This window comes from Lagopus leucura, unplaced genomic scaffold (genome assembly GCF_019238085.1).
Source record: "Lagopus leucura isolate 7727_CA_CO unplaced genomic scaffold, USGS_WTPT01 Super-Scaffold_100008, whole genome shotgun sequence".
NCBI lineage: Eukaryota > Metazoa > Chordata > Aves > Galliformes > Phasianidae > Lagopus > Lagopus leucura.
The window spans coordinates 32,467,699-32,756,056 of NW_024962265.1; the positions used below are offsets into that span (position 1 = coordinate 32,467,699).

General features: G+C 42.2%; 3 protein-coding genes across 8 annotated transcripts in view; 2 read left to right on the top strand and 1 right to left on the bottom strand.

Annotated features, from left to right (window-relative positions):
* WIF1 (WNT inhibitory factor 1) overlaps positions 1–10,286 on the bottom strand; it is a 41,750-nt gene extending 31,464 nt beyond the window's left edge. The window contains exons 1-2 of the mRNA XM_042872956.1: positions 10,154–10,286; positions 9,928–10,067 (exon numbers count right to left, since the gene is read on the bottom strand). Of these exons, the coding sequence (XP_042728890.1) occupies positions 9,928–10,067; positions 10,154–10,286 (273 nt within the window). The remainder of the gene's footprint in view (positions 1–9,927; positions 10,068–10,153) is intronic.
* A 13,016-nt stretch (positions 10,287–23,302) lies between these two features.
* On the top strand, positions 23,303–71,951 carry LEMD3 (LEM domain containing 3). The gene is made up of 14 exons (XM_042872406.1): positions 23,303–24,768; positions 41,875–41,928; positions 43,396–43,433; positions 45,549–45,615; positions 51,419–51,486; positions 52,665–52,744; positions 52,823–52,971; positions 54,801–54,902; positions 55,786–55,888; positions 56,135–56,313; positions 64,592–64,673; positions 69,202–69,307; positions 69,390–69,468; positions 69,755–71,951. Exons 1-14 carry the CDS (start codon positions 23,346–23,348, stop codon positions 69,916–69,918), a joined length of 2,694 nt encoding a protein of 897 aa, XP_042728340.1. The 5' UTR covers positions 23,303–23,345; the 3' UTR covers positions 69,919–71,951.
* Positions 71,952–72,124: 173 nt separating this feature from the next.
* On the top strand, positions 72,125–157,637 carry MSRB3 (methionine sulfoxide reductase B3). 6 transcript variants are annotated; one of them, XM_042872973.1, is made up of 8 exons: positions 72,125–72,295; positions 89,517–89,550; positions 93,636–93,707; positions 102,497–102,605; positions 104,390–104,467; positions 115,279–115,307; positions 150,157–150,254; positions 154,912–157,637. In XM_042872973.1, the coding sequence occupies exons 1-8, from the start codon at positions 72,125–72,127 to the stop codon at positions 155,074–155,076; spliced, it is 756 nt and encodes a 251-aa protein (XP_042728907.1). In that variant the 3' UTR covers positions 155,077–157,637. The 6 variants fall into 6 exon arrangements, with proteins under 6 accessions (XP_042728907.1, XP_042728911.1, XP_042728909.1 ...); XM_042872975.1 differs by having other exon boundaries at positions 72,237–72,295; positions 89,517–89,643; positions 93,636–93,740; XM_042872978.1 differs by lacking the exons at positions 72,125–72,295; positions 93,636–93,707 and adding an exon at positions 75,364–75,408.
* The last annotated feature ends 130,721 nt before the right edge of the window (positions 157,638–288,358 follow it).

Here is a 288,358-nt window from a genome sequence, read left to right on the forward strand (position 1 = left end):
GTGCCTTCCTCATGCTCTTAGGAAAAAAAAAACACGTTTGTTATGGCAGCATTGATAGCCCTGAACTGGTTCTGATGGCCAGGATGGCCTAAGATCTGCTGCCTCTCCATAGCAGCCGTCATTGCAAGGGCTGCCTCTGCTGCTCTGCTACTGGGATCTCTGCTTGGGTGCCCAGAGCTGGTGACAGGTCTTCTCATTAGTGAGCTGCTGTTTGGGAAATTTGTTTTCCCTGGTGCTGGGCCAAAACCTGCAGCTGAGAGATCGCCAGGTTTGATGTCAGGCATATTTATTTCCCTTAGCATCAGTTGGGTTTTGCTAGCTGTTTACCCAGACTAAGGGGTAACTTCAGAGGATTTGTGGGACCAGTTCTGAAAGCAATGTTTGGTCTCCAAGTTATTGATGGAGGTAGTTGGCAGTGATGGCAGCAAGTACTGGAGCGGCTGGAAGGTAATTGCCTACTTCTCCTTGTATGGCAAAGAAGCTGGATTCCATCGGCTGGTTACAAAACAAAGCACACTTTCATACATAGGTGGGGAAAAAAAAAAATAAATCAGGGTTTTTCTTGTTTGGTTGAAACAAATCCATCTCAAATCTCTGTAAGCCTTTACTAAGGCATTTCTATCCCACAAGTTTCTCTTCTCCAAGTCAGACAGACTTGTCAGGCCAACTCCTCCTCAGCATTTCTGTACAGCTGAATGGTCTCCTATGGATGGACTTTGAATGAGCAAATACTATGGTAGATTTCAGGTATCACAGACCCATAAAGGCTTCTCAGTGCCACCATACAACAGGATTACTGTCTTTGCTACATTTATAACAATTTGCTGAGTCAGACTTTGGTTTGCTGCTGTGATTGTACAAGCCAGTCTCGGATTTGTGATAGAGCCCAGATTGTTTTGTGTTAACAGTGAGAGAAGTTTATCTTGACTTTAGGAAGACTTTCAAAACAGTTTCTTCCAAAGCCTTCACAGAAAAAAAGTGAGAAAGTGGAACTGATGTTAAGTGGATGGTGAGGGGGGCTGCTCTTTGCCTAGATTTTGATGGGCTGTGATTAACAACGTAAAGTTCAACTGGAGACCAGTCAGTAGTGGTATACCTCAGAGGTTCACACCAGTTCTCACACTGTTTAGCATCTTCATTAGTAACCAGGATGTTGTGACAGAGTATGTCCTCGGCAAGTCTGCAGGTGATACATAACCAGGAGGGTACACTGGAGAATTGTGTTCCATTCAGAGAGATCTCACCAGGCTGCAGAAATGGGCTGACAGGAACCTTCTGAAGTTCATCCAGTAAAAGTACAGAAAATGCATGAGAGGAGGAACAACCCCATGCATCAGTAGGCACTGGGGGCTCCCCAGTTACAAAACAGATGGTAGAAGGAGATGGGGGTGCTGATGGACACCAAGATGACCACGAGCCAACAACATATCAGTGTGGCAAAGAAGGCCAACACCTCCTGGGCTGCATTAGGAAGAACACTGCCAGCAAGCTGGGGGGTGATTCTTCTCCTCTGTCCTGTCTTGATGAGATGCTTCTGGAGCACTGGGTCCCAGTCTGGTCTATCCAGTAAAAGACAGGCATGGATGTACTGGAGGGAGTCCAGCAGAGGGGCACAAAGTATGGATGCCTGACAGAATTTTGAAGGCTCGTCTGGTTTTGTCTATTTTAGCTCTTCTCACAAAAGCATAAAGAAAGAAGTTAATCTTCTGCAGGTTCTTCTACACTCCAAAGGCTCTCATTAGAGATCTGTAGGGCCAGTGTCACAGCCAGATGCCTATAGGACTGCCAGTTCACACAGACCAGCTGCCAGGATACCACCTATGGGGAAAATGCTCTGACCTCAATGCATGCACGCTCTCTGAAACTGCTCTACACAATTGGCTCAGCTCAAATTGTTACAGATAGACCAGATGCTTTTTGGGCATAGGTCTGAACAACATTTTATATGAGAAGATCCAGTCTTTCATTACAGTATTACATGCATTTTATTGCAATCACAGTTTATTATAACCAATGTCAGTCTCTGTCAACCAAACAGCAGGGAAAAAATGTGAACTTTACCACATACTCAGCAGCTTTTCCAAAATACGACTGATTTTGTGTTTCTTCAACTACCTTTCAATTAAAAACAAACAAACAAACAAAAAAACTATTTACACAACAGAAATACCAATAAAACTATCTTCCCATATCCCCATACAGCTACTGAACTTTATACACATCATTCACTACAAAGAACACTGTATGTTTTGTTATGGAAAGAACAAGAATTTCAGTGCAACTGACATTGCTGTTGTTCTTCACTGTGCATTTTGGGTGACTGAATTTTCCACTACGTTTGGGTTGCATTATGATGCAGTAAGGAGTTTGGCCGCAAATAAACAGTTACAGTTCCCTGAACCTTAAAAAGGAAACAAACAAACAAAGAACTAAACAGAAAACTCATATGGTTTAACAGCAAAATAAAACATAAGCAAAATATCATGTTTTAGAAAGCAGATGAAAACGAAAAGAAAAAAAAGGAGATAAAGAAAGAACAAAACTCGGCAAGCTAAATGTAAAGCTGCAACAAGATAAATAATGATTTGTGGTAGATTTTCTTGAAAGTTGTCAAAATGTTAGTACATTTTTCATTAAATTCTTCAGAGCAGGCAGCTGTCAAGTGAGTGGAAAACGTGTAGAAAAAGACAGGAAAGCACAAAAAAAAGCCGAATAAATGTTCTGCATATATATTTATGAATAAAAGCGTGGTAAATTGCTACATCAGAGCTTTGCTTTATGAAGCTTAAGGAGATGTTTCAAACTGACGCTTCTTGGTGTTAAGGGAGAAGGAGGGGAATAGTAACCAAATGCATGAACCTGATAGTGTATCCAAAGGGTTTTGAGGTACTCAATACCATACTGCAGAAATCCCAGCTGTGGGGATAAAACTTACTCAACCAGCCTTGGTATCAGAGGAACGTGGCAGGAATCATGCCAATTTCTGCATAATGCTCCAATGAGGACTTGGAAAGCTAAGTCTGAAATCCTTCCTGAAGGAAAGCAGACACAGAGCTAAAAGCGACATCCAGAGAAGACACAGCAAAGCATTTTCAGGCACCTGTCAGAGCTCACCAAGTAGATAAAGATGACCTGGTCGGTGGTGCCCAGCTGAGTTTCTAGAGTGCTTACAGTGTCTCAGACCAAAGCCCCCAGAACGTATCACGAGATAAGGAGGTCCACTGGTGGGTTTGTAACTGGTGACAGCCGTCCAGTTCTAGAAATGCTTCGTGAGTCATCAGCACTTGTAGTGAAAAGAGTTGACTAAGGCATTTTCAAGAAAGCTGCACTGTTCAAATTACTGATAACAATTGTAGAACAGGGGATTTATTATGAGTTGGCAAAGTTTCCTAATATTAGGCAGCTCAACAGCTAAAGCCGTCTGTGAAGAGGTTATTTTGATATCCAATGGCAGGTTGGTAGGATCATAGGTGAGAATCAGTGTTGATAAATAAGAAGTGACACACAGAGGGAAAGAAAATGCGAAACATAATGAGGTATTTTAAATCAACTACTAGTATTACTCAGGAAGGAATGCCCTGATGATCATGGCTGATTCCTTGGCAGTATGGTCAAAAGGGGAAATGGACTATGAGCATCTTTTAGGAATGCTCTAGAAAACAAAATGGTAAACATTACTATGCTTTTACAAGCCTAGCGTGCTCACGACATGAATACTGAATTTAAGTCTGAGAAGCCTTCCTCAAAAAAATGAAGGTGATACAGAAATCTGACTAGGGAAGATTCAGAGAAGGGAAAGAAAAAGAGGCAGAGGAATGGAGAGATCTGTAAAACAAAAGACTGTGTTTGGGACACCTCAGGTGGGCACTGGGAAGCCTTTGAGACACTTCGGACAGATTACTGCATTCAAAGCAAAAAGAAAAGCAATGTTTCACATAGCACATACAAAGTTGCACAGGTCGTTTGTTTCCATGTCCATCTCCTCCCAGACAAGCCACAGTACGGTAGGTACAAAACCCTACACCTAAACCTGCCTCCAGTTTCCACGCTGAAGGTTCTTCCTGTATTCCTTTCCATATTTCCAGCCACAGGATGGATGGCTTTGGACATCCACTTCCCAAAACACAACCTTTTAAAAATTAACTTAGTCATCACATTGTGGATAACATCCACTCCACGTTGTGTTCATTCTGTAAGACTGTGATGAATGAATGACCCAGGAGAGAGCAGTATCAGCCAGAAAACATGAGGAAGCTGATCTTGATGTTGCCTTTGTGGTATCATTTTGTGAGGAATGTTCACATAGTCTAAAAACTAAAATGTTTCTTCAAAAAGTATAAAACAAGTATGCAGAATGTAAGAGAAGACTCCTTGGGTGGATCAGAAAACACAATTTCCAAAAAGATGTTAGTAACGTGGGGAGACAAATTCGAACCACTTCACAACTATAGCCTTGCAGCTTGGGGTGTCCTGTTAGTTCCAGTGCCTTTCAACTGTTATGTTGTACGTTGCAACAACTACTGTAAAAGTAGTGAAAAAAATTTATTTCTTCAGCTTTTTGTTAAAAATATAGCAGAATATTTATAGAAAGGACAAACAATGAAAATCTTGAAGAATGGTTTATTTAACACAGCACTAGACTGCTGCGTAAAGAGAATAATTGTGTAGTTTACACATATAGCATGTAAATTACTATGGAAACCAGATGTCACTTACACGACAAGGTGCCTTGTAACTCATCTCTGCTGAGCAATAAATTCCCCTTTTACTTCTTGGCAAAACTCTGAGAAACGTTCCTGCTGTTTTCTATCAACAGATACAACAGATGGCTGGCACATGCCTGCTTTGCTAAGTGAAGTGGGATCTCTACAGCATTACTTTGATCCCTGGTGGCATGTCTACAACACTGAGATGCAAAATACCACAGCTGAACAGAATCTAAATATTAAAGGTTTGGAGCGTTGCACTCGGTACGTGAGCCCCCTGTCTGAAAATCATGCTCACAGTGTGTAAACATCTTCACATTCCACATTGGAATTTTAGTACAGAGGTCAGAAAACAAAGTATTTCCTCTGTTTGGTGACATGAAACCGCAGTGAAGGTACTACTGTAAGTCCCAGGAGTGCAGGTTTACATGATTGCTTTGACCCAATTTCCAGAACAGCCCTACTTTTATTAGGAAAATAAATGAATTGTGAGTATTACACATTTTCTAAGCTGAAAAGGATCACTGGAATCAGTGGGTATGAATAAGATTTTTATGAAAAGTTTGGCAGTCACTCTGAAAAAAGCTTCCTTTGAAGAAATGTATGTTTTGAAATCCACCATTCTTTGTTTTCTTTTCGTTTACCAAGCAAATAATAATATTTGAAGGAAGCAAAGTTTTGTAACACTGCTGCCTTAGAATCTGCGGTTTATTAGCTTTCCTTAGGACAGGGAAAAAAAACTCCTGGCATTGTTGGGGTTCCATCTGATCTTCATGGTCAGGCTGTGACTCAGTAAAATAAGGTAATTTCAGAGATGCCATGGAGCCACTTGGAGTTGATGATCATATTGCTGAGACCAGCCCTGGCCTTCAAGAGCTGGAATTTCCTAACTTTCCTGCGCTCCACTTCAAAATACAGAAATGCTGAAGAATATACTCATAGAATCATAGAATGGCCTGGGTTGAAAAGGACCACAATGATCATTGAGTTTCAACCCCCTGCTGTGTGCAGGGTCACCAACCACCAGACCAGGCTGCCCAGAGCCACATCCAGCCTGGCCTTGAATGCCTCCAGGGATGGGGCATCCACAACCTCCTTGGGCAACCTGTTCCAGTGCCTCACCACCACCCTCTGGATGAAAAACTTCCTCCTAATATCCAAACTAAACCTCCCCTGTCTTAGTTTAAAACCATTTTCTCTTGTCCTATCACTATCCACCCTCATAAACAGCTGTTCCCTCTCCTGTTCATATGCTCCCTCCAAGTACTGGAAGGCCACAATGAGGTCTCCTGAGAGATACTGATGATATCTATCATCCCTCCCTAAGAGGTGGGCATCTCTTCACTTTGCTCATTGCTATCAGTAACTTTTTGCTCAAAAGTGACCCAGCCTTTCCCACAGGGACAGGTTCCCCTTATCTCTTGTTGTCTGTGCTTTGTTGGCCAGAGGTGCTCCCAGGCTGAAAGCATTTCTTTGGCACTCAATCCCTTGTGGACACATGCATACCTCCTCTCTGAGGGCAGGACCACTGCTGCCCCACCACAAGAAGCATGCATCCAGCACCACGTAGTTCACATGTGAAAACACAAAATGCGTAAGAAGGTAACGAACCCATTCTATGGTATTCTTGGCTCCTCATAACCTGCAGCTTATCTTGACTTCACCAGAAAAAACAGGGATTCAGCATCTGGAGACACATTCTGCTTGTTTGTTGGCTTATTTCTCCCTAATATCACCTAATATTTAATTAGGACTAATGAACTAAGAACTAAAGGCAACTGATGATTTACTTTGATAAACATTTTCTAATGAAAACAGCTTGAACTCTTTATAATACAGGTTTTCCACTTCAGCGTACAGAATCCAGCCCTGAACATGTTACATTCAGCATATGTTTCTGAACTGGAATATGGACATATACAGCAGTGCAAGACAGAGGAGTACTGTCGCTCTCTGGGTTGGATTATTTACCAACCTACAATTTACACTGCTATTTACCCCAGGAGCAGGACAGTGCAACCTGCCCACAGGACATTTACACCTGCTTTGCACAGGTGCAGGCAGGGACACGAGGCAGGAGGGGTTCAGCCCCACACAGATGGAGCAGCCACTGCTGGCTGCCACCCACCTGCCCCTGCATTGTTGGTATTAGAGCTGGGAACTGGGTCATGGCATAGACATAATTGCTTTTTTTCATCACTGTGAGGGCAGTGAGGCACTGACACAGGCTGCACAGAGAAGCTGTGGATGCCCCATCCCTGGTGGTGTACGAGGACAGGTTGGATGGGGCTCTGGGCAGCCTGAGCTGGTGGGTGGCAACAGTGACCATGGCAAGGGGTTGGAAGTGGGTGGGCTTTAAGGTTCCTTCTAACTGAAGCCATTCTGTGATTCCTATATGCACTCAGAAGTCTGCTATCTGCAGACCCAACAGGGCTCTGGCTATTGATAGAGGACATAGTGCATACAAGGGCTACTCTGAAAGAAATGTCTATTTTGTTATGTTGGCCCATTATATCAGAGGTGGATGTTGGTGGTATGTCAGTAGAGGCTGAACCTTCCCACCAATATCCCGTTACATGTTGTTGCTGTGTGACAGATGGCAGCAGAGGGGCACTCTGACACAGTGGTGTCTGACATGGAAATGTGGATGAAACAAAGGTGTGTCACTGAACTCTTCCGTGCAGAAAAAAATGGCACTCACTGACATTCACTGACATTTGCTGAACGTTCATGGAGACCAAGCAGTGGATGTGCACACAGTGAAGCAGTGGGCAGTGCATTTCAGCAGTGACTACAGCCACAGTGGAGCACTGCCGATTTTTACAAGCGTGGCATGCAGTCTCTTGCTCATCTCTGGCAAAAATGCACAGCTAATGGTGGTGACTATGCTGAAAAACAATGTTCCAAAGCTGAGAATTTGCTCTATCAAATAGCATTATTGTGCTCTTTGTACTTGTTGTAATTTCCATAGAATTTAATAGGAGGCATTACTTTTGGAGTAACCTACTGTTGCCAGCCCCAAAAGCCGTGGAGCCCTAAAGAGATATCTTCAAATCTCCCATGGCACTGAGAGGTCAGTAGGACACAAGATACATGACTCTCAGAAGAAAGGGTTTCAGTTCTACCAAATAGAAAATAAATGTACGCCAGGTAATGGCTGCTTTACAGGAAGCAGTGTAGTACTTTGGTACCTTGTATGTCTTTATTCTGTCAAAGACTACTTCTACTTTTGCTTTTCCTTTCTCTTCCTGCCCTCTCACCTTGTCTTCTCTTTCTCCCATCCTCTCCCAGATCCCAGACAGAAGTGTTCCACCAGGGTAAGGTGGCACTTTCCTGAATGCTGGGGAACATCTCAGTACCTTTATACTTAAACACTAAACAACACAGAAATAAAACCTGTCAGCACCTACAGTCTCATTTCTTCTTTTTACTAAATACTGGAAATTCTGGAGAAATTATATTCTTTTTGCCACAAGGAATTGCTATCCTGTTCTACTTGCAAGACTGCTGTGGGCACTTTCCAACTAAGATGCATAGAACTGGCATGCTGATGAATGGTTTTGCCCTATGGGCTGCAAAAACACTCATGTTTTCTATTGTCCCTTCTCATCAGGTACAGGTTCAGGCGGCACGGGGACAATGATGATCTGCTTTTCACGGAGGATCAGGAGAACTGCAGGTAACAGGCAACTGTACTTGAATGTGTCTAAGAGACTGCAAAATCCAACAGGTTTGTGCTGCCAAAAATAGGTGATTTCTCTGGGGCGTGAAGTCCATCCTTTCTAACCCAACTCCTCAAACACTCGCAGGCTGGAGCTCCTTTCCTAGCTCAGTCTGAAATCCTGCTCTTCACCTGCAGAGGTGTTTAAACACCCACAGCCATAGGACCGGAGTGCAAAAGTTTGTAGTGAGTATACACACAAATGGACTTGTAAAAATGGGATTATAAACTCTGCAATGCAAAGTCTCTCAATTTTAACATTTCTGAGATCCATAAATATCCACAAGACATCATGCTGTTGTAGGAATGGAGTTGTCAGTGATGTTACTTTAACCATGTACACGTTTGCTTGCTAACTATCTTTGTTCCCATGTGAACACCTTAATTCAGCAGAGAGAAGGAGGGCTGGTTGATCAGCTTTGCCACAGCTCAAAGAGGTTTCTCCCCACGGGCTGCAGAAGGAGAACACATCCCTGCACTCTCTCAGCCCACATCCCTTTGCAGTAAGGGCAGAGCCATGTCTCTCCCTCCCAGGCTGTCTGCAGGTGACCCAATAGGGAACAGAGTGAGGGGAGGGAAAGGAGGAATGGTGTCATGCTCACATCTCAACCTCCTTCCCAAAAAGAGGTATTTTTCTCGTGACTGAGAAAAATACAGAGCGGGAAACATAATCCTGAAATGCACAGATTATTTCTGTGATGTAAATCTCAGACCCTGGGGTGCAAACTTGTTCTTTCTGCATAGCCAGACGGAGCTCCTACAACTTCAAGCAATTCCCTCAGCCTCAATGATGCCACTCCGTGGTCCCCTCCTTTTCTACAACATGGGGTGAAGCACTTCCAGAACTGACAACCAAACCCCAACGGCCTCACACAGCACGGCAGAGCCAAGCAGGTCCGTCACCAGGAGGGGTTCTTTCACACAGCCAGAAACACAGCCATGTTGGTGAAGCTGCCATAGGCTGAATTGCACGTTCAGGTGTCACTGACTGTTTGAAGATACACACAGTTTTATCTTTACCCAGCTCTAATACATGGTATGTAATAAAATACAGCATCAGTGTCCAGCCTTGTAAAAAACAATCATTTTACCCATGAGATTTTCTGTACCCGTGCTAACCTAGGCTCACATTCCAGCTTTACACGAAGGCTGCCAGCAGCCCAGCTACCTGCGTGCGCTCATGCAAACACACCGCGCGCCCCTCGCTTTTTCAACAAAAGAATCCGCACGCAGATGCGTGGCTCTAAGCACACAGTTTCGCGACGAAAACCGGCACGTTGAGGGTTACCTCTACTTACCGGCACCCCCGGCTCGGTGCACACCGTGAGCGAGCGGAGAGCGGCGGACGGCCCGCGCTGAGCGCCCGCACGCCTACGGAAGGTGCCCACACCCGCCCCGCGGGTACAGCCGCTCCGAGGCCGTTCCCCCTTCGCAGCGCCCCGTCGGGCCGCACCGCCCGGCCCCGGGCTCTTCGCCGGAGGTGCTCTCGCCCGCACCTACCCGTCCGGTAGCTTGCCAGCTGAAGTTCATGGCGTGGATGCCGACGGGGATGGCCGGCATCCTCTGCTGTGCTTTCCTGAAGTCGTGAGTGAACGGGGCCATCTTCCCCTCGGACACGATCAGGATGTCCTCCTCGAAGCCTGCGGAGGGCAGAGGATGCGATGCGCGACGCTGGCACGGCTGCGGGAGCCCCACCGCCCTTCTTTCCTCCCTCTCGCCCGCTTACCGATGAGGACTCGGGCTTGCTGCGCGTCGATCCACAGGTAGAGCGTGTCGGGCTGCCGCGCCGCGGCCCGCACCCCGCACAGGCTGAGCGCCCCGCACAGCAGCGCCGCACACAGCCGCCCCGCCGCGGCCATGCTCCGCGCCCGCCGCTGCCGCCCCGCTCCCGGCCCCGGCCCTCGCCGCTCCGCCGCCTCTGCCGCTGCGCGCCACCACCCGCGGGAGGGCGGGGACGGGCGGGGCGGGGCGGGGACCTCGCCCGCGGGAGCGCTCCGTCTGTATTCTTTCCTAAGAAAGTTTTCTGTTTGTTTGTTTGCTTGTTTTCTCAATGCTGAAGCCAGCCGGGATGGATAAATTCTGAATGAACCCGAGTATCCCCGCGTGGCGCTCCGGCAGGAGCCGCGCCAGCTCACACGTGTGGAAACGATTGCGGCCGAGTCCTTACTTCTGTTCTATTTTATTTTATTTTAGCTGAGCTGCTAACAGGACCCGCGGCTCAGCACACGAGAAACACACACATTTCCCTAAGGCGTGCACGCATCGCAGTATGCCGGAATCACAGAATGACCCGGGTTGGAAGGGACCTCAAGGATCATGAATATGCAACTACCCGCCACATGCAGGGCCACCAACCTTCACATTTAATACTAGACCAGGCTACCCAGGGCCCCATCCAACCTGGCCTTGAACACCGAGGAAAGTGGGAATCCACAACCTCTCTGGGCAGCCTTTTCCAGCACGCGTACATACTACACAAACTTGCACACAGGAGAATAGGGCACCGCTCCGGATTGCAAAACTACTCCCGTGCTCCACCGCCCTGCTCGCCCCAGTGACCGCTCCCGGCTCCCGGCGGCTCCCGGGACGAGGCTGCCCCCTGGCGGCCGCCATCCCCCTCCGAGCCGCTTCTACGCGGCCCCCCGATGCTCTTGCCGCTGCCCTTCCTTGCGGCGGCACAATAACGTCCTTTGATGAAGCGCATTGTCAGCTAGCAGAAGAGCAGAAGTGAGGAAGTTTGTACCTTAGAAATGGCAAAGGACATTGAGTGCTGACAGTGATTCATAGAATCACAGAATGGCTTGGGTTAGAAGGGACCTTAAAGCCCACCCAGTTCTATCCCCACTGCAGTGGGCTGGTTGCCGCCCACCAGCTCAACCTGCCCATCTTGGTCTTGAACACCTCCAGAGATGGGGCACCTACAGCTTCTTCTGATCCTCCCCCTCTACTCTGCCCTGGTAAGACCTCATCTGGAGTACTGCGTCCAGTTCTGGGCTCCCCAGTACAAAAAAGACAGGGATCTCTTGGAAAGAGTCCAGCGGAGGGCCACGAAGATGGTGAAGGGCCTGGAGCATCTCCCCTATGAGGAAAGGCTGAGTGAACTGGGTCTGTTCAGCCTTGAGAAAAGAAGGCTGAGAGGGGACCTGATCCAGGTCTATAAATATCTAAGGTGTGGGGGGCAGAATGGTGAGGCCAGACTGTTTTCAGTGGTGAGTGGAGACAGGACAAGGGGAAACAGCTGGAAACTGCAGCATAGGAAGTTCTGCACAAATGTGCGCAAGAACTTCTTTACAGTGAGGTGACGGAGCACTGGAACAGGCTGCACAGGGAGGTGGTGGAGTCTCCTTCTCTGGAGATGTTCAAGACCTGCCTGGATGCCTACCTGTGCGACCTGCTGTAGGGAACCTGCTTTGGCAGGGGGTTGGACTCAATGATCTCTGGAGGTCCCTTCCAACCCCTACAATTCTGTGATTCTGTGATTCTGTGATTCTTTGAGCATACTGTGCCAGTGCCTCATCGCCCTCTGAGTAAAGAATTTCTTCCTAACATTTAACCTAATTCATCCTTTGCAAATTATTATTGTGTTGCACTGAAGTGGAAAAAAAGTCTGTTTTATGCAAGTTGAATACTTGCATACATGAACTTACGACATCGGCTTCAGACAGTTGAATATCTACATATACTGGAGGAGATAGTGGGCAGATGCGATAATTATTGATCTCTGAAAATGAACAGAATGTGTGAGAGCTGCATGATTTGTGGCTGAATGTAGCTGCCCCACGGGCTCCAATGCTCATCTCCTACACAGGAGAGTAAGAGCTCAGGTTTTGCAGCCCTGACATTGTGCAAGTTTCATTGGTCTGTGACTTACTTAGCAAGAAAGCTTTACTGCTTGTAAAGTCAAGGTTAAAACTAATCACATTGTTAATATTTCTCAGAGATAGAATCAAAAAGCATACTGAAAGCTTGTAGGAGCATTCTCAGAAAACTGTAGCTGATGTCTCAAAAGTCTGTCACCTTAATATGGCCTTGGGAGCAGAATACAATTTACATTGTCCACCCGAGATAAGGAAGGACAGATGTGGGGGGGTTACAGATGCCACAGCCTCAAATCGTGCCTTGCACATGGTAAAGAATGTGTGAACAGCAAAGTAGGAAAAAATCACCTTAAGCCATACATTTTCCTCTGGCATCAAACAGCACAAGAGCAGGAAATGATCCCAAAATCAGGTGGTTTTCAAACCATTTTGGGCAGCGCAAAGGGAAGGGCTGCACAGCTGCAGCCACATCTCTGTCATACCTTCCACACAGTGCAAGGCAGCAGGGCAGCCAGCAGCAGGGCCTTGGCACAGAGCTGCAACAGCACACAGGCCAGGTGTGGGGATGCCATCCAGGCCAGGCAGTGGTAAAGCCAGCATTGCCAAATGGGCAGCCCTGCCTGTCTTGCTGCTCATCCTGTTAACACAGGATGCAGATGCTGCTGAGACCACATCCCAGGCACCGCCCAACTAAGCCAGAGTGGCAGACATGGAACATGAAGCAGGGCTATCTGTGTCCTGGGTTTGTGTGGGTTTTGGGTGGTTCATATGACAGTGGGAGAGCTGCTGATGTCTCTGCTCTTCCTTTCCTGTCATATCATTTTTTCTTCTTTTTTTTTTTTTTTTTTTTTTTTTTTTTCCTGTAACTCTGCAGTGCAAAGAATCCAGCTGCCTTTATCCTTGCAGCAAAACCTCTCAGGTTCCTTAGTTTTGCTGCTTTCCCCACTGTGCAGCCAGAAGGATGAGAACGCATGACTGAGATATTTTCAAGGATTGTTTTCTAGGACTTCCAGTCAAGATCCATGTGCTGAAGTAGATCTGGAGCCCACAGCACATGGAGCTGTTGGAGAGGGTTCAGAGAAGGACCATGAAGATGATCAGAGGGCTGGAGCACCTCTCTTATCAAGAAAGGCTGAGGGTGCTGGGCTTGTTTAGCTTGGAGAAAAGAAGCTCTGGGGAGACCTCATTGCAGCTTTCCAGTACTTGAAGGTAGCTAATGAACAGGAGGGGTACCAACTTTTTACATGGTCTGATAGGACAAGGGGGAATGGCTTTAAACTGAAAGAGAAGATGTTTAGGTTAGATGTTAGGTGGAAATTCTTTAATGAGAGGATGGTGAGGCACTAGCACAGGCTGCCCAGAGAAGCTGTGCATGCCCCATCCCTGGAGGTGCTCAAGGACAAGTTGTGTGGGATTCTGTGCAGCCTGAGCTTGGAAGTGCCTTCCAACCTAAGCCATTCTATGATTATCTGATACATTGAACTATGGACAAAGCCAAATGGAGGAAAAAATTAACACAATGAAGTCATCTGAAGCAGTAGAGAACTATGCCATGAAAACAATGAACTCATAATTAGGGCCTATTACATTTCTAACTGTGGAATATTCTTCTTCTAGCAAATTTTCTTCCACAGAAGTTTTAGTTTCTGTTCCCCGGGTATCCAAGTATCACTCCTTATTTTCTATCTCATAACACTTCTAGAACTTGCTAAGCTTAATTTTCCCCACAGGACGGAATGCATCTCTGTGACTTTCTGCTGCAGCATTACTTGGAGAGAAGCAGACCAAGAAGGGGTTTTCATGTGGGAGGAGGCACAGAGAACCAAAATATCTGCACTGAGGACAGAGGCTTTGCAGTCTTTTGGGGGTGAAGGGCAAAGAGCTGGAGAAGAAAATGCCAAGGGCTTTGATCCTGGCATTCGGGGAAGAAAGCCAGAGGGAGAAATGCAGTGCCAGACGCAGGAGGACAGGGTGTCAGCAAGTTCAAAAAGCACAAAATGATCCAATCAGCAAGAGGATTGGACATGCCTGGCATTGAACACAGTAGCTACAACACTTTTTAATCACATTAACCTTCTTCCACATTTGTTCAATGACACGTCTGAAAATTATCTAACCAAAATAGAGTATTCTGAGAAAAGAATAGACTACTGAATCTCTGCAGAGGTCTGGCACTGCTTCCTGCTGAAATCAGTGGATATAGCAGGGGACTTAGGCTGTGACTGCAGCAGGCAGTGAGAGCAGGTGCCTGAGTGATGCTTAAAGGGACTTGCACTTCTCAGAATGCTCAGCTCTGGGCTTTTTCCTTGTTTTAATTCCTGGGAAAGGTTTGTGCAGTAGCCAGGACACAGGAACCTTGTTTCTCTATGCAGAGAGCAAGCAAGACCCTTTTTGGGTCCAAACTATACAGGCAGCACCCGAAGTGAGCACAGCAATCTCTGAACATGTTTATTAATGTGTTGATGTTGTCCTTCTTGCACAGCATGGTGCTGACTTGCAAAGTTCTTCTTGCACTCAGTGGCCCCAGTGAGGACTGTGGTTTTACCAAATAGGCTGAGCAGAGTGGGAAGTCAGGTAACTCCAGCAAAGAAATGCAGAGACTCAGTGAAGGGGATGATGGAGGATCTGGAACTTGTGTGTGTTTCAGCAAGTTATCAGATGCAGTATTACAGCATTAAGGAGCTGCTGCAAAAGGAGAAGAAATAATGTCAAATTGTGGAGCAGTTGGAAGTTAAAACTAAATTTTGAGAGCAACAGATGGATGAAGAAAGTGTTAAAATATATACATGCCTGTAATGGTATTTAGTGACTTTTGTCTGGGATGAGTTTTTCAGAAAATCCTGACAACTGCAAATAGATTTAAAAGGGTCCAGACCTCCACAGTTAGCAGAAGGATGAGGGAGCTTGTGCAGCCAGCACAGTGTCAATATAAATGATGGAAAATAATGCAAAAAGTGCTGAACTGTGCATAGTAAATCAGCTCCTAAGGGAAGGACTAAGGATTAATATGTCCTAAAGCATGGCTTTAAAAAATGATAATTAAAATAGGAAATGCTCCAGAGAGTTAGTAACATAAGCCATGGAAAGCAAAGATGTGTTATAAAAGAAACCCCAAACCAAATTACAAGACAGTGATACGATATACATGTCAATGTCGTGCAAAATATACGGAAGCAATTGAAGCGCTTATAGTTTTCACAGAACAATTCTGCTTCCTTCATATATTTGTTTTCTTTCACAAGATCAAAGTAGATCCAGATGTATCTAAGAATGGACATGGCGTTGTATTTGAGCTGAGGATCCGCAAAGGAGCATGGAAACCGTGCCCGGGTAAGAGATGAAATGAAGTGATGTTTAAGGATACTGGATATTCTTTTCACTGAGATTACACTAAATTTTCAGTGCCAGAGAGTTTTAAACATTTTATAAAAAAAAATTGGAATGTCTTTTCTAAATTTTACCTGCTAATTTACATATGTAATATATAGATTCAACCACTGATTCACAGGTACCATTTTGATACAACGTAGCTGGCTAAGATACAGCTGTCTAATTGGACATTTATGGATTGTCTTTCATATGAATATAACAAATGGCAAACATACACTCAGCTGAAAATGTGCACATAGGATGTTGAAAATTTGCGTGCGAGTAGTTAATAACGATTATTATAATTTTTAGCTGGAAAGGCTTCCATCCTATATCTTTCTGGATGAATTTCCAATTAATTTCAGTTAGATCTGTGATTAGAGTTTCTAGGAAGTGGTCTTCTATACATCTGAACTTGAACATCTAGAACATCATGAACACCCTGCAAAGGTCTCATTCGAAAGCTAAGCTTGCACATCTTCTCTACGTTACTGTCTGAGCTTGTCACAGAGTTAATTCGTTTTTCCTAGTCACAAATCCACAATACAAGGCCTGTAATCTCATCTGTTCTCTTCTTGTCTCCCTATCTTACTTCAACTGTTGCATATTTTTTGCTGTTAACAAGGCTATTCACTCTAAAAATCTTCCTTTTATGATCTAACGCTTTCCCATTCAACTCTTCCGTCTGTGCCTGTTTCAGCACATCTCTAAGGGTCTAATTATATCTACCCACTTTGTTTCTGATTATGTTAGGACAACTTTTTAAATTACATGGTTACATACTGGGTTTTTTTCCCTCTGGATTGAGTAGTCAACTGGCATTTTATTTTTTAGCTGACTGACTGCAACACAGAACATTTTCTTTTGGTACATCTTCTGTTTGTTTATAGCATATAATAACAGTTATCTTGCATTTAATTCCATATAATTTTCACTTTCATTGTCTCTAACAGGAATACCATTCACAGTAACCAAGGTATCATACTCTAAAATATCCAGCAAGTCAAGGACCAAAAATGGGCTGGGAAAGCACTGGAATGGAATTGCTATTTTACTCTTCTACAACACTTTCCATCTTCGTTCTTACAGGACTTTCACAAAGATGAATCATTATTTCCATCTTTATGAGAAACTGAGTCACCTGAAGAGGAAGTGATTTGCCACACAGCAAGGCAGTGGAGTGCCAGGGGTGAAGTACAGGTCTCTTCGCTTTCCCTATGGTGCCCTCATGAGCTCAGTTCACAGCTCTGTTCACAGCTCACAGCTGTCTTTATGACCCCAGGTGAGTCATTTAGGTCCTTTACACCGCTAATACTGGAGTGTTTGCTCAATTTAAGCATTTTTTAAAGATTACTCATAGTACTTAAGACAATAAGAAACAGAAACATGTAAGAAGTTTGTATCTTACCCTGTGCCTTAGTTCTCTATCCGCAAAACTGTAGTATTAATTTGTCTCTTATCCCATTGCAGATTGCTTTGACTATTTCGGGTTGAGAGGACAGAAAGCTATTTTCACACAGAATCACACAATCACAGAATTTTGTTCTCATTTCTCACACTGCTCAGACCAGAACTCTCTGAACAGCCTTTACCTGTACAGTGGCCACAATGGAGGAGCGATTCGTTTTTTTCTCCCTGGTTCTTTGCAGAGATTTGTTTGTTCAGAGCACTGGTACATTTGACAACATTTTATTTTTTATACTGTAATTGCTTTTTTTTTTCCCCTGGAAATTTTTCATAAATACTAATTTTAGCACGAGAAGCTTTTGTCCACAGTGGTAAGTTAGAGGAGCTTATATTGTGTTACTCAGAGTGTGTGTTACCTGGTTTGCTGCTGGTCCCCAATTTTTCAGTTATGAAGGTATTGTTTTCTTTTTCCATAGGCACAGCTGGAGCACAACTGTTTGCAGTATGGATGAAGTTGTGAGAGGAGTGTTCACCCTTTCATCTACTGCTCCTGATGCACTGGGGATGGAGAGCAGAATCACAGCTTTTTTCCCCTGCCTTGTCTCACTCCAGCTGCACAGGGAGCTCCTCTAACAATTTCCTCTAGATTTTCTTGAATGAACAGCTCCATACTGTCCTACAGAGCCTTTTGTGTTACACCTTCAGCAACCACTCCAGTATTTGCCTTCTAACTTACTGTGTGTTTTGCTATTGCTATTCTGCTGTTCCCTCTGCTTTCTTCTATTTTTTTTACCTTCTTTCTTTTTTTTTATACAATATCCCATATTTCTACTGCTTTATCCTTGTTTCTATTCTATGTGGATTTTTTTGTGTGTATCTGTGTTGGATTTTTTAATTTTAATTTTTATATTTTATGCTTTTTCTTCACAAGAAAAAAGATCTGTTCCACTCCAGCCCAATTTCAGTCTCATGAAGGTGAGCTGGAGATAAGGCAGAAAGCATTGGGATTGCTCCTGTCTGGCTCTACACAGGGAGAGGACGAGGGCTTTGCTGCTGTGTGGATTTCCCAGAAGTATTATTGGAGCTGGTCCAACAATTTACAGTAAGAGGACTTCAGTTCTAATGCAAGTTCAATAAGGTTTTTCAGGTCACATACAATAAGCTAAATGGCTCATCAGATGTGTCTCCAGTCTGGAAAATTACATAAAATCTTTGGCCAGGATGCTGCATGGTACACTGTGAACTTGAAAGATCTGGCCTTCACATGAAACGTAACACAAGGGGAGAAGGAAGATCTTTGGCCTGTAGAGACCATGCAGAGATAAGAACAAAAGGGCCCGTAACTGGAAGATATTCCTGTGGATATTCCAGGCCTTCAGATGCTGGGCATCGTTAGCTCCATTCTCCAACCAAGACACGTACTGGCCCTCTCTGCCACGCAGTGCCCCAACACTAAGCCAACAGAGCAGGCATATAGAGTTTAGCAGTGCAAAGGAGGAATGTGGCCTACTCTTGGCCCAGCTGCCATGTCATACCCCAGAAGCTGAAGGGCAAGCAGGGATAAAGGAAAACCTCCAATGTGCCACTCTCCTAGATGGGAATTGAGCGCAGTGATGTTGTCTATACATGGCAGACAACCAGAATGTTCAGTGCATGCTGGAGACTCCCATGGTGTGACACAGAAGCTTTGGTTCAGGTAGAACAAAGATGTCTTTAGAGCAGAGATGTGGATAACTTACCAGTAGGCCAAAATCAGCTGTTGTGAACACTTCCTAAATATTCTTAATTTTTATGAGAGAAAACAAAGTCATATAAATGCAGCATGTATTTGAAGTAGGAATGGTAGTCCTTAGAGCCAGTGGGACTTCACTCCCCTTGCCTGTGAGTCATTCTTAACGAAGTTCCTTCTGCCTCCATGGGAGAAATTTTCTATGTGGAATTATTGACAGAGAAAATTGCACAGCTTAAGAAAATCTTCTAAGTACGCAAGGCCCACACCACTGAGCACTAGCAACAAAATAATTGATTCAGTACTCAATAAAAAGCTGAAAGCAGGAGAGACTGATTTGTTTGTGGCAGTCTGTGCTGCTGAGATGAAAAGAGGTTCTGTAGAAATGTGGGTTTTGTTAAGGACTGTTGGCTTCCTGCCCTCATATCTTGCATGCAGTTCTGATGGAAGGTCATGGAGGCAAATGTGTATTCTAGAGATAAGGAATAACTTCTCCTGTGTTATGGGTACAAGAGAGCAATTAAATTGGCAGAAGCCTTCACCTACAGTAGTGCTAATAGTTATTTAGAACACACTGAATGTAGTGCTTTGCTTATTTATTGAATAAAGTGAAATCTGAGCCTTTTGGCACAAGAAAAACATTACACAATTAGCCTTAAAATGAAAACATAAGAAGTTCATTCATTCTGTTCCATGAATGATGGCTCTTCTTTTAAAGGTTATTAAATGAATGAAATAAACGTAAGTTTTCAAGACATTCACATTAAATCAAAGTCAGAGATGGAACTGTAAACAGTAAGCTTTTTGTGGCTATGACTACGCCGCTCTTTACATTGCTGCCAAACACTGTCAAAGTCTCAGGCTAAAGTGCCATGTCTGCCCCTGCATTAAAGGATGTTCAGGACATCATCAAAATATCTCCTCAGGTTTATTCAACAGATCTGTATCCCACAAGATTCTGAGAGAGCAAGAAAGGTACAAGAGTGTAGGTAATGAGGCATCTCTAAGCATTCAGCGTTCTGTCAATTTCAGGGTGAAGGGATCCATTCCCAGTATCCTCCAGTGGTTAAGGATGCCTCTCTAGCTTTTATGTTTCACAGAATCACAGAATGGCCCATTCCAACAGAATGGTTGGAAGGGGCCTCAAGGATCATGAATCTCCAACTCCTCTCCACTGGGCCATCAACTTCCACTTTTAATGTTAGACCGGGTTGCCCAGGGCCCCATCCAACCTGGCCTTGAACACCTCCAGGGATGGGGCATCCACAGCCTCTCTGGGTAGCCTGTTCCAGCACCTCACCACTCTCATAGTAAAGAACTTGAGAGTTTCCCCAGTCCTTGAAAGCAATAGAAGAAGTACTCAATAGAAAGAAAGTAAATGGTCACATGCATGTGCAAAAATAACTGCTGATTCTGGGCCACAAATATGTGTTACATGTATTCTATATGCACAGCTTCTATATGCTAAGAGAAGTCAAACAATATGAAAAATACGCTGTCTGATCACCAAGATCAGCTTCATTTTTTTCCTTTTCAAATTTAACTGGAATACTCGGGAGATAATCCACTGCAATGATTTAAAGAATGAACGGCACAATCCATTAGTCATCCGCTTTAAATGCATGTTACAGCATCCAGTAGTCTTATACAGCAACAATTACTTTGAACATAATACAACAGGGCAAGAAAGCTTTAGGGACCAGCAGCTGACTGACTTTTTTGTACTGCAAGAGATTTGTTCTTTCTTTGTGAATAGCTTTAAGGTGTCTTATGATAACTGGTGTACTTTAACCTCAATTCCTGGGAAGCTGGATAGTCTGAATGCTCAGACTTACAAACGAAGACTGTTATCTTTTAGAGACAAGAGGTACACAGTCATAGCAAGTTATCACACACTTTGTGGGAGCTGAACTGCTATGAGACTCATAGGCAAGTACTGCAATGTGGAGACAGCGGCCTCTTTCTGAGATGAAGATATCTAACATGCTGTGCTCACACAGAGCAAGCAGTCCAGCACCAAGTGGGAAGTACAAGCATTAGACTCTTTGTGGGTGCCCATATCTGACCCACAAACCAGCAGCAATCCAAAGGCAAGAGGTGGCATAGGTCTTTTAAATATTTACAGGGTGCCCTCAGGAAACAAAAGCATATCAGCAGAAGATGTATCAGCAAAATACAACGTTGCAGTAAAAGACGTGCTAAACCTAGAAAGGCAAACTGTCATTCAGAGAGTCTGAATACTTACAAAAATTCATAGGCGTCACACAAACTTGAAATCAGGAAAGATAAAAACAGTACTAAGATAGTACTTCAAATCCCAGGCCCAATGAGGTTGGTAGGAACATGACTGCTGACTTGCACAAGAACACAGTTTCACTTGATGGAAGAACCAGAGATTTCCTTAAAACATCAGTTCTTAAAGATGAGGGGAAAATTCAAAATGTCTTGTTCAAAAAACCAACAGCCAAATTTTTCTCAAAGAACAAACTCCACAGTCCCTCCCATAATCTTTAAAAGATTAAGTTTATTTGGCATCTGTTGAAAAAATCTGCTACCTGGAGGTATTGATATAAATCTATAGTCATCAACAAACATGGAGATCTGGGACTGGTAGAATCCCTACTTCAGTATCAACCAGGAGACACATTTTTGAAACATTTCAAAATGTTTTGGCACACATTTTAAAGGCTTTTCAGTCAGCTGCTCTATGTATATGCACTATATAGTTCTTCAGGAGGTGATTAATTTGTTGACAATTTATAGTATTTACTGCCTCCTGCTGCCAAGTAAATAGGTTTATAAACTAATTAATGACCTCACTGTTATAAAAAGCTGGAATATCTGAGTAATATTGGTAAAATCAAGGGATCTAAACTTCTAGCACAACACACACTCATCTCACAAAAGGAGGGTGTCAGTGTGTAGCCAGGAGTGCACTTGTCCCACTATTATCAGGCCTGGGACTGATAGCAGGTGCTTTGGGCAGTGCCATAGGCACAGGAAGTAAGCACAGAGTGTGGGGGCATATTCAGGAATCAGCTCAAAGAGATGCTGGAAGGCTTGGGCTGTTCATACTGAAGAGAAGGGGTGGAATGTTGGAAGCATTTCTCATGGCATTTGGCATATCAGTTAGCTTCTTTCAGGTGGGGAGAGAAGTCAGTGGGTGCATTTGTGTTAGTGGTTTAATGTACAGTAGAGTTGATTTTGAAGGTAATCTTCAGTATACATAGAGCTCAGCATGTTGTTCCAAAGCACACTGTTGCATGTGAAATGGTTCCCCTGCACGTGGAACATAGCAGCACCAACAGAATAGCCCAGTAGCAGACCCCGCAGCTTCAGAAAGGTTATGTTAAAGGAGGCTGAGATCAGATGGTTGGCTCTGTGTTTCCAGGTGTGGTTGGTCAGAAATGAAAGGTGGAGTACAGCAGTTAATCATCACAATTCATCATCATTATAAAGGATGGTTTCATGACAGTCTTCTAGTTCTGCAGCTTGGCTCAGTCTCCAGCACATAGATACAGAACAGTAATCTGAACTCCTGCTCTGCAAATGTTCCTCCATGAGTGAGCTTAGCAGATTCAGTTCTGACATTAGCAGGCCACATCCCTCACTGAAGCAGACCCAGAACAGAAAACGTACACCTACTCTTACCACCAGATCCTGCTTCTGCACTGTGTGTGCATTCCTACAAGGGCAATTATAGGTAGATTGTGTGCTGCCTTTACGGTGTTCTCATCAGTGGATAGGTCAAGAGTTTGACATTTGGGATGGACAGATGGAGGCACACAAGTCAGTAGGGGACTTTGCAGGCTCCACTCGAGGCCTACATGCAAAGGAGCAATCAGGAGGGCTGGCACATGCCCCATGCTGAGAAATGCCAGTTGGCACAACCATTCTGACAAACACCCATCTGACAAACACACGTTGATGTATGTCGTTAGTTTTCCTGGTTCTAAATTTGAGACAGCATATTTTCTTAAAGAAAACAACGTCTCCAGGCAATATAAACCTAAGGAGGGTGATGCTCAGGGCACATCTTCAAGGAGCGCTCACTTCTGAGCGTAGCACAGCAACATCTCACAGCGCTGCCTGTCTTTCTACAAGAGGAGCGCTCAGCCAGGAGTGAGGAGCGGGTGGGTAGGAAGGAGCAGACGGCCCACGCCAGGCGCGCAGGTGGGGTCTGGCTGTATTCAGCGTTGTGACTGGAAAGCGGCGTTAGGAGACGGTCAGCGCTCGATCCGAGCGAGATGCGCTGGAGCCTCGCCCTGCAGCGCCTTTCAGGGATCTCTACTGCAGTCCAACCAGCTCCCGCTCCCGACCTCTTCTCACATCGGCCGCTGACGGGAACCGGCCACCCCACTCCCCTGCCTCGGGTACGGCGCGGCGCAGGGCGGGCAGGGAAGGGAAGGGAAGGGAAGGGAAGGGCAGGGCAGGGCGGCTCGCGGAGCGCCGGAGACGCAGCCGTGCCGGGGCCGGGCGGCGCCTGGGGGTGACGGGCGGGTCTAGGCCACAGCCGAGTGCGCACGCGTCAGTTCCGGCGGGGAGCGCGGCGCGGCGCGTGGGTAGGAAACGCCGCGGCGGCGGGGGAGCGGAAAATGGCGGCGGCCGCACAGCTCACGGATGAGGAGCTCTTCTCGGAGCTGAGGCGCTTCGGCTTCTCTCCGGGGCCGGTCACCGAGAGCACCCGGCCCGTCTACCTGAAGAAGCTGAAGAAGCTGCGCGAGGAGGAGCGGGCCGGGGCCCGCGGCGGCGCCAACAAGACCCGGAACAGCAACAACAATAACACAGCGGCCGGAGGCGGCGGCGCCGGGAGAGCGGGCGCGGGCGGGCGGCTGGCGGGCGCCGAGCACCCCTGCCTCTCTGGGGCCGCCGGCGGCGGGCGGAGCCGCGCAGCACCCCCTGCCGGGGGCGGCAAAGTGCTGCTGGGCTTCAGCTCGGACGAGTCGGACGCGGAGGCCGGCCCTCGCGGCCAGGCCGGCGGCAGGAGGGAGCGGGCTTCGCCCCTCTTCCGCGGCGCGAGGCCCGGCGGCGGCGGCGGCACGGCGCCCCCGGAGGAGGCGGCCCGGCGGAAGCCTGGCGCCTGGTGGGGGGCGGCGGCGGCCCGCAGAGCGGCTCCGGGCGCCTGGGAGCACGGGAACGGCGGCGAGGAGGAGAACGACGACGCGGAGGAGGAGGAGGAGAAGGGCGAGCAGCGGCGGTGGAAGAACCGGACCGTGAACGGCAGCCGGCTGCTCGCCTGCGGCGGGAACAAGTACTCCGACTCGGAGGAAGAGGAGGCGGCGGCCCGGCAGCAGGTACCGAGGGAGGAACCGGCGGCCCGCCGGCCCAGGCGGAGCCTCGGCAAGTCCGCTCCGTTCACAGCGAGCAAATGCGCTGCGGCCGGCGCTGGCGCGATGGAGACGGCTCGGGAAAGGGCCGGCGGGGGCTGCGGTGCCGGCGCGGCCGTCGCGACTGACGGGGCGGCGGGGGCGGCCGCTGCCGGGAGCCGAGACGGGGGCGGGAGCCGCGAGGAGGCGGCGGCGGGGGGAAGATGCGAGAGACCGGAGCCGGGTCCCGCCGGCCCCCGGTACCGCCTCGGCCCGACTAGGAAAGCCCCCGCCGCGCCACCCCCGGACGCGGACGGCGGTGACGGCGCCGAGCCCCCGGGCGCCGCCAGGAAGGCCACCGACAACCACGTCCTCGGCGGGGCCGCCGGCAGCCACGGCGCCGAGCCCAGGATCTATTCCGCTACCAACAGCCTCCCCCCGGGCGGGAGCGCCTCCCTCAGACTCAACCACTCCAATCATACGGGTTCAAATCACGCCTACCTGAAAAACACCTACAAGAAGAATCTCTCCGAGCCCGAGGAGGAGCTTCTCCAACAGTTCAAAAGAGAGGAGGTATCCACCACTGGAGGCTTCAGTGCACATTACCTGTCCATGTTCCTCTTAACTGCTGCATGCTTGTTCTTTCTGATACTGGGATTCACATACCTGAGAATGAGAGGTTCTGGAGTAGCTGAGGATGTGGGAGCCAACAGTAAGTATTAGGTCAAGGGGAAGGGCAGTTAATTTCTGCAACGGGATGTACTGCTGCTAATCCAACTCTGCGTTCTCAGGAGGTCCGTGCTGCACAGTTTGGGGTCCCACTGTTCTATGAATTTCCCTTTTAGGATAGAGCACACAGGAACAGACTGGCGTTCCTAAAGTGATGTAGTGAAGCTTGCTAGACATCTGGGGATAAACCCGTATCCTGATTATTCTGTGCTGTAATCTGTTGATACCTTGTTTTCTAGCATGTTTTCTTCACAAAGCAGTTTCATGTTTTGTTCAGTCTAGAAGATGCATGGTTAATAGACAATCAACGAGGTAAGGCTTCTACCCATTTCAGAGAAGATGCACATCTGGATACCTGGGATTCTTGCAGAGTGAAGGTTCCAATGTAGTCATTAAGCAATTAAGCAGGTTGCCTTTATGAATGTATGTTGAAGCTTGGGGAGCATGCTAGGCTGAGGTGTTTTTTCAGTGCTATGACAAACTTTGTGCAGACCTTGGACCTGTTATGTATTATTTTCTAATATGTGCTTTTCTTATAAATTCAGAATGAGAATGTGATTATACACTAAATACTGTTATGTTGTAGTTTGATTTTCACAGCTTTTTTTTTAAATCCTGTATTGGGGGTATCTTTAATACACGGAAACAACTTTTTGGAATGGATGTAGAAACTACTATTTTCTATTCACAAAATATATGGAGATGGAAGTGTACCATTTCCACCTAAGGAGGCACTAATATTAAAATGAAAAGTCATGCCATTGCTCATTGGGAGCAATGAAAAATTGTTTGAAAAGCTAGTTTTAGGATGTGAGACCATTAGAGGGATCTTGGAGATTCATAGAATGGCCTGGGTTGAAAAGGACCACAATGATCATCCAGTTTCAACCCCCTGCTATGTGCAGGTCACCAACCACCAGACCAGGCTGCCCAGAGCCGCGTCCAGCCTGGTCTGGTATGCATCCAGAGATGGGGCATCCACTGCCTCCTTAGGCAACCTATTCCTGTGTATTGTTCTTGCAATCACTGAGGAGAAAAATGTGGGGTGTTTCTTTATATGGATAGTAGGGTATGTGTATGGCCATGTGTGAGCACGAATACAAGCGTCTTGCATGGAATGATGCTGCTGCTAGTTTGGGATCTGCTAGAAGTTACAGGGCAGAAGTAGCAGAGAGTGTTCTTTTTGTTTTTATTTTTTTCCCTTTTAGACCTTATTCATTACATTGCAATAACTATAATAGCAGAATAGTTTTTTTTATTCTTCGTGCTTTTTGTAGGAGGTCTGGAAGCAAAGAATGCAGTGTTTAGAAAAGTCAATAGCAGCAAAGGCTATAGCATCTGCTATAGTTTCTTTGACTGTCTGCGTGGCTCTTAATAAATACTGTTCAGTCCTGTTTCTGGGAAGGTGGTGAATACTTTATTGTAGTGTGACTGTTGGGACCATACATACTCTTGTTCTGTGGTTAACTTCTGACCATACCTACATAAATGGTTTTGTGTACTGATAAGCTGTGCAGTTCCATAAGCACACATTTGCTTTTTTTTTGTGTCCTAGTCTTAAGTTCTTAAAATCCGGTTATTTTAATAGAGAAGATGAGATTTCAGCTCCCAGGGTAAACTTCCCAACTGTGACAGTCATGGTTAAAAGTTGCCCTGTCATGCTGATTGGTAAAGCTGAATGTCTCAACTATGCAGGCAACAGTAATGCTGAGAAAATAAATGCTCTGAGCTCCTTGTCTTGGGAAAAAAAATCCCTTTTGTTTTAATATGTGAACTTTCCTACAGAAATGTGGGATCACTGTTTTGAGTCTATATTGTTTTTAAAGTTGACAAGGATGGACCTAGCAAGCAGGGAATGTTCTCCTTTGCTTTTCTTTGGCTGCTCAGCCAAAGGTCTGGTGGTTCAGGGTTGCTCAGAAGTTCAATTAAACCAGTCCTTGGCCTGCTTCTGTTTGTTCTTTTATCAGAGGAACTCTAGAAAGTGGATCTTCTGAGGAAGTGTTCTGGTTTTGGCACTCACGTTTCTTCTGTCCTCCTTTCTTGCAGCCCTGGGCTTGAGGGGTAGGGCCCATTGAAAGGAAACAAACAGCCATTTTTGTGGCTAGCTTCTTGGTAGGAAGTGGAGAAGGACACAGGCTACTTTCTTCCTTTTTTTTTTTTTTTTTAATAATGTGGAGATGTGCAGGGAATTGCCTTGCACATGTGCTCAGCACATACTAATTGGAATTCCTACTTCTGGAATGTATGTGTGTGAAAAGAACACAGTGGGTCCATAGGATGGACAGGAAAGACAAGACAGGCCCTGAAAATGCATCCCTACTGGGAAGGAAACCAGTTGTCTTTGGGGTGGTTCCCTAAGCTTAGTTGAACATCATCTGAGTGAGTCCTGTAGTTCTTGAGCTTATGTATTGTTTTCTTCATAGAAGCAGAATTGATTCATGCATTTTTATTAAAAATAATAGAATAGCTCATGAAACAACTTTTCAGCTAGATAATTAGGTACTGGGTTTTTTTTTTTTTTTGTCTTTTACTTGGCTTTAGGCAAGACTTCGTTGTTTGTGAATGGTTTTATTATGAAAAGTGTTATTTTCAACTACAAACTATCACAGTTAATGTGAGAATGTAAGAAGATTGTATATAAATGTTTGTTTATTTGAGCTGCTTTTTTTCCTCCTACAGGGTGTGTTACATGACAAATTTGAGTTGTCTTGTTCTTTTTCTGATGTTAAATTCTGTCAAAATAAGGTGCTGTTTTGTGTGACACACTGAAAAACATTGCTCCCCAGCTACAGCCAGTGTTAGCACATAGGTTTGTTGGGCTGTGATGTGAGCTTAGAGGAGATGCTTGTAATGAGTGGAGGCTTGGAACAACGTACTAGGGTTGGATTTAGGCTAGGTAAAATGGAATAAGTAAAAAATGGAAAACTTCAGAAGAAGGTTGTCACATCATGCAAAATGTTGAAATGCTGTCTTATTCAGAGCTGTAAAGTACTTCAGTTTTTCTGCACGTGTGGCAGGCAGTGTTCAAAGATGAATTAGGACTGGCTTATTTTTCTATATCTAAGCTATATATGGCCACTTGAGGTAAAGTTTTTCAGCATTTAGTTATCTAAGATGCTGATAAATGTATTCTCTGTGAGGCTTTTCTTAAAATATTGAAATAAATGGTTGTAAGCTCACATAAAAGATAATGTGTGAGTAGATTGTGCTTTTGCTGTCTCTGACAGTCTTATACATGAAAAGGTTTACTTGTGCTTGACACTGGTAACTTAATTCATGTGGCTCTTGCTGTAAGATATCATGCTTACACCTGCCTTTAAATGTGATGGCACTGTATGAAATCTTGCATAATAATTTGTCAGGGAAACGGTCAATTTGACTTTTGTTTTCTTCCTAAAGGTCTTTAAATTCTGAAGAGTTCATCATCTCTTCCTATTTCATTCACTTAATTTTGTGGTGTTACTTGGAGCATCTCATGTAGCTGTTGGCACTTCTGGGAGTTAGTTACAAAGTTATTTTTCGAAGAAAATTGATGCTAAGATCAGTGGGTGTTACTTTGAGGCCTGGTATACTTTCTGGAAGGTGAGGTTATTATTGTAGGTGCTCATTAAGGCAGTAATTTCAAAGGTATGGCATTTTATGTTACTTTCATGCCCTCTGCTCCAGTACGTTGCATTGGGAGTGGTTGATGTAACAAAGAAGTGAATCTTCCATTTGAAACGTTCAGGTAGTTATTCTGTATTGTCCGAGGTTCTTAGAGAGGCTTTCGAAAGCGGGGGTCTCGTTAGTGATTTTGATCTTTCCATGTAAATTGTTAAAACATAACTGCTGGTAGCACAATCTTTAGTCTGTTCACTCTAACTTGCATTTTTGAAAGGTTAATTTAGGGAAACCTCTGGTAGTTGTCTATATTGCTAGTGGAAACTTAAGAAAATCGTAATTCGAAGGCTTTAATTCTGTTCCATTGACATTCCATTTCTTTTTTTTTTTTTTTTTTTTTTTTTTCTTTTTTAAACTTCTAAATATCTCATGTATTGAAACTTCCATGGAATTTTGTGCAGGGAATTTCATTGATTAAAAAGCTAGAGTTGCTGTGTGAAAGACAAGAGATGGACTATTAAGTACACAGATCTGCAAATTACTGCTGAAGTGCTGTGGCATTTCACAATCAACTGTTGAAACTTGGCTTGCCTTCATAGTGCCTGTATTTTAAGGAGATAGATGTTTGTACTTCCTTTGGAATATGTAAAACTAACTTGGGATGCAGGCCTTAAGAGTACTGCTGTTTGCCGACATGTGCAGGACTTTCCTTATGCCATGATTTCAGATGTTCTTTGAATGTATTTACGACATTACTGTCACAGGCTGTTTTTTTTTTTTTTTTTGTGGAGTGATGAGAAATCAGAACTGAAACTACCCACCTGGGGAGTGGGCATGCAGAAGGGCTCTAACAGGATCTGATTGCACAAGCTGTCAGAAACTAATTGAAAGTTTGTACGTGGTACTTTTCACAAAAGAATATTTGGTTTTGATGTGAGAACTGAGGGCAGTTTATGAGCTGAAAGATCTGCAACTTTTCCATGTTTATGGAGCATTGCAGAGTGCACAAAAGTGGGGAAGCAAACAGCAAACTTGTGTTTCTTCTGTTACAGCAACAGTGGTTACAGTTGAAGTCTTTTAAGGAGGAGCCCATATTACCCAAGGACATGTCCTTGGTACAGACATTTAGTGTAGCATTGTAGGAACCCCAACTTGTACTGTTTCTTAAAGTATACCAGCAGGAAAGGAGAATCATACCTGCAGTCTTTCTGTTGATGGGGTCTGCTGATGTTTCTAAAAAAACACTTGTTTTTTTACACTTGTACACTTAACACATGCTGACGTGTATTTCACGTGGGAGTACTAGGTTGCAAAACTTTGGCTTAATGCTTATTCAGCTAAGCTGTCGGGAGTGCTGGGGTTGTACCAAGCTGATCCCTGTCAGGCTTCTTGCCTTGTGCTTCAGAAATAATATGAACATGTGAATGGCAGGGCAGAGCTGCTGTTTGACAACCTTGTTTGATCAGTTGACAAAAAAAAAAAAGCTGAACAAACAAGTATATTAAGCATGTACTTTAGTTTTTTGTTAATGAAACTGCTGCTTCAAAGTCCTTTGTAATCATTGGATGTGTTCCTTAAGTGTTAAAAACTCCTGAATAACTGTGTCAATTGGAAAAAGTGCTTGTGTTTTGGGATTTGAGGTAGATTAAAGGGAGTGCGTTGACTGGTCAAGATACATTAAAAAGAAATAGTGATTTTCAGGGGATTTGTTTTGTCTAAGAAATTCCATAGCGGTATCTTTGTCCTGACTGTCCCTTCTTGGCTTCTTCTGTTTTTGCTGGGAGGTTTAGAATTGCAAGAGAAAGTGATAAAGCCTTTACCATAACTGTAATGCATGAGGATAGGGTTAGCTCTGCCTCTGATCAAAGTAACTATTCATGTCTTGTATCATGGTTACTGAAGAATTTGGATTGAGCAAAATTTGGAAAAGGGTCAGTGTACTGGTGCAGAAAAGCATACTGATGGGTGCAAGTACAGATGGGAGAACCACTGAACAACTTGCAGCAGATCTCATGCAGGTTCCTACTGTTAGGAGTTTGCTTCAGTTTATAATATTTGCTGTTGAGCCCTCCTGTAAACATAAAAAAGGATCAGGTTCTTGAATGAAAGTGGTGATGTAAAGGCTTTGCAGTTGATGTCAGAGCACAGTCTGTTCCTGGAAAATGAAGAAACAGTAAGACAAACTGGATGCTTTGACTGCATGCAGGTATGGCCTCTTTGCACAGCTGATAAGACAGCACCTGCATGTCATCTCAGTATTCCTACAGTTTCTGTGTAGGCAAATAAGTGCCTTGTGTTCACACGAACCTATTCTGAGATACTGCTGATATTCTTCCCTAGAAGCTTTGAGTAATCTTTAGAAACTTGTCAATTCAGTAAGCTCAGCCCAGGTGGAGGAATTGAAGGTATGTTGATAAGAGATGTGAAAAGTTGAATCAAGTATTTTTGAACAATTGAGCATGCTGTATGATGAGTAAGAAATAAGCTTACCATTTGTAATAAGGAAATACATTAGGGATGAGGAAGCTAAGGCACCAGCCTTCTGTATTTCACTGACGGTCGTTTTCTGTGACGTTATAATCGTCTCCCTTTCCCTGCTGCTGTGCTGTACTTCTACCCATACGTTTTAGTGCCATTTCTCATTTCTACTGTGTTTCCAGTGTGCTGTAGAGCGAAAGGATAAAGGAGCAAGTGAATGTCATACATATTAAAAGTGTAGCTGGCAAACTCAACGTGATTCTTGGGCCTAGTTTGTTGGAGAAGTGATGTAACCTTTGATGTTTTGGCAGAGAAAAATGAAGTTTTCTGCTCATCTTGTAATGCGTGTACCTTGAAAACAAGTGTCTTTTTGTAGTCTTAAATTCCATTAACTCTTTTAAATGAACTGAGTTACGCTCTGAATTGATTTAGAAGGTTGTCTTATGTGGAGAGGGGAAGAGATGGTAGGGAGGTTAAAAGAAGTTTAACGTAGAATTGAGTGGCATTAAAGCCTACTAAGTAGATCAGTTGGATTTCAGTAATGATGTGGTAGATAAGACGTATGACTTCACAAATGACTGGTTGTATACCAATTCCTTAGCCCATTTTTCTCTATTGTATAAATAGAGGTCATTTACTTAACTAAAGGTTGGAAGGCAGCATCTTAGATTGTATGTAAAACAATTGTTTTCTAAGACTGCATTTATTCACGTAGGTCTCAATACAGAGTTTATATACAGGACACATCCTGACCTTTGGAAAGGTACAGGAGCCTTTGTATTTAGGTAGCATCTTGGTTAAAGAGTCATGAGTCTACCCTTGTTAGTGCACTGAATAAGACTATTGCAAGAAGACTGTAGGGATGAATTGCACAAAACAGGCAGGTTTCTAAGGCAACATCTGGATCTTAATTTTCATTTTCTCCCCACTTTCTGTGAAGGTCAGTTGAGTACGTGGATTGCTTAGCAGAGAAGCCTTAGACTTTTCCATGCTAATGCTAATTTTGCTAATGCTTAGGTTGGCTTCTGGATGCTTTCAGTAGGTAGTGTATCAAAACCATTCACGTTAACCATCAGCCTCCTCAATTCCCATCGTGTCATTTTGTAGTTATACCACAAAACATCCCTCAGCAGACTCATTCTGTGAGACCTCTTCAGTGTCATCAGGCTGCACGACAAAGACATCTCAGGTGCAGTGTTCCCAAATGTCACGTCACATCTCTAACAAATTCAGCTCTACCTGAATGTGTTGCTTGAATAGAAATGTAGCTAAACCTGATGCAAAACCTGCTGGTAGAAATTGAGCAATGGCGAATTTACTACAAGTGAGGGGTTCCGAATAACAGAAGGTACTTTTTTTGTTACAGTTGCCTTAAAATGCTCCTGGTTGTGATATGCTTTTTTATTTTTCTTCTTTTTTTCTAATTCACAACATGTTTTCAGGGAAATGGTGAAATATTAATCATGACATTTCTGATCATCTCTGACATTTGACCTATGTCTAAAAGTTTAGTGGGCTGTTTGTTCTTGTTCAAGCAGTGTTATTCAGACAACCACAGAAGATATTTGTTAACTTTCCATTGACAGACCGAGTGGTGCATGTGTGATTAAACCCCTGAGAGGCCTCTTTCAGGCTTGGAAATCCTGTCAGATTTACTGGGGGAGAGCCAGTCTGGCTGTCCTGTTTGGGCTGTTCTTCACTCTTACAAATTCCTTGGAAGGAGTTTAGTGTTACTTTGTAAATAAGAGAAAATGATTAATGAAATTCCTCAGTGTGATATTGAAGAGTGGAGTGTGATGTCAAATTCATCAGTCTGTTTCTGTATTGGTTTGGACCTGATGTGTGAATCAAGGAAGTTTCTGGAGGTGAGAGGCATGGTGTGGTATTTTAATTTTTAAAAGAAGCTTATGCTGCCCAGGGCAGAGTTTGCCCAGCTAAGAAAATGCAGACTTCCTTCTGGACAAGAAACTAGTCTTAATTCTTATTTTTGAGTTTTTCTGTAAGCCTATGAAGTAATGCTTATCCGGGAGCAGCTCTAGATAAAGGTCTTTTTTCCTGAATAACTGTGGGAAATGGGTAGTCTGAGCTGTATCTAAAAGGGTATTTCATGTTTGCATACTTCATATTTTGTAGAGAAGAAGACAAACTTTTGTTCTGATAAACCCTTAGAATAATCTGGAACTGCTGAGAACATCTAGGAGAGCCCTAGTGCTGTATTGTCTGTACAGTGTCTTTTGAGCTACTCCTGTTTTTACACAGTGAAAACCAGAAATACCAGCTGTACTGTTAAGTACTCTTGAGAGCTGAGCCATTCAGCATGGGCAGATGTGTGTCTGACTTGGTGATCCTCAGTGTATTGTGAGCAGTGTCTTTAAATGCAATAGCCTTTTTCTTTTTTTTTTTTTTTTTAGCTTGTTCACCTTGAGCAAAGATGTGCTTTGTGTACTGTGGAATTGAACAAAGCAGCTGCTAATGTTTTCTCATTTGTAACTTGAAATATTGTTCTTTCCTTGACCTTCAGCTTTGGATGCTTTTCATGAAGAAACAATAAAATTGTGTGGATTTAGTAGGTGACACTTGAAATAGGAAAAAATAATGAGATGTTAAATCCAGATATGTTTTATTCTGCTGTATGTTCCGTTTGGCAGTAATGTCATTGCTGTGTGGGAGGATCAGACTAGAAAGAAACAATTGCATGAAAATACCAGGACATCTCATTCCCATTTTGAGGTCCAAAGGCCAAATAGGGTCTGCCTGTCCCTGTTACAAGGGAATGAATTGGTGTGTTGTGTTTTTTGCTGTTCAGAAGATGGGACTGCAGAGTTTCTTACCCAAATCTTGGCATCGTACTAGTAGCTATTACCAGCACTCATATACCAGATTCAGCACCTCAATCCGCAAGCACCTCCTTAGGCGTAGCCTTTTTAATTTAAGGAAGAAAACAACAACAACGAAACAACAACCACAAACCAATTATGATAACAAAATTGGAGGCCTCAGTTCAAACAGGCTGTTGGGCTGAGAGTGGGAGGTAAAGGTAAGCCTTAAGCCTAAGGACAGCGGTGGTGTATGGCTGTGGTAGCCTGGTTGTTCTCTTCAGATAATCAGTTCTATTTGAACCTGCCAGTTAAGCTATCAGCCAAGGGCAGGTGCTGGTGGAGGCAGAGTGGAAGGTTAGTCTTGCTTCAGCTGAGTAAAAATGAAAGTTGCTGAATATCACCCACTTCTTTCATTTTCACTCAAATGTTGCTGACCTCATCCTGGCTTCCAGCTGCACAAACTTCTGTGCCTACTGGGCAGCTTCTCTGTAGCCAGTATGGGTACTTTGGTAACCTGCCTATTGCTTTTTCTCAGAAAGCTCTTCTCTGTGGGGAGGTGAAACCCGCTAGCAGCTAAATCTGTATCACCTACACAATGGAGAGAAAGCTCTTCTTTCTCAGTAGGCTACACCAGGATACTATTCTCAGAGGTTTGCAGCTCTTTTCAGGCTGTGTATAGGTTATGAACCGTTGTTTAGCAGTTGTGCTACTTCTTTCTCTGCAGGTGCTGATAGTCAGACCAGGCTGAACTGTTTAAGGGACAAAGGCGCAGCAGAACACCACTTTTGAAAAGAAAAAATTCCCAATGTGATCTTTATCTTGAATTTGTTAATGGCTTAGCTCTTATGATTGAGGGTCTTTTAAGGATTCTTCTGTCAGTGCTCTCTGTTTGAATGTTATCTTTGGGTGCTGTAAGCTGCTCATAGTTCTGTAGCATGATACTAATTCTTTGTAACTGAAGTCTTTGGAAGAAGAGGTTGACTGTATTTTTATGTTGGACTCTCTTCAAGACAGACATCTTTCCTTTCTGCTTGTGCAAGATGAGGAGGAGTGTTTCTATGCAGATTGGCCCCTCAGGGGAATGACAGTGTATTTAATATTTAATTGCAACTTCCCAATAATTGTTAAACCTTCTGTGTTTTAATAACACTTGCATTACTGGTTTGTTCTCCAGCTTGAACTTGGGAGCTTGAGGAAAGCCAGGCAGCTTCCTAATCTGATATTTGAGCTGCTTCTGCTGCAGTGTTTTCAGGGAGGCATTTCACAGCTTCTCAATATATTTTCCATTTCAGTGTTCATTTATTGAAGTCTTGGGTTTTTCTTGACCTTACAATGTACAAGGACCTAAAATATTTGGGAGGGAGCAGAGAAGAAAGAAGAGTTAATACAGAAGCCTGTTGTGGTTCTCTTGCAGGCGAAAGTATTCTTTACCTGCTGTAAAGTTCTGGGAGGTGTCTAAAATATAATGTTTTTCCTGATAATATTTTGCAGCTGCTAATAAATGCAGCCTTAGTGTTTTCTCCTACATAAAACACTAGCCCGTAATGCAGACCATTTGTGTATATGTATGCAAGGAATGTTATACTAACAAATTTTTACTGTGCATTGCAAACACGCTTCCAAGCTTTTTTCTTTCTAATAGAACACTGAGAAGTGTTTCCTCATTGAAATATAGTGTGTTCTGTAATGCAATGTAAAAGAATGTGCGTGCAAATTCCGTTGCTATAAAACATGTACGTTAAGCATAACAAGAGCACATTAAAATGTTTATTGTACAAGTTGCTCTTCTACTGAGCGTGCTCCACTGAGAGTAATGTAAGCACAGATGAGATAGTATTAGGTGTGAAGACCAGCTTCTGGGTGGGCATGTTAACTGGAAATACTGAGGTAAGCATCTGGTGGCTTGCGCTTGATACTTCTGATGTAGCTGTACTGCAGTTGTGTAGGTGCAGAACAGTCTTTTCTGGCTGAGTTTTTCATCTCTTGACAGAAGCAGGGACTTACATTGCAGTATTACCTTCTGGTGGATATGGTTATTCTCAGGTTTGTTTCACAGTGTAGCGGCATTGATTCTGGTGTGGGTTTGTTTACCTTTTTTTATCATTATATGCCTATTTGCAGTTATTTTCAAGGTCTTCCATTCTCTTTGTAGACACAGTAACTTGCAGTGGGTGCTTTAGTACAGCAGGTTCTCACCAGTAGTACTGTTGATAGACTGGTAACACTGTAGTCAAAACTTGCTCTAAAGTCAGCACTGGTGTTTTGGCAACTGTTTAAGTTTTGGATTTATTTTATGATTTATTAGGAAAAAAAAGACAAGTGAAGTTCTTAAGAACTGACAGCCTGCTCTTCTGTTTTACTTTTCTGATGCTGGAGTATTTATAGACGTTACACACATCAAAATAATGTATCTTTTAAGCACGAAACATAGACTTTCTAGAGTTTTTATAAATAATGAAGGCACTAAAAATGGAAGTATTGTTTTTATTCAGATGAAACTCAATCACAGAATTGTAGAATGGCTTGAGTTGGAAGGGACCTCAAAGATCATTTAGTTACAACCCCCTGTGGTGGGCAGGGTTGCCAACAACTAGATCAGTCTGTCTGTGAACCCATCAAGCCACCCTTGAACAATTCCAGAAATGGGATATCCCCAGCTTATCTGGGCAGCCTGTGCCAGTGTCTCACCACCCTCTGAGAAAGGAATTTCCTCCAAACATGTAGCCTAAACATCACCTCTTTGAGTTTATATACATCCCCCCTTGTCCTGTCACTGTCTACCTGTGTAAAAAGTCTGTCCTGCGTGTAACTTCTTTCAAGTTTTGGAAGATAACAATGAGGTCACTCTGGAGCCTTCTCTTCTCCAACAATCCCAACTCCCTCAACCTTTTCTATAGGAAGGGTGCTCCAGCCCTCAAATCTAATGAGAAGCTCTCCCAAAATGCTAGTCACCTTAAACATGGACTGAATTGCTGTGGTTCTATTAATAGAATCTCTCAGTGTTCAGGTCTATGTTCACCAGTGTTTGAATAGGCAAGAATGCATTTGAATGGTTCTATGTAGGGCGATACTACTGAAATATGGAGAGTTCCCCTTCGACCCCACTTAAGAAGCAGCAAAGAACTTAAAAAAAAATATATAAATATATATATACTAAATATATATTTCATATATGTGCATATTTTATATACTTTTTATATATATATTATATTATATATATATATAATATATACATATATGTTGTTCTTTTACCTAAAATAATGAGGGCTTTGCTACTACTAGCGCAGAGAGAAAAATATCTGGGTGTCTGTCACAAAAAGATAACTTTGATTCTTTGAGAGGAGGCTTTTGTCAGAAAAGAAGTGATAATGAAGTAATTTGGTTGTTTCATCAACCCTTATCTCGCCTATTTGAGTGCAGGATTAATTCAAATGATACTGGAGAAAATTATTAATGAAAGTTCACTAAACTGATTGAGACAGCTTGAAAACTGACTTGAGCTCTGTTTTTCCTTAACATCCTTTTAGAATTCTCCTACTGCTCAAAAAGAGCGTAGCCAAGGAGTGGTCAAACTGCTGCTGTCAAGCAGCTTGTTTTCATCTTATGTACTGATTTAGAAGTACAAAAACCTGTTCTGAAGCAAAGAATATCTGTGGTGAAGGAATTGCTTGGCGTTATGTGTGACTTTGTGTCATCTTATAACAGCATGTATATTTGATCTACTCATTCAAAGTGGTTTCCACCTGAATTTAAACAATCTGGAGTTGAAGATCATAGAAAGCTTTGAGTACTGAGTAATTGCAGAGAGGAAAATAAAGGCAGGATTATTTTGTTTAAGCTGTCTGAAAGATGGAGCTCTGGAATCACGAAGGGACTGACATGTTTACTTTAAATAGAACGTACTTGTGGTAAAACATCCTCTTGGGCTTTTAAAAGGAATGCCTTCCAAGTTTGTTACAGAAAGCGTGTAGACATCCTGTTATTATGTACATCTTAGGAGCTGTAATAGTTTTTGTTTCTCCCTCCAAACTTAAAGGTTTAGGACCGTTGAGATGACATACTAGGAGCTGTCTGACACATGCATGATATGTTGCTAGGTGGGATCAGTACTTGATTTGAGTTACCAAAAATAAAATGGCTGAGCCTTTGGTTGATGTTGAAAGTACTTGAACTACAAAATTAATGACAGCTTGTTTCCAAGGCAGCACAGAGGTCTGTTTTGGATAGCAGAGCTTCCAGCATTGTTGCTTTTTTTGTTAACATTATCTGTATTTTTGTTTCGTTCTTTTTCTAATGAAGAGAAAACGAATGGAAACCCTTAGGCTATCCTCTGATTGAGCACAAGTCTTCTTTTCCAGGACAAGTTTTGGAAGAAGAAAAAAAGAAAAGTCAGACTAATACTTTGGGGTTAGTCTGTGTGTGTCTAAGTAGATGGAGAGAAAAGTAATTTTCTCTTTGTAGGGAAAATGTGCTCGCTTCTGTGGAAGTTACTGGCTTTGAACTTTGCATTGCTGTAAATTGTCTCTGAATCCTCGTGGAGATGGCATTTAGTGCTTCCTGAATTATCACATTCAGAAGTAATATTGACGGGTTTCATTCTGCAAATGTGACTTTACAACTCTTTAAAGTTGCATTGAAAAGTTGCTTTTGGTTTATAAAATCGTTGTTCTTTCAGAAGTAGACTATGAGATTACAGCGATTCTGTCAAAAATGGTAACTTGATTTTCAGTAGTGGTTCAAGAAGCAAACACAATGGTAGCGGTTTTGAGAAAGAGAATTGAGCACAAAGTGTGCTTGAGAATATGTATTTGAGAACATCCTTAGTGCTCCTTTATTTTTTGGGTAGTATCTACCTCTGTTTCCCAGCGGTGGAAAAGATGGAAGTAGAAGAGCAAAGCTGAAAAAAGTCATAGAATTGTACTGTGATTGAAGGCACATGGGTGTCATAGCAAGGAGGGGTAGGACTCATCCATGTGGAAGAGTAAGGACTGGGGAATGAAGTAAGGGGGGTGAGTATTATGGAGGAGCTGAATGCAGTCTGATTACTCACTGCTTCCTGTAATATGAGGAGGAATTTCTCAAGTTGGCAAATGGCAGGTTCAGAAAAAGCAAAGCAAATGGTTTTTCATGTATTCACGTTAAGTTGTGAAACTCTGTCCCTTATGTTGCTGAAGCTTGGCTTTAATGGAAGATTACACAAGTTGGTGGGGAAAAGTACACTGTTACTGATGCATGTAGGAAAAGAAAACTTCTGTATGACTTAGGAAATTTGAGGTGAAAATTTGTTGATGGCTAGGGGAGTATTCTGTTGAAGTATCAATATTCCTATGCTCAGATCATTGCTTTTGCTTGTGATCTCTTGATTTCTCTGTCCAGTTAAGAGCAGAAGAATAAAACCTTCCTGACATTGCTCACGAGTCCTTGGTTTGTCCCACTGTGACTGTTTCTTCATGCGTCAGTTTTGATATCTGTTGAAGTGTTGAATGCTGTGACAGCAAGAATGGTAATGCAGCTCAGGACGAGGTACTGCAGCTCTAGATGCCTGTTGTGGAAGGATTGACTTTTTTTTTTTCTTCAACCAACTTTAGTGACCAGAAAATAAACACAGACCGTAGTTTTGTACTGCCTTAGTGATTCGTATCTATCCTAAAAAAAAAAAAGTACACTTGCTTAAGATGTTTGTACATATCTTCTTGCTAGGTGAAGCTGTGTCAGTCTTCGGAACTTGGCCTATTAGGGCTCTGTAAGAGCTGACTTTTGCATTCACAAATGTGTGCAGCTAGGCTACAGCTTCTTGTCTGTTAAAGCATGCATTGACAAAGAGGAGAAATCCCACTTTGTGCTCTCTGTTTGTCCTTGTGGAAAAACTGAAGGATTCTTTTGTAAACACTGTCTGCAATTGTTACCAATGTATTAGGCAGGAAACTGGGGCCAGTGAGTGGTTTTATTGTTGCTTTTGAGATGACAGCTGCTGTATTCCCTTGGAAATTAACCTTGTGTGTTGACACTGACCGCATTTGTATTCTTAAAATTGAGTATCTCTGTGATACTTGGTGTGTTTGTGCTGACAGCTTTGGCTGGAATGCTTTGGAACTGTGACCCTTAGAGAGGTGATTTTTTTGTTCTTTGAGACCAAGCAGTTCTGCCACTGTAAGTCATCACTGACAGCTTGCCCCAACTAAGGTACATATGAAAGATGCTTCTGGAGGTATTGGCATTCAGTTAATCTGAAAAACATTTATGTGCTGCTTATATTAATTTCACAGGCTTTTCAGTAGTCTTGTTGTCTTGTTTTTTATTAACTAGCATTTAAATAAGATTGCCTCTTCAAAATGGAATTTAAATAGAATGTCCCTTCCTGTTCCAATATCTTTATAAGAAAGAAATACTTTATTTTCTTCTGACTCAGGTTAAATAGTCCTGTTATCAGTCAAGGGAAAGCCTTGCTGGGAAAACAGCTCTTCTTCCAGGATAGCAAACCTCCATGCAGAACACTCAGCTAGTTCATTTCTTTTGGAGATGTAGCTCTTTGATGCTTATAAAAATTGAGCTTGATAGAGAAGCCACTTGAAGTCTCTTAGTCAGTGCTGTATGGCTGAGATATTGAACCCTCTTTGAGAAGCCTTGGAAGTATATGTTCACATAAGAAAGCTTTCTATCAGCAATTAGTTATTAATACTTGCTTTGGTAGAGCAAGGACTTGTTGCTGGTTAAGATAAACTTGTGTATTTTAAGAACTTTGGAGAAAATTTTTTTGAACCAATAATGTGGATGTAATGCATTGAAGCAACAGAGATGAGTTGGGGCAGCTGATCAGAACTTTGCACTAGAGGCTGTGGCAACTGAGATGGTTTGGTAAGAGTTTTGATTGTGAACAGAACTGAAAAAAATAAAGAAATAGAAGTAGCTAAGGAGGGGCCTTATTGATTCTAGTTAATGAAGTTTAAGTGGTAAGTAGATCCAGATTTCTTAACAGCTATCAGTTGCACACACAGGCGATAAGTTGCTGCAGTAGCACGTTGCATACTTGCCTCTTAAGGCATTGAGCATCCTAAGCTAGGTTAACATCTTGCATGGAATGACTCTTTCTTGTACTGGTTAACTGCCCATAAAATCACAAATTTAAGAAATTCTACTGTGTGAGGTAAAGGGATTGATTCAATCATTTTGAAGGGAAGTGGTTTTTTGTTTTTTTTTTTTTTTTTTTTTTTTTGTCATATTGTCGTCGTGAAAGAGAGGAAAACGTTGGAACATTGGCGTATCTCATCTGGATACTTCATAAAGGCAGTCTTTCAATTTACCCAAATATGAAATTGTTCACCTAAGAGTCTGACTTCACAACTTCCCCAATCTCAGTGCGAACACAGGAACACCACTGCCTTTGCTTAGTTGCAGTACATGGAACTGCAGCTGGTAGCTTTCATTTGGCATCTTTGCAGCTGTGCTTGTACTGTATTTGTTCCACGGCTTTCATCAGTTCTGAAACACATCTGTCAGATATATGGAAATCTACATGCGATTCTGTCTTGCAGGTCTCTCCTGCATCTAAAATCATACAGTCAAGTTTTCATATATGTACAATAAGGTTGACTCTGGAAAAAGCTCATTGTTACCCAGTCTGGATAAGTAACAAATAAATTGGGATGTTGGCAGTCATGTAGAGCCTCAACTGTCTCTAATTCTATTTCAGGCTATTGAGATTAAAAATTGAGTGTGCTGGAAACATTCTACAGAGTTAATGATGAAATACATACAAGCTTTGTAAAGTTGGTAGTTTGATAACTCAGCAGTCAGTCTTGGAGAATTTGCATTGAAGGAATGAAGTCGAAGCACTATAAGGCTTCATTTGAACATCCTCTGCTTCTATTAGCATTTATTAGTCTGATATCCAAAGTAAGTGTTTAGGTCTGTAAAACCCAGACCCTGTGTTGGGCTGTTTTTGTTTTTTTTTCCTTTGGTGTCAGAGGAAGTGAACTTATTTATTGCTTTCGGCAAGTGACACACTTCTGAGCCTAGACACAAGAACAGCCTCTTGTTTGCAGAGTTTCAAAGGGTCAGGCTCTTTTCTTTACTCAGAAAACATTTTTGTTGCCCCACGTGGTTTGTTGGCTCTAATCGTTCCTTATCGCTGCTACATATAGGAGTAATAAATCTGTAATCATTCTTGCTTCTGCTTGTTTTTCAAAATTAAGGTGAAGTGGGTCAACATCTGTCTCCTGGCAGAAGTGCTTTGGAAGTTTTTGCAGGTACTGTAAGTTGCACTGTTTTACAGACATTATGACTTCTGCAGTTACATATCCAAATAACTTTACATATGGCAAAGGTCAGGGAACCACTGTTTTATGAGTCGGTACTTCAATTCCTTTGTACCTTCCATTCCCCATACATGAGAAATCCTGCTTCAAATTTATAGAAATCTAGTGTCTCTACCTTTATTTCTATTGATTTTCCCATTTATGACTAAACTAATTGATCAGCTTAGTCATCCTATGTGGTTTAGGATGCTGTCAGTCAGCTGGCTGCCAGCAGGCAGCTGGTGATGCATTGTAAAGAACTTTGTGTGGGAGGGCTTTGTGTGGGTCAGGTTTGTATCACAGACTGTTGCTGGGTGCCTTCAGGTGCAACCAGGAATGCAGTGGAAACAGGTGTGATGCCTTGGGAGTGGAGGCTAACCATGTTGTGTAAATGGAGTTACTTATTTTGGACTTAGTTAAGACAGTGCGTGTATTTTAGTGTGCTACAGTTAGAAGGTTGGACTGTAGAAATACATTAAGCAGTGTGTCCCATGTACATGCCCATTTTTGGTGTGCTTTGTGCATCAATATGGTGGCACTTAATCCAGACCTTCAAGATTGTGACAGGTTTCCCAAGGTGTTTTCTTTATCCTGATTGTGTATGTGCTTGGTGAACTGAGGCCAGTAGAAATTTTGTTTCCCATTTGGATAGGACACGGAACTGCTCACTGCTGTGTAAGCTTAGTCTGTGGGTGTCTGAGTTCATAGCTTAGAAAGGCAAGATACTGTGCTTTAATGGTGTTTTCCTCCTGCCTTGGTAGTTTTTCAGTTACCAGGCAGTCATTTTTGAGTGCAGTTGATGTGTCTAGCTTCAGTTTCTCTTGCTTGAGGAATTTGTTCTTGTAGCCAAGAGGAATATAACAGATAAGCGTATGCTTTGGGGAGCTGTACAAACTGTTCTCTTTGGAATAGAGTGGTCATTTAGGCACATCACACTCCTCGCCTAAGTCCTCAATGTGTTGTCTCTTACTTCCATCAATACATTAAGTACCGTGTAGTTGTACAGCTCTGTATGTGGATTATGGCTTAATAATAGTAAAAAAAAAAGTAGTCATACTTTTAAATAGATATCTGAAGTATGTAAAACCTTCAAATTATGATTTTAATGTGGTTGAGTCATTAAAGCAAGTGTTTGGCACATGACAAGCATATTTTTCTTTGCATGCAAACAACTGTGAAATATGCAGATAAACAGAATTCTGGTTTAACCTAATTGCTGCTGTAGCCTGATGTAAAATGTGGAGCTTATGTCAAATGCTAATAGCTGCCTAATTGTTATTTCTCATGTTATGGACTTGTTTGTTTTTATTTAAACAATACAGCGTTGTTATAAAATCAGTGATGATGTACTTTTTTTTTTTTAAACAATTTTTAAACTATAGAATGAATTATTTTTTCTTTTTTTTTTTTTTTTGATAGTCAAGAATCCCTTCAGTGGAGAACTACAAAGCATAGAAGTAAGTAAAAACATTTAATGTTGAGATTTCACTCTGTCAAATGGTTCTGTAAAAGCCATAGTGATCTTTTCAGAATGATGTGGTTTCTGAGTGTTTCATATGAGATTAGTTCGTTTCTGTTACTTGAATATTTTAAGTTTTTGGTTTTGATTTCGGGATGAAAATAGGATTACAGGACTTGGCTATCTCATGCTTGTTGCTTTATATAATGAGAAAATGATACCTAATTTGTGTTGTATACGTATGAGAAAAAAATATTCTAAGATCTTCTTGATGCTAAGTTGATTGGTTTTCCTTTACTTCTACCATTTGTTTCTCAACTGTGAAAGGACAACTGACAAGAGGTGATTGTCGTGAGACTTTATGGTCTTACGTAGTACTGCAGAAGAGCCAAGGGTTAGTTGTCTTCAGAAAATGTATTTGAAAACTTGTCTCTTTCACTTTGAATCAATGCTGTTGCTAGTTGCTCTATTTGCTCTCTCAACTGAAATATCAGGATAACCTATTTTGAGATCCATAGAAGGTAGTTAGTCTCAGTTCTGCAACTTGCATTTTAGTGTTTCTCTCTGGGGGCCTTCAGTCTTTTTGGCTGGCTTGCAAACAGCGATCTGCTTTTAATTGGCAAGTACGTGAAAGTTTCGCAAGATAACTTTTGGGGGATCTAGTGTTGAGCTCTGCAATTGAGTTGTTGCATATTTTCATTGAATATCTAGTTTTTGTGAAGAAACTTCTACTGAATCTTCTGAACAAATTAAATTTTGTGAATTTTCTGAGGTACTGACAGGCAAATAAGCTGAACTTAGAGCACTGCTGTTTGTGTTAAAAGGCTGATATTTTCCATTCAGGAAAAGGGTTAACGAGGTTGGGTAACTTCCTGGGTAGTACCAACTGTAATACTGTGGTGGATTTGTAGAACCAGAGTACAAGAGGCAGTTTCTACTGTTGTCTGTGGGGAATTAATCTGTCAAATGTTTGATCAATGAAAAGTGTTCTCCCTTTTGGTAGCAGTTTTCTTATGGAAAATAATTGGAGCTATTCAGTCTTTAAAATGTTGTCAGACTGCACTCATGCAGCAGGGAATTATGCTAAAAATACGTGGTTGGTTTTTTTTTTTTTTGTTTTTTTTTTTTTCAATGCAAGTAAAACCAGAAGATGAACAGCCTGGAAAACTTTCTTTTGCACATTTTCTGAATAAAGGTTCTTGTCTTATCTCAACCATTTTGCTCTGCCTGGAAATCAGAGCCAGCTTCAAAACAGCAACCCACAACTTTTTGCAGTGGCCTTCAGGGTACTCAAGTGTAAATAATTAACTTGTTCCTTGTCTTCATATTTTGAGGAACTTATTCCAATATAAAAGGTTTTGGAATGAATTTCAATGAAGTGGCTCAATGTCTTGTTAAAGAAGTTTAAATCTGTCGTAAAGTAACACTGCTATGGTGTTCATGTTTATATATTGGTAAATAGGCCTTATACAAGTAGCCTATGCAGGAAGCCCTAAAAAGATGATGTAAATTATGGCTTTTCTTAAAAAATTACAGTAGTTTGGAGACAGCAAAATCAGATTTTTGTTGTCTGTGAGTCTTACATGGGGAATATGGCCATATGATGCTCCAGTATTGTCCATGTGTGGTGTCACCACCCACTCTTAAGAATTAAGCTCACTTTTATTTTTACATAGTAGCTTTCGAAAAAGACGCACCTGGCTTCTTTTGGGTCACAGAACGGTAGGGTTTGGAAGTGACTCTGGAGATTTTCTAGTCCTACTCCCTGCTAAAGCAGGTTTCCTGCAGTAGGTCACTGCACTTTTCTCTCGACACTATTAAAATAACCTTCTGAGCTGTCTGTTTTAATTGGCTGAGCAAACAAATTCCAGGCAGCAACCTAGTTCAGTTTCAGTCAAGATCTGGAAAATTAGTGTTGTGAATACTTTTTTCAAAATCTCTAACTTAAGTTTTGTTGATGTGTGAAATGTTATTATAGTCTTCTACCTGTACGTGTGTTTAAAACAAAATTGTTTCTTCTGATGATGTATAAAATTTTTGGATTAAGTGTAAGAAAATGTCATGCTAGTAATGTTTTAATATTAATGCAATGGTTTCTTTTTTGTAATTCTAGGAAGCTGAAATAAGTCTCATGATGAACAGCTTATATGCACTTCATGATAAATTGGCACAAGTAGCAGGTAACACTTCAAAAATATTGTGACTAAGAGTATTATTGTAACAGCTACTGAGATGTCTGTGCTCAGACAGTGATTTGCAGCAACTGGTGCATTCTGAGGCCCTGATTATCTTTAGAGCTCCGCTTTGGGAAACCAGAAGTCCTGTTTCTAGATCATGCACGCTGCCTTTTCAACCAGCGTAGCATCTTTCGTTGCAACTTTTTTGAGTTAACATGGAAGACTGAATATTTTTATCTCAAGATTTTTGATTATATTTTTGATTTTGATATTACAGGGTTTAAATATGCTGTGTGTGCTGAGGCAAAGGTGGTTATTTCACTCTGGAAAAATGGTTACAACTTTATTTCACAACGAGCAAAAATGTTTAGAGGTTAAACAAGATGGCCTTGTTTAGACAAATTAGTCTAACTTTAAACTAATTACATAGAACATTTCATTAGTATGTATAGTATTGTGTAAGAGGTGATGTTTAGAATTTCTGAATATTCAAAATAAAACCACTGTGCTTTCACAATTAAGACAGCTTTAAATTGTATAGATATTTACACATCGTAATTGGGAAGTGGTAGGATTTAAGACTATTGTATAACTTTGACATCTAGTATGATTTACAGCAGAAACTACTCTGTGATTACCATTTGTTTAGTATTTACAAGCAATGGTTTAGTTTTTTTCTCATAACTGTTCTTTGTGACAACTATTTGTTTTGCAACAGCAAGTACCACTGAGAAGGCTTCTCAGTGTATTTGTTTTCTCTGTATACAGACTCACTATTGCCAGATAATGCAGGTGTTTCTCAAAGGGTGAAAATGTGACAACAGCTGTGAGACTGACAGTTTATGTCTGGGACTATAGAGGAAATGTGTGAGAAATTTGAGCAGCTCTATAATACCTTTAAATTGCAAGAGTGACCTTCTTGCAGAAGCTTTTGTTTTCAGAATATTTGCAATATCTACAGTGAATAAAAGCAATGTTTGGACAAACCCCACAAAATTTTTCCCTGTTTACAGTATGCTTTAACTCAAGCTAGTGAAAGAATGTTTTACCTGAATGTGTTCAAGATAGTATTTTTTTTCTTAGTTTTAAATTTATTGCATTCTGATTGTGAATGTTGTGCAGGTTGAATTTGGTTCAGTTATGTCTTGATATTTTTATCCGTTTCAGACTATTTCATGCTGAATAGATGATAGTGGATAATTCTGTGCTATCAATCATTGAGACAGAAAGATTTCTTTCATGCGAGGTAGCTAACCTGTGCTGTGCAGGAGTGTCTTTCGAGATCTACAGCTGTGTGCAGCAAAGCGCTGAGTGGTGTGAAATGGAAGTAATGAATTATATTCTTTTTTCAAAAGAGGAAGAGAAATAGCATAGCAGCTTGCCCTTTACTCAGCGTTATCTGGCCCTCCAGTGGCTGTATGGTAGATGATTTATTTGCATGGATAAAAATGCTTGGTGCTTCATTTCTGCATCTGTGAAGGAACGTGAATTTTCTTCATTAATTGCGGTTTTCATATGTGATGAACACTTAAAAGAATACATTTAGCAGTCTTCCTTACAAGAAGAAAATATATGCTCCAAGATGACCTGCTGCTTTCTTCCTTAGATGTCAAGGATGTGTCAGTCTCTGTTAGTCTGTTTCTGGCCAGGAGAATCTGCAGTGCTTACTTGCAAAAAATATCCTCAAATTGAAACCACATTGCAAGATTGCCTTGTTGCTCAGCAAAATAGCTTGCATGCAGTCTGCAGAATGACTTATTTCACTGATACTCAGAAGTTATCCTCAGTGCCAACTGTCCTCAGGGTATGAGAGGTAGAGGTCTGTCCTCCACTTTTTCAGTCCTGCAGTGATGTCAGCCTGGCACAACAGGTGGGAACTGTTTAAAAGTTGTATGACACAGGAGGTTGCTTGAGAGATGCAGGGTTTAAGAATGTTAATCTTATACATAATGCAGCATCTCAAAAGAGAGAAGTAATGGAAGATAGTTTTAGTAAAAACGATTCTCTTCAGGCCTGTCACATACTTGGAAAAATTTCTCTCATTTCATGCTTGGCTATGAATCATTTTCTCATGTTATTACTGTTAATATTAAAAAGGCAAGATGGAAACTTGCACTAGTGTCTTCTGTTAAGCTTTATTCAGTGTTCTAATTGCAGTGGAGATGATCACTTCAGAATTCAGTTTCTAGCCTTCTGTTTAATTAAACTTATTGTATTTTTATTGAGCCAGTGTTTTCTGCTTTGTCAACTTTAATTGGAGAGCAAATGATGGGGCTTTAAATATAAAAGATGATGCATTGGAAGTTTTTTTTAAGTAACAAAGAGTCACTGTAATGCTTCATTATTTTTATTTGACTCAATATATTGTTTTCCAATTATAGATGCCTATTCTATTCTGTGGTGCTCTGATATTATGTAAAATAATTTAATTATCCTCTGTAAAAATAGATTGCCTTTTAATGCATCACAGTTCTCAGAATTATTAGTCTACTAAATCTGTGGTGAGTAATGCCTACCTCAAAAGAAACCAGAGGGAAAAGCAGAATCTACTCATTCAGTTCTGGGTTGAATTTTATATTCTTGTTTGTGTCTTTTCATTCTGCCTTTGTTAAATGCAGCAAGGTTTGTAGATACTGTATAGTTCAGTGCCTAACACTTTATTTTAAAACAAAATCTGTTTTATTTAAATCAGGCTTCCTTCCGGCATGTATGTATTTATTACTGGATGTTTGGCTTTTGTGGAGAGTCTTCAGTAGATAGCTCCATTCTTATCCTCTCATTCATCTCCTGTGTTTCCTTGTGCAGAAAGGATTTTTACTTAGTAAGAAGCATCTTTGGATTGGCATTCTCCATAGAGGGGTCTGTGAGACTTGAATGGTTTCCTTCTGCACTAAAGGACAGTACAGGTCCTTGAGATGTGAGGTGAATTGGACTTCCATATGGAATCAGACCTGCTGGTAAATCCAAGGCTGGCAGAAAGGCCTGGCAAAGCACTGGCTGTTCCTTACCATTAATTTAAAGCGTTAGCTACTGTATCTGGCAGCTCCTGTTCTGCCACACACCTCAACCTTCATTTCTTCAGATATTTGATTTTTCTTTTTTAGCCTGATTTTTAAAACCCATATAACAATTTCTGGTTTTCCACATTGTTAGAATTTGTTGTTGAATTTGCCTATGGGAGAATCAGTCATTTGTACTTGCTTTCACAATGTTTGTTCTGCTCTTACTTTTCTTTGATAACTCACTTCTCTGAGCATCAGACTGAGTTTCCAAGCCAAGTGGTTAATAATTACACCAAAGTAACTCAATGTAAGCCTTCATTTGCAGAACCACTAGCTAAAAGAGTGGCTAAAGTGGCACGTAGGAATATCTTGCTGCTTTCAGTAGCATGGACATCCACCTGCCTTGCGAATTTTCCAACTTTCTGCAAGCTTTCCAGTTCTCAGCAACAGATGAATAGGATTGAATAGCTGCAGTTCTAGCAGCTTTTTGCATGGGGCTGAAACTACATGAGTGATCAGCTTACTGATTTCAGGAGTGGGAGGCAAGATAGAATTGGTTTTTATTTATTCTCTTCTGGGATTGTATGAGAGTAATTTATACTGATGGGCCTTAAATATTGTCAGTGCCTGAGCATCAAAAGCATTTTTAAGAGGTAAATTTGCTCAGTTAGGAAAAAAAAATTGTCAGGAAAAGTGCAGTGAAGAATTTGATTGCTGGCTTTTTAAAAATGAGGCAAGAAGCTGTGAAGTTGACATGTTGGCTGCATACTGTGCAAATGTGGTTCCTGAAAGGAGGCAAATAAGATTATTTTACAACTGCTAGAAGTCTGCTTCTAAAGGCGCTTTTGTCCTCATGTCAGTTGTAGTGCTGTGCTCTTCTAAGAGTAAAAATCTAAAACGAATCCTCTGGCTTGTTTTAGGAATGCGTTTTTCACTGTCTTCACATCTGATTGTTTTGTGGTGCTGTTTTTTCTGTGTTTGTTAACTGCGTCCTTTTACTATTTCTTACTATTTAAAACACAAACCCCCAAGCCATTGGGCAGAAGAGTTTCATCCCCTTGCTCCTAAAGCTGTTCTGTTCAAATGGTGACTCACATGCTTCAAAACTTCAGGTCTTGCTCATTCAGGTTTTTTTGTGTGTGTAGTGTTAGTAGTCATGTTAATGCTATGTAAGCTAATACCTGGCTGAGATTGTAGGTAGACAATTGGGATATTTTTTTTTACTACAAATTCTAAGTTTTAAACAATATGTTTGTGGTTGAGACTGAATATGATACATAGTTCTCCCAAGTCTGCCATTCTTGAAACATGAAATCACCGGTGCCTGTAAATGTACATTGCAGGTAGTAGAGTTTATGCAGAACAAGAAGAATGTCTGCCTAAAATATAAGCTAGAATAATTTACAGCTCCAGTTCTTGTGCTGACTTATTTTTTGGCAGGAATGCTATCATTTTTCATTAGTGACCTTTAGTTTTGCTATCGTGTCAGATCTAATGAGCTTTGACTAAATCTAAGATGTGTGCTAATTACCAAGTGAAGCAACTTCTAAACTACTATCTTTCATATCAGCAGTATATTAAACAAAACAGTCTGCAAAGGACTTCTGCTTCTTAAAAACATTTATTTCTTTGGAACTCCCTCCTGTGAGCCAGGCATGAAGATTTCCCATAACTGCTGGTAGTGTTTGCTCATTTTACCCTGAATCTGGGTAGTTAATACTAGCATTTGCTACCTTTAAAAGGTAGCCCAGTATGGAGCAGTTTCATCTTGAAATAATTGGTGAGACTTAAACAGAAGTTTAAGAATCTCCACGTGTATAAAATATAAACTTCCCTAGCTTTGCAGTTGCTTTGGGAATTATTAATGGGTATGGGTGCAGGAGGGTAAGGCTCACCTTGAGTTAGTGATAGGCTGGATTTGTTCTTCCTTTTTTTTTTGTTGCTGTTTTGGTGCAGATACAGGGACCCAAGGGGGGGGGTTTTTTTGGTTGTTTTTTTTTTAATTTTGATTTTTTTTTTCAGAAGGATCAAGAAAGAAATGATTTGTTATTCTCTTCCAGTTCTTCAGGAATAATAGCCTAGCGGTGGATAAAACTGACGTTGGACGTTTTGCTTTTGCATGAGACTGTGTGTTAGCATGACTGTCACTAAATCTTTTTCAACATAAATCGAGTTCTTTCAGTTTAGTAAAAATAAATGAGAGAGAAGATGGTATGTGGCAGTGAGCTGACCGTGTGTTTTTTCCTGGCTGTTTCTGCATTATTTCTGAAAGAATTAGGAAGATGGTAAAACCAGCAGTTTGGGGGCAGATTGCTGTGTTGTGTGCCTGCAGGAAGGGAAGGAAGTACTGCAGTAACTTGGAGCAAGCTATAATGTGGTAGCCTCATAGTGGCAGAAGTACTGCTGTGGATACGATAGAACTAGAACTAGCATGCTCTCTATAAAAGCTTACACCTGTTTCAGAGGAAATAAATTAAATTATCTGGGAGATGTTGAGTCAGGGTGTAGCAACTCTCTCATGGTAACGTTCTTCTGGTTGATCTTTATGCTAACTTTTTTAGTATAAATATTGAAGTATGTTTTCTGATCATCACATGAAGTTGTATTGCTGTTATTTCTACATATTATTAGCTGTGACAGTCTTTTTTTTTTTTTTTTATATTTCATCCTGATTTTTTTAAAGATAATTATTTGGCTACTCCTGCTTGTGTAGATTACATAAACCATATGATTGTGTGTGGGTGATTTTATTTTATATGATTAGTAATATGTATGATCAAAATAAACAAATTTAATTTTACCAGGGAAACATGAATGTGGCAGCTCTGTTCAAAGAAACCTTACCGTCCAGGAGGCAGCTGCATATTTGAAAGTAAGTAATTCTGGTATTATTTGTGGGTTCTTACTTGAGATCTGTGTAAGCAAAAATTTTAAGGTCTTATTTTTGTCTTCATGTGGTTTCATTTTAGTGACTAACATTTGAATTAGGATAGGATGTTAATTGGAAATGTTTAGAATTAACATCTTTAATGCATGCTGCTCATGATTTGTATTTGAGGAGGTAGGGAGATTCTGGAGGAGGGGAACGGCAAATAGAAAAAAGCAGCAGGGGAAAAGAACTGATGATAGATGATAAATGGGCTAGCATTTCTATTACATCAAAAGAATGATGGTTATTGTAACAACTGTTCTAGCTCTAAGCACAAAGTTTTGTACTGACAGATTTTCATACAAACTTTAACTCCACATTGCCTCATTTTGTGATTATAGATGTGATTCCTTTGCTGAATTTCAGTGTTTGATGATAAACTTTTTTTTTATTCTCAAAGTGAAAATAGCCACTGTTCCTCTTTTTTTCCTTAGGGGCTTCTCTTTTGATGTAAGACTCAAAGAGAAGGTGGAGATAAAAATTGTTTTGGACAGTTCTAGTTCAAATAGAGTATTAACTTCCATTGTTTTGCTTTTCTTTTTCTGCAAAGGACTTGTAAGGTGAACTGTGGACACTTGTCTTTGCTCAAATTGCAGTATATATCCTCCTACAATAACTGATATCAACTAACTTAACTACATGGGAATTTACATCCTTCTATCGTTCCTGAACTACAAACACAAGATTATTTGCAGAATATCAACTAAGATGATTGAGGAAAATGACTTAAAACAAAAAAATACCTCAGCTGCTTTTTATAGGAGCAATTTTCAGCTGGGTTTGTAACTACTTATATTTCTGGAATAGATTTTCAATGAGCACCACCTAGTGGCTGAATTTATTTTACCATGTAGGTCAGAATTGTTAATAAATGGTGATGGTGACTTGACTTTTTGTGTAATTCTTTGTTTGAGGAATATCAGCAAGTGCTGTAGCTGCTGACAGCATGTACAAAATCACTTTGCCAATATGAGAAGCTGTGCAAAACCTGAAAATTCAGGATTAAGATTTGACTGCTGCTGCAAATTGCCTAATCTTTTACAGAATGTTTGTATTTTACTGTGGCACGGTAACCTTCTGGTTATTTAGAAAGTCTCTCATTCATATTTGTCTTTTGACAGAATATAGATCCAGAATATGAAAGTGTATTTAATACAGCACTACAATGGATATTGAATAGTGGGGAAGATGTTGGCATAAAGTAAGTGAGCTTTATTTCATAGCAGTGTGTTCTGATGGAGCGTATTCTTTTTTGTAAATGTGCAATATGTTTTAATAGGTGTCTTGGCAGTGACCCTAATGACGTGGATGTCACTAATGTGACGGATGTGAAGTACCTGGAATCCACCAGTCCAAAGATGTCTTTCAGGTGTCGTTTTCGCCGTGCGTTCATTAGCGTAACTCACAGATTATCAATACCGCTTTTAGGTAAGTTGTCAAAAGTGGTTTTTTTTATTATAATTTTTCCCTATGTACTCGATAAAAATAAGAAAGCAGCTCTCTAAGTGTTTATTCAGCCATACAACCTAGACTTTCAGTAAGTTACAACATAGTCTGCTTTACACTTTTGAGCCACGCGTGTATTTTTGCATTATTTGCTATCATCTGTTGCTGTAGTCAGCTATACTGATCCCTCCTCTGCAAACTTTGGCTTTTTCCATGCCAAAACAATGCTTTGTGTGTTTCAAAAAATAAATAAATAAATAAATAAATAAATAAATTGCAAATTTGGATGTATTTGAGAAAAAAGACATGTTGGTCTTTATTTTCAGACTATTTCACTGTTATTCTAGGAACTAGAGAAAATCATCTTTTCTGTAGTTACATTTCCATTTCTATCAGTTTAATTACCTGGTTGTTACCAAACATTCTTACTTATAAGTCTGTTATAGAAAAGGTATGCAGTTTTTCAGTGAGACTTAATCTGATAGTTTTCTAGTTAAGTTTCATGTACTCTCAAGTTGATGTAACTCTTATCCATACTGAAAGTGGTGCAAAATAATAAGAAGGACCAACTGAGTGTAGACGTTTCAGTATTTCTAACCAGGCACATGGAAAGAACTGAAGATGTACGACTCATCTCATGTACGTGTTAAATATTCAGGAGGTCATTTATCATAGAATCATATCATAGATTCTTAACAATTTTATAGTGTTTTTTTTTTAATGTCCTTCACTAGCCTTCTGAGAAACTACAAGGCAAGCTGTCCCAGATGGCTGTCTTTCTGATAATGAATATGAGGGTTGGATTGGAAGATAGAGGCAGAACTCAGTGTGCAGGTCAACAACAGGTCTCATCAGTCATGCTGAGCAACTTGCTTAGTATCACAGAATCACGGAATGGCCAGGATTGGAAGGGACCTCAAGGATCGTGTATCTCCAACACCCCTGCCACATTCAGGGCCAACACACAGGCAGTGTTACAACTCATCTACATTTGAGATTAACATGAAGCACCTTTTCAGAAATTAACCATCACGTAAAAGTTGGATATGTTGTCATTAATACCCGTTTTGACTTAAAGTGATGGTGTTCCTCAGTCACTTTTTCTGTCAGTTAACATTGCTTTGTGATCACTGGTGCCTGAAGGCCAACTTCATGACTATAGTTTGTATGTGTGTTGTTCTTCTTCGTGTTAAGAGACCGTAGGTGTAGTGGTGCCCTCAGTCTGAGATGGAAGAAATAAGACTTTTGTTCTCTGCCTACATGGTTGGCCGCCTTAACTAGGTTGTCTGTTTTGGCATCTAGAAGATAATATAAAAATAACATGTTGTACATTGTACATCATGACAAGAAATACTAACCTTTTGCTGTTCAAGTTGGTTAGTTTTCACCCATATATCTAAAGTCTGTGACTTATCCTTAAATTAGTGAATATTGTGCATTTTAACATCGTAGCGAGTTCTGTACTGAGTTTAACTTTTATGACTTCAAATTTTTCCAAGATAATTATTTTACTGTTTGTCCTCACAAATTAAATTTAAATTTCAAATGTCAATAGTGGTAGTTGGGCACCAGGCCATTATTTAGACAATAAACCATTTTCTCAAAAGAACCTACTGCTCAAAGCTTGAGAGTTACTGTTGCTGTGTTAATAAAATATAAAAATATGGGTAGCAAGGGCAGTGTACTTCACTAGCTTTGAAATGTGAATATGAAATGTTAGGTAATTCAAGCAACTTCTTAAATATAATGTGTCATGTTAAGTAACTAATTTTCTAATACTGTTTAAAGAGTATTTAAACATCTTGATGCAGGCGTAGCGATTGTTTGGGGAGTCTTGCACTACATGAAATACCGTTGGGCAAAAGAAGAGGAGGAAACGAGGCAGATGTATGATATGGTGGTAAAAATCATAGGTACGTTTTCTTGAATTTCATATCTGATATATGTGTACACCTGTGCACAAGCTTTCAAACTACTGGCCTTACTTCATTCAATTATGTTTTCTTTCTGTTTAGTTACTGTCATGCTGTTACAGTCTTCTGAAAAAGGCCTGCTTTGTGCTTTGGGGTTTTTTGCTTGTATTTTTTCTTAAATTACACTTCAAAGCTCCTTAACAAAAACTTAAAGTTTGAATTTAAGTAGTTCATCATCATGGCTATAATGAATTTCTATTGACAAAGAAGTATTTTATCTACATTGGTAAACAGTATAAGTAACGATGTTTATTTACTGGATATATGGTGATATTGCTTTCTGCATATTTGTTTTTCAGCTGTCTTTATCCAAAATGCCTAAATGTTAGCTACCATTTCTGCCCTTACTGTTTTATAATAGGAAAAAAAAAAACCTTTTAATTAGTTGACTTGAGCAAAATTGTGTTACCAAAACAGAATGCCTGTTCACCTTCTGCAATTCTGCCTTTCTACTTCAGTGTACTTTTCTTTGTTAGTCAGATGTTGTAGGGGGAAAGCACTTTTATTTCCAAACGTGGCCATCTTTGCTAACAATTAAAAGTAGCAGTCAGGTGAGAACTCTTTCTCCCTTATTGCAGAGTTCTTTGGGGTGCTTGGAGGTACTGTGCACACAATTAGTTTTCTTGATTTGCCTTTCAGCCAGATTAGGATTAAAAATGCCCAAAACTCCAAAACCTGAAAACTTTTTCAAATTCCTGGAATTGGAAAGGGATTTCAGACTAGCTGTTCATAGCCAGAATTGATATTTTTCTTCATGTTTATGTGTACTAGATGATTACCCTTTTTTTTTTTTTTTTTTTTTTTTTTTTTAATGCTGTTCTAGATGTTCTAAGAAGTCACAGTGAGGCATGTTCTGAAAATAAAGACTTGCAGCCTTATATGCCTATTTTACATGTGCATGATTCTCTAATACCAGCTCAGGACAGGTATGTACTCACTGTGTGTACTTCATTTTGTTACATGGAATAAAGCATGTGACTCAGTAATTATAAATTGGTTGCTGTAGTTAAATAGCAGTAGATTACATACAATAATATTCTTGGAGATTCTTATCAATGAAGGTAGGGAAAAAACATGAACATGAATTCCTCCTTTGATTTACTCCTGTGATTGATGTCAGCTGTGCAGGTTATTATAATGCTAACGTTGTAATTCTTTTTTTTTTTTTTAAGGAGGAAAATGAGGAAAGTCTGGAGTAGAGCAGTTGACTTCCTAGCAGCAAATGAACCTAGAGTTCGCACAGAGACACGAAGAATAGGTGGTGCTGAGTTCTTGGTTTGGAAATGGATGCAACCTTCTGCTGCATGTGACAAAGTTTTAGTAATACCGTCAAAAGTGTGGCAAGGCCAAGGTATTACAATTGTTTTAATTTGTTTCATGGTATTTTGTCACTTGGGAATGGAAGACTTGATTTCTCTCATCTCTTTAAGTGTTTTTACAAAGTCGGCACCATTTTTGTCATCCCATTCTGTTGATTTACTTATCCAGTTTGAATGCTTTGAATAAGCTTTTCTATCATCCCTAAAGGCATACAGCCAAATTGAGTTACTTGTTCCTTTCCATGAATTTAAACAAAGAAACAAAATGTTGGAAGGGACCTTTAAAGGTCATCTTGTTCAACTGCCCTGCAATGAAAGGGACATGCACAGTTATGTGAGGTTGCCCAGGGCCTGATCCAACCTCACCTTGAAAGTGTCCAGGGATGGAGCATCCACCACATCTCTTGGCAGCCTGTTCCAGTGCCTCAGCACTCCCACTGTAAAAGACTTTTTCCTTATCCAACCTAAATTTACCCTCTTTAAGCTTGAAGCCATTTCCCCTTGTTCTGTCAGCACAGACTCTGCTAAAGAGTCTGTCCCTTTCTTTCCTGTAGCTCCCCTTTTGATATTGAAACACCTCTATCAGGTTGCCTTACAGCCTTCTCTTCTCCAGGCTGAACAGCTCCAGCTCTCAGCCTGTTCTTATAGGAGAGGTGTACCATCCCTTTGATCATTTTTGTGGCCCTCCTCTGGATGTACTCCAACAAGTCTGTGCCTCTTCTGTACTGAGGATTCCACATCTGGATGCAGTACTCCAGGTGAGGCCTCACCAGTGCAGAATAAAGGGGTAGGATCACCTCTTTTTGGCACTGCTTTTGATGCAGCCCAGGATATGGTTGGGTTTCTGAGTGAGGACAGATTGCTCACTCATGTCCAGCTTGCCATCCACCAGTACCCTTGGGTATTTTTTGGTAGGAGTGCACACCGTCCTTTCATCCTGCAGCTTGTATTGGTAGTGAGGGCTGCCGCAACCCGGGTGAGAAACCTTGCACTTGGCTTTGTTGAACCTCATGAGGTTCACATGCACCCACTGCTCTAGCCTGTTTAGGTCTCTCTGGATGCATCTTGTCCCTTGGGTGTGGACTGCACCCACAGCTTGACGTCATCAGCAAACTAGCTGAGTGTGCTCTCATCTTCATCAGTGACGCTGACAGTGAGGTACTGAAGAATATCAGTCCCAGCACTGACCCCAGTGACCACTTGTCACTGATCTCCATCCAGACGCTGAGCCACTGACCACCACTCTCCAGACTCAGTCCTGCAGCCAGTTTGTAGACTGTTGAACAGTCTACCCATCTAATCTGTATCTTTCCAATGTGGAGAGAAGGATGTTGTGTGGTACTGTGTCAAAGGCCTTACTGAAGTCCAGATAGATAACGTCAGTGGCTCTTCCTTTGTCTGTTGATGCAGTGACACCGTCATAAATGGCACTAGGTTAGTGAAGCAGGATTTGCCCTTGCTGAAGCCATGTTGGTTCTCTCATGACCTTCCTGTCATCCATGTGCCTTAGTGTAGCTTTTAAGATGTGTTCCATGATCTCTCCTGGTACAGAGGTGAGACTGACAGAGGTCATCCTTTATACCCTTCTTAGAAATGGGTGTGATGTTTCCTTTTCTCCGGTTATCAGGCTTCACCTGATTACCATGACTTTTCAGATATCATTGAGACTGGCTTGGTGACTACATCAGGTAATTCCCTCAGTAAAAAAGCACTCCTTTAGTTGGTTGAATTCTCATATCCCTTATACTTGTTAGAATTAATGCAGTTGTTTCTATCTGACAGCCCATAAACCAGAGCTTCTAGATCATGAACATCTTGTTATTAGTCATGTACCTGAAATCAGAGTTTGGAAGAAGAGCTGCATGCTTATTTTGAAGGGGAATCTGCTGGGATAGAAGTTTTCTCAATTGGCAGTGTGTAGATGTGGGGAATCTCCTAGTAGTGTTTCCTTTGTCATAAATGTCTTTCTTCACTGTGCATTGATACTTAAAAGTTTTCAAGCCTTAAGTCTTGAATTTTGGGCTGCTATGTAAGAGATTGTTTTGATCAAAATGTAAGTGACAAAGGTAAATGTTTAACGTGAAGTCTTCAGTAGTTTACATTTTGAGACTCTTTTAAAGAGTGTCTTTTGTTCTTCTGAAATGTTGTATTCTTTCAATGGTGTGGCTGATGTAAACTCTACAGAAACCTAGTTTATCAGGTGATAATGTGGCTTATTTTACTGGTAAGGGAAGAGGAAGCTGCTGCTTCTCCAGTTTTTAGTTAGCTTGCTTTTGTTAAATGGATGTTGCTGAGGTTGAGTCGCATGTTGAATTAGATGTTGAAAGAAACTTTGTTAAAAACCAAGCAGATTTTCTTCCCTTCTTGGTCCCACTTAAGCAAACAAAAACAATTCCTACTGTCAAGCAGCTATGCTCTAACATGTTCATCTGGAGTATGCTTATTTTGGTCTTAGTTTCACTAATGCAAATAGTAATTGGCTTATATCAATAAAAGGAAATTAACGTATGTTCTTACTTGTAAGAAACAATATTCTTATTATTCCTTATGTATAGAGGATATAGTTTTAAAGTGATTCTTCCACTGTGGTTATTTCCTTTCCCAACAGAAGGGGCTTCTTTGTGGCCTGGCACACTTAACTGTAGCAGGCTTGATTGCCTGAATAAAAGGAGTGCTAACATCTTGATTTTTATCCCAGCTTGTGTGTGTAGGCCTTCAGCTCTTGAGTCTTAAGTTTTGCTATTTTTAAGTTCAAAGCAAAAACAAGCAATTCTCCCCCATTAGTAAAGCCAAGTATCTTGAGAGATTTGCATGTTACTTGATGAGGGTCTTTGTGGTATTGGGATCCAATTCTTGCTTGTCTGTGTGATACGTTGTATTGGGATATAATAATATACTTCACAAAGTTATGCCATTAGTTTTAGCATTATGCTTCTCATTTTTAATCGTCATTGGAAATGAGGTATTGTTCCTTTTTATTTTGTCACTACTGTAGGCTTAAGGTTCTGCAGTTGGTGTCTTGAAATAGTGGTAACGTAATCTGTGACAACTATGTTATGTTATTTCAGTTTCTCAACATTTTAGTAAGATGAGAATAGTAAATTTATGAGAATTGCAGAGCTTTCCACTCCACCTAGTGACATCCTGTGGGAATGTGAGAGTGCTTTAGGTAAAGTTGCAATGGTGAATGTTACAGCTGTCTGTTCCATTCTCTGTAATACTGTCGTGACTGAGTTTCAGATATTTAAATTGAATGTGGCTTCTGCAGGCTATGTATGCTACTGTGTTGAATCTTTTGTTGTGTACTCTTCAGTGCAGGCTGTGAAACATGGCACTCGAGTTCTGGTATTTCTTATTTACCACTCGTTTGTTCGCAGCTTTTCTTGTTAGATTGGACCTCAATATAGATAGCTTGATAATGTTCTGTCCTGTACCAGAGATCAGTGTGTTTTTTTCTTCATGTGGAAGAATTCTTGGTTGAGATGGCTCAGGTATTGTTTTGCTACATGAAATACTCATTTAAGTCTCCAACAGATTTGTAACTTCTAAAACGTTTTAGGAAACTTCAGCAGTAGCTTCCAGTTGGTACCATGAAAATTTGAGTATCTAATATTGACTTCAGCACACTATAGGTGTGTTTTGCTTCTAAGCTGTGCCATTTAGCCTCATTCGCGTTGCATAGAACATCTACTTGGTAGGGTTCCCGCTGTGCTTTTTATTACTGCATAGAATATATTAACAGCTGTTCTGTTAACACTTTTCTCAACAGCTATTTTCCTGGTTCTTAAGTTTGTAGTTCAGCAAAGGTATTTAAAAAGTTGATATATTTCAGCTGTAACAGAAGAGCTTGGGAGTTGCTGAAGTAACAAAGTTGTTTGGACTCTGTGTTTTAGTACATCCAGCTAGCAGGCTATTTTCATATTAGAAGGTTTTTTCCTGATATTAACAATTAAGTATGTGTCACTGCCTTTGTTTCTGGAATTACAAATAAATAGAATAAATTTGTACTTGTGTTCTAAAGTTTGAAGATAGGTGTTCATAAATCAGACTGGAGACTATTTTAGATTCTCTTCTGGTTGGTAAATCCTCAACAAACTCAATACATATTGAAGCGGAATTAATTTTGGTTTGGGCTCTTGTGAATTATTTCAACACCATGCTTTATTTTATTACATTTTGAAATCTGGTACAGCTCTGTAGCAGAGCACAGTACTTAGTACGTAAACTTGAAGTCCTTTTGACTTGAAGTCCTTTTGACTCATCACTGTGTAGTAGTAAGTTATTGGTGTTATGACGCCATGAATTTAAGTGTGGGACCTGGATCGTGCATGGATGTCTAGGTTCTGTTGTATCTATGCAGTCATCCACAGTTCAAATGTGGCATTTTGTTCAGTGCTGCAGGATGCAGACTGTGCTTTTAAAGGCAGTAGTTTGGGATTTTTTTAATCGTGTCAGAATAAAATTTAGTGTACTTTGGGGTATCATCTCCTGGGTAAATGGTTGACGTATCTGTCAAAAGAAGAGTGGGTAGGTAAGCTCAATGAAAATAATGAACAAGATATTGTCAATTCAGAAATGATCTTGTTTAGGTCAGAGTATAACTTAATTAAAGGAATAAAGAATATTTTTTTAGTGTGTTCAGCTTGCTTTTGAATGAAGAGATGCTATTGTCCTGTCATGTCTTCAATAACTGCAACTGTAAGGAAAAATATGTACCATGAACTCCAAAGAAGCTAAACTAACAGCAGTGGCTGAAGTTCCTTAAAAGCTCTGAAGATAAGAAGGTTCTCTGAAGTACCATGACTGGGATGATATTTCATCCTGAAGCATGCAAGCTAATCTGTTATGTTGAGTGACTGATAGCTCTCCTACCCTGTTTCTAAGATCCTTTCTCCATGTTGAAAAGGCTCACACAAGTACTGCAAGAAAACTGGAAAATACCCTTGTGATAAAATGCAGTTTTGATCCAATCTAGTTTTCCATCCCTTCTGCAGCTTAACTCTATTAAAACCCAAGTCAACCTGAGTCTCCTTTCTTATTAGCATTTAGTAGTATTTTGACTTCAGTGTATTTTCTGTCTACTGGCAAACCTTGTGTGTTGCGTGACAGCGCTTAACTTTAGAATTTCATCAGAGCATTTTCTTTTTTCTCCTGCTTTGATACAAAAGGCTAGTACTTGATAAATTAGTTACCTGTGGCTTAACATGAATAAATCTGCTTGTCAGAAATACAGTTACCTGAGTCTTCAGTCTCATCAAACGCATTGAATCCAAATCTAAAGATTTGTTGTGCTGTTTTATAACTCATGGTGGAGATGCTGGGTGATCTCTTTTGCAGTAACACACTAGTGGATCAAGAGGTATTGAAGCTGTGCCACAATTGGTGTTTGTTTTGAAGCTTGTGCAGGAGCCACTTTTCCATCATAGACCCCTTTCAGTCACAGTGGTGCAGGAGTTATTGAAAACACTTCCTTTTGACCGTTGACGACTGAGTGTGGAATGATGCTGTCTTAATCAGTTTGAAGTAATAAAATGCAGTGTGACTGAGGTACGGTGTGACTGGATTTTCTTGGAAGTGCTCTCTGGTCCCAAAGAAAGTCCTAAAATAATTATCAGTGATTTACTACACAGAGCTGTGCTTCCACTTTCTCATTTCATATCTGTGTTTTTGCTCTCGTCTTGTAATCCTAACTGTTGAGACCTAGGGAAAGAAATGGCAATTGAGATGCCTAGTTAAGTGGAGTTTACACTTGTCCTACAAGAACGCTTGCGCGTGCCCATGTTCTGAGGAGCTCTGCTGCTGTGGAAATAGTTAGTATGTTCCATATCAGTGTAAACTTCTAAGTCATCAATACTGTAATTTGAAGTCTCTGTTACCTATTAATTTAAACTTGCTGTTTCGTAGGGAAGGGGTAAAATTATTTGTTACAGATGTGGAATGAAATTCAAGAGACATCTGTTTACTGCACTATTTTGAATTTTGTTGTTGAGACAGACTGATTTATTTTTTTCCTTGCCTGCTTCTTCACTAGCCTCTTTTTTGGTCTAATTTCTGGTATTACATTTTAGTTCTTATTACTGTGGTAGCAATTATTTTGTACCTCAGTGATTTCCATAGTTCTGGTTTTCCCTTATCCGTAAGGATCTACATCTGTGTTGAAAAACTTTTCTTTTACCTTACAATGACTTGAAAGCATTTCTAGAAAAAGCAGAATTTATCTTTATTCTCATGTACCACACTTCTCCAAGCACATCTGTTCTACTACTATGAGCTTACATAAAGTTGGTAGCAGATCAGTTCTGCACCAGTGCTGGTGTTCTGCTCTGACTGAAGCCATCTTTGCAAACACCTGAAATCCTCTTGAGCTTTCGATTGAAAGATTATTAGGAATGGGAGCAGGCAGAGATTGCGTTAGTGAAGACGATTACAAAAGCACTTTATATTTTGTTACGTTGCACAGCTTGCTGGTGTATTTTATCTTTTTTTAGTTCAGAAATAGCTTTTTAGAAATGTTGATCCTGCGTGCCTTCAGTTTCTGCAAATAATCTCACTGTTCTTTATCACTGGAATAAAAGAGTGTGCTGAATAAACCTAGCTATTAACAATCAGCACATAATTTCCTCAACCCCACGCCTTTTCAGGTCCGGGTCCATGACTAGGCCACCCCAGATCACCTTCTCCAGTATGGTCTTGTGCCCCAGTGTACAATATGCTGGTGACATTTCACCCTCCCTTGATCTGCTGGAGCCAACCTACATGAGTAAGGTAAGTCCTTTTATTTTTCAATGTTGCTTAGTTCTGTAAAGTTTTATTGTATACCCTCTGTGTAATTTTAAACCTGGGACAAAAAACTTTACAAAACCATGTGCTATTGAAAAAGGACTTGTCCTTGAACTGTAGGCAGCTCAGAGATGGATGCAGTGTCACCAGCATAGTTAGGAATCCATTGTCAAGAAAGACTGGACAATTGTTATAGTTGTTGGTGACTTGGACTGCGTGCTTTTATGCTCTAATAAAAACAGTTATAATTATTTGAGGAACTTGTGGTGGTTTTCATTCTAGATTCAGAGGCCACTTCTTGTAACTTATAATACGTAACTATGCTTTTTTTTTTTTTTTTTTTCTTTTCAACCTCAAATTTCTCTTCTTAAGTTAGTGCTGTATCTGCAGGCTGCTTTCTCATCATTAGAGCTTTTCTTTGATGTGCAGTATCTTGTGTGACTGACAGTAGGGTTTTGTTTTGATGAGTTACAGAAGAACAGTGATGTTCATGTGTCTTGGATGTACTTGCAAGATTTTGTTTTAAAAGGTCAGCAGTACCAAGCACTGCTGCCCAGAATTTGGACTTGTAACATCTGGAACGTGGCATCTTGAATCTATAAAGTAGGCTTTGAAAAGGAGAAGCAGTAGCCTCAGCTTGGAACATGATTTTGTCTTGTTGAGAGTTTTGATCCTTAAACTCTTGCATCTACTCATCTCCAAATCTTCAAAGTGAAACTTCTTTTGAGTGCTGGAAGTTGTTTTGCACACATCATTGGCCCCTTGTGATGTGGGACTGCCTTAGCTGAATCTAAAGGGCTCCATTATTTCTTTTTTCATGATGCAACCTTCTGTTGTGACTCCCAAATGGAGAATTCAGGAACTTTAGAAGGAGGATACTTATTTTAGAAGTCCACGTAAATATTTAATGGGCCTGCTCATCTTTGAAAGAATTGCTTGTTATTTTTAATTTCCATTTTTCTTGTATCTGTTGTGTTTTTTGGTGCGTTTCATTTCTTTTTTTCCCAAGTTTCTGATTACAGGTGTAGAGCATCTAGGCTTACAAAAGCTCCGTTCTTGACAGTTGTTACTGCAACACAGATGTGTGTTTGGCTCTCCCTGTTTCTTAGTCAAATGGACAACAGACTGCCCTCGAAGTGGAAAGGGATGTTAATTTATTAGGTATTTGAAACTGAGTGTTAACCTACAGCTCCAAAAACTTGATCCAGATTCTAAGAGCATCTGTCTTTTCAGAGACAATACCAACATTTTATTTTCAACTGTATGGTATTTTTAAATGCCCTTAATTCCTTTCATTTACAACGGACTGAACACGAGAGAATGCATTATCTGTTTACATCTAGTTCTGTATTAAAAAAAAATAATCAATAGGTTTGGTACATTTTCCTTAGTGCAGTAAAAGACTGGGGAGGCTTAATTTGTGTGAAGCCTTTTCATACGTGGGTGAAAGTATTCTGTTTTTAATGTATGGCATTATTACCTAGATAATATTGTGCATGTCAATAAATACTATTAAATTTATTTTTTTAGCGTTTCATCTAGATAGAAGAAATTCACCTCCAAACAGCCTGACGCCATGTCTAAAGATTCGCAATATGTTTGACCCTGTTATGTAAGTAAAAACTGTTCTCTCTGTATTTCTGTATTCATATGAAGGTGTCTGCTTTTGTCATCTGGGAAGGGTTTAGAAGTGAGTAAACATGTATACCTTGAAAGAAGCAAGCCAGTTGTACAAGATCTATCTTTAGCATCTATGGGAAGGCATAATTTCAGTGTCTGTCTCCTGTCCTTCGTTGTCTCGTTTCTTGTCTCTGAGTCATTTATTTAAGAGTGTGGCATATAATCATGCTGCTTGGAGCAATGACTTATTCTTCTCCATTAATTGATGCTGTAAATGTTCAATCCTAGCAACTGACAGGGGGAAGACTTTTGGGCCCAATCCTAAAAGATGACAGATTTCTCAAGGGTTAAGTATTCTGAAGCGTTTAGACTGTGATAGAAGTCATGTGGTTTGCATTTGAAATGCTGAATTAAAAGCATTCGCTATCTTATGGCAGTGTGACATGGAGGGGATAGTGGAGGGTAGACATAAGTTGTTGTTAACTTCAGGTATATATCTTCAATTTTGTTTCACTTTTAGTCATTCTTCATTATTTTAGTTTCTTATCTTATATTCTAGAAAGTTATTAGCTAGTGTAGCTGAGGACAGTGTTATTCCTAGCATAGAGAACTACCCTAAAAATTGTTTCTTGTTGGCTTTAAGGCTTGGTGATTGTTGTGGACAGAGACCCCCACTGTTGTTTCTTTCATAGCTTCAGCAAGACTGAACACGTAGGCATTGTTCTTCAGACAGATTGATAGATCCTTTTACAGGAGGATGGAAGATAAGATTTGCTGAGAAATTTGGGTGAGATCAGTGTCCTTACAGTCCTTGCTAAAAGGAGACTATGAATGATCGGTCCCAGTAGTGCAGAAATCACTTCCTGAAACTTCAGTGTAACATTTAGTGCTATACTGTATTAATTGTTATATTGTTAATGGAAGTAGTAACTGGGATGTTAATTGGTTGAAAAGAGTCTTCTCAGATAGGGATGCCTTTGTTGCAGACTTGTTTCTAGAACTGACCCAGTCAACAAGTGTGTTAAGCTATGTTTTATAAACCAGCATCTGTGTCCATTCAGCTATTTGGATACTGCAACTTCTATCTAATACATTCATTTAAGAAAAAAACTTTTTTAGAGCTTTCCTTTTGAGTGTTGTCTTTCATTACTGAACTGATGGTTTATAGTCCTAGAGGGATACCTGGTCCAAATTCATTTTGTACCTTCCAGCCCACTTCTTTTCCATTAGCTGTCTTGCAGAGGGCTGTTGCTTAAGGGAGTACATTTTTCACACCCTTAGAGTGACTTAAAAATGAACAGCAAACCCTCTGTGCAAGAAGAAATACTTTATTCAACTGCTCATGTCAAAGGAGGAAGAAGGGCGATGTTCTTATTCTAGTTTGGAAGAGCTGAATGCCTTCAGACTAGCCGAAACAAAGAATATACCACTGTGTGTGTGGTTAAGTTTGCAAATGTTTTTTGATTCCAGATGAGACATTTGCAAAGGGTGCAAAATATGTTTAAAGGAGTAAGTTTTAAGCTGTTCTTTGTATCGTGCTACTGTATGCTAACTATAAACAACTTGAGTATGCTTCAACAGCATGCCAGTAGCTGGTAGAAGAAGCCATCCGTAATAGTGCTCTTCTGTATTGATCTGAGAATCATCTGGAAAATATGCTGGTTAATTTGTATTTGTCAGTGCTGATAGAGTCAGTAATTCTTTCCACTGTCTAAAGTCAGAAAACTTACCTGGACATTGTGAACCCTCAGACCACAGCAGCTGACTTAAAATTATGATTTGTTTTGACTGTCCTGGGCGTTTACTATGCCAGATGCAGAATTTTCCTTGGGAATAGCAGTCTTGGCATCATTTGAATAAACAATTTATCTGCATCTGCCACTAAAACAGTGATGAGAAGGATTCATAAAACATTTCTTGCATTGCTGCAAGAATCACATTGAAAGCTGATGGGCTGTACATGCAGGATCATGGAAGGGCAAGTCGTTCCTTTTGTGAGGGGCCTGTTTCATTACAGCAACTCCAAGTTAGTTGACAGCTGTTAATGTTTCATGTCCCAGGTCTACAAAACACAGTAAGCACAGTATATGAATAATATACTTAAATTTCCAAACAGGAAATGAGCGCTTCAGAGTACTGCGGTGCAGCACTGCAGAGTGACTTGCAGTGTTTGGGAAAAAGAACGTTTGGTTTACAACAGACCAGCTGAAAAGATGACTGCCTACTTGGAACAATATGATCTCTCCTTGTAGTAGCTGGCTTTGTGCTGATAACAGCATTTTTAAGAAAAATCTGACCCCTTGGACATGAGTCCTGAGCTGGGAGGGAGTGAACCCAAACCTAGATTTTGTAACTTTAAATTATTTTATCTCCCTAACATTCTGAGCACGGCATGTTACTATTTTCTAAATAGTGTTCAAGCTGTTATCAAAAGGGAAAGAGACCTGTATATTCCCTCCATTTTTAGCTAGTAAAAAGGAAACACTTTGTCTTTCGGTCTGAGCAGGATGTACCTTTGAATTTTTGCGGGGTTTTACATTGTACTTGTTTTCTGTTTTTTATCCTAAATAAGAAAGAAAGTGGAGATTTCAAGTATTTTGGCTTTACTTAGGGGAAACTGCTCAAAGCTTTTGATAGTATTATTGAAAAAGCAGACTCATTGTTTGTGCAGATGCCATTCAAGTAGGCTAAAGGTGTATAAAAGCTGTCAAAATTGTTTTCCCTCTGCTTTGGTTTATCTTCCTGGGGGCAGATAGACTGCTGCACCTTCAGAAAAAATACATGTATTTTGTGTTCTCTAGTGATATATTTAAAGGTTGGTTAATCTTAACAATAAAATACTTTTTCATTAAAAGTCTGTCAAAATTTGAATCAGTTTTTACTAACTTCTGTTTCTGGAGCTCACTCAGCGTGTTCTGTGGGTGCCTTCTGGGACAAGTACAACTCGATGCTTTGTTTGGGGAAGGCAGCAGCTGTTTCAGTGATGAATAATGTCTGAATAGCTAAGAAGTTGCTTCAGCTTGCTGAAGGCTGACCATTTAATGTTGCTCTGTGATTGCTGGTAGAGGTGACAAGGAAAGTGGCATAGGTCTGTATGCTGTTGTCTTTTCCTGTTCTTCTGCTGCTGAGGGAGGAGCAGCTGAAGATTGTCCTTCATGGAACAACAGCCAGCCTGTCTAAGTAGGTGTCGAACGATGAACTTTGACTGCTTGCAGCTTCAGGTAGGAAGGTGGTGATAACAGGCTGCAACACCCAAAGTGTGGATTGTTCCTTTTGGTTCATAGGATTGAATTTTCTGAAGCAGACCATGGGCACCCAATTTACTTGACCATTTGATAGCTTGAAGTACTCAGTCTGTCTCACATGCCAGAAGGTTGTGTAGGTCCTAAAGAAACCACTCAGCTGGCAAGAATGAGATTACTGCCAGTATGACAGGAGGATGTTTACTTTCCATGAACTAAGTACCAGTAGACTTTACACTGGCCTTCAGATAAACAGTTCTGTGCACGTAACTCTGAAGGGGTGGAGAATGGTGGTTGAAAGTGTCAGGAGATTCCTTTGAAGAAAAAAACTTTGATTCAGTAGCAAGTGGATTTTTCAGGCTTGATTCCACTTCTGAATGTTCTTAATGCCTGCCCATAGGTCCAAGTAGTTTCTTTAACCAGGAGCAGTATAAAATGTTTTACTTCTGCCTTTCATCTTAGAGGAGAAAGGTGAGTAATGTAACTAAATTTTGTCTGGCTGTTGACACAGTAGATGCTGAGTAGCTCTGTGAATTTGATATTCCTTTCTGAAGAGATATAGTTACCATGCATGCGTGTGCATTCATGGGAAATTCTGCCCTAAGGGATTTTGTACTTTATCACCATGCATGTTACAACCGAAGGGAACTTCCTGTTTTCTGAAGGGATTTTCAAATATCACATTTGAATTCCTGTATGTCATAAAACCAAAAATTGTTCTGTTATGAATGGAGCTGAAATCTTCAATTTTTATTCCAAATTAGTTGCAAGTAGGTACGTCTTAAAATAGGGTTTTGTACTTTATCCAAGTTCTTGATCTCAGCTCAAGTAATCAATCAAAAATGTACAGAGTATGTCTAAGTAGCACAGTGCAAGAGGAGAACATCTGTAGAGAAAAAGGATGCTAAAGACCTGACATTATGCTGTATGCAACTTAAGTCTTATGCTTTGAACTACTGTAATCAGATCCTACGGACTAAATAAATACCTGTTAGCTGCTGGAGTGCATTAAATGTCCTCTTGAATATATCTTTCAGGTAAATCCCAAAATATTTTACTTGGCATACTCTAAGACATTTTGGTAGTGCAAACCAAAGCATAGAACATGCAGATGGGAGAAAACATGCATCTTTATAAAAACTACTGAATCAGAATCTGTGTTCTTCAGGCTAGCGTTCTGTCATGCTGCTAGAGCTGTTAATGCTTTTGTTCCTCTGTCATCTTCTGTAGCTTCTTGAGAGTAGACATGCTTAATTAAACCCTTTATTATTTGCACAGGGAAATAGGTGATCACTGGCATTTAGCAATTCAAGAAGCAATCTTGGAGAAATGCAGTGATAATGATGGAATTGTTCATATTGCTGTGGACAAAAATTCACGTGAGGTGAGCGTCCTTCCAGTAACAACTTAATAATGTTGTTTCTCCTTGTCAGCTGGACTGTAACAAAGACTCTTTCTTACTGCAGGGTTGTGTATATGTCAAGTGTCTGTCTCCAGAGTATGCGGGGAAGGCTTTTAAGGCATTACATGGCTCTTGGTTTGATGGTAAGAAATCAGGGTTCGTGGCAAAATGCGGGTAGAAATGGCAGAAGATGGTTGTGGTTGGAGTCCTTTTAAGTGACCAAGCGTTTTATTACATCTTGATACTTTTGTTAGATATAAAAGTTGTGTTCTTAGTATTATCCATAATAATATCCATTATTAGTATTTATCACCTGGTAAACTAATTTCATTACAGTGAACGTGTTTGGGTTTGCTCGCTGCATCCTGAGGCCAAATGTAATAATGGTAAACTAGAGGACTTTTGTTTTTGTATTTCTTTGCCTTCCAGGAAAGCTGGTAACAGTAAAATACCTGCGGCTAGATCGATACCATCATCGTTTTCCTCAGGCTCTCACCTGCAACACTCCACTAAAGCCATCAAATAAACACATGAACTCTATGTCACATCTCCGTCTTCGGACAGGCACAACTCATTCTCAGGGAAGTTCCTGAGGAGATTTTCTACAACTGCTAGGACTGTTACTTGCAACAGGACTATTCCTGTTTGGCTGCCGTCTTCCTTTTTTAGTGCTTTTTGTATGTAATACTTTAATGATTTAAATAAAAGTTGGAACGTTCCAGAAATCTTGTTTCCAAAGGGACTTAGCGGTGAGGCAGTAATACTGAGCTGACAGGAAAAAGAAATTGCTTCAGGAAGTTATCCGGGGCTACGTTAAAGCAATGCATTTAAGTTTTGCATGTGGAATACCGAATTCATTAAACATTTTCAGATGTGGTGACTGTATTTTTGCACCGAGAGGTGTTTTTGATAATACAAAAGCATGGAGAAAAGAAGACTTCCTGTATTTCCATAGTTTCCTGTGAAATAATCTTGTGGGTATTTTGTAACAAACGACCTACAGTTCCTGATGGTGAATAAGTTTAAAAAAAAAAAAAAAAAAAAAAAAAAAATATTTTTTTCATTCAATATTAGTTGTTTTTTTTTTTTTTTCCTTGCCGTAAAATAATAATTTTCTGCAGCTAGGGTATGGGGGAAGTTAATCTGGCGTTAGTGGTTGCATATAAGCGTGAGGGAAAACGAGCTGAATGCGGATGTAATGGGTTTTGTATATAAATGTAAATGCTGGTGGTGGCAAAACTGGTTTTGTTCTGTGAGGATGTCTGCATCGAAGCAGTGGGTAGGCTTCCTATTTTATCCAACACCTGATGTTTTATATGGGTTTGGCTGCACCGTGACAAGAGGCCAAATACCTTAAAGTGTTAGATACAGGTTAAATATCTTTTATAGGTTTTATATTAAAATACCTTATGATTTTGTGTGAGAGGTCTGATACCAATTGTAACAAATTCAAATTTGTGAGCAATAAAGACACAATTGGCAGATACTGGAAAAGTATTTTGTGAAAAGCTGTATTTATTACTACTATTGCCAGGGCTGTGACAAAATACCATTTGGGATTAAGTGATGAAGCAGTTTCCTTTCAAAATGTTAGAAGGTGCTCGCTTCCCTGCTACAATTTTGGCTGACATGAGCTGCAAGTACGGCTGACGGTAAATCTGGTGGTTGTGAGTTTGTAAACTTGGCAGAAATTTGCCTGGAAGTGCAAAATTGTTGCTGAGAAGCGTAGTTGCAAATCTGAGATTATTGGCTCCTTTAATCCCGTCGCTCCTACCGTGATGTTATCCGAGTAGCAAGGGGAAATATCCCACAGGGACGTGCTGGGACTGGAAGCGCGCCGGTCCAAAGAAACAACTGAAACTCACTTTACTTTGTAGATACGATGGATTTGCAGCATGGACTTGCACAAATAATGCACGTTTTTCGTATGGTTAAGTAAACATGATGCACACTGTTCTGCAACAGAAATCCTATTGTGCCTTACCTTCGTGCTTTTGTGGGCACCATGTTTATTATCGGAGAGTTTGTTAACCGAGAACTTTTAAATCCTCAGTTTTATGTCTCAGATGCTAATGAATGAGTATATATAATATATAATCAGCCACGCAGAATTCCGCTTACCGAGGACGAGTACATATTTTTGATGGGTAAGTGAATTGTGCCAGGACTGGTAGATTTCGACGAGTTTTACTATATACATATATGTATAATATACATGTATATGTACTATATATATGTATATAAACTAATGGCGTTGTATCGATGTGCATCAGTGACTTGTTAACCTGACCTTAGTGACCCATCTTGTGACCCGTTGCAAGAGTGAATGTAAAAATAGTTGTGGCATTTTCAAAGGTCGCCTCTTGATGCAGCTGCGTCCATCTTGCTTCTGAAATATACTTCTTGTAAACACTGTACATTATTATTGTAATATGTACTATTATGCAGCTTCTTTTACCTTAAACTGTTAAGTTGACCAGTGTCCCTTCCTGCACGAGGGAGGGGGACGTGTATAATACCGAACATTTGAGAGGAATCAGATGTTTGCTGTAATTTGTCACCTTGTCCTGTACAAACTGACGCTACGCGAAGCAGACTCGAATTAAAGGTTTATTAGGGTTTTTTACACGCGTCTGACGTCGTCCATCTGTGGGCGCCTCTCTCCCGTGAGGGCTGCGGGGACACAGCGGGGGCTCCGCGCAGGGCCCGGCGCACGCTGGAGCTCGGCGCTGCGGGGCCGGGGCGCCCGCGCCGTGCTCTTATTTGGCGTTGGCCGCCGGTGCCCAGGAATTTCCCGTCATGCCTCCCTGGGCGCCGGGCCCGTCCCCGCTATCCCGGGGGGCGGAGGGCGGAGGGGGGGTTGGAGCCGCGGCCGCCGCTCCCTCGGGCCTCCCCTCATGCGCGCTGCGCCGCCGCCGCCGCTCCTCTCCGCACTCGTCCTGGCGCTGGCGGCCAACGCAGGAGCCGCAGGTAGGAGCCGGCGGGCAGCTCCCACCGCCGCCTCGCCAGCCCCGCACCGCCGCGGGAAGGGCGGGCCGGGGGCTGCGGCCGGGGGAGGGGCGGCGGGACAGCGAGCCGGGGCCGGGCAGCACCTGCTGGGGGAGGGGCGGGGCGGGGGCGCCCTCGGGGAGCGGGGCCCGGCGGGAGGGCCGTACCGTGCCGCGCCGTGTCGTGCCGCGCTCCGCTCCCCTCCGCTCCGCCACCCTCTGCGCCGTGCCGCTCTGGGTGCCGGCTGTCCGTCCGCAGAGCAAGGCGGTGGAGCGGTGGCGGGGCGAGGGCACGGCCTGCTGGCTGCGCTGCGGCCGTCCGCCGCGTACGTGAAGCTTTACCGGCCCCGAGGGGAGCTCGGGCTTCGCGTGCGCTCTCGGAACTCGGCGGCTGTCCCCTGCCTGCGTGCGGGTTGTGTAGCGCTGCTGACCAACGCGGGACGCGCGGAACTCGGGTGTAGCTCGGTTCCTCCTGTCCCCGTTTAGCAGCATAACGACACGGAGCACTGCAGCCGCTCACACCGGGGCACAGTGCCGCGTTTGGAGCCCAGAGGCGGTTTGTCCGTCCGGTCGGTGCTCTTCCCCCCGCCGAACAGACGCGGGTGCTCGCAGCGCTCTTAGCGGAGAATTCCGGGCCATTTGCTGCGCTGCTGCGTGCTTTTGCAGTTTGTCACGGCTCCCCGCTGCCAAATTTGGTCGGTAGCGGTGCCTTCTGCGCCTCTGTGACAGCGGCTCCCGTGCGCCCGTCATCCTCGTCTGCCGTCCGCTCAGAGCTTCTCAGAGGATCGCGGCGTCGCTGGAGGCGCGGCTTCGTTTAAAGCAGCGTTTCTTTATTGTCGTGTAGAGTTTGTGTCGGGAATTAAGTAAGGTGAACGTCTTAACTGGAGGTACTGAATAATTCTGTAAGTCTCAGCTGAAGGAAGGTTTGGTTTGGATGGAGCTGTGCAGTGATTTCCCCAAAACCGCTGAGCCTGGTGGAGTTGGGCCACACGTAGCTCAGCTGTGGTTGGTTGGGTGTTTTCCTGTCTGACGTTTCTTGGATCTGTATCGTACACATCTGAGAAGAGCTTTTAGGAGGAAAAAAGAACTCCCATTTTTCCTCCAGAAGTGCTGTCCTTAAAAATAGTGCCTTTGTGTATGGGGTAGCGTTGCTATATTTGGTGACAAAGCCATATAAAGCGGTTGATCCTTGACACAAATAAAATCTTTTGACGGAATGGCCTTGTTGGTTTTTCCAAGCAGGGCTGCTCTGCCCTCCTGCTGGTGTTGAGTTAATGCACTTTTTCCGCCTGCATGTGCCCTATGGATTCCTGACGGCTTTGTGGGAAGGGAAACTTGCGCATGAGGAAAACACTTGGTGTTTTGCCCTGATACTCATTAAGGCATGGGAGGATTTTGTTTGCCTGCTTGCATTCAGGCAGCTTTGTAAGATGATACCTGTTTGTGGCACTGAAAGCCTAGCCTGTTTTGTGCATGAGCAACGCTGGAAAATCAAATTTCCCTTTTAGGTATATTGTTAAGGTTCCTCTGTTATGCTGTTGGCTGTATTGTATGGGAGCGGGGAGCAGGAGGGAGAAAGGGGAGAAGAGATCTTGCTGTTAAGGATTTAATCTTCTCAGCCGGAGGTTAAGAAGTCTGCTGTCTGCATCCACTGGCATCGCTACAAGTGCGGGACAGCCATCCAATTGTCAGACAGCTCCACTGGGTTGCGTCATTCAAGCGTCCTCATTACAGATCAACATTTAAGCAATGTGCAACTTCAGTCATAGGTGGGGAATAGGATCTTTTATTTTCCTTTTTTTTGGAGCAGGCTCCAAGGCTGGAGGGAAATTAGGTGTCTCTTGCTCTGGAGTATTTGCGTCCATACATGGATTTATTTAGAGGCAACTTTCTCTACGTGAACTGGAGAGCTTTGAAACATAAAAACCAGAAAAACCTGCCAGCCTTTAGGGTGTTCAATCTGTAGTGTCTCGTAGAGCAAGAAGGGGCTGCAGGTGAACAATCCCTTCCCTCACTCTTATTGCTTCTGCAGGGCTGCGTTATGATCTTCCAGATGCCTAGCCCAGACTGGGAGGATGTTTGGTTCTCAGCAAACTATTGGATGTAGGAGCTTAAAAAACTGAACGTTCAAGTCCTCCTCTGTGGAAATCTGTGGACATATAAGAAACTAGCAGTGTCCTAAACTAAATTTCAATCTTCCATTTAAGAAAGGGAAGGGAGCATGTGTTACAGCATCAGCTTCTGCCAGAGGGTGCAGAGTGGCATTCTGGGTTTAAGAGGAGACTTCTGTGTCCTTCACTTGCGAGGATGCGATCCTTAGGTGTTGTCTGAAGACAGGCTGTGAGAATTCTTTGGGAACTCCATTCACGATGAGGCAATTGGAAATTATAATTTCTTTCCTTTGCTCCAGCCTTCTGGTTCTCATGTAACAGCTCAGTTCCAGTGGCATTATCTGACAGCCACACAATCCAGCACTGTTCCTGGGCATAAAGAGGCTTTTCTTGGTGAGGGCTTTAGCACCCGAGGAGCTCAAACAATGCTAGCCCGAACCAGCAAGGGCAGTGCTTAGACTTACATGGTGCTAACACACTTCTGCTGTTTCTACAGACTTACATTTTGGCATAGCATGTTCTCTAAGATGATTAATGGCACAAGTACTTCTTTATTTATAGCGAGCATTGGGAATGATGTTTCCAGTAAGTTTTGTATTGAAACATGATTCAGCTTTTGAGTGTTGCATAAAGTCTGAAGAAAGGACTTCTGCTGAGCTCCCTGGTTTGCGCTCTCTGTTCAGTGGCATCTGAACATGGGGATTAATGATACATTTGAAACACAGCAGCGTAGCGAAGCGTACATGGTGTGCTCATGTATTGTGTTGTTGGAAAATGCTGTCATGTCCAGCAACTCTTAAGAGTGACACCATGTGTGGCGCTTGGAATTATGTCCCCAGGGAGCTTTGTAACTCCATGTTCCTCCAAACAGGGACAACGCCTTTGCCTTCCACCTGATGGAAAACAAAGCCCCGCTGCCAGGAAACAACAATAGCTCTGAGGAAGGGACTGCCAAATGCCATCAGTTTCACTTGGGCTGCACAATGTGAGTAGGAAAAAGAAATCAACCCAGGGCATCTCAACAGCTTCCTGAGGAAGCGATCCATGCCCGTCAATGCCAAAAGAAAGCAGTCCAGAACATGCCCTGCCCAGATAAGCATTGCCTTGTCCTTGCCAAGTCCTGTTCCCCAGCATCTTGATCTTGACTGTGCTGTGCCTCCAAATGCAGGCAGGGAAGGTGTGGGTGATTTGCAACGCTGCTCTGCTCAAGGGCTCTGTGCAGCTGGTTGCCTGGGGTCGAGTTCACATGGGTGTTGCTCTCAGTCCACGTGATGGCATTTGACAGCACAGTGAGCCTGGCTTTAGTATTCCTGTGTCTGCTTCCAGAGCACAAAGCCTATATAGAGCAAGCATCGATCTGATGTGGAGTTGCTGGACCTGCTGAGTCCAGCCATACAGTGGAGGTGATCCTGAGAGTAGGGCTGACAGAGCAGCTGGTGAGATTCGGCTCCTGCGGCTGTGGGGCTGTGGGGTGGGCGAGCTGGAGGCAAGGAGGGAGCGGGCACACTGCTGTGGGCTTGGGGAGGGCAGAAGGGTCAAGGGGAGCCAGGCAGCTCTGTGACATTAGGGCCTGAAATGTGCAGCAGAAACTTCCCAGATAAAGGGATTTGGGTTTTTTTGTAGTTTAACCATCTCTTCTTTCTAAAGGCTGCAGGAAAAGAAAGTCAGCACTGTTGGGCAGAGAGCCTTAGTCTTTGACTGCTTGCTGTGGGAACTGTGCTTTTGGACTGTATCCTTAGTTCCTCCTATTTTTTACAGGATTAGAATCAGTGGAAGGATACTCCATGCTGATAGAGTATCTTATTAAAACCTATTTCCATAAGAGAAATGTAGGGGACCTGCTTTGCCGTGGCTCCTGCAGGCAATTAGTGGCTGGCACCAAGGGAAGCACTGGGGACTGTTGGTTTCCAGTTTTGCACAGAGCTTGGCACTCTATCTGCAAAAGCTCAAGGCAGCTTTGCTGCTTGCCTCTGGACTTCAGAGAGGTGCCAAGCTGCACCGAGCTGCTGGAGCAGTGGTGGAACCATGCTGGGTAGGGTTACTGCAGATACTGTGCGAGAGCCTCAGACTGCCCTTGCAGAGTTGTCTCAGAGAGGGAGGCTTTTTGTTGCTGCATATGGATTAGCATAATACAGTTTTATCTATAGTATGATAATTAATAACTGTGGCAGCAGTACACTCAGTGTAATAGCTTCTTAGTGTATTGCTGTTTAAGAAGAGACACAGGTTTTCAGAGCGTTGCACTACCACAGCAGCTCTTGTAGATAAAGTTCTTCCCAGGTCGTTGCAGAAGTTAGATTTTCTGAATCTCTTTCATTCTCTCTTCTGAACTCTCCCCAGTTTCTTCTGTCTTATGCCTCAAGCCAGCATGAGATTCCAGCTGGTACCTCATTGTTGCTGAGCAGAGCTCAGCAGCTCTGCTCCCTCCCCAGCTCCTGCTATTAGGTATTAGCTTCTCTTTTTGATAAACTCCAAATTTCACTTGCCTTTTTTTTGCAGCAGTTATCACAGTATTGGCTCAGCTTATGGGCATTGTAGCCTTGACATCCTTTTCTGCGGTACCCCTGCTTGTCTTGTAGTTTCCATTTCGATTTGTGCATTTGAGTGCTTTTGTGGTTATTATTATTATTTTTTTTTAAAAAAAAAGACCTGTACTTGGCTCTGTTCTTGGCTGTACTCTGTACATCTCTCTGTACTTGGCTGTACTGAATTCCATTTACTGATTTTGGACCCTTTTCCACTTCCTGAGGATTATGTTGATTTCTGCTGGGCTCTTTGCAGTGCTGTATGCTCCTTCCAGGTTGGTGTCTGCAGTTCACATAGGAGTGCTTGCAGGTCCCAGCAGCAGGAGAAGTGCTGATGAGAGCTGGGCCCTTGGCAGGTGTTCTTCAGCCTGACATTCCCAAGCTGTGGTACCATAATCCAGAAGGAAGATGCTTTTCCAGTCTGTTTATGAAAATACCACTAGGAGCTCGTAGAAGAGGAAGCACTAGTACTAGTTTGATGGTGTAGGATCTTACAGATCCATCTTGACTGCTTATTGCTTTGTTACTTTTCAATTGCCTATGTATGTGTTTTGTTGTTGTTGTTGTTGTTGTTTGTTTCAAAAGCTTTCTGGATGTGGAGGTATGCTCACAGATGTGCAATACACCAATTGCTTTCTTCCTTTTTCAAAGGGGACGTTGTCACCTTACCCCTGAGCTTTGGGAAAGGCAAAAGCCTTTCAGAAATCCTCAGAGATGCTCACTCTTTTCTGAATGATTATCCCAAGTTAATTCCCAGATATTTTAGGGTGAGTTTTGTAACCTGTCGGAGGAGGAAGTGCAACCTCAGAGAGGGGCTGCAGACATACGAAAGCTTCATAGTCCAGGAATACAGTGATTCACATCAGTGTGACTGATTTGGCACACACAGTCCCCAAAGCTGTGGCAAGGAAGGAGAAGAGACTCAAGTATGGGGGGAAACGGACAATCGAGAGTACACCTTTTGTTGACAGAGAAGTGATGCTGGGAGGAATATGATGATCACCCCAAGATTTTCATGAGATTTGTGTAATGGAGCAGGAGATCATGAATGGTAGCTTTGTGGAGTGTTTTGGGTGATTTTTGAGGAGAAATGGAAGTTATCACCCAGCTTTTGAGAGAGAGTCATTTCCAGCTGTTAATGTCCCTTGAAATCTTGGCCGCAGAAAGGGAAAGTTTAACCAGGCTATCTTTTACAACTGATCAATACATGAAATCAATACAGGTAAAGTCCGCTGTGCTGGTGATTAACCAGCTCTGTGACATTGCAATGGGAGAGGAGCGTGGGGTTTGGAGCAGAGAGCGCTGCTTGTAGATTTTGTGTTTCAAACTTCTCGTCCTGTCTTGCTCAGCCCAAATAAGGGCTTGTTTGTGCCATGGGCTGAGATGCCCTGGAGCTGCCTCAGCAGAACCAACCTCAGACCTGCGAAGTGCACGGTGGTGCTAGGAACGTTTGCAGCAGTCGTAGCAGAAACATCCTGAAAGCGAGTGCTACTGCCGTCCCGAGTTCTGGGTCTTTGAGTTACCAGCAGTCAGTGGGGTTAGAATTATGCACCTCCATCTGCTCCTCTTTGGTTCTCTCTGCTCATATGATTTACTGCCTGGGGCTGGCACTTGTTCCTGCAGCATTCACCTCTGTGCAAACACACAGTGTGAGATTCTCACAGGAAGCTCTGTGGCTCTTGAGCAAGATTGAGCTGTGCAGATTCTAGCAGAAGACAAATACAAGCCCTGCATAATTTTGGTTGCAATTGGTACTGCACAGTAAACAGTTGTGATTCTAGTATATCCTCCATTTCATTGGATAGTTTTGTTCTGGGGCCACAAGCGGAATGTCAGCATTTGTGCAGTGTTACGAAGCTGACAAAGGGTTGTGAGGGCTGCACTGAGACCCCGTGTGCGCTGCATGGTGTGGGGACAGACCCCTCCACTGTCCCTTCCAGGCAGCGGGTGTGAAACTGAGACCTGTTACTGCCTTCACAGTTTCAGGTTAAAAATACCTAAATTTGCTCTTTTCCATTTCTGGCATTTCTGCAGGCAGAAATGAAACCCCGCAGAAATTATCAAACTTTCTGCACGTTTATACAAGTGCTGTAAAAATAACACACTGAATAAATACAAGGCTGCTCCTCCTTTTTTACTGTGTTGGCCCATGCTGTAAGAGGTGGATGTTGGTGGTGCAGCAGTAGAAGCTGAACCTCCCCACCAATACCCCATTCCATTTTGTTGCTGTGTGACAGATGGCAGCAGAGGGGCAGTCTGATTCGATGGTGTCTGACATGAAAATGCATATAAAGTGAATGTATGAAATTGAATTCCTCCATGTGGAAAACATTGCTCCCATTGACATTCATCAATGCTTGCTGAATGTTTATGGAGACCAAGCAGTGGATGTGAGCACAGTGAGGCAGTGGGTGGTGCATTTCAGCGGTGGTGACAGCAACATTGGGGCACCTCTGCTGGTGCCACTTTTCATGAGCGTGGCACTCAGGCTCTTGTTCATTGCTGGTGAAATTGCACTGCTAATGGTGGTGACTGTGTTGAAATGTACTGTTTTGTAGCTGAGAATTTTCTTTATCAAATAGTGTTTTTATGCTCTTTGTTGTCTTTTCTGTGGAAATTAATAGGAGGTATTACTTTTGGAACAATATCAGACTTGTGACCAACAATTGTGTCTTTTTATAACCTCAAAGTAGACACAAACTTGGTACATCCATAGCCATTCATTTTACTTACAGGTGCTGAAGTCCTGTGTGCCTAGAGTGGGGCTGGGCTGCAGGGAGCTTCTGCAGGGGCAGTGAAGCATCCAGGCACGACAGCTTCACTGGGGGGTTTCCCATGTTGGTGTGAGACGTCAGGGCCAAGGGGAGAGGAAGTGATGCATGGGGTTTTAATTGCAGTGCTTCCTTTTTGTGGAGCAGGACTCCAAGTAGGACAGCAGCAAGCAGAATTTTGGGGCAAGGCTTAATTAAGTCTGGGGTGGCGGGGAGGAAGCTGCGTGCATGTGCTGGGCCCACGTCTCTGCTGAAGGATCTGGGGCATATGTCACTTTTCAGTACAGCTTATGCAAGGGAAACACCCAAATTTCCCTTGGATTGTTGATCCTCACGGGGATTTGGAAGCCTTGAGCATCAAGAAGGCTGAGGGAAGAAGTGAACAATCTGGGCAGACGCACCTGTGCCCTCCAAAGGAGCAGGGGACTGGGAGCAGGGTGGCTGTCACAGAGCAGGCTGGCTGCCCAGGGATGAATGCCATCGGGCTGCTGTTGCTGCCAGCCTTGCAGCGGGCAGGGGATGTACCCCAGCCCCAGGAGACTCCAACCTGCATGTGACACTGTGCTGTAGGGCAGCCGGGGGCATCTGTGATCTCCAGGTGAGCACCTTTTGCTGGGAGCTGCAGGGGCTGTTTGTGTCTGGAATTCAGTCAGGGTTGCACTGCAAAACTGTAAGGCTTGCTAGATTTTGGAAAAGGCACCCTCACATTCTGGATATCTGAGAGAAAATGAAGGATGAAGAAGAAACCAAAATAAGTATTCAAACCATATATTCAGCTAGAATTAGTATTTCTTTTGCTCATGAACTGAAGAGAATCTTCAGTTGCAGCATGTCCATGTAAATATCTGTATATTTTTTAAATGCTGTGTTTATCCATTCTTAAACTGCCGCATGTTTAAAAAGCATTAACAGTGTGAAATGAATACTCCTTTTGCCCTGTTTGTTGTCGTGTCTTCTCAGAGCTTTAGCGCTCCCTACAACTAGAAGGACCTCTGTGACAGAGGGAGAACGGAGGATTCCTGTTTTTCTTAGAGGAACGTCTCTGTGGTATGGATTGGATGTGTTTTTAATTTTATTTTTTAACTGTTTAAAGGTTCCTTGCTTTTAGCATGGTTAACGTTACTATTATAGTTTGTGAGCAATTCCTTCCTTTTGTGTGGCATTCAAATTTCTTCATGCCTATTCTTATAACCTATTTTTTTGATAAAAGGCTGAAGTCGTCTCGTGTATTCATAAGGCTGTTCTAAATACCACGACATGATTTTTGTGATCAAAGACACATTTTCAAAAGCTTCTATTCTGTCGACATCTGCATAGACTTCTGCGTGCCGATGCTGTCACTTGAAGGATGAGTTCCTGGTACTTAGGCAGGGAGACGGCTCCTCTCGGTGGTGAGCAGCGGTATCGGTTTCAGACACGGCTCTGTAGAAAATTTCTATGTAAGGGAGAGTGCCGGGAGAGACTGGCAGCTCTGGTGGCTTTCACTCGAAACGCTGTTCTCGGAGCTGGGATGGCAAAAAAAGAAACAACCGACCTGAATCGATGTGATGTGCAGCCACCCAACCCAGAGAGCAGGACACCTTTTTACAAAGCTTTCTAAATTCTTCCTCTCCTCTCCTCTCCTCTCCTCTCCTCTCCTCTCCTCTCCTCTCAGCAAGGAGCCCTGAGCTAAGGAGCACTTCATAACACTGTTTCAAATGACTCCATTTCAAAACGATCTGTTTAATCTTGAATGTATCTTTTTCAAATTATTATTATTCCTCAAAAAATGATATAAAGTTGTTTCAGGAAAGTAGAATAGAAAATCCTACTGAAGGGCTTCTGTTCACTGCTAAGAAAAGGAAGTTGGTTCACCTCATGGTAAATGATGCATGGGATTTGTCCTGAATTAAAAATAGAGAGATGAGAAAGCCTGTTAGTTCTGCTGTGCTGGTAAGCTTGACACAGCAAGTGCTGGTGGAGGGGAAGAGTGTGCCCTTCCAAAGCTGGCTGGCAGTAAAAGTAGGCACTGTGCCCCCAGTGCTGGCTGCGAGAAGCTCCATGCATGGCAGTAGCCCACAGCTTGGGAGGGTTGCAGCCTTTTTTCTTTTAGTACTGACAATGAATATTTCTCTGGTGAGCAAAGCAAAAAGCTTTTGGGCTTAGCCAGTAGGAACTGTTAAATTAAAAGGTTATTTCCAGAACACTTGTGTCTCATCCTGTAAGCACCAGAAGCAATTAATCCTTTACCAGTGCACTAGAAAGGACTGCCTGGAATGGAAAAGATTAGATATTTTTCAAGATGTTGAAAAGATGATGATGATTATTCTCAGAAAAGACCCATTTATGAATAGTTTGTGACTGCCATGGTTATAAACTTGCTGCCATACAAGGAATGTGCTGAGTGCTGGCAGGCAACCAAAGCAGGGAAACCAAAAGTGCAGCAGAGCAGAGCAATGCTATTTTAGTGCATCGGATCTGGGAGGAAGAGAAAGGGAGGGTGGAAATCCCAACCAACCTATGTTGGCTCTCCTTTGAGAAGTATTGGTAGCTGGAGCTGTTGGGAGGCAGTCTGGCAATGGAAGCTGTGGGAACGCATGTGGCTCTCAGGAGCTCTCAGCTCTGCCTTTATCAGAACTGATCCTCTGTCCTCCTAGTTTTTGGGGTTCCCTCTCTTCCTCTGATTCAATGTGCTTTCCCCCTCTTGTTTTCCTGCAAGTGTGCAGCATTCAAAAAAGCCTTTGCTTCTCATTATCCCCTCTTGTCTCCTGCTTTCTTGATCTGGTCCCTGGACACACCTGTGGGGCTTCTGTTACCCTGGCACACCAGCACATTACTGCCAGACTGCTTTGGTTTTTCACAAGACCGAGTTGGGAGCTAGGATGTGTCCTGATTCAGCCAACAAGGCACATTCCTGTAAGGGGCTGGGAGCTTCCCATCTTTGGCAGCTGAGACTAGAAAGAATGTTAGTTCCATTCAGGAATTAAATGAAAATTAAATGTAGCTCTTCATTCTCTGCTCAGATGTTTTCCTCCATGATTTTCCTCAAATCACTTCTCTGGATAACTGTTCTAATATGAATGCAAACTCACAGACACCCAAAGTAGTGCCTCCTTACTTGGCAAGTTTTCAGACCTTTTCAGGTGTTGAAAGCAGTGAGATTACACTGAAATGCGAGCAGGGGTTTGAGAATCTGGATTACCTGCTTGAAAAGGCGACCATTTTAGTCTGTGTGAGGATCTAAAACTGGTTGTAGGAGGCTCATCTCTTAAGCATCACTGTTAAAATAATGAATGTTGGCAATATTGCTGGCATTTGTAAATGATACGCCAATAGCACTGCTAGGTTGGGCCATCTCTTCCCTTTTCATGTGAGGGTGAGTTGGCCAGTGGGCACAGTGCTGGGAGCTGTGTGAGGCCAGCAGGGAACCCCTCTGTGGTGCAAAGGCAGCTGCCTTGCCTTGCCTGTAGGAGACGCTACATGTTCCTCTCTGTCATCAACTTCTCTGCTTCTTCTGCTAAAGACCTTTAGTGTTAGTCAGGGTCTCTGAAGTTGGAAGGTAGCACCTGTAGGTGGGTTTGGCAGTGTCCCAAAGCACGTGTTGTCCAAACTGATGTGAAAATTGCTTTTGTGTTAAGATCATAGGTTCTGTATTGGAGAAAGGTATATAACTTAGGTTAATTTCAGTTGTAAACACACTCGGTATTTCAGGATATAAAACAAAATCCAGTGTGAGAGAATGTTTAAAACTGAAGAAAGGAAAAAGGTTATGAACTTCATCACTTAGGTTTCTTTCTAGTAGTAGTAGTAGCAGTAACTTCAAGTTTAGAGCTTGACATTTCCTGGTTTTCCACTCAGATATTATGGGATATGGCAGTAATGACCTCTTTTATCAGGGCGCAATGTAAACTTCCTAAAAGTAGACTGGATTGACATTTAGTTTGCACATTCCAGTGCGAACAGCTATGGAGAACATGCTTTAATTGAGAGTGTTAAAAGTGATGTGGGAATTCAGGCTGAATGCTTCTGACTTGTGTGGCTTTAATTGAGAAGCTTGTATTTTATGAGGAGGAGGAAAAAGTAAAACGTACAAGCGCACAAATTAAATGCTACAGTTCTTTTGCATTCCTGGAAAGCTAACACAATTAGTTTCTTCTAAAATGTTATATGCCTCTTTAGTTAGCCTCTGAGAAGGTCACATTTGTAATGGTCTTTACAGTGTTTTGCTGCATATTGTTAGCTGCTATGGCTGAAATATTTTACACTAATCAGTGAGCTTTTGCAACATGTGTTAATAGCTAAGCAGGAACTTGTGGGGACACTCTCAGTTTGAGATATCAGTTGTTGTAGAAGTATATGAAAATGCAAATCCTAAAATCTCTCTTCAAGGATGAATTTTCAAATATTTTTTAACTGACTTTAAAGTTTTGGTCAGGACAGGAAGGTATCTTAGCCCGGGTTGGAAGTGTACCTATGGAAGGATAGTGCTTACAGCGAGGGGGAAGGCTAGCATCATCCCTTCAAAGCTGAGAAGCTCGGTGAAAGATCAGAGACCTTCTGGGATCTGCAGGGGAAACAGCGCCTCTTCCCTTCCCCTTTCTCCAGTAAATAACTGGCAGTCCTCATCCCGCTCCTGAAAAGTTTTGCTGTGCACTGGTCTCCTGCCATAGTTGGCATTGCTGTGCTGGATTTTGGATCAGCCCCCATTAAACATCTCCCTATAAGCTGTTAAGCACTGCCTTTGCCCCCTGGCCTTGGCACAAGCAGTAAAGACCCTAAAAACTATCAAGAGCAATGGAGGGAGCAGGTGAGACCATGGGCCTTCAGCTTTTGCAGTGGGTGTGTTAAAGGAAAATGGCGAGGGGCTCACAGCTGCTTAGATGCAGAAACCCATGACATGCTGAGACGTTTGCTCATGTGGTTCTCTCAGGGCTGTGCTTCTTATTCTTGCAGTGCCTGGTGATTGTGCACTGCTGTCTGCTGAGTCTGCCTGGCAGACTTTTGGTAACCAAAAGCCAAATTAGAAAAAAAGGTCCAAAAACAACTAAGACTGGAATAAATGTATATATTAAATATTCCATTACGTTTTATCCATGAAACATTTGCTTATAGTTTGATATATGTCAAAGCCAAACAGAAAGGACAACAAACAAAGCCTTTCTAAAGCAACTGCTTGACTGGAGAAACTTAGCAGAACAAATATGAATTAAAATTAAATTGTCACTGTAACACTTGACTGTAGAAAACTTACAGGCCTTTGCTTGTGACTCCTAGTTGTTTGGGTGTCTCCAGTATGGCAGTGGTTTTGCTCCTCTGCTTTGTCCAGTCACTCTGAAATTCCTGTCATAGGAGCCTGGCTCTCTGGCAAACATCGGGATCTGTAATTGTTTCCTGTCCTCAGAGTGGGGCCAGAGACTTGGGACCAGGGGGGAGGGGGTGGAAATTGGGAAACAAGTCGAAGTCTCACACTATTGAGGTCTCGTTATTGGTGCAAGAAAAAGAGATTGTTCCCAGAAGAATTGGTGCCCAGTTGCTTTACTGCTAATTTTTAGTTTACTACTAAAGGGCTACAGCTTCACACGTTTCTTGAGAGCTGGGGTTCCCATGTAATTTTAGGAATTCTGGACCTGAATTTTCAGGAGAAACACTAAATATGGAAAAAGGTAAAACAACAGTGTTATGGGCTCCAGAGACCCTTGGTGTTTCTCTTGCAGTTCTTAAAAGCAACATACGATCATACCAAAATTTTCTCTCTCAACTTGCCTCTCTCACAGGGAAATTTCTCTATTTGCAGGCAGAGGCTGACAAATCACAACTCCCTACATTTTTTAACAGTTATGGTTATGTGGTGTTTTTTGTTTTTTTGGGGGGGAAGGCGAGGGGGGCTAATTTGCAGTTTCTTCCAACGTTTGCAATTTGAAGGTATAGAAGTTGTTGAAAGCTGGCAGTACTTCACCATCTGTCAACATTAGGATGTCAGCATCCTAAAACAAAGGCTTTCCTGGGTTGCAGTTCCACCTAATGACATGGCTACCACTAGACTGGTATGATTGTTATTTACAAGTTTCACAAGGTATCACTGAGCGTTGTGCCCACATCACAGGAGCCAGGCAGACATGCACTCCCTGCTGTCCCCTTCTGTACTTCATTAAAGGAGGAAGTGCAGGGAAGAGGCTCCAGGAAGCTTGGTCACACTATGGAGGGACACCTGAGGACACCTGTGGAAGAGCCAGTGGTGTCCTGGTTTTTGGGGGCAGCCTCCATTCAGAGCTGGGACAGAACTGCAGGGATCTTAATACTTTTCCCCCAGGAAAAAAAAAAACACAAAAAGCAAAGGGAATCCCCCACCAGTGACCAAAGGTGACTTCAAAGAAAGCAGCCTCCCCTTTCCTGGATTGTGTGTATTGCACTGGGCTCTTCACAGAGCATTTATCCCACCAGGAAAACGTAGTGGGGTATGTGGATGATGAGCCTGCTTGGTGGGAGCGTAGTACTGCGGCATTCCTTTGGCTCAAATGCATGATGGCTGAGGCCACGCAGTCCCAGTGTCCCCAGGGACATGTTGACAAGGCAGAATGCTGTGCCAGCACTGCTGGCTTTCCTAGGGCTGGGTTGGTGCCTTCGGCAGTGGTGTAGGGCTCTTGTTGGGCTCAGCAAAGATCCAAGTGGGCGTAGCACCTGAGGTTAAACACCAGCAACAATACTTCAGGGTGGTGCCTCATTCCTGTGTTTGTTGATTTTCTGTCTAATAGAGCTGAAATGCAAACCCAGTTCCTAAACCTGTTGAAGCATATAGCCAAATTTGCTGAAAGAGCAGAGAAAAGGTCTTACCTGGCAAGACTACATCACTGTTGTTCTCTATCAAACTGATCTGGGTACTCAGAGAATCAGCAGGCAGGGCTGCTAAGCACCTTCACACCAAATTTATCAATAGTAATGGTTTTGCTTTTATTCTTCTTTTTCCTAATTCTTTACGAGCAGTTTTTGATCTTGGACTGTAAGCACCCTGCAGCAGGGATTTTTGTTCTGTGTATGCAGAACATAGCACCGGGAGGTCCCAGTCCTACTTGAAACTACTGGGCACTGCTGTAATGTGCAGAGTAAGTAAAAATAGCAATCAAAACGTCAGTGATAAAATAATAAAATATGCTAACTGCAATAAAATACTTTCTTGAATGCTCGGTTATATTTTATTGGGCTTTCAGGACTTATATCCTCCAAGTCTTTACAAATAGTCGAGACTAAATAACAACATTTTGGTGAACGCTGAGATATTTGACATTTTCAAGAGGTCAAGATCTATTTTCTAATCCTTGGCAAATTCATATAATTTCCTCTCAACTGCTTACGCTTGAGAGAGTTACAATTCCATTTACTTCTCACAGAAGGGTGGAGGAGAACAGTTTTGTTCTGGAGAGGTAAATGCAGTACCACAAAGAAGCAGGTTTGGTAGGCTTGATGGAGCACAGAGTGGCACAGATGAACCGCAGAGCCACGGTGGTGCATTTGTGTTCGCCCAGATGCCTACACCCAGCTGCACAGGGAGATGTTTCACAGACAGGTGCAAGGCTTCCCTGTGAGAAGCTGGTGGGAGAGCAGTAAGTCTGGCTACCTTTTGGCATTCTGGCCTCCAGCACAGGTGAGAATGCTCCCAGTTTGAAGCAACAGGGACAGAAGGTTTCTGTGCTGCTGGGTTTGGCGGCACTGCACTGTCAGGAAGCTGTGTGGTGAGCTCTGCTGACACGCAGTCGCCACTGAAGCAGCTGGTGGTCTGTAGCCCAGCAGTGAGCAGGGCTGTGACGTGAAGTGAACGTCAGCCTTGGGGACCAGATGTCCTTGCTGTGCTTGTAGTCAGGACTTTGCTCAGCACATGCCCACACACAGGCAGGGCAGGGTGTGACTTTCGGCAACCTGGGGCTGTTCCCCACCACCCACCTTCTCCTCGGCAGCCCAGGAGGCCTCACAGTGATGCCGAATGGCCAACATGTCTGCTTGAGCTGGGCTCAAGCATGGATATGAAGAGCCCCGCTGGCCCGGCTTGGTGTTGGGTGAACGGTGGTCCCTGACCATGCCTCCCTTCTCACGGTCTTCTGTCGGTGCCGACCGCTAGATGGGGCCGGCCAATCTCGGTAGCAGCGGGATCTGCACAGCCATAAATCACCCCGCCGGCGGGCCGAGGGCCCCGCTGCTGGGGCACCCCAGCTTTTGAAGGGCAAAATGCGCCTTTGTTCCCCGGCTGACCTGCGCCGTGACTTCAGCGCCGCGTTTCCCGCCGGCCTCGCCGGCACTGACACAAGCCAGATGGCCGCGGCTGGCAGGCCTGCGCTGCCGGGCAGGGTGGGAAGGTTTTATGGCCGGCTGCGGGAGCGCGGCGAGGCTGCAGCCCGGCCGGGTAATTACGCTTTCACTGTGCACTTTATTCCCGGCAGCGAAGGTCGCTGGGAAAAAAAAAAAAAACAAAAAAAAAAAGAAAAAAAAAAAAGTCACGTTTTTATTGGAGTGTTCGTTACGTTCGTTACCTTTGATCTTTTATTAGTCGGTAGTCTGCTCTGGAGGAATTTTTTTCCTTATTTTTTATTTTTTATTTTTTTTTAAACCGGTCCTGCAGTCACTCGTGAAAATGACATGTTTATTTATGTTTAATGGCTCTCTCAGGCTGTTCATTGTGCGGTACTTACCTTCCCCCTCCTCTTTGCCTCCATTTAGTAACACAAAAATGTTTTGGTTTTGCAGCGAGTTTAGTTTGGAGAAGTCAGAGTTCAGGCATGTTAATACAAGCAGTTTTCCCTCAGATATACTCCAGAGCGATGCGGTAACATACATCAGCGTGCGCTACGCGTTTGCTTGCTCGGGGGTCGGAAGAGGCTGCGATCGCCTCCCCCCTCCCTCAGGAAATGCCCGCCGTGAAACCATGCCCAGCACGAGCCGGGCGCTGAGGCCCCCACGGAGGGGAGGCCCTCGCAAGGAGCCATGCTTGTGCTTCACCGCCTGGCCTGGGCTGCTCCTCCGGCATCACTGAGTGCCGTGCTGCTGCATCCTGTGTCACGTTCCCTGCTGCGGCCGTGCTGCCAGGCAGCTGCGTGTCCTCCTTCCCATGGCGGGGAAATGAAGCAATTGGTGTTAAATCCGTCCCAAAGAAAACCTTGCGAGTGCCTTCTCTCTCTATTTTCTATATTTAAACTGGCCAGAGGATTGTTTAAATATATCTCACGGACGGTTTACAATGCAAATTATTTCCTGCCTTTAAAACAAGAAGTCGTGGGTTTGAGATATCTGGCAAGTTTATTGCAGTGAGATGTCACGTTCAGACGAGTCATCAAAAGAACAATTTTTAGCGGTGACTGATTTCTTGTGCTCACCATTCAGAAATGTGGAGCTTGGTTTTTTTAACCAAACAAAAAGGAAAATCCTGCCACATTATGGGATGTTGAAAGCAGGAGTCCTGCCATCTAGCTTGGGCCACCAGCGCTGCCCCTCAGGGCTTCCCCACTTGTGATCGCGCAAGTTGCTGCCCCACATTGCTCAGTGTTTGGGATCTTAAGCATCTGCTGTAAAGGCCTCCAATAAAGATATCCCCTCCCTCACGTGTGGCTCAGAAAGCTGCTCTGCAGAAGGCTGTGTAATACGTACTGAAACCTTAACGGGGGGAGCAGAAGAAACCCACCAAGAAAGGTGCATTTAGAATGTGATGGTCTTGAATAACTTGTAAGCATTGTTTTTTTCTGTGAATGTATCTTAACATTTTTGATGTTTTAATTTGTTCTCATCTTTTTTTTTTTCTTTTTTTTTTTTTTCTTTTTTTTTTCTTCCCTACTCAGCTCTTGCCCCTGTTGTTTGCCTCTGGTTTTGTTGGTGAGGATATCACAGTGATGTCTGCATTCAACCTGCTGCATTTGGTGACAAAGAGCCAGCCAGTGGCCCTGCGAGCCTGTGGGCTTCCCTCAGGTTGAATGGGTGCTGCTTGTCGTGTCATGCGTAATGAAGGCCCGTTAGCAATGGGTGTCTCTGCTGCAGGAAACGCTGTGCTATGGGTTGCTCTGCTTTGTTTAAATTTGCCTTGGAACCAGAACTTTGTTTGCTTTTCTTTTAAAGTCACCGGCTTGGCTGAGGGTTTCCATAGCCTAGATTTTACTCTGCTTGGCAGTGCTGTCCAGCTTCCTTGTCCAACAAATTCTGAATTGAATTTTTTTTATTCTCCTCATTGTTGGAAAAGCAGTGGAATTAAACATCAGTTGTGTTCAGTGCTGTCTGCAATTTTTTTCAAAAGATACTTACTGGAATTCAGTATTGAATTGCAGCTGCATCCGATAACAGCCTTTCCAAACTCTTCAGAAGTGCGCTGTGGTTGCATTGAATGTTTCCCTTTTAAAAGTTTCAATGTAACTTAAATACATTACACTGAAAATTATGTGTAAAAAGTGTTCAGAATTTGAAGTGTAATTCTTTTTTCCCCTCTGACGGCATATTTAGTGGCTTGACACTTCTGCAAGTAAATAAATAACTAAATGGAAATATGCAACCTCATGTTCCAGTGTAACTGCACGTCTCAAGCAATGTCCAAGGCCTGCTGCTAGGTCTGCGAGGGCTGCCACAAGGCCCATCCTGTATGATTTGTACCTCAAACCCAACAGTACTTTGTATTTCACTGAAACAACAGTATTTGTAATGTCTGCCTAATAATGCCAGCGTACATGCTTACGGGAGAGAAAATACAAGCTGCAGAGTTAATTTTGACTGTTACTAGGAATTTTCTTGACACTTAGATAAAAGAAAGATAAGATCCTGGCTGATCAGTGTTTGAAACATCAAATAAGAACCAGCGTGGGTGTCTGTATGACACAACTGTTTCATAAGGGTACAGAATGTTATAAGCACTTTTTTCTAGAGCTGTACTTAACAAGCATATGGAGGTGATGTTCTAAAGATTTTTTCAGTGATAAGACATCAGTTTTCAAGCTGATGGACTCTCTAAAGCTGATTACATTCTATTTGAACTAAATCTGAGTCCAATTTTTGCAGCATTTGTGTTCTGTTTTCCCCCACATGTGCACAAAACTCCCATTAACCTAGATAGGAGCTACAAACACATATTGAGGAAGAGAGAGAATAGCCCACATTGTGTCAGTCTGACCTTTGTTTCCTGTTCTATGTGCTGCCAGATTTTAAATCCTAAAAATACAGGATAAGCAAATTTCCTTAGCCCTCTTGATGCACCTTTTGATGTGCGCTCACATGGCCAGGGCCTGCCCCAACACGGGGACAGTCACTGTGCAGGTTATTTTGTCCCTGCTCTGCAAAGGGGATGTCACATTGGCGAGCTGGGAACACCGTCTGCAGGAGGCTGTTCTACTGCATACCTCTTGGTGAAGTATTGTGCTGGCAGTTTTGTCCAATCCTTTTACTGCCATAATGCTGTAGTCAAATTTTGGAATCAGAAGTTGATAGTGCTACTACCTATTCGTGTGCATTTGCTCTGTAACTGTGCAAGCATCAATAGCACGAATTCCACCCTACTTATGTATATATTTTAAACCAAAATTCATCTGCTAACAGTGGAATAATATACAATCACATATCTCACATACTTTAAGAGTAATCTGAATTCCCCAGATGCTTATAAATTAATGTAGACTTGCTTTGCTTTTGGTTTGTTTTTTTGTGTGTGGTGAACTGAGGGGGTTACAAGTAAATGGTGTAACATGTATCAAATTAAACATGGGAATGAGATCTGGAGGCAACATCTGTTTAAATGCCACAATCCACTGTGACTTCATTTTTGAATATACAGAAAACGCCCCAAGTTCTCATGACTTTTTTCTACCATTACATTGTATTGGTGCTTTTCCCACCAGCCCTTTCTTTGTGAGTTGCAGCTCAGCAATGGTATCACTTCAGGCCAAGGATCCTGCAAGTCTCAAATGGTGCAGAGCTTGTCCTGCTTCCAGCCAAATAGCAGATTTCATAGGAAGGAGACAGTCTGTGTTTTGCAACCCCTGTCCACTCAGTGCAAAGGAACAAAGTGCTGGCATGGACTTCAGCCTTGAGTTCTGCTACCAAGCCAAAGGCTCTGGCTGAGGCCAGTACTGTCTTAGGTATGAGCTGAGCTTCCCAGCACTGTTCTGAATTCCAGACAGTTAAACATTTACAGGACAAGGTCTTCAATGTGGAAGTATGATTTCATTTCAGTGCTCTGTCCGTCCTTCACGGAACAAAATGATGTCACATTGTGTGTACTTTGTCCTTAATGCAAAGTCACAGGGGCAGATCAGAAGCAAGCTAAATGAATGGCATGATGCTCAGAAGTACCTTAGATCAGTGTGCATCTTTCTTTTCCCTCAGATGCAGTTTTGCAAGCGTGTGCAGGTTATGCTGGATGACTGGTAAACCAAACTAATCCTAGTGCCAGAGAAGTCTTTATATGTTCTCTTTCTCCATTTGTATATTAGCACCCGTGGTGTGAGCGCACTCTTCTAAATGGTCTTTTAAAAATATTTCTTTTCTGAAGCTAGGACGAAACGTTTCGATGTGTGCAAATCCATCGTGCTGCCTGCCCTCAGTGCGCTGCTTACAGCGTTGCAGCGCCAGGCCCTAGCCCAGCAGCCCCAGTAGATGGCACCAAGCATATGCTGTTCCACAACCCGAGCTATATGAAAAGCTTCCCGTTTAGTGGTCATTCATACGTAAAGTACACCTCGAGACCTTGGGAATATTTTAAAGTATTTTAGTAAACGCATGGCCATTGGGAAAATCACATAAATCTGTGCTCATAGCCAGACTCAACCATGTCGGTTCAAGATTTCATTTCCAGCAAAGTACAGCTCCATTGTATTTTTGTGTGATTTAGAGATGCTGTTTCTTGAGGCTGCCCTATTGAGGTCGAAAGCTCTAAATTTCCAAAGAAATGTGGGATGCACTCAGCACCTGCCAGCATTTAGTTCACAGAAATTAAATCCCCTCTTTTTTCAATTTTTTTTTTTTGAAAACACACACACAAAAAACCCCAAACTTTTAATCCAAAAGCTGTTTCAGCTGCTGTAGAGCATACAGCAAATAACCAATAGAAATAATGATTGTGCAGATTCCATGTACGTGTTTTCTGTAGCAGACCACCGAGATACAAAGTAAAAAGTTATCTGACTTTGCTTTGCTGTGTCTTTTAATTAGTATGGGTTCTCATTTCTTAAAAAAATTCCTTTGACACTTTGAATGTTATGCTGCTTACATCACATTTGTTGCATGAGACAATTTGGCTTTTCCTCTTCTGTGGATCAAAGAAAATTGTAAAAATAAGCAAAAGTGATGATAAAGAAATGACAGGAGTAGAGTTGGTATTTCTTTCCAGGACACGTGTGAAATAATAAAGTTCTAGATAACACTGAAGTGTTGTGAAGTGTTTAATTACTAAAATAACTACTAGTAGGAAACCATGCTTTTATAGGCTTAGATTAAGATACAATACATCTGTATGAAGATGGTGCTGGGCATATGGTGTAAGTCTTTATTTAACAAACATCTATAGCTTGTTTCTCACTTGTTTTATTAAATGTTTGTTAGTCTCAGCTTCAGTAAAACTGTCTTGCCATAAAATTGAAATGAATAGCTAGTGAACAGAAAGTTACTGGGTCTCCAAACTGAACTTTGAACAGAAAGGATTACTCTGAGGAGCAGATCTTGCAAACATTTAGGAGTTATTCCTGTGCGTTTGTCCCTGTGAACTCTCCAACTGCTCGTGTCAGTGAAACTATCTGTGCACGCAGCGTTTGCCACATCTGCCCTCAACACTAAAGGCCTAGAAGAGACCTTGGTCTCATGCATTCCAAGCATGTTGGCTGCTTTCAGCCTTGGTGCTCACTGGGTAGATCTGAAAATGTTGCATACCGTATGTTTGTATGCTCAGAGGTGTAACTTCTGTAATTCATGTTTTAACTTCCCCTTAGCTTTCCGTAATGCATATCACCAAAGATGTATGATTACAGGTGGCTCTTCACGTGTCCTGAAAGAGAATAAAAGTGAGACTGAGTTGCTGTATAACAATGCTGCTGGTACGGCTATGGTTAAATGCCTGTCAGTGTTTTCATTATAAATCCCTATTTTCTGGGGTTTATAACATGAATGTAAAAATTTGCTCTGGGCTTACATGTGTCATACAAGGTCTCAGCTGGATGTTCTTGTTCCTCAGAACTGACTGGGGGGCGAAAGTTAAAACTTAGTTCTATGAAACTAAATTAAGTTAAAAAAAAAAAAAAAAAAAAAAAAGCAAAAAAATCAATTTGGAAAAAAAAAAGTTTAGTTTTGTTTTTCACTTCATTACAGTCTTACCAATTATCTAGTCCACTGCCTCCCAGTGATTAGGAGAACCATCCATTTGACACATGCTTGAGCAGGCACTATGTGAGCACAGCAGCAAGCAGCATGTGAAGCTGTTCGTGTGTCATTAATATACAAATGTGTTTGTATCTCTGTTTTGCTTCTTGGTGATAGTGATGATAACAGAATGCTGCATTGTCATAATAGAGCATAAAGTTGTGTTTTGTTTTTTTTTTTGAAAGGCTTGAGAATGGTTTAAAAAATGAGTCTGTATAACTGTCTTAATGGAAGTATATTTAATGTTGTTTCTGCTTAAAATGTTATCCTGTGTTTATGAATGTTTGTTTAATACAACAGTATTCAGTCTAGAATGTCTTATTTAATACAGTTTAACATAATGTCTTATTTAATACAGCTTAACATGACATTTATTTGTAGATATCTCACTGGGAGTGATACCCTTATGATGCCTGATGCTTGCAAATCTTGGGATGATACAGAAGACCAGAAACCCTTTGTTAATGCACTGTATTTTGTACCCTGGCTATGTACCTTTTTCACCCCTCTCCTTGTTCTCTCTGTACCAGGAGGCTGTGGGCAGAGGCTGCTCAGGGCTCTGTGCTGCTGAGAGCCATGGGATGAGGAGATCCTTGTGCCCCCAGTACTGCGCACAGAGCCAGTTCCTCAGCACAGTCCCTGACGGATCTCTTTAAGGCATTTGCTTCCCTTCCTACTCCTATAGGGGACTCACCACAAGCCATTTTTACCTTTCTCACAAGAATGTTTTAATCTTGAGAGCTCATAAATTCCCTGCCTTCCACTGCTGCGCCCAGAGCAGTTTGGGCTTATTGCATTTCTGCAGCAAAAGATGGATGTAAAAGGTGAAGTTCTGTTGCTGACAGTGTTTCTGTGCTTTAAAAGCTGCAGTACAAAGCTGCTCTTTTAGTTATGAGGCCATCTGGGTGTGACTGGAGGTCTGAGGACACCTTTAAGGGCTGCCTTCACTCTTTCCCTTTCAATTAAAAGCAACTCCCAGCCTTGGCCTTTCTCTGAGGAGTACATAAGAAGACAGGAATGTGAGGGGAAAGAGAGATGACAGCATGCAGAGGGAAAGGAGATGTTATCTGCTGCACAGCTGAGGGAGGGCAGGCAAGAAAAGGTGCAGTTCAGGAAGAAGGATAGGATGTTAACCCTCAAGTCAGTAAGAATGTGTTTGCAAGCGATGGAGGAGATGATCCAGCAGGTCCCTCATCCAGGGGGTGCACATGCTGGAGTTGGATGGCAAGCTGAGTGGGTCTGGAGGCACAGGAAGCACCAAGGCCCAGCTGCTCCATTAACCACAGCTTGCTCACTGGAGGTCACTGTCTTGAGAGAAAATGAGGAGTGGAGAGAAATTGCGACCCAGGAGGCTTGCAAGCGAGAGAAGCTGGCAACTGCCAACCTTTTAGTCCTGATGCGTGTTGAGAGGGGAGGGGGCTACCATGTTGATTTCCGTGGTGGCTGTAGCCAAGTGAGAGCCGCAGCACAGGAGCACAGCACCTTCCCGCTGGCTGCCCTCCTACTGGGCTGGGGGCTGTGGGGCAGCAGGCCGGGGCAGGCAGGCTCTGTGCTGAGGGCTCAGGTTTAGCTCAGGGTTGTTTGGAATCGGAGGGGAGACCTCCCCCAGCTCCTTCCCTCCACCCCCCAGCCCAGGCACTCACGGCACTTCGGTTCTTGAAACGCAGTGCTCTTTTCGCAGGCCACACATCACTATTGTGGAGGAAGCAGCAGGAGGATTTAGCTACAGCCTGAATGCTACAATAAGCTACACAGCACTGCGGTAACCGCTGGCAAATGCTGACTTTTTAATTGTTTCCGCTGCAGGGTTAGACCTTTATTAAAGCCGTGTGAATAAACTTATTTTGATGGCTCACTGAAATGCAAAAGGTAGCATAAAGCACTTTTATTAAATTCAACTTAATTCTGCTGTTAATAAAATGCCTTTCCATATGTTGTGCACCTTTTTATTGATCCTGACAGAAATCTACTGACCAGATACAGAGTGCTCTAGTGTTCCTTGAAGAGTCTCTGCCTTTCTTGCTTTTAATTTAAACAGATGGAGTGCCCATGAAAGGTGCTGGGATTATATCAGCAAAACAAAAGTCTCTTTATCTATTAAAGGAGAGAGGAAGAGAAATAGATCATAATAAATGTTCTCTCCCACTGCTGTACCTGTGGATCTCAATCTTGCCTTGCTTGCTTTGCACCCAAGAGCAAGGCAGGCAGGCTGGCTGCTCTGTGCCTGTCCTTGGCTGTTGTGGGCTGACAGAAGTGGCAGTGATAATGCAAGGACTTTTGTTCCATGTTGGATGAGGTGCTTCTGCTCACCAGCCTCTCTGAGGGGCTGTGTGCTGCCATTTCCACTGTCCTGGTGAGGTATCTATGCTCACCCACACCTGTGGTGCAGGCTGCTCTCAGAGTGCTCAACGTCTAAAGGTTGTGGGAGCGAGGTTGTGGCTGGTAGTGACATTGATTTCATTAATATGAGATAAGGAAGTAGAGTAGACGAATGGAGCTGCTTCTTTTCCCCTTTCCCAATATGCGAAACACTTCCAGCCCCTGCAGAATGTTTTTTACATTCGCAGGGAGGGCAGGCAGCTTCAGATTCCTTTTGCAGGGAACAAAGTCTCCTTGGCCTGCACATCACCCACGTAACCTTGGCCTTGGCCACGTAACCACAGCACAGGCACTCACAGCTCAGGGCAAGCAGTAAGGCAGGCTCCTGCCCCATAAGATCTGCCCCTGCTGCGACCACAGTGGGTTTATTTGGGTTTTAGTGCTCAGGAAACTGGTATTCTTACACAGAAGATCTTTGCTGATGACTCAGTATATAAGTGTGTATAAAACAGGAGTCATGCTGATGGCCAGGTGAAAAAAATAAATGTGTCAGCTCTGTCATTTGATTGCATGGGAAGCTTGTGAACTTGCGAAGATCTGGCTTGCCCTTCCTTTGTAGCTATGTAACCATCCTGACTACCAAACTGACACTAGACAGTGTTTTTGAGACACATATTTTTTGGTGTTGTTCCTGAGCCCATATTGCAGCTGTTGTCCCAGTACCTGGCTTTTGGTTTTTCAACGCACAATATAGTGGAAATGGGCTTCACTCCATTACTCCTAATGCTTGCATGAAACTGCAAATGGTATTTCAGCAGCAGATGGGAGTTAGCTACCTACAGCAAGAAAGCAAAGGAGCCATCCCTCAGAGAAGAACCACAAATCTGTTTTTCAACGTATAAAATGTTAACAAGGTTTCCCTAATGTCAAAGTTTGCATTTTGCTTAAACTTGACCTCCCAGTTTTCAGAGTTCTTTTGTAGTATCTCTCCTAGGCAGTTGCGTGCTGAGGTGATTTAAAATGGCTTGTGATGGGATTATATAAAGATGTACCAAATACTATGCTTTGTAAATCTTTTTTTTTTTTTTTTTCCTTCCAAATTTACAAGCTAACAGAACTGTTTTCACTGATTTGCATTTTCAGGAGTTTTTCTTTTAATTTTTGTTAACTAGATCAACAGTTCCACATCCCCCACACCTTTTTTTTTTTCTTCTTTTTTTCCTGATAGGGTGCAGACTAAAAGTGCATGGGGTGATATAAACTGTGCAAACAAAATTTAAAAGAATAAAACCAAGAGAGACAAAGTTTAATAAACCTGATTGTTGGTGATAACATATGCAAGGATATTAATTTAAAAACACATACACAAATATTTTCTAACCTTGCAGGATCCCTTTTAGCTTCAGTGTGAGATAATTCACTGTGGATGAGTGAGGTAGGACCCACCTGTGAAGGAGCATTGGGAAGCAGGAGACACTTAGAGCCAGGTCCTCCGAGCTCCTCACAAACCCTTCTGCAGTTACTGGAGCTGTGCATGCCCTCGGGGGTTTGCCCACACAGGTCCCATTGCATGACTGGGGCTGTGGTGGTATAGATATGACAAAATGTGCAGGAAGGCCCCTCAGAATGCTTGGGTTTGTTAAAAGAAATAGTACTGAAGACTGGAAACCCGATTTATTATATGGGCCTGCTCTGCTGGAATGTTTGATCTTGCAGTATTTAATTCAGGAAGCCTTAATGGTATGCATTCAATGCATGACTGTAATGTCCATTAATGCTAGTGGAATATAAGCATGCACAGAAGGAGGAAAACGTATGCTGTGTCTTCCACGGAGCTCAAACGCTCAGTTAATTTTGCAGTGATGGGAAGCAACAGGACATAAGAGACAATCATTAGAACAGTTCAAAAGGGATGTAAAGGAGGAAAGGCATCAGGCGCAGTGCCAGGGTATGTCAGGGCACGCCAGACACTGCTTGAAACCTCCGGCATGGTGGAGCAAGTGAAGGGCTGAGTGGTGAGGAGTAACGGTCTGCAAACTCATGTCAGTCTGTCTGGACGTATCTTGTTGCTAGTTTCCTTGTGATTGGTTATACTGAAGGAAATGGCACTTGTTCGCCTGTGTTATGAACCACAGACTTGAAAAGGTCAATTGAAATCGGAATTTATATGTGAGGTGATATGCTTAATGTCTTCATTATCAGGTCAACACCCAGAAAATACTTTCTGTTCACCTCATTTTTTTACAGAAGGCCTCCACACACCAGGGCTGAACTCTAAAATGTGCATGGTCTGTGGGTGAACAGTAAATTGCAGCACACTTTGCATTTCTTTTCAGAAAAGCCATTCCTAACCACAGGGATGACCAGAAGCGTTTCTGGTTTTGTTTGTTTCACCCTCTTGCGCTTTATTTTTTTATATTTACACATTAAGATTTGTGAGTTCAGTCTTTCTTTCGAGCTTTCCATCCTGTTCCAAGATTCCAGCAACTTCTAGCACTGATGGAACTGCTGGAAAAGACAGAAGGCAAGTGGCCTGAAGTGTCAGTGTCAGCACTGAGTATGGAATAGTGGTGTGCACTGCTCCCCTGATGAGCACCAAGGAGAATGAAGGCACCATGCTGTGCTGACTGGAAAGCTTGCACTTGGTCTCAGACCCTGCAATGGAACCTGTGCAAGTGTTGTAGATGTCTGCCAAAGGAGAGGGTGAATTGTGTGACCAGAGTAATGCACAAGCAGATCATTTATGGCATTCAGTCCACTCTTGGAGCCCTGTCTGGACCTAGTGGAGCAGCTGGGTGAGGGAGCATCACCTCTGGATAACGTCAGATCCCATTCAGAGTCCAAAGACAGAATGAACCCAACCTTAGTTATGTTCACTATGTATTTAGTCTAGCCATACTGTCAGAGTTATCACATGGTTGCCATGTTGTGTGCGCAACTGATGGCATTGTATCTCTCCTTCTGGGAGCTGCACCATTTGTGAGGGAACAGTGGGGCCTTACTTTGTGCCTGAGTTGCCCAGAAAGGTTTTGCAGCTTTGCTGCTGTTCAGGATCCCTTAGCTTTTTTTTAGCTTTTTTTTTTTTTGTAACTATTAACAATAGCTTGCAGGTGGTATCTCATGCAGGGAACCAGGGTGAGGAGGGCGGCCAGGGCACCTTTGTCCTCTTTAACAACCATTGCTTGTTGGTTTCCCTTGGATTGGCAGGCTGGTCGTGTACTGCAGGCTGAGCATTTTTGTCCTTTTGCATGGTAGTTCCTTCCCAGCTGAAGGACTCTGCTCCTAGACTTTCATCCTGCCATCTTCCTGAAGCTTGTACATGGGGTGTGATTCAGATAATGTATCCTCACACTCTCCGGTCATGGTTGAGCCTTGCGTTACCTCCCTGGCTCTGCAGCAACATGGGAATAGTGCAGTCAATTCCTTGAGCCTTTTGTTGTCGCTGCTAGCAGTTAGTTAGTGAGTGCAGCTACCTGAATAGGGCTGTTCCTTAGAGCTGAGGGCTGGACTGAGAGATTGCCTCTGTGATTTGTAGTGCAACCACAGCTTTTTGCTGCCGTGTGCTCTATTAAACTGGAAACCTGGAAAGTCCTTTGTTGGGTCAGGTTGTAATTTACCCCAGTGCAGATTAGCGAGATTCCCCCACAGACATAAATACTCGTCTTATTGTAAAAAGGCGGCTAGTTATTAAAAGCAGCGGGGAAAAATCTTTCGTAACGTGCTCCCTACTTCTGATCTATGTCATGGATCAAGTGGCATACAGAAATTTCCTAGTGAGTAACAGTGAGCCTGCTAGTTGAAGAACACTGCGTTTCTGAGATAGAAGAGAAATTATTCAAGGAGTGCAAAGAGGGAATGCTGGCTATTCTGCAAAACGTTCAGTATTTTCCATGACTTTTTGCAAAGCGAAGATATCCTCAGTTTTCTTGTTTGAAACAACTGACGAGCAAATGGGCGTTTCTGGAAGAAACGATTGGGAGATGTTTTTAAAAGTGAGGTGTTGGTCTGTAGGATTCTTTGCTGCTCTCTAGACCAATTTTTTGATACTGCAATATCAGACGAAAGAGCAGCTGTCAGTTTCCTTCTGAGCAGCGAAGAGCAACACAACAACAGTTATTTATGTAATGCGTGTGCTTCCTTTCCCTGCTCTCTCTTCTTTGAAGGACTCACTAGTCCTAGAGCCCAGCACGTTGTGAGAATAAAAACCTCCAAAGTCTGACATCTTTAAATAAGCAACCAAACGTTATAAAGAACAAACCTCACTTACAGTTAGGAAACAATATTTACATTTAAGGTTGAAAAGCCAGGATGTAGGAAAATTTTGCTAATTTGGAAGGTGACCTTTAAGTGCACCAAAACCAAATAATTTGTAAGCTATGGCACAGGGCACATTCCTGCAAAATTTGTGTGAATACTGCTTTAGTGGTTCTTGAAAGACAAACAAAGAGACCTGGAATGAAATCTTTATCCCTCTCCTAAATAAGATTGGAGCTAACAAAGGCGTACAGCAGCGCCCTTTCAAAGCTTGCCATTAAAACGCGGGCTCTGCAGCACAGCTAATGAGAGGGCTCAGAGTGGAAAACAATCTGTTTTTAAAAATGTTTAGATCAAAAGTAATTTCTAATTTATGAAATAAAGTCGCTTTTCAATACCTTTCTTTCACTAGTAAAGCTTTTTATGTTTGCACTATTTACTTCAATCAGATGTTTTCAATTTTACTTTTTTCTTCCTGAAAATACTTCCTAGGGTTAGTCAGTAGTGACCAACTGCATTATTCTTTTTCTCTCTCCCCTACTCACCCACCCCCACACATTAAAAAAAATGAGAAAAGAAGAGGGGGAGGAAGAAAGAAACATCTTTTCTTAAATGATTTGCAAGCATCTGTGCTTTAAGCTACTTTTTATGAACACTCCTTAGTAATGACTCAAGGTAAAAAAGCAGAAAAGCATCCAATGTTAGGAAATTGCAATCCAATACCATGTAATTTAAACCTGCCATTGCCTCTCCTGTACTAAATGACATACAGATGGGTAGCTCCGTTCCCTCTACTTTGGGAACACAATTGGTCTTTTTATGAGCGTATATACATTACTAGCAAAAAATATTTTTGTCGGGACTGTTTATTTCTAATTGTATCATATTTTAATTACTGTCATTAGAGCGCTTTTTTCCTGCCATGCTTTGTCAGCTCGTTTTTGCAAGTGATTATTCAAGTTATTTTAATATTTGGCCATTTCTCTTATTACTTTGGGAGTTTTCATTCAAAAGCAGCTTTATTGTTATTTTTCTTCCTTGATGTGACGCGCAGTTTTGTTCCATAGAAATGTTTTTTACAGTAATCCCTATGTACTCCTTTTTGTGTGAATTAAGCATAATACGAGATTCTCAGAGATGGGTAATTCCAATAGCAACCCTAATTTTAAGGGAACTTTATTGTTGAACCTGATACATCATACTGCATAAAGACGTGACCTGCTGCTCAGGGCTCTTCAACAGGGAAAAATACAACTGCTACCTTTATAAAGAAAAAGGGACTAAAATGCTACTGAATGTTAAATAACTGGATTGGAATTCTAAAGATCTATCATTATTCTAAGCTACCTTAAAGGGGTATGAAATTGTTGGACGATGTAGCTGAACATCATATGCCCATTACCATAAGTCTCCAATATAGATGTCTTGTAAAGAACATTTCAGCTGCAGTTTTTTATATATATATATATGTATATATATACACATATACATATGTGTATATATATATTGCAGCTTGCTTTCTTTCTTTCCTTCTTTCTTCCTTTTTAAATGGCTGGAAAACGTAACTTTCTTGTGAATGATTTTGTGCGCAACAGTTTAGCGTATAACACACGGAAGGGCTTTGGCTGTAGCACATTGTCACTGCTCCAGTGGAATCACCTGGCTCTCGAGCAAAATTCTTTTTAAACTTGGATTTGAAAAAATAATCAGCTGCAGTTCAGCTGAGCCATTCTTCGTGCATTAGGGACCGGTCTGGTCATTGACAAGTGAATGCAGAAGCTATGCTGTGGCCGTCTGCCAAAGCAATTATTCAGGATTTAAGCTAAAAAGGCTCCTTCTCCCATATCCTCTCCCTTTGCAGGGTCATGTAGGGATAAAAAAGACTGTAAGGTGGTCTTTTCCCAGGAGGAGCTGAGGAAGCGGCTGACACCCTTGCAGTACCATGTCACTCAGGAGAAGGGGACGGAAAGGTAAGGCAGGGCGAAGGGAGCGCATCCCTCGAAACGCAGGCATCTTTCCTGTCTCCCTTTGCTCTCGCTGGTGCTTCCTCATCCTCCCCGGCAACTTTTTTTTCCAGGAATTCTGCACTTGTTTACTAACCCCTACAAATTAACACCACCAAAAGACAAGCATCTGCAGCACGGAGGCCATGGCCAGGGGTCTTGTGTGACGACTTATAATGAACACTGTATGTCTTATAAAGTCGCAGGGCTTATGTTTAGAGTCTGTTTTTAGTTTACTACAAAATGTGTGGAAGTAATAGCGGTTTAGGTACACTTCTTGGAAGACATCACAGTAAGCAGAACCACGAGGGAAATGGCCCCGTGCCAGGATGCTGAAGTTTTGAAGGTGGTCATTGTAAGTATAGACATTTTGGCTGCAGAAAGAAGGTAGCATAATTTAGTTCTTTTCCACCCCGCTCCAATTTCTTTTTGAAGCACATGTGGAGAAGGTATTTATTGGCTCATTTGTGGTTGGAATGTCAAAAATTTTCAATAACTGCCCTCACATGGCTTTAGTCGCTGGAAGCCAGCCCTGAATCCTGCAGGAAAAAGGAGACTTGCTTCCAAGACTGTTTTTAGTGAATAAAGTCTCTCTCAGCTGATTCCAACACGAAGGTAACTTGCCAAGGCCTAACCATTTTTGTTGTCTAATTTATACCATTGAGCTTGGCATAAGGCCCCGGCGTTACCTCCGATCCAAATATACTAATGATGTAACCGCTTGTTTTCATTCATGACCTGAAAGGGCTCTTCACCACACATGGGGTCCTGCTTAATAGGCAGCACTCTTCCCGACAGCGAGCTGTTTCCTGGACGAGCCGAGTGAGCCGGTCCTGCTCCCATCCCTTCAGCTTCCCTGCTGCCCAGGCTGGCCAGGGGATGGGGATGGCGGCCCCCGCTGCGAGGCTTTCCTGCCCCGCGTCCCTCCCTCTTGTGTATGGGACCAGCAACGTGATTTAATGTGCACAAACAATCGGAGATAAGGTCATTCTTAAAAATCCTGTTTATAAAAAAAAAAAAAAAAATTGGACCTCATAAAAAGGGTGAAAGGATAATAAAAACAAGCTGCGGAGCACATAGGCTTTTTGTTGGACTAGCACAGCTGATTCGTATTAGATGAATGACCTCCTAGCCTTTTAGATTGTTAACTTAGAAAAATATTCCCTCAAAGCTGTAATATTGCTTTTCAGCTACAAATATAAGGCTCATGCAGCTTGAAATCATGGAGCAATTATTTCATTTTCAGCTACAATACTTCTGTTGCCCTGGCAGCCCATCTTGGACGAACCAAACACTGATTCCTCATTATCATCTCAATGGCAGACACCCAAGAGCTTTGCACCTCTCACTCAGCATCTGAACTCACTGCTAAAACATTTCCTAAAGGCAAACCCTGTTGCATAGAAGTACATAGGATGAAACTAAACTTGAAAGCGTCCGTGTTTACAAAATGTGCATTTCACTTACCAAGATTCCAGTTTTTCTCCTTTTTGTTGTTCTGTCCTTTGAACTGTGTGACAATTTGCTTCCTCTTGCATGATACATAACACCTGAAACTAACTAATGAGGACATTCCCCTTTTCCTGTGCCTGCTTTATTTGCTTCATTTAATAAAAAAAAAAAAAACAACTACAAACTTTTAATCGTTCCTTTTTTGTCTGTAATATTTTTCTAAAGTCCTACCTACTTTAATAATTTTTTTAAAAAAATCCTCTATTTATTTTTAAAATGTAGTGTTATTGTTTTCCCAGTGCCTTTGAGGGGGAGTACACACATCATAAAGCTCAAGGAATATACAAATGTGTTGTTTGTGGAACTCCTTTATTCAAGTGAGTATACTAAATGTAGTTTTGAGATTACTGTCTCTTAGTTTATGTGCTGTGTTCCAATATAATCTTGCATATATTCCAGTATTGATGTAGTTGTGTAAGAGAATATAAGTCATTCAAACTGATAAGGAGTACAAGAGAAGCAATGTAATGAATAATGTTATAATAAAATAATAAATACATAAAAATAGTAAATAAATAAGATAGCAAATTTCATAGTAAGATAACACTGCATTAGAACAGGCATTTTGACTATATATATATATATATTATTATTTTTTTTCCATATGCACCCATGCCAAGTTATAATAGAGTACTTTGCTGTTCTGATAGCGCTGAGTTGTGGCCGTTAGCATTACTAGCAGTCAACTTTAAGATCTGGATCCTGTGTGGCAATGCTGCATCCATGCTACAGCATTGTGTCCAAGAATGGAGAAATAAGGAGATGCTTTTTTAGAATTCAAGCAGTTAAGCAAACAAAACTCAGGAAAGTGACATCACTTACTGGATTTTCATCCATCCCAATTAACACGCAGAGAGAGCTGAGTTGGAAACTGAGGCAAGGATTAAGAAAGACATAATAAATTTTCTGTCCTGCAGTTGGAAACTGAGGCAAGGATTAAGAAAGACATAATAAATTTTCTGTCTTGCATGACAAATACCCTTTAGAAGTACTGTGGGAATTACAGCTCTAAATTTGGTGGTAGAAGCTGTGCTGATTGAATTTTCTCAATCACTGCATTGTTTGCCCTGTTTCTGTTGTGTATTTTTTTTTTTTTTTTTCATATTTTTGGCCAATTGTCTTCATTCAGATGAAGAATTCCATTTGAGTTTTTCCCTCAGTTCACATTGTCTCAGCCCTCTCACTTGGAGAGGCATCTTCGCAGCAGCATGAAGCAGGATGGTCAGCATAGCGTAAGGAAAACTGGGTTGGTAATGGGTTGCAAAAATAAAATTGATGGAGCTCCAGAATCACAAGATGTGGCAGTGATAGTTTTTCTCTAGAGACTGTCTGTAAAGATGAGAAAAGAACTTCATCTCTGTTAAGTTTGATTCCTCTGTTAGATGACCTGCAGAAACTTTAGTAATAATGTGAATCTTTTGAGTTGGAAAACTGATCATTATGAGCTCAGCCAAGGTAATATTCTCATGTCATGTGTTATTGAGGTGCTTGGCTTGGGGATACACATGGGGATCTGAAGGCTCCAAAACCTGTTTTTCTACTCTGCCACTCAGACATTCCCCTGCTTACTATAGCTGAATCTTTGCGGGGGAAATCCTGGCTCTGTTGAAGTCAATTCACATTTAGCAAATGAATACAATGGAGCCAGGATTTCACCTTGTACCTTCAAGACTGGCTTCCTTTCTGTCATCTGCTGGAGAAAGAGTAATTTTTTGTAAGGTGAGATTTGGACAGAAGTAGTTCACATAAATGAATGTGAACTACTTTCCAGTCACTTTCACAATCTATTTCATATGGGAAAAAAACTGCAACAGGAGACTTACTTGTGATTATCTAAAGCACAGTATGCTTTGGCATAGTCGACTTTTGTAAGTTAAAGGTAATGAGTTGGATTTCCTTCTGTGAAAAGAGCTATATGGAAATGTCCCTGTTTTCAGATTCTCTTTGAGGCTCCCCATGGATTTTATGGGAGGAGAGAGGAGGAAAGAGGGAAGTTGTTTTTTATTTTTAATAACTCCCAGGCCAGTGGGCACCTGAAAAAGCCTTCCTCATTGTGTCCCAAGCTTCCCAAGCCCTTTGTGTTGCTTTATGGCACTGAGCTCTCACCACCTCTGATCCACACTGAGTCCTGCTGGTTCTGCTGACATGAGTGGCCGAGGTGAGAACAAATGGAGAGGACTGTAGGGGCCCATCAGTTCTGTCTGTGGGGCCAGGTACAGCTGCAGAGTTGAGGTGGGATGGGTGCTCTTTCAGTACTGGTGCAGTCCCTGCAGTATCAGTAGGAACTCTCCTCATCTATCCTTTTGTCTGCAAGATCCATGGAGGGCATTATGCTCAGCACCAACAAAACTGATTTTAGCGCCGTGAAGACAATTTTTTGCAACTAGGGAAGATACATTTCTGTATCCTGGTGCCTCCTTCTGCCCGGCCAACTAAAGAAGCGAGAAGGTAGCATAAATAAGAGAATGCAAAATGTATGATGTTTACTAAATTTTCCCCACAAATATGAATCACTGGAATATTTGCTTTGGAATAAGGAGTAGGACAACACAAAGAAAGGCCATTGCCCTAGATAAAATGCATGCAAGTGGTTTTTCGTTTTATCTTTTTTTTTTTTTTTTTAACTTTCTTTTTAATTTCCAGATAGTCATCTGAAACTTGTATTTCCATTTGGTTCTCATTGGGTGTCCATTAATTTTTTTCTTCATGTCATTGTAATCTGTAAATATATATATTTGGACAATGGACCTGTCAGTTTAACCGGGAAAGAGACTGAAGCTTCAGCAGTAATATTAACAAACTTCAACTTTTAACATTTCTGATTTACGTTGTTTCATTACCATGTGACACACGAGGTCAGGGAACACATGAATTTTACACTCCAGATGAAAGACCTGGTTTTTGGTGCGTCTTTAAAACAGAACTCTGTCTCTATCACAGGAAAGATAAAAGAAACAATTAGGAATTTAACATCTCTTCATCTACCTACTTGTACTAGTGTTATGAGAAACCTCCCAAGCTTTATGGAGAGCATGCTTTAACTTTTTCCACAATCAAAGGTGGCTCACGCATAAAATCCATAATCTTGCCATTGAATCTAATTACTCCATCTCTGAACTTTCACGCCAGACAGTCTCCTACATCCCAGTACAGCTGCCCAAAGAAAGCAATAAATGAGAGAGACAATAAACTAATCTCAAGTATCTCCTTTTCTGCAAGCCAGCCCATGTGCGGTTTTATGTTACACTGTGTTACACCCCAGTCTAGCAGCAGGCTTATGCTAAAGGCAGCGGCTTGGCCCCCCACCTTCCTCTTGTCCTTCATGGCTTCCCCTTCACTGCACATTGATCCAGCAGAAAACTGAGCTACCAAGAGAAAAACTCAGTCCCCGTGAGCTGTTTTCTCCAATGTTCATTCTTCGTGTGTGTATGGGAACTGCTGAGTCACGGCCTGAACCTCTGATTGATCACCTGAGGTGAGCCATGAGTCAGCCAGAGGAGCACAGGTGAGGGCAATTCACCTGTGCTACCGGAAGGGGTGGAGCCTTGCTCCACCCCTCCTGGACCTATTTAAGAGCTGGCTACCAGAGGGGAAGGATCTCTTCTGGAGATCCTCCTCTTTGATATCTTCTAGTGAGCTCAACCCAAGGGTAAGCTCTTCTACTTATTCTCTTTTGTGATCCTTGTTTGCCTTACTCTTTTGATTATATTGCAATTATAACATCTTGGTTATACAGCTTTGCCTTACTCTTTTGATTATATTGCAATTATAACATCTTGGTTATACAGTGTGCCATATTTATGGCTGGACAGCCTCTGCAGCAGTAGTGCTTGTTCCCATGTCAATTTGCAGAGAGCCACCGAGGGCATGAGTAAATTCAGTATTTTCTAAAGGCTGATGATACTTAAGGATGGCACCTACTTTGTTTTTTTCAAGGAATTGTCTTGTATTCTCTGCTAAAATATCATTCTGCCCACTGCCATGGCAAGCAGAGGTTAGAAGGGGCCGGAATGAAACCTGCTGCTTGCAGTATTACCATAGGAGAACAGTATTCCATATTTAATAAGCTACAGTCATGTCCTTTACCATATGCAAGACCGTGTGAGAAAGGCGTGGAATACATGGGTTGAACTGGGAAGCTGAGGAGAATGACTTCCCTTTAAAAAAGAAATATTATTGTTGTGTCAGTTTCCAATTTTTAGGGCCAAGGGAAGAATTGCCAAGTCTTAATAAATCACCCACCACTGCCTTTATTGCTTCCTGGAAGGAACTCTCAGTAATGGTGTTGGGTATTCTGAACACGTGCTAGGAGAAACAGGAACACCAGTATTCATGTCATGTTTTCATTTGGTTTTCAATGAACTGTATCTGGTCTTCTCAACATCTCTCGGGCATCTAAAAGCAAATCAGGAGGAAAAAGCATAGTTGTGTGATGCTGCCATTAGAATGATATCCCTCTTCTCCTTAACGTAAGGGAGGATTTCAGCCATTATGCTAGATCTATAGCTTTCTTCTCACTATTTGGGCAGACCAGATGACAAATCAGCACTGGCCATCTAGCAAGGAGAGCCCATATGAAATACTTGCTGTAGCATCTCTGACAAGATATAATAAGGCTAATAGACCTACTGAAGCAACTTCATCCATCCAGACTGACTCTCAGTTTCTTTATAAAATTTCTAGTTTTGTGTGTCAAAACCAGGAGCTTCCTTTTAATAAAATTCATTTCGAATAAGTAAGCTTTTGCTTGTGTAGGAATCAGCCAGCAGGAGCGTTACCAAACAGTTCTTTCTCCAAACCCAAATCTTGGGTATTACATAGCTCAGAGGAGCTTCAGGATCTTAAAACTTGTAAGAGCTGATGCAGCTTTTTTGTGAGTCTTCCCTAGAAAAGGGGAGAAACAAATAGTGAAGTTGCTATCATCAATCAAGCATTAGTTTCCTCTTGCTCTATTAATTTAGGGTTGAAACCAGCCTTGGTTTTGAGTCTGCTGTGTCTTTGCTTTGAGTCTTCTGGACAATAAATTCTTATGTGCTTTTAATCACCTTGGCTGAAATTAAAATAGCACAGTGCTTGTCGTCATCAGAGCCGTCTGGACAAGACTGTCTCCAGCAGGACAAACAAGTGCAACAAGATGGGGGATTTCATTGTTCACAGAGGACTTTTCAACAAGTATGATTTCCAAAAGGCAAAAGATCGATGTAGATTTTATAGGAGGTGGGAATTAGGATTCAAAAAGGAAGGAACAGAGAACTTCAAATTTACCATTTTAGATATTTCGAAGTCTCACTGAGACAAGTCTGTGAAATTGTTTTCATTTACTTATTGCTGAGCACTGCTGAATTGCAAATGTCTGCAGAACATAGTAAGAAATTCAAAGAAATAAATGCAGAGATTTCCGTAATCGTAAAAATATGCATAGATAACTTCCACTGATTGTACTGTGAAATTTCCCCTGATTGTCTGTCATTTTTAAAGTCTGATACCTAATTTCCCCTATTTGAAAACATGCTGCTTTGTGCTGACTGCTTATCAGTCTCACAGCTTGGAGAAGCAGATTTCATCTGGTCTTAACCTACCTTATGCCTCACTATGTACATATGTACCTGAACTAAAAATCAAGTACAGTGTATTGTTATGGATTATGAATACAGAAGTGCAGATTTCTATATTTATCTATTTTAAACTCTCATTTTAAAGCAAACTGTGGACAGAACTCACCCAGAGTACACATTGACTAACATGATGTTTAAATGGTGTTTTAACATTTTTTAAATGTTAAAAAGATTTTTGAATCTTTTCATCAACATGCAGAACAGAAATTCTCATGGCTTGCATCAGCAGTGAATCAGTCTTTTTTTTCTGTAGTCTAGGAAAGCAACATTAAAAATACATCAGTAACCAGGCTTCCTAGGGAAATGTGGCTCACAGGATCATGCTGTCTGTGTGTCAATCCCTTCTCAATAACAAAACCTTATTATTTAATCTACTCGCCAATTTCAGCCAAATTTGACAAGGGAGTAGATATTAAACCTCAATGATATTAAGTGCTTAAATCTTTTGTGAAACTGGGAGAGAGATCACATTCATGACCTCTCTGAGGAGAGTCCTGAGCAAGAGTTCAGCTACATTATTAGATTATTCCAGATAATATTATTATAAATAATATATATATATTATTGTATTATAGCAGAGAATTCACATGAGGGTGGAAGAGAGGGAGGCATTATGCATGTCCAGAACTGGGAAGTGCCTATGAGTTTCTTTATTAGGCACTTTGGTACCTGTCTCTTGGACATAATGGAGCTGAAGCCCAGCTTTGCTTCTGCTGCTGCCTGTGGAATGCCTTGATCCTTAACACTCCTCAGATTCCCTGGTGATGGAGGTCTTGTAAATTCCTAGGTATTCCATCAGGCATTTATTCTTACATTGAAATATTTCTGTGTTTTTCCTTCTAGAAGCTTGCCTTGCTACTTGGGGCTTGGGCTCATGAGTAAGGTCAGTGAGCGTGTCCAATCAATAGTTTATTTTTTCAGGAGGGAAGAGCTATGTCCCTGCTACCTGCGAACAAAATGGATGAAAGCCTCTTCTCTGGTCCTAAAGGCAGGTCAAGACATGGCTGGTATTTGTTAGCCTAAATTCTCCTCTGCTCCACAGCAGAGCAGTGTGGTCTTATGCTGCTCATGGAGATGGTGCCTGGCCTGTGCAGCCCTGTGCCTCGCCTTTGTCCTGCCCATTTATGTGCTGGCTCTCATGAGCATGGTTTGGGCCAGCACAGTGTCCACTGATGTGTGCACAACCAAGCACTTCTGTCCTGGCCTTCCTTAACTTTTCAGCAGTGCTGTAGCCAAGAAAGCTGATGCTTCAACTTAGTATTTTCTGTACTATTGGGTGCAAACTGCCAAGAGAGGAATGATTTTATTCTGCTTAGTGACCTTGGCCAGGACACTGGTTGGCTTGCATTATGTCAGGAACCTGCTAGATCTTTGTCTCTTCAGCAAACTGCCAATGCCAGCGTGGAATAAAGTGCTCTGTGAAGGAAGTTGTACCAGAGGTACGACTGTCATTTTTTACATTTGCAGAAGATGTTGATTTGAAGCCCTTATCAGGGGGGAGTTGTATTTTCAGTGTCTGACCCTTCCCATGCTGTGCTAAACAAACTTGAAGTGAAACTTTATCAAGGAATAGACTGGAATAAACCGCTAATGCAAAGGTGTAAGAAAGCCAAGAGGATCCAGTGACTCCCTCACTGTTACAAAGAAAGGAACTGTTACTAGGATCAGAACTACAGAGATTGCACTGAATGCTTTCTGAGAGATCTGTGTTGCTTTCTAAGGCTGTTCTCAATGTTTATTGGTCTTCAACCAAACCGTAATAAACCTGATAAAGACTTCATCAAGAAAGGTGAAAGAAAATGCCAGTTTTAATGCAACAGTAAGTCCTTTTTCCCTGCAAGCCCACTTTTGCTCTCTTTCTCTTTCTTACCACTTGGCATATAGAGGATCAGGTTTACGATGCTTTTTAAAAGACCTAGGTCCAAATCTTTAACCTTTTCACAGTACAGACAAATTGACTGTCTTTATATTTTGTTGTTTGTGATGGATTTAATTATCTATGAGGTACTTAAAAGTATTGTGGTACTTTGTCCTTAGTTAAACCTTTCCAATAGCTTCCTCTTTCCTTGTCTACTGTGTTTTGGTAATCGAGCTACTTAGCAGTTGTGTTTCCGTGTGTTATATGTATCTGAATAATATCACAGTTGGAAATGGAAAGCACTTTATAAATGTCCCCTTGTTCTTTTTGTCCACATAGATTTCCAAAGATATTTCTGAATTCCCTGCATTTCCAGGTACTTCTATGGAGCAAAAGCAGAGAAAACATGCACAAAGATGGTCTTTTTTCAAAATTTGCCTTCTTGTGTAATAACTCATAAAAAGCAGTTTGTAAAGTGCCTGGCTGTATACAGTGAATCTTATTTGGTGTGGGGTTTATGTTGGATATCAGAACATGTACAGCAATAAGAAAAAATGCACAGAATTTTTTTCTCCTAGCTGTCATGGTATTGAAAGTATAAAGGCATCACAGTGAATATTTTTGTTTGTAGTAGAACATGCCTTTAAAACTTACTTTTAGCATTTAACTATGTTCTATTTATTGGCTTTTTTTTTAGTTGCAGCTTTTTAACTCCTATGTGCAGCTAGTTTCTGATACATTTACCTACTGTGCTATAAAGAGAATGATAGAAAGTGCCAAAAGATCTAGGGGAAAAGTGCTGGTTCCACTGAAACTGCGTATTATCTTCTTCCCACTTTTCTGTACCTTTCTAACATCCAACCATTTATATAATACTGTGCCTTAAATTCTGTGTTGTTTTCCCATGGTGACACGATGGCCATGACAAAGGTTGAGGCCATCAGTGGCTCCTAGTGCTACCTCCCGTGCTGTATTTTCTTTCATAGCCATTCTGCTGTTGCCAGACAAAGTTCTATTCATTTATCTCCCCGTATCAGTTTCCTGATTTGCTGTCCAGTAATTTATGACTGCGTGGAGCTTTGGTGCTCATTACGCTGCCCGGTGACCCTTGTGACCCACCCCTCCTCCCCACCTACTCTCTGCCATCTTAGCCCCTGGGCTAGTTGTTACTGCTGCAAGATGGAGGGCCTCTGTCCGTGCCAAGGTGAATAAAAGGTCACCAACCCCGTCTTGCACGGCTTTCAGTATGTGACATCATGGGTCAGTACAGTGGCTGTGCAGTGCTGTATCATGAAAGGTACTTCAGCAGAATTAAAAATAATACAGCAGAAGGCATGTACTACTAAAGACTGAGCAACCTGTCAGGATAGAATCATAGATCCGTAGGATCATTAAGGTGGGAAAAGACCTCTAGGATCATCAAGTCCAGCCGTCAACCTGTCACCACCATGCTGTCACTGTCCCCATGAGATGCTGGCCAGGAGGTTGCCACACTTTGCTGGTGGCCCCTAGCTCTGCTGCAGCGATGGAGCAGGATCCTCCTGGCCTTTTTAGGCTTTTTTCTGGGTATCGTGTCTGTTGCAAAAAAATTAACAGATGAATAAAGAGAAACACACAAATAATTCACTCTTTATTGGTTTACTGTGAGGGTAATTACAGGTCAGTTATAAACCTGCGAGGGCCTGCTTGGGAGTAAAAAACTGGAAATGAACTGATCATCTGGTGGCTGACGCTTAAATAGAGCTCTGTTGGAAACTCTCCTTGCCTGAAGAAAATTGAAATGTCAGTATTTCCTTTATTCTGCATCGATAGCTGTTGAAGGCTTTTGTGCTAGACTGAGGCCTACAGAGGCGTGAGCAGGGGGTGTGAAGTGTTGCCTACAACTTCATCAGCAGAGCGTTCAGGTGCAAGGCAACACTTGGCTGACACACATCTTTTGCAGAGTGAGAATTTCATTCTGTTCATAAATACAAACTGAAGTATTATTTGTGTTACCAAATGAGGGCATGGTTGGTGGCTGGGCGGTTGGTGCTGGTGGAATTTTGAAAGGCATTTCATCTTCAGGGCTTTTGATGGTTTTCTGTCAATTAGAAAGTTGAACTGTGATTTTTCTCTTCCATCTTTTCACCACCTGAGCTATACTTAGAATATGAAAGACTGCATACAGGGGGAAGGAGGAGAATGAGCAGGAAGGGAGAGGGGAGTAATTTCCTTTCTGATGGCTTGAACTATTTGCACCAATAGTGCAAATTAGTTTGCTTTTTCATCAGGATTGATTTGATTGTAATTTTTTTGCTGTAATGTAGATCTCTGGTAAAGGTATTACGGTGCCAATTACGTGGAATATATAGAATGTGTAAAATAAATCTGCAGGGATTTGCATGCATGAGCTTATCAACTGTTGGTTTTGCTGTTATTTGTTTGTTTTTTAAAAAAGGACCGTAACTTCCAAAAATACATCCCCTCCCTAATGCAACGTACAAAGATCCCCTGAGATAGTTCCCCCTTGGAACTCCTGGGGAAATGCATTTTCCTGGCAGTGTAATGTCCCTTAACACAACTCCTGCAGCTCGGACCCGGTGTCCTGCTGTGACAGCCACAACCATGTGTGCTGCTGATTGTTAGGGGGCAATATGAACCTGATTGGAACATGCCTGCTAATTGGTTTGAGAGCGAGATATAGACAATGCTGTCTTATAGCAGATTGTGTAGATAGGCCTAGTCAGAGGGTTAATTCTGCTTGACAGCACATCAGCAGCATCTTGAGAGTAATTACCCAACTTAAGTTTTCCCACAGTTGAATTGAGATCTTCAAAGGCTTCTACATTTACAAGTATTATTAACCTATATCTGAAACATGATGTTCCCACAAGGGCTAATTTTTTCTTCCTTTTATTAAATATACAGGTTATAGGGTTCATTTGCTAAGTGCTAAGCCCTTGGAAGAAAACACTGCTTGTTAGAGAGAGAGAAATCTGTACTGCACGACCAAAGCAAATGATGCATAATGCACACATCATTGTCTTTTTGCAAAGACTTTAAAACAAGTTAAAATTTAGGTCTGGCTCCCTTCCTCTCTCCTTCTCTTCCACCCCCTGCTTTCCACTTTTAGGAAAATCAAACCACTTATTCCTATGTGCAGAGTGAGTAAATTGAAGACACACACAAACAAAACCCTCCTAGGATGTTGTTCAATTAAGTGCAGATCATTGGATACAATACATATGACATTAATGAAATGGTATCTGCTTCAAAAATAGATTGGAAACATTCATGAATAAATCAAATCCTGTTAATGACTTTTTAAAAATGAAAATGAATGAAAACAATATTTATTTGTTAGGAACAACAGTATGTCATGAGTAACAGCATATAGTTTAATCCTGTTTTAAATTTATGTTCTATTTTCTGCAGTCATTTTGCGATTTGTCTTTGAAAATATCGTCTTTGTAACAGTCCATTGTAAAAGCCCCAAATATTAAGAATCTTATTTATCTTTTAGGTTCAAATGCTATTGAATGCGTTATATATTAACACGAGCAGGCAGATAGCTTTGTTAAACACAATATTTGCTAGGAGGGTATCAGTCTGTCAAAAGGCTTTTGTGGCATGAAGCAGATCTTGTAACTTGTGATCTTTTTATTTTCTTTTGCAGGTCAGAAACGAAGTTTGACTCCAATTCAGGTATGTTTAGATTTACAGTGTTTTGCTGAATGTACACTACTCGGGTTAATCTCAAAAGAGTAGTTTATCAGTTCAAGTTCAGTTTAGTTTTAAACAAACTGGGGTAGGTCAGTCTTAAAAAGGATCTTCATTTCTCACCCTCTGCAAACAGCGTCATTACCGTGAAACATTTGCTTTCGTTCCTTTCATTATACCCTGTCTTTTTTCCCCAAAAGATGATCAGGAAGATGTATCTCCTGATGGGCTTTAATTGATCCAGAAAAATTATAGAACAAAAAATGATAATGCAGACTAAAGCAAATGGAGGACTGAAGTGAAGTTTTGAAAATGATCGCTGCTTTAAAGGAGAGTGTTTTTCTTCCTGGTGGACAAAGACATTTCATGGGAATTTGAAGTCAGTGCAGCCTATCTGTCAGGAAACAGATGATTTGTCATCAAATTTTCATGACAGATGCATGTACACAATGCATGCCAGACCAGTCTGTAGGGCTCTCTCTAGGAGGTTTACCAAAAGGCAATCTCTCTCAAGTTGTCTTTTTAAAGAATTTTAATGTGTGGTAGGGATTGAGAGGGAAGTGAAGGTCAGTCTAACAGGTTAATGTGTATCTAACAAGACAAAAAACACAGGACAGCAAACAGAAGAACAGTTGGGAGAAAAACAGAGCTCCTAATAGCAGACTGCTACTTACTTGGTTAACTATTCTTGGGCATTCCTTAATGTTAAACAACGTAGATTAAGAATAGTCTGTTGTCCTGAAACTAGCTGAAATGCCCATTGCCTGAAACGATCGCTCACAATTTATTTTTTGTTAGGATGGAAATGACTTTTTAAACTGAAAGCCTGGTATTATAGCAATCTTGTGTTCAGGCCAACCTTGTGTTTAAGTTATCTTCTATATGATTTGCTTAATGCGGTGGTTGTAATTGCTTATAATGATATGAATTTTACAATATATATTACTCAGATTATTTACGAAATAGCATGTTCCCTTTTATCCCAGCTGCAGCATGAGTTGGGTTTGAAATGTGAGGTATTACTTTGCTTTTTCTTTCCGCGCTAGATTTTATCTTTGGAACTGTATGGGAGTGAAATCTACAGCAGGAAGCATTTATATACCTAATTCCTACATCTTGTATACTTGAGTCATCTTGCTTCTATTATGATTTTAGTCGGAGAGTTCAAGGTTACTTGAGTGAACTGTATGCTAAGATTGTTTCTTAGATCAGTTTTACAAGGGAAGATAGCTTCACACATTTTGTGCCGTCACCTCCTTTCCTTGTTAATAACGACACCAATACCATGGTTGCAGAGCAGGATGTCAAATGTCTCACTATTCTCTGAAGGAGAAAATGCTATCTGTGGAACTCTGGCTTGCTCAGTGGTTAGGCTGCAAACACTCTTCTGACGTTTTCTTTGAAGCAGCACTCCCACCATGTGCCGTGGCCATGAATGTGGGGCTGTGGGATCTCCTTAGGAGCACAGAGTATCCATGCACTTTCGGCACCATCACTGCGATGGCAAATGCCTCCTCAGTAGATGTCACCTCTCTTTCTGGGCTCTGTAGGCTGAGTGTGAGCTCTTAAATGTCTCTTCTTTGTCTGTGTGGGGCCCACAGGCTTTCTTTCCTTGTGTATGGGCTGTCTTCTCCCATTACTTACTGGAAAAGCCTGGTTGCCCAAGGACTGGCTGGCAAGCACTGCTCTGCCTCGCTGCTCTTCTGAGCAAGCATTGCTTGTACATGGCCAGATGCTGCAGTAGGAAATTTGGAAATCAGGGCCATTTATTGTAGATCACACAAAAAATATGTAAATAGAAATGATCAGTAAAAGCCCCAAGATCTTCTCTGTCTCTACAATTTTTGCTGCTCCTAAATATTCTCTGGACTTGCACCAGGATTCTTTGCAGCAGGTAGTCAGCTTTGTTTTGCTGAATGTTAACAGGCACCACGGATGTCACCAGGAGTTTAAGGCCTTAAGTGCTGTGTTGCTTTTCACTTTGGAGTGCTTTGTACGCGTATCATCAGGGATGCAACACAGGAACGTTCCAGGGCTGAGGAGCTTTTCAGATTTATTCCTCCTTCTGCAGTGCCTCATTTTCACACTCTGTTTGTGATTCTTTCCCCTAAGCCCCTGAGGAAGATGTTGGTCAGTCCTACCATGGGACATCAGCCATCTGCCCAAGGTTTGAAGGCTCTTCTCCCAGTGCATAGCCATGTGGGTGGCTGACAGCCCAGGCTGGGCTCTGGCTCTCATTCTGTTCTTTGCCATGAATGTTATCCTTGGAATTGAGACCTACAGACTTTTAATGACTTGGTTTTATCAGTGCTGCCTCTTTTGGTGTCACATCCAAGGATAGTTGTTAGAAGATAATAGAAAAAGCAGATTAAGCAAACAAAGAGGAATTTTAAGAAAAAAGAAATCACAGAAAGTTCATAACCTTAAAGTCACTTCACAGCTGGAAACATGAAGACTGAAAAAACCTTTATCTTTGTGAAAAGTACAGCAGCCTGTCCTTGGGATGGTGCTCAGTTATTCTACAGAGCTGTTCTTGATGGTCAGATAGTATAAGCACTTAGAGTTTATCTTTTGTTGCCAGAAAGTGAGAGAAGCAGAGAAATGGAGACACTGAGGTCAAGTCAACATGTGTCACCCAAATAAAATACCACTGATTTGGTTTCTCCACTAAAAAATTTGCCATCGCTTTCCCCACAGCAGACGTTAAGCTCAACCCTTCTGCTGCCCCTGGGCAATCAGGAGAGTCAAGGCAGAGAGAGGAGGTATGCACTGGTGGTGACAAAGAAGCATCTTTGCAAAAAATTCTCTTTCTTGTATGAGGGGATGTAATGCCCTATGTAGCACTATGTTCTGCATAATGCATGCCTTTGAGATGTGTAAATGTGACATTGCTTTTGAAAGGGTTGCTGCCATTTGAAACCAGTGACTCTACATTTACATGACCTTGAGTTCCTCAGAGACACCTTAAGGTACTTTCATGTCCCTCATTTCATTTTGAATTCCCCAGACTGCGATTCCTGAGTAAAGCAACAATCCTGCAAACGGACACAAACATGCTTTGTATGAGCATATCTCATGTTACTCAAAACAGCTCAAGTGTTGAACCTGAGAATGAGATAATTTCATTCTAGAATGAGTATTTTCCTGCAGGGAGCTGTTCTACAACCTGTCGCATGCTCTAAATTAACCTTAATGTTAATTCCAGTTAACTTGCAAGTCTAGATGTGCCCCTGTTAAGCATTTATCAATGCTTATTGTACTTCTCCTTCCGAGAAATAGGTGTGAAATATAGAAGAGCTGAAAGAAGTCTTTCTAAAGCAAGTACAAAGTCTGGGATACAGCTTTAAAAGTGCCCAGTAGGCTCACTGTAAATGAAACCTTGGAAATATTGTTCAACACTGAAATATTAGGCAAACATTGTCAGAAGAAGATTAATTTGAACTTGAGAATTAACTTAAAAGAAGGCTGTAAAATTCCTATAGTGATGATCGGGATTTATCATATAAATAGCTATAACATCTGTAGGGGACGCACATTCTTCATATCAAGACTAACAGTTCCATCTGAGAAACTTTTTTCTCTGCTGATTTTATAAGTCTAGCTGGCAGAGTTTCTGTCTCAGAGGCCAGGGGATTAGCTTCATGCTGTTAGAAGATCTTATGAAATGAAACAATTTTGCTTTCCTGTCATAATATGATGGATTTCCCTGGTACTGAAAATAGATTTTTCTAAAAAAGTACTTGAAAGCAAGAAAGGTTGTAAAAAAAAATAGTTTTTCTCAAAATTTGTGAAGGAACAAAGTAAACCACAAAAAGCACAGCTGAATCAATTTTGTTCCAATTATGAGTATTTTGGGAGTGTCTAAAACGCTTCTAGTGTTATGTGCTTGGTTAGCAAATTTTAAAGGCTCGCATTTGCTTTTGGTGCCGAGCAATGCAAGGCTGATAAGAGTGAATTTAAATTACAAGAAACATCTTAGAATAGTAAGTTAAGGAATTTATTTATTTTTTGATACAAATAGAGGGCTTTTTTTAATGGTGTTTGATAGCAGGGAGAACTTGTAGATCTCAAAAGATGTCACTGAATGCTGTTAATCCTAATTTAGGAATAGAAAAATAAGCATAGACAACTCAGACAACTGTCTTGGCACGTCCTCTGCTTACCAGTGAATGGGAGAGGTGAATTTCCTAGTGCCTGCAGAGAGGGCTGGAGTTTTCTTGGGGCACCCTCTGAAACATTTCTTGTATCCTGCATGTCGCTGTGGCTGTAAGCTCTATGATATTCAAGTGATAGCATTGGCGGTGAACTTACGAAGGGGAAGAAATCTGAGTTCTGTGTTAAAAAGAAGGGACAAGTCCCTGGACAATGCACTCGGGCTCCAGTGGAGTCTCTATTGTGTGCATGTCACTCAGATGGTTGAACGGAGGAAGTCAAGGCGAGCAGAGTGTGGTGAATGACAATGATGAAAGCTCTGTGCTTTAGTGATGCCTCTGAGCACTGGCAGAAGAGAGAGGTGTGCCCAAGGGGGCAGGCTGCCTTCAGCCGTGTTCTTCATTGCTTCCTGTGCCAGCTGGCACTCCTCTCAGAAGAGATGTATCGAGATGTGCATCTCCAAAAAACAGTTCTCTCTCCCTGCTTGACTGAACCAAACATCTATACAGATTAAGCAAAATGTACAGATTATCTGTGTGATTTTGTATCTCCATTTGTGTACATACTTTGGAAAATTGTCTGATTAGCATCAGGAATTAAGCTATAATAGCTGCCCATGTAGCTAGAACTACATCCACCAGCTTTTGTTGGATTCTTGCCACCCCAGAAATCAAATACAAAGCAAGCTGTAGAGACCCCGACAGTTTCTGGAATTTCCTTCACTTGTCTGGAATCACAGTGTCTACTCATGATACTGTAGGTTTTTCTCCTGTCTGCATGTTGTTTTTTGCACTAGAAAGAGTGTATCCTTGTGTCTTCAGCTCTGCACAGTGCTGTCACGCTTTTGTCCTGATAAAAGTCGCCACCCTTTCCTCTCTTGCCTCTATATTTACTGCTATAGTTCCTTTAATAAGGTCCTACAATGTACTGACTTGCTAGGCTACATGATTCAGCACAGGTGTCAGAAAACAGTCAAAGAAAATTATAAGGTTGAGGTGGTCAGATATTTTCCTCTCATAAATTCCTCTTGGCTACATTTCCAGATGTTCAGCAGTAAACCTTCCAAACTCTATCAGCCCTGATTTCCCTTAGCTTCTTATCAGTCCCACTGCATGAAAGCCACCAGTACAACTATTAAGAGTACAAAGAGATCTTCTGAATAAGAAAGAAATGAAAACTGAGATATCTTGAAAGCAAGCATCCTTTTCTGATCCTTGCTACCAGGAAAATCTAAAAGACACTAAACTGGCCTGAAACCTTAAGTCTCTGTAGCAACAAGTAATGTCATCCATCTATCAACTGGAGGGTAGATCTAAGTACAGATTGCAGACTCAATTTCTGACGTTTATTGATGTCAACTTCTTCATCCAGAAACTGCATCCAGATTGTTAGAGTTGTTCTTAATTTCTTCTTCACAAGGCTGAGGAGCTGGGGGAGAAAGACATTTGGTGTTCATAACAAAATCGTATCAAGTTCATTCAAATCAACCTATGATCAGGGAATTTCATTTAAAAACGTAAACAGATTATTGTCAGAGTCTGTAACAGGGAAAGTGGCAAAAATCAGCATGGATAATGAATAGCAGGGCTGCTGCACAGCTTTCTGGATGAGGCAAATCTCCTCTCCAGAGTCTCCTTCTTAATTAAGATATTTCCTTCTCTCTGGCCACCACGACTGTATGGATCCTTGAAAGGATACATGAGCTGGCACAGTGAGACAGTGGGAGAAAGCAGCTTCCTGAAAAGAACAGCAGCTCAGATGATCTTACTTGTCATTAGTTGGTAGTGCTGTTTTGCTCTTTGCATTGACATCTTTATGGGCAGATCATTATGTATGCAGTGGTTGGAAAGCATGGTCTGCTCTATTTGGTCAGCAGTGGGATGAGTCGTTAGATCCAGATGCCAACTGAACCATCTGGTGAATACTTTCAGGGCCACACTAAATGTGATCTGGAATATGGATGGCTGGGACACCTAAGTGATACATCCCAGCGATTATGTGCTAGTAACAGCGCTGACCTGTGGTAAATGATTGCCATCCTATTCTCTCTCTTGTCAAGTACGGCAAAATACAGTCAAATTATTTCAACATATAGAACAGTGTTTTAATCAGCAAAGGGCTGATTAAAAACGTAAGCATGCAGGAAAGCTTGCTTGTCTAGGTTTTTTGAAGAAGGCTGCCAGCTGCAAGAGGATTCCAGATGTGCACCTTTCCAAATTCTATTGCTGGGTTCCAATTGCAGTTGTTTTTTTTTCCCCCCAGTTTCTCAGTTCATCTTTGCATCTGAGCTTGGCTATTACTTGCTGTCAGGGGCATGGTTCTTCTCCGCTGCTGAGGAATTATCAGTAGGCAGACTGTTAATTTTGGGAAGCTAGACCTGTGAAGCTAGATCTGTGCAACTGAAGGCCTTGATCATACAACAGGTTTCAATCTCTGTGTTAAAGATATGTGTAATTTCTATTTTGTATTGTTTGAATTATGTATGCCTCCCTGCAGTAAGTCCTGTTTGTGTCTCATTAATAGGGCAGCTACTAAACCGTGCTCTGCCCTTGTAGGCTAGCACGGATGCTCACTGTGCCACTCCTGCATGAAGCGCTTTCTTGGCATGTGGTAAGAACTGTGCATTAAAAGGCCTTGCTCAAGGAGCCAGTAATGTAATATCAACAAAGGCAAATACAATTTTCTATTTTTGTCTTACATAAACTTCAGTAATCATTGCTGTTTCTTTCTTCTCTTGCTCTGAGGATCTCGCTGGGAAGCTTGCAGTGTGTTTAAATTGGCCCTGTAATGAAAATATTTAGATTTAGGTTTTCCATTTTAATATTGTTCATGTAAGCAAATTCATCAGATCTATTAAGGAGGAATTTTTTACCCCCTTTTCTAGGTACCTAAGTTGATCTTTCTTTTTCTACTTTTCATTTCATTGTAAATAGCTACTTAAAAAAGTGGTGTCTTTTAGAAGCAATTTGGAAAAAGCAGTCTTAGAAGATGTGAGTTATATCATCGTTTTATTACATGGGATTGAAACTACAGTGCTCTGTTAAATTATAATGAAAGCTATAATGTAGATTGAGCATTTTTCATTTGTCATGTGTGTGTACTTTCTTCACATAGCTTTGACCTGTAAGAGAATTATTTCTGTTAGTTAGGAAATTTCTCTTTCAAGTTAGCAACATTCAGCAGTGTAACATCCTTACTGTCCTGGAGGGCTAGACTTCTTAAACACACAAATGTGACTCTTCTGTTAACTCTTAGTTATTAACCTGTTAATTGTTGTGCACCTTCTTACTGATCAAGGCTACCTAATTACTTTTCAAGAGCTACTTGCATTGCTGCAGTCTTGTTCAGTGGACAAAGCAGAGGATTTTTGGTGATACTCTTGAGTTATCCCATACTCGCAAACTTCACAAAGAGTATAAAGACTTTTTCTGTTCTTTATAGATGAAAACTCATTCAGTCACATTAGCTCTGTTACAGAATAACTGCGATAATTAAACTTTACCATAGTCCCATTTAATTAGACAAAAATGAAGTATGTACAAGAGAAGCCCCAAGAATGGACAAGCAGGGAGGTTTCTGGTCACAGCTGTGGCTCATTGAGATTGTTATATAGCTCACATGCAATTTACCCACACCATGTACAGTTCGAGTCAGTTGTATTGTTTCACTGCCTTATTAGTACTCTATTCATTTAACCATGAAGAGGGGAAGGAAATTGCTTGTCTGCTTTGTAATTTGGAAGATGAACTGTAATTCATTTGTAAGTGGAGTATTATGGCACATTATGGCACTGTGCATCAGAAATATGCTTCTGAAGAGCTTTTAAAGAATGGCAAAATGGGATACTAATTAGTTGACTGCGTGACCCCAGTAAACAGGAGTTCTGTAGGATAAGAGAAATCTTAACATCTCCACTCTCTTCTGGTGCAGAAGCTACCAGCATCCAATTGGGTGTTTGTAGGTGGCTGGACTGCACAGGTTTGGATGCAATGTGGATGGCTCTTCATATTTTTAATGTTGCATGGGTATTGACAGATTCTGTACCCTGTTCCAGCATGGCATACAGCTCAGTGACCTTGGGTAAAGTCCTTTTTCCCTATGATTTTTTCCTCCTGCCCATCATCTGTTGAGCTTGTTTACATTACAAGACTTTCAAGGGAGAGGGCTGTCTCTTTCTAGTGAACACATCTGAGACCCAGTGCGGAGGAAAGGTTTTCTCACTTGAGATTACCTCCTAAGTCCACCATAAATCAAATAATTGGTAGCCTTTGCAAAGTATCCCGTTTTGACTGAGCAAATGAAGTTTGAGCAAATGAGTCTCTGAAAAGTAGTATAAAAAGCAGCATGGTAAATGTATTCAACTAAAAGATAGTCACCACCAGTACCACAGTATTTGTGTCAAGGGGATCTCAGTTATGCGAAGAAGAAAGACAATTGATATAGTCTTCCCAGGCCCAGAATCCTTCACCCAACTGAAATGCATGCTTTCTGCAGCAGAATGCATGACTGTGGATATAGATTAATAAACAAATTGATGCCTTTGAGTCCAGTATGTAACATTAGCAGAGTTTAAATTACATGTAGGTATGATTAGGGCTAAGGCATAAAGAAGAGAGGATATAGATAGAATACAACAATTCCAAAAACTTTTGCGTCTAGAAAATCAGTTTTTTATGTGATTATCTTAGCATCATTCACACACACACACATTAATTTCTGAAAACCACAATAACATGTAAACCAACTTTGCCAATGTAAATGATACTTAACGTGATGGGGCCTGGAGGAAGCTGAACATCTTTTTAATGGCAGCTCATGAAATGAGTTTTAATCTTGCAAGGTGCTGAACAAGTTAAAGGTGCTCCACACTCATGGATCAGTCCATGGATCAGTGTTTTCCACTATTGTGGAAATAACACAGATTTTGAAGGGAAAAGGGTGGGAAATCAGAGAGATGTTGCCTTGTTAACACTGAAGAGAACTTACTAAGATGATTTATAATATAGACTGTATTTGGTACAGTCTGATGGAATTCTCAAACACATTGATTTTTCTTCCTTAAGTAGTCACTTTTTAAGCTGTACTTCCCTCCCAGTATGTTCAAATTTACACTGAATCAGTAAATTTGTCAGTCTCCATTCCACCCTTCAGGAAAAGCAGCAAAAAATATCGTAAGTACTTCCATTCCCTTTCCATTCATTCCTGCTCACCTGAGAATTACTGTTACTCTCCTTCCTAGTGACTAACAGAAAGTTTCATCATTTATTTGGCTGGAGGCCAAGCAGCTGAAAAGGTTGGGTTGGGGCCCTTCCTTGATTTAAAGAGTGACTATGGCTGTGCTGGGAAATCAAATGCTGACTCAGTAGTTCCTATACCCTTCTTTGGGGTAGACCACTGCATCAGTCATCCTATAAAAGGGTATCCCATGTTCCTCATTGTGCTTTCAGTTATGTCTCTTTGAAAATAGATAAGGTCAAAGGAGAACAGAGAGAAAAGTGCCAAAATGGCCTCTGAAATACTAAATTTCACTCAGTTTCTCATGGAGAAAGGAGCCTCTTGCTAAAATCAGAGAAAAAAATATGAAAAGCCTGACTCCTCAGCTGAGGAGTGTTCCCAGCTTTTCATCCACAGAGCCTAGCATCTGCTGCTTGTTGGCTGCTCACTTCCACAGTAAAACCAACTCAACCCAGCCCCCTCGTTTTGGTTGAGGGAGAAGGAGACTTACTTTGGATGTTTCCCTTCAGCTGCCCTGGCTCTCCCTTCCCATTCTGGGATGGATCCCTAGGTCAATAAGGACAGCACCTACTTCAGAAAGCAATGGAGTCATTTGAGCTGTGATCTTCTGGAGGCATCTGGCCTGAGTTCAGCCTAGATGAGAGCTGGGGCCATGGATAAGCAGTGGGACGAGCACCTTGCTACCAGCTTCATTGCAGTCTTTGGCACAGAGGAGAGAGCAAGACTGTGGCGTACTGCACCCCTCCAACCCTGTCAGATAGCTCCTTTGATTTCATGAGCTTGTCTTAGAGGATGGGCCAGCTGCAGCCAGATACTAGACATACAGGACCACCGAGGTGTTTTTTGCCTGTGTGCCTTGATTAACATAATAGGACAGGATGGTTACAGTCAGTGTGTGTGCTTTTTCATGATTTTCTCTCCACCATAAAGCGTAGTTTTTTTGTTTGTTTGTTTTAAGCAATGTCTCATTAAGCACGGTATCTTCTGTGCCTGAGTGCATATTGTCCAAAGCTGCACATCTTGTGTTTTGATTAACATGATTTATGAGGTCATGAATTTGAATAAGAAAGAAAAGAGAGCTATTTTTTTTTCTTCCCTCTGGGTTTGTCGGAGAAGGGAAAAGAAAACCTTAATGTATTTCCTATGTAAGATGATGAGAATGATTAGCATGAGTTGAAAGAGGAAAAGGTCTGTTATTTGAAGGGAAAAAAAAAAGTTTCATGTCATTAGACTCTATGAACTAGCCAAGTGATAATGATTAATGACAAAAGATTCAATGAGGATTAAAATGTTTCATGTTTTTCTTTCATTGATAGAGTGTTGTAAATTTATGACCAATAAGAAACCATATGAAAGATCTGTCAGCTTTTATTATCTCACATTTTGGTTTCTTATCGAAACTGATTTCAGGTTTTATAGTACTAAAAGTGAGAGGAAAAACTCAAGCTGCTTTTAATCAAACTGGAATGTTCAGTGATCACCTTTAAAATCCTTACAGGGTTGATCTGAGTATGAGGTAAAGAACATTAATTTGCCTTTTGTTGACTTAATTTAGTGGCAACCACAGTATTTAAGATGTAATGGTAGACAAGTTTGTGTCATACCACTGCAACTGCCACTGCACATGTGGACATCCATCTGCTTGGGATTAAGTGCTGAGTCAAAACACCAATGAAGCCTAATGCTGCCAGTTTAAGTCAGACACAATTTGCACCGAGTTTTATTCAAGTAAGGACAGCATGACCGGGCCTTAAGCCAGATGACAATGAATTAAATTACAAAGACTGAAAGTATGTCTGCAAGGAGAAATGCGTCCCTGTGTGATCTGATAGGAGTTCTGGCAACCTTGTCTCCTGTTAGAGGGGGCTGAATTACCATTTGGTATGCTGTAGTAATTCCCTCCCACTGCTCCTTGCAGACAAGGTGGTCCCAGTCTTTTCAGCAGGTGTGACCAAGGTGTCTGAATGATCTTAGAACCCTTCTCCAAATACCATGTCTATGAGTGTCACAAAATCCATATTTGAAGTGTTTAATTCTGAGGGGTCCTGTTGGAGAAGTCTGCCTAGCATGCACTGAGTCACCCTTCTAAGTATCCATCCCTGCTTGTTAACTTTAGCTGGGCATGCAGTCTGCATGGTTAAACTTAAAGGAGATTATGCATGTCTACAGTGGATGAGCAGAGAGCTGAGGCTGAGTGCAGGAGGTCCTCAAATTACTTAGCTGCTGCTGTGTAGTAGAAAAAAATTGTGAATTTAAGAGATGAACAATCCAGTCTCTCCTGAGTTGTGCTGGATGCTGCTGAACCACCTGTACACAGAGTCTGGGAGTAGTGTGTTTATGGGAAGGTTCACAGAGTCATAGAAGCACCAAGGTTGGAAGAGACCTCCAAGATCATCTAGTCCAACTGTCCATCTTCCACCAAGACTCCCTGTTTCAGGCAGCTTGTTCCAGTGCCTGACTACTCTTTTGGAGAAGAAATTTTTCCCAATATCTAATTGGCAATACTTAAGGCCATTCCCTCTCATCCTTGTGCTAGTCATGCAGGAGAAGAGGCCAACCCCCATCTCACTACAACCTTCTTTCAGGTAGTTGTAGAGAACAATAAGGCTTTCCCTGAGCATCCTCCTCTCCAAACTGAGCAATCCCAGTTGCCTCAGCTGCTCCTCATAAGACTTGTGAAGAAGGGCAGCTTCAGTGCCCTTCTCTGAACACGCTCCAAGGCTCCCATGCCTTTCTAGTACTGGAAGGCCCAAAACTGAACACAGTAACCAGAGCTGTTACAGGAGTATAATCACCTCCCTGCTCCTGCTGGCTACACTATTTCTAATACAAGCCAGGATGCCATTGGCCTTCTTGCAGGTCTGTGTACACTGCTGGCTCATGTTTAGTCAAGTGTTGACCAGCACCCCCAGGTCCATTTCTTCCATGCGATCTTCCAGCCACTCTGCCCCAAGCCTGTAATGTTGGCTTTGGTTCTTGTGGCCAAAATGCAGGACCGAAGACTTGGTCTTGTTGAACTTCATCCCATTCATCTCAGCCCAGCAATCCAGCCTGTCCAGATGCCTCTGAAGTTCCTTCCTACCTCAGGCAGATTGACACTTCCTCCCAGCTTGGTGTCATCTGCAAACTTACTGAGGGTGCACTCAATCCCCTCATCCAGGTCATTGCTAAAGATATTAAACCGGGCAAGCCCCAATACCAACCCCTGGGAAATACCACTCGTGATTGGTCTCGAGTTCATCCCGTCTTGGATGAGTCTATTTTAGTTGTTCTCTTTGTTTTTCTTCTCATTTCCCTTTTCTTGGGAAAAAAAAAAAAAAAACAAAAAAAACAAAAAAAACCCCACAACCTATTTATCTATCTCTAATTATAATTACCCCAGTGAACTGCAGTAATTTTATTCTGTTTCTCTTGAACTAATAATGACTAAGAATCACCAGATTTGCAAAAGCTGGCAAAACATGTTTTGTAAATCATCATTCATTTATGCATCATTCACCACTCTTCATTCTTGTGCAAGAAGAGAATTATGTAAAGAAAGACAGCCTGGAGGTAATGGGAATGAATCAAAAATGTTGGAAATGTATTAAACTTCATTTCAGTCAGGACCCAAATATTACGGTGATCTTTGGCATTTTTTAGAAGGCAGGTAAAATTTTCCAAAACTTTACTTGGCAGAAATTTTGCTGATTTTATGCTGCTACTTAGGAACATTTAGGAAGTCAAAGTCTTGTAGTCTATGCTAACCATTTCAACCAAGCTGAGGATAGATGACACAATAAATGCAGTTGTGAAAACTGAAAGGTGTCTTATTGAAACGTTAACATTTAGAAACAGAAGTGTTCTATTTCTGCATGTTGCATTTCTAAGTAGTGGTCAGGAGAACTAAATTTTCCTGTTTGTATTCTCATTGAAGAAATGTTCAGCCACAAGATTTTTTTGAAAGAACGCCTAGGCTCCCTTCCATGCTATTATCTCACCTTGACTCAAAGTTTTTTTTCCTGCCACACACTCCATATTTAAGGGATTTTAAAAGAGTCCAAGGAATATGGATTTGCAGTAGGGTGGGATTTGGAACATCAGCTGCCAGCACTGATAGATGAACTATCTGGAAATTGATGAAGACATATTTAGGCTGGAGAGTGATGGAAAAAATGTGCTAGTAAATAAAGCCTGCTGCATAAATACTGTATTGAGGGCTCTGGAAACGAGTTTAAGAGACAAGAGGGGAAGATATAGCGTTTCCCTGAAATTTTACCCCTTCCTGCATTAGAGGATAGGAGGAAATCCCTGACTGAAAGAGAACTGACAGAGCTGGATATTAGGTCAGGAGTTAGTGTCTATGTTAGGCCATGGCAAACTGAAATTATGTTGATGATCGCTCCCCCTATTAACCAAGGTGTTGGTAGAGATGAGAAGTACAGGATCTCTCTTTTTAATTTGTTCTGTTTTCTTTGCTTTTTGCATGTCTGAGACTCTTCTGTCATTGCACAACAATGATGTACCTCATCTATACCTGGACCCATGCCGTAGTAGCAGTATGGTTAGCAGGGCTGTGTCTCACTGATGAGGAACGCTGCTGGAACCCATGCCAGCAGCTGCTTTTACTCCACTGGTTCCAAGCATCACAGCGTAGGCTGTATAAAAGGTCTCACTCCTAAAAACCCAGAGAAATGAACATAGCAGAGCTGTAATCTTAACTCACTTGTTGTAGTCTCTGTAAAAGCAATTTCTTTAATGACACATTAACATAAATTTTCATGTTCTCCTTTGCTTTCTCACACATAGAAGATCAGTGTCCCACGGACCTGCTCCAGGCTGGGAAGTGCAGCACACTGGGAGCTCCTTGTGGGACTGCTCCTCCTGGGCTCCTCTTTCAGAGGGAAGGGAGTCTGGGACTGTCTCCCACCTCCTGTAAAGTCTGTGTCTGAGACCCATGGCAAGGCAACTTGCTTGCATCTGGGTGGGAGTAAGGACACAGATCTTCATCCAGCAGTCTTGGCCCTGAGTAGATCTGACCTTCATCGTATCACAAAAGGGACGAATGGTGACAGGACTTTGTCCATTCCCCTCCCTCCTTCCCACGATGAGTAGGATTATTGGGAAACTTCAGGAGCTGAAACTCATGAGATTTCCACTGGCAATTTGCCTCTGAGAATGTTTTTACTCATCCACAAATGATTGAGCTTTAATGAGTTTCTTGTAATTTGTACAAGCAGAACAGTATATTTCTTTCCTTCCTTCGCCAGTGGTTCTTGCATATCTTCTTGAAATTTTCATAAAGCATTGGCCAGTGCCAGGCTTAAACCTTGCACAGATGGATGTAGACAATAACATTAAAATGCATAAGCAATCAAATGTATTACAGCCTGTGGTTCTACTTTACCTTTTGCATAGCAGTGTATTACTTCATACTTAAAAAAAAAAAAAAAAAAAAAAAAAAGCAGTCTGTTGAAGAACCTAAAAAATGAGGCACAGTTTTCTTCAAATGCGTAAAGATTAATAAATGAAGAGCATTCAGTGTCATCTTCAGTGTAATTTAAAAGGATAAAATTACCTACGTTATGCATTCTATCTTTAATTCAGACTCTATGTCTGGGAACTTCCCACTCATGTCTCATTAGTTCAACATTATGCTTTATTTGTGCAAGCCTGTTTTAAAACTGTTGAATGGTGGGGAATTAGAGAATTAAGAACAATGATAACATGTATATTAGAAACAGTCAAAACAAGGGTGAAGACAGTCAAATCCTTCGCTCTCAGGAAGCCAGCTGATACTTACTGAAGCCCATGCAAATGTTTCAGTGATCCAATAAAGATCAATGAATTAAAAAAGAAGAAAATTGATAGTGTGATGGGCTTAGGGAAGCAGATGGTTTAAGCAGAGGGATGACAGAAAGATACGCTGGTGTAAAACCGCAAATAAATTTGTTGTTTGCCCTGGTTACTCATTTTACATATTTGGATGGATGTACTGTCATTGCTGTCCACTTTTACTGTATGAAGAGACAACATGTTCAAACAGAGGTGGTTGAAGATAGTCACAGAGGCTGTGGTGGCCACAACTGGAAGCTGTGTGAACAGTTTGATATAATTCTTTTTTAATTTGAGAATCAAACCTGACCTTGGAAACAAGGCTGGGACTTGCATGTACAGGATAGTTTGCTTTAAGCTGGCAAGCAGAAACAAAAGCTTTGTTTCCTTTAATGTATTGAACTAGATTATGGTATATATATCCCTCCTATTTCCTTAACGTAAGTTGATACTGGAAAGAAAACATTTTAGACAAAGGCTTGAACTATGTGCTTTAAAAATGGAAAGTGGAAAACAGTTGAGCTTACTGAATTTTCTCCAAATGCTCCATTATTTCCAGCCAACATTTTCTACAAAATTAGAGAAATTTGCAGAAAATTTTCTAGAATTCTACAGAGTGCAGTTCAAGGAAATTTAATGATTTAGAAAGAAACTAAAACCAAATTCAGGGGCCATTTAATTGGATTCTTAATTAGCGGCACCCTCGGGCTGGTTTCCGGGATGGTGCAGGCAGCCAGCCGTGACCGCCTTTCTCCTCGGTGATGCCTTGGCACAATGCAACTGAACTGGCCTGTGACCCCTGGGAACAGCAACAATGGGGACAATCCATCCCTGCACACAGAGGTGACCCCCTCAGCTCAGTCTTGCTAGAAAACAATTCCTAATTTTGCAAGGATTTTTGGCTTAACAATTCTTAGGGTGCAGATTAAAAGTGCTTTTTTACTTAAGAGTAACATCACAAAACAGACATTGTAGCTCCTGATAGCAGTATTGGACACTGAAGTAGAGATAGTAAACATTGAAAATTTTGCTTTGACTACAGTAGAGTAGGAATGCTTTCCCCACTCCCACTCTTCCCCTGCCAAAAATAAACCAAATCAATAGGACGGTGTTCCGTGCAAGTGATGAACCCCCATGTTTCATGTCGAAATGTACAAAATGTTTTAATCTGGTGGAAGGTGGGGCTCTGAAACTGACGTCAGATATGGCCAGCACTGAAACTTGGCAGATCGTTAAGTTGCCTGCAGGGGAGGAAAGTGCACTGTAAGGTCCACTTCGGAATGTGGGCCGGTGGTCCCCTGGTCCTCCAGTCCTTGCTGTAAAGCCAGGAGCTGCGGGGTGTGTTTGGACTTTCTGTAAGATGCTTTATGGGCTGTTGCTCATGGCATGGGAACTGAATCATTTTTTACAAACTGATTGAGCTATTGGCTCTGCTCTTTTCCTGCAGAGACCTGGACTGTGTTTTACCTCTTATAGGGAAGAATCCTATTGAGAACACCTGGAACGATACAATTACAGCACAAACATTTAAAACTGTTGGTACGCCTCAGCTTTCTGGGAAGCTGGGAAGAAGGTAATGGAGGCACAGAGATTTTTAGTTTGACTACAAACCTTTCAGGGTAGTAGATGCTGTTTATATTTCAGTGGAGGTCTAAGCTGGGAACAGCTCCTTTTAGCTAGCTGCGGGCAAAGCTTTTCTGTTGTGCCTAAGAGTGCTCAGCAGCCAGCATGTGTGCCATTTGGGTTGCAATCTGATGAACACTTGAAGGGCAGAGGAGGGAAGGCCCAGCAGCCTCTTGCATTCCATGCCTTCCCCATCCTTGAAACTTCCATTGTTGCAATGCTGCTAAATCCGCTTTGCCCGCTCAGAACTTAAGCAAACAGACATTGTGCTTATGTGGAGTTATGCAGCATTTGAGAAAGGTCTGAGGTTGTTGAATAGAGCAGGATTGACACTGGGGTAGCTTGGTGTCAAAGATTAGATTTGTTATATCCAAGATAGGGTTGGGAACTGGCATAGTGTAGCTTTTTTTGATCAATATATATATCTTATAGCTGTTCAGTCCCTTTCATGGAAAATGCATCCTCTGCTCCCCGCTCTCCAAGGAAAGACTTATCCCAGATAATAACTTGAATAATTTATTTTAAATTCTAAATTTTTGTATTTTGCCTTTTCTAATGCTGTGATAGAGGTGATCTTTTGTACAGGCATAGGGAGCCTTGAGGAAGAGACCTCCTGAGATCTGTTCCTATCATGCAATTTGAGCTGCAGCAAATAAGGACATGACAGATGGATCCAACCTAAGAACAATCTGCTGAGGAGTCCTTTAAACCAGGAATAACTTGTTGGTGACCCAGACAGTGAAACAGAGGTTGGCTGTGTGAATCTGTGGGTGGTTTGTCCCAGAAATGATGTGCCATGACACTGGGTTAGCTGAGTGCTGTGGGAAGGGAGTCTCCAGAGTCCTGCATTATAGTGAACTGAGAGCTTTGGAAGCGGAGAAAGGGAGGTGTTGCAGTGAGAGCTGTCACTAGGAGCGGAGACATCTTGGTTCCTGTGCAAGTCCTGGAACCGGACACAAGGCACAAAACAGCTCTGAGTTCTGCACCATAGTGCATTTGCCCTTTGCTTTAGCATCACTCCTTGAGGAGAGGTTTAATGAGGTGGCTGAGTCAATTTAACACCTTGCTGGCATAGGAACTGTATTTCTGTTTTCCTTCCTCCCTTTGCCCTGTATTATTTTGCCTTGCCTTGCCTCCAGCGGTTGGTTGATGTCTCTCTTTATCGATTCATCTGACTCAGAAAATACAGCTGAATAATCTTCTGTTGGTTTTGAGTGTTAGACTTTCTCCCTCCAAACTGGTAAGCACCAGAGCCAGGGAATGGCCAGAGAGCAGGGACCCAGAGTTGATGATTGGACTAGATGATCTTAGGAGTCTTTTCCAACCTAAATGATTATGAGATTCTAACTGGTCTGGGCTCAGTGGGCTTTGCAACCCAGACATCCCTTTGAAAATCTTCGTTTTCAGCAAGTAAGCATTTTACATTTCTTTTGTTTAATAAAATGTTTTTATGGAAAATTTCCTACTGAGCCCTTGTAAAGTTTTTGTATTCTGCCTACTCAGGCAAAAGTCTCTGAAAGACTTTGCTTTTAAAATGAACCACAAACTTGTCTTTCAAACCCAAACAACATCTCTGTATGGCTCTTTCCAAAATCCAGTCTAACCAAAGATGGTTCTTTGACTTCACACTCCCAAGCGCAGACTGCCCAAGAGAAAGCTCAGAAACCACACTGCTACCATTTCATGTAAAAAGGAAAAGGAATATTTCCTGTAATGTAACGAAAGACTAATGAAACGGAGAAGAGTGGAAAGGCTGAGTATGAAAGGCTGGACACATCAGGTGTAAAACACATTAATTTCAAATTAAAATCCTGACCCGCTACTGCTTCCCAGCTGGGTCTACAGCAGGCCTGGCTGTGCTCCTGCAGCCACGTCCCCTCCTGCCCAGCCTTACCTGCCCCAACCTGCCTGCTCCTTCCCAGAGCTCAGTGCTGAGCTTGGCAGTGAGCACCCAAACAGGCTGTGGCTGTGAGGGGTGGGAGTCAGCTGCTTTGCTGAGCTGGGAATAACCTGCATGCTCATGGGGCACTATTTATGTGAGGTTTCAGCAGAGTTTACTTTTGAAGTAAATATTAAAGTGAAGTGAGGGACAGCGCTGTCTTTGACCGCAGAGCATTATTTTATACCTCGTTAGGTCTGTTTTTCCTACTAATGCACCGGTGGCAATTGGACAAGTAACAGACTGAGGGGATGAACAAAAGAGTTGTTCCTTTTCCGAGCATGCCAAAGCCAGTCTGTAAATGTGGCACTGGAACAAAAAAAGACCTCAGACTCCAACGCAGAAGTGAGGCCTTCCTAGAAAACCTGCACTGCAGCAGTTGGCTTCCCTTTATTTCATGTTTCATACACTCCTTTCCCCCGACTTTAGAAGAACCATGTGTCTGTGTGCAGCTGATGTGCTGTTATGTTCCTATTTCCTCAAGGAAATACACAAAATGGTTTAATGGTAGTTGGATTTTTTTCTGCTTTTGAAAAGTTTTTACAGATATTTAAAACCACCTGATGAGTAACAGCCCGTCTGTGCTGCTTTGAGCCCCCTGGCCCAGCAGGAGCCACTCCCCTGAGATGCCCTGGGGGAGGGAAGTGCCAGGGAGTGGAAAGCTTCCCTTACTGATGGCCCCCACGCACTGCTGACCAGGAGATTTTGGAGTATTGCCAGAACCAGTAGGATCAAGACTCCTTCATAGGGGTGTCATGCAGCGAATGGTTCAAGTGATAGCTCCCGTCAGTGACTGCACCACAACTCTGGCCTGGGCCAACAGTGAGCAAACAGGCACAAGGTGGGAGCCACAAGTGTGAGTTGCTCTATACACAAATGTGCACAACATTCACGTACACACCAATGCTGTAGATTTAGTGATTTAGTGATGCTCTATTTTGACCTAATGATGACAGTGCTGCTGTATGCTTCTTTTTTTTTCCGTACAAGCAGCTTTGCTGTGCTACCCTTTTGCTTTCCCTGGCTTTTCTTGCCTGCAAGAGGAAGATGCAGCTGCTGATAGAGGATTCTAAAAAGCTTGAGGGTAATGGAGGGAATTAAACATTCTTCTTCCAGCTGCTGCTGTTCACAACACTTTTGACAGTTAAAATACATCACACATTCTCTTGTCGGTTTAATATAAACAATGAGTATTTTAAGTGGAGTCCAGAATCAGCCCCAAATAGGAGGATCCAGACAGGCCATTCAGATAGGAAACTAAGCAGTACCCTAAATTTATGTAGAAGTGGTCTGCAGGCAGTTCGGCCTCTGCCTGACACGCTGCCTACTGCAGCACATTAGGCCATGTGAGTGGAGAGAGCAGTGTTTGTCTTTTCGGAAAGAAAGTTTCATTTTTCATCTGAAAATTATTTTAGCGTCATTTTTTATCTGTAACTTTTAGCATGTAGTATGAAATGAAGGGGAGAAATACCAAAGTTTATTTTATATTTTATTTTGTTTACGGCAAAACTAATTTATTTTTATTTTTATTTTATTCATTTATTTTTGCATCATGAAACATTTTAATTAATCAAGATGAGTTTCGGAGGAAAGCTTGTTTAATAAGATTGTTTCTTTTTTTTTTTTTTTTTTTTTTCATTCTGGAATAAAGACATTTGAAATCATAAATATCATTGAAAGAAAGAAAAAATGTGGGCTTCCCTGTAGATTTATTTCCTTCAAGCTGAAGTAAAACTGAAATAACAGAAGGGCTTTAATGCAACCATCGTTTGATTTTGGAAGCAGCACTGAGAGAACAGTAGCAATCTTCATAGTTTTAAGAATCCCTAGTGGGATCAGTGCACAGTCCAAATTTCTAATCTTTTATTTCCTAAGTGAGTGAGCGTGGAACAAAAAGGTTATAAACTAGGAAAACTTCTCTCTCCTTAGAAAAGACATTCAGGATGCAACGCTAAGCATTGATAAAACCCTTCCTTTTTGAGTCAAGACTATGGTAGCATTCAGTACAGTACTACTATACTACAAAGTGGTCTTGAAATTCTCTGTGCCTTCAAGGCCTTCATGGGTATGAGCACCTCTCTGGCAACCAGGGCGAACTTTTCCATGCCAAAAGCAAACCCTGTGCCCAGGTACGAAGCTGGACCTGATCTGGTTCTGTCACTGGGGATCAAACCCTCTACGGGTGAAATCCCAGAGAGAATTTTGCCTCGCTTCTGCTTGACAGGAAAGAAGCTGCATGTTAGATTATAAACTTTACATCAAAGACTTTTTTATCCCTGTGTTCCTTCGCAGTGATTAGTGGGCTTGATTGCACTGGGGCCTGTGGGGTCTACAATAGTGCAAATAATGAATCATAAATAAACGACTTCCCAACCTTGCAAAAGGAAGCCAGGCAATTCGTTTATTTTAAATTGAGACTTCATCTCGGTGAAAAATGGTCCCCTCAGACTGGCTCGGCAGCTTCTGCAGCTGTCAGCTTGGTTTGCACCTTTAAGGAAAAAAAGGATCAGGGCACAGGGAGTAAAAATGGAAACAGATTCAGATTGTTCAATTTCCTGTTTGTTTAAATTTGTCCTTCACGACATGCAGATTCATCAAACTCCCTTCTCGGTGACTACTTCATTAGATTAGTTTAGTTAGGTATTCAGAGGGATTTTTATCTTCTGACTCATAAAATTCCTGTATTCCCCTAAGAATTTCCTGTGTCTGACTGGAATTTTATGTCTTTGTACTTTTAGTTGGACTCTTTGAAGGAGTTGCTTTCTAAATGACTCTGCTGTTGAGGTCTCCCAAAAGTTTCTGAAGAGCCAATTCAGAGGCTGATTTCTGCTTTTCAAGGAAACAGATCTATGCCAGCACTTTACCTCTTAATGTTTTAATCAGTGATTTTCCTGGCTTTTTTAAACTCTTCCTTTCCTGACAGTATTTCCCCTGGCTGCCCATGCCCTTTCCAGGTGTCCACTTAAGAATATTTTTGTCCAATTCTGAAAATGCACCCCAGTGGCTCAGTCTTAGAGTGTAGCTTGCAAGCCTGTCCCATCAGGTTTTCATCACTCACTTGCTATAAAGCAGAGAGCTAAGGTTACGAGTATATTGGACCATTTAGCAGTTGATGAGAAATGCCTTTGTATATCCCTTCCCTGTCTTTTTTTAGTCCTCTCTGAAGAGGGTGAAACCCAGGTTAGGCTGGAATTCCAGAGCCCTGGTGTGTTCTTTTTTTGAAAGGCTCAGTGAGTTGAGGATGATGCTTTTTGACATGTGAGTTCCAGAAATTTATGGAGTGATTGTAGCACAAATTGTCCTGCTTACACAAGAACTTTGTTGGTGTTTGTTTCCGTCCATGCGTAGCATGATGGTGCCTAGCTGCCATCCGGTATTGGGGTCAGGCGGCACGTTTGAATGTCTTTGAGCAAGTGGAGCTGATTTGGGAACCTGATGGGGTTTCACTGCAAGCTCGGATTCATTTGGCAAGGTGAAAGCTGTGAGGAAGCTTCACCACGCTGCTTTGGGAGACGAGGTATAACAGCCCAGGGTTGGAAAAGGAAAAGAAGGAAAAGGGGGAGAAGGAAAGAATCTGCTGTTGCTTGAGCTCTTGTTGGAGTTTCCTGGTGTGCCCCAGCCCTTTTTGGTCTCGCCCTGCCCTGTGCCCAGCGAGCCAAGCAGGCTCACCGCTCACTGGCTGGTCTGCGGACCCGTACTGCAGTGCAGACCTGTGGCAGCGAGGCGGTGAGGGGCGATAGTTACAGTCTGTTACAGACTGTTACAGACAATTTCTCAAAGTTACAATTTTGGCATTTCATAATGACTGCAGGGGTCTGTGCTTCCGATGGGAAAAATTGATTATAGCAGGTTGCTGTATTCTTTATTTGGAGATCCAAACAGCAAGTTAATGATTCGATGTCAGGTTTTAAAGAGCTTTTTTGTGGCAGGAAGGGGACAAATCCAGTATATTGTATATCATCAGCTGTACATTGTGTAGGGGCATACTCTAACAGGAGTAATATGGAGGGGAGACAGACAGTATCATGGCGCTGTTCGTTCCGAAAAGCTGGGTTGAAAAAGCAGAAAGAAATTGCTCACCAGTTCTATTTTCGCTGCCATTCCATCCATGCATCTCTTCCAAATGGCAGTTTGACTGGAGGCTGAGCTCACAGATCTCCCGAAAGCAGGGCTGGAAACCAGCTGGCAAGTGCACCCGTGCCGCGGGTACACTCACTGCGCAGGCAGCAGGTGGAGACACGAACAAAGCTAAAGCACTCTGGGATCCTCTACTGTGCAGCCTTGTGTGGTGGCACCGGCAGGGAATGAGTGGGGCCCCCTCCGGGGCTGCCACCCCCAGGCCAGAGTGGGGAAGCCGGCTGGGGGCTGCTGGCAGCTGCCCAGCCCCAGCAGGATACATCTCCCACTCGGAGTGGGGCTGCCTGCAGTTTGCTGCTCCGGAATGTGGAGCCAGTGGGATATTTTTACATGGTGTTTTCTGACCTCTACTTTCTTGGACAGTTCAAAACAGGGGGAATGGCAGGAATATCTTCAGCAGCTGCTATACATCAGCTTTTTCCTCCAGAGATGATGGGCTGAGTGCATTTTCTTTGCTCTTCTTCCTTTTGCTCTTTCCGGCATAACATAGTCTATCTCATTTCAGCCGAAACAAAGCTCTTTCACTTGTCACTTTTGTATGTGTGGGGAAGCTCTTTGGTGGAGCTGATCTGTGTATTTGGTGATTTTTGTGATGCCACCAGGAACAGAGGTTTCTTTTCTTTCTTCCTTATTTCCCAAGAATCAGTTGAATGGGTACACTGGGTCCAACTGTGTGTAGCAACATGAAGAAAGCAGTTGCACTATAAACCGCCTGTGTCTGATGGTAGCTGGGAGGGTGTCTATGGAGCAAATATGGGTAACCAAAGCATTAATAACTCATAGGAGGTAATTCTCAAAAAGGACTTCAGTGTTTTCACTTGGAAGACAGACCCTTGTGTTGTCCAGAGTGTCCCAGCATCAGACACATCTGATGGCTGACCTGTGTATCAAACTTGCTGTTTCAGGCCAGTGGCCTTAATGCAACCCATATAAAGTGGCCCCATACAATCTGTGACCATATGGGGCATTCTGAGCATGGGCAGCTTATGCTGGTCTCTGTGTGAGCCATGAACAGGTCTGAGTCCTGGGACATCTGAAAGGCTCAGAGGAGAGAGAGAAAGGAGAGCCCAAGGAAGGAAAAATTTGTAGCACCACTCTGTATTATAGAAGAGATAATCCCAAAAGTGTCCAGGAGCTGTCAATGTGCATTACAGTATGGAATGTGCTGTATAATGGAGAAGCCAGGGAGAAATCTTCCCAAGTGCAGAATGTTTTCTGTGAGGAACCTGAGTGCATCTCTTGAAAGACCACCTATCCGCTCCAGCATCTTGCCTCTTCCAATCTTCTCCTGCACATTGGCTCATTTCCTTTTCACTGATTCTCTCTAAAACTTCTCTTATTTCTCCTCTTGCATATTGCATCATATTTCTTTTCCAAGCCGATTATTCCTTCTAAAGTGTATTTTAGGGTAGTGTAAGAGAAAACAAGACCCTGAAGTGAGCTGGATGTTTATAAACCAACATTATTTGTTTGAAAAAAACATGTAGTGAATATGATTGACTTCCACTGTGACGGTCTGTTTTTTACCTCATTACAAATGCTATTAGCTTAGGTTGAAAATGAATTCCGTATCTTCATAATTTATATACAGTTGTGTTTGTTCTGTTTTATTTTTTTTTTTATTGTTATCCAAGCCAAAAATATAGTAGAATCTGTTAAAAAAAAATAAGATAAAGGATGCAATCATGTAAGGAATAGCGTGGGCAAATATGAGAGGCCTATGTGTAGTTTGGTCTGTGCCCAGGTGGTTCCACAGGCATGTTGGGCTTCCCCCAGCACAGCATTAAGGAGAAATGCTCCTCATGAAGTTTGTTTCAAGCAGTTTGCCAGGCTGCTTCTTTCCTTGGTCTGTGTCATAGAGTATGGCTGTGAAAAGTTTTTCTTTGAAATCTTTTCCTGAAAGAAAATGCCAGGTTTAGTACAAAGGGCATGCTTTGCTTCAGGAACCGTAACAGAAAGCAAAGCAGAAGGTGAACATTATAATCTGAAATATGAACTTTTCCATTGCAGTAGTTTCAGTTTTCAGAATTTTTCAAAGGACAGTTGAAGTTTTCCATAGAAAAAAGAAAAAGGGTGTGTGGGGGTGTGTGTACACATGTATATTGTTTTTGTCAGGCTTTTCTGTGGGGAAAGGTCTTTATTCTCTAGTCAACATTATTACTTACCTCCTTTTGTTTGCACAAGAGGTTGTTAAAAAGATTTAAACCTCTCCCCAAGCCAACACTAACTCCGAACAAACTAACCCCACAAATCATTCCCTTTCTCTTCTTTTAGGACTTCATGCACTGCCTTTTGCTGTTGCATCCTTTGGTGCAGCATGCAGGCATGCACTGAACAGAGCGGGCCTCAGCAGAGGGTACGGTCACACTCCCTGGGCCCGGGTGGCCCTTGTTGTGGTCAGTCTGTGTGTGGCTCCCAGGTGAAGCAAGGCCTCAGGGCTGTGTCCTCATGGGGTCTGGCTGGCCTGGAGCTCCTTAGGCATGTCCCTATGCTGGAAATGCATCTGTTGTAAGGACTGAGTTGAAAATCTGTAATATAGAGCAGAGAGGAGGGGGCTGTTCCCCACCACTCTCAGTGCCATCAGAAGGATCCTACCCCACCTCTTGTTCCATGGCCAAAGACCTTTGCAGCACAGCTGGCATTTGTGGCTCCACTTTCACCCTGCTGCTCCTTGCACCCTGAGCAGCCTTTGCCTGCTGCCAACTGCCCCCCATATCGGCCCAGACAAATATTTCCTTGCTGGCTGAGAGTATGATGTCCTTCCTCAGTTATTTGTGACCAAGTTCCCTTACCAAGGCATCTCATTCAGTATCTAAAGTAAACAGAAAAAAGGGAGCCTTTGTCTTTCTTTAGTTTTTCATCAGTGTAATAACTCTTCCCCTTGTTTCAGAGCTTTAGAACTGCACTGAGGGCCTGTTTGTCCTGCTGTATTGAGGAGGGCCTGTGTGCTGCAGCACACGCTGATATGGGCATGTTGTCAGCAGGAGTATCACTCCAAAAGGAAGACAGTGAAGGCTGCAGCTTTCTTTTTCTTTTTCTTTTTCTTTTTCTTTTTCTTTTTCTTTTTCTTTTCCTTTTCCTTTTTCCTTTTTCCTTTTTCCTTTTTCCTTTTTTTTTCTTTTTCTTTTTCTTTTTTCCTTTTTCCTTTTTTTTTTCTTTTCTTTTTCTTTCTCTTTTTCATTAAAACCAATTTTCTGTTAGAAATCAACTTCTGTAGTTACAGTTTTTCTATGTAACTGAGTTCTGACCATTCTTCACAAACTTTATTTCCCAGACATGTGCAACAACGTGACAGGAAAATATTTCAGCAGTCTAACAACAAATTGTGGATGTTCATTACTTGAAACACCCCGTGACAAATTTTTTAAATGTGTACTTCATCTGCAACTGCTGCTCGTTTCAGTGCCGGATGCTGATAATTACAGAGTTGCATTTGTTGTTCTGTGTTTTGCTGGGTTTTGTTGTTTGTTTTTGTGTGCTTTTTATTTTTTTACTTTCTCTGTGAACATACTCCATTAGGGTTGTGATTTTCGTCAAATCGTTTCTATTGGAAAGCTTGCCTTCTACACTATTATCCCGATTTACTCGTCTTGCTTGAAAGTTTCTTTTAGTGAATTGTGCAGATAACTCATAAGAATAGAGATTTCAAGAGATTTTGTGGTACAGATATTTGTTGGAAGGAAAATAAAAACACTTACTGAAAGTTGAATGTTTTGGAGTGAGGTTACTAGGTCACCAGTAAATTTTAGAAACTATTTGAGACATTTCTTAGTGGCATTTTAAAATTATAGCTTAAGGTTGTGCTGCCTTACATGATTCTGCTTGGCTCCTTTGATGCTGAAGATCTACAACTGACTTATGTGTAAGATATATTTTTAAAAACATTACCCGTGATTTAAAGTAACAAGAGACACTGTTCAGATGAGGGGAGAAAGCCATCCTTTGGGAGGAAGTGAGTTAGGTTCAGTAGTTTTGTTGAACCTGAACCAAGAAAGAAACGATTTGTAACTCAATCTTTGCAGGAGGACTTGAGGAAGATCCCAGCTTCTGCCTACCTGTTGATTTTAACAGCAGCCCAGATGCTGGAGATGTCAAAAGTGTTTTAGAGGAAGGCTCTAAAACGGCCAATTTATATTTAGCAGTATTTTAGAGATCAGGAAGAGGACTAAGGAAGCAATTGTGGTAGTAGCTGTATTGTGATACAGTTATTAATTGCTGAAGTGAGCAGGCCTTATGCTTTCATTGCTCAAGAAACGTCAGAGTCAGTCTCATTCTGAGAAATTCAGATGCCAAATGAAATTCTAGATGTGGAGTTTCAGATCTTCCCTAACAATCACTTTAAAGAAATATAACCTTCTCCCACTAACAAAGAAGTGGATCTGGATTGCATGTACTGTTTCACAGAAAGTGGAAAAAAACAAATTTATTTATGATTCCTACTTCTTTGTTTCCCCTGTGAGAAGCACAACCTAAAATACAACAGCAACAACAACAACAAAAACCCGCCCAGATTGTGATAGTTTGGTGAAATATGTTTTTAGGAATTCAATTGCTTTGTAAAATTCCATTTGCATATTATTCTGTCAGGGTGACACTTGCCATGCTTACCTGTCATGCTAGCCAAACTTTCCTGGTAAGAGAGAGACTGTGTGCTAGAGACGAGCCTTATCTTTATTTTTCTTTCCAAAATTAAGATGTGTTTTATCTTTGTCTTCCCCCCAACCTAGCTATCACTCCAGTGCTCTGCATGTTCTGCATGCTGTCCTTAAGCCTGGATGATGCTAGAAAGGACCCGTGTTTTCTTTCTCATGAAATATGTATCCAGTGTGCAGCCATTTGCTGGTGAACATGAATGTTTCTCTGCCTGAGTCTTTCTAGCTACACTTGGGTAAATTAAATGGACCTCCACTGAAAGTAGTGTTACCTGACAGTAAAACATTTGTAAGTATGTATATTTATTATGCATTCATCATCATGGAGATACTATGAAAAAACCCAGCATATTATGAAAAATAACCCTGTATTTGCAGAGGCATTCTACATAATAGGAATATGTCACTTTGTAGTTCTGCGTTAAAATTGTATGTGAGAAGTTACAGCTGTGGATGCCTGCATCTTTCAGATTCTGTTTCAATAAACCTGTGAGAAAGAAAGTGAAGGCCCCTCAACTTTACAGCAATTTCAAAGCAGAAGCTTTATTACCTCTTTTTTTTTTTTTTTTTTTTTTTTTTAAGTCCTATATGCTTCATGCTTTTACACAGACATAGCTTTCTCAGTGAAGATAAATGATGATACTCTACCTTAAAAAGCATTTGGGTTTTCATCAATCCGCATTAGGTTAAAAGGGAATCAGAATTCTAAAAATACAGCACATCAGAGAAACGAGGTATTTTTCAGGTCAAGGTCCCCTTTTCCATCTGGTGCCATTTGGTAGTTCTAACATCTTCCATCTCCCCCTACTTCTCCATCTGTAAATAACTCACTGAAGTAAATGCTTGGAATAATTACAGTAAAGAATGATAAAATGCAGGTTGAACTTTGGGTCTCTTTGGGTTCTAAAATGAAAAACATAACTACTGACATCACAGTTATTAAAAGACTGTGGAGGTCTCCAGTCAGCAGGTGTATGAAATGGGAATAATGTCAGAGCACTAGATGCTTTGAGATCACAATTGTACTGTTCAAAAAAAAAAATGTCAAAAGGAATATTAGTTCATGAGAGGGGGAAAAATAGCCTAGCAGGGCTGATTTTCAAAAGCAGCCTGCCGTTTTGCTTCTGCAAGTAATTATAGGCTCATATTTTAACAGTTAGATGTCTAAGTGCTTGCATCCATTTATTAGGATGTTGGAGATCTAAGTACAGTAAAACGCGTGCAAATGTGCAAAATTGGAAGGATGATTGAGATGCTTCTAAAATTGATCAGTCAATCAACAGCTAGACTGTTCCAAATGTTTACAGAACAAAATGTCTTTCTGAGGTCAGCATTGTCCTGGAGAAGCCAACGAGACGAAGGTGCTGTAGAATTTCCTGTGTTAACATGAATGAGACAGGCTGCTCCGGCTGGGGCTTCGTTCTTCTGCCAAGAGTACACAGGAGATGCTAGATGTTTGGCACATGGAATGCTGTAGCTGCCTTACTCAGGCATTGCCACGACTTAGGCATGTCAGTTTAAGGAGATGATCTTAGTTTATCTGCTATCTGGACTGCCACATGATGGTTGCCCATGTTGTCATGATACTCACCTTGTGCCAGATGCCCGTAACATGCCCACCTTAGGTGGCTCACTGGTAGCACCATCTCAGTCAGGTATCTTGAATAAGTCTGACCATGAGAAAGATGCCTCTTTCAAACAATTTGAAACCCTATCACCAGGGCTGCAAAAGTGTCATTCATCATAGGCTACCAGAACCAACACTTCTCTTCCTTCTTGTTCCTCACTTCTGCTGCCCAAGGCAATATCACATAATTTCTGCTCTGAAGAAGATATTCTTTGATGACGAGGTAAGAATGGCTGTCTACTCTTTGCCAGAACAAAGTCCATCATGAGGAATAAAAGATTTTGTTTTGGTGAAGAGTGTAGGGTGAATTTTATGAATGCTGCACAGCTTTTATGAAACATTTGGGGAACGTACCGAAATGAGAAAGAATGGGATGTGACTTGGTATGTATGATGCCCTGTAGCATGAGATCTCTTCTATTACTCTATTACTTCTATTACTTCTATGAGGGAGATCATGCGGCATGTGCAGGGTGACCGGGGGATCAGGCCTAGCCAGCATGGGTTCATGAAGGGCAGGTCCTGTTTGACCAACCTGATCTCCTTCTATGATCTAGTGACCCATCTGGTGGATGAAGGAAAGGCTGTTGATGTGGTCTACCTAGACTTCAGCAAAGCCTTTGACACTGTCTCCCACAGCATTCTCCTGCAGAAGCTGGCAGCCAGAGGCTTGGATGGGTACACTCTTGGCTGGGTAAGGAGCTGGCTGGAGGGCCGGGCACAGAGAGTGGTGGTGAATGGAGTTAAATCCAGCTGGCGACCGGTCGTGAGTGGTGTTCCGCAGGGGTCGGTGCTGGGGCCTGTCCTCTTCAATATCTTTATTGATGACCTCGATGAGGGCATCGAGTGCACCCTCAGTAAATTCACAGATGACGCCAAATTGGCTGGAAGTGTGGATCTGCCTGGGGGTAGCGAGGCCCTACAGAGGGATCTGGACAGGCTGGAGAGCTGGGCTGGAGCCAATGGGATGAGTTTCAACAAGGCCAAATGCCGGGTCCTGCACTTCGGCCACAACAACCCCAGGCGACGCTACAGGCTTGGGGCGGTGTGGCTGGAGGACTGCGTAGAGGAAATGGACCTGGGGGTATTGATTGATGCTCGGCTGAACATGAGCCGACAGTGTGCCCAGGTGGCCAAGAAGGCCAATGGCATCCTGGCTTGCATCAGAAACAGTGTTGCAAGCAGGAGCAGAGAGGTGATTGTTCCCCTATATTCAGCACTCGTGAGGCCGCACCTCGAGTACTGTGTCCAGTTTTGGGCCCCTCACTGCAAGAAAGATATTGAGGCCCTGGAACGTGTTCAAAGAAGGGCAACAAAGCTGGTGAGGGGTCTGGAACACAGGCCATATGAGGAGAGGCTGAAGGAGCTGGGAATGTTCAGCCTGGAGAAGAGGAGGCTCAGGGGAGACCTTATTGCTCTCTATAACTTCCTGAAGGGAGGTTGTAGTGAGCTGGGGGTCGGCCTCTTCTCTCGTGTCATTAGTGATAGGACCAGGGGGAATGGTTTCAAGCTACGGCAGGGGAGATTCAGGCTGGACATGAGGAAGTATTACTTTTCAGAAAGGGTGGTCAGGCACTGGAATGGACTGCCCAGGGAGGTGGTGGAATCACCGACCCTGGGGGTGTTCAAGGAAAGGCTGGATGTTGTGTTGAGGGACATGGTTTAGTAGGAGCTATTGGGAATAGGTGAACGGTTGGACTGGGTGATCTTTTAGGTCTTTTCCAACCTTAGTGATTCTATGATTCTATGATTCTACTCATGCAGGATGGAGTGGAAAAGATCTGTCAGTGATATTCAGTTTCCAGGTGGCTTTCACTTAGGTACTTGACAAAATAAAACATCATTCCTTTATTTGGTGTATTTTAGGTCTAATAAAGCATACCTGCTCTATCTGAATAACCATTCATCTGCATGTCTGGCTTAACGTACCAGAAACTGACCATTAGGACATAATGGTCTGATTCCTGCATAAAGGGTCACTACAGTAAACACAAACACAACAGACTCTTGCTTTATATTGCCAGTACGATGTAAAACGATTGTGAAAATAAGAATGATCCCATTCTAAATATCTATAATGTGATAAGAATTGCTGACCATTCTAGTGTCATATGTTCCCTCAGACTAAACTTTACATTCAGGGACATATGTATGCACAAAGCTGAGCTGTTCTTCACAAGAGAAATTGTGCAAATGTCATTTGAAGTTGTTCACTCAGCTGGGAGATCCCCTCTCTGCTCCATCCAGTCTCCTGCAATTACCCTTTGCCCCTTTCCTCCTGCAGCTATTTCTTCCTGGCTGTCACAGTTTACCATCCTTCAAACAGCAGCACTTCTGCTCCTGCTGCCCATCAGATGTGCTGAGCCAGATCCGACAGACGGTCATAACCTGTGGAGGTTTGGGACTAGACACCACCATTTTTAAAGGGTCTTCTCCAGAGCTCCATCTCAACTGCTCTAAGGATTACTGTTTCTCTTAGTAGAAGCAGAAGAGATTCAAAATTATCTCCTTCCAACCCATTCCTGCTTCAGTGCAGAAGCGTTTGCCCAGCCAAACAGCCTTCAGGGGCAGGCCAGAGTGTTCCTGTACAGTCAGCAACAGTCTAAAGTAGAGAGTCAGCCATGTTGCAGCCTTACAGCAGGAAGGAACAGGCACTGGAAGGGAAGGAGTGGCTGACAGTAGCCGGTGGGATAGCAGGAAAGATTGTCGGGGGCTTGCAAGGGCGGTCCACTACTGGGTCATTCACCACTTGTGAAGAAAGAGTGAGCATATGAAAAACCTACAGGAATCTAATTGGTTTTCCAATGTCACTGGGTATTGCCTGATGTACTGGCAAGCAGATTGCTTCCACAGCTTGTTCCTGGCAGCTTTTATAGTAGAAGAGATGGTCAGAGAAGGCTTAGCAAACTATCAAATGGGTTTTCCACTTTAGGTCTGAAGAGGGGAAATGGGACAGCAGAAGGGGATTGATTTTCCGGTGAGATCAGCTCCCCAACTTGGTGAGCAGCTTGTTTGTTGTCTCATCAGGGTTGACTGACAGAGTGTTTCACAGTGCCCTCAAGAACATTTCCGTCCCAAGGTTTGCCCAGGTTTCGGTCAGCCCTCATGGAGTTACCAGTTTGTCCCAGTGCCCAATGAGCCTGGTGCCTAATCCGCAGTGGAGAAACAGCATGACTGAGAATTGAAGGTTTGCACCATGGTGGCACTGGCTGCTTCCTAGTCCCTGCCTCGGGGAACACATGTGGCAATGGTAGAGTCTTTGGAACACGTTTCATGTGTAGAATGAAGCTGAAGTCACTCCACTTGGGTCCAAAGGCTTCTTTAGGAGGAGCTTGACAATTTATATGGGTTTCAGATGACTTCATTTTTTAAAAGTGCATGGAATGTATCCAAAGCAAATAATTTTTTTTTCTGTGCTGAATGGGAAGACCAAAAGGAAAAGCCTGGAGAAAGGAGGATGGATGGTCTTTCTTTAATGTCAAAGCTGACATAAACACATCTCCTCCAAACTCTTCTCACAAGATAATTTTCTCAGCAAGACACAGATTGCTTCAATCTCTGTGTAGCAGCCTTTGAAGCTTCCCCCTTGTTGCCGTTGTGGAGGAGGGAGGGTTGCCTTTGAGGATTTCTGCAGCACTGCAGTGTTCCTCCTCCAAATGCTTTCACACGATGAGATAGCTGGTTGCTCCAAGCAGTTCTGTCTTTGGGAGTTCTCTGCCATCATATGAGGGCAAACTGAGAAGTAGGCAATGTCTGGTTTGCAAAATATTTAAATTTCGGTAACTAAAATGTTTCATTAAAAATATTCTGACCAGCTCTCTGTAAAACCTCAATTTTCATTAGACAGAGGCCCAGCTAAGGAGATGATGAATGATGTTGGAGAGGTGCCACCGATTAGGAGGCATCAATTTTTCTGTCAACAGGATAAGCCCTTCTTCATAACTTGTCATATGTTTGTTCCTTTTCTGTTTGTGAAGGTATTTGTTTGGCAGGGCTATTTTGCATGAGGGGAAGAACTTATAAATTGTTTTTTTACGGTTGTCATTGCTGCATTGAGTTCCTGTCTTGTGGGATATTTTCCCTGTTCAGAGTTCTTGCACTCCGGTCTGTCTGCTGTCTGCTATTCTCCCATCTGCAATACTTTTGGGAAAAATAATGACTCTACTTCTGCAGTGAGTTCTGGGAGGGGAAACACTTGTGATATTAGTAGGCTCCTGGGGAGCATAGGACTTGGGACCTGCAGTGCCTTCAGGCTTCAGGCTCAGGAATGCTGCTATATATGTACAGAGGTTCCTAAAAGAGAGAGAGAAATGCATTTTTGAGCATTTTTTCTTAAAATTGTATGACTACTTTGCTTGCATCCTACTAAATGTATTCTGTATTTAATGGCTTAAGATACAACTGAAAACATACAGTTTTCTTTTTCAGGTTACACATTTTCCTTACCCACATTTAGACAGCTTCCACATCTTCTTTTACTGAATAGGAAATTTTACTTCTGTTACTCATGGAAAGCTGTATGCATCCTTTACTCATCTTCATGCAGTGATTCACAACTGCTGCTATTTGTTAATAGCTTATTGCATTTTATGAAATCATCTGCAGCAAATGCTTAGCAGATACTAGAAGAACAAACAAGGAAGTTCCCTCTGCATGGGCATATGTGTAATACACAGAGAGCAAGAGTTATCTGTGTGTGTTGCAATATTTGGCAGGAGACTGAATGAGAGGGAGGCATATCTGGTGGGATTTCAGATGGGCCCTGGTGGATGTTGACATGACCCTAAGGCCTATCAGGTCCTTATGTGGGAACTCAGCTTCAGGAAATGGTGTGTATGATGACATTTTCCGAGGTGGTCAGCACCACTGCAGCCACATTCTGAAGAGCAGCACCTCTCACCGTGTGAAAGGAAGTTCCAAAAGCTGAGAAGCGAGGGTGAGGAGAGGGCTGTCTGGAGCCCTTGGTCCTCTCAAGAGCAGGGATGGGGACAGGAGCAGTGGCATAACATGCAGAGAAGATCATTAAACAGGTTAAGGTTGGAAGCAGTCTGGGCCATAGTAACCATGCCCTGGTTGAGTTTCTGATCTTGAGGAATATGGGCCTGACAAAGAATGGAGTCAGGATCCTGAACACCAGGAGAGCAAAATTCTGGCTGTTTAAGGAATTATTGGATGAGATACCCTGTCCTTAGGGACATAGGAACAGATCAGGAGAGTTAGAACTAGATTAACTTTCAGGTTCCTTCTAACCCAAGCCATTCTATGATTCTATGACTAGTTTTTGAGGGGTGGCTTAAAAGTTATACCTAATATGCATCTACTGGTATAGAATTGCTTTTCACTCGTGTTTTGTGTTGATGATGAGACTGAATCTGGCTTACCTGACCACTTTCTTTTCTGAACCAAGTGACGTGTGAGAGTCTCTGTAGAGATACAAGATGGACATCTAGAATCAGCTTAATAAAGATTTTGTATTTAGAGAAAAATTTTCCAAAATACTTACATGGTTTGTGACCTAAAATCTCCATTTCTGTATTTCTAGGCTCTGGAATTAAGTAAACATTTTTCAAAGTGTGATTATATCTCTGCTTTTTAGAATTCCATCTTCTGCCACTATACACTATCTTTTCATACTTACCTTGTTCCTCTTTTCCAGGTTGGCCTTCCTTCTATGATGTGATCAGTCCCGATACAATTACTCTCACTGATGATTTTTCCTATGGGATGCATCGGATTGAAATATCCTGCAGTCAGGTTAGTTTATAGCACACAAAGACCATTCTGATGGCAAAGGCTGCAAAAATCATTACAGCTTGCTGTATTTTCTCTAAGATTTGCAAACCTTTCAGTTCCATTAAATAGTAATCATTGTAAGAGAGTACAATGGGCCGTAGGTATAACAGCTGGGTGGAATGACTGAAGGCACAAAGGGCTTGTTGGAATGCACATTGTTGTCTGGTGTGAGATTTAACAGAGCAGATGTAAATGGCCAGGCTTGGTGCTGAATCTACAGAAATTGTCTTCCTGAAGAGGGTCCTTTCAAAGGAGCTTCTGTGCCTGGCCGACCTCCTCCACATGTGAGCAGCCAGGATGGAAGCTGGAAACAGTGGAGCAACTGCCCGTGTGCTGATTCCATCACTGCACATTACCGTGCAGCAGCGCTAAGTCAGCCCCAGCACACATTCCCAGCACAGTCCATCCTGTCTGCCGTAATAATGAAGTCAGTAGTCATTCACATCACACCCAAATTTTCCGTTATCTGTCTTGTTCTGCTTGCTCTCACCCTTTGTGCTGCTCTGCAAAGGGAACAGTGCAGCCATTGCCTAACAGAGGCACTTGGCAGATGCACCCAGCAGCTTGCAGCCCGTGCCCCATGCACCCACTTTCCTCCTAAGAGAAGCAGGGCTTCCTTTGGGCCGTGAGAACTTGCTGTGCTCTTTCCAGACAGCAGTGCTGGCAGGATAACTGATTTCAATGCTGATGATACACGTTGCTGATGAACAACATGTCTTTACATGTTGATCAGTTCTCATATAGGAATGCTCAAAGTGAGTTAAGAAGCTTCCTGAAGAGAGGCAAGATCATCTTTATTTGGAGAATCCACTAACTTCACTCTGGGTAGAGGGTCTGGCCCAATATGTTTATGGCCAAATCAGCATATCTTGTGCACAGTTCTATAGTTTTTACATTAAGGCTATTGTTTAGGAGATCTGTTTAACGCTTTTGGAACATCCATTTGCCTATATTCCCTAGCAAGGTAGCAACAGGACTACAGGATAGGAGTCTCTTGCTTCATCAGTAATTACTGGAGTAATCAAAAATGTAACTTACTTTCCTCACCTCTCCTTAGGGCTGAACAGTGCTAAAATAAGCGTGCTGCCAGCTTGCTGAACATGTGTCTGCTGACACCCTTCAAGAGATGGCTGCAGCTCCTGGGGTCACTGGAGCAAAGCCCAAGGCAACCTGTGGTCAGGACATGGAATCTGAGAATATCATTTGCCTGTTGCCAAACAAAACTAGCAGACCTGAGACCATCAGTATTAGCAGCAGTCACCATAAACAGAGCAACATACAGACACCATAAACTTAGAGCGAAACCAAAAACAGAATGTACAGTGTTAAGAAAAAAATGCAACCAAAGTCGCTATATAATCCACTGGCAACATGTGATCAGTTCTGCCAGCTTCCTCGTGCAGTAACCCCACAGACGATCAAGTCACACAGGAAAATAGCTCAAAGAGTGGTGAACATCTTTGCAGCCACTGCTCAGCACAAGTTAATACCACCACATTGTGTATCCATAACAAAACCATTTCCTCTCCTCCTCAGAGCCGTCGGAATGTGAATCGCACGTGCAGCTGCAAAGAAAGGCACAACTTTACTGCAGCTTGGAAATGCACGGGATTGATATGGCAGGCCTTAGTGAAACAGAAGGGAAGCACCCTAACCTACAACCAAGCCCTTATTAATCTTTTGCAGATGAAAATGTAGTTGCTTTTTCTTTCAAAGTCCTTTCACCTCTCTGAGAGAGTAAGAAACATCTTTTAATCTTCTCCGCAATAGAAAGTGTACAGTAGGGGAAAATGGCTGTAATATACAGCAATGACATCTATTGGCTTATCCTAAAAATAACTTTTTGGAAACATGTTACCTTACCCTGGATGAATTTAAAAGGTCAATTTTTAGTGGCAGGTGGAATTTAATTGCAAATGCATTTGAGGAATAATGTAAATCTGTTTGCAGCTCTCTTTTTTTTCTCTTTCCTGCTTGAGAGTTCCTTCCCCTGAGGTCTCCCTTGCTATTATTTGTACCTGTAAGAATCAATAAAGTTTTGTAGTTGCAGAAGAGTTGTTTGCACATTGCTAGCTCAGAATGGGTTGCAGCAGCTGACTGCAAGCTGCTCTCTGCAACTCCTGGCAGCATATTAGAACCAGGAGGCTGGAGATCCAAGCATACTGACAGCTAGCAGCAGCCCCCCCTTTCCTGCTCCTAAACACATAGTTCAGATGCTTCACTCCAACCATGTCACCGTCCCAGTGCGTTCTGCCAAGGATATTTGTGCATAAGGCCTCAACAGATGATTGTTGCTTCTGGGGAGGCTTTGCAGTACACCCTAGAAAAATGGTCGGCACCTATTGTGCATGGAGAGGACAGCAAAATCAATTCATCCTTTGTGCTCTCAGCTGAGGGCCAGGGTTCTTATGCTGCGATACAAAGGGTTGAATTACGTTTCTTTTCAGGGCAGATGAGTTATAGAGTCCTCTACAGAGAGAAGCGCCACATAAATTTTTGGTGAGGGGTAATCTCAAAAGGTAACAAATTTTGCAGTAATCCAACCCTGGTGTGATTCTGCCAGCACAAGAAGGTGTAATGCGACTACCTTGAACTTGAGCACAGCTTTTCAGGTTTTGTGAGGAAAGCCTTTTTGATAGATTGTCTCCCTAGTCTATATGTTTGTGAGTATATTATTCCTGCAGACTGTTTCTCTCTATGGTTTCTCTTCTTCTGTTTCTGTCCAATGGAGAGGGAATGATTTATCTTCAGGCAAATGTTAATCTGGAAAAGATCTGTTTAACACTTCTAGGCAGGAGGTTTTGAAGCATTCTTCCTCTAAATGATTTAATTAGATGCTGAGCATTTAGAAAAATGCTCTCTCTGGGACACTAAGTTTCTTAGATTTTTTTTCTGAGGTATGGAACAGCTTTAATCAAAGTGAAATGCCTCATTGTGAGAGACTCCGCTTGTAGAAACTCCTCAGGTTTTCTGTCCAAGCTGCCTTAAGAAGGGCCTCCTTCTTAGGGAAGCATAAAGGAAAATGAAGTAAGGGCTGGAGAATGGAAGAGAAGGTTGCAAGACAGTGATCTAGAAAAACAAGCTTTGTCTTCTGTAATACCCCTGCAACTTTTCTTTGCCTTTTCGTATTTTTCTTGTTTTTTCTTACATCATTGCAAAGTCCTGCTGGGCTACAGTGCTCCCTCTGCTTGTCTGTGAGATCTGGGAGCCTGCTCTGGGATGTAGAGGTTGGGGCTGCAGGTCCTGAGGGTTTCTGTGGGCTGCCATTAACCAGAAGCATTTTTGTCTCTCCTAGCTGCCCTGAAAGCTTCAGTCTGCTGAGAGTATAACCTGAAGCCAAGACTCTACCTGCTTTTGCAGGCTTCCTTCTTACTGCTTTGATGAATTAAAAGTAGTAACAGCAGGAGCACATTAGCAGCACATTAACTGCAGGGTAGAAAGTTGCCATCACTAACTCATTCACCATTCAGAGTAATCAGTAGTGCCTCTCTGCATTTGGGATGCTGTGAATTAATTAAATGTTAAGAATAATTGGCACTCCCTAATTTTTGCTGTCTGACTGTGAGCCTGCTAACGGCTCTGTGATCTCAGTTACATCATTCCAGCTCTCACTGAGATCAGCCATTGACTTGAAAGGCAAAAGCTCTTTAGGAAAGCAGCATGACTTTCCTGTTGAAGATAAATATTTCTCCAGTGCAACCTTTTATTTTTTATTTTTTTTATTTCTCGTGGCAGACTGTGAAAATGAACTTGTGGAATTTAAGTGAATAATTATAAGAAGTTAATATTATCCTAATACGTTGTCAGCTGCAATGTGCAGGGATAGTAATCCTGGTTTTGAATGAGGACCAATTGGATCAACTTCAAAATGTTGTACTCTTCTGAAAGTCTTGGGACTGTACCTTTCCCTCAGACAGGAGCAGTTGTGTTTACCCTAAATAACACTGCATGTGTGTGAAGCCAGTTCATACAGCACTGAAGTGTCAACAGGCAGATTTGTGGTTTCATATTCCTTTCAGAAAACAAATTTAGCATCATTCCTATTTATAAATTAACCCCAGCTAGAGGGTATTCATTGAGATATATTTTACACGTCTCCCCATGGGTGTCTTTCAGTCACCCGTCTCTATGTCCCATGTGCTGCAGAAAGTAGTGTGGGATGAGTGGTGGTGGATGAGCTCCATTCCCTCCATGGGAGAGGAGCAGAGGTACACTCAGAAGGACCCAGAGGCTCAGCAAAATGGCAGACTGTAGAGATTAAAAGGATGAATATCAGGACATCCTTCAAGGAATGTCTTCATTGCTCCAAGTCCTTGCCAGGATCATCAGGGAGCTTAATGTTTCCTTATGAGGATCCAGCAGAGAGCAGCTCAGCTGGTCACGTGCAGCAACATGACATGAAACACGCAGGAAGGTTGGGCTTTATATCTCAGGCACTGGTGGCATCAGCAGATCATCTTCCTGGATAGCTCTCATCCATAAACATAGGTTGTGGATCCCAACTGCAATGGCCACATAGGCACCAGCGTGCTTTCCTGGAAGCAGCACTGCGTAATGCTGCTGTGACGCTGTTGGGCTGTGCAGAATCCCAGTGATACTCTGTTGTGTTTTGTTTCAGTGTGGTGCACACCTGGGGCACATTTTTGACGATGGACCTCGTCCAACTGGCAAACGATACTGCATAAACTCTGCTTCGTTATCCTTCAAGCCTGCAGAGAAGAACAGCGCTGGAGAAGGCAGTGGTAGCACCCGTCCTGCCCAAACAGGCAAAGCTGAGCTGTAGGACATGGCAAACCCTCAGAGAGCTGCTCTCATCCCGCACAGCTCACAAGGCATGTTTTCTGAGTTGCCTGCTACCTTATATCCTAAGAATGTGTAAATGTATGAGAGCATTTTGCACCATCCTTTTTCTTCCGCTCCTTTCTGGAGCTGGGGCCTTGCCTGCCAGTGCATTTTACTATATAATTGGATTGAAAAAAAATGCATTGACTGATTCTACAGGTTTTCTTCTTTTTTCTTTTTCTTTCTTTTTTTTTTTTTTTTAGAGAGATTGCTTTGGGGAATCCTTAAATCAAGGGGCTTTGGCATTGCGAGTTAGGAGTTTCTTACAGTAGGTCTGAATAATATTCCTTTTTGTGTGGGGGATGGGAATTGTGTTTATCTCCAGTTTATAGGAAATTTCTGGCTATAAGAAATCCCGGATTCCCAGCACATCTCTGCTTTGTTCTGACTTGCGAGGCACGCACCCTTGGTCATATGCATTCAGCCATCTCCGAGTTTCAGCCGCACCCTGCAAAGGCTTGTATTTATGGCAGTTCCTTCCCAACTAGAGGAGATGGATAAGATGCACAGCCCATCCTTTGACTGACTTACTGCCAAAATTTCAAGGGCGTGGTTAGAAAGGGTGTAAACATTGTCTCAGCATCTGTTTTCCCCTCTGGTATTCAAATAAAGGTTCTAACCTGTAAGGCTCACTTATGCAAGCTTCTAATGAGACTTGATTTTGGGAGGCCTGAAATCTGAATTAAGGCTGAAATCTGCCAGGGCCATTCCATGGACAATTGCAGAGATGAACCGGAGCACTGCTAGATAAGGGATGACACCCTTTATCTTTTTATCTGGTCAGCTGCTTGACAGTAGGATTCAGAAACAGGACAATTTCTGCTAAAAGGGAGCTGAGGAACGCAGCAGGCAGAGGGACACCTGAAGTGCCCTGTCTGACAGCGTGGCCTGGACACGTGCTGCCTGCAGGGCCACAGCCCTTGTTTTGTGCAATTGCAATGTAGGACACGAGTGCAGAGTTGGTTTAAGAAACCGAATGGAAAAAAGCCTATCAAAGCTCCAGCAGTTTTCATGTAGCAAAATTTGCCATCCCATAAGGTGTTTTTCACAGCTGCTTTTAGATTTCATTGAGTAAGTTTGCCTAGAGTTGTGCATAATACTCTTTCTTAAGCTATAACATACAGCATTTGCTGACACCGCTTTGCCTTTAAGCGTTGAGAGACTTGATGAATACAGTATTCACTTTTATTAGCAAACCGTGTGTCTAACATATTTGGATCCAGTTTTATTTCCAGGAGGAGCAAAACAACCACTGATTTTTATGGAAGCAGGATTGAGGTTTTTATGTCGGTGATAATAAACACATTTCCTAGAGTACGAACATACTTCTGTTAAAATACAGCAACTGTAAAAGCATGCAGAATGGCCAGAATTGCCAATACAAATAACAAATGCATGAAAAAAGCATACAGTACCTTAGCTTAGACTACATGCAAATCAGATGATAAATACTTAGAGCTGAAAGTGCAGTGAGCACCTACTCGCATGAGCATTCCCCCAGATGTCATATAGGGAATAGCTGCTAACAAGGCTGCTGCGGACTGACCTGTGCTGTTTCAAGGCAGTCAAGTTCCTCCTGGTCCCGTCGGTTTTTAGCAGTTTCTTAGAGAAGGGCTGCTCTGATCCCTCGCTTTTATTTAAAGAAAAGTAGGTTTCCTCAACCACATTTTCTGACATAAACGTAAAAAAGGCAGCATCTATAAAAATGTGGTACGTAAATGTGGTTTAATTCCAGATTGCTGTTGGATTTAAGTGTTATCAAATTTCAGTCTATTTCTGCCTTATGTTAAAGAAATATATTGCTTGAACTTCAGTATGCAGTAATGTGTGCTGTCCTACAGGAGATTTATTTTTGCAGGATATGGAGTGCAATGAAATGAGTCAATATGGTGAGGTGTATGTGATCTCTGGGAGTTAGACCATTTAACATAGGAAATGCATTGTTCTCTCTTGTGTGCAAACTATACTACAGCACAGGGCAAGGCAAGACAGATTTCCTTTTATTGCTTTTAGAAGATGCTAGGAAGGGCTAGTGTTGAACCCTCCAAATTTGGTTCGGTCTGGTTATGATCATGCCAGAGGAAATTTGGGAATAGAGCACAACATATATAACAATAGGAGAGTATTTCTGTATCTTTACATTTTGCACAGTCTAGATGCTTATGAAAACTAAATGCAAATTGTGTAGAAATAGCAAACTATATTTTATAATATCTCTGTTGTTACTCAGATGTTTAAATAGCATACCTTAAAATACTGTGTCACACGTTATTTATATATACTATATATATAAAAAATTGCACATGTTTTTATATATATATATATATACGTGCACAAACATATATCTATCCAAGTATAATTTTAGCTTCAGTACCTTTTTAATAACTGAAACCTTTCCTTAAAAGAGTTCAATACTTTTAAGAAATCAAATATACGTTTTTCAAATTAAATTTGTTTTCATATATTTGTTGTACACAAATATAAAATAAATTCCTTTATAAATAATCCCACTCTCCTTCCTCATTTATTTGTTTTTGCAGCAGGTTTATGTGCTCCCAGCTGCAGCCCAGGAGCTGATCTTTCTTGCATTCTCTGAACTGCAAATATTGTATGGCATCCCTTTGTCTCAGGAAGACCATTGGTAGGGGCACAGGACTACAGGGTCCCACATTTCCTTGCATTACTGTCCATTGGGTAAGCATCGCAAACATCCAGGCCTACTAAACAGCGAAATGTTTAGAAAAGGGCTCAGCTTTCACCTTAGCAAAAGTTTTGTCCGCTTCCAGATGATTTGATGTGGGGGCTGGCAAGTGGCATGCGAGCTGTAGGCACCCCACAGTGCCTGGGCTCGATCTGCAGCCAAGAAATTTGGCTGGCTAGTTGGGTTTTGGCAAAGCTTTGTCTGTAAGGACACAAGTTGAGAATGCACGGTGGACAGCAGGGTAGTGCTACTCAGTAAATCGGCTCAGTGGTGGGTCTGGAAAATGGGTACAAGGAAGGGGAAGAGCTTGCAAGCTGTTCTCAAACCTGCTTCCATGCTGTATGGGAACTGCTGAGTCACGGCCTGAACCTCTGATTAATCACCTGAGGTGAGCCTTGAGTCAGCCAGAGGAGCACAGGTGAAGGCAATTCACCTGTGCTGCCGGAAGGGGTGGAGCCAGGCTGCACCCCTCCTGGACCTATTTAAGAGCTGGCTACCACAGGGGAAGGATCTCTTCTGGAGATCCTTCTCTTTTGGTATCTTCTAGTGAGCTCAACCCAAGGGTAAGCTCTTCTACTTATTCTCTTTTGCGATCCTTGTTTGCTTTTGCCTTACTCTTTTGATTATATTGCAATTATAACATCTTGGTTATACACATGCTTATACTCACAGGAACTTAGGAGTTACTGTAAGATTAATTCACATGCTGGATGTCTTACGACACAATTAGGACTTATTTTACCACCTTAGTAGAATGTTCATTAGTCCAACACTTACTCCCTTCTAATACTGCTTCTCAGCCTGTAGTTCCCTCTCAGACCTGTGATGGTGTCATGGTCCCAGACTGATGGATTAACTGGTACCTAGCAAAATGGTACGTTGTGATGGGCACCCCACTAAAAAAGTACATTTTGTGTATGTAAACTTGTTAAACTGGGGCCTTAACACAGCAGCTATAGCACATGTGCCCATATGGACAGTGGTAGACTCGCATCTGGGGTTATACATTGCTGCAGGAAGGCATCAGGAACTTGTGAAGAACTTGAGCCTCTCACACTTACAGGTAAGTGATATCCAAAAGCTTTGTCCTCTCCTGTTGAAAAGCAACGTACGGCTGAAGCACCCAGCCATGCCCAATGCAAGACAGAAGTCACAGTGGTGCATGGAGTGAGGCCTGCCCAGCACACTCACATGAGGCATATGGCGTTATTGCCCCCTTTAACAGTGACAAAAGAACTTTCTGTAGCACGAGCTAAGTCTCATTCCCTATCTTCTCCATCCCAAATAATGACTTTTTCCCTCAGCTCAGTAAGACAATATGCTAAGTCAGTGCTTCTGATGAAGTGATGCTGAAGAACTCATCATCCCAAATGTGGTGCATAGTATGGATGTTGGTGGTCGATTGGCTGTACTGAAATGTCTCAGTCTTGGCTCACTTATCCTTGTTTTGCAGTCTTTCAGCCAACTGAATTGGTTTAAGCAATGAGATGAAGTCTTTTCTAACTGAATATGTGACTTACATTCATTGTTCTTATGGCTCAGCACGTTACAAAATGCCCGTGGTTGATGTCCACGCACTGTGAGCGGTTCTCTGCTTATTCACCTGTGGTCTGTGATGGAATGCAAAGCAGTTGATACAGGTTGCTCTACTGGTACTGACTCAGAGCTTCACGGTCTCTCTTTGGAACCTTGAAAGATTGTAAGGGCGCAGACAAAACAGACGTCTACACTTCCAGCACTGAAATCAGTATTCACTGTCCCCTCCTGCATAGAGAATGAAATGGCAAGCTGTAAGCTGCACTGAAAGCAAATTCATCAGCATCCAGATTCAGTAGAGCAAGAAGAGAAAGTGTTGCTTAGTTCGTTGATAAACTGAACTAATAGTTCTTGGTTTATTGACTATTAAGATGAGGCCACCTACAGGTCCCAAAATAAACCTGCAAAAATGTTTAATCTGGCATATTTGAACGGTTGCATTTCAGCCTCACTCCTTGCTCCCTTTTTGTTACAGAGAGAAATGGATACTACAGCTCCAACTACTCCTTTCAGATAAGAGCCACAATAGCACTCAGCAGCTGCATTGCTTTTACAGTCTTTTTTTTTTTTTTTTAATTTATTAATAAAAGGCAAGATAATACTACTAAACATAACCACAATTGGTGAAATCACTGAAATGGCCAAACTCTGTGCAGTTTAGGCATGTGATGTCCTGAAATCGTTATACAGGCCACCAGTGTAATATTAAAGGCACTAAGAAAAAAGGTCTCCGTTATGTCCACATGTTTTTGGGATCAGGGCCTGCTTGAGCAGTCCAAATTAAGCAGAAATAGTACACTCAGACACTTTCCCCAGAGACCTTCTAGGACTCTGAGCCAGCCTGCTCAGTCCTTTCCCTTAGCCAGCATAGCCCAGTAGAAAAGGAGAAGCAGTTCCAGAAAATGAAAGAGAAAAGGCTTCCAGTTTCAAACTCCTGTTTTATTCGTCTCTTATTAGACAGCTTTTGAACACTGGAGACATTTCACTCTGCGGATGTCTTAGGCAGGGCACTCTCATTTGGTACTCTTTGTGGTTTCAGTACAGATGATATCGGAGGTCTAACTTCTGGCCAGGAAATTTTACTGCCCTCGTGCAGCAGATCTGTTTCCACCACCTCACTTTTCACTTGCTGCAGGGATTTTCTTCTCTTTTGTTTTTTTTTTTCAAAGCTGGCACTCCAGAGAACGACATTTTCTTTTTTTTCACTGTAGTTGCAATTGGGCTTCACATTGTTTCAGACTCCATCTGCCCAGGTGCAAGGAATCTGCTCCCCAAAAACAAACAGTCCCCCACTGGCAACAGGAGAAACTGGGCAAATCTCGTGTGCCCACTTGCAGAGAAAAGTGGTGGTTCCTCAGAAAGGCCAATAAAATATGTCTTCATCGTCCCATTGATGTGAACAAGTTGATTTTGTGTGTGGGCTGGTTAATTTTCATGCTTTCCCAGGCAGCTCCTTCTTGCAGTCTGGGTATTGTCTTCTCCGGTTTACAATTTTATTATTGTATGTTTCATACAAACACAAGCATCTGGAGAACATCCTCAGGTGTAACTGCTGGGCAGGGAAGAAAATATCTGGCGTGATCTGAAACAGGTTTTGCTTCCCTTGAAAGCACACCCTTGGGACTGGGAAACTTGGAAGCTCTGTAATGGTGTAGAGATCCTTTCACCTCCAGAACACCACATTTGGCTGGGATCTGTAGCAGCTGGCATCCCTGGTGGTTTCTTTGCTGTTCACTTGTTGTTTTCTGTGAAAGGAGGTGGTGCTGGGGCTGGTTTGCAGAAATCACTGTGGCAGTATCCCTGTGAGCATCAGTGATGACGAGGCTGAGTTCCTTGATGTAGGAGCAATCCATTTCTGGTGGAAGGGTAGGAGAAGTGTGGGAAGAGCAGGGAGGAATTAGTGTTTTGCCACTTGCTGTTTGCCTCACCTGCTCAGCTTAAACTCTAAATTTCCACTGTGGGATTGTGAGATTGGCCTAACTCGTTGCAAATAAAATAACACAAGCTGCTGAAAGCCTGTAAAAATGGATGCTAATTCTTAACTTTGCTCCAGTATCTGTTGAACATCACAGCCTTCATCAGAAGAAAGCTACCGTAAGGTTAAGAGGATGGAACGGAGGAAGGCGCACTGGGAGAGGTACCTCAAGGTATGTGCAGAGAAGTTATTTTCAAGATTCATTTAAAACTTTCTGTGGGAATAGGATGCCTCTGGGACATCCTGCTATTCCAGAGAAGTTGTACAGGGAACAAGAGTCCTGGAGACAGTGGAAAGGAAAAGTACATACCAGCTGAAGCACAGGCACTTCTGCATTCTTCTGTGATGCCACCCAATTACATCTCTTCCTGCATCAGTATTGCTCCATTTCCATATCCTTCTTTGCAAGCTTTCAAACACCTTTGCTGCTTCAGTCCTGAGGCACAGTATCTAGGAAAAGGTGATCATTTCATCTCCTTCCTAACTTCAGGTATGCAGGCTAGCACCAGTCGCAAGTGGCCATGAATTCAGTATTCTCTTTTGATAAATCACAATTTTATCTTTGTTTGGCTACGGCTTTTAGTGGCTGCCAACTCAAAACCATTGCCTAATATATCATTAGAGAGCAAATATGTTCCTGTGTGTTTCTGTGGCAGGTAAGCAGATCCTACCAGAGCCTGGACATTCCAACATCCTGCTGAGGAAGGAAAGCAGTGCCCCGAATCATTTTGGCTGCAGATTTTCTTTGCAAATGAAATATTTTTTGTTTTTCAAGGTCAGACACTTGGGGCTGTTCAGGTCACAAGACGCCAGAGGCTGTTTACTTTGGAAAACAAGGACAGCAATGGTGGGAGGTGCTTTTAGCAAGACCCAAATCTAATGTTTTAAACCAAACAGTGGTATGGCCAAAGGGCAGCCTCGCTCATCCTCACTGACACCACGACATAGAGGGAGGGCGTCCAAGAGCCAACTGACGTACAGGAACTGAGAAACAGGAATAACATTTGGTATTCCCACTCATGAACTGAAATACCTCAAAGCATGTGGGGGATCCTCAGATGAGAGGAATAAATATATTGCAGTGACTACAGTCAGTGTTTGCAGTGGAAAGTGATTTCCTCCAAGGTTGAGACAGTGCCCAGGAGTGGGTTGCGTCTAAAAGCGTTTTGGTCAGAGAGGATCAGCACTTTTCCAATGCCCAGGTGCCAAGTGGAATGGGAGGTTTTCCTCTGCCCTTCAGGTATTTTGTTTCTTCTTTCATTGGAGTCAGCCATCCAGGCTATGGGGATCTCTCTGAGCTAGGTATCCTTCTAAATCGTTAGTGGGGGAAAAAAATAAAAATAAAAAATGAATTATTGAGAAGGTGATACAGGGGAGCAAGAAGAAGAAGTGTGAGAGTTTCCAGCTATTGTACAAATTGAGGCACTTGCATATATGATTTCACTTACCTTTTGAGTTGCATCTCAGGACTAGGACTGAGCAAGCAAATGCACAGCTGCACTTCTCCTTGCTGGGAGCCCAGGAGCCGTCCCACCTGAGGGCTGCTCGACTGCAGCAGAACCAAACCCCACAGGTTATTGAATCTGAGAAACTGTGTGTCTCCAGCCACTTCTGTCCCTGTCTGGGTGGCCACGCACAAGTTTACAATGTTGTTTTAAAATGTATGTGACTTTCTGTGTGTGGATTTTTTTTCATTCTTGCCCCTTCACCACAAACCAAAATTGTTGTAGATAACTGCTTTTACTCCGTGAAGACATTTGTTTCCTGTTGACATTTAATTAGTAGATACATTCTGTGGGTCAAGTTAGAGGGTAAAAGTAAAAGTGAGTTTTAAATGATTCAGCCCATTCTTAACCAGCAAGATGGTGTTTAGCAGTGTTAAACTGTAATAAAAGTTCACTTCTATGTCGGCTCACCTGGAGTTTCACAACAGCAGTGAGGATAGGGCACAGAGCTTCCTATTTCAAATGTCTTCAAAACGTCCCTTCAAAGAATCTCTATTAGGTGTTAGGAGTATAGAGGCTGTGGCATCCAGTTACACTGCTCTGACCATTTAAGAGAGGCGAATAAAATAGGGTTGGTTTTAGAAGCATACTGTGAATGGATTACTGTTTTTCCCCTGAAAATACGCATTTCTTCCAGCAGTATAAAAGTGAGGGGAGCATTTATGCCACCAGTGTAGGAAACACACATCTCTTTTCTCCAATGACTAAACTAATGAGAGCTATCAAACTTCCTAATGGTTGAGGGAAAGCCTGTCAGTGCCTTGCACTGGTAAAATGTGTTTTCCATAGAGTTGCTTCCAACTGACACCGGTGGGAATGAGGGAAGCTCAGCATCAACACAGCCTGGTGACTCAGGTGCTCCTAATGACAGCGGGTGGCGATGGAGAAGCAAGCTGGCCGGTCCTGGTAGAGAACTACATAAACTCCCAAACACACCTCTCTGACCGTGAGCCTTACCTGGTGGACACATTTCCGAATGAATCACGGAATCATAGAATTGCACAGGTTGGAAAAGACCTTAAAGATCATCAAGTCCAACTGCAACCCAACCATACTACCCTAACTCTAACAACCCTTTGCTAAATCATGTCCCTGAGAGGTTTTTTAAACACATTCAGGGATGGTGACTCAACCACCTCCCTGGGGAGCCTATTCCAGTGCTTAATCACCCTTTCTGTAAAGGAGTTTTTCCTGATATCCAACCTAAACTCACCCTGGCACAACTTGAGGCCATTTCCTCTCGTCCTGTCACCTGTCACCTGTGAGAAGAGACCAACCCCGCTCTCGCTGTAAGCACCTTTCAGATATTGGAAGAGAGCAATAAGGTCTCCCCTCAGCCTCTTCTTCCTCAGTCTAAATAGCTCCAGTTCCTTCAGTCGCTCCTCATAGAGCATAAACTGCATTTTAAGCCATTAATGTTCCAGGAAAAGGAATATGAACTCTCACCTTTCTAAAGGAAAGGGAAAAGGACCAAATGGTAGAGCTAAACCACTGGCCTGGGTGACCATCCTCGCACTGTGCCAGCTCAGCAGTCACAAGGACAGACAGGGACAGTGCCTACAGGCATATCTCAAAGGTAGGTTGTCAGTACTGGCTTTCCGAATGCATGTGCTGTCTGGGTGATGCACTGTCTCCATGTGTTTATCATTATGCAATGACAGACCTGAATTCTGCTGTGCTCTGTTCAGGAACTAAAGAGGTTGTCCTCACCACAATTTGTGGGCTGGGCAGCCAGCAGAATTAGGGCTATGAAAGAGTAAGTCTGGCTTTGATTACAAGGTGATACCTACTTAGAGATGCCTTCAAATCAGCTGAGGGAAATGCTGCTTTTCAAGGCCAGACGTTAGCTAAAAGTATACATCTTTTGAGAGGATAACGTGGGGGCAAAATGTTCACCTCCCACTCACCAAGGGTTTTCATGCCCAAGATTGTATTACAGTTTAGAAAATGCACAGCAAGGTCTCCAGGTTTGTTTGAAGACATGCATGAAGACTTATATGGTGAAACGTTTCATTCTGGCTGTGGAGAAAGTTAATTCAAAACAACTAAAACGTCAGCCATAAAGATGTACAACATTTTTCAGGAAGCCTTGTCCACCCTGAACAAATGTTTTCATAAAAAACAGCCTGCCTGTAATAATCACTGTTATTGAAAAGACATCCCAAGGTTGCTGTATGGAAATATGTTAAATACGTTCTGAAATTCAATCTAATATAATTTCAACATTAGAGCTCATTCATAATCCAGTATTAAAAGGCTATGCAATTTTCGTGAAATATGTCTGTCTGTGTAATCATGAATGCTGAATATTGTCATGGCTTTCCAGGAATTTTCAACCTCAGTGCAGAGGAAAGAAAATTCTTCCAACTGGACTTTTACACCACTGAGCAGAAATAACAATAACAGCTCTACCTTTAAAATAAACATTTCTGGAAAAATACTATCTTTTAAAAGAGGCTGTAGTCTGAATTTCAAGCTACTGGTAATATGACACAGGCTTTGAGTGCGCCTGTGGCTTTGGCCCTTGGTTCTGTGTGGTACCAAGGACAAATAGGAATCTGTTTACCAACACTAGATTTAGGAGCCATCCCTTTGGATGAAGTTGGCCTCAACCTTGTATATTTCTGGTTTTGGCCCCCAGAGTTGCATCTGGGTGCAGTCATTCAAGTTGTCAAGTCTTGCCAGTCCTTGCTAATTCACATGGCAACACAGCTCTGCGAGTACATACAGCATTGAGGGGTGGAAAGGTAAAGAGAGCATCTTCAGCCCCACCTTACAGCTGTGGTGATCTACAGTAGCTGTTTGCCAGTTTTCTTGTCTTTCTGTTTTTCTGAAAAAATCAAAGCTTAATAAAGTAGGACTTGTACACATGAAAAGGTGAGTGGGAAAATGTCTGTGTCTCTTTTTAATGTCCCTTCTCACTGATGGCTCTTTGATACTTCTCTTCTTTGTGAGCAACCTTTTTTTTATTAGTGGAATATTACTGGTTCTGTGGCACGACTTTAAAATGATAGGAAAAATTATGCAACTGGGATCTCGATTATTCAGCACAGCCATTTTAATCTTTCATGCTATTCGATCCAGTACAAGGCAACATATGTCTTATTTCCAATTAGAATACAATTCTCACTATATTCATCATATATCGGTGCCTGTTTTTCTATTTGCCAGAGACATGATGATTCAAAAGGTGCCATTCAGACTGCCCTGCTCGTGGACCATTACGTAGTGCCAGCAGGCTGCCTGTAGCTGTGAGTGCCGTGTCACAGAGAGCCGATAGGCACCTTCTTCCTTGCAGAGCTCCTCAGCAGCTCACTGCATGTTGCAGAAGTGGCTCTGAGATGCCTCTGCAGCCTTGTGTCATGTGCATGAGCAACACTGCAAAGCACATCTGTTTGAAACTGCTCAAATGCATGTGGCAACAAGATCTCCTCCGTGGCCTGATGGCCCTTGTAGTGCTGGGTGCTCTGTGACTCTGCCTCTCTTTCCTCATTTATATGAATAGAGAACCAAATCTTTCTACCAGGGAGGTGGTGGAGTCACTGTACCTGGAGGCATTTAAGAAATGTGTAAATATGGCACTGAAGGACATGGTTATTGGGCATGGGCGGGTTGACAATTGGACTTTATGATCTTAGTGTTCTTTTCCAGACTTAATGATTCTATGATACCTAATATTTGAAAAAATATCTCAAAAGATATTGTGAAAGCCTTCAATGACAGTAAAGCTGATACTGACTGTTCCTTCTGTGATATGAAGAAAGAAATATGCATTTAAGATCTATCCTAGCTCTACATACCAGGTAAGCATGATGTGAAAACTCTTTAATACTCTTTTGGCATCAGCTATTCATACCCATATGATGCCACCTAGAGAAGGCTGTGACACAAAATAGATCCCAAAAGCCATAACTGGGGAAAGAGACACTCTGTGAATGTAAGTATGCTAAAGCAGTCTGAATCTCTTGAAAAGAAGACACAGCCCAAAGCTCAGCAGCATGTTGCTCACTGCCACATCCCAGGCTGCAAGAGGAGAGGCTCCCTACGCAGCTGCAAAGTGAGGGCTAGAAGACATCTGACATCAGATGGCAGCAAGAATTCTCTTAAGTGCCCCTAGAAGCAGAGGCTGACCCACTTTTCTTCCCCCCCCCCCCCCCAATATGCAGGTCTCCAACTGTGATTTATGAAGATAGGAGCTGAGAGCAAAACTCTAGCGCTGCAATGGACTGGCGTTCCCTATGTCAGTGGGTTGGCCTGAGCTAAGGAACCTCCCAGAGGGTGCAATAGTGGCAAAAAGAACTCTTGGTGAGGGGCCAGGCCTAAAATGAGAAGTCACACAAGCACCTACCTCTCTGGGTACAGTGGGTTTCTTTCCCATGCTTCTAGACTGCTCTCTGAGGATGCAGCTATCAAACTGTTTCCATCTCAAACTTTGCTGCTTTATATAATTCCAAGTATCCTGGCAGGTCACATGGTTGCTGTAAGATGATTTTGAAAAGATGGGTGGGGAACAAGCAGTTCTTATGGTATGAGAACTCAAAAGGAGCTCAAAATTTGCTAACAGGAGGTTCAGTGGAAGCAAGAGGCAGCACCTTTCAGTAGAATGCAGCATTGCTCTGTGTGACTTAGGGCAGCAGGATGCTATGGGGTGCACAAGCACATACAGTCCAAAGCATTAGGCAAAATGGTGGAAGTGCAGGCGTGTACTATTTAAAATCAGTGATACAGGTGCAAATGTGAGCTCAGGGATATCCCAATCCATTTAGTGCCAGCTGGTGTGAATCTATAGTGGAAATTTTTTCTTCACTTTTTACAACTTTTCATGAGGAAGCCAGCAGCAGCACAGGGAGAAAGAATACTAAGTGAGATCTTCTCATGCAGGACTTCTTCAAATGCAAATACTTATGCTGTAGCCCAGCAGCTCAACCATACATCCCTGGGGCAGGAATAAATGAGATGACAGGAAGCCTGCAGTGTGGGCTGCTCACCCCACTTGCCCACAGGCCTCGTGCTCATGGCAGAGGGCTGAACCCCTGATCTTGGGACAGATGATCTTTTCAGAGCTTAGTGAAGAGCAAAGGGGGCTTGGGGAGAGGACGGCGGTGCTGCAAGGTGCCAAGAACTTTGTCAGGTGTCAGGCACTTTGCAGCTGTGGCAGACATGCTTCATCCTTTTAAAACCATGTCTGGTCTGTGCTGCAGATTGAAAGGATCAAAATGCATTGCACTGTGTTTGAACAGGTTTTTGTCAATGAACGTTTTTACTGCAGGTGGCAGATGTTTGCACTAATCCAAATAGGTAATGCTTTGCAAAGGTGTGTGAGGGCGTGCTTCCACAGCACTGAGGTTTTGTGATGATTTTCCAGGGCCTCTTCAGAAACTATTCCCTTGCTAATCTTGGTGATGAGCTCTAAGAGTCATGCTAACATTAGAAAATGTTTTAATATCCTTGTAGACAACTTCTGGCAAGGGTTTTTACAAGAAGACCAAAAAGAAGATCTATATAATTTCACATAAATATTTGAAAAGTATTATGCTGAAAATACTATTTTTGACTCTTCTGTGAGGGAAAAGGCCTTAATAGCTGTAATATCACATACTAGTGGCATCCTGAATGTGGTGATGAAGGGACAGAGAAAGTCCAGACTCTGGCACCATTAAGCTTTTCCAGATGTGGCTCCACATTTACACAGAGAACACCTGAAATTTAACTTATGGCAGCATGACAAGGAACAAGAAAATGATGAAGCCAAGCTACCTGTGCCCTTCTGACAGCTGCAGGAAGCAGCCCTATTGTTTCAAAGATTGAACACAAAGGTTTCAAAGGATGAACACAGCCCTGAAAACGTGAATCCTTTAAAAACCTCTGCCCGCATAAAGGCCGTGGCAGGGAGCTGTTGAGAAACTCACTGCCGTTTCTGTGGGACAAGCGATCTCTGCTGCTATCGATAGGCTTCAGAAAGGGGGCCCAAATATGGGTAGCCTTGGAAGAGACTCCGGGGACAGCACTGAGGGCAGAGGGGTGGATTTGGGCTTTTTAAGGTGGGTATATCTATGATGGGTGTCTGGAATTACTAGAGAGTAATTATTCCAGAGGGAGCCATCAAACGCTGTTTGCCACCACAGGCTGTGAGTGAATAGCAGCAAGAGTCCCTCCTGGTAGCACCACATATGTATTCAAAAGGTTGAAAAAAGAGCAATACCTTGACTTCTCCATACAGGGCAATTCAGGCAATTAGGAGCCTTTCCAGCTCCTGGTCTTTTCGGTCTTCTTCCCTGCCTGCTGGGTGCATTTGAACCCAGTAGTCTCCAGGGGCACTGGCTGGTCGGTGGGTCACTGGGACAGAGAGGAACACATGTGGTTGGATCCAGTGCTTTCATCACATGAGTATGTGTCAACATGTCACTTTAAAGTAGTTCAAATAAGAGAGATGGGGGAGCAGACGAGGAGGAGGGAGGCAGGAAACATGTCGTAAATCCACAGTGAGAAGGGCTCTGAAGTAAGAGCATTAAAGACTCTGGAAAACGCATAAAAATCTGCCATCAAGAGGGCACTGTCAATGCATTCTGTCAGTACAGTTTTCTTTTTATTTCCTAGTGTGCAATATGATATATAAAAAAGTTCACCTTTACTAGATGATCCATGAAAGCACGTATTTTGCATGAGATTTATTTTTCGTATGCACAGACCTGGCATTTCCAGACATGGGTAGATATCTGTCACCATCCCATACAACAAGGCCATTCCTCTCCCAAGCTGGCAATCAGAGTTGACCCTGCTGGGTGCCACCAGCACCTGCAGTCTCGTGGGGACTCTCCCATTTGTGTGTTTAACGTGTGGCCCACCTCTTTTCGTTTCTACTTTTTTCTTAAGTAGAGCCAAACAGAGGAATGTAAAGTTAAATAAAAAATAATGGAGAAAGATCAGACTGAAATAATTTACCCCAAAATCCCATTCGTGCAATCATCAGATATGTGAGGCTTTGCACTTTCTCATGTTGCTATTGTAAAAAGACAGAGAAAATTTGAATCCACTCAAATGTTATGGCGAGTCTCAAATACTACAAAGAGTTTCTATAGACATACATCCCACTGCAAGGATCTGAATTTCCCCCAACACCCAGAATATTAAGCAACCTGAGGCTTGAGCTTTTAGATAGAGATTTGAGAACTGGGAACATCCTGGCTTGCCTAAAAATGACTAGCAAATGGAAAAATTTGCAAACTAGCAAAATGGAAAAAAGCTGGCCTCTCTGGCGGCCAGCTGTACCTCATTCAGCTATAGGACTTAACATGTCCAAAGTGGGTAAAAGGCCTCCAGGCTCTGGCTGACAGATTTTCTGTGATGCAAGAAAACCATCTATACTGTGTAACCGACCCTATAAAGATGAAAAGTCATCTCCCCTCAAGTGCATGAGATAAGACGCCCCAGCCTCCAAGGAGTGCATCCTTCTGACTCATCCTTCCCATCCTACTCCTTAGCTGTCCTGTAGCAACAGCAAGAATACGTACCTATAATTTTGGCAGTAGCTGACTGCACTAGGACTGAATCAGAATGTCTCCAAATACCACACACCATGCCTGCAATGTACTCTTACATCCTGAGCATTAAACTGTTGCGAGGTAGGGAAATAAGAAGCCCATGGTACTCAGGTGTTCCTTCAGGGCCCAACCCAGCACACTGCTCCCATCCTTGGCCACCCTGCGCATCTCAGTCTTCTCCTAGCACAGCTTGAATGCTGTTGAAGACCACATTTTTATTTCTTCAGTTTCGTTGCCTGTCCATGCATGATCAGGTGCTGTGCATTTCACTGTTATTGGGCTGCCGGTTTGTGACCCCTTGCAAGCTTGTTCTGTATTTCCTTTCCCTTGGCACAGATTCCTGTTTTCCTATCTTTCCTTCGTCTCTGAATTTGCAATGGCTGCAGAAATGCGTCTGCTCAGCATCCTCTGGAAAACTGTGGGAGAAATGCAGGATCTCTCACACGCAGCTGGACACTTCCCAGTGCCTTAAGAGCTGCTTAACTTGAATTTTGCCTGGGTTTTGTTTCTTCTGAGCATAAATGTAGCAGCAGGTTGCTGCTGTACTTCAGGAGCACTTTAGCGGGCTCCCATGGATGGCTTTTGGAAGAAGGTGTGGCGAGCAGTCCTCATGGTTAGGCTTTTTTTGGTCAAAATGTACACTAAACAGCATATGCATGGATGTCCTTGTACATGTGCCTGGTCCATGTCTCCAGCACAATACAGGCTGTGGGAAGAAAGCGGGGATTTTTCCCATGTGGCTCGAGCACCCTGCATCCTCAGGGATGGGGTGATGAGGTGGCAGCAGGAGGACCGGAGTCCATTCCCATGTGGAACTGGGGCAGCTGTGGCTGTGGGTCCGGCCAAAAGTCCCATGGGGCTGGTGGTGTTTGCCAACTCCAGCCCCCAGCCCCTTGGCCCGCAGCCCAGTCCCACGAAATATAAACCAAAGAGGCATAAACAGATGATTACATGAAAAATATATCATGATTAGCCAGATAGATCCCAAATGTCTGCTCTGTAAACGGCAACAGGCAGCACAAGTGTTCCCCGCAGCTGCAGTTTCTCATCTTATTTGTGTAAGTGTGCCATTAAGCTTAGACATGGGCAAAGTAATCTTTCCGTGATTCTCATTTAGAAATCTGCTTTAAAATATATATTTTATCAATGTTTAATTCAACCCTTTTGTGGCTGGTATTATACTATAAACTGGTTCTCACTCAATAGAAAAACTGTGCTCGTTTTTCTGCTGGGTTACTTCCATCTAAGCCAGTGAAGTGTTTTGTTTTGTGAATGAACGCTGGATGCTTTTAGCAAGATGGCAGTAACAGTGACCTCTGCCCATGCACTGCATTCCTGCCCAGTGGGAGGCGAGGTCAGAGGAAGGGGTTACTTCATTGATGGCCAGAACCTGCTGTGTTTGGGACTCAAACTTGCCTGGAAAGGGAACCGCTCAGAGGGCGTCTTGGAGGAGCCCAACAGAGCCATGCTTCTCCTCCTTTAGTGTATCCATCTGCTGAAAAGATGGGTCTGATTCATCATAGCTTGGCAGAGAAAATCTTTACTATAGAAAATGGCAATAAAGTGGGGAGGGAGAGAGAGGGTAAACTTTAATTTTCCTATTGCTACTGCCTGTATCAGAGGAAACTATCTGAATTTCACAGCATGAAACACTTAGAAAGGACAATGCTAAAAATCAAAACCAAAGTCTTCCAGCCATTTCCCAAGATAGGCAGCAGGTTTTATACTGTTTAGATTCTATAAGCATTGTGGAAGAGGGATAATCTGAAAAGAAAAACTGCGTGAAACTGATTGTTAATAGCATCTTCCAACATCTTGTGCCCAAAGGCTATTCAGATGGAGATGTGTCTGCTTCCGGGCTTTGAAAAGATATTGTATATAAATAGCAACTTTTCATTTCATCATTTTATCTGCTGAATAAGGTGACAAAACCTGTGTCTGAGTTTTCAGAGTTGGAGGGGACTCAGAGTCCGAGAAGCGAGACGTTTCACGGAGGCAAAGTTGGAAGACACTCCATGGTTTATCTCCTTTGTATCTTCTCAGTCCTTCAAAACCAAGGCAATATTTGGAAAATCAGCTGTGCTTTGCTGCCATTTTCACACCACTTACAGATTCATTAACTAGTCCTCTTCCTTATTTTTCTTCTCTCAGTTTGGCAACCAATTTGCTTCATCTGCAGATGGAGGAGCAACCATACTGAAAGTGGAGTAAGACAAACCCAGACCAAGCCAAACCACAGCCAGAGCAATTGCAATCATGGCATTTTATTTTAGCTCTCACACCAGCATCACACCGAGTGCCAGCCAGGAAGAAATCCATGAAAGTCAGTGGAATGACACAAGCAAAAAGTTGGTTTCACTGAGATTAGAATCTAACTTTGGAGTGTTTTATTTGTAAACTGAGCAGATAGAAGTCAGGCCGTCAAATTGGAAAGCAGCAATTTTCATTTTCACTTTTTTTTATTGAAAGAGAACTTTGTTATCCTTACTAGAGCCTACATGGGCGAGTTGAACTACACTCACCAGCTAAGACAACACTTCTTCTCTATAAGGTGAGGATGTTGAATATAGCTTATCATTGTGGTTGTTTCTTTTTCTTTTAATTCACCTCCTGACCTTTTAAAATTACTTTACTCAACAAAGGACAATAGGGCCAATCCAGCTCCGATTAAAGTCAGCAGGAGTCCTTTCATTGGCTTCAGCTGATGTTGGACTGGGCCCAATAAGACAAGCTTTAAGAATAAAAAATAGTAACTCATATAGACCTTTATCTTGCCCCCTGTGACTTGCTAACTGACCTCCCATCACATTCTCTGGGACAGGATAGGACATATAAGGCTGAGTTAATCTCATAACCCAAAGCTTATAAAGTATTTGCACTTCCTCTTTCAAATCACACAGGAATATGTGAGACGTACTCATGACTTTATGAATGGGGAAATGCTTCCAGTTGAACAGATTGAGTTCATCTTTGGGTTGCTTTGTACCCCAGAGCCTTCCCTTTTTAAAATAGGAAGATGACAGGGGCAAGGGGCTCAAAGATGACCTCATGCATCTCCTTCACTTTTCTGCCTTCCTGATCTTTTTTCTCATGTAAGCACCATTGTGACCCTTTGCTAGCACCATGCAAGGTCACCCCAGCTCTCACCCTCTGCTGTCCCATAGGAAAGTGCCATGGGTGTCTCCTGCTGCCCGTCTGGCAGTGGGCAGAGCAGCTATGGGTGAGCTCCATGCCAGCAGGTACTGGAGCACTGCTTGGCGTGGGGTCTGTTGGCCTGACAGAAGGAGGCAGGCTGGATTTTGCTCTTTGTTATACCTTTGGCCAGGTAGACTAAGCATTTGTTCCCTAAATAACACTTAAAATATACCTTCACATGAGGAAATTTCCACCAGCTACACAAACCCTCGGTCTATTTTCTGATGTGGATTTTCCAGCAGCCCTGGATATGACACAAAGCTGATGTTATTTTCTCCTGGTTTTTCATGATGCTTTTCCACCTTTCTTCCTAATTACATTAGAACAACTGTGTGGATGACTCTACCTCTAGCACACCAAATTGTTTCACCACCTAGAGAAGAAAACCCATTTGGCAGCTCTTTAAATTGCCGTTAAAATTACCACCTCCCATAGGTGGTTGCATGTTTTATTCAGGAGACCCTAGATCACAAATTTTCCTTAGGTTAAAAATAAATCCACTCACTGGCATCTGCGGAGAATATTTTCCAATGTCAGAAAACTACCCTGCAGTCAGAGTAATTTGTAGCAGCCACCCAGGGAAAGGTAGGCTCGATGCTGCAGACACACTGCGAGACAGGATGCAGCCCCGCTGCAGAGAGGCAGATGCTGTTCCACACTCACCCTGGTGTCACGAACCTTTCTTCTTTTTCCACAGAGTCTAAATTTACCCTCTCCTTAAATATAGATATACAAAGTCTCAGAGCTCTCAGATATCCTCGGCTTCTCCCCGCTCACAAAGGAAGATCTCCCCTTGATGCCTGACACCATCAGCAGCGTTATTCTGAGCGCTCTCCCAAATGCACTGCAGCATCAACATCAGTCACTTCAAAGAGCTCTTTCATGTCCCACATATTTTTTTATCCAGAAAGCACAAGCAAAAGGCAGATCTGGCTGAAACTAGCTTTATTCGGCTCACCACTTGTGTGGCCCTTTGGAAAGGTCTCTGAAGAGTGAACAAACTTTCCGTGCAAGCAGGTGTAAGATATAAAGCTTTTTCTGTCACCTGTTGTTAGCACTGCAGTGTAATTAATGGCTTTGTATTGCTCTCTGGGGTGTAGGTCCTACTGAGTGCAAGATTCCTCCCCTGCCTGCAGCACAGAACAGTCCTGTTCCTGGCTGGGACACTGTGTGGAGGTGGGCAGTTTCCATTCCTCACTGCTGAGGCTCCCACTCACATCTCAGAAGAAAGCCCACTGGCCATACCACAGCAGGGCCTGCCACGGTGGGATGCAAAGCAAGGCCATCTTCATAGCTATCACCTTGACCCCTGAAGAAATGTGGGCTGCACCATGGCACCCAGCTCTCCAAACCTGTCTGGTGCCCTGTGCAACTTCATCCCTCAGGATCAGCTCTCACAAGAGTGTTGTGCTGAGGAGAAGGACAGTCGCATCATGTTGCAGGAGCCTGCATGCAGGAAAGTCCAGGGAGATGTGCATACCTGTCCCACCAGCTCACCCTCCCCTGCCATGCAGTCCTCCAGGAGTGAGGGATGCCTCTCCCATCCCTACCAACCTCCACTACAAAAGCAGAAGCCAGCCCAGCGTACTCCTTTTTGGGAAACTTCTGATTCTCTGTGTGCCAGGCACAAGGGATGGAGCAGACTCAAAGGAATCTGACCATATGTATGGCAATGCCCTCACATTGGTCCATCAGATCCTTACAGTTGCCACATGTTCCATACTGTAAGTCTTTCTGCCTGGTTCTCACTACCTTGAGGAAATAGACATCTAATTTAGGTCCTTAACCAATGTAAGCATCCCCTGCTTTGTAGTTCTCTGAGGGAGCCCTCGCTCTCTGCTTAGTACAGAAGAAGCCTGCCAGAAAAAGGCATCTGCTTTGGGCCTGAAATCAGGGATAAATACAGCCTACAAAAATCAAAAATCACTAATTGAGCATTTCCTCAGCTTCCTAATCTTCTGCAAATGTGATATCTGATTAAAATAATAACTTCTGCTCTGATGCAGTATTGAGTAAAATGTTACTGGATATCTTCTGATACAGTCAAGAGAGCTGACAACACAGCTTGCTGTTCAAGTGCCACCTAAAGCAACATTTGCTCCTTGTGATTTATGAGCATGCAAATATTCTGGCAAATCCTCTGCTATTGGATCTCAGCAGGGAGAGACAAGCCAGATACTGCACTCTCCTGCTTACCAGAAGCCAGAGGAGCAGGAAGACTCATACCAGATTTACTGCATATACCTTCATTGGCCAAACAAGGCAGGCAGCCAACAGCCCACTCCATGCATCATCCATGGCTACGTCTTGTTTCTGCAGCCAAATGGAATGGCGAGGCGTATGGTGGAAGGTTATAATCTGCACTTTTTTGATTCCTATTAGAAGATTCAGAGGTTTTGGGGTTTTTTTTTGTTTACAGCTGAAAGAACAGAGACTAAGTCTCTTCATGCTCTTAATTGCTTGGATGCAACTAGCAAACAAGTTTGCTTTTCTCATCTAGAAGGCATTTGTCTATAGCCAATCACGTATGGGACATTTGTGATGTGGTTTTTTTTTTTTTCCATTTATCTGTTCTCTGAATATTAGGCAGCAAGTAGAAACTGATCCTCTAAAGGATATAATGTTTTCTGCTGCCATGGGCTGTCGTATTCTTACCAAAAACACTGATTTTCTTTGGGCCCGAAGATATTGCCATTTTTCTGATTGATTGAATGTGGCTGCATATTTCCAAAATACACAAAGGTGTGACAACCACAAATGTGTAATTAATGAATTGTTCTGGCCTTATTTACTACAGAAGTTACCTGAGCCCTGACTGGAAAACATACTCATTCTGGTCTGGGCCAAATGCATGCCAACATGCAGTATATTTTTATTAGGTTACATGATGTGAATGTTTTTAAGAATCACTTGCGTTCTCTTTCCTGCCAGAACTGTTGCCCAAATCCATTCTCTACTTAGTCGTGAAGGAATGCTGTTCAAAGATTTGGGGTCAGAAGTGCTCAATAAATCAATCTAGATACACTCCTAATGAGTGGTGAATTAAACAGCATTTGTTTTAAGATCAGAGGTCCTCTTGGGAGATTATTTTTTATTGCTCACTTGCAGGTATCAAGAAGCTGGGAGTTAAGACCTGTTAAGAAGGTCCACAAAAGAATCCAGATCTTCGTCATCTAATTACGATCATCTAATTATGAGAGCATCTAATTATGTCCAGACAACAGTGATAAATACGTGAGATTCATCTTCTCCACCAGAATGCTCTATGTGCTGAATTAAGAAGAAAGAAAAAAATTAGAGCTTCAGCTAGGAGGAAGCTATTCTTTATTTATAAACCCAAGTATTTGGATAACATCTATAGATAATGGCATGGCCACTCACTTGGTTGCTTGGAGCAGGAGCTGGATGCCCACAGAAGAAGCTGTCCTTGGAGGAGGGTTCCCTCCTCCCCCAGGGAAGGATGGATGGAAGGAGAAGCTGGGGCTCTCTGTTGCCTTGCAGGATAACATGTAAAACTTCAGTCCACGTGTTCATGATACTGCTTGCCTGCAGTTCTTTCTAGCCTTCTAAGCTTTTGATGAATTGTGTTGGTTTTTTTTCAGAGCATTAGAAATTGATTATTTCCATCTTTCTGACCACTCCCTAATTTCCCATCTCTGAGGCCACCCATCTCTGAGCAGGACAGAAGGTCACTTTGGCAATGCCTGGCTCCTGAGGGCAGCTGGGAAATACAGAATATCCTCATCCAACATAAGTATCATCTTGTGGCTGCTTTGCATAGCAAGTGAAGACTGAGTTATTAATTTTTATTATTTTTTAAAATAAAGTATTTCTGGGCTAGTATTTGTCAAAACCTGACATTTTTTTTCTGTAGGATATACTGTCATTTTCAGTTTTGTTCCAGACTGGAATCAAGCCTAAAACATCTTACCTTTCCTATGGAAAAGAAATTCTGAAAATATTTTGTTCTGAGATACTCAAACCATTGCATTTCCCATTTTCCAAAGACAAATGCAACAACTGTGAGGGGGCTGTCTTCTCAGATGGCTGTCAGGTCTGAAGAGTTAAGGGCTACTCCACAGCATCTGTGGGACTGTGCCAGTGACACAGGACATGTAAAAACCCCTTGGTCCCATCCTTTCTGGGCCCTCCAGAACTGCCTCATGCCCAGCTGCACAGTAATGCCTGAGAGCCTTGGCTCTGACCCAGAGCTGAGCTTTCCATCTGCCACTGCCAGGAGACACCAAGCCTGCAATACTGCTTAAAAAGCTCCAGTTTGCAGCTGATAAATGTTACTAGATTCAGAAATAATTCCATGAAATGTATTTGTTTTTATATACACCCATTAATAAACTATCAGCTCCTGATTAGTTAGGAACCACATTGGTTTGATGGGTGAAGAAGCACGTTGTGAGTCTGGGATGCTCATGGTGGCTTTCATATCAGTCACCAGCCTGAGAAAGGAGATGTATCAAAGAGACTAATCTCTGCGGGAAGTATGAATGAACTTCAAAGGCTCTAAGGTGATCCTATGGATGTATTAACCCAGGGAATGTCAGTGCTGGAAGCATGAAGGGATGAAGATCTTAAAACACTGTCTAGGACAACCACATTAGCATTAAGGCTATTTGTTTTGGTTAGGTATCTACATCTCTTCACTGACCTCACCTCCTTTTGAAAACAGAATTTAGGCTCATAAGACATTTTGGCAATGTTTAGTCATTTTAGCACAAATTAAAACCCTCTTCCAGAAGTTACTTTGGTATATGTTCATTCCCTATTTTACAGGGAAAAATATTTATCCCCACATATGTCAGTTCACAAGGACAGGCCATATAGAAAAATATGTGACTTAATATATAGCAGTGATAGATGGTATCTTTATAGAAACCACTTGCACATAAGAGAACAACTGTTGTGTATTAAACACATCTCCTGTATTGAGCACGGAGTTCGTACTTGTCGTTGAAGTAAAAATTCAGAGAGAGAGGGAAAGAGCAAACAAGCTCCTGGGATGGCGTGAGATAGCCGCGAAAGTGCTGAGCAATCCACCAAGATTTTTGCTATTTCAGTGAGTGCCTATGGAAGTCATGTGCTTGTGAAACTCGGCAAATGGTTTTGTCAACTCTCACCTGGCATGCCTGGGACTCCTTGTTCCTGTACTGCAGAAGAGGGATGAAAATTCTGGGTACTGAGGAGTTACTCATAAAGCATTAGCAGCTGGAGAGGTGCCAAATCATTATTTATTTTTCTGGAAACGGTGTTAGGTATTATTCAACAAGATAAGATTTTCTTTCCATGTGCCCATACCAGCTCAATATTGGAAGATGAAACGCATACCTAGAGGATTATGGGCCCAGAAATCACCTCTTCCAGGAAAATGAGCAGAGTGAATCACTTCAAACAAAAATGTATTGAAATGTTAAACAACAGCTCTCTTGATGTAATGTTGTTGTTAATTACAAAAAGAGCTCTATGAAAATTGAAACAAGTTATGACTGATATTGTTATATAGAACTGGTATTTTTAAGGAAAACTATGAAACTGGCCATTTTTATTTATTTATTTATTTATTTTTACCTCAAACTAATCTGAAAAATGGGTAAAAAATGTATTAGGGAAAAAAAATAAAAATAAAAAAAATAAAAAGGTCTTGTATTATTTTCCAGTGATGGAACAGCCAGAATTGAAATAACCTCTTGGTTTCTGCCCAGGCCTGCTATCCAAGTCACGGCTTAGTAGGTCTTCTGCTAGCAGAGTCATCTTCAAACCTGGGGCCAGCTAGGGGCTGGTCTTGAACCTTCAAGATGGCACAATTTGGTCATGCCTTCTAAATGAGACTGTTTCCAAAGCAGAGACCTCTTTGGCCTAAGAGCTGTAAGCTCACAATGCAAGTGAATTCAGACAACCACACTGGTCTTTACTTGGTCTTTTAAATTATTACTAGGGTCTTTCAAATGTAGCTTTTTCCTGAATTCCGTGCACTCACAGGGTAATGTTCTACCTCCTTTCCTTTTCCCATGAGTTTCTCTCGTGCAGTTGTGTGCAAACATATTCACACGCATAAGCACAAAATGAGGGCTTGAGAGCATTAAAAGGGCAAGAGCCAGTGCTGGTGGGTGTTGACAGGAGAAGCTGAGATTGGAGAGCTCCACTCCACACAAATCCCTTCCAGTACTGGAAGAGTGCAAGGAGAGAAACTGTTTGCATCCAAGGAAGAGAAGCAAGCTTTGGATTCAGGGAGTGAAGAAAGAGGAGAGAGTTTCTGGGAAGGAATATCTGACCACCTGAATAAGCCTCAAAGAGACTCTGCAACACTTCTGTTCTTTAGTTGAAAGAACTGGAATACTTTGGGATTTTTTAAGATGACAGTGTGGTGGTAGAGCAGAAGTGATGGAGACGAAGAAGACTGATAGCAGCAAATATCCGGCAAGACACTGTTTTATTTTATTAGACTGAATCTAATAAAAGTGACAGAAAAGGTATCTCAGAACTTTCTGCCAAGCCATAAGGGTGTGATTATTTTGCCTGTAACATGTTGTAATCTTCCCTGAATCCACACATTATTTTAGGTGCAGGAGTGCAACCTTCTCCACAAGCCCTCTCTGTGTCTGGACACAGATTCACCAGATTTTCCAAGATGGTGCTTTATTGCATTTCCCTTCTTTGTTTCAACTATTCTAGTAAGACCATTTTATTTATGTCCTGATGACCCCTTACAAGCAGAGAGGTTAGTCCTTCCTGCTGCTTGACATTTAGTTTCCCAGGACTTTGGACACTAGGTTTACATTTCGGTTGCCTAACTTTGCCAGCAGGAAACCTAACCCAGCCCATCAGACTGCCAGGAAGTATTTGGCAAAAGAGTTGCCTGAAAATAGAAGTGTATATGGGCATCTTTAGCATGCAATACTTTAATCCAGGGAAATAAGCCAACAGTACCACAAGTATGCAACAGAAGTTTTGGTCTACGTGTGCTATGTACAGGCTTGTATTCAGAGAGGGGGGGGGGGAAGATGAAGGGAGCAAGAGCAAACTCATCTGGGGAAAACCAAAAAAGGCAAGATAAGAAGTGTACAAGCCCTTTTGTACAGGCTTGCTTTGGTCAGTGGCACAACAGCTGTATCTCAAGTGGCTTCAGCAGCAAACTGTTGACTTCCCACTGAAACCCCAAAATGGCACTGTGTGCACAACCACATCGTGAAATCATTGCCACTAGCAGAGCCACCATTCCCATGGCCAAGAAACAGGGCACCACTGTGGCCAGGAGTCTTCCCAAGCATGGCACGTCATCTCACTCAGGTAGCATCAGCCCTAGGCCCCATGTGGCTCTGATTCCCACTTCTGTGCAACCAGCAGCCACCAGCCCTGGAAGCCAATTAGAAAGTCTGTAAAATGCCTATGCCACCAGGCTTGGAAGCAGCAGGGTCATGGGAAAGGGTTCTAGAGCCCACTCTCACCAAATGCCACCTGTGGCCCTCAGAGGCATGCAGGCAAGGTGGGAAGCTCCCAGAGCTGCTGCTTCTCAGCCAGTGCAGGTGAGGGCAGTTTGGTTCATAAGATGCAGAGCTAGCTTCCTCTTCTTGTCCTGCCAGCAGGGTTTGAGCCCACATGGAAGAATAATTGATTTCTAACCATCTAGTGGAAACCACCTCTATTTCTTGCCCCACAGCCCCTCTTGAGGCAATGAGAAAGGGATCGCAGAAGCCACAAAGACCTAGGGTCTTTAACTGTAACTAGGCCTATGGGGTGGCTGTGAGGTGAAAGGGGCTGGGAGCTTTTGTCTTCTCATCTGGCAGTCTATTTACAGCTTTGTGCCAGGAGAGGGAAAATCTGCTTCCTGCTGAAAACAGTGACTGAAGCAGAACAAGAAGTGTGACGTGGCACAGTTTGGAAACAGCTCCTTCTCCTCTGCCCCAAGAGAATGTCACATAGGGAGGCAATGGTGCTGAACCCATTTGTTGTGTTTTATTAAAGCCATCATTTCACTTCTATAAAATAAAGTATGGGTAATGGCTATCATTTTGGATGCCTCATAGGCTCCAGCAGGCCTATGAGGGGACCCAGGGGCTCCTCAGTGGCACTTCCCATGGAGGAAGTGATGGGGTGAGCTCCAGGATGGGGCTTGCTGCTCCCTCTGCCCCCAGGACTGTCTCAAACAATACTGCAGGACCTGCTTATCCCATGGAGGCAGAGGATGAGCACTGCTGTAGACACAGAGGCGCAATAAGCAATGCCACTCAGCTCCGAGCCGTAGTTGGCAGCATTTGTCTGCTGCACAGAGCAGCTCAGCTTTGGTTCTCTTAAAAAGGTTTAATATGCTATCCCCGGTTTTACTGAGCACACAATGCCTGCCTTAACCTTGATTTTTCTTGGTTTTGCTTGGTTTGTGTGATGCCTGTGATATTCTTTACAAAGCCTTTCTTCTTTTTTCGATGAGTGTGTACAGTAGCAATTTACCAGATCAGAAAGGATTTTCTTTCTTCTTTCTTTAATATATTTTAAAAACAAAATGTATCTCTTTTCTTTTCCAGGGTTAACATAAGAGACCCGATCTTGTAATAACCATGTTTCCTGGTAAAGATGCAGAACAATGGACAGTGGTATGGAATAATTCTTTCCATGCAGGAGTTATAGACCGATTTCACTGCTGGTGGAAAACACAGGACTGTAGCAATTATCATAGCTTTAACCACTTCTCCACGGTTTGTGTACTTCTCTCTGATGTGGGATAATGCACGTGTAGCTAGGAAGTTGCAGCTAGCTGCAGGACCTGTCAGTTCAAATTCCAGCCAACAGGTCCTACCAGATTAGCGGTGACCTGCTAGATTACTCTTCAATGGAATATCTATCATGTTCTATTCTTAAATAGCTATTGAAAGTCCAAATTTACCCTCTTTGCTTATCCATAAGATAGAAGGAGTTGGTCAGTCATCCAAATATTGGAGCTTTATTTCTTTAGCCTGCCTCTAATTTTATGAGATTTGGCCTCATGTACTGTGCATACTGAGCTATTAAAATTTTGGATGAAACCTTTAGAAGTGCATCAAACTGACACCAAAGGGCTGGTGGCTGTCTGCAGCTCAGCTCTCAGCTGGCTGGTTGGGAAGCCGTGCACCTTTAAGGGGGTGACATATTCTCCTCTCCTCGTGCTGTGGAATAAGTCAGAGCCCACTAGCACTCCTACGGTCCTGCCCTACCTACACAGGCTGAGGAGATCCTGCCTCACTGCAGGGGAGGAGACTGTTGGAAAATTGAGAGACCAGCTTACAACCAAGATGAGATGAGCCAGATTCCTCTAGCTAGTTGGCTGTGTAACTCAACTGAGGTCAATGTCAATTAAAATAGAAGCAAAGCATCTTCAGAAACTGGAGCTTCCTTCAGAAGCAGGTGGGCATTTGAGATCAGGTGAGTACAGCATTTCATTGAAACAGCACACTGCTGCCCCACTGCACACCTGGGCTCAAAGGGCCATTGACAAAGGTGACAGGGATGGGTGCAAGGGTTGTGCTTTTGCCTTTGTTTCCTCTGCTATTGACCACACACAGCTGGTCAACAAGCACATCCTCTTCTCTGTTTTGTTATGTTGTGACCAGTAAAGCAACAGTAAAATCAACTGTGGTTTTATCTTACAGGCAGGGAGAGACAAAGCTTGTCATACTTCATTAATAAACATTGATTGGTTAGAAGAGACTAGGTTCCTTTGTCCCACTGTACAGTCTCCTGACATGCTAAAGATTTGCACAAGAAAAGAGCTCTCCATTTCAGTGCCAGGTTTACTCTTATGGGTGTACAAGAGGTCCATTACAGCCAAGGAGGAGCTGGGGATGAGCAGTGAGTTCCCTCAGTGCCCACTGGAGTGGCACAGCACTGGCTGCGTGCGAGGAGTGTGAGTGACAGGAGGTAATGGCCTCAAGTTACACCAGGAGAGGCTCAGGTTAGATATGAGGAAGAATTTATTCTCAGAAAGAGAGGTGAGGCATTGGCACAGACTGCCAAGGGGGGTGGTGGAGTCACCGTCCCTGCAGGTGTTCAAGAAATGTGGAGATGTGGCACTGATGTACATGGTTAGTGGGCATGGTGGGGGTGGGTTGGCAGTTGGACTAGATGACCATAGTGGTCTTTTCCAACTTAAATGATTCTATGATGTGTGAGGTGAGAGTGAGAGCTGGGTGTGGTCATGGCGATGGCATCCTGCATTATTCTAAGTGTGTGTGTGCAAGATGTGCAAGTGTGCAAGGTACGGGTGTGTGCATGTGAGATGGAAGAGAGTGAGGTGTCTGTCTGCAAGGGCAGGACATGCATGTAGGTTCAAGTGTGTCAGATGTGTGTGCTCAAGGTGTGTGTGTTAGAGTGCAAGACATCCACAGGAGTGTGCAAGCTGCATGAATGTGTGATGCTTGTCCTTGAAATGTGTGCATGCTGAGAAATCAGATGCAGCTGAAGCTTTGTGTGAAGATATGGCCACAGAGACTAGCAAAATGAATTCTCAGTCAGTCTTCCAGAAGTAAATTAGTCTGTTTTTAGACTAGGATATTTTAAAACAAATCCTTATTGGTTATTGGCTGGATTTGGCGTCCACCAGTCATCACCAATTGCTGAAATAAATAATAATTTAAAAAACCTTTAAAGATATGAGTCATGAGAAGATCTGGGATATATCACTAACACATAGTTGACAGTATTTCCTGAATCGGTTCACAAACAGACGGGATGTCCCTGGTGAACTATGCACAGTCCATCGTGCTCACAGGGGGACTGATGCATGCCGTCAGTCATTGGCAGCACAGCAGGGGAGCCCACAGTGAAATAAAAGCCTCAGTATACCCAGTAGAGGTTGCTGGATGGTTGAAAACTCCTCAAACAGCTGAAATGTTGCCAGCAAGCAGATGATCTAGATATTTCCGGATTATGGCACTGAATGAGGCACTGGAATACACACGGCTGCCTCATTTGTACGAAATCCAAGGAAGATGCTTTGCACCCTATGGAAAGGGCTTGTTTGGTAAGAGGAGAAACTGTGGACTCTTCTCAGCATTTGAGATCTATAAACAGCGATTTGAGAGAGAAAATTCAAGCTAGAATGGATTTCTGGAGAGAGAAAGAGGTAAAGTTAAACTCTTTAACAGAACCACAGTAACTGTTTGTAGGGAACAGCTTATCTCTGTGATCTGCAAAAGCAAGTTTATTTTTCTGCAGTGATACTCTGTGAACATACAGTATGACAGACATTACCTGATAAATAATGAAAGCTATGTATCACTGGAAATAACAAGTTTTTACATTTGTTTTTAGATTTTATAGACTGAATGAGCTGGGCTTGTTCAGCCTGAGGAACAGAAGGCTCTGGGTAGTTCTCACTGTGGGCTTCCAGAGCCTAAAGAAGGCCTATGGAAAAGCTGGGGAGGGACTCTTAGGGAGTACAGTGATAGGACAAGGGTATTGGTCTTAAACTAAAAGAGTGCAGGTTTAGATTAGATATAAGGAAGAAATTCTTCACCACAAAGGTGTTGAGGCACTGGCACAGGCTGCCCAGAGAAGTTGTGATTGCCTCATCCCTGGAGGCAATCAAAGTGGGTTGGATGGGGCTCTTGGCAACTTGATGTAGTGGGAGGTGTCCCTGCCTTTAGCAGGGGGCTTGGAACTGGGTGGTCTTTAAGGTCCCTTCTAACCCAAGTCATTCTGTGGTTCTACAATTCTTTTAGCAGATGAATAATCGTGACAGAAGAAGTTTAACTTGGTCTTTGACAAACCATTTGCTAGTTCAGTGGGATCAGCCTCTATGCATTCCTGAGGTACTATGATGCTTCTCAAGCATATCTGTCCTTCACATTAACAACAACTGGCTTCCTTGGCCCAGCCATCTTCCAGAATGCACTTGGGTCCCATTATATGAATGACTACACCACACATGGGAAAGCAGAAGCTTTCTTGTGATAGCTTTTCTATTCAAGAAAGCAGGACTTTATCTCCAAAGAAATACTGGAGAAAAACTCCACCTTTTTACTCTCAGAAGATATAATAAATGAAATAAGTCAGTAAGTTTAAAATATGTTTATAAAAGCTATCCCACGTGCTTCCTTCGAACTCCATCAGTACTGCACATACACACCAATGCGCAAACACAGGTCTTGTTGAGAATCTATTGCGCAGTTCCTCTCCATGGCTGTTGTCTTTCTCTGTAACCAGGTAGGTGCATCGGTCTTTGATGATGGGGAGCTTAAAGCACTTGATTCTCCATGCAAATAGATGCCAAGCCTTTGAAATTCAGAAAGCAAATATGGCTACATCAGTACCATCTATGCCCTGTGTGAAAGCCCCAGTTGTCTGACTTTGTTGCAAACAGAATCTTATTCATGGGAATGTTCATGGGAAAGTTAACAGGAAAGTTCACTCAGCTCCACCTTTTAAGTGAAGACAGATAGTAGATATGAAAATGGCTTTTGTTTTCAATTTCATTCCATATGGTTGTGGAGTGGCTGCAGGATCAAACTATTTGTATTCCAAAAGGGAACATTCTTCCTCTAGATATGAAACATCCAAGTGTTCACAAAACTTAAATTTTAAGAGAAGTGAATAATTCTGCTTTTACTACCTTTTCAGCTGCCCTGGAAATATAGACCATCCTGCACTAATGAATTCCATTGCAGGAGTCTTTTTTTGTTTTGAAAAGCAGATGCAGAAGTTCAACCCCTAGCATTCCCAGATAAGAGAAGGAAGCATGTATTTATGCACACAAATATAAGATTCTGTCAGTAATTTGCATTTGGAGACTTTGCTTGGTGCCTGTGTCATCACTTGTTCATTCTGACGTTGGTTATTCAGTACCAATTTACTACCCAAATCCATCTATCTTTGAGCTGAATTGTTATTTTTGTATTCATCCTAACTGGAGTCCTACAAAAATGATTGTTAAAACTACAGTTGTACAGTTATATTGAAACAACTTCTGCACTGTAAACTACAAAGCAGTCAGTTCTAGGGTGAAACATTCGATTCTGTAAAGGTAATGAAAAAAAATCCCATCTGAATTAAACTGGTTGAAGCTAAAGATATATCTGTAAATTGAATACAACATCCAAGAAAGAAACTGAGAAGAAAAATGTATGCAATTTATGAAGTTTGCTATGTAATGGAAAAGAAAAGGAATTCTCAGTTTAGTGTGAAGGAGGAAGACCCTTTACCTCAGAGTCACCCCTACCCAGACCATCTTCCCAGCCTCCAGATTCTCCCACCCCTTACCTCTTTGCCTTGTCCTGCCCATCTTTCCCTCTTCCCCCACCGCTTCTCCACCCAGGGCTGGGAGGAGCTTTCCAAACTCTCACTCGTACTGTGGAAGCTGTTCTTGAGCCTCCTTGTGGCTCAAGAAAAAAGGAAAAAGGAAAAGCACAGGTGGTAAAGGGTGACAGAAGATGTTGGACATGACCATGATGCTGAAGGCACATGGGGTTTGCAGAAAGAGGAGAGCTTGATCAAGCACGATGAGATGCTGTGAAGCTGGGGGCCCTTGTAGAGGCTGTGTGGGGTGCTTGGAGTCAGGCATAGGGACAGGAAGTTTGGGAAGCTCACAGGTTAACTCATGCCATAGGGCCTCACTCCCTGCACACAGAGGTAAAACAAGGAGTGAGGAGCACATAAGGTGATGATGAGCACCATGCAAAGAGTGATGTTTAGACATATAGTACCACAAGCATGAGCAGCTAGACCTGGAGGATATAATGGATATTGACTTTCATGGCGGAAGTGTTGGGTGATAGGACTCAGCTGCAACATGATACTGGCTAAGCTGGTGGTGACTGATGCTGAAGGGATGTGGACTTAGTGCCAGAGGTTGGTCCCAGCTCCAGGAGGACCTTTCTGTTCTCACCCTTGGTCATCTCTAAATCAAGTGAAAACGTGAAGAACCGTATCTGCTCATCTATCACACAGCCAGAGTCCAGCCCAGCCAGCCTTCTGCGTGGCTACAAGCATGAGGCCAGTGAGGTGTCAGCCCTTGGTAGTAGCAGGACCCACGGGGAGACATCCATGGCTGTGCTGATTCTGGGGTCAGACCTGTGCCAGCTCCATTCCCCTGGATAACTGCAGAGCTCCAATGAGTTCTGTGTGGCTTTCCCTGGAGAAGGTCATTCAGCTGGTCACAGTGACTTGCTTGAGCAGATAATGGTGTCTGGAAAGACAGCTGGTATCTCTTGTGCCGTCTGGACGCTGGGGCTCCTTTCCTGTCTGGCCGGAGCACAGCCCTGCTCCTCCAAGCCACACCGAGAGCCAGACACCAATTCTCATCCTACAGGCTCCTCACAGAGGACTGCAGTCACCTTTACTTTGTCTTTATCTTTTCTTCTTCCTCTTTTTTTTCTCTATATATTTTGAAAGCGAAGCGGCATAAATTCACTCTTTGTAATATGCATCAAGTGAAGAACATCTGTGTTACAACATGCATTCTTCACATGAGAGATGGAAATACCTTTGACATGAGGTAAAAGAGAAGATCGATGTCCTCCTCCCATCCCCTTCTCCTCCTGCAGCAGTGCTGAGGGCTGGCCCATGCATCCCTGTGCACTTGTGCTCCTAGAACAGCACGAGGACATTTTTATCAGCAATGAGGCACCCACATGCCGTGCCCAGAAATGGCTTTAACGTGCTTGGTGTGTGCACCAAGTGAAAAGCCAGAGGCCTTTCTCTTTTTTGGAAGACAACAATGTTTTGAGAAAAGACACATTGGAAGTGTCCTACAAGAGTTGATATTAGCTCTACAAGTTCCAAGTACTTCCAGTGGGTTCTTTATACAGTCAGCAGCTGCACTGTGAGCCTCCAGCAAGCAGCCCAAGGACAGAGCCTAAGGGAATTTTTCTTGTATGACCTTAAAATATAGGCGCTTGGTGTTTGAGCTCCCTGTGTACAAGCACTGAAGAGAAAAAGACCATTTTCAGAGGTGCCTCGACATGCTCTGGGGGATGGAGAAATCCTGGCTGTAGTCGGTAGGTTGGCCATGGGTTTCAGCAGGACCAGGATACCAGCAAAGCGCTGGAAGTGACTTCTCTCAGTGCACATTTCTTGTGGCACATGAGGTACAAACAGCAAAGGAAAGGAAGACGGAAGTCATGAATGCTGCTGAAATACCATCGAATGCGAGTGTGGGCTCAGAGATATTGTCACTGGTCTGGCAGTGCTTCCAGCCGCTGCCAGTACTCCTTCCTCTTTGCTTTCACTTGCTTTGGAACTTTATTCTTGTTATAGTGCTCTGTACAGGAATCTCCCTAATCCGTTTCAGGCAGGCAAAGGGGTACCAGCACCCTTTCCCATCCCTCGGTTGTGCTAGTTGCTGAGGATTACAAATGAGGGGCATCTGTAGCCCCTACTATTTGTGGAGACAAAAAGGAGCTTAACTTAATGTATTTTGGCAGAGTAATAGGGAAACATCAATCACAGGGTGACATGTTAGTTCATATGCACCAATAGGCTCATGTTTGTAGCTGAACACATTAAGTGGATCTGTTTCTTTAAAGATGAGTCCATCACTTACAGGCAGGCATTCGGAGCTCGAGCATACAGGACACTTTTAAGAGATACTTGATAAAGAGCTTGAAAATGTGAGTAGTGACATGAAGCTAAACTCTGGCTCATTTTCTTCAGATTCCCTATTAATATGAGCCTCATAAAGTTGAAATTGGGGTCACTTGGACAGATATTTTAGCTAAAACAGATGGAGTTTTGGTGGCTTCTCCTAAAGAAGCAACTTTTACCATCAGTTACCACACACTGTCTCTGGGATAAATATATTTTCCTGTACTACATCATTTGGGATTGTGTGGTAATTACTGGACCAAAGTTCTTTCTTAATGGCAACCATTCTAATCATTTCCATTAAAAACTATTCTGAGACAGTTTGTTGTAGTGAATTCCTCACAGATGCCAGAATCAAACAGTTTCTTAATGTATTACAAGAATATAAAAATTGAGCATCCTCTGAATGACTGTTTTCCCCATGTAACAAAATATTTTGCATGAGGAGGGATTATAAGACCACCTGAGCTTCCCTTGCATGTAGAGCACAGCTGTGCGAACAACTCATAATGAATAATTATTGGACAAAGTTCAGCACTCTTTTGACTTGTAAACTGTTTAGGAGCGATTTGGGACTTCCTTCTCATTGATTGTCATACAAAATGATTAAGAAAATTAGGCAGTAATTCCATCTTCAAATGGTTTGTGAGAAATTCATCCTTATTGCTTAAGTTCAAAATTCACATTCTGTTAGGTCAGTGGCACATGTCAGGTGAGGTGACTTCTGTCCCTTGAATACGTAACTGTAAATTATAGATTTGCTCCTATTTTCTGATATTGTATGATTTCTAAAGAATCAAAATACTTTTTTTTTTAGAAGGATAGCTAATATACTCGACATATGTAGAAACTAATTAGACAAGGAGCCAAGTTGTTAGTCGTTATCACTGCTTTTAGCTATGTTGATCGGCCTGCAGACCAGGCAGCACCATGGTCTCCCTCCAGTAGATGCAAAGAGGAGGTGGTGGGAAGGCCATTTCCCAAAGAGCTCACAGCAGAAACCAGGACCACTGGTGAGGAGGTGAAGAGAGAATGATAGCAGGAAACATCATGTTAGGTCCACGCTATTGTGTTTTGGAGAGGTGGTAACATAAGAGGGGGATAAGTTACAAAGAGAGAAAAAGAAAGAAGAAAGGATGCATTGGAGGTGGAGGCAAGGACTTAGAGGACCAGATGTGGAACAGAGCAAAGGTGAAGAGGTCGTGACAAATGGGGAAGGGTGAATTCTCTATTTCTACCTAAGTGTCTGCCGTTACTTGCCAAATTTGAGCATGTCATGGGAACTGCCTCTTTAAAAGTTGTTTTCATCTGGAGATCAGGAAAGGGAAAACCCAACAGCTCTGAGACTGCCAGGAGCAGCCCAGGCAGGTGCTGTGGGAAGTGCCCCACCGCTCCGCTAATGCATCTCAGGCAGCACCCAGAGAGCCCTGCTTCATTACTCCCGCTGTTCCTCGAGTGAGGCATGCTATTTGTGCTGAGTAGTGCCAAGTTCTGCAATGAAAAAAAGATGGAGGTTAGCCCAGAGAACACAAGCTCACTTTGGTTTAAAGCAGAAATGAAAAGTCTCATTTGTGATTGAAACACAGTCAGCTCTCCATCACCTGGGAGCAGCGCATCCAGGTCGCGGATTAGCTGTGCCCTGATAGAAATATTCCCAGCCATTCTTTTTTTTTTCCCTTGATGTTCATTCTTCATCTTAACTTCATTTTTCAAAGCTCAATATACTAAATATATTCTTACATCCCAATTTACATATGTTCTGTATTAGTCTGTTGAGAATAACACTGAGAGTTGACTGGACATGGAAAAAATGCTGTTGACTTCAGTGGACAGTACCACTGACTTTTTCCTCAGTGCATATGGAAGCAAGGGCTAGCTATAAACCACAACTGATTTCTATTAGCTGGCTGAAAACCAGTGTGAGAGCTTATTAGCCTTCCACATGCACAACTGTCAGCTAAGAAATCACTGCTCGTGGAGGCAGGCTTACAGCACTGTGACTTCTGAGCCCACCATAGGAGGATCATGGGATGCACTCACAGCTCATTTCTCTGTGGTTTCCTTCCCAAAGTTGTGTAGCAGTGGGCATGGAGTACAAAGGAGGCAGTCGCAGACCTGCATCTGGTGGCCCCCAGGGAGGAGGTGGTGGTGCACTTTGAAGCTACCAAAGGCAAACAACAGCAGGGGAACCTTGCCAGCTGCTCAAGCAGCAGCGGTCGCAGTTGTCACGTTGCTCTCCCCAGGACATCGAGTCAGGATGAGTGGCACAGTGGGTATCAAAGGGGCAGAGCCAGGTCCCCCTCCTCACTTCTCAGCTCACATGTGGAGCCCTGGTAAGGCCCAAGGGAGGGCGGCGTGGTTGACTACCGGGCGCTGACCTAGCATTCAGCATTGGAAAGGCAGCCAAAAACAGCAGGCTGGGGGATGGGTTTGGGAAAGGAGGCACATCTTCAGCTGACTGTCTGCTTGCAAGGCAAAATCAAACTGTTTTAAATTGACCAAATCACAGCATTTAACAGAAAGTGAATGATTTTAGTAAGACACCAGGCACAGATTGTAGTCCTTGTAGCAAGGATGCACTTTCTAGGTGTAGTACTGCAAGGTCAATCAGAAATCTTATTAAAAAGAAAAGTCTGATAAAAGGTAGTAAAAATGTTGTGATAGAACATGTCTTTTAATGGCCCATCAAAATATTAGCATTCAATATTCCAATATTAGCCTTTTACAAAGGAATTTTCTATCATTTCTGGAGAAGATCTGGAAGCCCTCTCTGAATTGGGCTAAGATTTAATAATGGAGGTAATGCTGCTTCTCAGGTCACAGTGTGGCCACTGCAGTGAAAAGCTGTTGGTTATGAAAGGAGGGAGGTTGTCTGACTGCTGCATGAAGGTCTGACCACGCACTACGCACTTTATGACTAGTGTATTAATATCCCCCTCCAGAAAATAGCCCCTGCTTTGTTCCACCACCAGTGTTGCAGGGCTGCCCTTCATTCGCATTGCAGTAATGAGAAGTATGATTGATATTATGTGCTTCCCAAAAACACAGAGTAATGCTGTGCTGCTCATTTTCCACTGCCTCCTTCTTCCTACTCGCCTCTGTGTGTCTCAGCCCTTGGCTGGGGCTGGACCTGGTGCTGAAAGGTGATGTCGTGTCCCAGGGCTGCCCACTCTGCTTCCTGCTCCCCTGCTTTCCCCCTTCCCTGACCGTGAGAGCAGGTGTGCAGTACTGGGGTGATACCCTCACCCTTTGCGTTGTGCCAGGCTTTGTACTGGCCCCAGGAGCTCAGCTGTAAGGTCATGGTTATTTTTAGAGTCTTTTAGTTGATTAGTTCATATCAGCTCTGCAATGAGAAATCTACCAATGTGAGATTTACAGAAGGTAAGATAGCTCTGGATTTTTTCCAGAATAGGCAACACAACTGAATGACCATGCCTATTGCCCTTGCATATCTCAAATACTAGACTTAATCTTTTCTGCTGAGTTTTGAAATAGTACGATTTAGCCAGAGCGTGCTACAAGTAGTTTGTTGCCAGCAGTTTGACCGATGTATGGTATCTAAATCATGTCCCTTCTGATGTATCCAGCCTCTCAATGACAGTCTTTCAGCCCAATGGAACGGTGCCTGATCCAGCAACATTTTTTCTAGACAGTATTTCACAAGATAGGATTTTGAGAAGATGAGAGCAAAAAGGAGAGAGGAAGAAAAACAGTGAAAAGAGCAAAATGGCACAAGAAGGAAAGACGTCCTGTGAGAAACAAGATATAAGTCGAAGGAAAATTTTGGCACAAAGACATATGGACATTAATGGGTCATGAAAAATGTAGTCTGGAAATAGGAATAAAGAAAATTAGAACTGCAGAGAGATGAGGTTCTGAATAGTCTTTTGTGGGAGTAACATGAGCAGATAACCTATACAGATTTAGGAGGGAATTTATGAAAGGGATGACTTAATGTGATTGCCTGTGATACCAGGAGACCAGACTGAAGAGCCAGGAGTCCCTTTTTGGGCGTCTGATTTATGAATGGAGCTTGATGGCAAGAAGGAAATAAGAGGATAAAGAGGCAGAAGCAGCATATTGTTCTCTCAGTCATAAGGATTCCCAACAAGGTCCATGGGACTGCTTTTGCTGCAGGTTAGTGCATATCCCAGCGTTGTCTGTCTGTAGGGTCATCACCCCACCTGTGGGAGGAACTGAACATAAATTTTATTCATGTATCTAAACCTCAGACCGCTTCAGAAATGCTGGTTCTGATTTATTTCCTCGCTTTCAAAATACAAAGCCCAATTGCACACGCTTGTCTGTTATGTTGCATCCCACCCTTGTCTTCTTATGTGTCCCCTTCTTGACTGCACTTAAGGATTCAAGGGGAGAAATGTCTCTGGGTGGGAGGCTGCTGGACATACTTGAAATTTACTTCCTATCATTTTTTTCTTAGTGGAAACAAAAAGACAGCTTCCCTAGATGCTGGGAAAAATCAGACTTGTCAGTTTGACTTCACTGCAAAGCGAAAAACTCTGAAACTCCTTTAAGGAATCAAATAGGGAACACTTGGAAAAGCAGAGCTTGATTAAAGACAGGTAACATCAATTCAGGAAAGGAGATCATGCCTAACTAATTTGTTGAAATTCTTTGAGGAAATTACTGCCCTGGTAAAGAACGGGAAAGGATATTATAGGCTCTGTTTTTCAGAAAGCATTTGACAACATTCTCCACTGTTGGTTAAAATGTCTAAGGTCTGAAGTCATGGAATAGAAGGACAATGAGCATATTGGACTGAAAACTGGCAAAAGAGGAGGAAAGAAAGGGTAACTATGAATGGGAGCCTTTCATTTTAAAGAGGGGGATGTAAGAGGGATCAGGGAAGAAACCACATTTGGAGTCTGAAAACAAGATTTCCCAAGGTTACTGAAGACACTCCAGAACCTTGGGAAATACAATTAATAATGAGGAACTGTGCAGACAGATGGAGAAAGGAATGGTTTGTGTTACTGCAGTATCTTGGAGAGCAGATAGGAAGAGGAAGGCTTTTCTGAACACTCTGCTAAAACATATCTGTCATAGGCCGAGTGATAATACGTGTTAAATTCCACAGACACGGGAAAAGACACAGAATTCCACAGTGCAAAAACTAAAGGTGGACCACCTTTCCCTTCTTTGTGCTCATGATTACTCCCTTGCACTGTTTTTTTTTTATTTATTTATTTTTTACAGTGAACACATGCAACACATGCAATTGCACAGAGCTGCTATTCCTTAGGGTCTTGTGATTTTGCTTAGGTTAGTTTTATCTCTTTAAATAGCACAGGAAATAGAGGTCTGCTTTGAGTCTCTGCTTTGGAAAAAAAAATGCTGCTGCTGCTTCACACTAAGGGCTTGTCTACAATTATGTAAACTGAAGCTTGCTTTGAAATGTATTTTAACCAGTAGGCATGATAACCCTGTCCCATGTGATGTGAGCTAAATCATAAAAAGCTGCTGTTCTCCTGAATCTGAGTACAAACCCATGCTGACTTTGTAGCATCAGCCAGAGACCAGGCTTCAGCCTGGGGTGTTCATGCATCTGCAGCATCTTGTGAACTCCTGCGTCTCAAGCCTGTGCAGTTCACTTCTAGACACCTGTTAGTTTTCATCCACCCTCTATTCCTGCCTTTCCAGAATGGGTCACTCCATCTGATCCTCTGCCTAAGAAAAAGCAGGCTGGTTCTTATGTCTGACTGTTGGGCTTCATCCCCTGAACGTGTTTTCCCCAGACCATTTGAAAGCCATTCTTTCATGCAGCACCACTTTTGCTACTGGGATATTACAGGCAGGAGCACTTCACTCTCCTGATTACGCTGTGCTCAGAAAGGAAGCAATAACCTAAGTGGCATGATTACAAGATAGGTACATGGCAGAAGGTGCATTCTACCAGGGAGAGTGTTAGCTAGGACACATTGTCATGCACAGAGAATTTATTTTAGTGATCGAGACTCATGAGCATCCGTTTTTCTCCACAAGTTGATTTAGTGTGTGACCTTGGAACTGACACGTCTTCCTCTTTTCCTCTTTCCACTTTGAAATACAGAAGGGAACAGGATATGGAGCAAGTGCCATCATATCAGGGAAACACATAATTTCGTCAGCATGTCTTGCTGTCTGTCTTCTTGGGAAGGTCATCTTCCTGTTGACTGCTGCCCTTTCTTGACTGTCTGTCTGGGGATATTTATATACCTCTAGGATGGAATTTGCCACTGAAAGAAGTTTAATGTGTTTCCCTGCTCTTCCCCTCCTTCCCTGGCTCCATTTCTTACATGCTCAAAGCATTAAGCATCCTTGACATCCAGTTCTCACTCTGGTTGCTGGTGGTGACTGCTGACAAATTTGTATTTTTTGCATTTACACATTTCCAGAAACACTTCTTCCTTTCTTCTCTCTGTTTTGAGGCATTAAAGACTTCAACAAGCTTCTAGCTGGCTAGGCACCAAACAATACAGTTTTCCTCAGTTACTCAGAGCAGAAACAGCAGAAGTCAGAGATGTGACCCTCATACATCACAATGCAGCTTTTTTTTTTACAGTGCTGTGGAGCTCTTGATGCTAGTTTGCTTATGAGCCAGAAAAGTACATAGTATAGGAAATAAATTACTATGTACAATTTAATAATATCTGCAAGCAGAAATAACAGTGATACACATTTTAACTCAGCATCTTTTGCGGATAGAACATAATGCTGGACTAGAGACATTCTGAGCATTGAACCTGTAACCTTTGGATCACCATCTCCTCTCAGCCTTTCCTCTATGTATGCATTTTCTTCTGATGCTTTTTGTCAGACTTTGCAGTATTTTTCCCTCAGATGATACTGCAGCTCAAAGAATCATATGGAATGGGGAGGGGGAAAGACAATTCTAATCTACTCTAAGCAGATCTCCCAATGCTAGTCCTTATTAATTTCTGGTTTGACAAAAGGTCTCTTCTCTGCGCCTTTGGGCTGATTATTGTAGACACAATAATAAATTTATAATCCCACTCTCATTGTTTTTTCTTTCAGGCAAGGGAAAGGGAGAGGGCTGTGTGTTTCTGAACATTAACTGCTGTTTCTCCTCTTATCAGGTTAATTGGGCTGTGGTAATGTCTGACTGGATATCCTGCCTGGAGGTGATTTGAAAAAGGCAAATGCCATGTGATTTTTTTTTACTTGATGCTGGAATGTCAGGCTTCCCATATAAATTATGGTGGTTGCTCTTGTCTCAGTGACATAACTATTTCTTTAACATGTGTTCTAGGATAAATACCAACAGAGCTATCAAGAACAAGGACCGTGTGACTTCACAACAAAGAAAATAATCTGTGAGCCTTATCGCTTTGGCCCTGTAAAAGCCCATTGGTAGCCGGCCAGGTTTAAAGATGTCACCATCATGCTTGCTACTTCCACTTAGCTCTACAGAGCTCTGCCTGGCATCTTTTCAAAACAAATCTTGGAAAGCACACAGACAAATGTTTTCTTTCTGGAACCCTCTGGGTCTTCCTAAGTACACAGTGGCTGCCAACTGCTGCTAACAGGGATCTTGCTCTTTTTTAAATTTCCTTTTTATTTAGCTCATTTTAAGCATAATTTTCCTCTCCCAGAAGGACCTTCCTCTGTTCATCCGAGTCCCAGCTGGCGGGAGGAGGCACAGGGAAGCAGAGGTGTTGGGACAGGGGCAGCAAATGTCGTTCCCACGGCTCAGGGCGCTTGCTGAAGGATAGTGCCTAAGGTGTTGACAACCCATAAAACTCAAAGTCCTTGAGCTTAAGCAACTTGATAAGCAGTGAACATGGCAAGACTAAATAAGAAAGGAGGAACAGTCACTGAAGATGTGGGAAGGCTGCTTGTTGTAATGAGGGTGTCATGAGGAAGGGAAGAAGTTTCAGCCTGGGAGAAGTCTTTTCCCTGCTGCCTGGATGGTAGACTGCCAAAGGACCATTTTCCCCTGGGGCAGCAGCCCTGGAAAGAGTCCTGTACAGGGAGGACCTGTTGGGTAGCGGGTCCATGGGCACCTCCATGAACCTGAGGAGTGGTCAGCAGCACTTTAGCTTTGCGGACCCAGGCTCAGGGCAGGGTCCCACACTTGTGGGTCTAACAGCAGACAATGACGTTTAAACTAATAGGGGTGTTTCTCTCATTGGAGGCCATTGCAAAATGATTTAACAACTTCAAATTTTATAGCATGGGGAAGCATTTTGTATTGTGTTCAACTGAGTTTTTTGCAGTGATACTCTGAGGAACTCTTCTCCGTGAGCTGAGAGGACAGAAAGATGGCTGCACCTTCCTGATGCAAGGGCTGGGAGAATGGATGCAGCGACTGGGTGGCTGGGGCTGCCACTAAAGTCCCCTTGTCCTCCCATCTGTCAGCTTTTGGTTTTGACCAGGCCTGGTAGCAGTCACCCTCCAATGAGCCTGGGAGATGCCAAGCATACAGGAGAGCACTGGCTGAAGACTGGAAAAGGGTTCGGGGGAGAAGCAGGGAAGACTGACAAAATGGCAGGAGCTACCGTGTTTTGTAAGTTTTAAGTAAAGTGTTTTAAATAAAGGATCCATTTTAATCCTACTGGCCTCTTGCCTGCCTTCTTCATTCAAAATAAAACACACTCTCCAGAAAATGGTTTTACATAGCCCAGCCAAGTTTCTGGTAGAGCACAGACCCAGACATCCATAATTCATGAGCAAGGAAGGGTGTGGATTTTTTGTGGGAACCGGACTCTCTGTGAACAAGATCATTTTCATTTGCTGATTATGCTGTATAAACAATATGCTTTTAGGATTCAGAAGAGGAGAACTGTGCATCTAGCAAAATCAAACTGTTTATCAGCAAGCTGGAAGGAAACTATGTTAACATTAAGCCTTCAAGTTAACAACTAAATATTAAAAGGAGAAGGATTTAGTCCTTCAAATTTTGCTTCACCAAATTTTAATTTCTGTTACTTCTCTTTTACCTGCTGAAGAACCTAAATGCTGTCCAGGCTGCAAAATACTTGCACTTTTCATTGTCATGAGTTGGATTTGTAATGCTGTGGCAAAGTTGGAGTGTTTGAAACCATTCAGAATGTTTACATTTAGAAATGACAGTAAATTGAAATGTTATGTCAGCTTATGCTTGATGGAAAGGATAAAACTGATAGTCTTTGCTTCCCATCTTGCTTACGGGTTTTGATTCCTGATACTAAAATCTTACTCTTAAGATACTGACATCTAAAACATGATAGATATGTTATAGCCTGTTCTCAGCACTGTAACCAATTCCTGTGTACACTTATCAAAAGTTCTGCGTTTACTTCTTCAGAGATCTAGGTGTTACATTCACAAAAGCACTAGAACACAAAAACATTTTAAAACCGTCATGCACTTAAATCTCAAACCATCATTCTCAAAGCCCATTTCTCATCTTTTAGCTACATCTAAAGATGTAATGCCTGTGACTATGGAAATTCTGCCCTTCCTGTCTCTCCTGCTGTTCTCAGCGGTGTCTGTGATACACAGAACTCAAGGAAGGAACATCTCAGCCCTTTTCGCAGGAGGTGGGAGGCTGTATTCTGGACACATCAACTCACAGAACTCTCCTTGCAGGTCCTGCTCCAGGCCCCACAAACTGCACACTGAGTCACCTCGGCAATATTGGTGCCATGCAGATGACTTCAGGATGTTAGGTGCATGTCATGCCATGAATTATGAGATATAACCATGAGGCAACAAGCTCCTGTCACATTTCAGAGGCAGAATATTTGCACATCCTGTTTCTTAATATCCATATAATGATTTATAAGAAATAAATACAGGAACAGCTTCATTTTCTGTTTCAGGATATCACCTGTGCTTTTCCTAACAGAGTCAGGTCCTTCTCCAATGGTGATCTTATTAGGCATTTGGGAACACCCTTAGGTCTCTCCAGCTATATACCGGTACATTGATTTAGACTGAAAAACACTGATGTTTCACCTGAACTTGCCTCACTGAACAGGAACGCAAAACCCACTAGTTGGCTCACATCCATAGGCAGTATTTGGCTATAAACAAATAATCTACTTCTTATATAAGAAACCCTGACAGACTGTCATTATTGCCTGTGGAGAGACTGTCAGAGCAGCTCTCAGATCCCAGAGTGTGGTTTCCTTGTTGCTTTCCTCCAGCCTCCAGAAAGACACCATGACAGACTACAAACTTTGTTGGACTTTTACATGTTCAGCTTCCCTGGTAGCCATCTGCCCTTGGAGATATTGTGAAGAATTTTCTTTAGGTTTTAGCTACACTCACGAGTGTTTTCCTAGAGATCTTATTCCAATCAGACCAAGGCTCCCTGTGTAGCACTGTCCTAGAGCAGACTGCATGGAGAGTCACCATAGACAGAAGTGGGAGCATGGGCATGGAGGTGACGTCTGCAGGCCTGTGGAGGATGTGGTGACACACATAGGGTGCTGCAGGGACCCTGCCTTCTACAGCAGGAGATTTATGCTTTTCTTCTGTGGTGCTGAAGGCTTCCCTCCCTCTCTGGTGGTAGGACATACGGCAAGCAGTAAAAGCTGCAGGAACAAAGGAAACCAGAGCACTCAGAGAAATACATTTACAGTGGGACCCTCCTAAGGCCAGAGCTTTTAGAGACAGAAATGCAGAAAAGAATTAAATGAGGACAAACACAGGCATGTATGAAAGGTGGATTATTTATGCAGCAGGCATTAGGAGCTCTGCGGCTGGGAGTTAAAGAGATTACAACCACATGAGAAGGCTAACCTCCTCCTGCAAGAGCCAACTGCTTCTCATTCAGACAGAACAAGAAAATTAGCTTCAGCACTTTCCAGTCTGAAGCCATTGTATTCACCAGCAACCTCTTAAGTGAGGGAGATATATTGAACAGAAAAGAGAGAAAGGAAAAAAACCCTATACCTTACACAGACATGGACATCGAGCAGAGGCCAAAGGGGTGACTCAAATCAGGCTTGATGCCTGCAATGCCTTATTACACTCCAGCTAATGGGAAAGTGAGGATAGAGAGAAATAAGGTACCCAGTTCATTTTCCCAGCTGCAGGGAATGTGCTGCCCCACCTCAGGGAAAAGGACATTCAACTTTAAGACTGCAGAGGGAATTGTTCTGCTGATTTTAACCCCACTTGTCTGGACGTTTAAACTGTTCCTGGGTTAGACATTAGACCTCATATGGAAAACACAAATCTCAAGTTTGCAGACAGTAGTTAAGAAGCACCTGAATTTTCACAAGATAGGGATAGTGATTGTACCTGGAAATGTGTGTGTGTTGGCACCAGTACTAAAAATGCTCACATAAATGGGAGAATTGTATGGAGTGACCTATTCTTCACTAAAGCATGAGATTTCCAGCCTTCCTAAGAGAAGGTGTGTTTGTAAGCGTATGGCAGAGGCCTGGGGCCCAGAGCCACGCATAGAATGGTTTATGGGGTCATCAGGAGGAAGCTGGCTCGCAGCCCTGGCACCTTGGCTTGGCCAGGAGCTGCCTCATGGAGCTGAGGATGCCATCAGCATCTCGGCCCCTTGGCTTTGCCAGCACTTGCTGCATTGCAGAAGGGAGCACAGAGGCCAGGGGTCGGCCAGGGGGACCGATTGAAAGCAGCCAGGATACCTGGATCCAACCACTCTAAAATCTTGTGTCAGTCCTGGCTTTTCCAGCTCTCACTTTTAAATACCCAAAGTCTCTGCTCAGTATTAACTCTTTCTTTCACAAAACTGGGATCAAATTAGTGGAAGTTTTGACCAAGGAGAAGTAAATTTAAATGCTGTGCCTCAGCCACCTGAGAACATACATATGCTAGTGCTGGGATTGGGAAAAGGGGACAAAAGTCTCATGGAGACCTAGGTGGTCTGGCCATGAGGATGGAGATGCACTTGGCACCATGATCTATCTGTCCAGCACAGATCCTCTGTCATCATACAGCCGGGTGGCTCTGGGGGCAGCCCCCTCCCAAAGCCACTTGCTGACCTTCCCCTGCCCCATGGTACCTTCCCACCTGGGGTTGATTCCAGCCTACAGACCCCACAGAAACTTCATAGTGCATTGGGCATGTCCTGCATCACCTGAAATGGAGGAGAAACAGAGAGAGCCTCCACTCTATGAGTAAGTACAAACCATGTTTCCTCAGGCCAAGTATGGTTGCTGAAGCAAAGAGGAGTCATTTAAAAGCTGAAATGCTGTGTGCAATTAAAATCTGTGGGTTTTTTTCTTTTCAGCCCAGGAACGAATGGTTTCTAAGAAGTGTGTGAAAAGTGATCAAGAAAAACACATTCAACTGCACCATGCAGCTACCTCCAATGTGTGATGTTTCTGAAGGGCTTTGTACCTCTGCTAGAAAATGCCTGGGGATTGGCAAACTGCAATGAGCAAAATGAAATCTCCACCTTCGTTAGTGCGAGGCTGTGCTGCTCGAGGCTGGGTACAAGAAGTGCTCTGTGTACTGAAGCATGCTCCGGCCAGTCAACAGATCCCGACATCTGCAGTATTGTGGCAACCAGTGTATCGCTTGCATCAACCTGTATGGCACTCTGCTGAGTCCCAATACACAAACCTCACACAAATATTTCAACATGTTTGGAGCCAAACTCCGGTCAATACATGAAGTCATTTCACCTTAGCATTTAGCCCAACAGGAAAAAAAAAATCCTGCAAACTTATTTTTGGAGGTTAAAAATAGCATTTGTTTATGTGTGTGTGAGGTTAGTAAAAACAGAAATGAAAAAGACAGAAGTGAGGGTATGTGACTTTAGGGTTGCAGAGCTGCTGTGGTGGGGTTGGCATTCCCTTTTCTTGGCACAAACAGCCTTTGTTTGGAGGAACCATATTGGGAATGGAGAGCAGAAGCTTGTCTCACCAGCCCACCTCTGCACCTCTATTCTGTCTGTAGGAATGAAGCACAGGACCATGATCCCCTTTGCAGAGATGGGCCACTATGTGAATGTACCAGAAGTCCCTAAGGAGAAATCAAAGAGTGGCAGCAGTGCAGTGATGATAAGGCATCCTCACGTGCAGGCCCACTGGGACAGGAGGAAAAGCAGATGCTTGCACCTTGATCCTACCCACAGCACTTGGGGGTGGCCATCCTGCGGCTGCACTGCCAGCAAATACCTTCATGTGGGAACAACACGGAGACCTGCAGGCCATAAATTTCCAGAGGGAAGATCACACTGTTTGGCAGCCCACTTTTTAATGGCGCACTTCCCCTGCAGCACTCTGCGTTCACTTACTGCAAGCAGTGTGTGATGTGGATTTTCATCCAACACTGGTTCACTCAGTTTTGTAGCCGTGCAGGATCAGATGCTGCCTGTGGGCCCTCACATCTGGCAGAGGTATAGCAGTGAGGTCTATGGAGGCTGCTCTCCCGCAGATGCACTCAAGCTCTTGCAGGGTGTGAAACCGCTTTAAAGGACAAGATCACCTTATGAGCCACCTCTTGGTCCTATCTGTAATCCCCCAGCTCTCAATATGACAATTGCTTTTCTCACTCGTGGAGAAAATAATATGGGGTGATATTGCTGTTCTTACTCTTGCCTTTAATGTGATATCTGTCTGTGTGTGTGATTGCATCCCCAAGAGTTTCTCTGATCTCGGAGGTCTGCAAATGTTTAAGTTAACAATGAAAATAAAATATTTTTCTTATCAAAAGCTTGCCTTTCTCATGAACTGCTCTGGCGTGTCAAAGGCAGACACAGAAATCCTTGCTTTCTCTGGTTTCTGTCTGGTTTTCACCCTACTCTTTCTGCCAGCCCCTTTTCCCCTGCTCTCCCCCTCCCTGGCTGCCTGTCCTCGCTTCAGTCTCTTGCCTCTCCTCTGGCCTCACATTTCTTTCTCAGAGAAAGTGGGAGGTTGGGGAAAATGTGACTCCTGCACCAAGCTGATCCATGGTCATGGACCCTCCATGTGCAGGCCCTCTTGTGCAAGTACCTTGGGTTTTCTTCAACACTGTGGAGAGCAGAACTATCCAACCCCACATAGAGCTATGGTCTGGGGTCAAAGGGAAGGAGCAGTGTCCCTGTGACAATCTATGCTATCACCACTCAGAACTACAATTCTGTCTCTGTGGCAAAAATCTTTCTCTCTGAGGAAGTAAAAGAAGGCTGGAAAGGTACCCTTGTTAATGATAAACTGTGGCTTTTCATTTGTCACCCAGAGCCCACGTTTTGAATGCCAAATTATTGTACTCCACAGAAAACAGGAAGGTTCTGTGTCTTTGTCCAGAAGAAGAAGTATTAGATATACTTAGATTTCTAGGCTCCAGCTAATGTAAGCAGTAGGTAAGTTACCAGTACATAACCACAGTGCATTTCAGTATGCAGTTACAGTGCTGCATAAGCTATAAGTGCATTCACTCATCCCACTAGATGAAAGGTGGAACTACAAGACTGTCATTGACTTTCACCTACAGTGGGTAAAGGTGCTGTTGAGATACAGCTTGGCCAAGAACTAGTAGGAGGGCACGTTCCTCATGCTGAGTGTGATCAATGGAAAGGGACTACAGCACAAGGGGTGGAAGGATTTGTGTCTCACCTAGAGAGCTATCAGATATGTGAATTCCAGTTTTGTGGTTTAAATGCAAGGGAAAGTCATCTATCCTAGCAGCAGGTAAACCTGACTTTCCAGGACTCTCCACGGTCCCAAAGCTGCCCCATTTCCATGCTTACATGGCAATCCTCTGTGGGGACAAACCAAGGGGCCATGTGCTGGCTAGGTATTGTCTCTCTTCCCTCAGCTCTTGGCCCACTAACATACTAGCTTCCTTCCACTTTTCTCCCCAGTGGACATTTCATGTGAAATTTACTATCTTTTTCTAGTTATGCACTGGGGCTCCCTTTTCCTGAGGAATTTCTGAGGAAATTTGAGGTAACATGGGTGCATTCCCTTAGCACTTCTCTTCCATGTAGAAACTCTTGGTATCTCAGGCAGTTCAAAGTTCCTGAGGCCTGCTTGTTTTTGATGATCTATTTCTGCTTTGTCTGATAGCTTGAAGCTTCCTTCCGTTCCTTACAATGGCAAAGTGGGTAGCTGATCTTTAGGGAAATACTTATCATATTTCTTTTTTTCCTTACGCCATTAAGTTGGTTTGGCATCTCTGCTGGTCAATAACACTGCCTTAGTCTCATTGTTGAGTCCATCTAGATTGCAAGCAGAGTGCTGCTGTGCCAGTGTCTTTCTAACCTTCTTAAGTATCCACTTTTTGCTGCAGGATGTCAGCAACAGAGGACATCTCTGCTTCTGCTCATCAAAGTTCTTAGAAGTCCATGGAAAGGATTGATCCATAAATGGACTGATTGATGTTGATTCTTCGTGGGCTTTGAAGCTTGGCCTTTAATACCAGCTTATGTCTCCTGTTTATTGCACGGAAATCCAGCAAAAATATGAAGGAAATTACTCTTCAATTCCACAGAACAGTGAAGCATCATCATCAGTGAAGTTTTCTTCAGGAAAGCAAAATTGTTTGAAGGGTGGCTGCAAAATGCATGTGAGTATGTTGCTGTGTGCTTTATAAGAATTGCCCATTTGCAAACAAAAGTCCTATGGTTAGGCAGAAAAAACAGCCAGAGCCTCATTTGGTGGAAACTGTCATTACTCTACTGCCAAGAAAGCTCTTTGGGTTTACATCACCTGAGAAAGATGAAGTAGGTCCTGGAGAAACTACAGACATGCCTTCTAAAGAGGGAGGACTGTGGGTTTAATTCATATCTCAAATTTCCCTAAATTCCACTCACATGAAACAAGTAACTCAGAGCTCATTATTTCTTTAATCAGACATTAACGTCCCTGTTTATTTGAAGCTTTTCAGAGATAATAGGTAGTAATCATCATATATAATACAAATAAAGGCATTCCTTCCTTAATAGTAGGAGATCTAAGCCAGTTGTCTCAACTGAACTCAGCTGGAGTAAGATGGGTTTTCTGTACTTGTAGTGATTGTTATTCTATCACTAAGAGGGCAATGGGAGAAGATGCTCTCTTTTACAAGGCAGAAATTTGGTTTGCAAGGGAATAAACTATGAAGAAGTTTGAGACACTTATCTCAGTGAGGGAAGTGGATTTTCCTGAGGAAGATGAAACATTAATTCTGAGGAAACTATAACATATATATTATCAGTAGAAAATAAAGTCATTTTTTCCTATCATGTCATCCTAAGCCTGATGTCTCCTACTGTCATATACATCCCTCTGGGCTTAACCTGCACATGTTTCCATTCATTATTAAAAATAGGAAGTCTCTCCATGGCTAGTTTAGCCAAAAGTTACGCAAATATTCATAGTCTTTATTTCCCCTCACTACAGGAAAGATGTTGAGGTCCTGGAGCGTGTCCAGAGAAGGGCAACGAAACTGGTGAGGAGTCTGGAGCACAGGGCTTATGAGGAGCGGCTGAGGGAGCTGGGATTGTTCAGTGTGGAGAAGAGGAGGCTCAGGGGAGACCTCATTGCACTCTGCAACCTCCTTAAGAGAGGTTGTGGTAAAGAGGATTTGGCCTCTTCTCCCAGGCAACAAGCAGGACACGGGGTAATGGCTGCAAGTTGTATCAGAGGAGGTTTAGGTTGGACATAAGGAAGAACTTTTTCTCTCAGAGAGTGGTCAGGCACTGTAATGGCTGCCCAGGGAGGTGGTGGAGTCGCCATCCCTGGCAGTGCTCAAGAGGCATCTGGACGACGTGCTGCGTGATGTGGTTTAGTGCTTGTGGTGGCAATGGTGATGAGGAGACGGCTGGACTGGATGATCTTACAGGCCGTTTCCAACCTTGTGATTCTATGATTCTGTGTATCTGTCTAAAGCCAAGATGAGCTGTCAACTTCAGTGCTGAATGGCTCAGAGCATCCATGCAACCTGGGAGATGACTGAGTTGCTCAGGACTGACATTCATACCTGGTGCAAAGCATTGGAGCAATTGGAGGAGGCAAGGTGAAGGTTGTCTTGAATGGAGCCAACATTTCAGTAAATAAACATGGGAAAAGCCTAACTGATTTGCTGCTTCAGAGATGTATAAAGGGAAATCTCTGTTTACTGAAGTAAAAGTATAGAGAGAAATCAAATGCCAAGAGGGGATGCTGTCCTTTTTACAAATACTGCATTGCTTACAATGCTGCAGTATCATCAAGGAAGTGGTAGCATTTCAGGTGCACCAACAGAAAACTGAAATATGTGTTTCTTAGTAGGTGTGAAAATTTCCAGGGATCAGATCAATGTCAAAAGTAGAAAAGGGCTTTGGTATATGGTTTTGCTCTTTGTATTGATATCCTGGAGATCCTGACTCGCCAGTGCTTCATGAACGCATTGTGAGCAGAGCATAGGGACTATCATCATCTTCATCAATAGAGCTAGAAGTTTATTTATTCTTTAAAATATAAAAGTAGCAGAAGACACTTGCATTAAGACTTCCAGGGTAGCATTTACTCATTTCTTTCCACTGACTGTAAAGTGGACCTAAAGCTATGTCTTCATCAGGTGCTCATTAGATACTCCTCTAGAGATCCTTTTCTGACTTAGTTTTCATCCAAAAGAAATCCACTCATTGTGCACACTCTGAGGACTTCACAATGCAAAATGAGAAAAAAAATGGTGGCAATTAGGGTATTTGCTTCAGAAGTAGTATCCAAATTCAGCTTAAGACACTGACATAGTTTTACCCTAAAGTAATTTTATGTTAGTCTGGCAATTGGTAATGCAGTCATTTACGATTAGGTGACATAAATTTCATCCTGCCTGTCTCTAACATGTTATAAAACATCTCAGTAGCAGAACTTTCCAGTATCCTCTTTGTAGAGAAGAGCAGTGATCAACCAGCAAAAGAGTTTAAGAGGTTCCACCAATGGGAACCCTGTCAAAATCTCCTAAAGTAAGTGTCCGTGCACTTATATTGTTCTGGAGAGAGAAAGTTCTGAAGAAAACAGGACTTGTTCTGGATCAGAGCTTCACCAGCTCTCCTTCATTTCAAGCAGATCAATATGAAATCAGTCCAAACATCTGGAACCCAGCAGTGCAAAAAGAAATGGTGGCAATGCATGCCTTTGTAAAGACCAGTAAATATATTTTGCACATCTAGAGGATTACTTAAAGCTCAGATTTCCATATGTAATTTGCACTTCTGCATATAAATGGGGTTAATTTATCTGCCATGCTCAGCTTTCCCAACTAGACATGCGCAGTCTGAGATACTGGCAAAACCAATTGCTATACACAGAGCAAGAAAACTCTACTTACAATTCAGTTCCTCTGAAAAGTTTTTAATGTATGACTCCCTTTATGTCAAACATCAGTTCTCCATCTATTTACATTTCTAGTTTAATGCTGTTGCAAATCTGCCTCTGATATGTGTGTGGAACAGCATAATGCACATAAGGCTGTACTTTTGTCTCTCCAATGGGACAGAAGCAACAAGCAAGCTATGTCAGGTTGTTTGTGACATTTTATATCATCTATGCTGCATATGTGCGTATAGAGTGTACCATCAGCTCATCAGTCAGTGACAGTCTGGCACACAACTGTTGTTCGATTCTTACTGCCTATTTATAGGAAGCTTTTCTGAAAAGCTCCCCACTATGCTTTGCTTATGTTTTTGCAAAACTTGCCCTCCAGATTTGACACAGGCATGCAGCTGTAGTCCTAAAGTGACCATTTTGGTTTTGGTTGCTGCTTTTTCTCCTTTTTTCCAGCCAGCTGGTTAGTACACGTAATGTATGCTGTTTCTCCTAGCTCTCCTGTTGCTGTTTCTCAGGAGTCATCATTTTTGCAGAGAGGCAGATTGCCTGCATCCTTTGCATAGAGTATCGGTGGCACACCATCTAAGGAGTGTCTGAAGAAGAAAGAAATCTGTGGAGATCATAGTGAGTGATCATACTCCTCTTGCAGTTTTTTCCATTGCTGCAATGTTACCTGTCCAAGTTTGCCATCCTCTGGGGAAATGCTGGGCACCTGCTCCTTCCACCAGCTTCCCAGTGAGCTGCAGGTACTCAACACCTCTTTGCAGTGGCTCGTGGACATCAGTCAGTGTTAAAGAAACTTAGCACCTCACAGCTGGCACTGAGGGGACCAGGCCCTGGGAGAGCCTCTGGGAAAAGCTATGACAAACTGAAGGGCTTGTGGGAAAGAAACTAAGATTGAGCTTTTCCAAAAAAAAATGTGTGCAATCGAGACTCCAGGGATGCTGAAGCATTAAGGAGCTTGTAGTACTTCTTGAAATTCACACCATTCTATTGATGTAAAGAAGGTCTCTTGCGTATGAATTTTAAGAGACCTGACTGCACTCTTTAGAAGTAGAAAAGACACAATGCCATAAGTAAACATATAAATCAGTTAGAGAATCTAGAGATTTAGGGTTAGGTTCATAAAGCTTTATGTCTCATATATGGAAAGTGCCAAAAGTTGCTCTTAATGACTTTGGAAAAGGTATGTGCTGTTTCTATAGCCCCAGCTCTCTTTCCTCTTGTTAGCAAATGGTTTCATTCCACACTCAAAAAGCTCACAAGCCAAAAAAAGAAGGGAAAAAAAGTGAATGGAATTTAACAAAAAAAATAATAAAAGTCATTTGTGGTTCAAGTACTCGGACTAAGCTATATTTATTCAGTTGACATTTTTTCCAAAAAGACCAATGCATAAATTAATGTGCACATGGGCAGGTCTGAATTATACCCTGGCCATTTATAGTATGCAAGGTTTTATGTGACTTCTTACTCTCTTGTTCAATAAAACAATAAGTAGTTATGCAGCAGCCAGAGGAGCCAGTGATTCATTTACTTCCATGGGATGCCAAGAACCTTCTTAAGGAAATACACTCAGCAATATGTAATGAAAACCTTTTGTACTTCTGTGATGCTTCAAGGATTAATAGAAATTCCAAAGACAAGAGATGAATGAGATACAGTAGCAAGAACACTAGAGGCCAGGGTTGGCCTAGGGGTGACCACATGCAAGTCAGCCTTCTCTGAAGCTTCACAGCAAGTGCTTTGCTCACACTGTGGTAAATACAATCAAATGCTACTTGCTGCCAGATGATTCATCCTGCACAGGCTGCTCGCTTCTGCTCATTTGGTTTGTTTTGTTAATGTTGTAGGAATCATAAAGTAGAAGCCTACAAATCAACTCAGATATGTTTAATAAAGAGTGCTCTGTGCGTGCTTGCCATGCTTTCTGACAGACATAAAGTGTCCCTTTGGGTGGTGAGAATTGCTAGAGGACATCAGAACACAAGGAGCATCGTGGTGCCATTAGACAAATCCATGCTGAATGTATTTGTCAAATCATGTATCCATCTCGATGGGGGCATACCAGAAAAGGGAACATCACAAGAACAAGCAGCTATGGAACAGCAAGCATACAGAAAAGGCTAAATACACTGAGAATCCTTAACTAGAAAGCAATGCAGCTGAAGGAGACATCACAAACTGAAAAAAAGGGAGGAGGGAAATCAAAATCCATGAGGCCTTTGAGAGAAATGCCTGGACAGAACAAGATTTAAGTCAAGCAAATTTCTTTGCATAATGTGTAATTACATCGTGGAGTTTGCTGCTACAAGGATGCTGTGGGAACTGAAATGATACAAGAGTTACTGACAAGGTTAGGACAAGTTCTAGGAGGAAATGCCTGTTGATGGCTACTGAGCAATGACTGCCCAGACAAAACCTGCAGATCAAGATGTCCCTCATCCATTGCCTGAAACTACAGAGGTTTAATTCATGAATTATGAATTTGCTGCCCATTGACAGAGAAGAGGTTCAGCATTCCTCCTATGCCTAGACAACAAATGCAGGACAGGAGAGAGAGAATTTTCACAGCTGAGTATTCTGAGGATTTTTTAGATTAAATAAATGATGTAATAACTGATACCCAGTCAGACAATGAAATCTTCATAATTCAATATAGATTTCACGAAAACCCAAGCTGTTTGTCTGCATAGATATCAAAATAGTGTCTAGTAAATTAATATGAGATTTTTTATATTGCCAAACTATTTCCTCTCACTAATCATGGATCTTGGTTACAGCTGAGGATGCCAGGGGAAGGATATAGCATTACACCACCTGAAATCTGAAATGTCTTTGTTTTTAGAGATTAAAAGGGAAATGAAAACAGCTCAGCATGAAGAGCCAATCTGCACACCCTGAAGAGTGAGAAAAGCAAGCACTGTTTGTCATAGTAAATGGCAGTCAGAAGGATCTCCACGTACTTACTATGTACATGCATGGACGACACTCACTTGTGTCTGGTACCTGTACAAAAGTATGTGGGTGCAGGAGCTGGAGCTGAGGGATTCCTGGCCCTTAGCTCTGCATGCAGGACAGTTTGCAAGTCTCCTTTCTTTCAGAAATGCTCATTCCTAGTGAAATGAACCCAGACTTTGGAATTTTTAATGGTTTTGGACTCAACATATTTCCAAATGGACCTGGAAAATAAACCAGCCCTCAGATGACAAATCAAAGATTAACATAGGTTAAAAAAAAAAACCAAAAAAGTCACCTCCAATCATACATGCAAAAAGTAACATATTGTACATTAAATACTAGATGTCAGAAAGTAACTGTCGCAATCCAAGCGTGCTGCGTTCCCCCTGGAGAGCTGAATGATAAATCTGTGTCTTTTGCAAGAGATGAAGAATTATCATGCCCCAGAGATTCACTGGCTCTGTTCTCATGAAAGTCAAACAGGGAGCCAGTGACCCTGGAAAAAGTCTTGTACTGGTCATTAACAAACAGACAGTAACATACCTGTAAGACTTGTTTAATGCTTACTGATAAATGCTAATATATATTGCTAGTGAATTCTCTGAAAGGAATCCAGACCTTGAATGGACTGTTTCCTGTAGAGACAGTCTGACTGGGATTTTCATTCATATACCTTTGAGGTTATTCCAATACGTCTGACAGTGCTATGCACACCAGAGCTTCATTCTTCCCTCTCTTACACCATGTATATCAGAAGTAACTTCCAGACACAAAGAATTCTTACCAAGGAAGTGTTGATATGTTGGTATGAAAAAACGTTTTTTGTCAAAATTAAGTCTTTTTTGCTCAGAGTTTTCACCTGTTTCATATTATTCCTAATGGAAAATGCATTTATTTAAAAATGTTTCTGCTTTTCAACGTGATAAAATATTTTCAAATCAGAATTTTGTCTACAGGCAAAAAAAAATCTTTTTAAGAAAGTGAGCAATGTTCAGATTTATTTCTCAAACTTTTGGCCAGGAATCTTGAAATGTCTGAAAATATTCAATTATTTTCTTACTGTTTCAACTGATTTTTTCAAATTTATTCATTAGGTCTGTAAGGTTTTAAGTGGTATCAGGCAAGCAATGGTCTTATTTCAAATGAAATTCAGATTAATCACTGAAATTAAGAATTCTAAAATTAAATATTGAATCAACTCAAACATGTTAAGGTAAGAATTTTAAACAGCTACAAGTAACATTGTAGTTTCAGCACTTACTTTTAGGTTTACGCACAATACATTTTACCTCAACACATCCTAGAAGTCCCCATTGTTCCCTTGTAATTGAGCGATCTCACTAAGATGGGAGAGGTGAGTGAACTCACATTCGTCAGAAGTTGCTGTCTTTCAGTAAAAGCAGTGTATGGCTGTTTTGTGGGTTTTAGTGGTTTTTTTGTTGTTGTTTTGTTGTTTTTTTTTTTTTTTTGGTGATGGGAGAGATCAAAACTGGAAGTTTTACAGGCCAAAGAACTGACAGATCCATTGGAGAAATCTTCCTGTGATCCTAGGGAGCTGTTGGTAATGCTTGTTGGAGAGTAGTCCTTAAGGGACTGGGGGTCGGGCTCGATGACTTCTGGAGGTCCCTTCCAACCCCTACAATTCTGTGACTCTGATTTTAATATAACTTAGATTCCCTACTGATGATGACTGGCACTCTGTGAATTTAACTTTGTACTCATATTATTGCAGAAAGCATTTGTAGGGCTTTGATCCATGGTATGGAGGCCATTGGTTTTGAGATCTTCACTGAAATACCACTTCATTTATGACAAGGCAAGTATTCTTCCTTGCTCTTAATGCTGTAGTAGAAATCTTTCAGGACTACCTTGAAGCATAACAGATCCAGCTTACTTTAGTAACTCTTATATTAGGGCAAGTCACAGCACTGAATAATAATTCAGACTAAAAGGCATGTCTCCAGATTGCCCAGTCCAACCTTCCACTTAAACCTGGATCAACACTGAAATCAGACCTGGTCACTCAAGGCTTTGTCCAGATTGGGCTTGAAAACCTCCAACTATAAAGATTTTGCATCTTTTTAGGTAGCCTCCTCCAGTGCTCGACCCTACTGACAAATGGATGTAGCTTACTCATCTAGCTAGGAAAGTGACTCATCAGTAATCATAAGGGAATTTTTTTGACACATGAATCCTGTTGCTACTCAGTTTCAGGTAAGCCACTAGAGTTTAAGAAGGATGTGGAGCAGAAGCATTTGGATTAGAGCCTGGAGAGGAAATTGCTGAAGAGGATCTTGGAATTTGATCACTTATTGGACCTTTTAGGTATCCAGAGGGAAAGTCAAGTCTGAAGACAGGGAATACAAGCATCCTTAGCGCAATGTGCTGCAGCTTATTGCCTCCTATACCCACCTTCTATAAAGAACTATGAATAATTTCTTATTACTCATTTTGGCAAAGGTGAGTGGGCTTTTAGCATATTTTTTTTTCTTTTCTGTAGACTAGGAACTTGGAGTTTTCATCAGCCATTGCTCTGTGAGTGGGTTCAGGTCAGCTTTTGGTGGGGCCAACTCCAACTTTCTTATACTCTGAAAACAACCAAGTATAATTCTCTCTATCACAGTTACTTAAGGCAAGTGCAGAGGCACAGTCATTATAACGCATTATCTATGGAAGATTAAACACTGGCTATTTTAAAACATATGGCCATTTCACCCAGCCTTCAAAAAATCATCTCTTCTATTGGAGTACTTTCCAGTGGCAACCCATCATAAATTTCCTCCTTTTTGAGAGAGGTAATGATTCTTCCATCTAGAGGATGTTGCTCAGATGTTGTTCCGTCACTTCCTGGGAGCCAATATCATGCATAAGAAGCTGTAATTTTTTTGCCTGCTCCTGCTGGACCTCTTGGCAAATAGTGATCTATCTGTTCATGGATAGATACATCAATAGACAGCATATAATACTGTTGTTTTACCTGAAGCTGCTCTCCAGTGTTTCCTGTCCTTTCAGAGTGTTGGAATTCAGTCCTAGTGATGGCTGCTTGAACTCATCACTGAGGAGTGAAATATGGGTCAGCTTTTCTGTCTGTTTTTTAAAGTGTAGCCAGCTGGGGAGATCATTAGAAAATATAAGGTAGAGCATATTGACAGTACTCATCTTGTATTTCACAAGGACATTGTAAGTTCAGTCTAAGTTATGGAGGAATGTCTGAATGTCATTGCTATTTGGCTGCATTTGAAATGCCTTGTCCTCAGCTTTGGAAAGACAGAAATATTGTTGCTAGATATACTGTCTTCTTGGCTAGAAGGGACTTATCTGCAGATCGTGAATCAGGTTAATAATACTTTTATTAATCATTTTTAGTATCTCCTTGACTTGGAAAACCTTATGTTGGCTATAAAGTTAAACTGCGACTTCCGGCTATGTGCTTTGCATAAGTAATTTCCTTATTTATCTCACAACAGCTTGGAGAAGCCTGACCCTGAGACTGGATGGTTTACCTCTTACTCTTGCTGGGTTATAACTTATTTACTGTGGTCTTGAAGTGTTGTGACAATATTCCATATAAAAATGCCTTATTTAGATTGAGTACCTTTCAATGCACAGTGAAGCATATGTGAGCCTTCATGCTGTGCAAATCTCCAGAAAGTAGCCTGGTTGTATTGAGGCTGATTACCCAAGCTGTCTACCACTGATTTGCTTTTGCAGTCACAAGCCATTTGGATTATCAGTAATCTTCCAAAAGCCCAACAGTATGGGATTTCCTCTTTCTGAAATTCAGCTTGTTTTGTCTTTGCCACACACCAAGAAAGGCTTAAAATGTTATTTATGTTAATTTCCCTACCGTGATAAAAGTAGGAACAATGGTGGTGTTTAATCATTTTTTTTCAGTTGTTTTTATCTATACACCTTTGACTTTTTTTTTTTTTCTTGAGATTGGGGCATTCTTCAAGTACTACAGAATTGTTATGGAAACAATTAGAAAAAACTTCCTTGGTTTTGAAGGGGATACGTTTGCAGTGCTTGTTAATATTGTTACTTCAATGCTGTATTTGTTGAACACACACTTCTAAGTAGTAAGTCTATCTTTGTCTTGCACTTATTCAGGGAGGCTCTATATGCCTTGGTGATTTCTCAGGTTATGCTTATTCTTGCCTGACTGAATACTTCTCTAAATTTTTTTTCATACTGTTGCACTCAGGAGTTTTACTACAACAGTGTTATTGCAACCTCTTTCCTATTTTTGATGGAACTTTTTTTTCTAGAGTGTTTTTTTTTAATCATTCACTAACACCTGTATCATCTCCTGACAACAGGGATATGCCAATTGTCAGATCTTCTCCAACCTGAGCAAAATCTACCTGCTTTTTCCCTGTAGATCATGACCCCTGACCTTTTTATTTACGGTGTGGCTGGATCTGAGGCTGCCCTGGTTTAACGCAGCCTCATCTGAATCAAGGGGCCCAGAACAAAGCAGACTACGTGAGTTATACTCTTGAAATCGGTAGGTCTGCTGGTGTGACTGCGTACTCACCAACAAGAGCCAGGGTCTCACTCCTGAGTCCTGAGCTGTGAAAAGGAGATTGCTTTATGTCACTGATTTACTTGGGTTCCCTCAGAATGTGTCCAAAAATAGCAATTGGTTTTCTTGCACAAAGCATCCTGTCTGATTAATTTGTATGCTTTCACTGCCTGGTCTCTTCATTACTGTCTTCTAGCTGGGCTTCTTGCATTTGGTACACTTCTTTGCAGATATTATTTCCCTCAGCTTCTTGCCAACGGGAAGCTACAGCTAAGCAATATTGTCCATACTGGCAATCCTGACAGAGAATTCAAGTTTTCCTCTTTTCCTCAGAAGTCCTCTCTGCATGAAAAGATCAGTTTTATGTACTCAGACATATTTTCTGGGGAAGGCAGTGGAGAATAAGAAGTGGAGGCTGCGTTGGAACTGCCCTGGGTACTTGGGAAGTTGCGTAGTGTTCACAGTGGTTAGGAATTGCCCCCTTCACCACTAAGTGTTTCACTAGGGCTCTGCCATGATGAACATATGGTGTTACTACCCGCAAGAATGACCATTCATGTTGGGCCAACCCAGCTTTTCAGGAAGGCAATCATCCTTTTGTCAATGACTTCAGCATGAATGGAAGCAAGCCTTTCTCAACCCAAACTGTTTTCGTCTCCAAGTGCCAAGTTCTCCCTACACTGTTTTGCTGTAAATGTAATAAAAAACTCGCTGTTGCTACTAGTAGCGCTACTCTGAATGGGAAGTGCTGTTAGTCTTGTTTATTTTGGCTTAAACTGTCATGCTCCATTGTATTATTACTTTCCACAACTTGTGTATGTGCATATCATTCCTTGACTCTTTCTGCCTAAACACCAGGGGAAGTGCAGAAGCCAAATGTGATCCACAGATGTCCACAAACTAACCCAGCAGCTCCCCTCTGCTCCTCAGGTGACCCCCAGAGCCAGCAGAGCAGAGCCACCGCGGTCCCTTAGACCGCCACCATCTGCCGCACTGCGCCGCCACACGCGGGTCAGAAGTGGCCATCAGACAGCTGGCTGGCAGCCAACACCCTGCTTGGTTGAGCAATATTTGGGAGCTCTTGTGTGTTGTTTATTGCAATTACCGCTGGGCAAGCCCTGAAGAGCTGGGTTTGTTTGAGCTGCTACAATCAAAGCTGCAGGGTTCAGTTTTCAGAGGTTAGCGCTTGAGCAACTTCTATATATTTACTTGGAGGTTCAAGATCCATTAAAAGGAACCATTCTGCTCTTTTGTCTCATGTAAGCTGTATCACATTTGGCAGGAAAGGAAGTACAATGGTTTCTTTGTATGTAATATATTGCCTAAAAAAAGGTATGTGATTGGAATGAGAGAGGTGCTGGCTGCAGTTACTGCCCGACTGGAAAGGGAGGTATTTTCTTTGATGCAGAACAATTGTGCAAGCTAAAGAAACGGTACAAATCAATAGACTTATTGCAATAAAAGTAAAGTTTGTACTCACAGCTCCACTCATGTGATAGATGACGTCCTGATAAAAAGATAGCACTTTAAATCCAATGCACTTGCCATTAACTATTGTGGCTTTCTTTTTCTTTTGCACAATTATTTTATCCTGGAAAGTGAAAATCAAAATCTGCCTCATTTTTTTCACAGATAACCTTGCAAGAGTTCTTGGCAATTGAGGCTCATAAGACCACAAACATTTGTTTTCAAATTGTTTTTGTCAATTCATCTGTGAAATAAAGAAGCTGTATAAAAGTATACATAAAAGTATAAAGCAAAATTTCTTTTGAAATGTATGTTTAATAGCATGGCTCAGCAGTCTTGACTAAGAAGATCTGAATGAAAGCCATACGAACGAAGAAACCTTATTTCTTTTCTTTAGTTTCATGTTGCATTTCCACACACAAATGTAAAACACAATATACTAGGACTGGGGTAACAGATTTATTCTCTTCCTCAAAATTTAGGGATTCTAATAATAAAAGAGGGTGAGAGTAGGGAGCAGAACCTAGCTGATCTCACTTTGTTAAAAATGGACCATTTGTTCATGCTAAAAAAATAAATAAATAAATAAAAATTACTGTTTCAGTATTAATAAAATATGAGTTCTAAATATGAAGAAGGTTCCAGCACATGATTGATTGTGTCTTTCTTGAAAACAATTTGTCTACAGCAGCTGTGAGCTACAGGTCACTGTTTTTATTCTGGTAGACTTATGAAGCCATATAGCAGTTGAGTCAAGACCTAAGTGTATAATACATCTATATAAAACAAAGTTTAATGCATATGGAGAAATATTACAACTGCGAGTCAGAATCTCTTTGAAATAATGATATTGATGCAGAGATTCTAATGTAATCTATGATTTAAATTTTAACTCCTTGTTTTTCTTTCATTCAGCTTTGGTTTCCCTGAAACTTAGCTTCCAAAGGACACAAACTTTGAAGTGTATCTGCATTATCTTCAGTTATCTTTTAGGATGTTTCTATTAAGTTTTAAGATGACAAGTGGAAAAATCAATTGATTTTGATTGAAATAGGAACATCTCCTTGAATACTTATTTCTTTTACAGATGTAGCATCCACATCATGGATTACATTTATTAAAATACATTATTTCAGAGTTGATGAGTCCATACAATTTCTTTTCTCAGTTTGGATGTTTGAATTCCTCTGTAGCTCTTGATGTCTTCCTGAAAGTTTTATTCACATTCAAAACTCCAGTCATTTCACCCTCAACTTCCTCCTGGGTTTGTACCTAGAATAATGTGCACCTTTGGTCTGGTGCATAGACTGAAGTAAGTAGTTGTTGTTTTTTTCCATGCATTTTCTATAGTCAATATTTAAGACTTTCTAAATTCCAACATTACCAGTTCCTTTACGTTTTCCCATATAATTTGCCACATGAGCTAGCTGAGTTCATTTCACAACATTATACTGCGTGCTTTAGAGTAGGCAAGGTCACAGACTGCCCATTAAAACAGATATTCATGAGGAGTAGTTCTTACTGATTATAGATTGCCAAGAAAAGGCAGTATAGCATGATCCACAATAGCAGTCAGTTTTCAGAACTGGAGGTTACTTTAGTTGCAGATATAATATCTCTGACAGTGTACAGACTGTCTTGCAGCACAATAGAATCTCTGAATTTGATTTGACTCTTTCTCAACCATTGAGAAAACCCATGATCATATTCTGACTTCAGAAAAAGTAGTTGAAAAAGTTGCGGTCATATTCTTCATATTTTCACCTTGTTCCTAATAGGTGGCTTTATGGGACAAGATCTTGTTGGCAAGATAATATATTGTATTTAGCATTTTTATTAGAATCTTCCTGTTTTCTTCCTTCTTCTGAATGTTCTGAGAAAATGAAGTATGTCACCACCATTCCTTGTGGTCTTTTGAACAGTATCAGCTGCTCCGTGATGACATGGGGAAACATGGTGCCGTTCAGATTTGTCTCTTTTTCCAATTAGCGAATCCAGACTGCGTGAAAGCTTCCTCAGTGCGCTTCACTAAAAGTAGTTTGCAAAAGAGTAGCAGTAAAGTACATTAACTCCATTAGCATTGGAAAAACAGGTCCACTGAAAAACACAAAACCAGGATAAGCATAAAGAAGGGCTTGCTTTTTTGAAGTCATGCATAGGGAGAGCCCTAAGTCATGGCTGATGAGGTATTCAACAGTGTCAGGCAATTAGTGCTTGGTTCTTGTTGTAGATGACACTGGAGACATGTCAATCCTACAACTAGCTAAATTTGATCCACTTGTTGTTGAAGGTATAGCCGCCTCCTTTTAATTAGGCATGGTTCAAGTTATTCTGATTTTGCACTTTTAAAATAAATACTTTGGGATTTTTCATTTCAATCAGTCACTGATCACTTAGTAAGAATGGCATGGGATTAAAGAATTAGATCCACACAATACCGGACCACATAGCCGGCCCCTGGCTTTTGTATAGTCCCTTGTTCTGCCTAAAAGGGTCTACAATGCAGCAGATGGGAGAAAGGAAACAGCCTTCACCTGATCTGTTCATTGCCCAGAAAACAATTGCCTTTATGTTTTGCTTATATAACCCCTCCTTTCCTGCCTCAGCCAGGGATCCTAACATGGAAAACAAGACAAATAAGATGCCAGTTGGCAGCCCCTTGACCCCCAGGACTAATTGTGCTGGGGTCAGAGATTCCGTGATGTCTGGCTTCACTCCTTTTGTGCAAGGAGCTCATGGAAAACCCAGAGGAAGGGAAGAAGGGCAGCATCACAGAGGAGGCTCTGCAAGCCATCCCTGCAGATGGGCAGCTGGGATCAGAACCCATCCCATGTGTTGGTGAGGGCAATTTGCTTCTCTGTCACATGCAGGAGCATGTCCAAAGCATGTGGAGCAGTCCAAGCTCCTCCCAATGAGTCCCTTTGCCCAGCAATTCTGGAACCATGCTAGGAAGGAGCCATGGGCCTGTAGTCTGCCTGATATCAGCCACAAAATGGGAGGAATGTAGGTATTGCCAGGAAGCAGACAAGAGCAGATTGGCTCTCTTCTTGTCTGTCCTTGCTCTCCCTTCTTTCCTACCAGAGACCAGAGCATCTCTCCACAGCTATACTCACACCCACAGAGAAAAGCGTGAGGAGTCCTCCAGCAGGAGGTGAAAAAAGTAGTTTTTGGGAGTAGTGGGAAGCATAAATATGCACATATGCATGAATATAGGCACATGAATACATTGGTTAATTTCAAACTTCTCAATATCAACCATCACTAAACGCGAATGAAGTGCTGATTTGTTAGGAACTGTAAGTACAGAAACATGAAATCCACAAAATAGTTTGAATAAAAGATAGTTCAGTTCTCTGTTTAAATTACAGACCTTCTTCTAAACTGGGAAGAATTCCAGTCACACTCTTAGATGAATACGATAACCAACTAAGGTGTTGTATACATCCCCTAACTAGACTGAGCATTGCTATGAACCAGCTTGGTCATACACCAAAAGAGATGCAAAAAATAGCTGTACATGGCCTGTGAAACAACTGATACAACTGATACAACTGAAACAACCCAGAGAAAATTGTGTTCCTTTTCACCAGAAATGGAATGCAGATGCAGAAAAAAAGCAGCAGAAAACAGTCATTGACAATGAAGTCTGATTAATCAGAGTAGATGAAAAGTTGAGGAGGATACAAAAATATCGTCTTGTATGTGGACTTTTTTTAAAAAAACTGGAGCTGGAGGATGCACATCTAATCACATAGCACGAAATGCCAGAGGGAGCAGCTGCATGTTGCTGTGACAGCTCATCCAGGACCAGATTCCTCAGAAAGAGCATAGACTCTGAGTGCAATGGAGTTGTGGTATGATCTGGCTGTTCTGGTGGGTTGGATCTGGGCTGTGTGCCCCCAGCACCTTTGGAGGTCCATGCAATCTCTACAGTTGTCTGAATTTTCAGTTAAGCACCCAACATGAGTCAAGGTAGATCTAGCAGAATGTCTAGGTGAAAGATTGATGAAGACAAACAAATTGGTGTGAAGAGGACACAAAATTTGTTATTGATAAGATACACATCAGAAGGAGAGGGGATGAACTCCTTCATACTCAAAAAGAGAGTATTAAGTATCTTTTTTAGTGCATTAATGCTTGCATCACAGTTACAGTGGTACCAGCATCACAGAAACAATGCAAAGATAGGTGATTTCCTAAAACATACTAGGGAACCCAGGACTTCTGCAATTTCATTTTTCCTTTTATTAATGGCAGTAATCATGCAATCTTACTTGTTAGAGCAGTTCTTAGATATACAATCTTAAACTAGAATTGTTTTCCAAAAGTTATTAGATATTCAATGTTAGCAATTACTAATGTTTTTATTACACAGTGCAACAGTGAAACCTGCTGTAAAAGTAAATGATGATATACAACTTTTCTGGGCATAACATTAAAGGCTACAAGTAAAAATAGAAGCTTCCATAGACGTTTGAGTCTTACTGAGGAGGGGTTGCCTTTTTTTTTAACCATTGTTAAATAAAAGGCTACTGTCACATTAGAAGCAACTGGCAGGTCACTTAATTTACTCCAAAGGGGATTTATATGATGTCTTACAGTGCTTGCTTATCATATTTCCTTGCGCAAGATTAAGCATGAGATTGAAATACGGTGCTGTAAGTTACCTGACTGTAAACTGTTGTAAGTGGATATCTGTTGAGAGCAAGTGCCAAGTTTGTTGCAGGAAAAACTATTAACAAGAGGTGTGAGAAGTACGTGGCAGGTGCCCTCCCATTTTTCACCCTGCTTCTTGACTTCCCTCTTGAAATCTGCTCTTTGGTCCTTGAGGCACGTCAGCGGCAGTGCCTTATAATCCTGCACACTTTCCTTCCCTGCCAGAAAGGTAAGTCATATCATCCATATGTAACTAATTCGTGCTGCTTCTGAATCAGCTTCCTAGGAGCCTGGCTGGTTATTTCAGAGTCACCAAAGAAGCACAACATTAAAAAATGTACTTGAAAAAGCTGGAAAGTATCCTCTCTGTCTCTAGCAGTATAGAACCCGAAGTGATTTTGGTGGTCAACAACTACAAAAACCTTTTATTACCTCTCTGTGGGCTTACTGTCTGCAGTGTACAAATTATTAGCAATATATTGACTTCCATGAGCTATAGATCAAATATATACTGTATGTATATACAAAAATAATAATGTGTTAATGGTACATGTGAATCTAATGCACATCTTTGCAACTAAGAGTGTATAAAACAGTCATGCTCAAACCTTAGATTGCTTCACTTTTTGATTCATACCAAGGCAAAAATGTATGCAAAAATTCTGTAATATGGCAAGAAGCACCTGATTCATATCCTTAGGAATGGGGATGCCAGTACAGAAGCAAAGCTTGGCTTTCACAGTATTTCCTTTGCAGCTCTGGGGAAGATGCACAGTAGGTCTTTTCACCTCTTTGTGCCTACAGCCTTTGGCTTGTCTGTTTAGCACAAGATTTTCCCAGCAGAGGCTCTGTGCTCCCACTGTATTGTAAGATACATGGTAATTGTTTTGGTGTTTTCATCATATAAATAGAGCAATTTGATCCAAAGAAGCCCAGCAAGACATCTGTTCAAAAATGCCTGTTTAGTTCACATACACATTCACATAGAAGTTTGATGTATGAGAGTAAAGCTTGGGATGAGATTGTATTTTTGATATGCAAATGAAATACCTACTTCAATCTCTTCATACAGAAGGGTTACACTAAAAGTAAAGGAAATCTGAATGGCTTGGGACAGAGTAGTTCCAGAACAAGAAACCCAATGGGAGCATCAGTGTCAAGGGCATTTTAGAGAGAGAGCAAGTGACAGAGGAATGCAAAGAGAAAGGGCCACAGCTGTGAGGATTTCAGCAGCCTCTCAATTCCCTGCAAGCATCCTCTGCAGGACATGGGGTTGATGGTACCATTAAATTATGCAAGCTTCATTCTGCAATCCTGCAAAAGCAAAATTTCAAGAAGAGTTTTGTAGGCTGTGCATTGCACTGCTTCGAAAATGGATCTTGATATCCTTCACTCACAGAATCACAGAATCAAAGAATCACAGAATCACAGAATGGCCAGGGTTTGAAGGGACCTCAAGAATCATAAATTTCCAACCCCCCTGCCACAGGCAGGACCACCAACCTCCACATTTAATACTAGGCCAGGCTGCCCAGAGTCCCATCCAATCTGGCCTTGAACACCTCCAGGGACGGGGCATCCACAGCTTCTCTGGGCAGCCTGTGCCAGCACCTCACCACTCTCTCTGTAAAGAACTTCCCCCTGACATCCAACCTAAATCTTCCCTCCCTCAACTTAAAACCATTTCCCCTTGTCCTGCTGTTATCTACCCTTTCAAAGAATTGATTCCCCTCCTGTTTGTAGGCACCCTTTAGGTACTGAAAGGCTGCAATGAGGTCATCCCGCAGCCTTCTTTTCTCCAGGCTGAACAAGCCCAGCTCCTTCTGCCTGTCTTTGTAGGGGAGGTGCTCCAGTCCAAAAAAAAAAAAGTTACATTACTCAAAAAGTAATGTAAGAAAATTGGACATCAAAAAGCTTATGATTTCACAAATACATGAGGTAGTTCTCTTTATCTCTTCCTCGTTTGCTGCAGCGAAGCCCTTGGAGTATTCCCAAGCACAGTTTGGCACAGGTGGACAGAAAAAATGGAACAAGCCAATAAAAAGTCAAAGCTACTACACAACTGAAAATACCCCTGAACTTACACTCGAAGCACACAAAGCCACCTGCCTTCTTACTTGCATCACTGCATTTCTGTTATGGAACGACTTAGAAGTCATGTGGAATCTGATCCCAAAATCCTGCACAGGTATCTTTCCTGCCCAGCTCTGTCTAATTTGGTATCTGCATGGGGAGGTACAACTGGGAACCTCCCACAAAATGCTGGAGCATGCCTTGGTTCTTCCAGAGACAAAGAGATGACATATATCAAGCTAGCTTGTAGTTTCAGACACTCCCATCACCCTGAGATGGATATGAATTTCAGCCTCCTTTTAGGAGTGAAAAAAATAACACTACTCAGTGAAAATATCATTTCCTTCTCCAGGTACCATGCTCCTTATTAGGCACTATTTTATGAAGTGAGTTAAATCTCATTGAAATGCTGCCTTTCTTTTCAGAAAGCTATGAGAAGTCATTTACCTCCTTTACCTCCTCAGAAGCAGGAGCTACTCTTCGCACACAGGCATGTGCTCAGGCCTACAGGTAGCCCATGGTCTGAGCCCTGTGATTCAGAAGGCATCCTCAGGCAGTGGCATAGCAAGCATGAGGTCTAAAGCCACAGCTCATGTCTGGGTCCCGATCATCCACACCAAAGCCTGGCTGTCACCCTGGATCCAGCCATGGTGTTTAGAAGCCTTCACATTCTGTTTGGGTGAGGTTGCCTGCATGGTATCTGACTCCATCCACAGATCCCTGCAGAGTCCATTTGGGCTGACAGCTCACGTCACAGGAGGCAATGTTGCAGGGTCACGTGCAGGCAGGGCCCCATGGGGCACAGGAGAGGGGCCTGAAGCCTGTCCCACTCTCAGTTCTCAGGATGACATGTCCATGCAGCACAACTCTGCAGACACGGGATGACAATTCATTACATCTGTGCAACAATCCGAAACGTATCGGAGCTTGCCTAGATGTAACTGAGGCACAATTTCATCTTACAAATCTTTATTGCTGATGATGATGGTGATGATGATGTGTGAGAAGGAAAGAGCACAAGCTTGACCTTCACATCCCAGGGGGAATTCTCAGAGCTGGCAGTTATAAAACCCCTTGGCTTTTCACTTGTGAACCAAGCAAATTTGTTCTGGGAATCATTAATACATAATGCCATTTTGAAGCTAGTTTTTGGAGTAGAATTGCACATTCAACTATCCAAATTCTTCTGTCATCCCCACACAATTTTGCAACAGCACTGAGGCTGAAAGAAGTCAATTGTACTTCAGAAATTATGGGCAGGCAGTTTAAATAAAGAAAAGTATCTGCTATTTGGTACTTTCTATTCATAACGTGATTCTGCTCTGTTAAAATTCATTAGGTGACCTAGATCCTGAGAACACACTCCTGCAAATTGCTGAACGCTTCCTGGAAAATGTTGCAAGCTTTTGACTCTATGCAATGGGACACGAAAGAAGTCAGCACCATCCAACAGCTATCCCTTTTGTCTCTTCAAAATGCCTTGAGTCTGCTCCCTTTCCTCGAGGTGATGTAGCAACAGCCCTAACAGTTCTGAAGGATAGAGAAAAAGGAAAATAAAAAATCTCAGTCTCAGAGTTAAAACTGAACAAATTCATGACCTCTTGCATAAGCCCAGTGAGCTCATGCTCCAAAAAAGTGCTGGACATGAATTGGAAAAGCCAGGTGTAACAACTTACAGACCAGCCTCAAAGCTTTTACTGATGTGCCTGATATTAGCACATCTTCACTGCCTAAGCTTTTTCCATCCACTTCCATCTTACTTTCCTTCCAGATGAAGACCTAATGTGAGATAAGAGAAGATCACAACTCATCTGAATACATCACTGAAATTGTAATTTCACATGGGTTTGCATTATTTGCACATTAGCTGTACAAGCACTGATGTGCTTGGAGTGCAAGCTCTCCATTCTCGTGCTAACTCTCCTTCATTAGAGCTATGCAGACACATCCTTTCAGTCAGCAGAAAGGAAATCATGTGACTTTTTAATTTAGCTATTGTACTCAGCCTATACTCAGTCTAAAATTAAATGGAGGGAAAAGGCCTGGACTGATGCTTTGCTACAGACAAATAGTTAAAATCACAAAAATGTCTGGAGATGCAAAAGTGGAGGTTCCTATAGTAATCCTTAACTTAGCTGCTTGTCCTCTGTATTTTGGAATCTCCATAATTAAAAAACAAAAAACAAACAAACAAATAAAACCCTAAATAATTACATATTTGACAATTGTGTTCCCCAAGGAAAAAAAGAAACAAAAACCTGTCTATTTCTGCATTAAAATTCTTAAAATTCTAAAGTTGGTGCAGGATGTACATGACTTTTGCCAGTGCCACCTTGTGCCACTTCTTCTGTCACTTCCCTCACAACTGAGAAGCAAAGTTGCCATAGTCCTAGTGTCCTCCATTACTATGCAGGGCACAGCACTTTACTTTGTGATTTTGAGATGGGAGTGTGCATTGATTTCTTTGCTTGCCAGCTGGATTTGCCCTTCAGCTACAGTCCATTTTAAGAATGTATCACAGTGTGTCTCTCTTTTCAAGCACAGCAGCAGTTCTGCTGGGCTCTCCCATTGCTGAGTCATAACTTTCCTGCAAGCCAGTAGCTCATATCTACCCACACATCTACCTGCATGCCTGGAGGCTGTAACTTCTGCTGTTTGCACGACTTGATCAATCTGAAGAAGAAACCAATTACAGTCAGTCTATGGAAAGATGTCAAATGGTCACTGAGATTCAAAATGAGTATTTCAGATGTTTTTGTTATAGCTATGTTCCGAACACCACTTACCTCAGGAAAAGTGTTGCTTCTTTTTCTCCACTGTTACCACAAGGAAAAAAATAAGCCAAAGTGAACATTCCCCAAATTTAGAAAGTAGTTGCTATCAGGCAGTGACTGAGAAAGGACAGTTTCAGGCCAAAAGAAGGTTATGATGGAGAATGTTTTTGAATCTTAATTGAAATAGTCAATGCTGTAACACTTTGGGAGGCTTTATACCTCGAAAGATCAAAGAGCAATAAAGAGCTGAAAGTATGTTACTGTCTTTTAAAATGCGCTTGTAGGACATAAACCTTAACGTTTAATGTTGGTTTCTGAGAGAAGAAAAAAAATGAAAATAACACGCATAATATAATTAAGATAATAAATGGAAACTCTTTCTTTTCATCATTTCTGTAACTACCTTAAATATCTGCTGGAAATGATTATATCAGCACAGGCTGGACTATATTAAAATAATGAAGAGTGAAGTTTTCACTGTGTTCCCATTTAATCATCACCTCACAACTTTACATTTTAATGTCTGACCTTAGGATATCCTCTTCCACTATCACATTAAGAATGTTGAAAGGAAACAGGAAGGGCCACAAGGGCTGTAGTTTCCTCAGAAGAACAGTGGCTATCAGCCTAATGGACTCAGAATTTCTCAGACAAAGAGCAGCAGCGGCTCAGCCCACAGTCAGTTATCAAATGTTCACACAATATGAGCCTTTCCTCTAATTAACAGAGTTGCCTCCAATGAGGACACTGCCTTTTTGGCATTATGTTACTGGGGAAAAAAAAATCAGCTGCATAACGTCACCTATTCTGTAAAGGGCCCAATGAAATGAAGACAACAATACAAGGTCCACTCCATCACTTTAAAAAAGTGAGAAAGAGTACCTGCCAAAACATTAGGAACTTCATTTGACCCACTGCATCTCCATGATGATTCAAAGCCTAGATTTGAAGTAAACTCCTGAAGTCGTTAAGCGTATGACAGGTTCCTGAACATCACTTCTGGATGTTACCAACTAGCACACAAACGAAAATGCAGAGAGGAAGAACCAGAATGGCTTGTCTTCTGTCACAAAATCTGTAATGTTTCTAGAAGGGTAGGGGCAAAGGAATTGTAATGGATGGAAACAGGAGATGAATTATTTAACGTGTTCCTTTCAGCAAATGGGTTGATGTTAAAACTCCATGTCCATTGTAAGGGGTGAACTGGGAGAAGAGTAGGGCTCTCCATCATTGTACACACCATATAGGGCTGAGTGGCTTGATTATTGCCTGAAAGCAATTCTACATGTGAGAAGTGTATCTGTTCCATACCAACCTAGTTGAAACCTGGTATCTAATACTGTCTACAGCAAATCAGTTTCATATGGTTTTCTCAATGAGAAATAGCTAAGGATCCATCCTGGAAAAAAAAAATATAAAAAAGAAGCAATTTCACTTTCAACAGATCCTGAACTTGGCTGCCTATAAAACGTACTGTGTAAATGATACTGGATGGTCATGAACTTTTGCAGACAGGAGGAGCCAAAGAGTGAACTATGGACCACAGTTCTTGAGTCCCGTCATTTTTTTAAATTAACTTTTCTTTGGTAGTATCAGGATGTTTGTACTACATTCAAGGGACTCCCTCTGGTGTATAACTTAACACATGAAATTTCTTGCCTTATTTTTTACCAAAGAGTCTGTGTAGCCTGGTGCACAGATGAGCTGTTTATGTGACAGTACAGAAGGTGTGTGACACGTGTATTTCTACTGAAAACTGAAAAAAAAATGACCCTGGATTAGATCACAGCCATGGTGGGGATGGGAATTGGGGAAACAGCAGGTGTTTCCCGTTATGATGTGTGTCCATGAGTCCAAATGGCTTCAGGAGTGCCTTTGTGGCCCCACAGAGGTCCTGAGCATCGCTATCCTCTCTTTTAAAGGGGACCTTTCTCTGAACATGTTAACAAAATTTTAGCTTTGAAAACTTTTTGAGGAGCTAACTGGTTCTTTCCTCATCACTTTTCTTCACTGTCCATCTCACATTCTGTTCCCAAGGAAAAAAGAACGGATACATCATAAAAATCTCAATTACAATCTTTCCCTTTTTTTCTCCCTTTCTTCTTTCTGTTCTTTCTTTCTCTTCTTTCTTACTCTCTTTCCTTTTTTCTTTTTCTTTCTCTCTCTCTTTCTCCCTTTTTTCTTCTTTTTTTTTCACTCTTTCTTTTCTTCATCTTTCTTTCTTCCTTTTTATTTTCTTTCTCTTCTTTCTTTTCTTTCTCTCCCTCTGTTTCTCTTTCTCTTTCCTGTTCCTGTTCCTTTTGCTTTCCTCTTTCCCTCTTTCCCACCTTTTTATTTATTTATTTATTTATTTCTGAAAGTGGGTGGTATGGAAGTTCTTAGATGTATCTAAAAGTGTGAACAGAGCAAGGGATTCCCTTATTTTCCAGATAGCAGTTCAGTTCTCCTCCAGTCTGCACAATTTTCATGATCAGAAAGGCAAGGCTTCCACAAAAAAAAAAAAAAAAAAATACTGGAAACAATGTACCAGAGAGTAGAAGATCTTCACTGGGGATTCTCCCCTTTGATACAGCCTTTCACAAAGCTATGTTTTTTGTGTATCATACAGAAGAAAGGGAGGTAGAGGGTTATTTTAAAAGCATCCATCAAATAAAAGTGTAAATCTTCTTCTGTCTACTTGCATTCTACTATTAAAACAAATAAACAACAGAGAAGCTACAGGATTGAAATTTCCCTTCAGTTAGTATGCTGGCATAGAATATCAGAAAACTGCTATTTTGTATGCTGTGTATTATGTGTAAAGTTAACCTCCATTTTTTTCTCTTTCCATATCACACACCACAGAAACCCATAACAAAAGATGTGCTGTAGGCAAAACAGGGTGTGTGAAGAAATCAAGTTTATTTCATTTTTCTGATGTGGGCTTGATATTAAATGAGGTTTTATGTCAGTCAAAATTTCCTTTTGTGGTGTTCTGTCTCTTACCAATGACCGCAGATGATCTGAATTTAGGGACCTATTTTATTTTATTTTATTTTATTTTATTTTATTTTATTTTATTTTATTTTATTTTTTGTGGGTAAAGTGAAATAAGTCTCAATTCTCTGTGTCTTTCCGAGTTTCATCACCTTACACCATAAAAAATCCTTGTTCCTACATCAATAACCCATTGTGTGACAAAATCTACTGTGCACCTGCAAACATACCAGTCTGAACTCTGTCCATTCAGAACTGGTTTTCTCAAAGGAGCTAAACTACAACAGAAAGACCATGGCCTCAGGAGGAATCTGCGTACCTAACTCCTACAAAGGACATGTGATGCTGAGTTCTACCATTCACGGCAAATTAGAAGCACTGAGTGTTTCCTATGAAGCAACTGGTCTCATTTAAAAAAAAAAAAAAAAAAAGCAAGTAGTTTTTACAGTGCCTCTAACGTAGTATTTCACTCCCTGTTTTCTCAAAAGGCCTATCCAGTTTTGATTGAAGCAGCTCAGTCCAGCACTGGAAACACACATTCCAAAAGGCTGATGTTTTAACATAGTTCTAAGTATCTGAAAATGAGTTTTTGGGATGAAAGCACTTGTGTAATTTCATCGAGGGAAACCAGTGTGCAGTCTGGTAGAAAATGTAGAAAAATGAATGGCATAATATTTTATGCTAGACTTCTAATGGCTTTGTGTGCATTCCCACTTGTCTGATATAAACGCAGCACAAATGCCATACACTTTACTTTTGGTTGTTAGAGATAACCATGAATGGAGAACTCATTCATAATTTCATATTATTTTAGTCCTTCCTAAGTTCGAAGTCATTCTTAATTCATTAAAAGGAAAATATTCCCTTCAGATTTACGATCCCCGTGACCTTTCTCTCATTCGCAGAAGAATTCACATTAAAATCACGCACACTCTGTTGTTGCATGACTGATGTTCCTTTAACAGGGTGGTAATGTCCCAGTGACGTTCGCTGCTAAACATACTGACATTTTCAAAAAAGGGAAGAGAATAACTCTGTTACAGACAGGTGGTGTTGCCCGGTGAGGATCAGTGCTTATGGACTCAGCAAAGGAACTTTTAAGTCTTGGCTTGAACTCCCATGCCTTTGTGACAGCCTTGGCCATTTTACTTCATTTCCCTTTTTGACCAGTCTCTTGTGGCAGCGTGGGGTCTACCTCTACATCCACACTTGGAATTTGCATCACTGATTTTGATTTTCCATAATTTTTTATTTTTTTTTTTGGAACAGGGACCAACTGTTTTGTTACAGTGAGCAAGTCCTGGGCTCTGCCTTGTGCTTCTGCTGCAACATAAAGAAGTACTATACAGTAATTGCAGCACTAGTGGGACTCCGGCAGCTCTTATGCTGACAGGACTGTAGCTGTTTGCAATGGTAGGAAAATGTTGCAAATGTTTCCTACTGTAACCAGAGTAACTCCATTTTGCCACCTATAAAATAATGCTCTTTTCTTTCACAGGGGCATTTGGAGGATTGTGACTTGGTGTCTCTCTGTTCATCACTTTGAAAATGTAAAGAAGTATGTAAGTGTTATTATTGAAGGGCTGACATCTGTGAAATACAGCGTGCATTATGAATTCTAATTTTAAACTAAGGAAAAGCAAGTAAGCAAGAACTGACCATGTGTTAAAAACACTTGAAGCCCTCTTTCTTGTAACTGTTTATCTACATTTTAAAACCTATGTTTACACTGTAGTAACAGCTGTGTTTAAAGGGGACATGACAGAGCAGACCAATTTGTAAAACTAAACATGATTTTGAAGGGAAAAAAGCTAATGTTTGAAAAAACACTTCAAAAGAAGACAAAAATGATTAAAATAGACATAACCATTTGTTTAAACTATGACTTTCTCGAGAAAAACCGGCCTAATGTAAACTGGCCTATGCATAGTCCAAGCAGCTGTGCTGTGTAGCTCTTACACAAACCCCTCATTTCAGGGAGGGATAAAATTAAGACAAAACAGGTCATTCTCAATGAAGGAGCCAAACTAAGGACTGGAATACAAATGAAATGTGCACACATAGGTGAGATTTGCCCTAAGTAACCTATCAGAAGAAGGCATGCCTACTTTTTTTTACCTTCTTTCCTGCAACAGGGTTTTAGCCATATACGCCATAAGAGTTCAATGTATTTATTTTTGTCTACACCTTCAGTGTATCCAGAGCCAGCACTGGCTGAGTTTAAATGAAATAATGAATATCCTATTGTAGGCAAGTACTTTTTTAGGGGTTCTATATCTGCTGTGCAGTGATGTTCTTGTTTTTTTTTGTTTTGTTTTGTTTTGTTTTTCTTCTTCTAAGACGCTGAAATGCTGCTGGAGTAGATTATATCTGTATATTTCATGGGAACTACCAGGAGATCCAAGGTCAAAGCAGGGGGAAATAGAGATTAATCACTCGTATCATCATCACGTTATTTTTGAGAAAAAATGCTTTGTGAAGTGGAAGATGTTGTCACATGCCCAAGCACTAGTCACACAGCATTAAACCTGTCTTTGAAATCTCATTTGAAACCGCTTTCATAAAAAATGTTCTCTGTTTGTTTGATTCATCCAAGGCTTTGTAAGCTGTGTTCTCTTAGCAGAGGACAGCTGAACAGTGTGAATCAGGGTGGTGATATCATGGTGGTGATATGACTCAAGTGGGTCCTAAGTCAACCTCACAATCCTTTGAAAATAAGAAGTGAAAAATGGAAGCAGAGAACAAAATGTACAACAAACTGACACAGGGAGAGAGAGCAGAAAAACGAGGATTCGTGCTATCCTGTTACTCTGAGGAACAGAGAATTTTTTGCATCTGGATCCTGACTCAGTTGAACAGGATGGACACAAACATCCAAGTACCCACAGCCTTACTCACTGTAAAGTTTTGATCTTGCTCATGAGTTTTTGTCAGCTCCAATTAGAGGGATCTGAAGTCTCCAAAGTGAAGTTCTCCTGCAACTGCTCTGGATAGCAGTTGGCAGATCCTGTGAGCATCTCCAACCTTCAGGACTTCTGTCAATCTGGGAGATGGGGTTGTATAATCACAGTGCAGGTTTCTGTGATCTTCCTGCTCTGGGTGCTTGTGGAAGGAAAGGCACTTACATCCTTCACTTTGGTAGAGTTTTCTCCCTTTAGGGACATTGTCAAATAGATGTTGCTGTGTAATGTTACCTACTTGGAAGCACCCTCTCCCAAGATCCAATGGAAAGTGTGAACCTTGTCTTTACACATAAATCTCTACAAGCACAAGGAAATGGACTCAGACACACATTGGCTGCATGCTGAATCTCCTGTCTTTTTGTGCAAGATGCAGCTCAGGAGAAAACAGTAAACATACTGAACATGCTACCTTTTTTTTCCTGAACTCACTTTACCAGTGGGAAACCAAGGGAGCAGAGTGGAAATGTTTCTTTGTTGTCCCATCAGATTTCACCCTCAGCTCTGAGGATGGCTGACGGACATTTTTTGCCACTGTGTAGCCCTCCTTCAACAGACTCTGCTCTGTGCTGAGCAGTGATCCCAGGTAGAAAATGTGACCTCACTGTCCTCTTGGCCTAGCTCTCTGGTAACTCCCACGTCCCTAGTAGGAGCAAGGCCATCCTCTTGGTGAAGAGTTTTTCCAATTCAGATTCAGAGGTAACAGGAATGAGAAGGAAGTTCTCAGGGGAGGGCAGGATGTAAAGGTCACTGTGGGCACACAATTGACGTGGCCGTACTTCACTGGGACTTCTCAGGAGTATCTGCACCTAAGTTTGATTGCTTCCTTCTAACAGCCTTTTGTTATTTACCTAGGTTGGTGCCACCACTCACTAGAACTCCACTTCCAGGGAGGTAAAAAGCAGAAGAGGAGAAGAGGAGTGTGTTTAAAATGGTGCTGGCAGCCTGGTAAAGAGGTAAAATCATCGAGCAATCGTGAATCACTTAGAAGCATTTTTCAGCTATGTGAGCATCCACATATACTCATTTCCTGCATTTTAATTTTAGTAACAAAGATATCAACACTATCAGTGCTTGCCTTAGACATGTTTCCTCAGAGCTGGCTGCTCATGTCCCCATGTCATGTCCTGAGCATGTTCAGTGGCCCCCATTCTGCAAGCTGCAAGAGAACCCTTTTCTATCAGAGGGGCTCAGCTATATTAGGTTTTGCTTTTTTTTTTTTTTTTTTTTACTTTTCATTGTGAATGGAATTGTAGGTCAGATCACCTGACCTGTTAAGCTCTCCTGTAGGCACAACTGTATGCAAAGATCTGATCCTGCAGTATCCTCTATCCATTTGGATTGTAAGCCAAGGCTGGCTGACTGCTCCACTTCCCCATCTTTGGTGGTACATCATGATAAAAAGCGATGTTAGTGTTTTCCATGTACCCCAGAGCCAACTATGGCTTTGCAAATGTATGGGAAAAGGGCAGCTGGAACAGATTTGCACTGTCAAAACAGTATGGAGAAGCACAGTGTAAGTGTAAAATTTCTATCTACAGGCAGGTTCTATTTTTTCATGACATGTTTCCACAGAGCTTAGGAGGATAAACGCCATTCCTCCATGTATCTCGGAAGTCCCACAGTGTAAATAATGCAAACAGTCTATGGGCATGCGGAAATGAGGAACATTTTCCCCATCCAGAGAGCCTGTTGTAGCTCAGTGTAATCTGCTTCTGAGGGAGATTGTGGCTATTTTTAAGACAAAATGGTGTTTTTCTTGGTCTTGTGTTCCAGCTAAAGACACTGTAATGGAAAGGTGATAGATTATATACTCAGTTAACAGACATCCCACTGCAAAGCCTCCAGCATGTTCATTCTTTGTATAGATTACCAAGGGAAATGATTTCTAAATTCCAGTTGTATTTACTTGTTGCGGGATCAAGAAGAAAAATGCTTTGTATTATTAACTAATTCTCTGGATTCTTATTTTCCCATGGAATAAAAATGTCACATCTTACTTACATATTTTATTTTACATTTATAGTAATTTATAAAGATAAATGAGCAATTGGAGGGTACCTATAACAGTTCTTCATTCCACTGCCATATTTGGGAGGGCAAATGCTGAAAACAAATACTTTTAAAAATACATACATAGCTGGATAGATAGTTGACTCTGGTGACAGTTGGATCTACAGTGCCAAACTCTCCTTCTGGATGTAGTAACAAGGTTATATTTATTTCACCAGCTAACTGAGTTTATACATACAAATGCAACATATCTTTCTGTGGGTTAGATGAACCCATATAAATACCTGGCTTACATTATTTCACGTTTTCACATTAATTTTTAATACTGCAAAGAGTATTCTCAGCATGAGAAGTGATCTCATTTGACTTTAGATCTGACCCCAAATAGGAAATGGAATACTTGTGGCCTGATTCTTAATGCACTGTGTCTCATTTTCCAGGTGCATACATCTGGTCTTTAATGGCCATTTTATCAGGACTGCATCATTTCATACTGGCCCTTTCACCATAAATGTTTGATTGTAATGAGATCTGACCGTGGGATGTGTCATCTGTAGTACTGAATATATACAACTGCCTAGCTTTACTATTTCTATCTTCAAGGCATCCCATGTGCTGTTAGGGCTGACAGTTTTTTCATGGCAAAACATTGCTGACAAGATATTGTGCAATGAGATTTGCATGACCAAATATCCTGTGAGTAGTCCAGTGGTTAGGATAGGAAACAGAGAGTCAGGATAGCCTGGCTCTGTTCCCACTTCACATACTGACTCACTGCATGACCTTGGGGCAAATCGCTTAGGCTGGATTTTCCAAAGGGGCTGAGATGCATGGCTCCCAGGGACAGCCAGGCAGGGCTGGGTGGCTGGCTCCCTTCCAGCTCTTGGGAAGTCTCAGTCCCATCCATTGTACAACTCACTGTACCCATGTTAGTACAAGGACAAGGTTTCTAAAAGGATCTGGATTCTCAGGCAGAATTGTTTACTAAGGAAATTATGCTAATTATGGCATAAATATGCAGTCTTTATCAGCATGCGCAGTTTGGTAGGTACAAGCAAATAAACAAATGTTCTTTGCTCCCTGAGAAACACAAGAATAGTTAGAATAGTTCTCTAGTTAAATAAAGTTAGTTTCTCTTCATTCATCTTTGAGGAGGAATTAAAAAGACTTAGGGGTTGTCCGTTTTCTTGTTGAAGCTATGTTTTCAAATGTAGTTTGCTTACAAACCAGCAGCCATAGGGCATCCCTGGTGGCAGCACTTCTTGATGCTGTAATGAGACATGCTTTTGGGCCTGAAGAGCATTGCTTCTTCTCTCTCCCATCACTTGATTCAGTTTAGAATCATCTGCCTTTTGTTCTTCCCCACATCATTAAAACAAGACCAAAAAATGTACTCAGACATCCTCCCCCTTGCATCCTCCACTCTTCTTCCAATGCATGGAAGCAACAACCTTATACCCCCACTGTTCTCCCAAGCATCTCAGTCTGCATCTTTCTATCCCCTCCCACCTCTGCCCTCCACTTCTATATCCTGCTTTGCTTTTTTGTCCTATCAGTACATGCAGGTGCTGGCACTGGCAGAGCTTTTACAGCAGCCACTGAGGTAATAAGGTATTGCTGATCCGCTGCTGGATGCACAACAACCAAAGTGTGAATACACATTCATGCCAGAACATACAAAATTATCTCCACCTACTCTGCTGGAAGCTGTCTGCAGAACTCACTTCAAAGCAGATTGCACGCCACCAGAGAACCGTGGTGTGTGGAGATCCCTGCTAAGCCAGTGGGTCTGAGTGATAGCACTGCTGCAGAACAGATTTTTTTGCTCTTAAAAAGCAAACAAAATGTCATAATATGGGACCAACCACTGCTTCAGCTTAAATCAGCAGAAGAGAAAAGGTAACTCTTCGGATCAAAGTGAAACCTCGTGTTTTAAAATTTTTATTCAAAAAAAGCACTGGGTTTGAGGTGGCGACTTTATGATAGTGTTAATATTTCTAAATTTCCACTGAAAAACATGAAAATGTTCTCAAGAATGACTACTTTCTAATTAAACACTGTGGTTGAGATGAAACACTAACGTAACTGATCATCATCATTTTTTGGTTGAAAATATATGATGGACTCAGCTGGTTCTGCACTGTGCCTTTTTTTTTTTTTTTTTTTTTTTTTTCCATTTGGATTAATAACAGTGAACAAAACAAATCTCATATGAAAGCAGTGCAGTTATTCCAACCTATACCAGCATGAATCTAAGCAGACCAGCTGGGATCTTGTCTATCTATTGCATCTGGTGATGCATTAGATACCTATGATGTTTCCCCTGGTTTCCAGCTGTGATTCTGGAAGGGCTCTGCCATAGCTGCCAGCTCCATACAGATTTGAGGATATCTAGGTAGATCTGAGGCCTCCAGATACCATACTCATGGCCACAGCCACACAGCCTAGGGTAAGGTTGCTGTCTTGAAGTCTTGCCTGGATAGATCAACAAGAATACATACTGAGGAGTGCTCACCAGAAGCTGAAAGATGCAGGGTGTTTGCATGCACCACATTGTTCAGCCTTTATGAGAGGTGTAAAGGAAAGGAAAACGTTAAGGTGAACAGCAAAACAAAAATCAGGAAGCTTGGTTCAGCACTGGATGCCCTTCAAACAAAGGAGTGCAGAAGATGAAGGGAGAGGGGTGCAACAGGGAGGGAATTGTGCCCTGAAATAAATTTTAGCTCATGTAACAGTGAATTTCCTTTTAGCACTCCATGACCTGGGTCGTGGAGACTCAGGGTAAGCTATCCCATTCCAAATGCTTGATATTCATATACTTGACTGGCTGCTATTTCCAGGTGTGGGTGAATCCACTTTGTATGTAGGCTGCTCGAAAAGTAATGCCTCATATTTATTTCCATGGAAGCTACAACAAAGAGTACAATTACACTATTTGATAAGAGCAAATTCTCAGCTACAAAACACAACATAGTCACCACCATTAGTTCTGCATCTTCACCTGTGATGAATGAGAGCCTACATGCTGTGCTCATAAAAATCTGCACCAGTGGAGGTGCCCCACTGTTGCTGTTGTGACACCCTCTGCCTCACTGTGTTGACATGCAGTGTTTGGTCTCCATACACATTCAGCAAGCATCAGTGGATGATTTTTTTTTTCTGCATGGAGGAATTCAGTTCCACACCTTTGCTTCATACACACTTCCATCTCACATGCCATTGTGTCAGAGTGCCCCTCTGCTGCCATCTGTCACGTGCCAAGAGAATGTAACAGGATATTGGTGGGAAGGTTCAGTCTCTACTGCCATACCACCAACATCCGCCCCTGACATCATGGGCCAATGTAATAAAAAAAAGGAGACATTTCCTTTGGAGCACTCATCATATATTTGTCTGATATCTTAGTTTGGCCCCAACCTTTGCTCTCTCTTAAAAGCACATAGTACTACTCCACCACTTTTCTTTTGTCTCAGTTCCTGTCTCATGTTGCTGAAGGGCCTTCCTTACAGGTCTGAGAAGCTTAGAGGCTGCTGTTGTTTGTGCCAACGCTTGGTGTTCCCAATGGGCTGCTCTAGCACCTGGATCACAAAGATGCCTGACTGCCTTCAGACTCATCTGTGCCATCATGACTGATGGCAGCAGAGTGAAGCATCATCTGCCACCCAGCACCAATCAGACAATTCTTCCACTGACATCCCTGCAGCCTGCTAGGTCTGCTTTAGTGCAAGCTTGCAGAAAAAGTGCAGCAAACTTGCCTCAGATCAAAGATGATGTGGTCTCATCTCAAAGGCTATCTATCTTTAATCTCTGCTTTCTCTGGTTAGCTGGCCCAGAGGCTTTACAAGGCTCATGAACTCATGACCAAAGAGAAGAAGCAGCTTGCTCACCCCTCTTGTCAGCGCTGCCTGTGTCGCATGCAGCCCTGCTGCTCACTCCTTCTGCTTTGAAGAAAACTCAGCTCAGTTCATATGAGGGACGTGACCAGGCAGATAAATCATTAGTGCAGCAGCTGTGAGGCAGAGAAGTTGAGAGAACAGTTATGAGTACAAAGAAAGAAGTGGGAGATTGGGTATAGAGTCCAGATAAGATTAATCCAGAATTCTACAAATTCTACAAATCTCTCGATACAGAGAACTCAACTCCTCTCGTGAAGATTCGATGGAGAGGAAAGCATTCTTTCTACTGGAAGATATGCATATATCTCTCTGCAGCTACTGTCTTTGCTTATTTGCAAAGCATTGCGGGCTTTTCCAGAAATCATTTTTGGTGTATACAAATTAGAATTAAAATGTTGTCACAAATTGTGACAGTCTGGAAAACAGCTCTAAGAGATCATTTCTGCAACATAGATAAAGCCAGGCACATTAGGACTGGGGACATTCCATTGCATTCAAGGTCTTGCAAAGCTTTCAGTACACATGGGGAATGTGTTACACTGTTGACAACTTTTATGAATTTATTTTTTTTCCACCTCAAAATTTTATCTTGTATTTTACAGACTTTCCAGTTTTGATATTTGTTTATATCTGCTGTGTTTGTTAAAGCAAAGATGAGGTTATGGCTGCTTTTCCATACTCGTGCTACAGTTGCAGGGAGAGAATTTCTGCATAGCAGGTTCTCTCCATGCACTATTTTTGTCCATTGGTGTGTATTTATTTTATGAGTCTGTTTATATAGGCAAAATATAGGAAATCCATATGTCACAGCATGCCTTATTTGTGCACATATAAACATACGTAGGATCAAATATAACATCTCCCTTTCCTGATACATATGCACTCCCACACTTGGACACAGACGGTTTCTCTCAGTTCATTTCTGCCTCGTGGCAGCCTTTCTTAAACAAAATCTGAACCCAAGTGGGTGGGACCTGCAGGTTCAGACCTGTAGAGAAAGGGGAAATCGGAATAGGATTCTTCAAACAACGTTCTTAAGTCGCCGCTAAAACATCCTGCCATTCCCACAGCGCCCGTTCCTCTCCATGTTGAGATAGGCTGGAATGCTGACCCACCTCACGGTGGTGGCAAAACCAGCGAGCACAATCTGCGCATTTAGGCCCAAGGGGAACTGTGCAGCGCGAGGCCGGCGGGCCACACGCCATGTGTGCACACAGCGCTGACCACGGCCAGGGCCCGCAGTACCAACCACAGCACGACGCACCGCATCATCGGGCACTTCGGGCCGGCGAGGCGTGCCGCGGCGTTGTGGGGAAGGCCCGTGGGGATCTCGCCGAGCAGCCGCGGGGCACAGTGGCGGCCGCTAGGGGGGGACCGGGCTCGGAGTGCGGCGCGGGGTGCGGAGGGGCGGAGGAGCCCGGGCCCGGCTACTCGCGCGGCGGGAGCCGTGGTTGCGCGCCTTTTCCTCACAGCGCTCTGGCAGCCGCTCCGTCAGCTCGGGCTGCGGCGAGAGGTGCCGGCTGGATGGCCGCTGGGAGCCCCCAGCCCGGAACTGATGCTTCGCCTCAGGCTCTCCGGGCCCCGCGGTGGGGCCGCATACCCCCCTGAGGCGACTGCTGCTGGTCAGCTGGGAGCGCCTCAGTCATTCATTCCTCCAGCTAAAATGTGATGCTGGCTTGGTTGGGTTTTTTTTGTTTGTTTGGTTGGTTTTTTTGTTTGTTTGTTTTTTTCCCCCGGGTGGTGCCCCCCCCCCCCCCCCCCCCCCTTTCTTTTTCTCCAAGAAAAAAAGTGTTCTCAGTGAGCCCTATTCCATGTTAACATGAAGACGCTAACAGCACTGTAGAAAGAAGTCCCCACGTATCACTTAGTCAAGCAGTCTAAACATCCATGTTGGAAGCTTTCCAGCCTTGACCAGTCAATGACCACAGGACTTGTTTGGAGAGCAATCATTAGCGGTGGCAGCCCTGTAATCCTGAGGTTCTGCCCTCCTGTTCAGGAGCTCTCATAGAGAAGCACACATCCTGGTGGCTTTGCAGTGTGCACTGCTAAGAGGTTAAGTGCACATTTAACGTGATTATCGCACCCAGAGAGCCCATGACACTAGACAGAGAATGGGTTTTTATGGTTTCAAGGGGTTGCAGCTTTGTCACAGTGCTAGAAGACGTCTACAGCTCTTAAGAAACTACACACAGTCAATACGTATTAAGTTTATAAGGAGACGGTCATTGAGATTCTTCCATGCATCTTTTTTGGGGGGGAACCCTATTAAACATTTTAAGCACCCTCCAGAAACACTGCATTCCTAGAGGAGATGGCAGTGCTTCAGATATCTGATAAAAGAGAGTAATCTGATGCTCCATCCTTGCAATAAAGCTCAGTGACTATTTATCGTAACAAATCACCAAACTCATTAAATATGATGGTTAAAACAGTGCTGAGAGTAAATGAATTTTTTTGTTCTATGCATAGGACTTGGCTAGACTGTGAGAGAAGAAACAACAGCAAAGATCTAAGCCCGTGTCTTAGTTTTGTTGTCAGTACGTAGGAGATAATCCTGCAGTGCTCATCTTCCTAACATTTGTTTTGCGACAGAATGTATTAATTTGAAAAATGCATTTGGTGTGGGGTTTTTTCTTTTTTTTTTTCTTTTTTTTTGGAAAGTGATATGCAAGCATGATGTAATATATTCTAAACAATCTCCTGTAAAACAATATACTTGATATTCCTAATTTGAGCTGACAAGTTTTACATAGGATGTCATATTTAATCAGTGTTCATAAAATATTCTGAAATGTAAAGTGGCATAAACATTAATTTACTCCTAACTGGTATCATGCAGACATTGGAAGTAATAATATGTTCAGATTTCATTGGCTTTACAGTACATTTAGTGCTGTTAAGAACACAGAAATGACAATGTTGCAGGGTGAAACTTTAATGTGGCTGATGGGTCTATTAATTCCAACCCTTTTATTTTTTGGAAACTATCCTACATCTTTGTATTATTTTCAAGGCGCATTATTAACTTAATTCTTTATTCTAGTTCAGCTGTTTAGACCTGAAAACTGCAGTAACATTCTCTTTTGTTCTTTTTGTCTGTAGGATAAATGAGGATTCATCTGAATGTGTGGACATGTGCACATGTGCCCATGTACACTAACAAGTAGCACAGACAGGGACTCTGAAGCATGTAGTGAGAGGATAAACACGTTCAGTAGATGAGTTTTACATTTTACTGTGGTTGGCCACTGATCTTTCTTAGGCATGTTTTAAACTGAGACAGGGCAGGTTTAGGTTAGATATTAGGAGGAAGTTTTTCACACGGTGGTGATGCACTGGAACAGGTTGCCCAAGGAGGCTGTGGATGCCCCGTCCCTCCCTAGAGGCATTCAAAGCCAGGCTGGATGTGGCTCTGGGCAGCCTGGTCTGGTGGTTGGTGACCCTGCACACAGCAGGGGGTTGAAACTAGATGATCATTGTGGTCTTTTTCAACCCAGGCCATTCTATGATTCTATGATTCTATAATTCTATGATTCTATGAATTGGTCGAGGCCATGTCTAGTTCCCCAAAAATGAATCCCTTTATGCATGCCATTCTACTTCCACTCATAAATTTTGGAATAAATTCTTCCCCACATAAATGCTGAGAATCATATAAAGTATTGGAAAGCTGGAGGCACCCCAATTTTGAAGCAATTTGCAGCTGAAATCCTTGATTTCTGCACCTTTCCTATAAAAAAAATATATTTTTCTGTTACATAGCTATACTTCAGAACACAATCTACAATCATTCAACCATCTGAACTTGCAACTCACTTCATCATGTATGAAGTAAAAATGCAGAGACCTCTTTGTTTCCTGCTGCAAATATTGCATCTAGTATTTCTCTACCCTCACTACACCTTATGTCTAGACTTCCACACAGAAAATTCCTTTTTGAATGTATTGTACACCACTTGGTATGGCTGGTGCAAAATCAGATTTTCACAAAATTGCTTGCTGTAATCAGTATCTCGACACTCCACTGCACGTGCTACGGGATTGTCACAAAGTCTCTGATTTCATCAATCCACAATGAACGAGGTTGTTGCAAGTAATCTTACTACCCAATAAAATTATTTTACAACATGAAAAACCTTTCTTCCCCCCGGTATTGAGGAATTTGTGAGGCAGGGCTTTGCAGACTTGCAACATTTAAATGAAGATTATAGACACAACAACAAGATACATTAAGCACTTTTAATAACACAGTCAGAAACCACATGGCTCCTCTTAAAGGCAATCATGGAAGTTAAACAGCAAAATAAGGTGCCTGATTACATGTAGAGTCATGGTGGGATACTTATTATATATAATTATTTGTAACACACCTGAATACTTTTAACACAGAATCTCATAAGTTTAAATAGTTGCAATTTCTCCAAACAGCAGTGTAGATTAGCCAACAGATTAGTGTGTTTACTCAGCTTTAAAGCAAAGCTTTCTCTGAAGCCATCAGAGGGATGACTCCTTTTATACAACCATTTTTCTTTTTTTTTTCTTTTTTTGAAATTGTAGAGCTGTGATCGAGACTGGCATGATTTTTCCTTCAAAAAGAACATTGGTATTTGGACCATTTAATTATGTAAATATTAACTGTGTTTCTCATGTTTGCCCTTTTGGATTTCTTTCTTTCTCAGCATCTTTTCCTATGTGCTCAGTAAAACTTTTTCTAGAAAGTTAAATGACTCTATTGCAACTGAACCCAGGTTCAGAACCATTCCTAGCAAACTAATTACAGTTGTGACATCGTGATGATTTGCAAGGAGTTGTTGCACACTGCTAGGATTCTCTCTCTGCATGTACAGCCTGCAGCCTGCCTGTGAACATTGCCGCAGAGCTGTGCCATTCACCTACCTCTCCTTCACGAGGCCAAAATCTATCCTTCTGATGCCCCGTTGTGTAAATTGCATTTTATGATTATTTCCCTTGTTTCAAAGGAGTGGGAGTATCCTTGCAAAATCCATGAGACTGTGTATGCTAGAAATAAAAGAAATTCTCTTTGGCAAAAAAACACATATTGTCATTACAGTGACTTTTCTGTTGGAGCTTTGATGGTATGGTTTTACTGGGAAAGTCTCTGCAGGGCATCGCAGCTTCTTGTCAGGACTTGCCATGACCAAGCACAGGTACCTGTACTGTGGACCAGTCCCCACAGCCTTGGTGGGACTCCGAAAATACAAATGCTTCTTGGCTGTTCATCCTCCCAATACTTCTGTGACACAGAAGTCAGCAGCCTTACTCATGCCATGCTATTGGAGAGAAGGGAGAGGATCTGCCCAAGACCTGTAGTGAGTGCATGGCAGAGCGCAGAGCAGATCTGTTCAGTTTCTGCTTGCTCTTGCAGACCTTTCTTTTTTTTGGCACCCCCCCAAACTCATCCTGCGGTTCATGAACCTTAACAAACCTTTCAATGAAGCTTGTCTGGGTTTTGGATTGGTAAAGAAATTTGAAACCAGGCAAGGTTTTGTGTTGGTGTGTGCTGCACTGTGAAAATTTCACATGCCTGTTTTTCACCCCACTTGTTCAACCATAATACCACGGCACAGCAGGCCAGAAAAGTGCAGGTTTTACTGAACAGCACAGTTTATAAGTAGAAGGTGTTGAGAGTGGCGGGTATGGAAAATGGGTTTTCAAGAGTTTATGAATGTTACCACTTCCTTTGGGAATCCACATTCCTTGCAAAATCTATTCCTATTCCCACCCATACAATCCCTTTGTTTTTACTGCAGTGGCCCCATGTATCTAAGAATTTGGCACTATGTATTTGTTAACAGACTCTTCATGCGTAGTTTGAATTACTCATAAAATCCTGTTTTTCGCAACCTTTATGAAGAAATGCAGAGTAGCTATGTTAACTGAAATCAAAGGAAAGCCATCTTAAATCTTTCATAAAATTTTAAACAAGAAAGGAAGAAGGGCTCAAACTATATAGTGGTTTTAATATGTCTGTGCTAGTGCGCTCTCAAAAACAGTTTGCAAGTCAGCCGTGAAAACGTGCAGCCTGAAACATGCTTTCTGCTTGCACTGAGGCCACTAGACTGCTAATCTTCACCCCAAATGTAGACATGCACTGCAAAAAGTACAGCCTGTGCAAGCTCTTGCTCAACTCAGTAGTCCTTATTTATCCCCCTGGGGCTTTTCATTGCCTCCCCTGCAGCCTGTGATTAGATTGACGGGAGCAGAGCGAGACCCCTACTCAAGATCAGGCTCTGCACTGTTAGTACACTGGGAGCAGGAGGCTACAAGAAGCCCATTTACTTTCCTTTCATGGTCTGTTTGTGTTGTGTTTTAAGGAACAATGCCTCCCATCAAACTGCTGTGTAAAATTTTATTGTGTCTACCTGAGCTGTGCTAAAATGGAAGGCAAGCAATCTGCCTCAGTCGACATGATGCTGTATTTTTCATTTTCTCAGTAGAGCAAAGGTGGAAGGCAGACATCCGCTTTCGGATCCAATTGTGCTGACCAAAGAATCCTCATCTCTGCTACTTCACACTTCTCCCCATCTGCTCCGCACTCCTGGCTCTGCCAGCAGAAGGGCCTGCAGGAAACTTTAGGTAACCCACTGCAGGCAAGAGCTAAATCCACTCTCAGCATCCATCTGACACAAAGGAGACTCTTTATATCTTACTAATCATCTCTTTTTTTTTTTTTTCCTTTTTTTTTTTTTCCTTTTTTTTTTCCTTTTTTTTTTTTTTTTCCCCAGCCATACTGTACCTGAACACCCCAGAAAGAGGTTGGGGCAAGCAAACTTCTCTGTGTTAGAAGCTTGCCATTTTCTCCAGCTCTGCCTTTCAATTTACTAAAAGAACTCATTTTTCTCTGCTTCTTATTGTACTCTCTGAGTACAATAAATGCAATAGAGAAATGTCTTCCATGAAAGAGGGTCAAAGTAATTGCTGGAGATGCATGCAGTCTAGGTGTGCTGTGATGGTTCTGGCATGAAACTCTATTGATCTGTCCACTCCTTTTGACCTCTTTTCATTCTTCACGACACATGTCCTGTATGGTTAGCACATTTTGTTCCAAGCTTCCTGTTCATGTGCTTTATCTCCTTCTTTGCATGAGCACAATAGTTACGAGAAGATATCTACCATCCATACCTTGCACCTCTAATGAGAACACATCAGATAATGCTTTCACGGACGTACAGCATAACACAATGGAGTCTGTTAGGAGTTTCACTATACTAAATATTGTTTGCTGATAATTTTACTCTTTTGTGATCTCTCTTTGACAGACTGTTTTTGACAGGAAGTTCATTAGCATCTATAAAATGAAAAACACAATCAACTGGTACGTCCCAACAAATCAAGTAATCTTTTTTCTTAAATCTTAGCAACTTTTTTATTTCAAACTTTTCTAAGAGTATCTGTGATGCTGATATCAACTTAGTTCCAGGCATTCAGTCAGCTCAAGAACATTGTTCTTGCCAGTGAAAAGGCATCTGAAACGACATTTTGTGTAAAAGATAATTAATGGTAAGTTACCACAAAGCCTGTTCCGAAATGGTGGCGTTAACCACAATAAATTTTAGACGTTTCTTTTTTTTCTTGCAAAAATAAATGCCACATGTAAGTTGCCCCATCACACAGAGATGATGATGTATAACTCTGTACTTCTGTTTCAGTTACAACTTTAAAGTGATTTTTATGAATCACTATATCACTTAAGATATCTATCTGCAATGGACAGGAACATAGAAGGTTGCATAAACCCCTACAAATGTGCTGAAAGTTTCTTTTGTCTAACACAACACCTAACTTCTCGATTAGATAAAGAATGAAGGAAACTACTCCGGTGGATAAGATGGCAATCAAATGCGGAAATCTTCGCTGTATAGGGCACCCTGGGCTTTGTTAAATATCTACAGATCTGTTTGTTGTAAGTGACAATGTTTATTCTTGCAAGTGAATTCCAAGATAGTCTGGCTTCTTTGGGGTTTAATCTCAGCCCTTTTTTTTGTTTCTCTGATTAGTCGAAAACTGTAGCAGGTCACCCAGGCTCTTTGAAGAATGAAGGGTCTCATTCCAGGGTGAGGCCCAGTGAATTTGTGAATGAATGAAAAGTTAATTGAGGAAAAGGGTAGAGCATACTTCAGTCATAGTTAATTTAAGCAAAGCTGATAAGTTAGTAAATAGAAACACCAGTGTATTCTTTCAAGCAGAATTTCTGCTCTTACAGATATCTTAGGTGTTGTTGCTTTGGCCATTCAAAAAATGGTGCTTGTCACAGACACTTTATTATCTAATCTTCTGCCCAAGGGGAGATTCTGTGGTGTTGAGTAATTACAAATAGATTGAGCTCAGCTGGAAAGTGCCTTAGCAAAAATACAAGAGAAGCTTACGCCCTGTAAGCCTTGTGAATTTTTATTTTATCTCAAAAGAGAATGTTATCTATCTATCTATTTATTCATTTATTTAGCAAGCAAACAGTGTGGAAAATAACACGAATGCTATGTGCCATCGTTTTTTTAGGAAGGCGAATGAAACTGTTGAATCATCTCCTGGATTTTTACTGCACTTGCAATATCTTTTGTAAGCACTGCAGGATTGTGGTAGAATAAAAAAAATACAACAGCAGCTCAATGAAAGGCATCTATTCAATTTTAAACTGTTACACTAAAGCTAAAAGCAAAATGCAGAAAACTTGTATGAAAGCAAATGAAAGGTGCTCTTCTTTCACGTGTAGGGAAGTGAAGAGAAAGCTGGATTTTGCCAGAGTAAAGCTGCTTAAGGAAAATGTGTAAATGTGAGCTATGCAACGAAGGAAGCACAGTGCAAAAAGCAAGGGCCACAGGCAGCAACTTCTAAAGCCTCTGCAGCAATGTTTTTTAATGAGTTAAAGAAACCACAGCAAACAGCTGGAGAGATGGAACCAAACATTGCTTCAGTTTTAAGTTGTCTATATCAAAATACACTTTGGTCTCACATGGGACTTACTGCCACTCATCTCCGAGCACTCTGCAAATATCTCCAATCCTCTGAGGTGAGTGTTATCCTCACTTGGAAGATAAGGAAAATGGAGCGGAAAAAGTTTAAAGAATTTGCCATACGTAACTCTAGAAGACTGCAGAAGAGTTAAAAATAAAAGATAGCCTGAAAAAGACAGCACAATTTGGTGCTGGGGTGGGGAGATGACACAAAACACTGGCTCCTAGGAAACTGGACCCAGCTCCCAGGGGCGCAGGCAATGGCTGCAAATAAACGTGTGCAGTCTACCTGGATTAAAATTGTCCTGATGGGAAAAGCGAAAGGGGAGGCTCAGGCTGGGACCCAGCAGGGCTGTATCCTGCTCCCAGGTGCTTCCATGGCCTTCAGAGGACTCAGTCAGGGAGGAGCAAACATCTCCCCATCCATCAGCATCTTGTTTATCTGGAGTGGGTATTGTGGCATACTGCCTCACATTCCAGTGTGCGTGTGCACAAATGCATCTGTAACAAACCTTTCTTTGGCAGTTCTCCCAAGCTAAGTAACAACAGAGCATCTACTGCAGTTAGTAAAAGTGGAGCCACCTCCACCATTGCAGATCAGAACTTGAGAAAGTGACTGCATTAAAGGTGCCAAGTGCAAGTGCACTGCCTATTCACACAAACCAGCTAGATGAGACCTAATGAAAGACTAATAATTAATTCAATTATTAAAGACTACTTAATTATTATTAAATATATGTAAATGCAAATAATAACAAGTGGAAAGTGATTAAAAATGTCTACACTGGCAGAATTGGTTCCAGGGATGCAGAAGTAGGCCTGAGGTCGCTCAGGCCTGTGCCTCAGTCTCTGCTGGACTCTACCCTATGTCCAAGGCCATGTCTCCAGTTGCACATTACCACAGATATAAATGCCTACAACCTTCCCACACACCCTATTTACTAAGTGCACTAATTTATTTTTTGTGCTTAAGCACTCTGGATGCAAGAGAAATTGTCTGTGCTGCTGCAAACCTTGCTGATCTGCAGCTCCTCTGAAGCAGAAATTTGCCTCGCAATAATAGAAACAAGAGTTGTGCTCTTTCTGCTGGTACCAAGACATCACTCTCAGCAAAATACGAAGCAGGTGATTAAATGAGAAGCTAAAGTTTTATTGTACAGGCAGCCTTAGGTCACGTTCAGTTTAGGTAAGCATGATCAGCACAGACACATAACCAAAACTAACTAGCATGATTTTGATCATTTATTTATTTATTTGTTTTATCATGGGTACAGAGTACAAAGGTTTGTTTAAAAATATCTTGATTAAAACATGAGAGTGAACCCACTTCAAAAGCCTTCTCAAAATTGCATACATAGGTCCAGATCCAGAAAAAATAAAAAAAAATAAAATCAACAGGCTGAGCTTCTCTTTCTCCTTACCGCCATGGGGCTCACAACACTTCTGCTAGCAAACTGCAGCCTTGCTAGACCACCAGAGATAAACTTTGGTATGCTGGTAGGCAGTGGCCCAGCTTGTCAAGCAGGACCAGTTCTGTTGCTGTCCATTTTTCACATAAGTTCTCCTAGAGATGGGGAGCAGCACATGATCCTCTGCTTCCGTGGCAGGGACCTTCTGAAGGGCAGCTGCTTTGATTTATACCTTGTGTGTGTGTCTGGGACTCTGCTCACTCCCTCAGAGATCGGTGTGGGGTGACGACCACAGCACAGATCCACACCTCCCCTCCCAGTCCTCTCCCCAGACCCCAGGAGCTCCAAACAAGGAGATCAAGAAAGCCAAGGAGCAAAGTGCTCCTGGGAGCAAAGTGCAAAGCACATAGAGAAAAGATGCTATATACTCATGTCCGCCACTGTCTTCTGCTCCCCCTTTTGGAAGGAATCTCAGGGGCTTTATTGCTTTACCTTCTGTCTTTATCCTAATTTTAATGTTGTAATCCTTATTTCCACAGCTCTTCTGCTATCTAATGTGTCGGCGTTTTATTCCCTCTGTAACAGCACAAAGTGTGTTTTATTCATCGCAGCTCGCGACACTCAATTTTTAATTTGAAAGAAGTCATTTCCCTCCAATTTTATTTCTCCTCTGAACTGCCTCTACCCACCCCATGCCCCAGCAACAAGTTTTTCCCTTGGCAAAGCCTCCCCCCATGGCAGTGAGTGCTGCTGATCTGGGCCTGGGACCCTTGCCGGGATGCGGTGAGCGTGAAGCGAGGTGGCGGGTTTGTGGGACACACGAGGGAGGGAAGAATTGAGCCCTGTGTGCAGGACTCAAGCTAGGACCCTGCAAGGCAGCGAGCTAAATTTAAACTCTGACCTTTTTCCTCTCTCTGCTGTGATACACAACAGGCACTTACTGAACCCAAGCTGGTGAAATAACAGCTTTTTTTTTCTGTTTTACTTGTTTGGTTTTGTTTTGTTTTTCCTAACGATGAAGCCATTTGCCAGATGAAAAGTCAATCTTTTTGATCTTACGTAAAGCCAGCAAATCCCTCCATGTTACCGGTTTAGCTATAGGTGAGAAAAATATTTACAGGGTTCTATTTAAAACGAAGAAAAATAAAAACAAAAATCAGTCTCCTTCCACCCTCAGAAATAATAAACCCTGCCTTCCACTAACAATTCTCCAAAGGTTTTCTTCCTTTAGGTATGGAACGCGGTAATTCCCTCTGGGGAATACACTTTTAATTATAGCTACCTCTTCTATTTTGGTTTTAATTATGGACTCGGTGCTTAACAAAATTATATTTTAAATGAGTTAAGTTCTCTAATTATTTTAATTTCTTTAGATTTTTAGCTCTTTCAAAAGTCAGCGGGATAAGTCGTTTACATCTCCCAGTCAGTTAAGGCAAACAAATGCCATTCCTACTTGATGTTCTTTAAGCTTCAGTGATTTTGTTATTTTAACATCTCTTAAATGTACAGAACTTTTCAAGATGTCAATTCTCCCACCAATAAACTTAATTAAAATGTACATTTAAATGAAAGAGATAATTAATTCACACCATTCCATTTGCTTATTACTTGACAGTCAGGCTGTATTAAAAGCTCAGACCTGTGAAAAGAAAACACACAGAAAGAGGCACAAATAAAACAATCGGCATCAAAATATCATTTTCTGTCACCATTTTCCTATGTTCCTATAATAAAACTGTCAACCGCGTGAAGTTATTTTCTGCTTTTTATGAGAGTGGATTATCCTCACTTTCCAGTGAATTAATTTCACTGACACTGTACATTTTTGCTTGCGCTCATTTTTCTTTTTAATTTTAGGAGTCATTATGGCTATGGCTATTGCTATATTTAAACACCCCCACCTCCCTGCATGGCCGCCTGGACTATCAGTAACTTTTTCCAGTTAATTCTGTATAACAAGTCAGTGTTTCCTTTGTTTGAAAGGTGACTTCTAGACCCAATCACTTCCAGCTAGGAATAATACCCGTTAAGGTATTAGATTATTACCATTTTCTTTACAAAAATCAAACCCCTTTGGGATTTCGAGTGGAATGTGTTTTGTCTCAAGGCAAACAAATAATGTTTGTAGAAAGTCTAATTATTAGCAAACCACTCTTTTCTTCTCAGGGGGCTGTATCGATTGGGGTGAGGGCTCCCTTTGGAAAAGCCAGGCTTTGCTGGCCTTTCTGTGGCTGCCTGATTAATTCCCCTACATCAAGTCTGACCAGAAGAAAGGCACAAAGCAGCAAAGTTGGTTGTGTCAGCAGCCCTGGTTCTCCTCCGCTCTGCCCAGAGGCACCTCACCGATGCGGGTGGGCAGGGCACTTGCAGGGCACACACATTGGTTTCCTCCCCAGCTCTCTGAAGAAAACCTACAGCTTTCAAGCAGCTGGAGCCATGCCCCGTGTCTCTGCCAAAGCCTCCCCAGCCTTGCAGATGGAGGAAAAGCCTCATTTCTGGCCAGAGCACAGCAGAAAGGCAGGAGTTGTGGCTCTGCTGTTTGGTGCGCTGATCGTCTTGGGAAAAGGAGGTCTGAGCAGCCCTCCGGGGGACCTAATGATGGGTGATAGGAACCTCAGCTTCCAGACACCTCCTCCTTCAGTCCCAAAGGCAATCAGATAACTCCTCCCTGGTTCTGCTTCCAGGAAGGGCGGGTCACAGTACTGAACAGTGCGGGCTTGGTCATGGCCAAAGCATTTACTACAGCCTTCTTTAGGAAGCTGTTCTTAGGATGTGGTGAAAAGAAACTAAGCTGAGGAGCCTCCGGTACAAGTTGTCTCTGGCCATGGGAACACAGCTGATCTGTTCCTGACTGCATGACTGGCTAGGAAACTTTGACAGGGAAGACCTTGTGACTGTCAAGAAAGAAATGAGTGATGTGCAAAGGATATTTTGGGTGTAATAGCTAGTCATTCTGGACGCTAAGGAAATACCCACAGAGCCACATGCCACAGTGTTACATATACAGAGATGCTATGATAGAACATTCTGTCTCATTGTTTCCATTAAAAAGTCCTGTTTTCAGGGATTTTGTAATTCACTTGTAAACTCAGGGGCAAAACTAGATATACAGCATCCTTTGAGTGAGTGTTTTCAAAAGTTTATGAAAATGTAATTTTATTAATAAAACTTCTAACCAAAACTTGCTTGCAGCAGAATAACAGGATTGTTTTGTGCATCTGTACTTTCCATGACCACCAGTATTTGTACTCTTGATATCTCACCTCCAACATGGGATTTTGAAAGAGTTTGCAAACATTAATTATTTCAGTGTTGCCACCATGTAGAGCATAAATTGTTCCCACCTGACACATAAGAAAACAAGAGGCCAGAGAGGTTCAACTTTCTAAAGACACTCATAGCATAACGTGAGATGAGTCCCAGTGTCATTGGTTCTCTTAACTCCTTTCTTCCAAATGCAACCTCTTCATTAGATACATAAATGTGTCTTCTTGCGTTTGGTAAGGAAAAACAGTCACTAGATGTTCACTGTGATTTAGCAATGCACTTCAATAAATATGCATTGTATCACCTCTGAGACTACTGCACTCCAGGTTTTAGTCTCCATAGTGAAGACTTTACTGAAATAAAACTAGACGTATTGTCACCCTAGAACATTTGGACCATAATCTTGACAGAAGTAAAGTATCAGAGGCATCAGGTGCAGGTTACAAGGTGTAAGGTGTTGTCTGTCCTGGGAGGAAATTTCCTACACTCATGTAATTGGAAACACATTCAACTTAGCATTGGTTTCCTAAGTACTTAACATATTAGGAAACATCAGTTCACTGAAAATAATTAAAAGAATTTAAAAAATGTAAACAACACAATCTTCCTACCCTGACTGATTTCTTTTAAGTTCTTAGGACACGTTTATCTCACTTTATCATACGTTGTGTTTTTTTTCCATAGTCTAGAAGGGGATCGTGTGCTCCCTCATAAATAGAAAATCATTTGTCTCCAGGAGCTGGGGCTTCAGAAAAAAAATATACAAGTACAGGAGATGGGCAAATACTACACATTACAGCTCCACTTCTGTTGGGCTTGCAAACCCAGATGCTACTATAAACAATTTAATTTCTGTCAAGCTCGTGACCCCACTTGTAACATCCATGACCCCACTTCTGGCCATGACTTTTAGGTTGAACTGCTGCTGGAGATATCTGACTGTTTATTTCAAACATTATGCTCAGAAAGACACTAGCTTCCCCCCAGCAGAGGAAAACATCAGGAGTCAGACTCCAAAAAACTTGTGAGACAAAAGATTTTGAAATACGGTCATTTAAAGCCTCATCTTTAAGTCTATCTTTCCATTTTAACACCTCCTCCCCTTCTGCAGAACACATGCATGACCATTAGAGCCCTACAAAAGTGATCTCTGGAAAAGCTCCAGTGAAAAAAGAAAAACGTGGCAGAAATTGCCTGCTATGTGTCGAGATCTCAGCTTACCATGTAGAATCTCCTGGTGATTTATGCCAGCCCAGCCCATCCCTGCCCTTCCCACTCCGGGGCAGTTTGGGGGCTGTTCTTGGTTGCCCCCTTGCTCTGCGTGGCAGTGAGGAGGGCAGCAGCCTAGCTTGCCCCCAGCTTGCAGACGGCGCAGGGCAGGAGCCAGCGCCCAGCTGGAGCAGTCTCCCTATGGACAGTCTGATGCTCATTAGAACCAGGGCCCAACAGTGTAGCTTGCTTGAGTGGCGTGTGGCCCTCAGTGCTTCTTTATGAAGCGTAAAGAAAGTTTGAAATGATATTTTCCTTTTAGTAGGAGAAATTCAGGTGTTGTCTGGCTTGGAAATCTCCATGGCAACTGGGGAGCAAGGGGAAACAATGACATTATAAGAGCCAAGAGCATGAAAGTTGAGCAACTGAGAACCCTTAGAGGCACTGCCAGCTCTAACAGTTTTCCTTACAGATTGCAGACCTTCTGAAGGTTTTGCAGGAATGAATTGTGTCTGTAGGAAGAGCTCCCCTGTCTGGTTGCTCCTGCTCTCCAACCCGCCTCCTAGGAAAGCCACCCAGAGGGCAGAAGTTGCATCCTTCTTTTAGAATGGGCACCTGAGGCTTTGCTTCCTGCCTGCCCAATTCCCCGCTCAGCACTTCACAAGAGATAGGTGCACTGACAGGAGGCATGCACCAAGCAGAGCTAAAGGGAGAGCAGAAGCTGAGTCCAATTAATTAATACTGCTACATCAGAGTGTTTGTAGGAAGGATAGGTGGGTAGTCAGTTTTGGATGCTCCAGGCATGAGAGATTTTATGCATAGAAAATAATGCATATTTATAGATGCACAATTATGTGTGTAGGGTGGGAGGAGTTCCTTGGGATGTAGTGTCTAGCTCTTTTGGTGCTGCGAGTTTGAACAGAAGACAGAGAAAGTGTGACAGAAACAGATAACCCCTCCCTACAGCCTGTGCATGGCAGCACTGACCTGGTGTTTGGAGTGGGTGAGAGTGGGAGAAAACCAATGAATGGTTCCTCTGTGCTAAAGCACACTTTGCTAATCACTTCTTACAATTGTGCTGTGAAGAACTCTGTTCAAGCACAGAAATGCAGGTCTGACCTATTATTTCAGGGACTCAATTTTGAGTCTCCAGGTCTGATGGCTGCCTTCTCCTTGCACAATGGCAAGTTATTCTGATTTGCTTCACCTGTGCTGCTTTATAGCTGTTTCTTTGTTTTGCTGATTAAGGAAGTATTTATGGAATTGCAACGAATTAAAGGTGGAAGAAAAGTCTGATAGTGGTAAGTCTGTTGCACAAACCACATAAATGGAGTCATAAGTTAATTCTGAAAAATCTCCCCTTGCTTTTCCCCAGGTATTTCACAGTTGCTCTGCGTGTTAACATGTTCCACACAGGGGTCAGCAGAAGTTAACCATAATGAGGTAATTACAAGGTACATTGAGTATGGATGTATGTTAAGGGACATACATTAAGGATGTAGACTAATGGTACTACAGTGACAGCAAGTTCAAGACTAGTAATGCTCAGCGTATTGAATGCCACTGTGTTTTCCTAATAGACTTCATCAGCTTTGGCTTTCTGTATGCATTAGCATCTATATATTCATCACTCCGTATAGAAAATAATGATAGGGGTCGGAGAAATCAATTAATAATGTGGGTCGTGTAGCACAGGTACACCTCACACCTCTACAGCATAGTGGTGCTAAGGGCAAACCCTACATTTTCTGTTGAAGAGAATGAGGAACATCACTGAATGTCAGGTTTTAAACACCGACAAATGTGTTTGGTCTTTGGATGCTTCAGTATCACAAGTCTGGGGATGCTTCGCATTTACAGGATGATGTGTTAACATAGGCAGTCACAGGCCTAAGAAAGGCATAAAAATTATTAAAGAGCTTAACAAAAATATCCTATGCATGGAAAGAAGATGTGGCAGGAAAAAACAGTGAGTGAACATTGAACTAAAAGACAAGCATCCGGACTGAAGATACATTTTGATTGAGCTGGCACTCTTAATTTAGGTACACGCTTGACTTCAGGGCTCAGTTATTTAAAACTGTGGTATTTTTATCTTGAGTAATCTGCATACTTAACACACATTGTGTACGACACCTCAATTTCAACTGAATCACTGCAGGAAGAACACACCTTCAGCTAACACCACACGCAGCACGGTTCCGTGTCGGAGACCCACGGCCAGCCAGCAAGCGTGTGCATACACAGCGCGTACGTAGCCATCCTTACAGAAATGCACGCACTTCAAGCTACGCGCCTTCCCGGCGTAATTATCGGCAAGGCGCTACATTGTTTTTACAAATACCGGGAGACGTCACCAAATAAAACCTGCCTTGACACTTGAGAAGTCGAAACTGCCAACAGAACGACAAAACCTAAAAGCGAGCTTGGAAACGTCTGACTCCCGGAGCCGGGCAGCAGCACGGCAAGCGGCAGCGCGGTGCCGAACCCTCCCCGGCCCGGCGCTGACTCAGTGCTTCCTGCGCCAGCCCCCGCGGAACGCCGCCCGCCTTAGTCAGCATCGCGCCGCCCGCAGCCGAGGCGCGGGGCGCTTCCGACCGAGGCTCCCCCCGCTCCTTTCCCCCCCTCCCCCCGGGCTGCGGCGCAGCGCCCCTCTCCGCCCTGCCCTCCCGTGGGGCTGAGGCTGCCCTTCCTGGGGCCACGGAGCTGGAAAGTAATCGATCTTGTTTAGGAGCCGGTGCGCGGCTAACACTTCCTGCAGTAATTTGCGACCGCGGCTATTGCCCGCGCGCGGCCCGCTCGCTCGCCGCCCCGACGCCGCGCAGTCTGGCGGGGAGGAGCCCGCCCGCCGCCCAGCGAGGGGGCAGGGCCGGCGGCACCGCGGGGCGGGCAGGAGGGATCCCCCCTCACCGCCGCCTTCTTGGGGGTCTCCGCAGCCCGGCACAGAGCCGCCTTTTCCTTTTTTTTTTTTTTTTTTTTTTAAATGAATGGAGTGGATGCCCGGTGACAAATTAACCGCTTTTCTTTTTCTTGGAAAAGCCAGCCGACATGTGATGGGTTCAACCCGAGTTCCAACAACAAATCTCCCCATTCAGCGCGGGCCAGGAGGGGAAGAGCCGCCTCCCCGCGCCCTCAGCGCCGCCAAGTGCCGCCCGCGGCCGGGCCGAAGTGAGCAGCGGCCCCGAGGGGCTGCATTTATCTGTTCCCTCCTCCCCTCCCCAGCACTCCGAGCTGCCTTTTCGCCGTGCCCCTCTCGTGGTCCCTTCCTTCTGAAACAAGGCGATTCATTTGGGCAGCCTTCCGTCCCCCCCACGCCTCCAGCTCTCCCCGGCGAAGCGGAGGGCTCGGGGCGGGGGCTGCGCGTTTTCTGAATGGTGGCAAAGGAGGGGCGGAGGGGAAGCGGTGATCGCTCGCTGCTGTCGAGCTGGCTGCCTGATCGTGGGAAAGTGGCTGCACGTACAGCAGCGGATTCTTTGTCCCTGTTGTTCTTCTGTAATCGATCTCACTTCAAGTCGAGGGGTGGAAAACTTCAAAGGCGGATCGGGCTGTTGGAGGTCGGGGCGGGAGCGTCGTCGGCTCGTAATGCGGAGCTCTGCCTCCTCCCCCTCTCCTCCTCCTTCAGGAGCAGGGGTGAAAGGGTGGGGGTGAGGGGAAGAGCCCTCCGATCTCCGAAGTGCACCCGATAGATAAATAAAATGCAGATTTAGTGGAAGGAGGGAGGGAGGGAGGGAGGAAGGAGGGTTGGAGGCGTTAACGCACCGAAGTCAAGCGCGGTGCTCTTGACCGCACTGTTAATGTCTGCCCTGCCTCGTCTGAAGAGCCGCACTCTGCCCCCACCCCCCACCCCTTCCCCCTTTTCTTCCCCCTAGGTCAGTTTTAGGACTGTCCTGTTTACAGCGTAAGTTACTACAGAGAAGAAAAAAAAAAAAAGCTGCTTGGCACCAGCCGAATGTTGTCCTTCGTAGTTCGTAGTACAAAGCAATCTACTACGGCATGCAGTTTTAGCAGCGAAGGGAGGGGGAGCACGAGCTGTGCCAAGACAATACATAACCCTCCGTGGACATCTGCCATAGAGCCAGCTGCGGCTGGGGCTGCCGTGGCGTCTGCCAGCGTGTGAAAGCTGCATCCAGGGGTGGGAGGGATGCCCGAAGACGTGGAGACCTGCTCTCGTGCTTGTGTTGTGACAGGCTGGGTAACTGTGCCTGCTAACAGCGGTCCGTGGCATTTTCTCAGTAAGATATTCAGGATAAGATGCCAAAAAACTGCATGTAGTCACAACTAGATCCACGTCCAGACCTGCCTGTCACAGCTGGTAGCCTCAGCTTTTTAGTACTGTGAGAAAGTTGGATTTAATGTTACGTCATCAATAATGTTGTTACTTTATATGAATACTGATATGCCTTGATAAATACACCTTGATTGTATCACATTATTTTTTCTCTCTTAGCTAGATGTGCCAAATGGAAGATTATTGAGTTCAGTGAGTAACTGCCTAGCAGTGTTTAGGTGCCCCTCGACCCCTAGTTTGTGCCCATCTGGCATCAGAGAAGTGCGTAAACAAGCCACTGCCCTGACCTACCTCTGAGCTTCTGGGGATTCTCATGCTGTGAAAATAAAAACTGGAGCCCGTTAGCAGGCACGTAGCTGAAGCAAGCTTTCTTGAATGCTGCATTGTGCCAGCAGGCATTTGGACAGTGGAGAGGTGAAAAAATAACTGCCAAGTCAATTTTGTGACATTGTAAAACTCATTTCCATTCAGTTGATCATAGCCTTCCAGTTCACCCTTTATACTGTACCATTCTGTCTGCTTTCTTTTCCAAAATGGAATTTCTGGGAGAAGCTTCAGCTCTTAAATACAAAGTAAAAATGGAAATGATAAAACTTTTGCCTGTTGTTTTACACTGTAACTGGGTTCTCAAAAGAGGGTTGGGTTTTTTTTGTGCATGCCTGTGTGTTGGGGTAGAGACTTACAAAAGTAGGCAGGAACCTGTGTCAGGGATAAGACTTTTAGTGACGTACGTGGTGTGATCACTGGGGCTGGATTTTTATTAAATGAATGGGTTATTAAAAAAAAAAAAATCCTTACACCCAACCTTGCTGGCTAGGAGAACTGTTGTTTCATTGTACATTTGCACATGGAATAGGAATTATATTATAGCAATAGGACTACCATACATCTGATGTTTTTCCCCTTTGATGACAGCTCTCCTTCCCCTCACCTGTCCTCTGGGTCCTATCTGGGTAACCTTTTCATAATTACGCTCTGTGTTTTAAAGTCTCTGCCAAAGTGGTAACTGGGGCTTTTTATTTTGTACTCTCTCTTGCTCACTTGCTTTGTTTTGCTACAGGGAGAACTAGGCTAGGTCTTATTCCTGCGAGGTATCTAATGAGAGAATGGTAACAGAGCACAGGGGGAGAGGCAAAGCAATGGCAGCGACATGGAGGCACTGGCTGGAACAGCTTGATGCAGACTCAAATGGTCTTCTACAGTTTGAAGATTGATACTTATGAGAGAAGAGGCTCTAGGATGGGTTGATAAGGAGCACAGTGTTAATTTATGTGGGGCCTTCGGGTGCAGGTGAAGTTTGGGGTAGTGACCTAAGCTGAGAAATCTCTGGGGAAAGGCACAAGAGGTTTGGAGTTTGAAAACACCCTCAAACTTGGAATTTGATGAACTCTGAGTCAGGAGAATTTAGGATTCTGTCCCTGTACACTTCTAACAATGACTCTGATTGCTGTAAGGAACACATTCAGGGTTGCTGGACATCATAGAATCATAGAATGATTTGGGTTGGAAGGCACCTTTAAGATCATTTAGTTCCAACCCCCTGCTATAGGCATGGACACGTCCCTCTAGACCAGATTGCTCAAAGCCCCATCCAGCCTGGCATTGAGTGCTTCAGGAGGTGGGGGGGGGGAATCCACAACCTCTCTGGGCAACCTGCTCCAGTGTCTCACCATGCAGTAAAGAATTGCTTCCTAATCTACCTAAATCTACCCCCTATCATCTCCCACTGTGAAATAGGACAAACAGGAGCAGTAGACATGCTCCTACATAATCCCTACCACTACTGTGATAGTATTCAACCTTTTAGGTACGGACTGAAGGCTTGGGGGGGTGTAAATGAAAAATAAAAGCATTTCCATTCCTCCCTTCCTTCTTCCTTGCCCATTAATCCTACTGGAAGAGAAGGATTTATCTCTGTGACACCTCATCCTATGGTAGAGTCAAGATAGGACAAGATAGGTTGAAGACAATGGTAATCTTTGTACTTCTCTTACATTTATCCACATGCCTGGAAGTCTCACTTTGGTTCTTTTCAGAGGGTAAGGATAACCACCTTGGCACAAATAATGAAGAGAAAGAGTATTTCCTCTTCCCTGTCACTAAGCAGAAATGGGTGCATGAGCGATGTTGAAGGTTTGACTGAAGAAAAGGAAAGGCAGAGGCCCAACAGGGCTGGTTGGCATAAGGTGGTAGATAGCAGGGCACAAATGAAGTATCACAGAAGGTTCCAATAGGATCAACAATTTTTCATGCTAAAAAATGTTTTACTAATATTTTACAATTGTGGTACATTTTTAATTATGATGTACTGACACCCGCCCTCTGTCTATTTATCGAGTCTTACTTAAATCTAAGGCTGAGGTTCCATCATTTTGTCCCTCCTGTTGCCATTGAATTTGGACATACCTCATCTTCTGCCCCATTACGTCCTTGTCACACTACTGTTAGATAGGTTACAGTACTATTCCCATTTTGCAGATGAGAAACCGAGGCACAGAGAGACTCCAGATAAATCTTGATAATCATGGATATTTTGAGGTGAAACATCAGAGTTCCCCATTTGTGTAAGCACTCCCTATTCCCTCTCCTGGCTACGCTGAATGCAGACTTAAAGTGATACCTGAGCCCTCCATGACTACAGTTACACAGCATGACCTCTTCCATCATGTGGTGGAAGAGAAACTACAGTGCTGAGATCTTTTCCTGAGCATCATGCATGCAGCTGTTCACCAAAGCTGATACATTCATGTGTCTTGTGGATCCCCTCAAGATAGCAGTGTTTTTCTTTTCAGATATGTCCCTAGTATATGTAATTAAGGCTAAGAGCATTTCTGACCTCAGACTCCTTGACAGTGCTTACAGGCAAAATTGGTTAGTTCTCAGGGAATAAGTTAAACATGATTAGCATAGATGCTCAAAGAAGATCAGTGGTAACCTTGAAAGTGACCCAAACAAACCAGTCTTGGCACTAAAAAAAATCCCTGGTATGTCTGGGAAGCAAACCTGGACCTCCTCAGTGATCCTTCAGATTGCTAAACATGAGCTCTGCTTCACACTTACCAATACCACCCATCCTGTTTTCCTCCTTTTTTTTTTTTTTTTTTTTTTCAGAATCTCTCCCTTTAGCTCTTGCCTACACTTCTTACTCTTCATATTCCATTTTCCTTCACTTTTTAACTTCAACGCTCTATTTAAAAATCTAGGGGACAGATCCTCAGAGCCAGCCAAACCACACATGGTGCAGACCCAGTGTATAGGGAGGGGGAAGGTGGCTTTAAGCCATTTTTCTTCTCCCTGGATTCTAGGTTGACTTGATGCCAAAGTGGCCCCTGGCATAACTGAGAGCAGGAATGCTCTAAATTACTCTAGTTAGAACAGTTCCCAAGGGCCTATCCTATGCCACTTGCTCCTTTCCGCCTTGGCCACCTATGAAGGCCTCCTACACTGCCTTATTCTGTGCAGGGATTTCCTACATTGGGGAATGCCCAGCTGCCCTGTTACAGTACAAAGGTGACGGAGAATCATTCCCTAAGCATTTCTAGTATAAATAAAGAAATTCTGTTGAAGAAAATTGCAGAACTAACATAACATTAGTATTTTATCATCTTAATGACTTTGCTTGAACATCATATTTTTTCCTCCCTAACTTCCATGTGTGTTCCAGTATTTTGACAGTGAAAAAGCTTGCTTTTAATTAGGTTATAAAGTCTTCAAGGTGTGAATTTTTTAACTTTAGTAAAGAATGATCTGGTAAACAATACAAAAAATATTTCATACCATTGGTGAATTTGCAACTTTTTGTTCAGTTAGAATTACAGGATCACAGAATGATTGAGATTGGAAGGGACCTGTGGGGGTCATACAGTGGGGTCACACAGCACGGTCACCTAGAGCAGGTTGCCCAGGATGATGTGCAGGTGGGTTCTGACCGTCTTCAAGGAGGGAGACTGGACCATCTTGCTGGGCAACCTTTTCTGTTGCTCAGTCATGATGAATATTACATGTGGTTCTAGTTATGACATTTCCAAAAGGAAACAGGCATTGTGGAGATGCAAAAGAAGGGCTGGAGCATGGGAAGACTGAAATGAGAGTGAAAGGATTGGAACTGATCCACTCAGAAAGCCAATAAGAGAGATTATCATGAAAAAAATAACTACATAAAATCTTAAATTTACCTCTTTTACAAGGCACATTTCCAGGAAAAGGTGAGAAACTCAAAATCAGCCCAAGAAAATACTTCCTCATGTAAGACTGTGACACCAAAGACTTTACCAACAACTGGTAGTGAAGAATATAGCAAAATATTTGAAGTGAAGTAAACACAATAATATCTCATATTATAGTTAGTGCTTTAAAAGAGGAGTAGTTTGGATAGGGAATACAACTTGATGCTTAATAGTTCATTATTAATTATAGTTTAACATCACGTTTTAGAGGCTACAGTACAATTCAGCGTGGACAGGCTACCCCTAAGCTATCTACAAAAGCTGTCCAGAAGCTAACTGAGATGTCTGATTCCATCAGTTGAAAAATTTCCTGGACTAAGCAGGTATCAGGTAGAGTTTTATATTATTGTGTACATATATATATAAACAGAGAGAGAGAGTGTTGTATTCTGATATGATCCAAGTCCTTTTTGGTGACCACTGGGTGCTCCCAGATTATAAATAACCATAATTTTTATCACAAGTATAGTCAGAATTCAACACTGAGTCATAATAAAGCAAAGAAGTCCTAAAGCTCAACAGCTTATCTTCAAAATGTGTAAGAGAGTTGGGTTTTTGAAATATTTGAAGGCCTGAAGTAACCTTTGAACATTAGTTGCTGTCCAGTAATTTCTTGCCTTACTCCTGGAAACACTGTTCTTCATATCCACATCTTCCACTTACATGATGGCAGTTTCCCAAAAGGATTATGATTTTGTCTAAATCAGATAGTTTGGGCAGAAAGCTTTGTTATGTGCTGTTGTCCAGGGCAATCAGAACATTAGCTGAATTAACAAACTCAAGTTTGAATTGGCTTTGGGAAGAATAATCCATCTTCCCTGACCTGCTTTGACTTTAACCAGTAAGTCCCTGTCCTGATAGCTGTGCTGTCCTGCTATGTATATCTTCTACCTGTGCTTGGAGTGCTACGTATCAATGTTGGGGCTCTTGTGTGTATCGTGGTGTATCAGGGAGTCATGCAGCTTCCTCACAGAAGGTTTCCTTGAGTTGAGACAAGTTAGTGAAGTTTCCCTCTTTCCTCTTTTCCCAGAACTGTTCCCTTTGGGGAGAGGGATGATTTAACAGTGGAAATGTAAATTTTGAGTTCCCTTCCTACAAACAAAGACAACTGATTATGAAGATTCACAGGGTGGGAGGCTTGGTTGAGGAATCATTTGCCTAGCTGCTGAACTGCAGGCAGGCAGCATCAGGTAGCTAGTGTGCAGACTTTCACAGGTCAGTCAGTGCTCAGTTTTAATTCAATTCAGTGAGGTTTTATTGGTCTGACAAACTACCCTAGCACATGCACACACTGAAAGTTTAGCAAAATCACACCTACTAAAATTGCCCTCTTTTATAGGGCAATTTGTGAAGCACTGGTAGCACTCAGGTGGCATGTTACGGTGTCAACAGAGGCTTTCTGAACTTACTGCTTCCACTGACCAACGAAATTGCTGTCAAAGACTTGTAGAGCTTCTATTTTTCACAAAAAGCTCAAGTAATAACATGATGGCACTTTCAAGTACTGAAGTGATTCTGTCGTGCTTTGCGGAAATCTTAGGAAAGTTGGTAAGAATTACATCTCTGCTGAGCTATCTGGATACAGTATGTCAAATCAGTGGTAAGATTTTATATATTCCTATCTGAACCCAAGGAAATCTGAGATCCCTACAGACTATTCAGTTTTATAATACATCTGATAAAGAGATATAATCCTATTTTTATGGGAACAGAAACTGAGTTTATAAGATTTGCTTTAAGTCTCAAGGTCTGTCTGTAGCAAGACCTAGAAAGAACCTACACCTATTTCAACTACAGATTCAGAAACATTGTATAAAATTAGGTCTAACTGAATTTGGACTTTTTTTCCTTGTAAAAGATGGATTTGTATGGAAACGTATCAAGGGATCTGAACCAGAATTCACTAATGTCAGTCTGATAGTATGTCTGCTTGAGCTGGGTGCCTCTTTAGATGAGCTGTTCAACTGTGGATATATAGACCACAAGACAATTTTGTCTGTTAGGTATGTGAAATAGACTATGGGTCTCATTAACTGATATGAGCTGAGTTCTGTTTACGGTATCTGAGAAGCCTCAAGGAAGCCATGAAGCTGGCTGCAACAGCATCTTCCCATACTGGAGGAATGCCTGGGTGGCTATCAGTGTCTGCACCAGCTTGTCAGGGGTCAGAATGCTGCAAGCTATATGTGTGAGGACTTGAGTCCAAATAAACAAACCCGTCTGCTCCTGAAAACTCTACTCTTTGCAGCACAATCTTTGCACAGTGTATGATTCCAATGCAGAGGAACATCTGATGTGGTTTAGGTGAGTGCATATTGTGGGATATGAGCAAAGTACTAGGAAGGACAGAACACATCGATAATAGCTAATGGCAATTGCTACCTTTTTTCCTCTTAATTATCAGTATGAGTTGCATTAACATTTGTTCAGAGTCCCAGTGATCTCCCTCTGATGAGCTCATCCTTGTGGTGAAGACATAGACAGACAAGTGAGTAGGAGTATAGCAGAACTCACAGATTGAAACAGTTCAGAAATGGGATGCTACAAAAAACGTTGGAGAATTGCGATTAAAATGAAATAAGTTGCCATTACTTAATTCTAAGTAACTATGCTTTTCACAGCTCTAATAGTTGAGATGTCTTGACCGTGATGCAGAGGCAGGAGTATCTTCATTTTTCTGAAAGAAGGAATATTGTGAAGGAATACCTTCATAGCTCTTTGCCGTGAGCAGCCTGAGTGGACTGATAGATGGCAGACAGATCAGAACTACACTGATTGCAAGGCCGAAGTGTTTCAAGCAAAAACACTTGTTACAGTGTCAACAGAGGCTTTCTGAACTTACTGCTTCCACTGACCAACGAAATCACTGTCAAAGAGTTGTAGAGCTTCTATTTTTCACAAAAAGCTTAATAACATTACTTATTAACAGATATCCTAGCTTGGATGCAGTCACAGCCTAACATGAAAGTTTAAACAGTATCTGCCTGCAGTTGCTCCTGTCTAAGGCCAATATGGTTTGTCCTTTGCTTCTATATGTACCCACAATGTGTTTTCATATGAAAGTATTATATATGCTTACTAGCTAATTTGCAAGTATTAAACTTCTGAACTGTTATTACAAAAATATCTATGAAGAGGCTAATAATCATTATGGACTGGCTTTATAAAACATAAACCAGACAGTTTTCAGCTACAAAACTGCTCCCAAAGTACTTGCTTCCAACTTTTAAAATGACCAATTCGTGTTCTCGAAGAAGTGCTGGGATTAATTTGTACTTATCTGGAAACCCGATATATAATCATTTGTAGTGTGACAGGCAGTTAGTTAAACCTCTGTAAGGTGGGAGAAAATCCTGTGTTTTAAGGGAATTGCTCAGAAGCATCCTATGCCACTGCTCTACTCAATTTTAGTATCGCCTTGCATCGCTTCCCCCTGTGTGGTTCCTCACATCTATGCTCTTAGTCTCAAGTGAAACCACTGTTACAATTGCTCCACATACCTTTCCTCTTTTCCATTGATCTTTCTAATCCTGCACTCAGCTTGTCTCTATTATGCAGATGCTCACCACACTTCATCCTCAGCAATTAGTCTCCCAGTTTCTCAATTTTTCAGCCTTGATCCTCTCTGCTAGTCTGTTTCCCACTCTTCCTCCTGTTATGGTGTTGCTCCAGACACACAGTCTGTTTTCCATCCCCATTCAGATTCTGTCCCCGCTAATCTTTTGCCTATCTGAAGCAAATTCTCTGGGAAAAGTCTGATATGAAGGTAAGAACTCTGTGTCTGGAAAAGTGTCAGGGCGGCTTCCATGCTATTGTCATATATTACAGATTTCAGAAATAAATTTTCCAGCATATAATTGCAAAGAAGGACAACGTCGATGTGTCAGAGGTTCCTATTAATCCCATACTCTGGTCTATCAGTTGCAGGTGTTGCTGGGTAAAGCTGCTGTAACATGCACCTGTTATTCTCATTTTTCATGCTATGCATTCTCACTAGAAATTCTAGTCCCCTTCTCAGGCCCTTGTGAAAGCATACTCAACTGAAAGCCACAGATGGTGCAGTTTAACATTGCTCCACAGACTTTGTTCAGCTGAATGCTCACAGTGCTTTACTTTTTTTTTTCCCACTGTACACAACTGTCCTTTTAGAAAGTTGTCTGTTCTTGCTTACTGCTGAGCGAATGCTTCCAGGAGAAATGAGCAGGAAGCAAGGGTCAGCATACTCAGGTGACTTCAGGTTGCCCTGATGAGTTTGGGGGGATGGCCATGAGAAGCTGGAAGAAGAGGTGAAGAAAGAATGGCATTGGGAAAAGCTGTTGATTGTAGATTCCTCCCTGAATGCACCTGCGGATTCCCAAAAGAGTGCCATTCCTGTCAATACTTCATGGTGGTTGTTTTACCAAAACTTTACACATTGATCAACACCAGATTTTCATACAGTAAGTGACTAAGAGAGTATTGCTGAGTGTAGAATAACAAATCTCAGGAACTGTTTTCACTTGGTGGAACTGTCATCCTGCCTTGTGCATCAGAGACCCAAAAAGCAGAATATAGTTCTCACCTAGCTGGATTTAGTAATTCAAGTCTTATTGGCTGAATGCAACATTTCCCCCAGGTTTTCAGGGGTAGTTAGATCTCTCCACTGGAACAGTTTTTGAAAGCAGAGATGCAGATGCATTTTGAATACAGAAATGCAGATGGTAGTTGGCAACCACTAGCCTAATGATAGAGTGTATTTGTAATGCTAATAACTCATTATCCATGGAAATATAGCATTTTTTTAAGTAAACATACAGAAAGCTGAAAATAGATGACTAATGTAATGCATTCTTTAAGAAGAAAGGACTAGACAATGTAACTTTTTTCTTTCTAATCCTTAGCTATTAGCTGCAGGCTGTCACTGAACATGCCAGTGTTCCCCAGCACATCTGTACATATTTAGACATTTCGGTGTAATCCATGAGAAAAATCTTGCAAATATGGTTGTTCTTTGAGGATCTGCCCTACCACTAAGATGTTAACTAGTTAAAATGAAGCCACTAATTTCAGCTGTTTATGAAGAAATTTATTGTTGGTGGCTTTTGTGGAATAAACTAAGTAGATAGACTTAAGAGTAATTAAACTCATTACCTTTTTTTTTTTTTAAATCGTATGATGCTCTCAGGTGAAAGAGAGCTTCTTAAATGAATATAGTTTGTTTTTATTGCCTCCAGAAGGTTTGTCTATCTGGTGTAATTGGTCTTCTTGTCACTGGGGCAAGCTGGAATATTTTCAACTTCCAGTTATGCCAATTTAATTAGAGTGCGAAGAAAAAGAATAAGAGATTACACTTCTACAACGTATGTAGATAACATGTAAATACACTTGTATTTATATTTATATTTATATTTATATTTATATTTATATTTATATTTATATTTATATTTATATTTATATTTATATTTATATTTATATTTATATATTTAATAAAATTATAAAATGCAATAAATCTGCAGCATATAGAAGTCAGTATGTTTATGTCTGGTTGCTGTCATTTTTGCAAAAAGGTAGAAACAGAAAAGATTATAGGCCTCTAATTTTAGGAAATCCACTAAACTGAGAAGTGTGCCAGTTGGGACATCCACTTGAGACAGCTAACATCTTGGAGGAGCAATGAAGCAACAGAATTAGCAAATGCTGTAAATGTGAATGGTGGCTCATTTGCTGTGAAGAAGCATTTACAGTGTTCCTATAAATCTTCCCAAGTGCTTCACTTCCTGCTAAATATTTATGACTTTCATGGGTCTCCATGAAGGTTTTTCAAGACTCACTCTTGACTAATTTTTATCTTAAGGACAAATCCATTTGAGACTAGGACTTAGGTTCTTGCAAGATGGGCCTTCCTTTCCGTTCCAAGTGAAGTTTAGGACAGACTTTTCTAATATGTGCGTAAAAATGAGTTTGGTAATTTAATGTGGAGAAAATGAAAAAAGATCGAAACCTTTGAGCATTGGTTGGTTCTGTTCTTTGCTATACTGTTAGTACCATCTGTCTGGCTTTGTTGAACTGTATTAAATAACATTTTAGAGCTTTGGATAAACTTTAATTCCCAAATATTTGAAACTCTTACTACTCCACAAAAAAGGAGAGCTCTATAAGGGAATTTCTGGAGTTATCGATAGTTTTACATTATTTTCCTTGACACACAGAGACTTAAAAAAGTACAACACTAACAGATGATCAAAACTGAACTAATCTGTTTATCCTTACAGAATCACAGAATCACAGAATCACCCGGGTTGGAAGGGACCTCAAGGATCATGTAGTTCCAACCCCCCTGCCTAGCAGGGCCACCAAACATAGACATTCAGATCAGGTTGCCCAGGACCCCGTCCAACCTGGCCTTAAACACGTCCAAGGACGGGGCATCCACAACCTCCCTGGGCAGCCCGTTCCAGGGCCTAACCACTCTCCTAGTAAAGAACTTCCCCCTAACATCCAACCTAAATCTTCCCTCCTTCAACTTAAAACCATTTCCCCTAGTCCTGCTGTTATCAGCCCTTTTGAAGAGTTTACTCCCCTCCTGGGTGTAGGTTCCCTTCAGGTATTGATAGGCTGCAATGAGGTCACCCCGCAGCCTTCTCTTCTCCAGGCTGAACAAGCCCAACTCCCTCAGCCTGTCCTCATAGGGGAGGTGCTCCAGCCCCCTGATCATCTTAGTCGCCCTCCTCTGGACCCTTTCCAAAATCTCAATGTCTTTCTTGTACTGAGGGCTCCACACCTGGACACAGTACTCCAGATGGGGCCTTACAAGAGCCGAGTAGAGAGGGACAATCACCTCCCTGTCCCTGCTGGCCACCCCTCTCCTGATGGAGCCCAGGATCCCATTTGCCTTTCGAGCTGCCAGAGCGCACTGCTGGCTCATATTCAGTCTCTCGTCCATCAGGACCCCCAGGTCCTTCTCTGCCGAGCTGCTCTCAAGGACCACTCCTCCCAGCCTGTACGGGTGCCTGGGGTTCTTCCGGCCCAAATGCAAAACCTTGCACTTTGCCGTGTTGAACCTCATCATGTTCACCCGAGCCCAGCCCTCCAGCCTGTCGAGGTCCCTCTGAATGGCATCCCTTCCTTCCACCGTATCAACCACACCACTCAGCTTGGTGTCGTCAGCAAACTTGCTGAGGGTGCACTCAATTCCCTCATCGATGTCATTAATAAAGATGTTAAAGAGCACCGGTCCCAAGACAGACCCTTGGGGGACACCACTTGTTACCGGCCTCCACCTGGACATAGAGCCATTGACCACCACCCTCTGTCTGCGGCCTTTCAACCAATTGCTTATCCATTGGGTCGTCCACCCATCAAATCCACTTCCCTCCAATTTGGAGATGAGGATGTGGTGGGGGACCATGTCAAAGGCCTTGCTCAGGTCCAGGTAAATGACATCGGTCGCCTTCCCTTCGTCCACCAATGCCGTCACTCCATCATAGAAGGCCACAAGATTAGTTAGGCATGACCTTCCTTTGGTGAAGCCGTGCTGGCTGTCTCGGATCACATGCTCATTCTTTATGTGACCGAGCATGTTGTCCAGGAGGATCTGTTCCATGATCTTCCCAGGCACGGAGGTGAGACTCACCAGCCTGTAGTTCCCCGGGTCCTCCCTGCTCCCCTTCTTGTATATGGGAGTGACATGACCCTTCCTCCAGTCGTTCGGGACCTCACCTGACAGCCACGACTTCTCAAATATGATGGAGAGCGGCTCGGCAACCACCTCAGCCAGCTCCTTCAGGACCCTGGGATGCACGCCATCCGGCCCCATAGACTTGTATTCATTCAGTCTAAGGAGGCACTCTCGGACTTGCTCTGCCCTTACAGTGGGGAGGGATTTACCTCCTTGGTCCCCACATAGAGGTCCTAGCATATCCTTAGAACATGCACAACATAGGCAGCAGCTGTGGACATTACTTTACTATTAAGCTGCCAATATGTTCCCACCTTGCTCTGCAGGGAATGTGATCGTTTGCTCTTTGCTGGTCCTGTGTCTTTGGCCTTGCTTCCAGAGCCACCAGCGATGATCTCAGTGAGTTTGCCCATTAAAGGAAACAGAAAACTAGCTGGTTATCTTGAGCTTTTAAACAGCTCATGTAAAAATAAGAATTAAAACTATCTTTTTAAACTATATAGCAGTAGTACAGAAGATATCATTGAACATCATTCAAAATGTAAATCTTTGAATTACCTTGTATGCCAAGCAATTATCCTATACTCCAATACTTTTAATAAACAAAATATGCCTGCATTCAACAGTAGAGCTTTTTAATATCTTCAGACATTTGCTTCCAAAAAGAAGACAAAATACAGCTTCTACTTTTTGAAAAATGTCATGAATCACACTTACTTTAATAGAGTGGTTACCATAAAAATACCTTGATAAATCATGGGAATAGCCATTCCATCTCAGACCAAAGATCCATCTGGCCTGGTATTGTGCCCCCAACAGCCATTTCATAAGGAAGAATATAAGGGGGAAAACACATTGCCTGGCCTGAAGAACTTGCCATTCATGGATTTCCTATGTCAGTGGTTATGTGTTTACATTTAAAAGCCCTCATTAGATTCCCTTCCCTATTAATTTGTCTAATAAACTTTCACCAACAACAATGTCCTATGGCATGCAATTTCCCACCACGACTGCATACTGATGTGAAGAATTTTGTTTCAATCTCTAAACAAACGGACTTCTTTAAATTTCCATAATTCCCTCCTTTTTTCTTTCTCCCAGTGATTTCTCAATCTGTACTGCACATAAAGCAGAAGTCAATCATGCCAGCATTTTCTCAGGCCAGTTTTCTTAAAACCTGGTCAGTTGTTGCCTTGCAAAAAGTTATCCTCAGTTAGTCACTCTCACGTTATGGAAGTTTCTCTTCCTTTCTCTTTGTCCTGAGCTGGATTTGCCAAAATATGCTTTTTTAGGAAGCCTTTTCTCTTGTATCCATTTTGAGAGTGCTAGATTTCTCCAGCTCACTCCAAGAGCTCAAGACTGCTGATTCTTTTTGTTTTTCACCATGGTGCAGGCACTGTCCTGAAAACTGTTGAACTTTTATGAGGTAGACTTGTTTTTCAGGTCTCTTATCCACACCGGAATATGTTTAGCACCTGCTAATGAGAGTTTGAGCGTTGGGTCTGATGCAGGGATTTAAATATCCACATCAGAGTGCAAAAATTCCAGTAGATTCATTTTCAGTAATTATATCAAACCCACAAACTAAAAAAGATGCTATTTAGACAGGAAAACTCACCAGCAGTATTTAGAGCCTTCCCTGTTGCTGTTTCCTGTATCATCACTTGGCACTTACGTTAAACTCATCTCACCTATTTTGGTCAGCTTGTAGTGGAGCCCTTTATAACAGAGAAAGTCCCCCCAGGCTCCTTTTTAGGAAAGAAACAGATTGCAATTACTCTACGTTACATACCTTCTTTATTTCCACTGAGTATTAAAGCAATATCAACAATCAAATCTGTTACACTTTCTCATTGTAGATATCTATGCTTGGTTAGGTGAGTTGTGGCTTAACCCAGCAGGCAGCTAAGTACCACAAAGCTGCTTAATCCCCACCCCAGTGGGATGAGAGAAAGAAATTAAAAAAGGAACAGTGTGGGAACTCTTTGGTTGAGATAAAGACATTTTAATAAGAAGGAAATAAAATGAATTGAAATTTAATAATAATAATAATAATAATAGTAATAATAATAATAGTAATAATAGTAATAATAAAAATGATGCACAATGCGGTTTCTCACCATCTGCCCATCCTGTCCCCAAGAAACAGTAGATGACGTGACCAGATCCCCCCAGCTTTTTTACGATAGAACATTCCCTTGGCCATTTTGGGTCTGGTTCTGCTCTGATTCCATCCCTCCTAGCTCACTGTGCACCCGCAGGCTCCTCACACAGGAGTGTGTGAGAAGCTGGAAATGCCTTAGTTCTTTGTAAGCTCAGCAACTACTAAAACATCAGTGTGTTATCACCACTACTTTTGTCCTAAATCCAACAGCACAATACCAGCCATTATGAAGAAAATTAACTTTATCACAGCCAAGACTAGGAGAATATATTCCCTTATTCCATATCATTTACATCATGCTCAGATCCCAAACTTTCTAATACATCCTCATTAAACACTACCATCGTTTCCTTTCTTTGATTTATACACAGAGATATCATTCCTTTAGTCTTTGAGCCAGCCCTTTAAAGTGTCCACTGAGATCATTCAGCACATTACTTTGGGTTTCATCATAACAATCGTAACAGTTCTTCAAGGCAGGAAAGATGATGTATGGTGTTGGATTGTTGCATGCCGAAGCCTGCTCTGGTCACATCACCGTTGCACTTGCCTGGTTTCCTTACAAGATTCACTCATCATTACTTTGGTTACTTGTCCTGTTAACACCATGGACACGACGTATAGCACTGTAATGGGGTGATTTACAGCATCACGTAACAATTGGCATCATACAGTTCAAACTGTTGGCTATTCCCATTCTACATCAAATCCCCTTAAGGTACTCATCAGATTTCCCCATTCCTCCACATCACCCACCATCTACACCCAGTTTCTTGATCAAAAGCAATTCTACGGATGGGCTTGTCTTTGTCCAAGTCAGATATAACCCAGTCTGTCTTCCCCAGCATGCTTTTTACGTGCACTACACTAACTTTCTCCCTTTCTACTGCACACAACAGTTTTGACTGGGCAGGGCCAGTTTGACTGGCAGATCCCCAAGTGTTGACTAACCAAGCGGCTTTTGCTAAATGTGTACTGCAGTGTTTGAATGCTCCAGCACTCATTGCTCTTTGTGTAGTTTTTACCAGTCTGTTTTATCATTCAGTTTTCACAGAGGCTGATGTATGATAGAAGATGTGATATATCTACTCAGTGCCATTCTGTTTGGCCTGGGTGTCAATGAAGAGCTCTCAGAAATTAGTCTAATTGTCTAAGTCAGTTCTTTCGGAGGTGCCCAAACTTGCTTTTTGAGGCCCAGGATAGTATAGCAGGTGGTGGCAAAGGGCACGGGGTATGTTTCCTTCTGCTCAAGAGAGAAGATGTAGCAGGTATACACTACATGCCTGTACTTTTATTGGCATTGCTGTGGGGGAGGACAGGAGGAAGCTGGATTGTAAATCTACCTTGAACTTAGAAACAAGAGTACATGAGTTGCAAGGAAAAACTGCAGCCAAGAGGGATTCTTCTGGGAAAATTACTGCTCCAGTTTCTATTGGGAAGATCCCCAGACAGAGCAGAAGGGCTGATCTCACTTCTGATCCTAGTGATGGGACTTCTGGTTTGCATTTACAAAAATTAACTAATGAATACTCCAACCAGGAAGGGAGGGAGATCCTCTTCATATCACCATAGTTTTTTAGTCAGTGTGTCCAATGTATGACCTGGTGCATGGTGCTGGCACATTCTGCATGAACTTCCAACCACACGTACCATGTACCCTGGACTTCATCTGAATCTCTGGATAGCTGGTCATTCAGATTAGCTCTATATCACCTGCAGCACAGCTAATTCTCTCAGGTACTGGATGCCTCTCTCCATGGTGGTCCACTTGCTCAGAAATTTAGTGTTTTCCTTGGGGGGATAACTTTCTTTCAGGCTTAATAGGAGCCACCTCCATAGGGTGAAGGCCTATGTCCCTTTTCCAATTGCTTTATCAATGCCCTCTTCTCTAGAGAGAGATTCCAGCTTCCTCACTTCCCACTGATTCCAGGCTACCAGCTCCATTATCCCAGCATCAGAGCTGCCAGGTGACAAGATGCTCACTGGGACGAGGCCTGAAATCTTTTTGCATAGCTTGCAGCTCACTCAGAGATAGGTGTCAGGTAGTTTATAACTCATTTATGACTTCTCTCTCTTCACCCTGTTCTTGTGACAGCTGCAAAGCAGCCTGCCTCTTCTGATTTTTCGTTCTGCTGGGAGCTTCTCCTGGGAGAAGCTTCTTCTCGTACTAAATGAGTAGACTGTTGCTGCCACTGATTCTCTTTGACCATAGAAGAGACAGATTCCACCAAGAGCTCTCTGGCTCAGATACAACGTCTGTAGTGAAAATTGGGTTCGCCGCAGTACTGGTAGTGGGGGTTGGTTTAGCTGAAGTGTTTGTTGTGGGGATCAGGTTAGCCACAGTGCCTGCTGTGGGGTTCAGGTTAGCTGCAGTGTCTATTGTGGGATGGCCTGTCGTGTTGCCATTGGATCCAGGGGCTTTCTCTTCCCCATGAGGATGCTGTCAGACTTTTATTCTCTTTTAGCCTTTCTCACAATAATTGATTTTATCATGTTTCAGATACTGTATGTACAACAAGGGAGGTGGGAATCGTGGAGCTGTCTTACTGGAGTTAGAACATCACACTGGAGAGCTGGACTGTGTTGAGGTCTAAGGAAAATATACTGAACATAATAAAAAAGCCTATATTGGTGGCAGCTGTTGCAAAGATTGTGCTCACAAGGGTTCATCAAAACTCACTGGTACAAAATTTTGTTCTGTTGTACGAGGCAGCATACAAGACCCTGCTGGGGTTCGCTTTGCCCTCCTTTGCTCCTTCTGTTAAAGAACAGCATCTGGGCCAGTGTTTTTAAAGGGAAGTCACTCTTTCATGTTTCTCTATCTGTTAGCATGCTCCTCAGGCATGTGACTCTTTCAAATCTTCTAATCGTGTAGTAAAACATTTTTTAAAGAACATATCTAGCCAAATAGGCAACTGATTCAAAAGAAATCATTCTTTTCCAGCAATTGCTTCTAGTTAAAAAATCTCAGCCATCTGCTTTCTATCTTACATATATTGCTGTTAGTTTTTATTTAGTCAGCATTTTATGGGGCCATCATTACAAAGAGAAGTCTGGGTAATTAAAACGGTATCATGGCTTCATGATCATTAGTGAAAACATATCTGTTGACATAAATTTATCTCTGTTTTCCTTTTTTTTTTCTTTTCCTTCTCAGCTGCTCTGGAGATTCTGATACTTTTCTTATGTGATATCAGCTGTCTACTGTACCATCAGGGCTGGTATTTGTGTTAACAAGGGCTGGCTGCAGGCGCACAAAGTACTTACAGGAAGCAACGGATAGGGACATCCTGAACCACAGACTGCTGCTTTCCCTGTTCCAGACCTTTTTCCTGGTATATGGAAAAATTTAACTTAAAAATATTTTTAGAGTATTTCAGCTACAACACAAGAGCAATTGCTGTGCTGTAATTAGAAGTTATCACATCAATATTAAAATGGAGTAATGCAGCATGCGATTTTAAAAAGTGATCTTTTTCATATTGAATTGGCTAATAATGGTCATCACGGACTGCTTGGTTTAGAAAACCACTGCTCTCATCCCCGTGGTCACTACCATTTTTTCTGTTGTTTCTGGACAAACATTTTTCTCTTAGGTTATGTAAAACAAACCAAAACAGTGGTTTACAAAAGTCTTACTGGTCAAATTTTGATTGTGGCTGCCCATTTCACACGGGCTCAGTAAATGTAAAAAAATATCATTCAGAGTCGAGGAAGAAGTGCAAAGCAGAGACATGCAATAATAGGTCTTCCGACAGCTTACCAGATTCCTTGATCAATAATTTCAAGTGACAAATAGAAAATAGACAAATATGGAACGATACACCTTTTGGAATAGGATTTGGGATAGAATTAGAATTGACTAGTGGGTTTCATCCTGTGCAAACAGAAGGTTCCTTTTTAACTCTTGCGTGGCAATACCCAAGCTGGTCACCCGAAGTAGCACGGAAATCATCCTCAGACTTCAGAAGAACCGAGTACAGAAACACAACTGGATGAAACCCCATCGGTTACCTAATTTTGAATACAAAGTTTTGCCTGTGTCTAATGTTTCTTACTGTGCCTAACGTAGTGACAGTGGTTTGCCAGACACTTTTTTCCACGCTTGTGAGATCATATACATTTTATATCCTCTTGTTCCTCAACACAGGGTAATTTCTGTGGACTTACTGCATATGTATTTTTAATGAGGATTTCACTCAGCCTTTGTTCATATTCTGCTACTTTATAGACAACTAAACCTTAAATCTATGACACTAACATAACGTGTATTGGGATTCCCAACGGAAGAAACAAGCGGACAATATGGTTACTACTGTAACGTTCCTTTATTAAGCTACAATGGCAATTCATGAAATCATTGCAAAATAATAAAAAAAATGTTGGAAGATAAATACCATAGATACAGTCCCTAGAAACCACTGCTCACTTTAATTGAGAGCAGCTGCAATACTGTAGAAGCCCAGGGAATGTTGCAGTTCATATTCTCCCTCCCTGGCTCTTTCTAGAAAGAACAATACACTTTGACTAACATACATCCTGGCAAGTTTGTATGCAAATGTTTTTCTTAAAAATAAAGCAAAATGAATTTAAAAATTGTTTGCAGTCAGAAATGTTGAACCATTGGTGCCCTGCATCCTCAAAGCCAAACAGGCTTCTGCTTTCCCATTTCCTTTGTTCTTGAAAACTTACCATGCTTTGGGCTGTGCCTTCGAGATTTCCAGTTGCATAGGCACTTGGGAACCCAAGGGAGCAGTTTTGTACCACTGAAAATTTGCAAGCACAAATAGAAATGAATTGGAAAATACATATCTAAGTTATTTGGTTCATCTTTCAGTTCAAAGATTGGATTTGGGCTTGTCTTTCATGTAACTTCTTTATCATTACTTCTGGAAAAAAGTGTATGAAGTCATGCAGTGCTCCCAGATTTCATATCTCTGTTGAAACAGGCATTAGAGAAAAGAAATAGTGAGAACCTGGTATTTTTCAGTCCCACTTATATAACTGATGAGAGTTTGTAGCATATCTTTAGTCTAAAAATACTCCTGTGTGCATTTTTCAAGACAGAAAACAGGTATTAAGGAACACAGAGACAAATGTCGTAGTAGTCCAGGTGTACAACTTGCACTTTTAAGTTATTCTTCCCCCTATCCCTACACAAGCCATTTGATTGTTTTGAAAGCCACGTCAAATGCAACACCCAATATTCCATTTCAACACCATCAAAAATGCCTTTGTATACTTTTCCTCTTGCTACCTTTAACAATTAACTAAAGAAGTTGCATTCTTTGAGGAACTACCAGGGTTTAGAAACCTTCAAAACAATTGCCAGCAAACACCATCAGTTCCAGCCAGTGAATAGCTCAGTCAGGTGATCCAGGAGAGATTTTTACTGTGTGTGCATGTTGAAGAAGACATGCAGACAGCAAGGCAGTACCTGGGGCCAGAACACTGCACGTCATGCAGAATAAGTCAGAGTTACACTTGTAGGCTCACCCTTGCTCTGCGTATTGCACTAGCCATGTGAAATGTGTGCCACGCTTACTTTATTTGTTAAAAAAACGACACGGTTCCTCCTTAAAATATATTTCTAAACCTTAATAAATAATCTCTCCAGAGAGACACCAGTAGAATCAATCAGTTTTTCTTTCCTGAGGAGAAAGTGAGGCACAGCAGCTATGTCTCTCACTCAAGATCTGCTATAATGCCTGAACAAGAGAAAGGAAAAGAATCCAGATCTTTGTTACTCCAAGCCGCTCTTCCTTCCCCTCCAGCATTCTGTCTTAAGTATTTCCGATTAGCCGTATAGTTCTGTAGGGAAAGGGTTCATAACGAGCTTTTCTTCTGTGGAATGTTTCCAGGGTTCCACCTAGACATGGCATTTTTATTTTTTATTTTCTCAGAAGGACTCTCCCTTCCTCAGGCCCCAGAAAAGTTTCTCTGATGGAGAGATGGGACAACTTGGGAGGTCTGTGTGAAGAACTGTATTTTGCTGGATACACTCCTGCTGTTAGCAAATTGCTCCAATGGGAGGACCAGGCAACTAACTCCATTGACCTACTAAAATGGATTCTCTATTTTATAGAGACAGATCCTCTCAGTTAACTCATCTGTTAGACTGTAAAAAAATGAGAGAAGACAAAGCACGTGCCACATGGGGAGAGCAAACAGGGTATGGCTTTGTTGGTATCAACAAAATTTAGTACCTCACTGCTTCATTCTACGTTGATTTCCATGCTTTCCCTGTCTCTCTTCACTGATTCTGATTCTGATTTTGTAAACACAAACTAGTCAAAAATTTCCACAGGGAACAAACAAAGAACTCCTTGCAGATTAGCACCGGGATTGTCAAATACGTTTATTTATTTATTTATTCATTCATATTTTAACATATGTACATACACACATAGACCCCACAAAGAATTCTCAGGCGACCCTCATCAGTGTTTGGATTTAACCTGAGCTCTGTGAAATATGAGCCCACCGCTCTTTACCGCTACCTGCACAAGTCGGAAACTGCCCAAGCAATTGGAGAACTGGTCCTAAGTGACAGGCTTTGACTGGATGTTTCCTTCCGTCAGCTTTGGCAGCCTATGAAAGAATGCCGGCTTTTGGAACCGCTACTTCATCACAGGAAAAACATGCTAGAGAATTGTATTATTTCTGCTGCTGTCTTCGAAGACAGGTCTCTGGTTCTCTTTCTGGTAGTTCATGAATGCTCTCAATTGACTCATTTTGCTCGTTAGTTTTCTGGCAGCAATACCATTACATCAGTGAGTTTCTCACACTGTTGAATATCTTTCGAAGGCCGGTCGCATTTTTAAAAAGAGCAATGGGTAATTATGGCTATGTGCCTTTTTCGCTTATCACAGCTACTCAAAGCAACAGATACGTCAATCAAAACAGAAGCCTGGGCTGTAAAAGCAAGCAAGCAGGCCATAGGTGGGTAATACACTGGAACATGTGTCAGATGAGAGATTCAGTCAAGGAGAACGGCAGGATAGGAACTGTTTATGGTGTGTCTTTTTACAGGCTGTGTACAGGCTGGGAAGACAAATAGGATGTTTTGCTTACTCTCTCAGAGAAACTGAATGTCACTCACTCAACTGCAAAGGGAGCAAACTATGACTTAACACAGTAAACAGTTAGCTAAGGGACTGATTGCTCAAAGATCTCAGCAAGCACAAAGAAAGCAGATTGTTATAACTGTATACATTCAGTTTAAAAAAGTAAACAAAGAATGAGAACTATAGGGAGACAAACCCTAGGCTCAAGAGGCTGAACTCATTCATGAAGGAAGTTATTAGTGGCTGGTCTAAATACTTAATTGAGCACAGGCAGCATTATATGCCAGCAGAATGACCCATAGCTTCCTTCTGTTTGGTTTCATGATTCCTCATCGATTGCAAACATTCCTCGAGACAGGATATCAGACTAAACACAGCATTTGTCTGATCACTGTATTCCACATTGATATCAATACTCCTTAATTAGTTCCTGCATTTTTCAAAGCCATGGTGTGGCACTTTCTGTCAGTGTTTCTGGCAGCATCGATGAACAACGGCAGCCTAGATGCTAGTGTGTGCTGTTAGTACTGTAATGAGCTCTGCTGTCAAGGGCTGCAATGGCTGTAGGAGAAACACAGCAATGTTTCTTCTCAGAAATAAACTTAAAAAAATAGGAAAAATGTCATTCCCAGGCTCTTTCTCACAACTCTGTGGAAACGTATATTGCTGCACCTTTAAGTCATGGGGACATTTTTATTGTGCTGGTTTTTGCTGTTACATAATATTAACTGCATTCCTGTGTATAAACTTTGCCATTCTGAAAATTAGCTGTAAAATCATACCATACAGAACAGATATTACCTCTGCTGTTCTAGAGGTGGGTTTTGTTGAGGAAAAGAAGGGTGAAGAACAATTAGCATTACACAATAAAGTATTTAAAAGCAAAATGAAACTATAAACAATGTACATCCATATGAATTTTGGATCAAAGGGTAAATACTAATTATATGAACACATGACATTGATTTGTAGCTCAGGAGAAAAATCCCCATTACCCACCTATCTTCCACTTGCAGGTGAAGGCAGCTAAGCCAGCACACCTTTGTAAATGCAAACTAAACAACCCAGACTTTCAGGTATGCAGGTGTTACTCTGTCCAGCAAGACCTAAAGAGTTTAGACTATGGTTTTCATGTTTGACATGGTTCACGGGTGCAGAAGATCAAATCCAGTAAGGACTTAGGTGCCTTGAAGTTAATTCCTTCAACGCTCAAGCTCTGACATCTGCCTCTTAGAGCAGATGCCTGGGCTCCTTCTGCAGCAGGGGAAGGGCTGCAATGCAAAGCAGCTGGCAACTGCCTGGAATTGACCAGCTGAGAAACCTGAAGAACAGAGATAAATCTGTAAACGTCCTCATCAGTGGATGAGTCAGCATCAATGCTTTAGGAACTGTAACCATTCACTCTGCATCTACAGTTTGGCACCTCTTGAAGGAGATTTTCAGCATCTCTCCTTTCAGAAATTCAACACACATAATTCTTCTTCAGAAACAAGACTCCAGTTCTGGCAGCCTTGCCATCTTGCCTTTGATGTAACAGTTGGAGCACATACCTCAGGCATGTAACAGTTGGAGCACATACCTCAGGCACAAGAGACCAGGGTCAATCCCAGTTCTGCTGATGGGGATTCACACTCAAGCAAGTTGTTATCCAGCGAAGCGTTTTAACCACTAGATAAAGGGCTACTGGAAGGAGGAAGAACATGGGCTGAGCGGAGTCTTCACAGGCCACATCTCTGTATGGAGAGTTAGTCCCTGGATTAAATTCGTGTTCTTTTTCACACCTAGGCTAATATTGTGGAACACTGGAAGGCGTGAGGCTCCCCAGCATGCTGAGTGCATGGCTCTGTGGCAGGCTGCAGGCTAGCTCTGGCACTGAAAAATGGCTAGGTCTGAAAGCAGATCACACGTTGATCTGCTCCATATGTGCATGGCTGTGTTTGTGTGTGTATATCCACATGTACCAAATATTAATCAACACAATTAGACAGTGGTCAGAGCTAACGTGTCAAGCAATAACAAGATTGTTGTCTGGTTTGTCATCTGCTGTAGTTTTCATGAATGTCAGATCAATGTCTTATGTAATCACATGTGTTTAGCTAATTGTCCCAGTATAACTCTAACTGGGTTAGAAAGAAGTAGACTGTAAGAAGCCTACAGTTATCATAGTACATTCACTTTACGTCCCATCAGTGTGCATGGATGACACTGTCTAAGAAACAAATTTCTAACAACCACAACATTTGAGACCGGGCACAGCTATTTTTATTAGAGACTTCTGTAGGGTGTTCTGTCCAGTGTTTCATGGTAGGATGTAGAAACACTTCTCTCAGAGTTCAGATTTCTCAGACTTTCATTACTCTTTCATTACTCTCCAGATAATAAATGATGACATACATCGTTGTAATCAGAAGAACTGTACTGCTTTGCTGTTGTATGAGTGTAAATCTGTTGACATCAGAGATTTTAATCTAGATTTGGTTTTGTGTACATGAGAACAGAATTTGGACCATGAGTCTTATTTTTCTTTTGATATAATCCAGTGTATCCGGAAACAAGAAAGCCATATCAAGCTCCAAATCATAGAACTCAAGTTTTTAAACATATCGACTTTCTTTCATGATCTGGGTGGCCTTCACCATGTCTGGGAAAACGTGAACCCAGTGGCCCTGGTAATGCATCACCTGCTTTTTTTCCAGACTGCTGTAATCAATTTGTCTTTATCCACCACATCACCAAAAGACACTATTAAAATTCATATCTGTGTGTTCTCCCCAGAGGGTAAACCATCAGAGATCTCCAGGGTTTTGGAGGGTTTTGTGGAGATGCAGAAGGCTTTAATTACATCTGAAATGAGATCAAGTTTCTTCCCTATAGTAATTTCAGATACTTCCACCAGATTCCTGTAGGGCTATGTTGTACTCTGAACACTTGATCAATCCTCAGCCCCACAAATTACAGCTTTTGTTTACATTTCTCTAGAACATCAAAGTGGAGTGTTGTCCTTAAACAGTGTTCTCAGTCTTAAATAATGATGTTTCCGTTTTTTTCTTCAAGACTTATGATGATCCCTCCTTTAGACCCTGGAATGGTTAATTGGGAAACAGAAGAATACATTCGAGCCTGAAGGATCTTAGTTTCACTTACAATAATCTTCAAGATACTTGATTACCTTTTAAGAACTAAATCCTGAGTTTATCCCTCACACAAATCAGTTGAAACAAATGGAGTACTGCCCAAGGTGCAAATGAGTAAGAACCACGTAAAAACATAAAATGTTGGCCCCAAGATATACACTTCTAAACTGTCAGGAGAGTTGCAGTATTGTTTGATCTAAGAGATTTGTTTCACCAGTTTTGAAAAATCCTTGGCATTATGGTGAAGGAAGGAGACTAAATTCTTCCTCCAGATTCCTTCAAAGCATGACCCCAGACACAAAGAACATCCAAAAGAACATGGCTTTGGGCTACCATTCCTGTTTGTGTTTGAAGCACCTTCCTTCAAAAGAGCACCTCAGGAAAGCAAGCAGCATTCCAGACAAAAAAAATAAAATAAAATAGAAACACTGGAAAGGGGGAATATATGTTAGTGATTCCACAGTGAGAACTTTCATGGTAAATCTACTGCACTCTCAGAGCAGAGCTGCCAGTAATTGCACCTGCATATGGCTACTCATTTACTATGCTCCACCATGTCCCAGTGTGTTCCTCTGCAGAAATCCTTGAGAGCATTTAATTATTTTGTGTGGGAGACAAATCTTAGATTTCAAGAAGCAAAAAAATTCTTTAGAGGAAATGTTTGTGTAAATATGGTTTGACTGCTTTAATTTTCCATTCAAAAAACACTTGGCATCTCCTTTTTTTACTACTTTCTTCAACATACTTCCTGCATCAAATAAACGTCTCTTATGGATGTATTTTGCTATTGTTCCCAGTATGAACAAAAAATTTACTTTCTACATCCAGATTCCTGTCTACAGACATTAATGATCTGAATCAATGTGAATCTTGCCTCATTTACACTGTTTTCCACACTCTCCTATTCTAGCTGTTATTGTATTCTATATTCATCTACTTGCTATCTGAAGTCTGAAATGATGGCTTAATCTGGAGTACCCATAGGCTTTGTTCAGAGAGTAGCTAATGAAGTTAGTCTGGCTATCCCTTTCCTTTTGCTGTGAAAAATCCTGTATTTGGATTTCCCTACTAAACATGATTTTTCCAAGCGCATGCTCTGAATGGTCAGTTGGTCATCTGCAAATTCTGCTAAACATTCCTCTGTTGGAGCAGTCATTCAGATCCCATTCCCACTTGTGTGAGCCTGATCATTTTTGAGACTTCACCTACTCTTTCAAGTGTGATTGAAACTGATCGACTGCTTCTTTAGAACAGGCTTAACGTAATTGCTGGTGCTGTGCCATCCATTTTGCAAAACTTACTCGGGGTTTCTTTTAAAAGTATACAATTCTGAGAAGCTTGTCCTCCCCACAAAGCAAAATAAGTGATCAAATCGTGACATCAAAAGCATATATTCCCATATATTCCACTGCTCACCAGTCACCCCCACATGGTCTCAACACAGAGACATTTAAATCTAAATCCTCACAGAATTAGTGGAGCCCTGCAGCTTGCTGTATACGTTAACATAATTGGGGCGTTAATGAAATAGAAGCATCTTTTCAACGAAGATGGCTTCAGCTGATCTTCTCCACTGACAGCAGCAGCAGCAAAAACACTCACTTGTAGATCAAACCCAAGATCAATGCCAAGTATATTTTTCCCAAGTTTCATCAGTTTCCCTCTTGTGGCCACGGTTTCAAATCCACGCAGCTCTATGCAACAAAATACAAAACGTCAAGATGTTCAGCCTGCAGATGGGAATCTGGAAAGGTCTGGAGTACTCTGCATTCTGTCCAGCAAATCACATCATCTCATGCTTAATTTAGGCATGTGGCTAACGCTACTGAAGAGAACTGAATTACCTACTCAGCTGACACCTGGCTAAAGTACTTAGCCTATGAAGTACTGAATTCTGAGTGAAGATAAGCTGTCTTGGTTTGAGTGAGACAGACTTTTGGAAAAAGGAGAGAATTATATTCCTTGCACCTCTGTCATTCCATTAATTAGTTATGACAATAAGAAAGCCATAAAAATCAGTTCTGTTTTAAAGGACATGCACACTTGAAATAAACCAATGTTCAAATGTCTGAGTATTAGATATTGGGGATTTATTTACAATTTACACTCTACAACTTCTACTCAGTTCAGGCATTTGCACTGTTGTTGTGCCTGGGCAAACATTACCTTATATTTTGTCAGAAATCAACACAGAGTCACTACTTGCTTGGTACTAGCATGTGTGTAGCACCAATTTTAATCTTTAATGAATATGAGAGAGTTTGTTATAAAATAATACTTCTCTGTGAAAGTGCAATTTATATATTTGCACTCAGTACGTTTGGTACTGGACTCACATAATTTTAAACATTTGGCTTTAAGGACAAAGAAGAAAAACAGTGACTATTTCTTAAGCTCGGAGTTCAAATCTTCATTGAAAGACATATCTGTATAGACTATACATTTAGAAATTAGAGACACAAGGGTTATGTTGTGTATATTTTACTGGTCCTTGTTTGGACTGGCTTGCTTTTGACTATTCAGTATGGAAAGTGAACCAAATTCAAGCAGTGAAATACACTCAAGGAAAATTCCTGTAAACATCATCTACCCACAATAAAACATTTCTCATTTTCCCATAAATATGGAATATCATCCTTTAATGGGCAGGATAAACAATACTCTGCCTGGATCTCTGTTAATTTCCGGTGTCCATTACTCTGCATTACCATTATCGGGTACTGCAGAATTTTATTCCACAAGACAGCTGAAAGTCTCTAAGGCATTCGTTGTTATGCATATTTGATCACATGGAAATAGAGCCTAGAACAGCAGTGAAAGTGCTAGCAGTATCAAACTGCTACATGGAAAAGCTATTTTGGATAACGTTAAAAGGGTTCTCATGTGACTCTTCCTTCCATCAAGCCTGATAGTTACACCTTTGGTACTCATGCAGCCAGAATTTGTAAGTGCAAGAAAAAAGGTGCATGAAAAATACCATCAATGGATCTCAAGTACATTTGTAAGTGGGATAAATGAAATACGTTTCAGTATGTTATGCTTGATATGCCTTTTCAAGCACTGTAATCCCTTCTCCCTTTGGTCTTCTGTTCTTTTTCCACTTCCTCAGCATCTCTTGTCACTCAGATGCATATGTGCTTAACTCAGTTCCCTCTGTGGCCTCGACAGTCAAATGGAGAAGATAAAGAATTGGCTGATCTGATTCTTTGTACATTCACTGTCTGACCAGCCTGAGAGCACTCAATGGGCTGGTGGCACACAGAGAGGGTTTCTGCAGAGTTTCTGCTGATGGAGGCATCTTTATCTCCTCTCTTGCTATGAACATTCATGAAACTTGCAGGAACTTAATTATCTTTGGGATCTCTTTGCATCTGCCAAACTTTACTTAACTTGCCAATTTGTTCAGAAGTCACTGTGGATAAGGGAGTAATGGAGACATGGACATGAAAAGGCAGATAAACAGCATGCCTTGTTTTGTTAGGAAGGTATCAAAGTTGTTATTATTAAAAATAACGGTAGTAGAAAAATCACTAAAGCATTTCCAAGATAGATTTTCTTATACAATGTGTCATGTGGGAAGGCCACTTCAGCTATCTTTAAAGCCAAAATCAATTTAAATACAATGAAATGTTGCACAAATGAGATGAATGGATAGGTGATAAACTGAAAGTGTCAATATGCAATACAAAGGCTTTTATCAATACTTGTTTGGGAAGATACAGATTTCTGCTAGTAAGTGGTCTCATCCTCCCAGGTTCATGACAATAAAAGAAGAATTGAAATAGAATAGAAACAAAGAGATTTATCTGTTCAGCACCTTCTTCATGCTGCTTACAGTACCTAAGTATTGAAACAGAAATAACAACCTTGATTTCTCCAAGCAATTATTTATCTGTTACTGCTGGTGTGTGCAGCTGTAAGAGCATAACTCTGGCTCAAACCAAGGTCCATCCAGCCAAGCAACCTACCTGCAATAGTGGCTGAAGTCTGGAGAGGAGCATGAGAGCAAGGTACACATTTTCTGGTATATCTCTGATTTTAGTGACTTGCAGCAGGGTGTTCCCAAGCCAAAGCTGTGCCCTACCTCTGCAGAGGCCCCTTAGAGAGAGAGGGGAAGTGGTAATGTGTCACATAATAGTGATCAATGCTGTGAAGCAGTGAAAGACCACTGCTGTTGGACAGCCAGACAGTTATGCACTACGTCTTAATTTTTAATCAAATGTTTCAGTGCATGGGATTTAGTTCTAAGCAACAATTGGTCCCGGAAATCTTGTGCAGATGTGTAACCAAGGACTGAATCTCATAGGAAGGACCGAGATCTTTTGTTAAGTTCAGATAGCACTTCAATTTTTTCTTCAGTGACTTTGGAGTCTGAATTAAAATTCTAGATGAAGTTGAAAACCTGAGGAAAGAGGCCTCCTTGTTGGAGAATATTGCTGGTATGGAAGTAAAGGGCATCTCTCCTTCTAGCAGATCCATATTGGAATGTCTTGACTTCAGGTTTTGCCAGTTGCCTTATGTACAGGTCTAGATTATTGTGTGGTTTGAGAAATTTGGGAGATTCAGCAGCAGCTGAAGTTTGATGAGAAGCAAAGAGCTGGCTTGTGAATAGCTAACATTCAGCTCTTTTCCCTCGTGCAATCAGGCAACAACTAAATTTGGAAAGACTCCTCAGAGAACGACTTTGGAGTTCCCTGGGTTTGGTCTGAAGAGATGGGTCTGACTCATTTGGGAGTCATTTGCTATGTTAGCTTTTTAGAAACCAACCACGGCTGCCAGGCAATCCACGCTGTGACATGCCAGGAAGGTCTGGTAGGCCTCGTATGGAAGGCTAACCCCCTTTGCCAGTGGACTGAGTCATACCATCTACAACATCACAGCATTAAGTGTTTGTTGTGCAGATATAGAACTTCAATATATAGAATATACTAAATGTATGCCACCTTAACAGAAAGGATCTGAAAACCAGGAAATAGTGATAGAAACTGACTTTGGGTAGCCATCTTACAAAGAAAAGCTGGCTAGGAGGTGACGTTTTTCTTCGTCAAAGCTCTTGAATCAAAGAAACTATACTTTCTTTTCCTCACTGGCCAGAAGAATTACTAAGGATCTGCTGGTAATAACCTGAATGCACACAGAGGGACTTCCTTCCCTGCAGATCCTGGACGATATGATTTTCCGCGAAAGCTTTTCTGTGAAAGATTTCTTCAAAGCCAGCCCTGGAGCTAGTTCAGGAGGGCAGTCTGCTCAGGAAAGCGAACTTAAAGAGAGAATTAAGCATGTAACTGGCTCACCATCTCTTGCCTTTCTGCCTTTGCATTTCAGTCAGTACAGAACCGTTTCTGCTGAGAAGAAAAAAAAAAAAAGAAAATAATCAAAAGGAAAGAAAATAACTGCTTTTCCTTTGGGAAGTTCTGGAGATTTTAGTGCCGTTTTCTGTTGAAAGCAGGGGAGGGAGTGGTGCTCTAAGGAGAGACTACAAAGTTTGGTCTAATAAATGTGAATGGATATACAGGGCTTGATTGTTCTATCACACCAGTGAAACTCCATGGGCTGAAATCAGGCACACTAATTGCTCAATGTACCTCTACATTTCTAACTCTGGAGTGGCTGTATTGTAATATAACCTAAGGCACAAACAGAATGTGCACCCCTGGTCCTCGAGGCATGTGTTAATAGTAACACAGCTTGTCATCTTGTGTTCTTAAATTTTTAAATCTAAATAAAATACATTACATGTAGTACATACTTTAAATGGCAGATGTGTAATAAACATCTCTATTTATGACAGACTTAGGCAGCAAAACATAATGAGGTGTGGTTCTGGTACAAATTTTGCTTCAGGTTTACTTTGTACTTTTAACCACCCCTGTTAATTACATAGCTAAGATCATGCCCTGGAGAGTTTTAATTTTCTTGTGATTATATAATGGACTCTTACTAATATCATTATTCAAAAAAAACAAATATAAGGCTCCAAGTATTTTCAGACAGAACTTTAGGTACGAAGATTTGTTTAAACCTCTTTCTACTAATTCCGAGTCACAACCCAAAACATTTAAAGATGTTTCTTTGCCTTAGGTAACCAAACAGCCTTTCCCCAGCCCTACTCTCTCTCATGCATGTGATTTTTGAATGGTTGCCATCATCCTTGTCTCTGTGGGCCAGAAATGTCTTTGCCTCCAAAATGGCCCTGTAGATGAGGAATACTGACATTTGCCTTTCCATGATATGGTGCAGACTTTCCATTCTGCCCAGCTCAGTGGGAGGTAGGCACCCAGGCACCTCCGAGGCTCTGGGTGTAGCTGCTGTGCCCAAGGTGTGCTCTCTGATAAGGGAAAGGAAGGAAATCTGCCTCCTGAGCTCCAAACCAGCACTGTAAAACTCAGACCACGTTGTGCAGTCTGTACATGTGCAAAGGGGAAGCGGACAAAAACCAATCCCGTTATCAGAGGAGCTGAATGGTTCGGGAACACAGTGAGGGCATGCTGTAGGAAGCAGCTGCTCGCCCCACGGACAGCAGGTGGAGGGGACAACGTGTCCATCCCGCAGCTCGTTCCCAGCAGCTTTTTTCCTGGGCACAGCGAGCAGGGAGTGCCTGAGAGGCACAGTTCTGGCAGCAGCATCAGCTCCCACCCGGCCCCAGCTTGTCTCGATGGCTGCTTGGCTGCTCTCCATCACACGGTGGTTACATGTCTGTGATGTGACAGGCAGATGACCCCTGGGCAAAACGGGAGCAGCTGCCATCGTCCAGCTTGCAGACAGGTCTGGTCCTGCTCCTGAGCCAGCAGGGTAAGGAGTGGCTAGGCAGTTCCTTTCCGTCTGTGGGAAGCTTCTGTAAAAAGGACTGCACATAGAGACAAATGTGCCATGCTGCTGGAAGGGGATGGCTCTCAGGCAGGGAGCAGGCCTAGGTCTTCAGCTGTGCCTCATCACTCCTTTACTGGGCAGCCAAAATCTTACTGCTCCGCACTGGTTTCTTCTCTGTTCCCCTGAGTTCATTGTGTTGACAACTCTTTGTTCTAGCTGTATTACAGTGGTTTTAAGGCTTCAACAGAAAACAAAACATTTTATGAGTCTTTTCTAATAGATCTTAAAGATCTATTCACTCTTAATGTGCATTCACAAAATACTCATTAATTTGGGTGAGAACGCTGATTTTAACACCTTTTGGAATACGTACTAAGAATTTACTGTAACGTAAACAGTTTACTACATACTTTGTGAAAGTAAGTATAGTGGAAAATTATATTTAGCCACTAATTTCTGAACTGAAACAGCAATATACTTCTCTGGTGTAATATATTTT

What these genes read in the sequence shown, in the direction of transcription:
- LEMD3 (XM_042872406.1), top strand. Translation starts at nt 23,346, where the DNA reads ATGGCGGCGGCCGCACAGCTCACGGATGAGGAGCTCTTCTCGGAGCTG. An exon ending in AGGCAGCTGCATATTTGAAA is followed by an intron (nt 51,487 to 52,664) that starts GTAAGTAATTCT and finishes GTCTTTTGACAG; the next exon opens with AATATAGATCCAGAATATGA. An exon ending in ACATGGCTCTTGGTTTGATG is followed by an intron (nt 69,469 to 69,754) that starts GTAAGAAATCAG and finishes TTTGCCTTCCAG; the next exon opens with GAAAGCTGGTAACAGTAAAA.
- MSRB3 (XM_042872973.1), top strand. Translation starts at nt 72,125, where the DNA reads ATGCCTCCCTGGGCGCCGGGCCCGTCCCCGCTATCCCGGGGGGCGGAG. An exon ending in GTTTGCCTCTGGTTTTGTTG is followed by an intron (nt 89,551 to 93,635) that starts GTGAGGATATCA and finishes ACTTCCCCTTAG; the next exon opens with CTTTCCGTAATGCATATCAC. An exon ending in CAGGAGAAGGGGACGGAAAG is followed by an intron (nt 102,606 to 104,389) that starts GTAAGGCAGGGC and finishes TTGTTTTCCCAG; the next exon opens with TGCCTTTGAGGGGGAGTACA.